Source organism: Anser brachyrhynchus, assembly GCF_964034855.1.
Source record: "Anser brachyrhynchus genome assembly, chromosome: Z".
NCBI lineage: Eukaryota > Metazoa > Chordata > Aves > Anseriformes > Anatidae > Anser > Anser brachyrhynchus.
Window position 1 is genome coordinate 66,669,869 of NC_137697.1, and position 243,793 is coordinate 66,913,661.

Genomic DNA, 243,793 nt, shown 5'->3' on the forward strand with positions numbered 1-243,793 from the left:
GGCACTTTGCTCAAGTTGCTGAGTGTCAGCTAGGAGAAATATCAATCAGCTTAGGAGATACTGCAAGGAAAGATCTTGACCAGATGGCAGTGCAGATGACAGACCTGTAACTAACCTTTTTAGTAGTAGCTCTTGTCCTGGAATGCGGAGGTCTTTATTCATGAGAACTTCATAGCCTTTAATACCTCTGGTTAAATCTTTTTAAAACTTCCAGTAAGCACAGGCATGTCAGCATCAGAATAAGCACCATCACACAGCGGAACAGGAAAATTAAGCCTGGAGAGAAATGACTGCAGGAACACAGTATCCCACTGGGGGATTTCAGTCTTTCTCCCCAGACATGCAAAAGCAGTCATGAAGGACTGTGGGCACTGTGAAAAGCACCATCCAGCGGAAAGTGGGAAGGACCTGAGAACCAACCCATCCTGTGACTATGTTTTTGAACACCATGAAAAGGATTTATTATGTAACTCCATGCTTCAACCCTCTTTCTTAGAATGAAACTAAATCAACTAGATTTACTTGTGTTGAAAAAAACAGTCAGTAAAAGTGTTAAGAATTTTTGACCCTTTATCCTACTTAAGCAGAAAACCTGAACAGGGTTTTCAGTGGCTAACCCTGACTTGCCCACATGAACTTGTAGCAATTCACACTAAGTAAGGAAATACATACATAGGAAGCAGTTAAAAATCTTTTGTTTCTTTTTCCAAACAAAATAAATGAAATACTCTTCTTCACAGTGCCTTGAAAATGAAAATATTGTTCTGCTTGTTTCTTGGTGGTTTTTTGTTTGTTTGTTTGTTTGGTGGTGTTGTTTGGGTTTGTTTTTGTTGTTGTTTTTGTTTTTTTTTGGTTTGGGTTGGGTTGGGTTGTTTTTTTTTTTTTGTTTGGTTGGTTTTTCTGTGTTTTTTTTTGGGGGGGGGGGGTAGGGGGGCTTGTTTTTTTCCTCAGACCACAGTTCTTTCAACTGCTGTTGAAATGTAAGTGCCTGCAGTGAGTTGACCTCTGCTGGGTGGCAGATGCCCAACCAGCTGCACTCTCAACAGGACCTGGAATACGAAACTAATGTGGAAAAGCTCATGGGTCAGGATAATGACAGGGAGATCACTTAACAATGACCGTCACAAGCAGAACAGGCTCAACCTCCTAGTTAAACCAGATACTGAGAGTGAGAGACAAAGCAACACCTTTCCCTGTCACCCTGCTGCAGGTCTGCTGAAGCTACCTGGAAATGGCCAGAACCGTCTGTTTCTGGCACCAGTAGAGCCCTTGACCTCTTCCCACAGAATCCACTGCTTAAGCAACACCCTTTAGCAAAACTCTCCCATTTATGCCCAATACAGTGCCCAGGTATGTGCTAGTAAGCTGGTGCACACGTGCAGTCGCACGCAACTATCTGTCACAAAACTATTTGTTGACAATTGCAACAGTTACACATGGGTCCCCGATCAGAATCACAGAATTATAGAGTCATTAAGGTTAGGAAAGTCCTTCAAGATCATCTGGTCCAACCATAGCCCTACTATCAATGTCACCCACTAAACCATGTCCCTAAGCACCATGTCCAACCTTTCCTTGAACACCCTCAGGGATGGTGACACTGCCACCTCCCTGGGCAACCATCAGACAACCTTTCTGGAATAAATCTCCTCATCAGTTAGTGTGAATGACCAGGTGTACTGGGTCTGGCTGGGCTGCAGTTAACTTTCCCCACAGCAGCCAATACACAGCTGCACTTTTCACTTGTAGGTGGAAGAGCACTGGTATCGCATCAATGCTTTGGCTACTGCTGAGAAGTGCGAGCACAACATCAAGGCTGTCTCTCCAGCTCCCCTCCACCCCTAAGGCTAATATGCTGGGGTTAAGCAAGAGCTGTGGAGGGGACACAGCTAGGGCAGCTGACCTAAACTGTCCATCAGCTAACCACAACAGACCTTTTTTGGTACCCAGCATTGGGCCTGAAGGACTGGAATAACAACAGATTTGACCAGAATGTGTTAGAGGAAACTTACAATATTTGTTTAATTGTTGCTGGTCATAATGTTGACTGATTTGCTCTCAACGTTGTTTTATGTGATCCATGTCATGTTCCCTCTTCTGCTGCATATTGGATTTGAGATCTTAAAGGCTGTGTTTGTCTTTTTCAGTTTGCTGTTCTGTAAAGCACTGGCCTTGAGCTTACTCTGGTATTTGGGCCCTTCATTGCTGTCATCCTTGCACTCTGGAAACTATCTCTCAGAGACTATTAACAATTATACCTTCTCCCTTTTCTCCCCTGAGAGCCAACTGGTGGAGGAAATAAGGAATGGTATCTTTCCCTTCTCTTCCTGAAGGCTAGCTACAATAGCTCCTGAGTATTTTGAACATACTTGGTTAATCAATGTAATCCTACTGCTATGTCTCCAGAATGTGTTTCCAGCTTTTCCTAAGGTGAAATGACTATCTAAAAATACTACTCAGGAACATGCCCCAGGGCAGGACAGATGGCAGGACACATGGGAGAATATGGATAGGCACACAGAACAGTAGGTATCTCGACTACTTTGGGACTTCACCCCTAAACACGTGCAGAATCCTGAAAAACTGATATAATATTTGAAAAAAAGTATACCGTGGCAATTCCAAAGATACACAAATCACCACAGTGTGCTCGTGCCTGGCCCACACCTGCTGAGTGAGCCCTGTTCAACACTATTCATCACCCTCAAGGGGAAGAAAAGGTCTCTGGATCTGATGACAAAACAACAGACACTATGGCTAAACCAGAGAGGCAACCTTCAGTAACCCTTATAGTCAACAATAGTCATCAATGGAAGTGGAAGTCAGGTCATTTAACAAGGGAAGAACAAGCTCCTCCTAAGAGCAATCAGCAGGAAGAATCATAAGAGGCACACTACTCTGTAGCAGAGCAAACACAAGAACAGGAGGGGGAAAAGAGAGAAATCATAAATAAGTCAGAAACTACCTGATCAGTATGATCCAGTCATAGCCCGAGCTGCATCAAAAGCAGCATGGCCAACAGGTCGAGGGAGATGATTCTCCCCCTCTGCTCTCCTGAGACCCCACCTGGAGTGCTGCAGCCAGATCTGGGGCCCCTAGCATAGGGGAGACATGGACCTGTAAGAATGGGCCCAGAGAAAGGTCACAAGGATGATCAGAGGGCTGAAAAACCTCTCCCATGAAGACAAGCTGAGGGAGTTGGCATTGTTCAGCCTGGAGAAGAGAAGGCTCTGGGGAGACCTTATAGAGGCCTTCCAATACCTAAAGTGGGCCTACAGAAAAGCTTGGGAGAGACTCTTTGTCAGGGGGTGTGGTGATAAGACAAGGGGTAACAATTTTAAACTAAATGAGGGTAGGTTTAGATTGGGCGTTAAGAAGAAATTCTTTATGATGAGGGTGGTGAGGCACTGGTTGCTGAGAGAAGTTGTGGATGCCCCATCCCTAGAGGTGTTTAAGGTCAGGTTGTATGGGGCTTTGGGCAACCTGATCTAGTGGAAGGTGTCCCCATAATAGCAGGGGAGGGGGGGAATTTGAGGTCTCTTCCAACCCAAACCATTCTACAATTCTATGATCACTACTCCTGAGTCAGCTGTGAAATATGTGAAAAGATTTCAACCATCACCCAGGCTAGTACATTGTCACCTGGTTGCTCCAGTGCTAGGATAATGGGGCCAGTAGTCAGGAATGGAGGGCAAGACAGCCCAGCAGCTGGGATCTCTTTATAGGAAATGGACATTGACGAAGTGTTTGGAATTGGGGCAAAAGTCCTCAGCCTCTGGAGGTGACTCCTGTCCAGCTTAAATGAAAGGTATCCTTTCAAGTAAGAGACTGTAAATTACTTAAGCAACTGGACCAATATGGAGGCGGGTATCTAGTATGCAAGGAAATCAGCCATGAGGGAGGTGATCTATAGCAACCTGGACAATAACCAGGCATTCAAAGACCCAGATGAAGTCCGGTGCACAGAGGCCATGCAGTGAAGGTTTGTACAGAGCACTCCATTGTCCTAAGCCAGCATCTTGACATTAATGAATGGGACAGGCACAGAGGCACCAATGGTGAATGGATTGGCCAGGAAAACTCTGGCAATACAAAGAAAATCTCTCTGCCTCCCTTCAGGCCTCCATCTCGTGTGCAGAAACTGTCCAAACAGGTTCAACAGCGTGAATAGACTTTGTTTTCCTCCTCACTTACACGAATCAGCATCTCAGCTACGAGGAGTCAGCATTTCTGTTCTCAAGAGAAAGGGTACTGTGGGCACACGCCACACGGCACCCTATGGTTTTACCTGGGAGACCACAGGGAGGACATCAACATGTGTGATGGCAAACCTAACTTGAACCTACCTGTTCATAAGAAAATATGAAGGAGATTTGAGAGGCTGAAGTATGGGTTCCACCCTCTTCCCAGATACCACTCATCACCACAGAAGCACTGGCCTGTTTGTGGAGACCAGGTTGGGGGCACCAGACCCCAGTCAGCAATTGTCTCAGCTGCAGTCTACTGCCATGGGCACCTGAGCAGGTGTATGGCCTACGGCGAGGACACCAAGTGATGGAGCAAAACCATGCAGCCTTCATTTCTTATCCTGGGGCACCAGCAGAGCCCAACCCAGCCTGGTTCATGCCTGGACTCCTGCTGAGCGTGTGTGTGAGGCTTGGAGCACCGAGCGAGGATTTGGTGGAGCCGTGCTGTGGGGCCGCCGGCAGCTGTTCTCAGTGCCTGTCCCCACAGTCATTGCCCGTGTTTCCCCGGCCCTGCCTGGCTCAGGCAGCTGGGACCCCGCGGGATATGTTCGTAGCAGCACAGGTGAGCTGTGGGGGGACACATGCCCCGGGGCAGCCCACGGAGGGCACGGGACAGCCCAGCTGTGGGGCTGGGGGGGGCCCTGCTGAGGGGCCGGGGCATTTTTTCTGCCCTTTGTTGTGCCAGTAAATGACAATGGCCACTCTCTCTCTTCCAGCACATGACACCCTTTGCCAGCGGCAGCTCCAGTGAAGGGGAGCAGCACCCCATCCTCAGCTCTGCCCACACCACTGCACGCTGGTCATGGCCACGACGTCGCATTGAACCTGTCCCATCTGCCATGATTCTGTGACACTCAGGATGGCCTGCCCATCGTCCTACCATGGCTGCACGAATTCTGCTTTGGATGCCTGATGTGATGGGCCAGGCAGAAACAATACTGCCCACTCTGCACGGGGCCGATCAAGGCCATCAAGTTCTCAGTGTGGGAGCAAGATGACTTCTTGGCATATTCCTTCATGTCCCCCACACTGCCAGCGGTGGCTGCCAGCAGAGCAGGAAAGGATCAGTCCTGCGGGAGTCCAGCCCACAGGACCACACCAAGACCTTTGTGCACTGATTCATTCACGTGATTGTGCTCAGCCGCAGTGGAGAGGCCCACAGGCTGCTGGGCCATGCTGCCAGGGAGCAGGAGGACAGCCTTACAGACAGACTGGGTGCCTCCAGCAGCCCTTCAGGACACTACCTTGATGAGTTCCCCAGCACATCTGAAGCTGTAATTCGTGGAGATCCCCAATGACCCTGTCCCCACAGAGCAGGAGGAGCCGCATGAGGAGCTGTGGCAGGAGGTGGCAGGTCCCTCTGGCCAGGGCTGCAGCCACAGACCCCCACTCCCAGCCGGTACAGGGACCACTCCTTCTCAGGGGGCCCCACCACGCCCCAAAGCAGAGGGCCAGTGGTCCCCAGGACTCTCCCCAGCCCTGCAGAAGGCTGCCCCCACAGTGGCACTACTAGGGCTGAAACTCCTTGTTAATTCAGGGAAAAAGAGATAAACCAACATCTACAGTCAACAACAAAGTCTCCCTCTTACTCATTACACAGCTGACACTGACACTTACACTTGCCCCCCTTTTTGCCACTGCCTTCCCCTGCCCCGTCGTGTCCCAGTCCCAGTGGGATCGCCTGATGGGGGAGAGGGCCATGCCCCTCAGGAGCCCCAGGGCCACCTTGGTGACATCTTCTCCCACAGGAAATTGTGCTGCAGCCTCAGACGCACAGCACAGCAGATGCTGAAGGCAGAACAGGCAGGAGGGGAAGCAGCTTTCTCTCCACATTCAAAAGGGCACACAGGAGAAGCCCACTGCCACGCTCCTCCCACCTCCACTGTTATGGTAGGGGACCTTGCAGACATGGGAGATCTCAGGCAAAATGAGCATGGTCTATATCCTCTTGCCAAATCCTGCTCTCATCGCCCCTGTGAGGCACAGACCCTGGGGCTGGCTGGCACAGGGCCACCTCACTGCCCTGTCGATATTGGCCGCGGAACTCTGTGCACCCCAGCAAAAAATGGAAGGTCAAGAAGGATTTGGATGGGAGCTGGGTCATGAAACAGGGCTGCTGGCAGCTGTTCTCAGTGCCCGTCCCCACAGTCATTGCCCGTGTTTCCCCAGCCCTGCCTGGCTCAGGCAGCTGGGGCCTCATGGGGCGCGCTTACAGCAGTGCAGGTGAGCTGTGTGGGGACATGGGCCCTGGGGCAGCCTCCGGGGGGCACAGGACAGCTCAGACGTGGGGCCAGGGGGGTTTCTGATGAGGGGCCGGGGCATTTTTCTGCCCTTTGTCGTGCTAGCAAATGACAGTGGCCACCCTCTCTCTTCCAGCACACAACACCCTTAGCCAGCGGCAGCTCCAGTGCAGGGGAGCAGCTCCTCATCCTCAGCTCTGCCCACACTGCTGCACTGCATGCTGGTCATGGCCAAGACATCGCACTCGACCTGTTCCATCTGCCAGGATTCTGTGATTCTGTGACGCTCAGGATGGCCTGCCCATCGCCCTACCATGGCAGCATGAATTCTGCTTTGGATGCCTGATGTGATGGGCCAGGCAGAAACAACACTGCCCACTCTGCACATGAGAGATGGTGGCCATCAAGTTCTTTGTGTGGGAGCAAGATGACTTCTTGGCATCTGCTCTTTGTAGAGATCCCCAACACCTTTTACTGCCCCTGTCCCCACAGAGCAGGAGAAGATGCATGAGAAGCCAGGGAAGAAGCTGGACCACAATGCTGGCAAGGCGCATTGGCCCATGGTGTTCCCACCAGTCTGTGCAAAACCAACACTGTTCCCAACTGAGTGTGAGGCTGTGAGGATGCTGCCCTGGACTCCCCTTGGTGTCCTCCACCCTGAAATTTGGCCAGCCCTTTTCCAAGACCACCGCAATATCCTTGAGCCTGTGAGGCCATGGCTGTGGCAGTATCTGCAGGAGACCTATGGGACCAAGCAACCAAAGATGGTTGTAGCAAAGAGCCTCATCATCTCTACCCTCTGCCTCTATGAGCTGCACAAGGAGACGCCGGTCAAGGAGCCAGAGCCCACCAAGCAACACCACACTGGGATATTTGTGCATGGGCTCATTAAGGTGATCGTGTACAGCTGCAGCAAAGAGGCTGAAAGGCTGCTGGGCCAACAGGATTCCTGCGCTGCCAGGGGACAGGCAGACAGCTCTGGAGACATCCCACTGCATGCTGACTCCCAGAGTCAACTCTTGCACCTGGCCCTGGCACCTCCTGCAGCACTATAGTTTCCAACCCCAACAAGCTTCCCATCAGCCAGACACTGATCTTCATAGGGCTGTAAGCACTTTCACCCTGCCCCTGGGCCAGCAGGAAGCATGGCACAGCAGTGCCGAGAGATTTTCCTACTGAGGGGCCGGGACATTTTTCTGCCCTTTGTCGTGCTAGCAAATGACAGTGGCCGCTCTCTCTCTTCCAGCACGCAACACCCTTTGCCAGCGGCAGCTCCAGTGAAGGGGAGCAGCTCCTCATCCTCAGCTCTCCCCACACCACTGCACTGCACGCTGGTCATGGCCACGACGTCGCATTGAACCTGTCCCATCTGCCACGATTCTATGATTCTGTGACACTCAGGATGACCTGGCCATCATCCTACCATGGGAGCATGAATTCTGCTTTGGATGCCTCATGTGATGGGCCAGGCAGAAACAACACTGCCCACTCTGCACACGAGAGATGGTGGCCATCAAGTTCTTGGTGTGGGAGCCCAGACTTTTCACAGGCGTACTCCACCCTGAAATCCGGGTAGCTCTTTTCCAAGATCACCTCAGTATCCTCGAGTCCATGATGCCGTAGCTATGGCAGGAGCTGCAGGAGATCTACATGGCCAAGTGGTGGAAGATAGTTGTAGTGGAGACTCTCCTTGTTTCCATCCTCTGCCTCCATGGGTTGCACAAGGAGGACCTTCTCAAAGAGCTGGAGCCCAGTCTGTAGCACTACACATTAATCTTTGTGCACCAGATCCTTGTGGTCATCATGCACCAGTGCAACAAAGAGGCTTGCAGGCAGCTTGACCAACAGGACTCCCTCACTGCCAGGGCATGAGTTCAGCCCCATGGATGTCCCTGGACCAGGCACCTCCAGCAGGCCCACAGGATGCCACCTCAGTGAGCTCCCAAGTCAAGTAGGCAGCTGCAGAGGACGGAGCTCCGGGTTCATGTGGGTGGCACTCATCTCCACATCTAGGCATCTCTTTCCCAGGTGCACCCCAATATCCTTGAGCCTGTATTTCTGTGGCTGCAACAGGAGCTGCAGCTCTATAAAGCTGAATAAGAATTCATCCTTTTTATCTACAATTTGTATATTTCTTATGCCAGTGAGTAAAGACTAATACTTTTTAAAAGGTACTTGTAAAACTTCTGTGTGCCTTGTGCCCTGTGCCCTTGGCTTCTTAACCCCCATAAAGATGTACTTCTGAGAAATGGTACTTTTAACCCAACAGAATGGAGCTTTGCATTTCCGTGAAGGACAAAGACGCTGTTCTCACAAATGTGCCATACAAGCCTGTGAAAGAAATAGTTTTTCAGCACAGACGCTCAGAGCACGTTAGAGCACAAAAGCCAACTGAAGTGAGAATGACCAAAGCGAAGTGTTCTATGCCCCAGAAGAAGGGCTTGACTTTTCAGATATTGTAAAGAATGCATCCTGACGCTGCTACAACCATGCTGGAGGTTGCCAAGTAACTGCATTCATCTTTGGTCTATGTGCCAAACAAATCTCTTTGAAGCTGGTGGGCTTTTAATTCCAGCTAAATGAAAGGAAGCATTTGACTCTTCAGTTAGAACCAACCAAAACAAAAGCAATACCACAGCCCTTGTATCCAGCACAAAGCTAACACAGGTAAAGCCATTATTGCCAGTAAATATTCACCCTGCTCCTCTTATTGAGTTTATGCATACATTCTCTTGGAGAGCTTACTTTTATACAGGAATAATTTTTACACTTCTTCAGCTTCAAGGGAATGTTTGTAATGTACCAGTTTGGAACGAGAAAATCAGGCTGCCTTTTGAAAGAACACTAGTCTTTTGTCTGGCCCCTCTCCCTTTTTTTTCTTTTTTTTTTTTTTTTTAAGAAATTAACAGTACACTTACAGACCATCATTTTAATCATATTACACCCTGAATACTCCCTGAATGCACAGCTGGTGAGCTGGTGCACACAGGAGGGAATATTACAGTCTTTCTCGGGATGCTGCATCATGCGGCAGGAAAATTCACAGTGACTGTACCTCACTGACTCTTTCTACAGAATTTAAGAGAGAAGTGGCTATGCACCACTTCTCTGCTCTCAGCAAGTTTCATCTGCAGTGTTAACCTATGTCATTGTCGTGGTTTCCACCACTGTCCTTCCTCTATCCCAAACATGCCCTCTCATAGCACTCATTTGTCCCAGCCAAACTCTCCTTTTCTGCTTTTTGCTAGTACTTTGGTATACTCCATCACCCAGTGCAAACCACCCTTTGCTCATGCCAGTCTTTATTCCCTGTCATACTCTCTCTGCAGCTTTTTTGCCGTTTTATCCTTGGCATTATTATGTCTGTATGTTGTATTTCAAAAGAAAGTGTTCTTTATATTTAGAAATTCATTAACATTCAGAGTCTGTGTACGGTACAACCTGCTTATTAAATAATAAGCACATGGCATGCAGAACGCCCACTCACTCTCTTGCATCAGTAGGAGCTGGCTGGGACAAGCTCTAGTAAATTGAGTAAAATTGTTACTACATATTCACCACATATGCCTTTGAAGCCTTTACAACATGTGCCATGAATGCATAATTAGCATTGGGAACACAGAGCAGAATTCCACAAGACTTTCTTTGGGACTTTATGACACCACTGACTATAAGAAAAAGTTCACTGGTCTCCAGTCAGCAAGAAATTAAATTCAATGAGTGTCAAAGTACATACAGCGTACAAGGTTTGAGTATAATTGTAACTGTGAGATTTAGTTGCTACCTAGAATTAATATTTGCACACAGCAGTTTAAATGCGAACAGACAATGCCAAATTTTGAAATGAAATCTGAATACTTATGAAAATTCTGTGTGCTGTAAGTTGAACCTGGGAGCAACATCTGCATTTATGGGTCCCACTTTTAAAATAGGCTGGACAGAAATTTCAGTGCAAAATCTTGCTGAAGCTTTGATTACTTGTTGCACCCAGTGCAGAAGTATTGGTCCCATTCCCAGTATTGGAGGGATTAGGTATTGGAGTGATATTTCCATATACAGAACCACAGCCACAAGTAGCATTTTGCATCTTTTGAAGTTTATGAAAGTACCTCAATGTTGTGAATATGCAGACCGTATGGTTCAGTGCTTAAAGTTTTGTGGATAAGAAGCACCCCACTTGCTCATTTTTTCCACCAGGTAGTTACCCGTTTCTCATGCATAAAACCAGCACTGCCTGGTTGTATACATACAATTAATCTGCTTTTTATTTAGGACATTTTTAACAAACAAAGATTTTTGCATTACTCCAGCTACCAGAATATCTACCAATATTTGACCGTTCCCCTGAAAACATGGAGAACAAAGTCACTGCCTTGCAGGTGGGCTGGCACATCCATTTGTATGACCAACAGTTTTAGTTTTTTACATGAAAATTCCAGGGCAGTTTCAGTTCTCTGGGACTGTGAAAACAACTAGTACCTCCAAAGAAAGGTCAGAGGCCTGCAGGACAGCATATCGTCACTGGTGTGCACATCTGTACCATCCACCAGCTCCTAGGGTCCTGCTCATGCAAGTACTTGCTTTTCTCCAGTCCTTGGGCAATTCTCCTAGTTGCCATGATCAACCAAAGATTGTTGAGAATCCTCTTAAAATGACATCTCCTAGATCCCTCCACACTCACGCGTGCATCCTACCAGGCTCATGGACTTGCAAGTTTGCTTAAGCAGTCCCTAACCCAATCCTCTTCCACCAAGGGTGCCTCTTCCTTGCTCCAGCCTGTTACCCTTGTCCCTGGGGCGTGGGATTCCTGAAGGCTGGTCTTGTTTGTAAAGACAGAGACAAAGAAGGGATTCAGTACTTCAGCTTTTCAGTACTTCAAGTCTCATTTCATTCAGCATCGGGCTCACATTTTCACTAGTCATCCTTTTGTCACCAACACACTTGGAGAAGCTCTTATTGCTGTCCTTGACGTCCCTTGCCAGATTCAAATCCATCTGTGTTTTAGCTTTCCTAACTTCATCCCTGGATGCTCACACAGTATTTCTCTATTCTTCCCAGGTTACCTGTCCTTGCTTCCACCCTTTGTACACTTCCTTTTTGTGCTTGAGCTTTGCCACTAACTCCTTGTTCACCCCTGCATGCCTCCTGGATTTTTGCCTGAATTCCTGTTTGCTGGCAAGCACTGCTCTTGCGCTTGGAGTAGGTGATCCCTGAATATAAACCAGCTCTCTTTCCTCCAGGGCCTTGCCCCATGGGACTCTACAAAGTAGACCCTGAAAAGGACAAAGTCTGCTCTCCTGAAGTGCTGGGTCATGAGCTTGCTATTTGCTCTCCTTGCTGCTGTAAAGACCTTGAATTCCATTATTTCATGGCCACTGCTGCTAAGGGTGCCTTTGGCCTTTTTATTCCAAACAAACCCTTCATTGTTGGCTTCTCTACTACTTGGAGAAGGAAATTTCCAAGAATCTCCTGGATTGGTTACATCCTGCAGTGTTGTCCCTCCAACAGGTAATGAATGGACTGGCTGAAGTCCACCATGAAGACCAGGGCTCATGAACATGAGGCTGCTCCTGTCTGTCTGTAGGGAACTTCATATGCTTATTTTATGTGTTCACGTGGTCTGTAGCAGACCCCCACCATAACTCTGCCTAACTCTGTCTTCCCTTTAATCCTAACCCATAAACTCTTTGCTCCTCATTACTCCTCTTTACCCCCAAGGACAGCTTCATGCACTCCAGCTGGTCTATCACACAGAGCCATTTCATCGTAATCTACTCAGCCTGTTGTTCCAGAAAAACCTGTATCCTCCTATTTTGTGTATTACAGTAGAGTGCTGAGAAGGTTTAGAGGAGGTTCAGGCTGGGTATTAGGAAAGAGTTCTTCACCAAGATGGTGGCTGCGCACTGGAACAGGCTCCCCAGGGCAGTGGTCATGGCACCAAGCCTCTTGTAGCTCAAGAAGCGTTTGGGTGTATGATCCGATTTTTCTGGGTGGTGCTCTGGGGACCCAGGAGTTGGACATGACGATCCTTCTGGGTCCCTTCCATCTCAGGATATTCTTTGATTCTATGATTGTTATACGCCACTCATGGGCACCATCCCACCACATCTCCATGATCCCAACACGCTAATACCATAGCCCTACAGCTGTACACAAATTTCTAACTTGTCTTGCTTATTCCCCATACACTTATACGGCATGCATTACTGCACAGGCACTTAAAAGGGCACAACAACATGCTGGGTTCCTAGAAGTGGTTTGGGGCACTTCTCCATAATGGTGCCTTCTTGGCAATTCTTTGCTAATCTGCAAGTGCTGGAAGAGACCCTGCATAATCCTTTTTTGTTTTGTTTTGTTTTGGTTTTACTTCATGATCCCTCCCTAATGTATTACCCTATGCCCCTTATTCAGCAGCCCTGTCCATCACTCCCTCAAAGGGCTGCTGTTTACCCCCTCACTCCACTCACGTTCCTGGTTTCCTTCTCATGAAGTCAGCCATCCTATTGGCAAAAAGGTTTTTGCCTCACTTAGGAAGGTGAATCTCTCCCAAGCAGACACTGATCCTCAAACAGGGTCCCATGGTCACAGAACCGGTCTTCTTAGTTGAGTAGCTCACGTTGAGTTCCCAGGAGATGACAGGATACTTTCCTTTTTATTCGATGCATAGCCAGTGACTTGAGACAAAAAACTGTCTCAGACCAAAGTCTAGCTCTGTGAATCTCTGTTTAAACCATGCTTCTGTCCCACTCCCCTATAAACCCCACCAACACAAAAGGGTGAAAAATCAAATATATCTTTTCACCTGGCATATTAAAATCTAAAATTAAAATCTAAAAATAAAAATTAAATGAAAACAGTAATTACTTCTTTTAATATCCTGTCTTCAGGGTCTTAAACTTAATAGGTGTCTAACAAGTAATAAGCCTCTTCAACTGGTTGTAACAGAGCAATGGATCTCTTAGACCAGTGCTTAGTGCAGTTTGCCAGATCTGTCATGATCAGAATACAGAAGTGGGGAATTACATGGGGAACAACATTCACATACTTTGTGTAATTTAATTGCACAGTCCATGATCATTTTTCTCCTGTGGGTCCACCACAAACACTACTACACTCCCTACGGATTCAAGCTGACTGACTTCTGCTCAAAACCAAATTATCTGAAGTCTAAAGAAACAGCAGTCAGGGTCATTTGTAAGCATTAACGTGAAAACTGTAACATTGGCTATCTCAAGACTCAGAGCCAAAGAGCTAAAATATCCAAAGCAAACACCAAAGAGAGTTAAAAAAAAAAAAATAGTTATAGTAGGTATGTAACCGTAATATGCATGTCCCAAAAAAAAAAAAAAAAAAAAAAAAGACTAAAAAAGGCCTGAAACAAAGTCCTTCCTGAACCTTCCCATGGTTTCAGTAAGGCTTGGACTAGACCCTTGAACAAAATTCCTCCCTGTGCCTTTTGAACAACAGCAGCAGGGAACTTGCTCTCCAGTGCAATGTCACCAGAAGCCCCTAGCTCTCATCCAGCATGCTCATTAACCACTTCTCAGAAGTAGCTGGCGGGACTGGGTGTAAACAGCAAGGGCATGTCAGCAGGGAGGCAGCATTATAAACCCTTAAAGGCGACGTGGGGCTGTGCAGTGGCAGTGGCAGCCGGTTCCAACCGGCTCCAACCAGCTCCAACAGACAGGGGCAAGTGTCTGTTATTGCATGTGAGAGGAAACATAGTAATGACAGGTGAAAAAAAAATGAGGTACTTAATGCTTTCTCTCCTGCAGTCTTTATTAACAAGACTAATTGTTTGCAGGATGCCCAGCCCATTTAGCTGGAAGACAGAGACAGGGAGCAGAATAAAGCCCATATAATTCAAGGAGAAAAGGTTACCAATCTACTGTAACACTCGAACACAAATCTATGAGGACAGATGGGATCCACCCAGGGGTGCTGAAGGAGCTGGTGGAAGTGCTCACCAAGACACTTTCATTAATTTATCAGCAGTCCTGGCTCACCAGGGAGGTCCCTGTTGACTGGAGGTTAGCAAATGTGACAAGAAGGTTCACAAGGAGGATCCAGGGAATTACAGGCCTGTCAGTCAGACCTGGGTGCCAGAGAAGGTCGTGGTGCAGATCATCTTGAGTGCCATCACATGGCATGTACAGGATAACCAGGTGATCGGACCTAATCAACATGGGTTTATGAAAGGCAGATAACTGCTTGATTAATCTATTTGTAATAAAATGACACACTCAGTGGGTGAGAGAAGGGCTGTGGATGTTGTTTACTTGGACTTTAGCAAAGCATTATGATACTTTTTTCCCACAGCGTTCTCCTGGAGAAACTGGCTCTTCATGGCATGGATGAATGTACAGTTCACTGGTTAAAAATCAGGTGCAGAGGACTGTTGTGAATGGAATTAAATCCATCTGGTGGCCAGTCACAAGAGGTTTTCCCCACGGCTCAGTACTGGGGCTAGTTTTAACATTTTCATCAACGATCTTGATGTGGGCAGTAAGTACACACTCAGTAAGTTTGTGGGCAACATCATGTTGGATGGGAGTGTTGATCTGCTTGAAGGTAGGAAGACTTTGCAGAGGGATCTGTACAGGCTGGATTGATGGGCCACATCCAGATGTATGGCATTCAGCAAAACTAAATGCTGTGCTGGGTCCTGCACATGGGTCAAAACAACCCAATGCAGCAATATAAAGCATGTTCTCTACAGAGAAAATGGTCTAGAATCTCTAAAGAGTAAACCAAATTTACTCGATTATAGTAAATCAAATTGATTTACTCTAAAGAATAAATCAAAATCTGAAGAATACCTGTTTTTTATGTCATTTCTAGATCAGAATGTATCACTGATTTTCTTCTCTGACCATTTCACTTAAGGTGCAGAATTAATTATCCAGAAATATGCAGTGTCTACACAGTGCCACGATTATTCTTCTCCAGGTAGTAATTTACTTTTACAGTTGAGCAGGGCACATATCTGTTTCATTCATCCTGGGTGGGACAGATGGTGTTCGCATGTCTAGCCCACATGGTAGCCATGCCGCAGAGCAACTGATAACCTCATCTGCCTTTTCTAAGGCTGGAGTAGGGAGCAGAGAGCATATGGTGACCTCCAGGAGTCAGAACCGGCAAACGCCCTCCTTGTAAATGCTGGGTTTATGCTTTCTGATGCCGCTGAACAGCTGTTTGGGTGGTGTTTGGAGGAGCCAATCCATGAGTTAATCACGGCAAATTAATATTTTGGTAAAACATCAGATGTGATTTCTTTATGCAGCAGCTGAAGACTTTGATGTGGCTGCAAGTAAGGTTTGCTTGGTGGGTCTTCTAGTGTGACAGAAATGAGGCCTGAGAACAACTCAGGGGAGCATTAAAGCAAGCCCACTCTGACAAGGGCTTGGACCTAATGGGGAGTCTGAGCAGAGACTTGTCTTTATAAATTCAGAGGGAAAAGAGCTGCAGAACGCCAGTTTATCCCCAAATGCAGCCTAACAAAATGTAGGTCAGAGTAGGGACTGCAGTAAAGAAAAAGCACAACCTGTTCCATGAAGTCCAAACCACTTTCAGCATTCTCTTGGCACACAGTAACTCTCATAGAAGAGGTGCAGATTCATGGCTGATGTAAATCCACAGAACTTCATCAAAGTCAGCAGGGTTCCTCTAGTTTAAGCCAGCTGGGGAATCGAGTCTCAGATCTCTTAGTCATAACTGTATGCTGTAAGCCACGAGAAAATTAGTAGAGAAAATAACACATAAAATTGGTGCTGTGCTGATTTTCTGTGATAAACAACTTATCATAAATATTTAAAATCCATTATAACTTTTTATTTATTCTTAAATACAGTATGCTAATTTTGTAATGCTAAAAACATTCAGTCCACTTATTTGCATAATTGCTGTACTGCAGTTTGTTAGAAGTTTTGATTCAAGATACTTATAAGTGATAGCATGATTGTATGTTCAGTTGAAATGAGGAAAAAAACAATGGCAAAAAAAACTTTCAATGCAAAATACGTTATAATAACTAACACAGATAAGAGGAGAGAAAAATTACTATTTGGGCAGAGAAAAGCTTTCCATAAATTAGAACTATCTCTTGGGTGCGAAGACATCATAATAGTCTGAGCAAATGTTGAGTAAGATGCTCTGGGTAGAATAAACAGTGTTGCAGTGCTGCAGTGATTAAAATATTAACTGTATTTAACTGTAATTGGCAGCAATTCAGCAAAAGTGTTTTTTTTTTCCTGAATAATGGCATCAGTTAGAAAAAAAAAAGATGTAATCTGGGAAAATGAATGAGTGTTGCAGCTTTTCCATCACTAATTTGTCAGCTAAGTGTATTCCTCCTGTGTAGTTATGCCCTGTCTCAGGTGTGTGTATGTAGCATCCACAGATTTCTGGGCACTTAGAAGAAACAAATTGAAAGTAGAAGCACCTACTAGCCAGTTGGGTGGAGTCAGATAAATCACAGAATCATAAAACCATTAAGGTGGGAAAAGACCTCCAAGATCATCTGGTCCAACCGTCCTCCTACCACTACCCACCCACTAAATCATGACCCTAAGCACCACGCCCAGCCTTTCCTTAAACACCCCCAGGGATGGTGACGCTACCACCTTCCTGGGCAACCCATCCCAATACCTGACTGCTCTTTCTGAGAAGAAATTTCTCCTCATTTCCAACCTAAACCTCCTGTGGCACAACTTGAGGCTATTTCCTCTAGTCCTGTCACTAGTTATCTGTGAGAAGAGGCCGACCCCCAGCTCCCCACACCTTCCTTTCAGGTAGCTGTAGAGAGCAGTAAGGTCTCCCCTGAGCCTTCTCTTCTCCAGACTACACAACCCCAGTGCCCTCAGCTGCTCCTCACAGGACTTGTGCTCCAGGCCCTTCACCAGCTTCGTAGCCCTTCTCTGGGCACGCTCCAGGGCCTCTATGTCCTTGTACAGAGGGGCCCAAAGCTGAACACAGTACTCGAGATGCGGCCCCACCAGGGTAGAGTACAGGGAGACGATCACCTCCCTGGCCCTGCTGGCTACACTATTCCCGATACAAGTAAAGAAGTAGTTCATAACATGCTATGTAATAGGCTTTATCAGAATCACATCATTCCCTGTTCTCATGTATACAGATGAATTGTAACCCAAAGCGGAGAATTGAATACAGAAATTGGTCTAATCCAGGCCATAGAGTCCTTTGCTCCATATTTCCAAGGTTTGGAGGCAGCTCAGCCTTGGAGGCAGGCACCAAAGCGTCTCTGCAGGCTTTGCAGACTTGCCAATGGAAACACGCTGTGTCCAAGACTGCCCAAAGCCAATATTTCAGCATGTCCATTTCAATCTAGCTTAGAACTTTTTAGTGTAAAATCCAGTAGTTCAGAATAGCACAGAATATGGATGAGGAGGAATAGAAGATTTTTTTTCAGATGTTTATTCAGAAAGGTTTACTTTTAAAATCTCTCAGAATACCATGCCACCGGTACTGTGCATCAGGTAAAAGCAAGGTAAGCCATGAAGAAACACCTGTGTGAAATTGCCAGTGTTCAAAATCCCACCAAAAGAGGGGTAGAATATGGAAACAGGACTTTATAAAATATCCTCGGGAGAAACTTAATGGAAAGTTTATATGCAAAAAAAAGGAGACATCTTTTAGAGTGGAGGCCCTTAGCAGAAACATTAAGAGTTTGGTGACTAAACATCTAAAACAGACTATTCCACGCATCCTGGGGGAAAGCATTGTTTCTGCAGGGAGGTGGAAGAAATATGTTTTTGTTTTTGTCTTTGTTTTTGTTTTTCTTTTATTCTCTCTCCTTTTTTTTCTTCATAATATGTCAAAATTGTCAGGATGAGAGTTTTGACATTTCCCTATGTTTGAGGTAAGCACAGATGGGAGGAACCAAGTAAAGAAAGAAAAAAAAAAAGCTTTCAGTATTTAATCACAGACATTATTAAACACTCAAGTGTTGCAGGAGGTAATGCAAGGGGAAGAAAGAGAGATGGGATGTTGAAGTCTTCATGGTAAAATAATTTCTGGGGATAAGAGCATCAGTTGCTGGCCATGAAGAAGCAACAGAGCTTGAAATAACTTCACAGATTTTCACAAGCAAAAATGACATCTCTCTACTTTGAAAGGGGAGTAGCAGGCAAGAAACATATACCTGTAAACTGGAGATTCTCATGCACTAGAAGCAGTAATGGGCTGGAGATAGCCATGACAGGGTTGGAGATGTGCAGACAGCTCTGCTCAGTCCTCAGCCCAGCAATTGAGACTGGTGTTGTATCCACTACCAACAGGGACAACCATAGCTGTAGAGACCTGCAGCACAGAGATAGTAAAGCAACTATAAGAGATACAGGCATTTATAGAAAGGATGGTTAACTCCAAAACCAAATTAAATACATACCTATTCACCAGTGCTTTCAAGGTGTGCTGCTTAGGCTTCTGATTGAAACCTTATTAAAAAAGCACAAGTCTACATGCTGGGATGTACCTCACCCTTGAGAGGCAAAAGAAGGAGTATCCGTGCTGTCTTCCATTTAACTAAAGTATTGAGTTCACTTTTTCGTATATGTTTGTACAGAACGCACTGCAGGTAAACCATAGACCTTGACAAATCAAGCCCAAGTAGAGATATTATGATCAATTTGGTTATCACTTACAAGGACGGTGCTAATAGGTTATGTAGGCGCAACAACACAAAACAAAACAAGCCACCAATGGTTCTGTTTATATTAGTGCTACTATTCATTTCAAAAATAAGCAAAGAAGGTGGCATTTCAAAGCAATTTTTAAACATACTAAAATCACAGCTGTGAAAGAAATAGAATGATGACAGCTGTGTAATCTGAGCTTGCTCTTCCTCACAGATAACAGCAACAGCATTGACCTGCTGTGAGGAGTGGGGAAATGCTGCTTTTTTGGAAGCTTTAATTACTGTTTGCCTGACCCAGTTCTAGAGCTAAAAATTAATCACTTTCTGATTTGTTTATTTTTAAACCACAACCCATACTGGCAGGGATTCAATGCCTAACAGAGGTAATAAAATCATGTACCTACTATGTCATGGATCAAAGCTGACTTGCTAGCATAAAAGTAGTCACATAGTCTCTCTCCAATCTGTTGGCATTCGAACTACAGGAAAAGGAAAGCTTTAAAATATAGGTGCAGTGCGTGGGGGACCTTTCATCTGAAGTGAAACAATGACATTCCCAGACCAGCTGGACCCTCTTAGTTCTGTCCTGAACATTATGTGCGATTTGTTGGCTTCTCCAAGCCCAGCAGCCTTCAGTGCCCTCCTTGCTCATGACATGACTTTTCCTCATCCTTAAACTACTCCCTCCTTTTTTTTTAAAGGATACTCAAAAAAAAGGGGAAAAAAAAAAAGTGGGTTTACAGAGAAAATGACAGCAGCCTGGAGACTAGCAAGGAAGTCTTGGGCTTTGTTTGTTCCACAGGTGTTAAGTTCTTGTGAGCACAAACTACTAACTGTAATTTTAATATTCTTGTTTTTCTATCAGCTTATGGCATAAGACTTGCAGTGCTTGCTTGAAGGAGTTTTTATCAGTCATTGTCTGGTACAGTCAGTGGAAGCTGCTGTCACCTCACTTTGCTCAGTGGCAGCTGGCAGATGTCTCCATTTCTCAGTGAAAGGAAAACTCCTGGCTCTTCAGAGTCTTCTCACTGAACTTGGTCAATTATCCTCATTTCTTTTGAACATGAGCAGCATTGTTCCTTGTCAAAGTGCAGACTCCTGGATTTTGGTCTGAATTTCTTTCTTTGAATGGCTAAGTACTGTATCACAACACATCAGTGTAGGCTACAGGCAATTCTTGTTAGAGGCAAATAAAAACTTATTAGTACAAATTTGTAAGTACTTCAGATGAGCAAAGAACTACAATCCTTCATCAAGAAAAAATATTTTACATCCAGACAACTTGTGCTTTGTGGGTGTCACACAGCTGAAGTGGTGTAGAGCCGTAAAGCTGAGACTCCCTCCCGCTTGTCTGGAGAAATAATGGGCCTCTGAAACAAGTACCATCCATTCCACTTGTTAACCATGCAATTTAACAGCGATGTGAACATTTTGGATAGGCAGAGAAGAACACAATGTGTCAGATGTAAAAGTCAGCTAAAATGTCAGCAGCATGACAATGCAGGGACTCTTGTTTACCACCTGTGAATTCTGTTTAACAGAGAGACTTGTTAAGAGAACACAGGATTTTTGAATGCCTGCATAAAAGTATTTATCTAATGCTGTAAATAAAACTACATCAAATTCCCCTTTCTCTGACATCCAAGCAAGTGCATTGTTAAAAATTATGGGCCACCTACAGAAACACTCTTGGACAAGAGGTTTAACCTCCTGGAACAAGGAAAGTTGGTCTTGTTTTTCCCATCCGAAGAGAGAGAGCTGGAGAAACAGTGGGATTTTTTGCTAAGTTTGGTTTTGTTAAGTTTTCAATTCTCCTACACTGCTTTTCAGAGAGTGTGGCAGTACCCTGGTGAGTAAACAAACCTGCCTGTGGGAAAGAGCCATGAAGCAGGATAAATCAGGGAGAAGAGCTGACAGAGTGTGTCGGGTGGTTGCACTGCATGCAGAGAAACTGCTGAAAGCAGCAGGATGTAGACGGGCCTTAGAGGGGAAGAGAAAGACACTTTATAAGCTCTAGAAGAGGCTGGGCAGTTTGCTACAAGCCAGAAGACCACAGGGTTGCTGGAGCCAAGCCTAAGAGAAGGCATGGCTTCTGAAGGAACACAGCGAGGTCAAAAAGAGGTGCATGTGAACCCCTTGTAGTTCTAGTCTGTCAGGCCAGATCTGCCACACTTTCCTCCACAGGTTGAGAATCTTATTTTACATTCTAATAATACTTCTTTCATACAATAGTTGGTTTTTGTGTTGTTGTGTTTTGTTTTGTTTTATTTTTTCATTTAAAAGCCTTCTTTTGTCCATTTTAAAAGCCTCCTTTTGTCCATAAAGCTGATCCATACAGGAGGAAGTTTCGGCATAGCTGACTGAGAGTCCCAGCGGACTTGAACAGCTGTCATAGAAGGCCAGATGGATAGAAAGAGCTCAATGTAAATGGCAGAGTCCATGGAACGTCATCTGTCATGCAGTAGGTAAACCACCAGAAGAAGAGCTAAAGCAGCCTGAGTAGGTGCTGACCTGCTGTCACCTGTTTGGACTCCTGTCTAACTCCATGGTGACAGCCTGTCTCAAGGGAGCTCAGCCTAGTTTCACAAGAGGTTTTCATACCTGTTTCTATAAGCAGCAGCAAGGTCTGATGGATTGATTGCACCCTCAGTAAGTTTGCGGATGACACCAAGTTAGGTGTGAGTGTTGATCTCCTTGAGGGTAGGAAGGCTCTGTAGAAGGACCTGGACAGGCTGTGTCGATGGGCCGAGGCAAACTGTCTCATGAGGAGTGGCTGAGGGAACTGGGGTTGTTTAGCCCAAGGAAGAGGAGGCTCAGGGGAGACCTTATTGCACTCTACAAATGCCTTAAAGGAGACTATAGTGAGATGGGATTCAGGCTCTTCTCCCAGGCACCAAGTGATAAGACAAGGGGAAACGGCCTCAGGTTGCACCAGAGGAGATTTAGGTTGGATATTAGCATAAATTTCTTTACTCTAGGGGTTGTGCGGCATTGTAACAGGCTGCCCAGGGAAGTGGTTGAGTCACTGCCCCTGGAGGTCTTCAAGAAATGTGTAGATTTAGAATTTAATAGCATAGTTTAGTGGCGGACTTTAGTACTAGTCTGAAGGTTGGACTAGGTGATATTAGAGGTCTTTTCCAACCTGAATGACTCAATGATTCTATGATTCTATGAAGTATGACTAGTGCAATTCTCCATGGAGAAATTCATTCCAGCCTAGTTTTCAGCTTTCTTTCTGGTATGGTTAATGCTCTTCCTATAAACCTAGTGTTGTAGGAAACACTAGGAATTTCAGTTTCTCACATATGGGATTATAAAGCAAATTGTACCTTGTCCCCCAGCAGCAAGGTGAAAGCCAAAGGACAGGAACTTGATCAGTGTACTCCCAAGGCTGAATTAACTATTTCTTTTTTCTTACTTGCATACCCATCCAGGAAGGTCCTGTGTGGTAGATATTATAAATCACAAATGATTAAATTAATCATTTATAAATCATAATCATAATCATAAATTAATCATTAAAATGATTGTTTCTCTCATGGAGGTGCATCCATTGACTGTGGTAATTCCTATTCTGGTGAGAAAGTCTGGTAGGCTCCTAGCAAAGCCAGCAGGTAAACGAGCTTCCAGCTAAAACAAGTGGGAAATAAAAAATGACTGTGCTTGAGAAATCTGCCTCTTGAACTTTATGAGTAAGGTCTTAAATCTTTGTGCTTCGCAAAAACATAAGACACTTTAAACCATACTTGTCAAATACTCATATAGCTTCTGTGTAAATATGAATCTGTGAACTTGCATTTCTTTGTGGGCAAGGTCTTTTGATTCCATGCAGATAAAGATTCATGATGCTTTCACTAACCTTCATTTATGGGGGCTCTGGGTCTGCCAGTGTTCGTGGTGGCTAGAGAGAGTACTTCACTTGCTAAAGTGTAACCCCAGTGTGTTTAGGAAAGACAGCAGTGAAGACATAACATGTGAATGTCCTTGGAGACCCTGGTACTAAACAAAAAAAAAGATATATTATGAAATTCATCAGTGACCAAAGGGTTCAGTTGGCATGCAGAGTTGGCCCTCAGCTATTAATTTTGAGACATATGCCTTTATATTTATTACTATTATTAGGCATCTTGATAAGGATTTCTTAGTTTGTTATCTCATAGAGATTCTACTTTTGTTTTGCCTAATCTGAGGAACTTCTGGTTATTAGAACTTAAAGACTATGTTTTAATCTTTCTTAGGTCCCCTTGCCTTGCATTGCCTTGCCTTTCCCTTGCCTTGCCTTGCCTTGCCTTTTTCCCTTTCGTCGTTCCTTAATGATGATTGAGCAAAGCCACACTATAAATTCCTGGAACCGTTTCAAGCAGTTATTCTGTACAACAGACCACCCCAAACTTTCAGGTTTTATGCCTTTTTCTTTCTGAAGGGAATTTCTACTTTCTTCGAATGCATGAAAATGAAGGAGTTGTTCCCCAAGCTGTTCGTGCTTTCACCGGGCTGTATGTTACAGTTTGAAGATAACATATCTAACATCATGTTAGGTCATTGACACTGTCTTCATGATATATCACTGTGTTTAAATTGGAGAGACATGGATTTGACAGATGGACCACTTAGTGGGTATGGAGTTGGCTGCATGGTTGCACTCAGAGTTGCAGTTAATGGCTCAATGTCCAAGTAGAGATCAGTAATGAGTGGCGTTTCTCAGGGGTCAGTATTGGAACCAGTACTGCGTAACATCTTTGTCAGTAACATGGACGATAGGATCAAGTGCACCCTCAGCAAGTTTGCCGATAGACACCAAGCTGTGTGTTGTGGTCAACACATTGGAGGGAAGGGATGCCATCCAGAGGGACCTGGACAGGCCTGAGAGGTGGGCCTATTCAAACCTCATAGAGTTTCAACATGGCCAAGTGCAAGGTCCTGAATCTGAGCCCAGGCAATACCAAGCACAAATACAGGCTGGGCAGAGAATGGACTGAGAGCATTTCTGAGGAGAAGGACCTGGGGTTTTTGGTTGATGAGAAGTTCAACATGAGCTGGCAATGTGCGCTTGCAGCCCAGAATGCTAACCATATCCTGAGCTTCATCAAAAAAAAGCACAACCAGCAGGCTGAGGGAGATGAGATGATTCTCCCCCTCTGCTCTCCTCTCATGAGACCCCACCTGGAGTTCTGAGGTCAGCTCTGGGGCCCCCAGCACAAGAAGAACATGGACCTGTTAGAGCAGGTCCACGGGAAGGTCACGAGGATGACCAGAGGGCTGGAGCCCTCTACAGGCTGAGGGAGTTGGGGTTGTTCAGCCTGAAGGAGAGGAGGCTCCGGGGAAACCTTATAGCGGCCTTCCAGTACCTAAATGGGAGCCTACAGGAAAGCTGTGGAGGGTCTCTGTCAGGGAGTGTAGTGATAGGGCAAGGGGGAATGGTTTTAAGCTAGAAAAGAACAGATTTAGATTAGATATAAGGAAGAAATTCTTTACTCGGAGGGTGTTGAGACACTGGAACAGGCTGCCCAGAGAAGCTGTGGATGCCCCATCCCTGTAAGTGTTCAGTGATGTTCAAGACCAGCTTAAACAGGGCTTTGAGCAACCTGCTCTAGTGAGAGGTGTCCTTGCCCATGGCAGGGGGGTCGGAACTAGATGATCTTTAAGGTCCCTTCTAATCCAAACCATTCTGTGATTCTATGATGTGGTATAACTTAGCACCATGATTTCTGGATGTGGTATCTGATGGGATGATGCATGAATTTGGAGGCCAAAGGAGGCTTCTTTGACCAATATCTCTGACCTTCTGAGTAGCACAGGCCATAAGATTTCTGCAGGCTTTTATTCACAAAGGAAGAAAAAATGTGGCAAGTAGCTGTCTCAATTTCTATCCATTTTAATTAAAACAGACTGAATAAGATTTTACTAGATTTCATAGTGTTATCAGTACAGTGATTAACAGTACACACAATGCAATGCATCCACTTCTAAGAAAAAAAAAATGTTTTTCTTTACTGACGTGTGCAAGCCCAAGGTTGCTGCTTATATATCCAGAAACATCTGCATGCCCAAACTATTTCAATCATGGTCTTAACTGAACATGCCATTTTAATACTATGTCACTGTATTCCCAGAAACCATACTCGTTGTTCTTCTCTAGATAATCCATTTCTTCCTTCAGCCTGGAAACAAAACACTTTTCAGTTACATGACAGTGTGTCACAGAGAAGATAAAATTGATAATAAATTAGATATTTTTCTCTGTAGGGACACTCCTCTTAGGTATCTGCAACTCAGATATGTTTATTCAAAAGACTAAAAATTAAGATTTGATAAAAGCTGCCTGTGACATGCATTTCCTCTGGTGAATTCTGATTTACAGAGAAGTCAGTGAACTGATGCTAATGGAGCATCACATTTACGTTCCTAATCCTCATTTTTAAAGCACTGTTTCCCTTTCTGACATGAATGCAATTGAGGAAACTGAATCAGGGATTCAGGGCATACTGGGAGTGCCGGCTGCTATGCGGTAGTCTTTAAATGATGCAGATGGCAAAGCAGTGCCAACATTCAAGAGTCTCTGTCTCAAAATACAGCTCTATAAACACCACTCAAATGGAAGCAACCCAATTTTCTTTTGCATGTCTCCTTCCCTCCTTACCAGCACTGCTTCTGCATGCTGCAGGTTTGTTACAGGTCCAAGCAGCACATCTTCCCCAGAATAAAAGCCTGGCTGTATGCTGAGAGCAAAAATGAGTAAGGCAGGTATACCTAGTGTAATAGTCACTCCTGGAGGGCTACTCCTGACTTACAGATGTGTGAGTGATAAATCCACAAAGTATAATTTACTACAGACAAAGTAAAGTGATAGTTTAGCAACTTCTGATGGTATTCAGTTTTGTAAAGGTATTTGCAAGATGCACTAAATAATACAAATACTAACCAGACTTTCTCAGTATTTTGGTAAGTAGTATTTAATGCTCTGCAGAATTACATCTTTTGAATTATACTGTTTATTGTAAGTTAAACAATACATAAAAAGCAATGTTTAAGTATCTCAGTAAATTTTATCCCCAAGTAATCAAAATTGTATGCTGCTACTGGAGGTAAAAATCAACCGTGAAGAGAACGTATGGCTTGGTATATCTGTAAGTTAGTCAAATGTGTGTGTGGGTGGAAGCCACACAAATTTATTCAGGCTCCTACTGCAGTTCAGCGCACCAGTGTAAGTTAAAACAGAAGGCAAAATTCAGACAGGATAGAGAATCTTGACAGCTGTCTGAGATAAAAGAGAAGTTTAAAGTGCTTTGAAAAATGCCTCTGGAAGACAGGTATACAGAGGTCACATTTCCATGTTTGTTTGTGTTTAATTTAAGCACATCCATTTATTTTAGGTAGGACCACTTAAAGATGAGATAGGCTTACAGAAGAAAGAAGCAAGGTAGTCAATGTCATAAAGTGAAGGAGTTTCCAAATTTGCTGCAGAAATGATATTCAAGATGCTGCTTTGCATAGTGGTAAGTTTTGAGCTTGTTGAGCTTGCTGTAATATCACTGCATAGGGCCTCATACTATTTGTTCTTCTTTTTTCTCTACAGAAATGGATCAGTAATGAAAGCAGTAATGGAGAATTCTCCAAATAAGTGCAAGTCCTGCACAGAAAATTTACAGTCAACTCAATATCAATATCCATAAATAAACTGTATGCCACTAACTAGTTTAAGGCATGAACATACGGGCATGAGGGGGGATACAACTGGCAAAACATTAAATGTATTTTTCCATCTGTAAAGTAGAAAATTTGTCTTTGGCAGATATATTACACAAATTCTTGAAAAAAAAATGTGCATTTTTACAGAAGTTCATAATCAATGCATGTAATTTGGAAGAGATGCTATTAGCAATAATACAACAGTATCTTGAAGCTACTTATAGAAATATATGAGCCCTGATGAAGAACTAATCCTTTCCCTTGTTCCCTTAGAAATTATTTACCCATCTAGTTTACCCAGTTATGGAAATACTTAAGCACATAAAGGGGGAATACTTCAAAAATTCTTAAGTCCTTCCTAAGTCTGCAGTGGAAACCTATGCCAACTCCAAAACTTTGAATGCATACTTTGATTATTTGAAAAATGGAGTGATCAAATCAATATACATGGAAATAGTTGGCACTTCTGTAGTGTTTTTCTAAAGCTTTCAGTTTATTTTAAAATTTTACAGTGAAGTGCTGTAAAGCTCTTTAAACATACCACTTCCTTCTTGCAGGATAGAAAAGCACTAATGCAATTTTAACTAAAAGTAAAACTGAGAGAAGCTTTTTATGGGGATGTCATCAGATGGCCAACTTTCTATCCTGTACTTCCACTAAAATTCAGAGTCCAAGTGATATGATATAACAGAAAGCAGCCACAGCATATCAAGAATGGAAGCTTATTCAAGAAGCATCCCTTTTTCTAATGAATGAGACAGTTCCTACAAGCTGAAGTATATCACTGCTAGAACATCAGCTAAAATGTATCATTGACTGAACATCCACTGAAACCTGATACATGCTCATGTTTTTCAATAATTGGCCTTGCAAATTGACCCAAGTTAACCCATGTTTTTTGAAACCTAGTGACTTCCAAGCATGCCAGAAAAACAAGAAAAAAATGCACCATGAATTCTTTGAATTACTTTGCCTGCTGCTCCTGGTCAGAGCTGCATTATAAATGTTTAAAAATTCAGATAATGATATAACACATTGTTCCCTGGTATAGAAAGGGGCTGATCAGGATCCCATGGTCTACTTTACCTCGGAGAGAGCAGGCATATTACTGGTTTACAAAGCACAAAGTGAGTAGGAATCAGGGGCACACAATAAAATCAAAAGGATCCTTTGCACTCACAACCCAAAGGGTATCTGTAATGCATCTTTCTAGCACACACCTCTTTACTGACTACTCTTGCAAGTAAAGGAGTCAAGAAAATGTAACACTTGAACAGAACAAAAAAAAAAAAAAAAAAAAAAAAAAAGGCTTGGTCTTTAAAACACAGTAATATATAGTAGGGACTTGGAAATGGATTCCCAGCCTGATTTTCTTGTCCTCTGCAGACCAATCTGCCTGACATTGATGAAGATAGGGTCCTCAGCTTCAGGAGCAGGATAGGTTTGCATCTTTTCAGGAAAAAAATAATCCACACAATGTAGTTTTTGATACTAGCAAACATGCATGCAGCTAAATTTCAAAATATCTTATAAACCACATAACATTTTGTGTACTGTTCTTTCTGTTCGTGGTTCTTGGTACAATGCATGCATGTCTGCTCCTAAAATGGAAGACACTATTCTGGAACCCACCACCCAAAACTGGAGATTAATTTGGTGTGGCCTGAATTGTTTCTTTAGAGTGCACTGGTGTGCTTCAGTGTACCCTAATTACATGAATAATGTGTGATTCTCTATGCAAAGGTTTTCCATGGAAGATAAAATCTTGAAAATCTTGTATTAGAACAACCGATACCACTGGGTGGTAGGGGGTGGGGTTAAGGGTGAAGGAAAAAAAGAAATCTCTCAGACATGCAAGTCCTTTAGGTTTCTATATACATATTAGTCTGGTAAAAACAATGAAAAACAGTTCTGCCAGTTCTGTTCTGAAATAATACTTATTTGTTTTTAGAATGCTGTTTGCAGCTGATATTGATTCGTAAATTACCTAAAGGGTTATGAATCATAAACCTGTCATTTTTTGAGGCAGTGCAATTAATATCTCTCAGACCCCAAAAAAGACTATATACCATAATAACTCATTGGTGTTACCTCATCCTGTGAACATGACAATTTTCATTTCTTAAGTTGGGAGGTTTGGGACCTATTTCATCACATGATCACTTTCCTATTTTGTAATCAGCAGGAGTAGATGATGCCTGGTGGTGAGCGAGAGACATCTTTGTCCTACACTGTGCCCAAATGCAATTCCAGGATTAGTGTGGACAGTTCATTTTGGAGTGTGCAGATTTAGGGAGCTCAGTCTGACAAATTACTTCTCTGTGTGAGTAGCCTCTCTGAATTTAGTGGACTACCTGTGCAGCTGTAGTTTGGTGCTATATATCTGTTCAGACTATATGAAGACATATGCAATGGCACTTGAAAACAGTGAATTATGAAACATTAACTATTTTGCAACAACCTTTTACTCTGAAGAGGTTCTATTTTAATTTGAATTTCTACTGTTTTTCATCTTCATATCCTTGGTGTTGTGTTGTTTGTTTTTTTCCAAGTAATGATACCTCACCCTGGAAAATGCCTTTTCGAAATATTTCTGTGCTAAAAGTTACAAAGTAATTATGAGGCTTCTCAGGCTCTGAAATAATTACAGTATAAAATGTCTCTTTTTAATTGTGGTATTTTTTTTCCTATTACAAATTTTCTCATAGCTTTTGTGGTAAACATAGTATTTTTAAAACAGTTCTTTTATACCTTATCTTTCACCCACAATTATTCTAAACTTGGTTTAGACCTTAGTCATCAAAGACGTATGATTTTACATAAGATAGTCAATCCCAATGCTAGAACACATATTGCTTGCATCTTCAAAATAATTTAATGCTGAACATTTAATCTACAATGGATATAATAATAGAAAATTGCCAATCTAAATGACATCAGATGAGCCTACAAAAACAGCACTGGTGAAGATCAGGGTTAGTATATGTCTTGCACATTATGTTGGACTATTTATTCTATGAACCACTGGTGTCCACAGCTTTATCTATTAGAATAACCACTGTTCCAGAGATAACATAGTTAAATCATCCACAATATGATGATGTAAGAGTGTAAATATTAGTAATATTAAACACACAATATCTATTAAGGGATTACCTTTTTAAAAATAGTTTCATTACTTATATCAACATTTGCTATTTTATTTCACTTGCTTGTTAGCAGAGCAGATGACCCACCTGGTCTGAGCACCTAGAGAAACACAAATGTTGTGTCCTTTGCATCATCTTTCTTTATTACAGGTCTTTATTTGAGTGAACAAACATTTCAGTATCAGAAGGACAAACTACATTTCCTGTATGCCTAATTTCTCCTCACCATCATCCCCTTTCTCCTCAGTGTCATTATTATTCATTTGTTTAATTTTTCCTCCATACCAGAAGGTACTTAGATCATTTTGGTAGAGACATTGACAATGAGGACTCTGCTGGCCTGCAGAGTGGAGGATTTGGCCCAGATTACTGCTTGACTGTGGTAGTTCCCCTGGAGTTAAAATCCTGAGCAGAAGCAATGGCCATAATGCCTTGAAGATGATTGTTTGGTTCAGTACTGGAAAAATACAATCAATGTGCTACTAGATGTGCCCTTATCTGTGTTGATTTGCTTTTTTTGGTACAAATGTATATAAAATATGCGAACAGCCTGGACTAAAGATGAAAACAATTCAGTTGGTATTAAAGATGTTGGCGGTGCTACAAGTGCTAGTTCTATAGCTGGCAGTAGAAGTTCTTTTAATTGCTTTTTTTTTTTTAACAGATCAAACCAAGTGAATAATCTCATTTTTTGTCAAATTAGCATGCAGTATTACAGCTAGTTTTAATTGTAGGTTATTGTAGACTGAAAATGCATGATCTGTCATAAAGCCTGCTGAGACAAAGTTACCTTTTCTCTTGCACAAAAAGTACATTTTTTTTTCTAATATACCTGAACTCAAATTATGCATTTCACACCATGGGACCAAGCATTTTCACTCTAGTATTGGACGCCTAATCCCAGATTTATTAGACGATACAGTGAAGGCCTTGGAGAAGACCTGAAATAGCAGCAACTTGTGGAACAGTTCCCATTGGGACTGGAACAGAATAAATGCAAAGGCGTTCACCCCGTGAAGAACGCCATGTTTAGGAAAATTTCCCTTTTTACACAACTGGAACAAATCATTGTAAAAGTACAAAATTCATCAGAAAGTCCAGTAGTAGACAAAGGTGATAGAAAAGTACTGTTCTTCCTCTGGAAGCACACTAACTATGTGAGAGGGAGTTTATATAAACTGGTCCTTAATTCCAGTTAAATTTAGTTGCTCGGTGCCATGTATTTGTTCTTCTTTGCCAGATTAAAAAGCTTTTATGATTGGGAGTATAGCATTACCTATTTAAAACAGGCTGAATTACTGGCCAGCAAAAAAAAAGAAATTCCAGGTAGTTTATACAACAGCAGCAAGCATCATAGCTTCCTGCAAAGAACATCATTCTGTAGTGTTACTAGTCTATGAAAAATGATGAAAGCAAAGCCTTGAGAAAATCCAACAGGATAAGTACTAACCAGAGCAAGGGAAATGTAACATACAGCTTAACATTCAGAAGTAGTTTTAAGAATTAGACAGGGGGAGTCTATGCAATGACTGATGAGATTTTTCACAGTTTTAATCATTCTATAATTTATTAAATATTTTGGATAATGATCAGGGCTAGTCTATGAGTGATTGCCTGCTAACTACAAGGCACTTAGAGGCTATCCAGGGACAGCTGTCTCACACAGATGAAGGTCTTCCTTTTGCATAGTTTGGCTGATTAATAGTATTCTGAGGCTGCGTGGGCATAGATTATCCAAGATCAAGTGCTGATAATATCCTTTCTCATATTTATACCATTTTCAGTTTGATTAGTCACTTCCCTGTTTCTGTGAGGTATATCTAACATTATGCTTTAGAACGAATACCCAAGAGTAGTTCTGAATTAGTGAACAGACATTGTCTGTCTTCTCTGATATGATGAAGCAGGAAAACCTGTAACCCAATAAATTTCTCAAATAACTCTCAATAAATTTGACTTCTGGATCTGTCCTTTGGGGTCTGCAAAATGCCTTTGCCAGGAAGTTCCAAGAGGGACTGGAACCTCAAATTTTCACTCTTTAGAAATGTAATGATGAGGATAACCACCGATGTGCACAGTGCAGCAGATACTACTTACACTCTGTGAATCTGTGTTTGGCAAGTTTACCTGGACTCGGGATGAAATCTCGAGGAGCATTATGCAGAGGATTACAGAAGATAACATATGTGTGTTTGCATGGCTCCTGGGCTGGGGTGATTCAATAGGCTGCACTGACATGATTTGGACCTTGCTGAGAAAAAAGAAAACAGCCGTACCATCTAGACATAGGGCAGAAATTGCAGGAGGGAGTCAAAAGTACCTTTGGCATTAAGGCAGCTTTGTCTTCATTCGTGCTACAAAATGGGAAGTTCATCAGCTGAATGCAAGTGAAATTCATGAAGTACAAAATCTATCCCTAAGCCAGCCACTCTGACTGAAATCGTCCCATAACTTTGGCAGATTTTCTGTGGGTTAGTGAGAAGAGAGTTTACAGTGCACTAAGAACAGCAAATAATGGAGCTCTGTTCCCTTTAAGGGGTCTGGAAACTTTTGAGAAGGATGGTTTCAACAGCAGTATTAATTTTCTTTTCTCAACAAAGAGGGATGTCATTGTTCCTGGGGTTTTGGGGATTTGTGTTATTCCATCCCTAGACAAAATGAAGAGCAAAAAATCCCAATGATGAGAAAAGTCATGGATATTTAGCTAGGCTGCCCCATTCTGGACAAATATCATATTAAAACCCCAGGCTTTCACTCATGTAATAAAATTGATTACCCTGGGCATTAAACTAAGACATTTCTTCAGGAAGTTCCTATAAAAGGAGTCATTGTAAGTTATCAGCAATGTGAAGACAGGATTTTTTCTGCCCTATCTTTTAAAACTATCCAGAAAAGCTCATCAGAATACTAAACTCTATTTCATGCTTACCATGACTGTTCACTGGCTAGCCCACATCTTGCCTATGCCAATTCTGCTGACTGCTTCAGCAGTGCTACTTATGGGGGTGCTATTTCTTTCCTTTCCCCCATGACCTTAAAGTAAGAAAAGCTCTACATATTCTTTTCTAGCCATGATGGCAGTGGGCTTTTTCCTCCTTCTCTTCAGAGTGTAAGCACCCAAGTGCAGCTAAACTAACTGATGTGTTATGTGTAGGGCTTTTACGTGTAACTAAGAGCTACCTGTACCCTCAAAGAAAGTGCAAAAAAATGAAACCAATTTGGGGAAATTAATTCAAATGGTGCCTACAGATTCAGAATCTCTGAGGATGAGGGTAGCAAGTGCACAGGCTGAGGTCCAAATTCCCAATGAGACACACGCACACACACAGAGATCACAGCATTCATAGAGTCTAATTTGACAGAAAATGAAATAAAAGAACATGACTGTACAAGCATAGATATTTTATTATTGGGTTCCTTAAAACTACTTGTTGGTAAAATAGGATTTCTACTATAAACAAAGAAGCATACCTTTGGTCAGCCCTTTGTTAATTTAGCAATTAACAGGCGTATCATACAGGGTTTATATCCCTGGGAACTCCTCTGATAAAGTCTTCCCCCAGTCTGGAAGATTATCAGATTTTGATTTAAAGACATTTAAAGCAAGGATCACTGACTAAGGATAGATGTCTCTGATAATACTTGGAAAAGAGAAAGGAAGTGTGAGAGTGTGTGTGAGAGAGAGTGTTTCACTGTCTCATACAAGTACAGTGAGGAGCATTATACCTATCCTTGAGTATTATGGTGAGTGTAGTCAAGGTCCCTGGTGTCCAGTTTGAACCTGCCTGCCTTCCTTTGTTTCTTCTTTCCATTTGCTTCTCTCTCTGCTGTTGCTATGTGCAGACCCCACATTTACATTTTAAAACTTACATTGATTCTTACGGAGGGTTTTTAGTTTTACAAGTGCTAATAAAAAAGGACTCTTCACCTAGAAGCTGTTTGGGGCAGTACCAGCAGAGAATAAAAGACTGCAGTTAATCCTGTGCTGCATGAGGGAGGCAATAGATGGCTTCATCTCTTGGGAACAAAAAATAAAATTAAAATAAAATAAAATAAAATAAAATAATAAAATAAAATAAAATAATAAAATAAAATAAAATAAAATAAAATAAAATAAAATAAAATAAAATAAAATAAAATAAAATAAAATAAAATAAAATAAAATAAAATAAAATAAAATAAAATAAAATAAAATAAATAAAAATAAAATAAAATAAAACAAAACAAAACAAAACAAAACAAAACAAAATAAAATAAAATAAAATAAAATAAAATAAAATAAAATAAAATAAAATAAAATAAAATAAAATAAAATAAAATAAAATAAAATTAAAATTAAAATTAAAAAAGAGGCTCCAGAGAACCATTGCCTTCAAACTCCCAACCAGAGAAGAATCATCATTGTACTTGGGGTTGTCCATAGGAGGAGCCTGTATTGATCATCTATTCCCATCCCATGTTCATCACAAGCATTGCAATCCCTGAGCTGGCACAGGTGTGTCCAGCTGACAGAGAAGCCCTTGAGACTGACTGCTGATCAAGTCCATATATTCTTTATTGCTAGCAGCTTCTGCCCAACTCACCCTTAGGTGTGTCTGGGAAAACCTCATTGTTGAGTCTGTGTATTTTTGGATCTGCTCTGCATCAGCCAGCATGGCTGTGAGCCAGTGGATTGCTTGGGTGCAGTCTGGGAGCTCGACATTACACATGGGGACTCAAGCATGTTCTCATCAAGGTGAACTGACATGCTTCACAAGACTTCGCTTATCCCAGCATCTTTAGAGGTGCATGTTCAGGCATAGAAGTTTAAAGAGGACTACTTTTTCACACTTCTGGGAATAACCATTGTTTCAAGCCCTATAAAAACAACCATGAGGAAAGAATAAACGTTTCAGAAAACTAGCTTCTTTCTTCTCCAGGTTATTTCCACACTGAGTGTAGAGCAAGGGCTGAGGGAAGATGGCATGTCTAGGAGGAGAAGGTGGCTGGCATAATTTTAAGGTGTGATCACTAGATGCAGAAAAGGTGGGCACCTTCTATACTGTTAGCAGCTGTTTTGTGGTAGACCTACTCTTTGTTTCACCCATCACTGTGTCCCAAGAAAAGCAATGACTGCTCCAGGGGCGGTGTTTCCAAACAGCAAAACCCACACTTGCAACCTCAGGTTGCTGTGATTCAGTGGTTACAGCCTTGAAAATCCTTTCTGATTACTTGAGCACTGTGATAAACAGTACTGAGGTAAAACCAGACAAGTCATCAGCGATTCTCAAGGAAATTCAGGCTCAGGCCTGTGTAGCAGTAAGCAGGGCAAGCCAAATATATTTAAAACTCTAGTATCTGATCATTTATTTTAATATGGGTATGATCTAGTGGCTTTGCAAGTGGCTGAAAAAGTTAGGTTTTATATCATTAACATTTAATGCTGAAAACATCTATTCGTCTATCTTGATGTGGTACCTTACCTTTTTTTCCCCTCTTTCACAAAAGGAATCCGCCTGTCTGAACACAATGGGTATTAGTACATCACTGTTTGTCTGCTCTGAAGAAAATTACAACAGGATCAGACAATCTTGGAAAAAAATGAATGTTGGCTTGAAATTGAATGGTACACAAAATAAGATGTTTTTTCAAAAGCACTCCCATGGAAATATTAATTAAGATGTACTGATAATCAGATCTCTTTACATTTTGTTTTCCCGCAGCACCTGTTCTTAACCTGTAGACTTTTGCTGAAGAAATAACTAACTGCAAATATCATTTTGACAAAGAGGAGAACATTACATAAATAGCGTGCTGTTCTTCAGTGGTCGGGATTTTTGCAAGTGTAGTCTGTATTTTGGATTTATGTAAACACTGAAATGGAAAGGGAGTCCAATATGATTATGCAACGGCCTGGAACAGTACAGCTCCCTCCTACACAGATGGGCTTGGTGACTGAGGCTGAGTCAGTGCTTTTATGTCCCTGTGCATCTTTCCCTTACCTAAAAATGAGGTGGATAGCTTTCCCTCATCTTGCATGCAGCAGGTACATTTTAAGCTACCAGATGCTCTGTGATGCATTTAGATTTGTGATTTTGGTGTCTTTGATACATTGTGTGAGATTACCATTGTCACTGTCTTTGCCTACCCGAAGCAGAGGCTGTTTTGTTCTATGTACACAGAATAATCCTGTCCTTAATGTCCCCAGGCTGTACCTGCGATGGTTCTCTTGTCAAGAGAAGGGATCACTGCATTATAAAGAACACATGCCTTTTAATCTTTTCCTGCAATCTAGTTCACAGCCTGTGGTGAATGTGCTTTTAAGCAGTAATGAAAGAAGAGAGGGCAATTCCAGTGGATGGAGTGCAATATTCAAGCCATTATACCAAATCACACCGAATATGGTATCCAATTCAGATTATTTGCATTCAGAAAAGACCTGTTAAAATCGGAAAAGTTGCAGATAGTGATGATTAGGCTAGTCAGAGGTCTGAGAGTAAAATTGCATGAAGTTAAGGAAATAATTATGTAATAAATGGCATGAGGTCACTGAGACTCAGGATCCTCCAGAATTCTTTCTGATTCAGTCCTGATAATTTCTGTTCCTTTAATTCTTACTTCCATGCTCCAGCCTACTTTCCTACATAAGCATAGCTGATATAATTAGATTGGTCTGCCAGTTCCCCCAAAACCGTGATTGATCAAGGCATGAACAGATATCAGAAAAGGAGCTCAAGCAGATCTTGAAAAAATGAGTAGTTATGCAGAGAAGAAAAGTACATGGGCGTTATCTACAGCAAAAGGTGCTGGGTAAGGTCAGGACGTTGATCATCCAGCACGTGTAGAGCTTGAAACCAACTCTGACACCGTCTGTATCCTTCTGAGCTGGTAGCTTAAGGGGCATGAGATGAAAAGTAGCTAAGGACACTATTTGGCAGTTGATAGCAGCAGAACAGGACTGAGACTTGAAAGCACTTGGACATCAGCCTGGATCTCAGGAAATATGGGATTGGGATCAAGGGGAGTGAGAGGTGTATAGTGACAGGGGACTCAAATCCACCGGAAAAGAGAACTCATTTCTCTGCTGTAAAGTGATTATCTCTTTGTTGAAAATGTTGGACAAAAGGATTATATCCACCAGTCTTTCAAATTTCTAGTTTCCAAATACTCAGTGGAGAAACTGCCTTTCAATTACAATTTGCCTTTATGATTTCTCTTTTTTCCCCAAGCTTTAAAAACTTCTGCCAGGGAATTTTCCACTATACTTGTTATTCTCTACCCAACACTCTTATTTTAAGCCTCTCTAGGAATGTAGCAAGAAAAAGTTTATTTGGTGAGTTCAAAATGGAGAATTATATCTAAAAAAAAAAAAAAAAAGTTGTGTAAATGGCAGACACCATAGTATATGAAGAACCACAGAAGACCTAAAGGTTTTTACAAATTCTGCAGTATATTTTTTGGGCAAGTAAAAGTTAACTTGAGCCTAATACAAAGAAATAATTCTGTCTCCAGAAGTTCATAAAGGTCTCAGGAGATACAACAAAATTAGGTACCAGATGCTCACTTGAAAGTCTTATGCTGGGTCCTTAAGGGGCAACCCAAGTTAAAGACTGAGAAGAGAGAAACATTATATGGTGTATAGCGCACGAGATTTGCCACAACAGATCATACTTAATGTATTGGAATTTTTTTAATCTTGTTATGCTCTAATCCTTAATAACTTCTTAGGCAGTGAGTTCCAATCACTCCACATAGGAAAAGTACTCTTGTATAATTTTGCAATTTCCTACAGTTAAATAGCAGAAAATATTCTCTTGTGCTGGAAGGAGAGGGGAGTAGCAACTCAAAACTAAACCATCTTTCCCTTACTAGCCATTATTTTCTATACTTTGCTTTTCTCAAGTGCTCTCTTTCCATTCTTCCTAGAGCAAACACCCATCTCTCCTCCTAGAAGAGTGGTTGCAGGCTCTGGTAATTGGTGATAAGATCCAAATGCCAGTATAGAAAGGTGTTAAGGCTGTAAATGGCCTCCACTGAATGGGCTGATGCAAGCCTATTTCTCTCTGCTGTGTTTAGGTAATGAGACAGTGATGATGATGATGATCAGTTTTTCCAAAATGTAAGAGAAAAAAATGTATAATGAGAATAAGAAACAGACAGGCCATTCATGAGAGAAAGGAGCCTGAATCAGCCCCTGTGGTAATCTTGATGGAGTTTGCTAGTTTGGTCCTCTGGCTATGTGGGACTAGAATGCAGCATATATTAAAAATATTCAGACACTGAGTGATAACCACATTTCAGGACTGATGTGAGATTGACTCAGAAACACACATCCCCTGGGGCTTGGTCTGTGTTTCCTTAATGCTTGCTGTTAGCAACACTGCTCCCATTGATAAATTCTCAAAATAAACTTGTGTGCCAACAAGACAGCTTTTTTTCCACTATGACTGATATTTTTTCACCCACAAACCTTGGTCAATTTACTTAATAGGTAAATTGTATTCATCCCCTCTAGTGCTAATTCTCTGTGAAGGAAAGGGAAAGAATAATTTAGTTTGGTATATTTGTCTTCTTAAAATTCATTTCGTATAGGACACATGTCAAAGAATATGTCATATGAGATATCAATATCACTGCATTTACTAATCTGAATGATAGCTATTTTTTTCATAAAGGTAATAATAAATGACTATGCTATTAGCACTAAATCTGCCAAAAATCTGTTGATTATTTGAAAAAATCCAGATTTTTATCTGAAGCATAATTAGATTAATTTTTGACTTGAAGTTTAGGAGTCTGTGACATGACATAGTCAAAAAACTCACACTAGACACAGAAGAAAAAAAAGAAAAAAAAAAAAACACTTTTACCACAGTAAAGCTTTACTTGGTGATGTTTTCCAAGTAACTCTTGGGTGAGTGAGTGACAGGAGAAAGGGGAAATGCAGTATACATACATCTAATGTTTCAGGTGTTCATTTATAAAGTGTACCATTATATTCTGATGATCCTTGGTCTACAGAAACATGAAGGTGTTAGCATGGGTAAAAGAGGAGCTGAGTATTTATGGAAGCAGTGGGAAATATGTGTACTATAATAATATGTATGGGGAATGACTTCCAGCAGAGATGTAAAACCAAAGGTAAAAGATGTAATTGTGTGGTTATGATATGTGTAGTATGTATCATCATCAGAGGGTAGTTCTACATATGAGCATGCCACAGCTCTCTGTGTCATTCTCTGAAGTAAGTCCCTGTGTGCGTACCACCAAATCCACCCCATTAGAGCTACTGAGGTGATTTGCATCTGGGGTTTCAGATTTGCACCTGAATACAAACTGCCTTAGCAATGCTAACTGCTGCACAGCAAGACTCTGCTGTAATATGTTTTCAGATTGCGAAGTAAGGCAACGCTTCCTGAAACCTGGAAACATGAAAGGAGCTATACCTATGTAAGTTACACTAAGTTTTAAGTTATAAATAAAATAAGTCAGATGACAGTTTCATGTCTGTTTCCTTCTTGCACCCCTAACCGCATTGAGCTTTGTGGAAGTATGGGACTTTGAAGAGCCCAGAAGTGGACTCCCCTTCAAGTTCTGAAAAACAAGGGGAAAAAATACACTCAGAAGGCAAAATCACAGAACAAGCAAACAAGTCTGCAAATTGAAACCATCTCCCAGGTCCACATTGACCCTTCACCTTCAAATTTTGCTGAACCTCTTGTACTCTGTGATTTTTTTCTGAGTGCTTTGCGTGAAAGCCTTGATACACATCCCATTGCTGATCTCATTGGAGAAATGGAGAAATTTGAGGTTTACACAACGATGTGTGACATGAGGCATAGAATATTTTAAATATTCTATATTAAATATTCACACAGTTTCTTAGGTATTCAATCATTTAGGCTTTTATCCTTCATTCAGTGGTCTCAGACTAAAGGTATCAAAGGTCTACGACTGTGATTTTGCTACCTGTCCATTCTACTACTGACTTTTTCTCCTTTTGTATTCATGTCTCCAGCTAGGACTTGAAATTACAGAATTGCCTCTTCAAGAAACTCCTGTTAAGAAATAAATAAATAAGCAAGCTTCATTTCTGGTTTAATAACATCCTCTAGAAGACTTGTTTCCCCTTCAGTTCTGTCTCTGACTTCCCCTAAAACCAAAATATATTGCAAAATGTAATTGGAAAGATAAATCAGCATGCAATTACTAACAGTAAGTATTCCCTTAAGACCCACACACCTAATAAATAAATAAGAATGGCAGATTTTCTGCAATGTTTGCTTGTTTCAATCCTCCTTTAATTGTTGCTGATATTTTTGATAGTCCCTTCAGAAGTAATTGTTCATAATTATTCTATGCTATTGTACTGATTAAAGCAAAGAATTATCGATCTCCAAACTGGCCATTCCAGATTTATAGGGTGCTTTGGACACAAAATGTATTACATACAACTTCATTTTACCTCCTCATTCTACTGTTGGTCAGTGCTACACTATTCTGTGGGCTTCCCTAAGACCGGTTTATTTTCTGATTCTGAAATCATCAACCAGGTATCTCCCTTTCTGCAGGGTTGCTCTCCGGCCAGTTGGCTCCCAGTCTGTACCTTTGTCTGGCACTACTCTGTCCCACGTGCAGCACTCTGCATTTACCTTTGCTGAATTTCATGCTGTTGCAGGTTGTCAAGTGCTCCAGTGTATCTTGGTCCCTCTGCAAGGCTTCTCATCCCCTGAGTCAACATTATCTCCCCGTTTAGTGTCATCAGCAAACTTGCCAGGGATGCATTCGACAGCTGCATCCAGATCACTGAGAAAAATATTGAACAGAACTGGTCCAAGAATTGAGACCAGGGGAACACTGGACAACAGCCAGATGTAACCCCTTCCAGGACAACCCTTTGAGCTCTAACACTGAACCAGTTCAGCACCCAGCGTAGCATGTACCTCTTCATCTCACAGTCGGACAATTTGTCCAGGATACCCTAAGGGATGATACAAAAGGCTTTAATGAAATCCAGAAAGAATACATCTACCACCTTCCCTTTATTCTTTCTTTTCAGTTCACCTTGATCATTTCAACATTTTGTTTGTTCTCTCCACTACGCAAAGGTGGACTTTCTTCCTGCTTGGTTTGTCTTCATCACATTTCTTTGCTCAAATGCTTTTTTGTCTGCTTCTTGAAGCAGATTGGGAGGCAGATAAATAACCTCTCGTGGTGACTGAAAGTCATCATTCAGCCCAGGTATTGAGCCCCGTATTGCTCATATGCCCATTTTTCCTCATTCTGTGGTCGCTACCAGAAAAATAAGAATGCAACTATTTTCCAGAGGGTCACTCGAGGTAACGTAGCTTTGAATACACCAACTCGGCATCAGTATGAAAATCCCAGAGAATCATTTGGAAAACATCCATTAAGAACCTTCTCTCTTGAGTTTTTGTTGATGCTTAAATATTCTTTTTCTGTTTAATTCCATTATGGATGTTTTCCAAATTCAAAAGTCTGGCTATGGGACTTCTGTGATAATCCTCCTAATCTGAACAACAGTCCACATTATTTTGGTGCTTAGAGACAGTAAGGATGAAAACGTTAAGCAGTAATAATAATAATAATCATCATAATGGGCAATATGACTTTGGCTATCACAAACTGGGACCTTAAATTGAAGAGGAGCCTTGCCTAGTCCTACTGCCTAAGGCTATATCATGGCTACCAGGCTTTTCCTTTGGGAATCAATGACCTCATATATTCTTTCCCATCCTTCACAAGTCCTGTTCTGGTCAGTTGTCTTCACAAGCCTACACTGGGAGGCGATGTGGGGTGTAAGACCCAAAGTTTTCAAACAAGACACCATGACCTCATTCTGCAGGGCCAGTGAAGCCCCTAGCTTTGCTGGAGGTACAGCATCAACACCAACAACTTCCAGAACCCAGTAGTGGCACCACAGTACTTCTCGGGCTCCCATTTTCCAAGTCAATGCACACAGGCTCTTTCCTTCACCAGAAAGACTTTTTAAGCCTTTCCCCAAAACTGCCCTCATTGGGTTTACTGGCCCTGTGCTTCAGTGGAGATGTGCAGTCTCCCCTACCCCCTGGGGTGTTGCAAAAACACTTTAACACTTATTGCAGAGCACCTGCAGGAAATTGTAACTCTGCTACTGTCAAAGATGTACAGCATCTGATCAGTGAGGGTGTAACAGAAGTTGCAAGGGCTTGTTCACCTTTGATTTTTCAGAAGTTTTTTTCATAAAGTGCTATATTGACTGTAAGAAAAGAAATCAGAATTATCTTCATAGCAAACAGACAACCCACCAGGAGACTGTTCCCTCTTTAGCAAGTAATACCAACAATTTTCCTAGTGTTTTTTGAGACTGGTTCTTAGATTGGACACAGGAAAGCTTACGCTGAATTTCCTCAATCTCACTCTGTATGAAATTCTGTAATCTATTGTACTACACAGTGGGAAGTCTTTTAGCAAAGGGCCAGGTTTCTGCTCTTTGTAGTTCTTTCCAGTACCTTACTTCCATCGATCCAACCTGAACAGTAAAGAATAGGTGGCTGTCCGTCCCTGAAGCACAACCATTATGTATTACAGTTTCATTTACATTTAATTTTAGGGTTCTATCAGTGAGCCTAAATCCTCTCTGCAGTAGTGGCCCTGATGGTATGAGTGCATTTACTGCAAATAGATTTGTCAGCTGGATCAGATAAACACTTCATTTATGCCTCTGTTTACTCACCGTGTGCTATGGATCTGTTGGTGTAAATGCTCCTATAGAACCATGTACATTGTTCATCTGAAATATTAGAGCTGAGCTCATGGGCTACTTGCATTTTCATGGTGTAAAATGGCCTGACAACCTTTCAATTTTCCAAACTATTGGAGCATTTGTCATCACTGTGTGGCTTCAGTAATGGTCTTTATCTGTCACTAGGATCTTGGTACCTAATGCTATTGGTCTTTCTCTGAAATTAGAAAATAAATATGGCCAGTCACCATTGCTCATGTCTGGTCACTGTGATGCCTATGAACATCAGCCTTTCCTTGCAGCAACTCAGGTATGGTAAGAAACGAGGGAATACACAGGTAAATTAGGTAATCCAAGAGGATATAGGGTTGGGACATGGTTTTTTGATAGGACTTGGTAGGTCAGGTTGATGGCTGGACTTGATGATCTTGAAAGTCTCTTCCAATCTAGATGGTTCTGTCATTCTATATGGAAAAAAACTGTCCGCATAGTTTTAAAACATACCATATTCCTGTAGGATGTAGCAGAGAAGAAGACATTTTATCAATCCAGGCTCAGCTGTCTGTCTATACATTTCTGAGTGGCCAGGCCAGCGAGGATGGCTGCCTGGTTATTGCCTGGTTGCCGTACTCTGGACAAGTGAAAGCTTTGGCTTTCACCAAATGCAAGGCTGTATGATTTAAGGGTCAATGTCATTCCCTTCTTGTAGTACTGGACTTCACTTACAGGTCATTATCTCTGTTTTATTATACACACCTACCACAACAGAACAATAAACCTGCTAAGCCTAGCTGCATGGCTAGATTCCAACAAACCTCTTTTCTTGATGGTTTCAAATGAATGCTACATTCTTCTAAGATTTTTGCCCCCCCCCCCCCCCCCCCCCGAGCTTCAGCATTTTGACAGCTATCTGCTCCCCACACACACCCAAACCAGCTGCAGTTTACATGAAGCTATTATTCCATTGCTGACTAATGAAAAAGAGCATCGAGATGAGAAATGGCATTCAGACTTCTGGTATTCATGTCATCACTGATGCTGCTGTAAAGTGTTGTTAGCAGCTATATGGATTTGCTTTCACAAAAGCAGATGCTTTGGTTTCTTTCCTCCTTGCAAAGAGTATGGAGGGCTCTTTATTCTCTTTCTGGTGTGATCAAGGGCTCTAAATGGGTCTATGTAGAGCTGTTATAAGGCACTGAGAGAGTTATTAGGCTGATAGCCGAGACTGGCTGGCAGACACAGAACAAAAACCTCTCTTTATATACGGTAGTCAGCTGCCAGTCTTCAAGGGGCTTTCATGGTGTTCTTTCAACTACATGGAAATTATCTGTTCTGCAGAATGGACTGTTCTCCTGAAGGATTAGGCAGCTTATCATTACCACATAATTTCCTCAAAGAAGAGCTGGCTCGCTGCTTCTTTTCACACCATTAATGAGTTACTTGAGCCAAAAAGCACAGCTTGTAACCATGATTACATTAAAAACCCTTTGTGAAGATTCCTCTGATCTTTAATAATAACAAAATAGACAAACTTTGACCTGAGAGGATGTCTTGAGCCCTTGCCTAGTAAACCTGCCCAGTGCAGTGTGAATTTGCCACAACCATACTTCAAATTTCTGTGGCATGCTGATAAGTTAGACCTCAGGCATGCCATCAAGTCTTCTTGACTTCCACAAAAAGTACACCTATCACAGTATCACACAGTATCACAGATTTCTAGGTTGGAAGAGACCTCAAGATCATCGAGTCCAACCTCCGACCTAACACTAAGTACTCCACTAAACCATATCGCTAAGCTCTACATCTAAACGTCTTTTAAAGACCTCCAGGGATGGTGACTCCACCACCTCCCTGGGCAGCCCGTTCCAATGCTTAATAACCCTTTCAGTAAAGAAGTTCTTCCTAACATCCAACCTAAAAACCTAGATACTGACCAGTGCTGATAGGTGAGCTGCCCCTCTTGCTCGTACTTCAGGCTGTTACCTTTTACCACAGTAAGGTACAAGCGCACAGTCTGTTTTAATTGTCAGAGTTTAACTTAGAAAAACAAATATCCACATGAGTCATAAAAGGATTATCCCAGGTGAATACTATCAAAATCATAGAGCAGAACTTGTTAACACTTGTGAATTAATTATAATTGATTTATCGTATTTTTCCAGGAACACATTTGTGCAGCCAAATTTAGTTGTCAAGAAGACTTGCATAAAGTACTTCCTCAAGTTGCAGGTTTGATCCCTCCTGAAACCTAGCATTTTAAAATCTCTGTATTTATTAATATTGTGTCATCCATCACCATAAAAGCAATACAGATCATTTATATAATTTCTCCTGGGAGGTATTGTTGGATTGTTGCACAGCTTTAACAACGTACTCATTCTTTATGAATGCTAGTTACATCCTAACATGTATTGCGAAAGAAAAAAATCGAAGGTTGTCTTAGACAATCACTTTCACATGAACCCTTTAGTGAAAACTGAAGTATGCAAGAAAGAATATGAGAGCCAAAAATTATTTTAAAAGCAAATCACAACAGTATTTAAAGCACAGAGTGACAGAGACAGGGCTTTTGAGCAACTTGAAACATCACTTGAAATAGCTGAATTTTCTAGAGTTTTGATGAAATTCAGTCCCACTGGAAGTCTAAATTTCAGTTTCAGGCACTAATGGTCTAAACTGTGCAGAATTACTAAACCCTTGTGAAAGTCTTAACAACCTAAAAGAAACAACTTTGATATCATAGTTATTATTCCATCTGATCCATATCCATAACCTGTTCCTGCAGCTTTGGTCTGGTAACCACTTCTGTGACTGGCAGGCTATTTTAAGCCATCTATTTAACTAGAGATGGAGTGCATAATAATTCTGTTCTTTCCTTCTTCATCAAAGCACAAGAATCCAAAGCAAAAACAGGTGCAGTTTTGCTGGCATCAGACTGCACTGAGCTTTCTTTTTTTTTTTTTTTTTAACTAAGCTTCTGATTTTGAAAGGACGGATCATGGAAAATTAGTACAAATGAATGACTATTCCATTGCATGCATGAGAAAATCCTTCCATATTTAGGTACCCTTCAATTGCTGAAAGATCAAAATAGAGTGGCAGTGAGAAGTGGTCATGGCAATCAATTGAATCAAAGCTACATGAACATGCATTTGAGAATTGAGATGCATCCAAAGTAAGTAGAACGGAGATCCTCTGCTGTTTAAAACAAAAACAAAACTCTTAAAGTACATCCTGTCTAAATACAGATTGATGTATCTGTTACTACTGAAAAGTTCTGTTTCTAAGCCATGTTGCTGTTTCTCTCTCGAGAATATTCACAATGAGAATGAGATATGGCGTTAGCACTGCTATTACTTCCTGTCTCAATAAAAAATAAAATAAATTAAAATAAAATAAAATAAAATAAAATAAAATAAAATAAAATAAAATAAAATAAAATAAATAATAAAATAAATAATAACATAAAATAATTTTTGTCCCAGAAACTTGTCTGCTCTGCCATTTGGTGCCCTTCCCAAAGCCAGAATCCCTACATCACATGTGCTTCAAGTGGACAAGTTACTCCTCACAACTCTTTTCAAAACCCAAACCCTTCATGTGATGCAGTCCCTGGTAGTACATTATGATGTGTCTCTGCTGTGTGCTGGGCTGTTAAAATTTATCTGCATGGTGCAGTGGTATGTAGCTCTTCCCACTGGGGTGAAGCACTATCAGATACATGAAGTACAGTGGGCACTGGGAGGAGAGGAGGACCTGCTGCTGGGTTGTCCCATCTGCCATGGTGGGAGAAGATACCCTGCATATGATCCTTTATATCAGGAGCTGAGGAATGCAAGGCGTTCACAGGAACAACCTTAGGCTGGCACAGCTGTGCTGTACCTAGAAATGGTTTCACATGGTTCAGCCACCAAAGGCTGATCTTGAGCCTGGAAATTCAAAGGGGTGGTAGAGGTGATGGCTTCTGTTAGACTCATCCATATTTTTTCTTTAATCATCCATGTGAGATGGTTTTACTTTGATACTCTTCGTATTCAACAGGCCTCCATATTTTCATCTTCTTTTCCCCTATCCCTCAAGCACGAGGCAGTGCTTGACTCCATGACTCCACATGAACTAGATTTAAGCCCTCTCTGGATGAGAAAAGTGTCTCACCCTGGCAGTTTGGTTCAACTGGACGTAAATCAAAATATTAAGTCCTGGCTTTGGCATTTGGACATAACCCGACATTCTGCCTTTAGTGTGGATCTGCCCATGGAGTTTCTAAATTCTTTCATATTATATTTATATAAGTTGTAGGGGGAGGCGCAGAGGGAGGAATAAGAATAATTAAGCCTCCTATCAAATTTCGAATGGTTCAGCAAAACTTCTCTTGCTACATTCATGACACTTTTCAAGTCTCTAAGATCCCCCTCAAGACTATCCCTCCATTAAAGGCAAATAGCCACAACACACTTACACTCTCTGATGCTAGGCTCATAGTTTTGCTGTAGATGCGCAAAGACAGACTGTGACAGTGAGTCTTACAAGCAATGGCCTATTAAAGATCTATTGTTATTCCAAAGGTAAAAAATACCAAAAAAAAATCACAAAATCACTTTCTTGGTAAGCATTTGCAAAAGGACTTCCTCAGTATTGTCAGCTAAAGTGGTTTCTACAGTGCTCGTGATGTTCAGATTTTGTCAGGTTTTTTTGTTTATTTGCTTATTTTTACATTTTTTTGCTATAATTCATTGCAGGAGAAGCTATGCTTTTATTATTTTCAAGTGTTCCAGTTGCCCTGTCTCAGACATAAAATTTGAAGAAATGCACACAGTTCTGTCCTGCAAGCTCAAAGCTGTCTCAAGTCAAGGACAAAGAGTCCTAGTTAAGTTTCAGAAGAATTCCAGATCCATCTTTCAATAATTTTCATGTTGGTTCTTGATTTTGAACACCTTAAGATTCTGTTTTTACAAAGATGATAAAGCTATCTGATCATTTCCAAAAATAAATTAAATACCATCACTTTTATACAATTAATTGCTAAACTTCTATCCAGAGAGCATCGCTGCAAAGCAAGACGGATGTGAAATTCAAGCTCTAGGGAACTGACGGGGGTGATTTATTGCCCACTGAATCTTTTTAGACTATATGGAACTAGGCCTCTTCTATAGGCATCTCAGCAGTCCTTCCTACGCTGACAATGTTTTTTTAGGTGAGTTTTCAGCATCTCCTCTGCTAACATCATGGACCTTGATAGAAATCTTTACTGTTTCAGAGGAGCAGAGCTAAAGGGACATGAAGAGCATTTTTAAACTGCCTCTTATTTCTTCTTCAAAGGCTGTCTTTTTGCAGCACTTCAGTGAAATGGAGGTATCTTGAACATTACTGATTCAAATACATGCCTGTTGCATGAACAATGTTCTTTATGCTGTGCTGCCCATCTTTAATTTATATTCATTTTGCCTCCAGCTCCCACATTCTGGATGGTCATTTACGCCTGTGCAGCACAGATGTAAAACAGAGTGTCTGACTAGATATTTTGTGTGAGTTAGGTGGAAACATAAGATGCTAAACTAAGCAGAAGTGGGACTTACTGTGGTGCATAAGTGACACAGGCTGACACTGGATACACTGAGTGACAGGAAGTGCTGGCCGACCGGGCTGCAGTGAAAAGCAGATTCTTAATTTTCCTGTCAGCAATTCACAAATCATCCTGTACTCAAGGGAAATAATAAAGCCTGATGCTTGTCATATTACCTCCAAATTGTTCTATTCTCTGTACTCATCAAGTTTGACTGAAATTGGACAGTAGGTTAAAAGCCTTTGGGACATGGAATGGAGGATACTTAACCATAAGCAAACATAGTGAGAATGTGTAAGTAATTGTCTACTCAGGAACTTCGGCTAGGAACATCTTGGTATGACAGCATGGGCTGCTCAAGCACAAAACCAATTTTTTAACTCAGGGCCTCACTGAGAACTTCTTGATTTACTGATTTGCTTAGTATTGAAATCTCTCACTGTTCGTTGAACTACAAAACAGGGTATCGCCCAATCTTCATACACAAGAGCTTCTGGAAGCAGCTCTGTCCAAGTACAAATTTATTTCCAGAAGTACTTTCTACTCCCTGTCATTTGTTAAGTTTTTTCTGAGAGAAGTCTTTTGATATATTACTTTTCCTAATATTGCAGGTTGGTTTGCTTTTGCTTCTTTTCTGGATAAACTGCAAAGATGTAGGTAATTTCAATATTTGCACAAATTGCAGTTTACAATAATTTTGCTGACTTTTTTTTTAGAGAAGTGCTTATTGGGAAGCAGGACTTGCAAAAGTGTGGGGAAAAAACAACCCACTAAAATTCAGCTATATAATTCTGCACCCAACGTTCACAACTTTCATTTGAATCTTTGAGATATCCATTGTATGCTTACTAGGGGTAGGTGTAACAGAAAGAGGAGTAGAATAATTCTTTCAGAAACATCATTGGTCTAAATATCAACACTTTACCCTACTGTTAATCAACAGAATTATAAAGAGAGCAGTAAAAGAAGTACCTAGATGCAATTTTTAGAACAATTCTTTACAGAAATAAGAGGAGAATAGGTGGACCTGTCTGAATAGTCTTATAATGCTTTCTGTAGTCCTATCAAAAATATAGTTGTTGCTTTCACATAGGGAGGAAGAATGCTAAAAGTGACAGAGAAATAAATTGATGAAATACACTACATGCCAAAGGGAGGAGAGAGAAAAAAAAAAAAAGCATTCTAGCTAGCTTTGTAAAATCATGATGACTTTCCCCAAAATGACTACACCTATTTCTGTCCAGGAAAACTGGAATTACAGGCCCACTATCATTTTCTGTTACTTCTTTGAACAGACGCCGTGGGTACAGACTTTCAGAGAGGTGACTGTGCCTCTGGTCTGGAAGAGGTATGTCCCAGCTTGGCCCTGGGCTGGGCAAAGGGCTCCCATTTCAGTGTCAGCAAGGTTTCACTGTGTCACTCAAAGACAGGTTACTTAAGTGGCTCTTCAACTTCTTGCTCTCATCTGGTGCTCTCTCTGTGACCTAAGAGCACGTTTTCAGAGCTTCTGAGGTACCTCCAATTGAGTCACAAGTACCTGTTCACTTAAGTGCCTTTTTCTTAGCTCAGTTGAGATACTTTCCTCAAAATCTTCATTCACTGATTCTGCAAGATGCTGCTTTTCCCCTGTGCTAAAATGATAGATCAGCACGTGAGCAATTGCCTGCTGATGTAAGAGTGCAGCAGGAAAGAAAACTGTGCTGTAAATCATACTAATGAATACACACAAATATTACACACCAAAAAGACGTGTTGATCAGGAAAACAATGGCTATTAAATAAGGCCATTCGCTTATGTTTACCTTGCAACCAGGATGCTATATAAATCATTTTACCTTGCACACATCTTCCTTGGACAATCTTCTTTCTCTGTCCCCATCTGTCCTCCAGAATAACATCATTTTTACTGTCGCATTTCAGCTCCTTTGTTTGTGACTGCATAATTGTGTGGCCTGGTGATGAGCCGGGGATCCATCCTGAAAACATTTAAAAAATACAGCCTTCTGTAGCACATCTACACAAATGGGAGTATCTACACATTAAGACATAGCTGCACTTTAACAGTACAGAAGCAATGGCCATACTACGCTGCTTTCTGAATTGAACTCATCAACTCTATGTGCAAAATATAATCAATGTAGTCACAAAACATCCAATAGCATGCATAATTACTTACATTGGAAAAGTTGTTTTTTTGATAAATTTACAGACAAATGAAATCATGTGAAGTCTAAACTATAATTCTAAATGTACTATGTTTTAGTGTCATTTTAGATGATCTCATAGGGTTTACATGGATTTTAATAGGAACTAAGATAACCAGCCTACGGGGGAAGTGTCAAAGCTTATCAAGATGTCACTCAGGTGAGAAAGTAATGGCTGGGTACAAGAGTCAGTACTTTCCACTGGTAGATTTGACTCATAGCAAGCAGGGCACCTACAGAAATTTATATGACATTAAAGAACTGAAAACTATCATCGTACTTTCCATAATTTTCATGCATTTATATTCATACTATGTTTCCATCTCTCCTCTTTAAAGAAGGGATAAGTTATTATTCTATCCAGAAAGTGCAACTGCACAGATGAATGGTTTTTTAAAGCATTGCAGTGCCTCCATTTCTTTGCAGCTGTAGCTCTACCTGAGCTCAAAAATTTTGTCAGGGCTTGCTGACTCGGGTAGAGTCATGCTGCAGAACAATGAGCCTGAAGGAAAATCATCAGCCATTAGACTGTCCTCCGTCATTGCAGCATTTCTAATCAGGCTTTCTGCCTTCATTTATTTGCCAATCAATAGATTTCTACTGGTATATTTCTGATGTGAAAGGGGAGGGAAACAGGCAGACAGATTCTCAAAAAGTATAAAAGAAAATCCAGCTTGCTGCCAGGCAGCCTGTTTGCTATAAAATTTGAAGATTCCTAATCTACATTAGTAAAATTTCCTTATTGCAAATAAAGTAGTACTGGTTTCCTATAAGCACAAGAAATGCTACACACAGTGAGTCACCTCATTCTTGTCCTAGGCACACTTTGATGGTTGTGCCTCAGTGAGTTCATTACTGAAATCTTGATAACACCTAGAAAAGGCAAACACATTTAACTGGAGATTGTACTGTGCTAGTCTCACCAGAAAGAGGTTGCTGAACTTTGAACAGATCAGATTTTTGAAGAGATGCAATTAAGAAACCAATTACGTGCAATGAATGATAGCACAGGATTAACAACTTAAATGTAAACACATGGCTTTTTATGACTGGCAAAGTTCCTATCCTCCTTCATTTCAGAAAGAAGGACTTGGCTTAGACATAATATGGATACAAGTGTTCATTACAATTTTTGATGGATTTCAAAAGCATCAGCTGAAGGTCCTCCACTCTCACACAGCGACATTAATTGGATTCAACTGAAAGCTTCAGAATAGATAATATTAAACTATTTGACAAGTGTTCTTTCTAGGGGATTTACTACTGCATTTGTCTTAATTATTAATGTAAAAAGCCTACAGAAGTAGAATACGTCTTTTATTAAGACTAACTACAAGGAATCTGGGAATTCTTCAGCGGTTTCATATTAACTTCAGAAAGGAAATAATGAACTGAAAATAACTTTAAAGAAAAAATCTACATTTTCCCTGTCACTAGAACTGATAATATCTTTTCTGCATAATGCAAAGAAGTTTGAGTCTGTAATAAAAAGTCAATGTGCACGGGCTGTAGATGAAAAAGAAGCTGTACACAGCCCAGCCCTAACTAAAGCATAGGCATTAGTCCATAACAGTTCAGCATATCCTGAAAACAGTGAACAGTCAACAACATTTTTTATAACATATTTAGGGAGAGAAAATAGTTTTAATGCAATGGAAAGGACTGTGCTCAGGAAATGCAAACATTTTTCATAACCACTGTTCACAAGACACCATCGTGCCTCCTTTGTTTTTCAGATTTGTATCTTGTACAGCATCAAAGCTACAGAGCATGTTTCTCAGAGAAACTTAGCAGTTACTTTAACATGTAAATACCCTCACTGTTAACACAGGCACCTCAGCTTCCTACAGTGCTGGTAAAAAACAGATACTAAGAAATCAGCTGTTGAAAAGAATGGTTTAAGTGGGGCAAGAGAAATAGCCCATGCAGAGCAACCTTGAGATGAGCAAGTACAGGACTCATCCCTGACCACTCACGGGTTCTTGTCTGAAACACTGGTTCTGGTAAAGGTCAGCTCTGTACAAATGCAGTGGTTTCACCCAGCTGGGCAGCTGAACTCCATCATAGCTGCTTTCTCACACCCCCTCCTCAAAGGGGGAGAAAATATGATGGAAAGGGGTCAAGGGCTGAGATAAGGACAGGGAGATCACCCACCGATAACCATCACAGGCAAAACAGACCCAGCATAGGGAGATTAATTAAATTTATTGCCTATCACTAGCAGACTAGAGCAGTGAGAACTAAAAGCAAACTACAAACACTGTCCCCTTATCCACCTTCTTCCCCCTCCTGCCCTTATGTGGCACAGACGGGTCCCCCACGGGTGGCAGCTCCCCCCAGACCCCCTGCTCCTGCGTGGGCTCCTCTCCACAGGCTGCAGCTCCGGCCCGGGGCCTGCTCCTGCGGGGGCTCTCCATGGGCCGCAGCCTCCTCCAGGCCACATCCACCTGCTCCACCGGGGGCTCCTCCACGGGCTGCAGCGTGGAGATCTGCTCCGTGTGGGACCCGTGGGCTGCAGGGGGACAGCCTGCTCCACCAGGGGCCTCTCCACAGGCCGCAGGGGAACTGCTGCTGTGTGCCTGGAGCACCTCCTGCCCTCCTGCTGCACTGCCCTTGGGGGCTGCAGGGCTGGCTCTCTCACATTTCTCACTCCTCTCTCCTAGATGTTGCACAGTGTTTCTTATCCTTTTTTAAATCTGCTTTCCAGAGGCCCAGTCGGGGTTGCTCAGGGCCAGCAGCAGGTCCATTTTGGAGCAGCTGGAGCTGGCTGTGCTCTGACATGGGGCAGCTGCTGGGCTCAGCTCACAGACCCTTGCCACACAAACCCCATACAACTGATATGTACAGCTCTCTAAAAAACCTCAAGGGCAGAACCACAGGAACAAACAGACCCGTTTTCTCTTCCACCTTCTCAGCAATAACCCTCCAGACAGAGGGCTGCAGAGCATATGCCAAAGCAGCACAAGAGTCTGCACAGAAAAGCACAACACCATGGATTACACCTTGCAAACGTCACAGTAACACAGTGGCCACAAATGCAAGATCAAAAAGTGCTTTCTCAGGTATTAATCAATGCTTCCCTCTGCCTCAGTAGGGTGACAAGCCCTAGCCAGTTATTCTTCATTACTTACACAGAGCCCCAAGCCAACCGGAGGTGTTCCCCGTACAACAGCAAAGAATTTTATTTCAGCAGACTGAAATATTTTATTTTGTGGCAGCAGCTAGTTCCTCAGAAGGGCTTTACGCTGAAATCTTTTATAATTCCTGAACACAAAAGAATCACGTAACAGCACAAAGCTATCCAATTCACAGCTTAACTCAAATTTAAACGTGCTTAGAAATGTTAATTGCTGTGTTTATATGACTAGCCCTTATAACTTTAAGAATATAATGCAGCAATAGTTGGCTTTCCTTAAAATCATTTCTTAACAGCTACTTGGGCTAGTGCCTGTTTCAGTCCTTTATTAAGTAGAGAGTATGCCTTTCAAAAGAACGCCTGAGGTGGTTTGTAATTTTACAGGAAACCTTCTGGTTAGTGCCTTTTTGGATTATTTAAATTGCTTTCTTGGATAAGATTAATTTCTTACAAATTGATACTGGTGAATGACTGCCATATGGCAATCTGGGTACCTGTTACCATAACAATAAGTGGTTTGGAGACGCTGAAGAAACAGCAGTATGGAGAAAAAAGCAAAGTTAATGCAGACCTGTTGGATTTTGTAATCATGTACTTTCAGCTTTCCAAGGAGAAACTGCTCATCATGTGTTGCTGTAACCTAAGGCCAAAACTCTCAAACCCAGATGCATAAGGTTAAGTCACTAAATCTGTATTTATTTTCCTACACAAAAGCAGTTTCATTTTCACTCTCACCTTCCAGTTTTAAGAGGTCATTTACTGCTCTCTAGCTCAGAATTTTTCAGGGTGGATTCTTAGCTTATGGTAATTAGCATATCTCCATTAACGTAAGTGAGGCTAATCTAAACTTCAGTGCTTAGAATAGATTATTGAATATGCTTTTAAGGTTACATTAAGGCAATCAAAATATATTTTAACCTCAAGACAAATTGGTGTTGTCCTTTGCAGGCTATTAGTGTGCTTGTTTAAGTTAGTGGAGTGCATCTTTAAGTCAGGTGCAGCTCCTCTTTCTGCAAATATTCATTAGTTCACGTGCAACAGTTTGCTAGTTCACAAACTGTGTAAGTGTACATGAAACTCCAGTCATACAAAAACAATTACCTGATGTCCACATGAACAGCATGTACACCAGGTAAGAAGGATAAGGGTATACCATGATGTTACTGTTTTTCCATATATGTTATACGAATACTGATTAAAATAACAAACCTTTTCTTCCCTTCACTGAGACCCCACTTGGAGCACTGCATTCAGCTCTGGGATCCCCACCACAAGAAGGACATGGGCGTGTTTGAGCAGGTCCGGAGGAAGGCCACAAAGATGATCAGAGGGCTGGAGCACCTCTCCTGTGAAGACAGGCTGAGGGAGCTGGGGATGTTCAGCCTGGAAAAGTGAAAACTCAGGGGATTCCTTATAGTAGCCTTCCAGTACGTAAAGGGGGCCTACAGAAATGCTGGGGGAGGGACTCTTTGCCAGGGGTATAGTGATAGGACAAGGGGGAATGGCTTTAGTTGAAAGAGGGTAGGTGTAAATTAGATATAAGTGGGAAATTCTTAACTATAAGGGTGGTGAGGCACTGGCACAGGCTGCCTAGAGGAGCTGTGGATGCCCCTCCTCCCGCAGTGTGTAAGGCCAGGCTGGATGGGGCTTTGGGCAACCTGGTCTAGGGAAAGGTGTCCCTGCCCATGGCAGGGGGCTTGGAACTGGTTGATCTTTATGGTACCTTCCATCCCAAACCATTCTGTAATTCCTTTAAAAAAAAAAAAAAACAGTCAAGAGTAGCAGTGTTAAAACTTGCTGCAACCAAAGGCAGAAAATGCAGGCCCTGTTTCTGGTTTGGTACAAAGTTACAAAGCAATCTCAAAGAGAAGTTGAAATTGTATTTTCACTTCAGTCCAATGTGAGATTTTTATAGATAAACATGAATATGCGAATATGCCCCCTTCATCTTGGGCGCCTGCAGAAGTGATCCCTCTGGTTATTCTTCTGTGATATTTTTCCAGCATGAGTACCAGATTTGGTATTAGAGTATTCTGCTCATTTAGTTTGAAAATTTGGAATTCACACCTGAACTTAACCCAAGCTATGCAAAATGTAGACAAACCCATGTCAAAGGACATCACTTACTGCTACTGAATTAACATAGCTTCATCACCCTCTTCCCCTTTGTTTTGTACAATGCACATTAACCCAAACTACTTGAGCTGCTTTGTGACTACAGAAACAATGCGCTACAAAAATGGTTGCTTTCAGTCATACAAGTCACAACACAGAAACAGACTTTTTGCAAAATAACCAGATGTGGGGTAAAATCTCATTCAGCATCCTGACCCTCCTGCATTCAAGCTACTTGCAGCAGCTGTGGAAGTCTGCGCAGACCAGTGCATGTAGCCCTGCTTAAGGATGAGTTCTCATTTCCTAACATCTCTGGGAATGAAAATGCTTATTTATTTGCGTTGATTGCTTTGGAGTTATAAGAGTACCCAAAACTGCCCATTTCTGCCACAGTCCATCTATTTAGGGCTCTATTGAGTACAGAAAAATCTATATGACCCCTTTTTCTTGCTCTGGCCTGCTGGGACCCACAGCGGGTGTATAAACGTCCACTTTCTGAGAGGGAAGCCATTAGCAGCAGCGCCTGCTGTTCTGATGCCTCTCCACCTGGTTGTTTCCCTATTTAGGATAGTCGGTGGGGTGGCCAGCAGCCCTGCTCCCTTCCATGGTTGTATTAGCAGTTGAAAGGCAAGAGGAGAGCAGAGAGAAAAGAGATCTGCTTTCTTGTCACTGGCATCTTTAGCAGAGGAGTTGCAAATCCTTTATCTCCATGCCCTGGAGATCCTGAGTCAAAGGCTCAGGTGGCAAAATGCACGCTTCTTACCAAGCAGATTTTACAGCTTTGCAGAACTGCATTGCCCTTTCTCATCAGAAGGGCAGTTTCTCAAGAGTGGCCAACCTACACAGCCACGGGAATACCTCTGAAGCAGCGTGCATGCCTGCCCGAAGGAGCTGGGGATTCGGCGAAGCCCTGTTAACACACTGCTCCTTTCCCAGTGCCCGTACAGAGAGCTGGGATGAGCTGCAGCAAGGAGGCTCCTGACACATTACCACATGCTCCACAGCAGGGCTTTCAGCCCCAGGGATGGAGGGCTAGCCCCTCACCCAGGTTCGGGCTCACACTGCAACTGCACACTCGTTTCCTCCTCTCTGGGTCCATGGTAAAACTGTTGTTGGGTTGCAGCTCAGACCAGACGTGTTCTGATGCACAGACAAGTTAATGGGGAGCCTATCCTTTGTAATTACTTTTTTTATTATCATTATTTCCGAGTACTATTAAGGCACAAGTGTGTATTAGCTTTTAAGAAAAAAGAAAAGCTATGCATGTACAATAAGAAATGAAATTGCGAATCTAGCGTAATGGTGAAAGGCAATGTTATGTGTAGGCAATACAGATAGTGTTCATTTAAATCTGCGATAATTGAACTATTGGAGCTGAATGGAATCCTTATCTGAAATCCTTAAAGGAAAAAAAGAGAAAAAAAAAAAAAAGAAAAAAAAGAACAAACCTTTACCTCAATCTCTGTTTCAGATTTATCAGAGGCAGGAGTCACAGTGAGCTTGGACACACCACAGTGGATATTAAGGATGATCCTATTCAATATAACAGGAAAAATTAAAGTCGTTGGACGCACGACATCTTTCCATGGCTCTGGTAGGCTTATTTCTGGGCCAGAGGTGAGAGCAGGTACGAGCAGTGAAGGCGTGGTGACACAGGACAGCAACCTGACAGTGCTGGGTCACTGGAGGGTTTGCTAACCAATATTTCTCTCATGCCATAATGCTTCCTGCTCTGTCACTGTGCCACTTCCAAGATCCAGCATGTTCATGTTTGAAATACTGCACTTGAGCAGAAGCAAAGGCTGATCATCAGACCATCTCCCTTCATTCAGCCCATGGCAAGCCTGGGGTCAGACAGTGCAGACTGAACCCCAACAAGTGGTCCTTAAAATTTATCTCTTGGCAGTTTAACTGGTGTGGTAAATGCCTAAATGCATGCTCAATGGATGCCTAGAAATGTACAGCATCCCTGACATTATCACACAGTTTCCCCTGAATGCAGAAAGGTCTTCTATGTTTCTATAATGCTGTATTGCAGTACTGTGTGTTGTAGTATTGGTGTACTGTCAGTGCCCAGTTGGCTCTGGCATATTTTTAAGACTAGCATTTACATGGTGTGAAGTTGTGGTAATCAGCGTGCTTGCTATGGGAAAAATAGGCTATAATTTTCTGGTAATGGTCAGCTGTTCTTAAATGATAGAAATATCATACTGCATGAGGTCACAAAGCAATTTAAGAACTTAAATAAAGGGGAGTTGTTTTAAGAGCATAAACATGTTCTATACAGAGTACCACCAGAATAGACAGTTTTAGCTCATTAACTTAAATATCGCAGGGAGATAAGCTTCATAAACTAGTACAATAACAGTCCTTCAGCAAATAAAGCTCCCTGCTCGTATAAATAAGTGTGTATACCATATAGAGGCAGAATCCTGTCCTGTTGAACAGGAGCTGGCAGCTGAGCAGTTTGGCTGGAGAGGACTCAGGAGACCACAGCCACCCCTTGTTGGTTCCCATAAACATGTGGAGCCACAGCAGAGACAGATCTGTGAGGAGAACTGGGATATGCCTCCAGAGTTCTTCTATGTAATGCAATGTTTTGCAGTTCTTTCTAAAGAAATGGAGTTTTTCACTCAGGAAAGCATTTTTTCCTCTTTTTTTTTTCTACCACGAATGGTGGTAATAGCCTTTTGTCATCTGTTTTGATAATACTATGAGGATAAATGAAACTCATCAGTAATTGCCAATGGCTTGTCCTTCTGTACCACCTCTTCAGCCGTGTTATCTATATACGGCTCTTCAGTGGGATAGTTGCTTTGTTGAGTTACATCAGAGAGTTACAGAGGTTTTTTGGACGTGATATCTTAAGCAAGACTTTTGGATACTCAGCTGAACTGTGAGAGATTTGAGTACAGCTTTAGTAGCCCAGTCTCCAAACTCAGGTTTCTTGTCCCACATGTTGCCTTGGACTTGAGCAGAAACAATTTCACACACCGTTCACAATACAAACGCCTCAGTTCTTTTACAGGGTACCAGTGCCAGGAAATACGGTCTCCTTTTCTGTCCTTCATGTGTCCCAATTTACAGAGAACACATCAACAATTAAGTGTCAGTGCACCAAGGTGACTTACGAGATCAGTTTACTACACAGCAAAGCTCGTAAGTATACCTTCAGGACGAGGTTGCAGGTTGTTTGCATTTGGTGTTTACCCAGCAAACTGTCTGTCAGTGCCTATTCACAGTAAAATGATTCGAATTAACAAATCCTGAAAATACATTCTTAGCTAGAAGGATGGTCATATGGAAATTTAAGTGAAGGATGTGGCACTACTTTCCCATGTTGGATAGTTCACAACCTAAATAGCCTTCGGATACATATGCACCCTTAATTTTAAGCAGAAGTCAGTGGGGTGCCTATATGTTTACATGTCTGTTGAAATTAGAACAAGAAATAGAAAATATTTCTTGGAGACTTGTTTCCCACTGTCCTGGTTCCAGTTAGGACAGAGTTAATTTTCCTCCTAGTAGCTGGTAGGGTGCTATGTTTTGGATTAGGATGAGAAGAGCGCTGATAACATGCTGATGTTTTAATTGTTGCAGAGCAGTGCTCACACTAAACCAAGGACTTTTCGGCTTCTCGCTCTGTCCTGCCAGCGAGCAGGCTAGGGGTGCAGCAGGAGCTGGGAGGGGACAGACCCAGGACAGCTGACCCAAACTGGCCAAAGGGGTATTCCATACCATCTGGGGTCATGCTAAACAATATATAGGGGTGGCTGGCCGGGGTGGGGGGCCGGCTGCTCGGGGATAGGCTGGGCATCGGTCAGCGGGTGGTGAGCAATTGCATTGTGCATCACTTGTTTTCTTACACATTATTATTAGTAATACTATTATCATTATTATTATTACTGTTATTTTTATTATATTCCTGTCTTAATAAACTGTCTTTATCTCAACTCACAGGCTTCACTTTCCCGTTTCTCTCCCCCATCCCAGAGAGGGAGGGGGGAGGGTGAGCGAGTGGCTGTGTGGTGTTTAGCTGCTGACCGGGTTAAACCACAACACCCATGGATTGGAAAAACAAATATAAGAAAAAAAAAAGAAAAAAAAAAAGAAAAAAAAAAACCAAAGTTATCTGTTTCTTTATTGCTGACTGGTTTGGTGCTGGGCAACCATACGAAATCATCTGCCCCACCTGGGACCTGTCCAGACATTCCTCATGAAACAAGCTGCAAAGATGGCTTAGGGGAAAAGACAGCAGACTCTGCAGGTCCTGATGGGAAAGAAGTCCCTGCACCCCCTTGGAAGCAGCCCCATGCAGCTGGTGAAGAAACCGTCTGGCCAGGGGCTATGCCTTGGTTTCGTCACAGTGAAGAAACTGTCCCAGAAAGGACTGGGATTTGGTACAAAAGATCAATGGAGAAAATCCAGCTTCTGTGCAAGCAGCGACAACTGAGTCCAGGTATGTTTTTAAAACACGGCACATGCACAGAGAACCCATCCATCAACACCTCACCAAGGTGGATCAGCTCTTCAGTAAAAGCCCCCTCATCTGGCATGGAAATCAGCAAAACTGCAGCAGCTGACAGCAGCTGAAGCTCCAAATGTCTGAGCATTTTCTTGGGATTTGACCTGCCAGATGTCTTACTTCACACTTGGGGTTCACTGCTACTGTATGCTGCCACTGCATAAGAAATTGGGTACTACCAGCATGGACTCTGGTTTTGCTCTTGCTGCAGGATCCTAGGATAAAAAGTTTCTTTTTGGGTTGTTGGGGTTGCAGGGTCGGGGGAAAACACAGCCCATGGCATATGGGCCCAATGGCTTTTTGGAGCCCTGTATTGCTGATCACTCCACCGTTGCACAACTATACAAGTGGAGACATGCAGGAGAGGGAACCTGCTCCTCTGTCCCATAGACAATTCTCTGGGTTGAAGAGGATTTAATAAGTCTTTGCAGACAGTGCTCTTTTACCACGAACCTTCCTTTAGTGCATGAAACATACACCCAGGACCCATTAAAAGCTGTTCATGTACTCTTAATCCAATAGCTGCATAGGATCATTAAGCCAAGGCATTCCAAAGCTTTACGACCTTTTAATTTTGAAAAAGCTACAGAACATATGCTCAGTGCGTGAATCTTTTAAAAAAATAGTATCTTGTTTTTTTATTTTTTTTCAAAAGGGGGGCAGATGTGTTATATTTGTTTCTTTCTGTGGCTTTTATTAAAACAGACAAAAAAAAAAAAGTTTTCAATAATAACTGAAAGGAGACAATGAAGAATGGTGACCTCTTGCTCTTAGGGCAAGACCCTATAGGTCATGTTGCAGTGAATTTTTACAGCTGTGTCAGCCTCATAAACCCTTTAGAAATAGAAGTTTATAATAGAAATGCTGACGCCACCTTAACTCTAATGGCAGGCACGTAGTGCTATAATTTTCTTTGCTAGTTAATCTCCTGGTACAGTAACCTGTGCTGCCCTGGGAAACTTTAAATCTCTTGGAGAAAGGGGAGTGATGGGAGTGTGGGGGAGCATTATCTCTTGTGGTTATAGAAAGAGCACAGTAAACTGAATTAATGTTGGGAGTGATTTCATGAGTTCCTTACAGCGTGTTAAACCGACTGCTTTCATGAGCTAAGACACGTGGTTGTAGCATGCCTCCATCGATGCCTTCTACTCCTGCATTTTATCGAGTTATTTCATTACACAGGCAGGCACAGATGCAGCTCTTTCACCCTCCCCCTGCTAATTTTTGTTCCTGTCATGTATCTCTTAGCCAACAAGGTCACCGAAGTGGCTTGCCACTCTTGGTGCATAGCATGGGTTTCTGTCTGACTCAGTGCCTTGTTCTTCTTCCTTGCAGGTCCTCACCATGAGTCCACAATGCTCTTTGTTGAATGTTTTAAATGTGCTTTCACATCTCTGGGCTGCAGTGAGAGCAGTGCCTCCTGCAGCTGCCATGCCTCAGCCCGGGAGCAGTGCCTCTTTCACCCATAAAATAAGGTTTGCTGCAACACCCGTGCACCCCTCTCCTCAGATTTCGAGGCACATCCTGCCCACCCATGGGCACCATGGCCATCCTGCCCCTGACTGCAATCTGGGGTGCTGAAGAAAGAGTTAAGCATCTGAGGGAAGGCATGGCTTACTTCCCTGCATCAGTAAGGTTTAATAAGATTTGGGGAGTTAGGGTGAAGGCTTTTCTCATCTCCTTTTCTGTGTTTGCCTGCTGACAGCATCTCTTCAGACAGCTGTGTCCTTTTTCTTGCTGTTTCCTCTCATTGCAAGCTTTTCTTTTCCCATTCCTCCCATTCTTCACTCTCTGTTTCTGTGCACCCCTTTTTGCCACACTTCCCCTGGTGGATGTCTGCTGTCACAATGTACTCATTTTTCCCCTTCCACTCCTTGTGAGAGGGTCAAAGATTAACTGTGGAGTCTGACCTGCATCTGAAGTCCAGGCTTCTGTGTTCCAGTTCCCTTGATCTTCATGGTGAGCAAGTGGACGGTGCATTGCACTGTGCAAAGCTAGGACAAGGGTGAGAAAGCTGGGTTTGGAGACACTGGCACTTCTGTAATCCTGCCTGGGAGACAATATATGGAGGTAGGACTGCACTAGGTAAATCCAAGGCACTTTCACAGGCTTAGTGTGTCTTCGTAGTGAACTCTGATGTGTATTTTTTTGGCTGGAAGTGGCCTTATTTGCATGCTGGGGAATCATCCATGGACACACAACCATATGGCTGCTTTCTGTTTACACTGCATTGCATGCAAAATCCATCCGACACATGGAGAGTTTTCCTGCATGCAGAAGAGTGATTCATTTCTGCAACACACCAGAGGAAACGGCTATAATGGACACCTGCTCATCTGTAAAGAGGTCAGGATTCTGAAAGATATATCAGGGCTTCAGCTGGCCTACCAACGAGTCCTGATTAATGAGGAGTCTCAGATAAAAGCAGCTAAACCTCACAGAGAGTCCTTGCTGAATGCTTATCTGCAGCAGCTAGAATTTAGTTAAAGCAATATTGTCATCATGCTTCCGCAGAGAAGTTCAGGGTTTGAGGGGGGTTTTTGTGGTGATTATTTCCTGCATTGTTCCACAAAACATAAATCTGTTCAGTTTCCTTCTTACTTCATCAAGGCAAAGCCCCAGGCTTTCTTGAGCAATAGGTCAGCAAGGATTGGTACAGGTTCTCATATGGACAGGAATAATCTCAGGGCTTTCTTGTACCTCCCTAAGGTAAATGTCTCCAGACTGAGGGAACTAGGCATGGTTGTTGTTGTGTGTCATGCTCTTTGAACCAGGTTTTCTTCATTTTCTTCCCAGGAATGATTCACATAGAAAAAAAAAAAAATGTTCTTATTGCAGAGGGAAATCTGTGCTGTGCTCAGTCACAGAAAAGACTTGTTCCTCCCAGCATAAACTACTACTGCCTAATGCAAACTGGCAGAACCATACTCAGTTTGTAAGTAGTTCTTGTTCTCATTTTTTCCCTCCCTTTTTCTGTTCATCCCTATTAAAGGAAAAAAAAAAAAAGGGGGGGGGAGGGGGAAGGGAAAGAAAAATGTTTACATTCACCTTTAAATTCTGCACCTGCAGTGTTTGTGTGGGTGCCAGCCCATCCTCCACACCACATTCATAGGATCTCTACAGCACGAAGTGCCCGAACCCAACCTAAAGGGATGCTCTGCCCCACGACTCCATCGCCCAGCAAGGTGCTCCCGTCAGGACATGATGCTCACACAGGATCTCCGTCTTGGTTCTCCTACTGCTTTTGAGCACTCCAAAAGTTTGTCTCTGTGGCAAAGGCACAAAGGCAGGGCTCCGACAGAAAAGAGGGTGTAGTGGGTAGCAGCCAAATTACCAGAAACTGTCTTTTCAGGGAAAAGAATGAAAGGAATAAAGGAATAAAATAAAGGAATAAAATGGGCTCCTACACTATATAAGCAAGGCTGCTGACCACCTCTTAATTATCCCTTTCAGTGAATTCTGGGGTTAATTACACATTTAACAAGAGCAATGCAAGACTCCAAATATTTTTCACCCTCATGAAATTCTTGCATCAAAGTGTTGCTCCTGAAGAATTAGGTGGCAACTTAAAGAATTTTACTGCTGATGGAAACAGTCCCTTCTCATCAAAATGCATTAGCCATGCAGCAATAAAGGTCTTTGGGCAGCTGGCCTTTGGTGTTTTTAACAGGCTGGCAGTCAGCTTTGAGCTCAAGTTGGTATTTGTAAAGTTCTGGAAACAAGAGGAGGCACTGCTGTTTATCATTGTGGGTCTCTGGTCTCCCCACTAGCTGCCTTTCTTCTGTGTCCCTTGCCACTGCTGCTAAGGTACAGAGCAAGCTAGCCTCCTCACTCAGAAGTATGTCCCTGCTTGCTGGCTTCAAAAGTGAGAAAGAAAAAATGTGATTTATTTACAGTACTGACTGAAAGCCAGAGGCTCAACCCCTGCTACAACCTGTTGGATTTTTATCTTGAAATTCAGGTGTGGCTGGTCCCCTCTGGAGCAGAAGGACAACAGGAGACACAGAGAAAAAAACAGATCCTCAAAAAGCAGCAGCACTGCTCCACGCTGCTGGCATTTTTGGGGAGAGTGCATGCCCTGTCCCCTGTCTTTAATAATTCATCACCAGGTACGTCTGAGCCAACTGACAGGCAATAGGCACAGCTTCAGAGGGCAAACCCAGGCGGTATTCTGTTACCTCTGCAAGCCCCAGCCCTGGGACTGGACAACACTATTTTTTACCTACATATTTACCTGCAGTGGCCAGGATTCACATGTACAAGATTTCCTATAGCACTTCATTGTCTCTTGTGTTTTGGGGGTATGGCAAAAAGGCATGCGGCAGGAAGCATCTGGCAAGAGCACATTAGAGCTCACAAAACCCTGCCTGGTACCAGTGCCCAAAGGAAACTGTTTTTCTCTGGCATTTGTGGAATAAGACAAGTCTACCCTTGGCATCTGCCCCTTCTGCAGTGTTTCAGCTGTGAAATGGAGGATTTCCTGCAGCACGATAAGAAAAGTGCTCCGCTTCTCATCTCCTGTGACTGGGGAGATGGTATTTATTATGCACGGGGTCATTCTTTATTTGGGGTGAGGGATGAGGGTCTGAATTTTTAATTTCTTCATCTATTTTTGATCCCTTATGGACTAAAAGGGGTCTGCCTTGATCATTTTCCCATTACCTCCAGTGAGCCTGCAGTCTCCCAGGAGATGCCCTACCTCCCACTGGGGCTTCCTGCACCCCTAAGGGGGCAAAGGCCATAAATCTTCATCATGCTTGTAATGGGTACACTCAAAAAAGCCACCTTTTTCCTGAAAAAATCGATTTCGCTTCCACAAGGACATATTATTCACAAACATCTTTTGCAGTATTGGGTGGGAATATGGATACAACCAGGTCCATTCCAGGTTTTCCTTTGACTGGACAGGAGTACAAGCTTCAGCATTGTCACACATTCCTATATTGGGATTCGGAAGGAAAACCAAGGGGTAAATACCCGACATGTGGCAAGGACTATAGGTGCAAGAGACTGGGTGCTGACAGCAGTTTCTAGTGGATGCCATGACAAAGTTGAATCATGTAATATGTGCTTCCACAGCACCTGGTGAAGCAGAAGTGTTAAGGACCTTGTAAGATCAAGCCCTAAAGGAGTATCACTATTCACGGACCCCAGATCAGTTATTCAGCTGGGCTGTGAGCACCAGCACGATGCTCTCTATATATCACGACCAAGCCTCTGCACTCCCTGATGAAAACTTCTGGCCTTAATGCTGTGGATTATGCTAGTGTGGCTGCTAACACGATGGGACCAGCCAGGACTGCATGTATGTGTTGGGGATGAGGGCTGCAGGAAAGATTTAAAAAGAAGAAATGCACTTTGTAACTTGAAAAGCTGTTGTTACGTTGACATGGTCCCACTGCTAGTGGTGCTCTGCAGTCTGAATATATTCCTCCACAAACAGATTTTAGGGCAGAAGGAGATGCCTGAGTGAAATGTACGGCATAATAACGCTCCACACAAAGGAAAAGGGTGAACTGGAAGGGAAGGGGAGAAGGGAACCTGACACATTCAAGTTGTGTCACGAACAAGCTTGGGAATGACTGAAACAAAAGCAGGAACATTGCTCACCTGCCTGCAGTCTGAAGGATGCCGTGCTGTACACATGTCCAAGACCAGCTGCTGGCTTGCCAGCTTTGGTGCAAATCCTCTGATGCCTTTAAAGGCCAAAAAATTGTGGTTTTTATACGTTTGCCAAAAACGAATATCTGATATGAAATTATTGTTGTGCACTTGACGTTTTAAATGTATTATCCGATTAAAAAGCAGTAACATCTGCTCTCCTGCACTAAACTTCCTGTAAGTAAAGATGCACAAGCCCTGGAGATTCAGCATTACGTGAAATAGATTCATTTAATATAATTGAACATAATTGTGCATGTAATGTTTTAACGTAATATTATTCAGCAGATGTGCAAATAATAGCTAGGTTACTTGCCACCAGCCATATGCTGGTGACACGATGGCGGAAGCACCATAATACTCATCAAGACAAGTTCATTAGTCTGAGCGACTGGACCAGGGCATTGGAACTGAGATGTGGTGGTGCCCTGGGGACACTAACGTGTGCTTTGAGGAAACACCAACACCAGATACCAGGTAGTAAAATTTCTTGCCCTCTGTTGGTAAGAGAGCCTGAGCATTAGTTTTAAATATGCAGCTAATATTTTCACTGAAGTAGATGTTTAAGATGAGGAACCCAAGATGAGTTTATTACGTAAAATAGGAACAATAAAGTCAATGCTTTTTTGTCTGATGACTGATAACCTACTTAGACACAAAATTCAGCTTTCATTTATCAAAATTTTGGTCCAAAGCATAATTCAGACATGCTTCTATTTTAAAGAAACTTCCTGTATTTAGGACTCTGAAAAATAAATAAATAAATAAAATAAAATAAAATAAAATAAAATAAAATAAAATAAAATAAAATAAAATAAAATACAGCATTCCTGTTTAGTTTTAGGGAGAGGAGAAGAGAAGGGAGGAGAAGGGAGGGGAGGGGAGGGGAGGGGAGGGGAGGGGAGGGGAGGGGAGGGGAGGGGAGGGGAGGGGAGGGGAAGGAGTAGGTAAGGAGAGAGAAGGGGAAGGGGAAGGGGAAGGGGAAGGGGAAGGGGAAGGGGAAGGGGAAGGGGAAGGGGAAGGGGAAGGGGAAGGGGAAGGGGAAGGGGAAGGGGAAGGGGAAGGGGAAGGGGAAGGGGAAGGGGAAGGGGAAGGGGAAGGGGAAGGGGAAGGGGAAGGGGAAGGGGAAGGGGAAGGGGAGGGGGAAGGGGAAGGGGAAGGGGAAGGGGAAGGGGAGGGGAGGGGAAGGGAAAGGGGAAGGGGAAGGGGAAGGGGAAGGGGAAGGGGAAGGGGAAGGGGAAGGGGAAGGGGAAGGGGAAGGGGAAGGGGAAGGGGAAGGGGAAGGGGAAGGGGAAGGGGAAGGGGAAGGGGAAGGGGAAGGGGAAGGGGAAGGGGAAGGGGAAGGGGAAGGGGAAGGGGAAGGAAAGGGATACTCCCAACATTTGACCTAGCTTATTCTGATCCTCTTTGGCCAAACATAAAGAAATTAAGTATTCCTGTATATTCAGAAACAAATAAAATTAGGCCCATGGTCTTTCAGTAGAAATTGGGTGCTGCTGCATTTTTAAGTGTCTAAATAGCTTTAAAGCTGGCCTCCTAACAGTCTAGTGTTTAAACTCTGCTCTTGCAATTCTGAGCTCACTAAGATATTTATTCTCGTAGATTATGCTTCTCTAAGGACTGGGCTTCCTCCTTTTGTCCTGTTTAAAGAGGAGACACCCCGGACTTAACAGCAAGTGACATAAAAATGTGAAATCAAGCTGTGTATTTGTATGGTGGACTGTCTAAAATACTTTATACAATAAAGGAAAATATTGACTGCTGTTAGGGAGGGACTACACATGGTGTGTGTTTGAGCTGATATGCCAAGAGCAGCAGTCCCCACCACCAGATTTCCATGGCTGCTAAGCCTATCATTTGTGAGAGTGTAGAAAGGTTTAAAAGTGATACTTGAAAATGGCCAGGTGGGTAACAGAGTAATAAGGGGCTGGGGGGGGGGGGGGTCAGGGGAGGATCGGCACAGGCACAACACAACAAAACTAGCAAAATTTTTCCTTACAGACACTTAATGAAGTTGTGCTGACTAGTTGCTCTTGCTCAGGAATTTCTAAAGGTCTGGAGAGTGAGCCGAGAGGTAAGGATTGCTGGGTGTTCACAACAGGAATAGAATATCCTCTACAATGAAATGCCATCTTCAGCACGATCACGATATTAATTATTATAACAAGTACTTGTAAGCCGAAGTCACTCTCACTATGGCTGAAAAAAAAAAAAAAACTAATCCCAGGAAATGTCAGTTCATTTAGAGCTGCTGCCCAAACCCAGACATCTGCAGAAGAGCACTTCTTCAGCAACTCGATTCTCTTCATCCAGTTAAAGATCATTGCTTTGCCACTTCTGAGGGCTTATGAAGGTCTTGCTTTTTTAAGTTGTGATGTGTTCAGAGAGGTCCATCAAGCCAATATCAATGAGTGTGATATGGGAACGTGACAGCTGCACTACGAAATGCCTTTGCTCCCCTTCTTTCATCTGATTATTCTGCTAAGAATGATTTAAGCCTGAATTTGAAATAATGCAAGCTTTTGGAGCAGGGATTGATTTGAACTTGGTGTTAACAGTGGGTTCAAATGCTTACTAGGATGCGGCAAAGAATTTGTGTGTGTGCATCAAATACTTCAGCACCGAGTGCTGTAGTCAGTGGATTTGCATATGTTTTTCAAATGAAATAATACAGCTTGAGACCAGAAGGATTCATTACGTTTATCTAGTTTAATCTCACGATTATCATCAGCCATGAAATACTGCCCAGACATTTTTAGCATCAAGGAGTCAGTTTAAACTGTAGATGGATATCAATTCTATCTCCTAAATCTTCTCTCATTATTTTAACAGTGGGAAAGAAAAGATGAGCCCAGTGATCTTTTAGTGCTAAATTTAAAACAGTTCTATCATTCAATTTCCTTTTCCATAGCAGATATTATCTGAGACATGTCTGAACACTCAATCTGGATCTGTATGTTCCTCGTTGTGGGGGTATTCATGGACAGGGTATCTGCCCCAGGGATTCTGTAAAATCAGAAACCTGTCTCTCAAATGGGCTCACATTTGCAAAAACTGGAATTACAGAGGGACCCTGCAGACCAGCACACGGTGTGAGCCCTCACTGCCACTGTTCTGCTTCCTGGGCAGGAAGAGAAGACTTTATCACACCTATCTCTGGTCTGAACTCAGGATCAGTGCTGGAGAACAAGACACTGGTCATTTCGTTGAATTTGCCCTGTCATAGACCCTGGGCAGGTTGTCATGCCTGGAGAACATGGGATTATCTCGTTCTTGGAAAAGTCCTGCAACAACATGCTGCAACAATCTTCCCTGCCAGAACTTTACCCACTGCTAGACTTGTCTTCTTTCTGAGCCTACTGGTGGTTGCATGTTTACAGATGCCAAATTTTTTCCATTGTATTCAACAGGTCACAGCTTTTCCAGGCAGCCAATATGTGAGACTTCCAGTCCTTTGCTTTTGTAAAAATGACCCAATTTATCTTAATGTCGTAAGTCCAATAATGCATATAGAACCTGTTTTATACACAGGGGTCTATCTCCTTTAGCTCTTTAAATACTGTTCACAGCACCAGAGTAGATGCTTCTTTGACCCTAAGGTCTTCTGTTCCCTCGCACAGACTGGATTGAGCCATCTTTGCAAGTCTCCTATATATCCTCTGAGTTTCTACCCTGACTACCCATTTGAGCAGGCAAATGAGTAATTCTCATTTAATTTCCAAGCATTTGATTTTCACTTACCCATAAGATGGTAATTGTTGGCAGTACAGGTCTTGTTAAGCACATAAACCTTAATGCATCACATCCTATATCATTTTTTTTTACATTAGCATAAAAGTTGAAATTAAAAAGCACTCGTGATTAGGAATTGATTGTATGTAATCTTGTTCTCGCTGCATATTTATGTATAATCACGGAGGGATGGGCATACAGATAAATGCACTAGGCTGCTTGCTGATGAGAAAGTGTTAAACATGCCTCTTTCCCCATGAAATATCTCTGTTGTTAGTTCAGAGTGACTGTTCTGTTTTATCCTGAAAAGCACCTATGCTGGGGGACTGGTAAAGTTATGAGACTTTCTGTGCATCCATTGTAGTACCTGGGGATTCTTGTGTTTGGAAGGCACAATATAAATGTAAGATATTATTATTATTACTTCTGCTAATAATAATAATTCAACCCCAGAATAATGTTTATGGTCAAGTTATTATAATCCCCTAAACAAATGGGTTTATGCAGCAGTAGAACTGCTGACACAAGCCTCCTGTAACAAGACAATGCCAGGAAGCATTACTATAATTCAAGCAAGGGCCAGTCAAAATGATGCAGCCATTGTGTTGATGTGTTGTATATGGTTGTGAGTATTGGTGCCAGCTGTGTCATAAACCACTCCCTGGAAATAATAACCTTGACAGATAATGGAAGTGAATCAGCATTTTCTCCTTAATCAAAATGTTTTGAAAGCCTGACCATACAGTCCCAATATTCAGTAAGTAATATCTTCAGCTCCCTCCCCCTCAAAAGAAAAGAAAAGTTTTTGTGATGTAATGTCCTCTGTTTAATAAAGTTGGCAAGCTTTATTTTCTTGCACTTTCTGAAGTTTCTCATGCAATATCTCTTAGCTGAGAGAAAATTATGCAGGGAGTAGCAGTTTCCTCTTACCAGCCCTGACTGCTGCATGACTGCAGTGCTGGAAAGCTGGTCTGGAGCTGAAGTCCCAAGGTGCAAGTGCAGCTGGGACTCGAAGCAGGCTCCCCACCTTAGCTCATTTCATTTCGGGGGGCTCGTGGGAGCAGGGGGTGGTTCAATGTACATGCGAGTTACACATGCCCGCTGGCTGACAGAAGAAAGGACTTGATTTGGCAATGCTATGAAAGCTTTTAAGCTCTCTCAAAAAAGTGCAACGCATCCAAACAACAGATAATAGATATCCTCAGTTAAAGTTCAATGATTAGAAAGTGGAGCGTGTTATTATCTGGCAATTAAACACAGTGGCTGGAAGTTTTGGAAATAGATGTCTTGAGTGAAAATCCATCCCATTTCTCCCTAGATCAAAACTTGGCCTTGCCTGCATAGACAAAGCTATATGCATTACACTTCCTGGCCTCCTCACAGTCTTAATTTAGTTGTTTTTCTTCGGTATTTTTTTTGGCTTACAAAAAATCATGTTTCATAAGTAAGGCCATTCTGGAAAATAATTATAACCCAGTTTTCATTCCATCATCTCAATAAGCTTTAGGTTTTTGCTTTAGATTTTTGCTTTGTCTGGAAATGTTCATTTGTCTCTTCCTTTTCAAAACCAAGAATGCCTCACAAGGTTAAAGGTACACATCCATACATTTACCAAAATTTTGGAAACAAACAGAAATAAGTTCTTCTTCTATTAAGTTCTTTAGCAATGTGAACTTTCCTGACAATTTATGCAGAAGTCTTTCATTAAAAAGACAAATTATTTTTACTTTTAGCATATATTTCTTCCCTTTTTTTCACAACAACCCTACCAAGTATATTTTTATATAGTATATCCTAAGCCTCCCTAGTGTTGTGAAGTTATACTGGTTTCTGTACACAGGCAAAAAAATAATAATAAAATAAAAAATAATGCTTTAATTAGAGCTGGGGAACACACAATTAATTTAGCCTCTAGCATGTATTAGCATTTGCCACAACAGCTAGTTTTCAAAATGCAATGTCTAGCTGAGAGGCAGTAGCAGCTTTCCGTAGACAGAACTCTGGACTTTCAGACTCAGAAGTCATTCTTGGTTTTAGTACAAGGGCACTGTACAGGTCAATTAATAAGATAGAAATTTCCTATTATCATATCTCCACCATTACGAAGTGAAAGAAAAGGAATAGTTATTTGAGCCAGCAACATTCAGAATATTCCAGGTCTGTCACATAGAGCATGCGTTTTAAAGAGCTGTGGCATGAGTCACTGGTACAGAGAAGACAGTTTTACCAATGAAGGCTGCAAGATTATTGCTTCTTGGCTGGGATGTCCTGTCTAAAAAGATGCATGATATGAGGCTTTCCCTGCAGAATTTATGAGAAGGCCTTTCATCAGAAATTTGAAGTTTGTAGTTAGAAAAGTTTACATAGTAGGTGGCTGACAAGGAATACTTCATCAATACACACAAAAGAGAGTTCTAGATTTAAATATTATCAGACCACTTCATAATAAATACAATCCCCAAAAATAACGCTTAAAAACTGAGATGGTGGGAAAAGCCAAAACTGAATTGTGTGTATTTTTATTCTCATTGGTAGTCTGCATGTGAGCAAGAGGCAGCTGTGGTGCAACTTCATGTACCAGTTACAGAAAGAGCAGGACTAGCACCCACTGGGACACAGGACGTGGGAAAGATTTGCAAGTGAGTTTTGTAGAGCCTTACAAACCTAGGGTGTGCGTATACGTGCAGATGCACGTGTAGGACTAACTCATTGCACTGACTTCAAGACAAGTTAAAATGAGGTTAAAGACTTAAGACTGAGAAAATGGTGTGATCACAGGTTTTCTCATCTTTGCTTTTATTCAGAGCTTTTATTGCCAGATAATGTAGCAAAGTAAAGAGGCTCATTTGTTAGAACAATAAGAGATGTAGTTGTTTTTTTCTTTTAAATCTTACACACAAACCACCACCAATAAAACTTACCTGCCCTTACTTTCCAAACAGAATATGGATTGGTTATTTGTGCCTACACTTCAAATTTCTCCTCCCACAATCTTTTTTTAATGGAAGTGAAGGTAGAAAAACTGCCAAATAAGCTGTGTTGTCCTCCCCTTAGTTTGCTGTAAGTGCAAAGCCATTATAGTTTTCCTGTTATCTCAGCAATATGTTGCCTTTCTGTTCCTTGTAAAAGCTGTGAATTTGACTTACACTGTGGGAGAGAAGGAAGTAAAAGGGGTGCTTTTTACAGTGTATATTTTCTGTATAGGAAGGCCAAACTGCTGTGATAACATATGAACTAGTCAAGTGCTCCCTTGGTCTATGCCCATTGCAAAGTGAAAATCTAAGCTGCAGTTCTCTCCCGATTCCCTGCGGAAGGTGATAGCCTTCTGGAAGTTCTGGCTTCAGATAGCAGGAGGGTTCATGAAGCTCAGATTAGATACATTTGCCTTGCTGTTCAAATTGACATGACCTGCTCCAATTTCAGCTTGAGATTTTGCTATGGGGACGCTAATTATTTTCAGAATATTGTCTAACAGCACCTAATATTGAGATGGAGGCTGTCTGAAGTTTGTTCATCCTTTAACTGCTATGGCATTTTTGTCTACAGTCCTGAAAAATAGTGAGTGAGGTCAGCATGGACTACTGAAAGAAAGAGAGGGAGAATTCAGGTTGTTTGTGTAACGATTCATTTTCTAAAATGAGTGTAAGTGTTGCTTCAGTGGTCATCTTGATAGCCCAATGGCAAATTGTCCCAGTCAGCCTGCATAGTAGGTGTCTGGAAACCTCTGTATAAAGGTTTCCAACCACCAACAGATTATATTCTGCCCTGCCAGGGGGTTGGATTTACTGGTCTGACCTTTTTGCTCACGAACTTGCCTGACCCTGTGCTAAGGACTATATGGTTAATGTTCTCTGACATCATGTGTTTTCATTAAATCCCAAACCAGTCTCCCTAAAGTCCCTTCTATATATATGGTGCAAGAACAACTTGCAGGATACATCATCTCGGAGGAGGAGAGAGGGGGCAAAGGGGGCTGGAGGGGAATGCAGATAACTGTGGTCTATTAAGCCGATATGTATCACAGTCATGACAGCAAATCTGCTTTTGCACTTTCTGTACGTTTTGGGGATGCTTATTCTTTGGTTGCAACAGGACAGACACAGGTCAGTAGTTTTTAGGAAGTCCTGCCTTTATAAATGATCATCCCTATAGCAATCTCCTGTGCTTAAATAGAACAACTCGTAGCCAGTGGGAGATTTATAACACACTCTAGGCCAAACAGTGACCCATGAAGGATGCTCTTTCTTGCTTTAATTTGGCATCCAACCAAGCTGGGTCTGCACTGTTACAGAGAAATCTGCAACCCAGTCTTTGCGTGTGTGCTTGAATGTGTGTGAGCACATGCTGAGCTAATTGCTAGGGCTAAGCATTGCTTGAGACTGAAATATCTGTGTCTGTGATGATACATGAGTGTCTGAAACATGTCAGATCCCTAATCAAATGTCTTTTGCCTTGGGGGCTGCTGGTAACTGCTCTACAGCATTACTCATTCTGGCAGGTAGCTTTGCAGAAGCTCACAGATGCAGAAGACTGAAAAATTAGGAGATGAAGAAACACCTCTTTTATCTTAAGATATAGTACCAGGACCCCCACGGTTCTAACGTACTTTGGACTAGCTTTCAGCAAATACCCCTACAAGAAAGCTAGACCCTCGGCTGTTGAAAGTCAGGTAATTTTGACTTATTCACAAATGCAGATATGGTGGTTTAAATCAAGAGATCAACAGGCCCTTGCCAGTATAAGGATTGCCTTTCCACCAGGGCATGATGCTGTGCTTGTTATGATGAAAGGCAATACTTCTTTATGCAGAAAGAGGTCTCTTTATGTTCTGAAAAGTAAAATATGCCTTAACACTGCAAGCAGTGTTTATGGGAAAAAAAAATAAATATAAAAATAAATAAATAACCAAAGTAAAAACACAGGTTTTATATATTTGCCCTTGAAGAATTTTTTTTTTTAGCCTGTGTTATACACCATGCTTTTATGCTGCAGCTTAATATACATATGAGAAATTTCAGGGCTGTTGAGCATGCAGATTTTCCTAGGGGATGAGCACAAGGTTATTTAGCACAGGTGTTTCTGTAATTGTACAACACTCCCTATTCATATGCCCACAAGCTCCTATTCCCTAGTGAACAATACTGTTGTCTAGCATTAGAGCACCAGGTTCTAATAAAAAACACAAATAATATTGCTTTACAGTGACCCCTTCTGTGAGTCATCCTTCACTTCATGAATGCATGCATCTCAGAGAGTAGGTGCTTTTGTGGTAACTATTATTCATTTAAGCAAGTACATATGCAGAGTTTTCCTTCAGATGTGGTTTGAGACAATAACATAGTGCACAAACTAGGCTAGATGTATGGTGCGACACATGACAAAAGACAGAGAAAACCACTGAATCCTATGTTGCAGATTATTACTGAAATGGCCTGGTTGCTCCCCATATCTGGCCACAACAACCTATATCGGGCATATCTCCACTCACATGAATAAACTCATGTTCAAGATGCTAGAGGAAGCTGGAGATCACAGCTGTTTAATTACCTTCATTGTTGCCACATTGATTCCATTTTAGAGAAGCTGTGTGCCCCAGTGCTTGCAGTATATACATCTACACTGTTTGCAAATCTGACACTTGAATGCGTAAATGAGCATGCAGGGGGTAGCTTGTCTGATTTCCCCCACCGAAACTCTTGTATACCTCTCTGTATTTTCACTTGTACACCTGCTAAATCTGTTAACTACTATAGTCCAGAGTCTGCAGCAAAAGAAACACAAAAATTACTGGTTTATGTTAGTATGGCTTTTATTTTATTTTACAAAATCGCATGTTTGTAGTGATCATTGTTTTAAAGGCTGTGATAAGACAATACAAATTATTCTGTTTTTCTTTTTTTTTTCCTCTTTAACTTAAGCCAAGCACATGCAAATTCATGAGGCATCAGCAGGAGCTGGCTGTGCTCAGCATTTCTGATAATCAGCCCAAGAAGCTAGAGCTACAGTAACTGAGCTGGTCAGTGCTCTGGTACTCGCTGCTGCTTGGTACATATTTTTATAGAATAGTATCATCTATTACTCATGTCAAATTAAAAAAATAAATAAATTAATTAAAATAAAACAAAACAAAAAAACAAGAGAGATGTGTTCATTTCTCTTCAGTTCTTTTATATCATTCCTATGTTGCTTGGATTCAGTTGCCTGGGTAAACACCAGGTACTGTAATGAAAAGATTAGTTCTCCCTTGTTCCGCTGCAGAGCGTCCCTCCTGATTTTGGAACCCAGCAGCCCTACTTAATTACTAATTAGTGTTCCTTTCCATTTCTTCCCATGTCAGTTGTGTCTGATACTGAGGATTGCTTAGCAAGTTGACTTAGCACCTTTGCTAATTGCCCAATAGTGCTGTGCTTTGGTTTATTTATTATTTTTCCAGGGCTTTTAAAACACACTAACTTCAGTAACCCTTTCAGATGCACTGCTTCTATTATTGATAGTGTTCTTGGCAGCAAGAGAAAGAAGTGTGCATCCTTCATTTTGTGGTATATTTTTTACTGTGCACTGAAGGAGGGGTGATACTGACTGAGGTTACAAGCTTTAAAGGCAGAGTTGAAACGGCAAAGTTATACAAAGGGGCAGGGGTTGGCAGTGGAGGGTAGAAAACAGTTGGGAGTGTGATTTGGGAAAACAGAATCAAAGATTACCTACCTCTAAGAAAATTTGCTGTTTGGCTCCCTAGTGATACTGGGAATTTCCTAATCTAACTGCAGCTCTCCTAAGGCAGTAGAATTTTAAAAACATACTGTCTAGGTCATGGTTCCCCAAGGCCCTCCCAATGTATGCCTGAGATCTTGCATGTAGAGGGATAGGCCTGGTTTAAAACAATCTGGCTTGCTAGTCATGACATCTACCTGAATGCGTTCCTCTCGTTACCACCATCTAACTGCAACCACCAAAGGGGGGTGAGCTGGGGGAAGAATGGAAGGGGAGTGGAGGAGAGGGGGAGTTGTAACTGCTAGTAAATATTGGAAAGAATAAAAATGTAAGAGCAAATTTAAAGATCTAGATCTGAAATAGTATAGAAAGGTATGGGAAAGCATGATAGGACAATATAAATTGTTCATGTTGCTAGCCTGCTGTTGCTGTTGTTATGTTACCTCTTATACATATGCCCTTCATGATGATCATTGATGCTTTTCTGGGATCCATGAACTCGCAGTTGTTGCCACAACTTGGAGCCCTCACTTGTATTCTGCACTATTTCTTTTCAGTTAGCAAAAGGAGCTCTGAGGAGAAGGAATTCTGAAACTAAGAACAGAGGTAAGTGAGGAGAAATTATAGAAGAAAACTTGATACATTTTTGCATAAGAAAAAATAATCCTGTTTCTCAGTTCTCTGCACACAAAGCAGTTGCTGCTTTGCCGTTTCACTTCTCACTTCCCAGCCCACTGCTGGCCTGTGGGTCCCTTCTCTTTGAAATAAGATGCCAAAGGGGCAGAGAGCAGCAGAGCTGCCGCCCTTCTTGGGAGAGAGCTGGCAGCCCAGTGCTGCTGAGCCACATGCCACAGCATCCCCCAAGCTGGCGTCCCTCCCTCTGAGCTACAACCTTACCTGCACAGGCTTTGTACTGTGCCGGCTTGCTCTCCTTATGTTTTCTGATGGTTGGTTTTTGGAGCTTTCCTCCAGACAAAACCCTGCTGTAAGAAAAAGTGAGAGCACTTCATTGCAGTCAGCGATGCTCTCAGTCAGAAAAGTGGCAGCCTCCATAGGGTACAGAGCATTGCATCTCCCCCAAGATGATGCTAGCAGCTTTTGAAGAGGGATTACGAAAGACCACACTAGTGAGCAGGGCTGAACTGGGGAGGAAGGAAAAAAAAATGTGCTCATAATGGACTGAAATTTAGTGAGCAGTTTGCAAGGAGAGGAAAGGTAGAAAAAAAAAAATGGGAAGTTGAAAATTGTCACAGGAACACAAAGGACAGAAATCTATGTTCAGAAACAAAATGATAGTCTGGAAAATGGAAAAAGTTTTAACAGAAGGTTTTGTAATGTCAGGGGATGTTACGTTTGAAAGCAATTTTTCTGAACCGATCAGAACTCTTTGAATTTGCAGAGCTGTCACCTTCGGAAGAGCTCAATTCACTGCAATTAAATGGCCTGAAGAATAGAGTCATACTTAAAGTCAATTGAATTTCTGAAGAGCAATGCTGAAATGAGGAGCCCAGCGTCTGTCAGCAAGTACAGAATGAAATGAATGGGACCTGAAGATGTTGTATGACAAGACAGTGAATTTGTGAAAGTAACTAAAACAGAAAGCCTCTGCTGAAAAGGCCTGTGTAAGACGATGCTCTGCCTTCTAATCAGAGAAAAAGTCTTTGATATGATTATTCGAATCAAAGACCTGTTCTGTTAAGCATGCCTTTATCAACATGCCCGCCAGAAATACCGGCCTGCAGCGTGTGAGCTCTGGGCAAGCACAAAAAGGGAAGGCAGGGCGGCACTTCAGGGCAGCCTGCCCTCAGGCCCAGCCGGTGTGGGCAGGCCCAGCACACCCGCTGCTGGCGTCCTTCTTTGGCTTAGGTGTAGGACCTCAAAGTCCTACCAAGTTGGACATAGAAAAAGTAAAAAATAAATGAATTCACCACATGCTGAGCGGTGCCAAGCACACAGAGCGGGCCGTTCCCCTGTGCCTGTGAATGCCTGCAGGCTGGCTGGGGAGCTGGCAGCGGTGTGCCGGGGCGGGCTGCACCCCGCCGATGGCTCCTTTCTGGGGACGTGGGGAGCCAGGACTGGGACCTGTTAGGCCAAGCAGTGGGTGGGCAGCAGAAATCCCAACCAGCCTTTGAGCTGGGAGAGGATCACCACACCACATCCCGAGCTGGGCAGCCTTGTGGGGCCGCCATGTCCCCAGCCGGGCAGCAGGCAGGCAGACAGGCTGCGACACCGGCCCTGTGGTCTCTGCCTGTGCATTTCCTAATCTAGTCCTCCCACATGTGTTTCCACCACAGGACTTTTGCTTCAGAGCGCAGAGGCTTCAGCTCTGCCCATCTGCCAGTGTATCGGCTCGGTGCGGCAAGCATGAACTTTACATTTGTGCTTTTGGGAATGTGACCGAGAGTTAGCAGCAAGCGCTGCTCTGAGGGGACTTGCTGGCTGGGCTGTGAAAATGTGTGTTTATGTGAGCTGAGATGCACAGTGCAAGAAAAATCAGAGGTGCCCTTTTGAAATGGCAGCCCCCCAGAGGTGCGTGATATTCCTACTCATAATTATCGGGGTGGTGCTGTAGGAGGGGTGTCATTTTTCCAAGCCCACAGTAAATTTCATACGTATTTTTTTTCACAATTATTCTGCCACATGCAAAGTCAGTTTCTCCATTTACCCAAACACCAGCCATCCATTTCTAGTTACTTGGGTGATAAGCACAATGGTGTCATCTGACAATGTAGAACAACATTTTTACCGTCCAAAACTAATGGGTTTGACCAAGGTCTGTTTGAACAATGTTTTATGGATTCAGTTGGCTCTGAGTTACTTTTCCAGCAGGCTGTATCAGTCAGGCTGACCAGAACATCTTCTGCAGTCCTGTCCTGGACTTGTGGCTCAGGAGTGAGACACTGAAGTGGTAGTGCAGATTTCTCAAGTCTGTTTAAAGCCGTCTCTCAGGTTTGGCATACGTAACTTCAAATAGGCAGTTCAAAGAATGCCAATGTGAATGAAAGGTGGGAGAGTGGATTCCTAATGCTTAGCATGCTCCAGAAACACAACCTGTCCATCTCAGTATTTTGGCAGGTTCTGTTACATTTGACAAACTTTAGACTTGAAGGAGTGATCCAGAGGGACATCAGCCTGAAGTCAAGCAGTGCAACAACACTGTTTTTGTTTGTTTGTTTTTGTGGGTTTGTTGCAAGTTTTTTGTTTTGTTTTGTTTTGTTTTTTCACAGTCTTGAAGGGCCACTGTGATTCAACAAAACTAGTACCTGTTAAAATGAGCTCTGTCTCCACTGATGTCTTCCCACATCAGCTACCAACACCTGCTTCGGTAAGACAACACCTGCCTAAATGCCTGTCTCATCACTTGGATCGTTAGCCTCCTTTCTGATGTTATTAGCATTGTTACAGCTCTGACTTCTAAAGGTGATCAACTGAGACTTGTTCACCTTTCAACAGGCATAAAAACACTTTCAGTAGAATCTCTGGATGCAAGGCATTAGGTAAATCATGTAATTGTTTCATTTTAGTGGTTAAAGAAATGTGCCTACTTATGCTGGAAAGCTTTTAAAATTCTTTGGTTTTGAGTAGAACAGAAACTGGAGCAGAGTACAATCTGGGAAGAACACTTAATGGGACACTTCTACCCCATCTCCCCCTTACATTTGTGTCTACACACCAACTGGTCTCAGACCACCTGAAAAGTTAGATTTATGTTCACACAATCTGCTGTGTAATGGCAAGATTTGCTGTACATATACGCTTACTCCATTTACTCCAGTTTATTGATGAAAATAAAAATTTGTCCTTGAGACACAGACAGGAACTCTGTTATATGATGCAAAAGAAGCAATCTTACAGTCCTGACCACAGATATGTAAATATCTCAGCCTGCTGGAAATAATTTGCTTTTTGCTCTTTACATCTTCTTTGCTTTTTGATCTTCCTTTTTTTCTTTTTTGTCTGACTAAGATTAAATCATGGAAAGTAACACAAAGAATCAACTCCATCTAATTCATCCTTCCATATATACAAGATTGTCTTACACCATATGATGTTTTCCCAGAATAAGCATGATAAAACATTCACCTCTTTAGTACCCAGCTGTTTTTCCTTTGAAGTGCCGTTGTGGACATCTGCAAGGCAAGAACAGCAGTAATCAGGACAGTGACAGTCAGTCTCTCCCCATAGCTGGGTTTACTTTTCACACGGCCATTGTCATGAGACCACACCTCTCTTTCTAGAGTATAGACCTACAATTTCTCTGGCTTCAGTCACTATTGCTTCTTGATAATCCTTTGCCTATTTTTTCTCTTAGAAGTTCACCTCATTTCATATAGTGATATTTTATATCAAATTCCTATTACACTTTACCATAACTTATATATTTACATCCTTCCATTTTTAAAAAAAATTATATCCACTTTTCTTTCTCTCTCTCTCTTTCTCTCTTTTTCTTTCTTTCTTTCTTTCTTTCTTTCTTTCTTTCTTTCTTTCTTTCTTTCTTTCTTTCTTTCTTTTTTTTTCTTTCTTTCTCTCATGTCAGACATTTAGTTTCCTTAATTATTTCTAATTTGTGGACATGAGGGCAATTCCAGGACATCCCAATCCAAGCCCTACAGTAGGGCACTATATTAGTCCAAATCTAAATTGCTATCCATGTCATTTAGGGAACATGCTGTCCTAAAACATTGCAGCAATGTTTCTGAGCAACCTGACCTAACTTGGAAGCTAGTCGTGAGTGAGAGGCTGGACTAGAGATCTCCCCAGGTCCCATCCAAACTAAGTATCTGTCATATTACAGTATGGGCAGTCAGAGAAAACAACTAACTGAAGAGAATGTGTCTAAAGCATAAAAACAGCTTTGAACAACACAAATAATATATTTATACACAGCTTTCAGAGTCCCTTGGGAGGTGGGGGGATTGCATGTAAGCTATGAGGTTGTGTAGATCAAGCACAGATCATTTACTAAACAAATAATGTTTAAAGCATGTCATCATCATGCTTGTTTGGTTTTTTGTTGTTTTTTTTTTTGTTTGTTTGTTTTCCCGCAGTTTTGAAGCAATGCTGTGACTGTGAGATAGATGAAATACAATGTTGGAAACTCTTGAAACCAATTATGGTAGATGATTGTAACACTGCATCCTCAGATATGCCTAATTTGTTCTTATTGCTGTAACTAATGAGGTAGATAAGAAAACAATGTCTGTATGTGCATGTGAACATGTGTTTTTATTTAGTAGCAATAGCAGAAATAATGATATTATGTAGTAAAATAAAAATACCTAATAAAAAAAATGATGTCATGAAGAACACAAAACTATGAAACACCTCCTTCCTAGGTAGCAGGAAGAGTCCAGGAAAAGGTAAGTGCAAAACTCTAAGCAACAAGAGGATTCATGTAGGAATAAAATATCTGGTAAATGCTGGTGGTCCCCTCTGTCCCACCAGCTGCAGCAGCCCAGCACCAGCCTATTTTTTGTTTTATTTTTAAACATAGTCCGGGATAACCCTAAGTGGTTGCAGAAATTTAATGCGGTCCAAATCCTCCAGCTACATATTTTCTCTCCCTTCCTTACACTGTATTTCCCATTGATGCCCTTGCAAAGTGAGCTGGTTTAGTGAGATGACCCACTGGAAAATCTTTCATGTTGTAAACATAAAAGCTGGTAATTTTAGGTGGATTTACTTTCCATCATGTCAGATCTGTGTCAGTTGAACATATATCAATGTGTTTTCTAGACCCAGAACAACAGGAGTGACAGCAGTGCATGGAGACCTAGACCTGCCCTTTCGAGAAGATGCAGTTTCTCCATCACAATGTGAGACAGGGCTCTTGGTGGAAAATGGGTTAGCACACAGCTGGGAATTAGACCATAAGTACTTCATGATGATACCATGAGTGTTTGGTTTCCATCCCATGACGGATATTTGCCAGACTTTTTTTTTAAAGCAGATTTCCTCCTTTTCTGTCATTCAGCCATTCCAGTTATTTCTGTACTGCTGTCGTACTAATCGAGGCTTGCCTCCACTAAGGTGTTGGGATACTCATATTATTTAGATGTTCCCTAAACACCTTCTGGAACTGGCACAAGCACTGAACCCATGCCAAGTAACTCTGTTCCACTGGTCTTTCCCCAGAAAGTTTCTTACGTCTTGTTTTTCCACACCTGTCTTGTCTGTGTCTATCGATCAGCTGGATTCGTCCTTAACTACCACTCCCGAAGAGATTCTGTTCTCCTCTCCTTTTTAGAGCAACGTCTTCAGAGGCAGACAGTATCTACAAAGGACAGAATTGCATCCTTGATTGCATGTGGCATGTCTTAACACCTCTACTTTCCTGCCAATTGGCAGATGAGGCAGGTAAAACCACTGATACAGAGTAAGAGGCTGGTATCTTCACTCATCTGCACCAACCTCTTGTTTTACCTTTTGTGGAAGGAGAACACAGGGAATTTACTTCCATTCTCACATGCTCCCACTGCTTTCCCTCTGTCCTTTCTGCCCACACTTGCAAGACCACAATGCACCATACAGATGTCAGCTGAGAAGACAGAGTTGTCAGTCAGCATAACACATCAGGTTTTATGGGCTGTACTCCATTTCACATTGGTAGAAAACATGGAAAAACTAGGTTATTTATACTTCTTTATTCTCCACCAAGAGACTCACTTGCTGGGCTTGCTGGGATGAATAAACTGGCTTTTAGTAGCTCTTTTCTCTATGAACCTTCGGGTCTACTGCAAGCTTCATCTTCTTTGTATGCACAGGTTCAGGTCCTGAGTGCAAATGGTCACTTACGTGCCTCATAAAAACTTGCCTAGAATTCTTCATCTCAAGTTTTATCTGGGATACATTAAGGAAAGCTTTGCATGAGTAAGGCTCATTTTTACAAGTCCTCCATGCTTTATTAAAGTGCTTCTTTGTTGAAATAACAGAGCACTGTGGAAGGAAAAAGAAAAAAAAATTACAGCCTTGATTTAACCATAAAGACCATAGATAACAGGCATTGCCTAAAACTACCCATGCACATCTGATGGCTTACACAGATAATTACAGGGTACTCTGGCAGAGCAAGTACTCATTCTTTACCTCTGAATTCCTCAGCTAGGAATTATCTAGAACAGAAATGAGTTACCAGTGTACCTTAGGTGAGCAGATGCTTGGCTATTCTTTGACAAGGAGCTCCTGACAGTTTTAAGTATAGGGCTGGCTGAGTTCTTTAATAACCTCTGAAATGTGCATGATCCCATCTGAATTTCAGGTATATAGCATAACATAAAGTACAGAAATGACTGAACTGTGAGCAAAAAGGTTTTTTGTTTTGTTTTGGGAACTTCTTTCATTACCACCTTTGTAATAAGCCTGAAAATCCAGCTAGAGGCACCCTAGTTCGCTGATGGGAGAAGAGACATCAAGTGCTCGAGTACTTTAGTACTCGAGTTTTTACTAATTTTGAATGAGTTCCTCTCTGCAGCTATCCCCAGGAAGCTCAGAAATAGCATTATGTTTGCCATGAAGGATGTAACAACACCATGTTGCCATTGAAAAAGGTGACTCCAGGTATTCTCTTATTCAGTAATATGCACAGAAGATGAATTAAATCTGTTAAAGCAGTGACTCATTTCTGAGAATAGAAAGAAAGCATAAACATGACAAAAGAGTTATTTCATAGAGCACATCTGTATGTTTTCTCTTTAGGTACGGTCTTTGGTGGTAGAAGGAAAAGTTATTGCTTGCTTTTACTAACATAAAGTCTTCAGTGAAAATGGAAAGTAAATCTTTTTCTGCCCACGGGCAGGAAGAGTTACCCTATCTGTGGAAGTTTCTTGCAGAGTATTTGCTGACGGGGTGAAATTTTTCTACAACAAAGAAAACATCAAAGCATCATCTAAAATATACATGAAATTGTATGAGAAGAGATACAAAGCATTAACGCATTTGAATTCCATGCAAGGACATAAGGTGCTCTGTTTGCATCTGTGCCATTTGTGTCATTGCCCACAGAAAAAAAAGGTTAGACTGTCAGTTCAGGAAATGGGGGGACCTGAAGGTCTCGTCTCCATACGTAGGTTCTGCACTTTTGCTGGCTGATCCAACACAGCTCATTTAATATTTCTGTCTCTCAGCTCCTGGCTCTGAAGTGAGGTGACACTTCACAGGCAACACTCTTGGCAGAGTTGGTATAAAGGCACTTACAATTTAGAGATCCTCAAATATTCTGCTGATTAGACTACTCAAATGACAAAAAAATTAGTGCAGGGCAGAAGGTCTCCTTTCAAAAAAATCCTAAGCCTATTCAGGACCTAATCAGATATCAGTAGCACTTTCTTTTAAGCTGCCAGAATGGTATGCTGCTGCCTAAGGATGCGGCGTACCGCTGCATGGGCCCGACTTCATTTGGGTGTCCCAGACAGGGTCAGAGGTCTGTTCTGACTGCCGAGTGACCGGAGGTGTGCACCTACACACAGCAATGCTCCTTGTGCTCCTCACTATTCCCAAGGTGGGAGCCGAGCATAACAGCCAGAATATGATTGGGTTATTTCAATTATTGGAAACCTGGTGGCAAAAAAAAAAATCTCAAAAAGAGCCAAACGCATCGGCAAATAAATTTATCCTTATTATTCAGATAAATGGGCATTAAAATGACTTGTTCTGTATGCACTATATATAAACATAAGTGCATGCACAAAGACATTTACATAAGTATGTTACGAATGAAAAATACACAGTAAATTATAGGTGAACTCTGACAAAGAATAGCTAATGCATCATAATGAAAGAACATTTCTTGTAATCTAGACGTTTTGTTGTATTTAACATTACTCTTCTTTATGGCAACTGCACACACAAAATCTAAGAGAGGACAGAAATGCTAAATCAGGTTCAGTCTACAGAACTGGCCAACTTTGCAAAAGACAGTGTTGCAAGAAGGGAAGGGAAGGGAAGGGAAGGGAAGGGAAGGGAAGGGAAGGGAAGGGAAGGGAAGGGAAGGGAAGGGAAGGGAAGGGAAGGGAAGGGAAGGGAAGGGAAGGGAAGGGAAGGGAAGGGAAGGGAAGGGAAGGGAAGGGAAGGGAAGGGAAGGGAAGGGAAGGGAAGGGAAGGGAAGGGAAGGGAAGGGAAGGGAAGGGAAGGGAAGGGAAGGGAAGGGAAGGGAAGGGAAGGGAAGGGAAGGGAAGGGAAGGGAAGGGAAGGGAAGGGAAGGGAAGGGAAGGGAAGGGAAGGGAAGGGAAGGGACAAAAGAAAGAGCTTTTTTTTATATAGTTACAGTTATTATGATGCAGCTACGTTATAGTGCATATTTTGAAATAAATAGAATATTTTTCTTTAGCAAGGCATATAGAGCATCAAGTGATATGCTTGCTTCCTGGACACGTTTGGAACTATTTACTTGTGCTTTTTATGTATGTTCATTTTGGATGTGTCATTTTGGCCTCAGGTTATGGTCAGGACATGGTGGTCTGAAGAAGGAAAGTGGTTTGCAGTCCACAGCTGCAGTAGCCTAGAGGGCTACCGGAGAATCATGGACCTTTCAGTGCTGTAAAGATGGTTTGCTGTCAGCTGTGCTCTGAAATTCAATCAGCCTCTCCCTTGCTAGACTTCTAGGGCCCTTTGGAGATAATTTCGAATTAGATTTTAAGGTAAGTAAGGGCCCACATAGTATAATTTCCTGACTAACACAGATCACAGCTCTTCACCTGGTAATTTCTGTACCAGACTCATAACCCTTGTTTGTGCTGCAGTATCTCTCTGGGAGAGGCAATCTTGATTTCAAAATGTCAAAAGATACGCAATTATTTGCTGAGCACTACCAGGAGTATGATATGAATTGTGAAATGAACCCTGTTTGTTTTTTTTTAAGTGGGGAACTTGGCATATCTTAGCATCAGCTGAACATATTGTAACGGCCTATTTCTGCATCTGAAAAGTCCAAGGGAAACAACTGGATTGATCAAGCTAGCGCATGAGAATTGGAAAAAACAGACTGTGCACAAGATGCTGTTTTTCACTGCCAGTTCCAAGGTCCTAGAAATGGCTGCGTGTGTAAACACGGCTGCTTGCCGTAGATCACTCCTGTGTAATGAGGCAAGCAGCACATGGTGCTGTACAAATTTAAAACGTGCCAAGATGAAGGCACCAGCACTGGCACACAAACACAAAGCTAGTCATGCAGAAGATTACCAAACAATACTAACTGGAAACTTAAATACGAACCCTTTTTATTTAAAATAATAATAATTCCTGGTTTTTGTTTAGTTCGTTGTTGCCATTTGTTACTTTATGAACACAAATTTATCTTAACTGCAGTGAATGCTGATGACAGAGGAAAATCCAAAGGGATTATATATGGACTCTCCATACATGGACCACTCTAAAACCATACCACATGCAGAACAAGGCAACTCCCATCACAGGTAAAATTAGCGAAATTGTTAATAATAGTGCAGTCAAAACAGGCAATTTTTTGACAAACTCCAGATGAAGCATCCACATCAGGGGACTTTCATGTTCTTCAAACAATCCAGGAGGGTGCTAAACAAGCAACCGACATGGCTGTAATTTTTATTTTTTTTTCCCCTGAGGGACAGGCAGCTTGCATCACAGAATTTGAGCCTGTCTTATCAGATGGAGAAATGAAATGAAGAAAACTTCACTACCACCCTTCCTCCCTCCAAACGCTCATGCTGATGTTCTCTCCTTCCAAATTCACTTGTCCTTCTAAAACCTCCCTTTGCCTATTTCTGCCATTCTATTATTTCAAATTGGAACTGTTTTAGTCCAAACTTCCCATTCCCCTGCCTCTAGCCAAGGAAAAGCCTCTCTTGAACATGCTTGTCCTGCAGCTAGAGCCCATCAGACTTCACTTGCTGTGTTTCATACCTTTGCCCCATTCAGGTGGGAAGAGCCCACAGCGAAGAACCAAAGAGCCCTGGGCCACCAATGCCTAAGGCTGCTCATTCCCTAAGACTGAAATGTCGTAAAACTCTCCACATTTTCTCAAGTGTTCAAGGAGGAATGAACTGTTTGGTAGTGGTGGACTTTCTATCACCAGAATTTAAATCGAGTCCTAAAGTTTTTTTTCCCTCCAGGTATGCTCTGTTCAGTGGAAAAATAATTCATGGGTCTGAGCACATAATCCCTGAGGGAATTCCTGAATGCCTTTATGGCATTTTATTTGACTACAGATTTTTAAAGAGCTGGGTTTGTGACAAAGTCAATGATTTCAGATAGCTATGGTGACTTAAAGGAAACTAAACATTCAAAGCAGAGTGTTTCCACAGAAACCCTGCTTAATAAGGTACATCACTTGAAGGATCTTCATTTTCACTATCAAAATCTTGCAGAAATATTTGTCGCATAGTTTCAAAAGGTGTTTCAAAGGTTAAGTTTCAAGTTTGGCTCTGTTTTTTTACGGGGTAGGTGAATGATGTCCATAAATTCTCCAACTGATTTGCAGGCTAGAATCATGTACGTGTGCATATACAAAAGGCTGCAAGATTGCTGCAGGTTTCATGACTTAGCTTTTCTATCGTTTTATAATTTCTAAGCTCTGTACAAATATTTTCTAAACATTAAACAATTACTCCATATCCTGAAAGGGTTGTATGTTGTTTGTTCTGGGGGGTTATTTTGTGGTTTTTGTTTGTTTGTTTGTTTTTTCCACGTTGAATTTTTAACACACTCTCTCTCACACACACACACTTATTCCTCTTAAAATCAGTAGCATAAGTGACTGGACATTTCAGAGCTATTTCATGACTGAGCATTGTGCATTAGCAAGATGGAGAAAAGCATTTTATTAACAAAAGCAGGATTTTTATTACTCCCTAGGCATCGGCTTAAGATGTTTGTACTTCCTTGGTGCAGATTTTGTGAAGGCGATATAGCTTTCAACAGTGACCCCTTCTGGTAAGCACGGGTAGCTTGTTCATGCTGAGCACGCTGTACTGAAACTGTCATTTCTGATATGAAGTATGTTGCTTATAAAAATTATTACTTTTCAGTCGTGACCTGAGGAGTGTAAGTGGAAAAGGGATTCTGCCATAAAGGCCCAGCTTCCTTCCTGACCTTGCTTTATTAAGACATCTCCGAGAACTCGAGCTTTTAAACACTGAATGTCATTTAACGAAGATCAATGCCCCTTAGCAGAGCTGCATTACTTAGAGAATATGAATCGATGTGCCGTCCTGTGCTAAGTATAGAAAAGACTAGAAGTAGGGGTCTTTGGCAATAAGATCTGCCAAACAACTCATTTTCTTTCTGAAGCTGAAATGCTGAAATCTCCCATTCCCACAAATTCATTCCTCCCATCCTCAGTTTGGCTTCTTTCTTTCTGAGTTGAGAACCCTGATGTCATTTAAAAGTTTAATGGGTCCTTTCAAGACATTTGGTTGTAGTGATCTGTGTTGTAGAGCTTTCATTCTCTACTCTGCTCTGAGCTGTTCTTCATTAATTCAACATGTAAGGACTGGTGTTTTTTTAGCAGAGAGGTTATAATCCCAGCATTGCAATGAAGTTCCAAATAAACATAATATACAACATAGCCAGAAATTAAAGTCCTGCGTAGATTCATTGTTGCCATAGCTTTCATTTTTGCAGACTGCTAACTTGTCTTCTAGGCATGCCACCATTTCATTTCACTTGATAAGCCTTTAAAATTTGTGCCTTATTAGATGAAAAATACATTGTTTCTTCTGCAGTGGCATGAGACATTCTGTCACATTTCTTTGAAAAGTGACAACATTTCTTCATTAGCACAGCTTTGCTTCCTCAGTGCTGTTCTAGCATTTCGTTCCACTTTTTGCTTGTTTGGGTGTTTTGCTGGTAGGGGTGGAGGGCCTGATCTAATTAGATGTGGTTCCAGTGGGAACACTTTATAGTTTGTAATATTGTGGTGCCTCTTTTCCTTTTACACACTGGAATACACTTGTAAAAACATGACACTTAGCAGGAGCTGGGGTGTATTTAGTCCACTCCCTTGCTCTGATGCTGAAGCAACACCACCACAGTCACTGCCCCAGATTACACAGCCTCCTTGGGTGGTTCGTTCCAGGGCTTGGATAACATCAGAAATTACTCCTGATGTCCAAGCGCATTGTCCCTTACCACTGCTTAATGCTGTCCCTGTCCTGCCCTTCATGGATGCAGAGGAGGTATTTCCACCGCGAGGCCTACACTCAAGGGGCTTTGGCTCACTCACCTCAGCTCACTGTGGTCTTCCTGCAGTCAATCCCACCATGTCCCAAACTCAATTTCTCGGGTAAGGCTGTGTGAGACTCCCTTCTGTGCCTTAGCAAACTTTGTGAAGTGACTATTACAGCCGCACGGATGGGAGATGAGAGAGCCTGGCAGCCTCGTGCGCCATGGACACAGCAGGCACCCCTCCGGTGGGATGTCTGGAGCCATGGGCTTCTTTCAGGTCATGTGGGTTTGTCATTACAGAAAGAGCTGTGATGATCCTCCCCACATGAAGGATTAATGTTTGTTACTGTCCTTGAACTCTGATCCTTTCATATTTCTGTCTCTGCCTCTTCCGAGTTGCTACAGCAAGCCGGGGAGACACTGGAAATTTTCCTTTTTGTCTCCCATTGTGGATGCCAGACCCTGTCTCTGGGGTCTAGATGGTTTTTCTCCTGTGACAGCTGCAATCAAAGGCTTCAAGCACAGCCAGGTGTTATCAGTTGGATGTGAAAGGTATCACAGCTTTGCTGGGGGTCAGGATGTTTATGGAAGTAGTGAGCACGTGACAGGTGGAGGGCTTTTAACTGAGGCCATGGAGGAGGAATAAAATGGGAAACATCACATACAACCCTGAGCAGAAGTGGCTACCATGGCTCAGACTGAGATGGGGCAGGAGGGCTGGGAAAGCTGCAACTCTGAAAGAACAGCCTGAAATGGAGCTCTTTGAGACAAGTGATGGGACAGGATGGGAAAGGAAGAACTCTAGGTACTCCTCTCCCAAACATACCAGACAAACTCTGTAAACTGACTGGACCCCATTAAGAACAACTGAAGTCAGTGGGGAAAAAAATCCTCTTTTTTTTTTGGAGTTTTACTGGTGTTGAGATGGTTGCTCATAAACTACATGCAGTTATAAAGAGGGTGTTGATAGGGGTATGTTCCCCCTTTCTCAGTTACAGTAGGATTTGCTTTTCTCTGGACTCCTTGAGGACTTAGTCCATTTACTGGAAAATAGGAAGGGTAGGATCTCCTGACACTACCTTTAAGAACATCCAGTTGCTGCCAAAGGCTGTTACGTAGCTTACTTGTGCATGATAGACCTTCATGGTCACTTTGCCCTCCACTGAAGTTTATTCCACAACAAAAGGCACATGGGATGGGCAATGTGTGAAATACTGGGGAATCCTCCTGAAGTATATTCATCTGAATGTTATTATGTCATGTACCTCTGCTACAACTTTCCCAAATTGTAGAGTTTGCTGAATTTTGAAATGTATCCTAGTGCTCTTTGGAGCATTAGGGAAAATACTTATAGTATCTCCCGAGCACCAAGAGTTTTGTTCTAACATGTGCTTTGTTTGTTTTGAGGTCCACTAGCTGCTCTGTTTAGGATCTCATTCTTTTTTCTCTGTTCTACTTCAAAAAGACAGTAAAATAAAATTAAAAAAAAAAAAGTAAAAAGCCAAAAAATAAGTGTCAGAATAAGTTTGAAACAGTCAAAAAAACAGACTGGATTTTATTTTAATTGTAAAGTCTTTTATGGGTTTTATTGCTAAATATATGAAGATTCCTTATTCTGTTTGCTTGTCGTAGCAGTTGCATTAGACTTTGGAACATAAGAACTTTTAATGGAAAATCTCTAGAGAACAACCATGACCAGAACATTTTGTACTGCTGTATTCTCACAAGTGAAATGCAAAAAGGGGTGAACCCAACTGTGGGAATTTGGCCCCAGAGTTAGCTTTCAAAGTCTTTTTCTTCAGGGTCTTTGACAGGGAATAGTTTTTTATCAAAAACAAACAAACAAAAATCCTACGTAAAGTAATAGCACGTATCATTAACACTGTACAGATTTTTATCACTGTTACATTTCAGTGTCCCAATCCTGCAGTATGATATAGGTACCCAGATGTCTACAACAACATTTGTCAGCTTAAGGTGAACTATAAACCAGAAAAAAGTGTTTCTTAAGAGAACTGACCCTGAAACTTTCAATGTCGCGTGCCATGAATGCTCAGCCAAATCAGAGGTGAAACACAGATAACATGGTAAAATTGCATTTTACCAGCACTCTGTCTCTCTTCCTTGTGCAAAAAGAGCACTGAAATTGTTATGCAGTGAGCGGGTTTATAAGTGTTTCTGCTTAAAAGAACACCTCCAAGGGATGCTCAGGTTTCAAACACTACAAGTTATGATCTGTTCTCCTTTCTTTTGAGTTTTGCCTCTGACTGTTTTCAGATGCGTTATACTTCTGGCTCTTTGATTCTTTTTATGCATCAGCCCACAGTGGAACATGGTGAGCCTGTCAAGAATATGTCTAGCTGACTGACCAGTCACTATCAGGCAGCAATTTCACCAATGAATCTGTTTAATCAAGTTATCTGAGGCGAAGAAGATACTTGGGGAGCCTTGCAGGAAAGGCAGAGAGATTTGTTATAGCTTCTCATGCTATTCTTAAGTTCGTAAGAGCAGAGTAACTCAGGTCAAGGAGGGAAATCAGTGAACAAGAAGTAAGTCACTGAAGTGCTTTGCTGTATCAGGTTTGAAGTGTGTACTCAGATGCAATGGGAATTGTGCATCATCTCAGTCAGGGCAGCATGGAAATCTTTCTGAAGTTTATCACATTCTTATCTGATACCCTGAACAAGGGTCGTCTGCTGATTTAAAGCTTAAGGCCTTGGTCTGCAAGCTGCTATCTTCCCTACACATCCCCATACACATCCTTTATAGACATTTAAAGGGTTTGTTGTCTTTATTTTTGCCTTTTTTTTTTTTTTTAATCTGGTACTCATTTCTTCACCTTCCCTGAATATTACAGTCATCAGTGCTGTTGCAAGATGGCATCTTTCTTTCTTACACCCCTCAAGCAGACAGCCTTTAGAGTCTCTCCAGCCAGAAGAGCTCTGTCTCCCCACACCTGCCCAAAATCAGTGCTCCATGGTGCACAAACGTGCAGGTCCCTGAGGCACTGCCCCTGAACCCTGGCACAGCTCCGTCAACCTCGCCAGCTCCACTCCCATTGCCTTCTGCAACTCAGTAGGGGTTGCAGTACGAGCTGATAGAGTAATAGCCATTCCCTGAAGATGACTTTGGATTTTATTTGATGCATAGGTAAGACTGAGCCCACCAGCCTGTCTGTATAGAAACAAAAAATTTTGGAAAGGACTATGCCAGAACTTGTGAAGGGAAACCACACTGCTCTTTGACATACACTGGATGTCACATGGAGTCCTTCAGGGAAGAAATCTGTTCTTCCCAATAAGTCTGAAAGGCAGCTATCAAGCCCAGCATTTCAGAAGACACGGCTTTCTTGTACAATTCTGGCCATGCAACTTCATAGCTCCTCTCCCTTGCACCTCTGCAATTTGCACTAACTCCTTCTGAGCTCAGTGATGGAGAAGCATATGCAAAAAGACCAAAGAAGCTCAGCATGTTTAGACCAGCAGAAAAGAGCTTCAAGCAAAGACGTGATTCTCTGTAAATACATTAGGGTGAGCACCAGGGAAGGATAAGGACTATTTAAGCTAATGGATGATGTTGTGAGCTATTACGGCAGTCTGTTTGCAGACTTCTGGAAAAACATCCCTATAGATCTTCATATTCCCTTCACTTCTGGAAAGATTACTCTGTCAGCATGGGGTTAGAAATCATCCCCCCTCCTTTTTTTCTTCCTCAAATGAAAGATTTCAGTCTTGTATGCAATTCTGCAGCAGGTGGTCAATGTGGAAAATGGAACAACTGAGGAATTAAGAGAATGATTAAGCCAAGTATCCTGCTATTAAGTCATTCTGCGAATCGTACGTCCTGTATGATAAAATAAAACACAGCAAGGATCTTTTTAACCCATGAAATTTCATAACACATCCCAGTCCCACCGCTGCAGGACCTCTGGGATGGTCAGCCCCACCAAAACGTTTGTATGGCTGAGAGCCACCAGCCATGCAGCCTGGAGGCAAGTGATCTCCAGAATAACTCCCAAGCAGGAGGTGGCAGCTGTTTGCTGTGGCTCCCATTGCCCCACTGCATCTCAGGACTGAGCTGGGCATGAAGGGACTCTGAACAGAGCTGGGTGACGGCCTCAGCAGCCCCAGGTGTCTGCCTTTCCCCGGTGGCAAAGGGTTGGGGCTGCTCTGCTGTCTTTCTGCCACCACGGTTCCCCTTTTCCAAGTGATATTCCAGGATGGGCACTGCATTTCTCCCCAAAATCTTACAAGCTATAAAAAAGTCCATGTTACTCGTTAAACTGTATGTCATCACTATAGCACCACTCAATCAAAGATCTCCATGTACTTTTTTAAGTAATAATTCACTTTCAGCATTTTAGGGCTGACAGTGCTTCTTTCATAGCCGAGCTGAGCAGCTACCCTTACAGACACAGTGCTGTGCATGGTACCTACAGTTCTGGTTGACTTCTGGTGCCACCGAGTGGTCCTTCAGTCAAGAAAGCAGCTTGGCCGGGATTATACTGAAGCACAGCCATGAGCAGACAGCTTCCAGCTCCTTGCATGGCTGGTACTTTTGTGCCACATTCACTGCTTTACATGGTGATGGTAAGGGTGGCTCCTGGGTTTGCCTAGCTAATGATACTGTGCAAAGTTGACAACATTGGAACACAGGTATGGATTTACCCACAGGTGCATAATATGTGTCTTAGAGAAGAGAAATGAAACCCTCCTAATAAGCAAGAGCAGTTAAGTGCAGAAAAAATAAACCATGTAACTGCTAACAAGGTCATTGCAGCAGTCCTTAAATTAAATCTGTCTCCATCAACACCTAACTAATGGTTGGTCATCTTCTTTTTGTATTGTGCCTCTGCAAACACACCCTGTTCTTGCATGTTTGCTGATTCCTGCTACAGGTGATGTAATAATACCTAATTTACATATTGATTAATAATTACCTTGAAGTTTATTCGCACCTTGAGGAGAGACAGTGGAACGCCACACAGATAATGTGGGGTCCATTAAGCCCACATCATAATAATATTAGAATTAAAAACTGGGGTGTTCAGTTTTGCTGGGTCAATATCACAACCTGGACTTTGGAAAACTGCCATTTTCACAGCAGTTAGGGTACAAAGCCACTGCTTTGTGGTAAAAAAGCCACTGTTAGGGTACAGCCACTGCTCAACTGTCCCTATTTACTTCAGATTTGAAAAACAGTTGGGCTTATTCTGGTTGTCAGAAATTACTCTGTTTGTTCTCATGCCTCACTACATTAGCTTCAGTGCATTTTGAGAATCCTCCATCTTCCCCTGCTGCTCTCAGCATTTGTCACCCCAGTGTGCCTTCATGGCTGGCTCCAGGAAAACTGCCCTTCCTGTCCCTGTCCCTGTCCCTGTCCCTGTCCCTGTCCCTGTCCCTGTCCCTGTCCCTGTCCCTGTCCCTGTCCCTGTCCCTGTCCCTGTCCCTGTCCCTGTCCCTGTCCCTGTCCTTCTCCCTCTCCCTCTCCCTGCCTCTCAACCCTGTCTCCAGACACTGGTTTCTGTACCAGAGCCCCCCACCTTGATCCCTAGGGGACTCACTTGCAGGTCGGAGCAGTGTAATTCAGCAAAGATGGTGAATGCATTTTCGTTCCCAGAGGAATGCATTATCGCTGAGCACCCAGCTATCACAATGTCTTTAGTAATGCCTCTCTGAATAGTAAACAACAACTAGAGGTGGAAAAATAACACGTAGTAATATAAATGAATAAAGTCCTCCCTTTTTTGCCTAGTTTCCTGTAGTAATTATTAAACTTTTCTAAATTAATTTACTGAGGTCTTCATATCCTCTACCATGCATTAAGCTTCATTATTACAAAATATTATAGATCTTTTATAATCTCTGACTGCTTGTTTTCAGTTTAACAAGAATAATAAAGGGACCAATTGCTGGGAATGAGACAGGCATACACAATGTTCTTAAGCTTACTAATTTTCTTTGTGCATCGAGCGTTATCCAGACTTCCTTGTCGGCTGACAAATGTCTCCAATGATATTTTTTCCTGTCCTTTCTCAGGGGACGACGACGCATATTCTCCGTTTCTGAAGAACCTCGCAAGCGGAGCATTCATTTACCCTCCTGGCTTTTGTAAGCTCCTTCCAGGTGTTTGACAGGCTGATGGGGGGCCAGTGGTGGCTGCTCCCCTGGGAATCAGAGCAGGGAAGGGCTGGTGACCACGGCCAGGGCATCCCAGGTGGCACCGCAGCAATGAGCAAGGGCTGCAGGGCAGATTTTGGTATCAAGCTGAAGTGCAAATCAGCGGACTTGCAGACATTTTCAGCTCCTCTGTAACTTGAGGTCTCGGTCATGGTGGCTTTGGGGTGAAATAGGGGCGCCCGTCACCTTCACACAAAGATTCAGGCTGCAGAGGTTTGCCTGCCTGACAGACGTGAGAAAAAAAGCAGCCTTAAAGGTTGGTACGTGTTCCCTGACAAGAACGCCTTTTAAGAGGGGCACGTAATGGGTCCTCTAGGATGTGTAACGAGGTAGGTTTAGGGCACCAAACAGCCCCCACTTAAACAATCAGTGCACAAGCACAACAGGAAAACAGCGGCAAGTATCTGACACAGCAGACAGGATCTACGAAAGGGCAGGGTCGATTATAGCCCGCAAATTTTTCTTTCTTCTCTGTGAAATGGTCAGTATAATAGAAAAATTGCACCTTGCTCCCTCAGTACGCTATCGAAACTGTGAGTTGTGTCAAAAGGATAGGTGCAAGGCCAAATTGCTGCTTTCATTAAAATCCTCCCATTGTATAGCCTTTTTTTAAACAACTAAAACCCATTCACCACTACACCCTCACTTCTATGTTCATTTTGACATGTATAATTTAATTTTTTAAGATTATTCACCATGGATAAGTTGTGAGACAGGCAGAGGACAGACTCCCTGCAGAAATCACTGGGCTTTGCTGCAGTAATTTTTCTCAGTTCTCTGATATTTTAGATTTCAAAAGCAAGGTCACAAACTTTAATTTTTTCTCAGCTTCTGTTTCTAGCGATTACAGTTTCATTACCCCCTCTTACTTTGTCTTGCACAATTTGATGGATGTTTTAAATACAGGAAGGCCATGTATGAGTAAAGCAACCAACAGGAAAAAATGCCCAAGTATGGAAAAAGTAGATCATGATCTTAAAGAAAAAAACAAATGTTTAAGCCGCAGCTTGATTCTTCATAGTTCCTCCAAAATCCTTCCTTTTCTGAGCTAACTGTATTTTTAATAGTTTGTGATAATCTTACATATCCACTTGATATCTGGCTGGGGGTGCTTTTATTTGTTTGTTTGTTGATAAACTCAAGTCAATGCAAATAAGAAAGAAGTCTGATGGTTAAAAGGCTTTCAGAAAAGAAATGTGTGGGAAACGAAATTGATGGAAGTTAAGAGGATATTTTGTGCCTGATAGGATGAAAAATATAGAAATTAATATTGGGACATTGTTTTTTCTTTGTATTTCATGACTGGGTTGCTCAGTTTATGGCTAGGCACATACCCTATTCAAGAAAAAGGTCAAACAGGTCAGTGAGCAAACAACTGAAGGAGCTTCTAACTAACAGCCTGTATGTGCAAGCAGTTAAGGAATAACGATTACAAATAAGGGAGAACAAGCTTTGAATTCACTTGAACTGCTGCTAGATGGGAATAAAAGAAGAAATGCTCAAACACTGATCACTTAAAGAAGAGATCGACTGGCTGGCATGGATGTGCAATAAACTGAGCGGGGTCACCAGTCTGTCCAAAGCCCATCCGCACTCTCTTAAGCCCTCTGTTTGGCCACACATATTATAACTGCGTGCTCCATCCTGAGGCCTGCAGCTGGCTGTATCACCAGGACTGCACGTTTCATTGCTGATGGTGAATATTTTGTAGGTTAGAAAACACTGTGACACTGTGACGATAGTGTCCTTGTAGCTTTTCCTTGAATGCATGACTTTTTTCTTCTCTGAATAAACAAGGTATTATTGTAAGAGACAAAACCTCAGCTTTTTAAAGGCTATGATTTAGCTCTATTTTATTTCTATCTGCTGCACTGTGCAATTACTAAGGGATTTGTCCTGCAGAACTTTTTCTCCCCTTTGAGTAAGGGGAGGAAAAGAGTTATTACAACAGCTGCGAAGGCCTTTAGAAAGGAGATTTTTGGTGTAACTTGAGCACTGAACTACTGTTGTCTTTGAAAAACTCACCCTTAATGACATGCTTTGGCATCTGTTTTAATTTTGGTTGCTGACATACTGGTGAAGATTTTGCTTCCTTTCATTATTGTTTTCTCTAGGGAGCTTCCAGAGAATATATAAAACACACATATCTTCCTCTTACAATACCTGCGAGATGGATAATGCTAGCATCTCCTGTATCCTTTCTATACCTCTAGTCAGCTCTATTAAGAATATCTTTGTTTAGTCTTTGGGAAAACAAAATATATTTTTTTTACTGCCATCCTGAGGAACTGGTTATTTCTCTGCACCACACTGTGATACTGCCTTCAGTCACATCACACTAGAAAACACCCATGTGTTTTTTCGCTATTATATTAAGATGCAAGGAGATTAAAGTTATATATTTCATTTAAGGTGATGTTTAGTTTCAGATGTTCCCAATCCAGGGTGTTTATGCCCAATTAGATACTCAGGAGGGCTTATTGTTTCAAGTGCTTTCAACTGGCATCAGAAGAGTAATGTTCTTTTTTTTTTTTGAACTACCTAAAATTAAAGCAAGCCTAAGTCACCAAGAGTCATCTGAACAGTGAATCACAGACTCCATGACTACAAGTTTCTAGACATACAAGTATCAAGCACTCCTTCAGAGCTCTCTGAAAGGTAAGGATGTGTGTTTCATCACTATATGCAAATCTGCGTCAAAAATACATCTGTGGGATAGGAATAGCACTGAGTGTCACCCATATTCACTGCCACTCCTTTGGTTTAAATATACAGAAATAAAGGAGCCATGCCGGATCTTGACTAAACTACGCACGCAGCTAATGCAACTGCAAAACAACAATGTGGTCTCTGTTGTCCTTGTGTTCACTTAAAATAGGATTTTCAGACAACATCTAAGGGTGACTGAGCTGCACTAATCCCCAAGACCTTTTTAAAAGTACAACATTTCATCTGCATTTGCGTTTTTGCCCTTTTGTTCTCTGTTTTGGGGACTGCTGGTCTGAACTTGGATGACGTATATATGGCATGCTTTTGGACATGTGTACGGCTTTTGTGTCCTTTTCCAGATGTCTGTCTTAATCGCTTCTGTCACACTAAGGCCCAAACATATGAGAGATGTGCCATACTTGTAGCCCCCCTCCCCACCTTGCAATCCCTATGCTTCGGCAAGACTCCTTTTTACCACAAACACAACCAGGATTAGGCCACAAGGTGGGCGAGAAGAAACCCATGACTCCAGAGCAATGTTTCAAGAACACTGACAATAACACCCACTGCATCCTGCAGAGACTGGCAAGAGCATGAGGTCAAAACAGCTTTCCTTACACCACTATAGATGGGCATGCTGCATTACTCCTGTCTTAGAGAAAGATTAAGTTTGTTGTGGCCAAAGCAGAGATTTGTGACATCTAGAGACTGAGAGTGCACTGATTAGGGTACAATTAACATTAGCTTGCCTTGAATCCGATGCAGATGAAAAAGTGTATCCAATGTAAGTATTTTGTGCCATCCTGACAGCACAGCCATACACAGCACATAAGCATTTTACATAGGTGTCTGAGCAATGTGACCAGCCGAGGAGGAAACGTGTATACATATAGTTGAATGCAGGAAGCACCTGGCTAGGAAGAAGTTGCCAGACCAGGTAAATATAAAAGACTGCAGTAGGCTGGATGTCCTGCTACATACAGAAGAAGGACGACGGTCAAAGCCAGACCTAAGATGAGCAGCAAGAGGCTCAGGTGAGATCCCTCATTCAGGAGGGGGCCAATGAGCACACAGGCATCAGGCAGGACACGGAAAGACAGAGAAGGAAGAAGACAGGCACACATCTGTTCAGGCTCTCCTCGTTGAAGAGCTCCTGGGCCTGGTCACCTCGATTTCTGGCCACCAAGGGCCCAGACCACACGGCATTGAGCTCGAGGTACTGCTTACACATAGGTGACTCAGGGTAGCAGTGCGAGGACAAACAGTTTTACATATGTAGTAAAGATGATTAATACCATGTAAGAACTAACCATTAGCACAAAATGAGTTGTTAATGGATGAATTTAATAAAGGCTTTTGAGTTTAAAATTAGCCTGCTTAATCAGTCTGCTAAAAACTCCCATCACAATGATCACTAATTCCCTGATATATATAAAACATATTTAGTTGTGAGATTACCCTCTTTTTAGCTTTAATGGTCACAAATTAAAAATGTGAACTATTATCTTTTATGGGTGTCATGGTCCTTGGTTATAAACTTTAACTCATCCTTGCTCTGAGGGTACTGTGTCTGAACCCTACTGGGTTGTGTGCCTCTTTCTCAGTGAAAATAGTTAAACACAGTCTACTTACATAGCATATGAATAACCAGAAAATGTCAAGCTGACTGAAGCATCTGTAACTATGGCAGATAGCCGAGCAGGTAACTTTTCAGTCTAATCTGACTGCATGTTTACAGAATGTGTCCTTCTCTGGTATGAGATGGCCCAGCTCCACAGCAGTCCTTCGGGCCCAGGTGAGGTACTGGTCCCACCCATGAAAGCTAACACTGTAATTTGACCAGATCTTGGATTCTGTCTAGGAAAATGTACTTATTTGTTGAAAAGTGTAACAACTAATATTCTACCTGTCTGTTATTTTTAAGGTGCCACTGCTTATGTATCTAGTATGGAATCTCCTGCTGCTGTCAACAAATGCCCTACCACATGAATAATCACCTATAATTCTGCAAAAGCATACATTTTAGCAGCCCTGGAGTACCACTGGAAATATGTATATCTTGCTGTCCTGAGCTTTACAAAGATATAACTAGGATTTCACCTCTTGTTCCCATTCCACTGCTATTTGTCTGAAGATTTTTTTTCTCTTAGCTTCTGTTCATAAATTTCATATCAAAATAGTAGTGACTGAATTACAGCAGCCTTGGGTTCAATCAGCAGTGCTGTCCCTCTGCCTAACGCATTTGTTTTGCATATCTTTTTTTCAGCGTCACATCTTCTTCAGTTTGGTGTCAGGACATAACCTTGCTACTCTGTGTCAGATGCCGCTGTTATTACATTTCTGTAGCTGATGCTGTAACCGAAAGCCTTCTCTGTCTGAATGCTGTGCTTACAACTTCTTTGTCTGGACCACTGCTCAAGCATACCTATAACACTGCATATGACTGATGTTGTCATTTTCATTTAAAAATATATAAAAATTTTAATGATACTCCAATAGGTACTAGGAGGTTGGTAGTATCATAAAATATTTAATAATGTGCTCAAAGTTCAATTAGAAGTACCCACATGACTTTGCAGACTGAAATAGAACAATGATATAAAAGATCTCCAAATCAGGTTTCTATGAAGCAGATATTAGAAGCAGTTATGCAATACCCAGCAAAAGAGCGTTCATTTGAGTTTAGAAGCTGCTCCTCTGCTCTGACTAAAGGGTCTCATCTGTCCCACTTCAGGCTCCACTGATTCTGCCGATACTTTTCTGTTCCTAAAACACGTATTGGCATGTGCATTGTCATTAGAAATGCACTTAGCTTCTCTGAGCATGCATTAAACATAATTCTGTGAGACTTGCCAGGTGTTTGTGGAATAAATCTCATCACCTTGTGAGACTCTTGGCATTTTGTGTGGTCCTTGGTACCCCTGGGAGTTAGGGGCTGACCAGGATCCTCCCTTCTGCCTTGTTAAAACTTCCTCTAACCATACGGCATTTGGATCCTGTGGAATTAATGTGCCCTTCCTGCTCTCACTGCATGCCAGAGCACTGTGCTTTACCCTGCAAGGAGCCCAGGGACAGCAGGTCCCAGAGCAGCCTGCTCTGCTGCCCGCTGCATATGCTGGGGCTCGTGGGCTTTGCTAGGATGCCATATCTTCAGTTTATAGATGAAATACACCACTCCTCCATATAAGAAATGCTTCACTTCTTACACAGCTGCTTTAAAATCACCCTAAAAACAAGCCAGCTTGAAGTAACAAAGAAGATAGCATCATAACGCCTAACATAGCATCACTACAAATGCTTTTAATAAAGTAACCAAATGGAGTTGGGGCAGGAGGTAGTTGGAGTGAATCCTGAACGTGTTTACATCATGGTCATGCTCAGGTTCCTTGCTTCGGGCTGCATTCATCAGAAAAAGCTTTCGAATGGAGCTGCTTGCTCTGGGCAGCCAGCTCTGCTAGTTCCTCGGGGCACAGAAGTGTCCTGTGACAGGAACACACGGCCTCCGCTCTCCTTATGTGACTTCTCGACTCCTTAACGCAAAGTAGAACTTCTTCCTCCCACCTGGGTGGCTAAGGGTGATGCTTTTGCAGAGTGAAGTACCTTCATCTGTTGAGCATAGTATTTAGCATAATTTGCACACTGACAAAATGCTCAACAGAAATATTTGAATGGGAAAATGCAAGTGGCTCATTACCGGCTCTTGACTGAGATTAGACATGGCCGTAATTAATCACTGCAGGATGACATTAAGTTTCATGTGACTGACCTCCTTCACAATCTCTGAGAAAGCCTAGCAATTACAAAATGTAGGTAACAATATGGTGCTGCTTCCTGTCTTACTCGTGTTCTGCACCTTTAGCTTTGTTTATAATTTTTATTGTTTCTTCCATCAACAAAATAATGTAATTGACTTTTACACGTCCTGCTTTTACAGGACTGTTTTCTCAGATAAACGTATCAAGTCATATTCAGTATCTCATAATATGGCTGATCCATACTTATGGATCAAGGGTCTTCAGAGTCAGGGTGGTCAAGGACACTAGTTACAGGGTATACCACCCCTCACTGTGTGACCTCTAATAGAGCAACCTTCACATCAATAGCACAGAAAAATTAGTTACCTCTGAAGGTGGTAAGCAGCTAATCCATCAGCTGGTGAGTTCAGTTCCATCCCCAAAGATGCTGCCAGCTGTAACTGTAGCTGTAACACTCTGGAAAACTGGTCTAGTGGGTCCTACCTGGCTTTATTTGACAACTTTCTAAATGCCATTGTGTTGCAGTGATTCCTGGATTTTTGAATGAACTAATTTAAACTCTGTTTGTCTGTTCCCTGTCAGGTATTCTGGAGAGAGCTGATACAGTGAAGTTTTCTGGTCTTTATTTTGAACTTACATTCTCAAATATGCTCTGGAAATGAAACCTTTCTCTTTGGAAGAGGTTGAGTAATAGGCTTGCTTCAAAACTGATTGAAATGGCATTTCACAATGAAAGCACACAACTTGGTCACTGTCAACACACATCTTTAGGTTGATGACAATGCCCAGTGGTGGTAGATGCTGGTGCTTTGACTCCTAGCCACGGCAAAATTATGCGAGCCCTGCAAAAACCCACAGCAGCAGAGTAGTAGATGACAGCAGACGGACCACACCTGGCCTTTTGCTGAGCACCCTGAATGTCAGCAGAGCTGTACCTGCTCCACCCGGGGTGGAAACCTCTTCACATCAGATCATGGTGTGCCTTGATTGGGGTGGATGCCACCTGCCTCCTGCAAAATAAAGGGGATATCAGATGAAACCGCAGTGTTTCTCATAAATGACCTTCCTGCTATATTCATTGAAAGTGTGTAAGAGCTGTTAAAATGCAAGTGAACTTTACATAACAACACCAGTCTGTGCCAAGCATTTGATTCACACGTGAACCGCTGTGGCAGAGATGCCAGTTCTTTGCAGTATTTTTGTTGCGCTGCACTCAAACTCCCATGGTATCTGCACTATAATTACACAGTTTCAAGCAACTGAGAGTGGCAATGTTACAGAACAAACCTTTGACCAAGCAAGTATCTTGGCTTCTGTGTATTCAAAAAAGGCACTGCAATTAAGAAGTGTCCACCTATTGTACAGGTCTTTGAGCAGGTAGGAAAGACGAGAGCTCCTGGAAGTGCTCTGGCACTTGCTAGCAAAGAGAATCTGAAATAATACATTTTTTGTTTGTCCCTAGGTGAAAAGCATGCTGTAACCAACAGGTGAAAACAGACCATTCCTTGCTCCTTCAGCTGCACTGCAGCAGGACCAGTAGTGCCCTCAAGTGCCCTCAGCCTTGAATGAAGCCCTTGGGTGCCAGCTGCTAACCTCCATAAAGCACCGTCACCTGCTTGTCTCCCTGATACATCTCTTAGCAGCAGAGCTGCATTGAGCTCATTAGCAAGAGGCATGTTGTTTGCAGAGACTGTTAACTCCTGCTACAGATTCTGATCTCAAATATTTATTTTAATAAGAGAGAAGCTTGTTCCTTGCTACTCTTGTTAAATGTACCGATAGAACACAGTAAACATCTGAAAAGGTGTCTTTCTCAAGTATTTGGCTAGCATGAGACGTGCAGGTTTGGCCTTGCGCTTCCTGTAAAGGGCATTATTCTAACAGGGCAAAGCCCAGGGCAATTCTCTTGTCTTGTTTCAATAGCCATGATGACTGATGGATTGCATACATCCACTGCTTGTGAACAGCTACATAGCTTCCAAGGTCTCTAAAAACCTATTTATTTTTAAAGGCAGAATTTCTGATCTTACATGCTGACTGAGTTTGAATAACAGATGGAAATGAGCTTTTTAATCTTTGCACCCAATACCAGTTCGCTGCCTCTGCCATTAATAAATCTTGACAAAAATGAACTGGTGCTGGTAAAATAAGTGCTGACTGTTCCTCATCCAACACTTCTTCCAGTACCTTTACTAAATCATCATTGTGACAATAACAGTGACTCCATATATGCTTATTACTTCTCTGGAATTATTTTCTTCATCAGCACCTGAACTTTAATTTCTCATGATCTAATATCTCATATTTCTAGTGGTTATTTCTGGCCAGCATACCAGCAGCTTTGACTTGCATATTGGAAAGAAAACAATTACTAACCCTACCAGGGAAAGTGTACAGGATCTATAGTTTGCTTGAAAATTTCAGAGACATATTGGACAACCTTCTGTGATGTTAAATGACAGAGAAATCATAAATTCTTGTCACAAAGTGGCAAAGAGAAGTGGCTTTTCAGCTAGGGACAAACAAACAAAAAACAACAACAACAACAACAAACAAAAAACATTATTTCAGAATGTATCTCTTTGCTAGCAAGTGCCAGAGCACTTCCAGCAGCTCACATCTTTCCTACTCTTAGGTCTGTATTTTTAAGCTACCCTTTTAATGCTCCTTGGTTGCACTGCTGGTTTCAGATATTATCCATGCTACCTGGTCAGACAAAGCTCTCTCCTGAGGTTCTACAGCTCTGCCAAAACAGAAAGTGTGAAGAGAGACCTGATTTTTCAGTTGTGTTTCTTCTTGCTTGTGAACAGGAAACAGACTGTTAAATGTTCTCCCTTGCCTCTACCTTTCCAAACCCCAAGCATTTCTTATATTGGATGCGTTACTTCATGCCTATAACCAGTCTCTAGAAATTCAGAGCTTTCTCAGAAGCTACTGATTTTTGCAATGAGGTGAAGACATGAGACAACTGTTGGAACACTTCTATTGTACCCTTTGAGATGAATGAAACACACATCTGTGCTTAAATACGAAGAAGATTAATGAACAATGCATTGTACAGAGTCCTACGAGGAATCTGCAGAGATATGTCATGCTCTGGCCCCTTACACACGCTTGCCCCATCATCAATCCCATGAACGTTGGCATGGGGCACCTCAGACCCCTGCTGGGTTCATCCCCAGCCTCACTGCCCAGGGATGGTCCCTGAGCAATCACATTGCACCATTGCTACAACACAAAGCCCCAGCCCTGTCTTACCTCCTCAGCAAGGGAAACCCCAGTCCCTGACATTGAGTCCTTCTGTCTCTGGCGTCCCTGCTCCCCCAGTTATCCCCTTCTGCAGCCAGGCTTTCTTGCCCTCCATGCCTTGCTCACAAATTACCATTGCTGAGCAGTTATAGTTTGAATTTCCCCTTCACATTATTAGGCTAGCCCACCCACATCAAACCACACAGCAAAGCAGCATTTAGTTTTAAAATGACTGATAGGAACTTAAGTCCCAAGTGGAAAATGAATAGTGTGTTACCTGAAACATGGATAAGAAACTAAGAATAAGGCTATTCAGTAAGAAGACAGGAAAAATTGCAAGCAGAGCATAGAATAGTTTGTGTTCTTTAGACCTTTTAAATGTTGATACAGGTAAACATGTTGGATGAAAAGTAACTTAGACTGTTAATGTCAACAGGCAGGAGGTAACTGTAGCGGCAGGAGGAGTGGATGTTCAAAACTAAGCTTCTGAATTCTCAAGCACAGGACGGGTACTTGTTAGCTACAACCTCTATGGGCTTGTTGTAAAATGTAGTAAGACCTGCACTAATCAGAGAAGATGTGTACTGAATCCTCCAGTGAATAAAAAGACACATGCCGTACATCAGGCGGAACCCTCAATTAAGAGACAGAGCACGTTGTGTTTCTGCAGACATAATATTTAGTTGGAGAAATGCAGATCTGTAAAATTGGAAAAGTTCCTGGAAACGGGGGAAGATCCTCAGAAATGCACCTACAGAAACCTAGAAATGCTTAGAGTCTTGGCCAATAACACCCAAGATCAGCAACTGCAAGCAAATGGAAGGCACAAAGTCAACACCTCCTTCACAGCTCCCCAGGACCAACTCCAGTCTGCCCAGCAGGATGGGAAGTCAAGACTGAAAGTGACTTTGGGAAGTGAGTGTGAGAAAGCGTGTATGAAACAATAAAGGAGGACAATGGTGCCAACACCATCAGTTCTTAAAACCCCATTATCCAAATATGTTTTCTCTGTAATGCTGATGACAGTAAGATGTGAAAATAAGGGACAAATAAAATATCTAATAAAAATACATTACTAGGTTATGTAGAGAGAAGCTTCTGTGAGACTGAAGCCTGCCATAAACCAATACAAGTATAGCTGAACACTAAAACAAATATTTGATGAATTACAACACAGTTTTTCTGTATCATTCAGAAAGACCTGCTCTCTAATATTTGAACATACCAAACAAGATAATCAAGCCCGAAAGATAGAAAAACAGAGAAAATAAATATTGAAGTCAAGACAGAATGCCACAGATGCGAAGCATGATTCTGTTAGCAAACTTTGTATGCAGCACAGGATCAAATGAAGGAGGTGCAGAGAGCTACCAAATCTTTTTGCCAGTGAAAATAATCATATACGTTACAAGGCAGTGTTGAGTTGTGCCCACACTGTCGTTCTAAAATAAAGCTGTCATTGACTGCTGCAGTAAATAATGTCTTGCTCTGCCTCAAGGCTTACTTTTCCTCTCCTGGAAATCAAAAGAAAACTTTCACCACTGATTCCAGTGGAGGTAAAACCAAATGCAGTGAAAGCAAAAAAAAGGCAGCGCAAAATGAGAGGAGTATCTTCAACACAGGTTTGTTCCTGCAGGTCTTACTGATACTATAAGCAGTCCAAGATTTGCCTGGGTAACATGCCACTGTTTGCCTTAGCTGTAAGAAATTAGAAAGTATCTGTAATCATTTTAAGTATGATATCCTATTTGTACTATTAAACTGACATATACTGACCAGAATTTCTAACACGTAGCTCAGAAGGCTTGTTAAATGTGTTTGGTGTGGCAGCTAGTTAGCTGTAGGGTTGCTTGAAGAAATCTGTTCATCAACAGTCCTAAAAGCTATGCAGTCAGCAGCTACTTATTCATGTGGTTACATATATGGCTTGCACTCACCTATGCTGAAAGACACAATCTCGCATGTGTCTCCTTCCAGCTGATGACAAAGTGCTGGGCTGCATCTGGATTTTAAGTACTTTCCCATATGGAAAGCATATGAGACTTGGCAACCGCTGTGATCCTCAGACACCATCACTTCCCTCGGCTGCCTAGTCCAATTGTTTGCAGGACCGGCTCCTGAGTCACATATAGCTCTTTGAAGTTCAGTATCTGTTCTGAAGCTACAGGCAATGAAGGCAGCAAAGCATTATGAGGACAGTGTTGATGGATAATCAAGTGTCTCACCATGAGAGCAAGCATTCCTAAGGTGCCAGTTCACTACCTTGGTGTCTAGCTGAATAACTAGCTATGCCTCAATGAACAGCTACTGCCATTTTCTGCTTGCAAATTACTCCCGGGGCTTTTGGTTGGAGGTAGGTGCTATGTGTCTGGGAAGAGCTGGATATGTACCTTGAGTACGTCCTGTCTAAGTGGAGGGCAATGTATTTCTTTAGACTTGGAGCTACAGAAAAATAGCTAAAGTAATTTTGTTCGGCTCTACAGGAGGAGCAAAGAAGCTTACACACCTATGAGCTCATAAAAGTGCATTTAAAGCTCTCCATAAAATCCTGCTGAGATGCCTTTTGTCTCACACAGGTGGATAAGCCAGAGAGAGATGAGCAAGCTGCTCTAACAACATGTGAATTTGGGGTGCCACAATACTTTTTTTTCAGAGGGAAAAAAAAATCTAATTCTTCAATACCTGTAGGTGTCTTAATAACAGCAAACATTTTTTATGGTTATGAGATTAAAATGAGCTGGCAGGGAGACAAACCTACTTAAACAGCTTGGCTGCAGACTAGCTCAACATTCATAGCTCCATAAACCTGTGATCACGCTTCAGCTGGTGCTATTTCAGGCACCAAACATACTAGTGCCACTTGTATTCTTTCCGAGTATCTGAACTAATGGATTAAATGTACAAAACACAATCAGAGCACCAAAAAGATATGATCTAGTTTGTAGCAATAGCCTCCTAACCCTTTTGGAATGTGCCTATGCGACCTTAAAGGAGGCTTCCTCAGTAACACATGGGCCAGTGGGCTTTAGGGGCAGCACAGGTGCAGGGACAGCTGGAGCACCCTGCCACCCACAGCAGAACTCTGGAGAGGTGACACAAGCTTGTGTGACCCACCAGTCCAGTCACCCATCTGACTGGGGGACAGCTTTTGTGAAGGATATTTAACTTCTGGGGATTATAGAACGGCACTCAAAAATCTGTAAGTGTATACTAATGTTTTGCAAGACTTCAGTAGTGGTTTATATATTGCTGACATTGATACACGTTAATAATCAGATGTCTGATGGTCACTGGTTCTACCTGACTACACAAAACTGCATATGCAGAGAACTCATCAGGAAGATTTATGAGGAATATAACTTCTGAGGAAACTTGCATGTCCCCACAAAGGCCTTCAGTTTACATAAAGTCCTACAGAAACTGCTTTTGCTTATGGAGCAATGTCCTCTGAAGACACTACAGTAGACCAAGAGCATCAGAATGACCCTGCTGCTTTCTCTTGATACAAATCCTGGCATTGGAATCATCCCACCTTTTACCTGGAAAAGCGTGCACCAAAACTATGAGCACTGACCTTAGATAAAACATGAGAGAACTTTTTACCCACCTTTGGGAGACCAGCTTCTGATGACTCCACAGCAAGTCTCTCCACAGCAAGATTCCAGAGTCAAATTTGAAATTGAATGTTGCCATCCCATTTAAGAGTGTACATTAATGTATCTTGAGAGAACATGATAATTTTAAAAGTTATGTATTTTCCTCAAGACTAGTCAGCACTCCCTGTATGCAGAATGGTACAGAAACACTTCCAACATCAACAGGGCAGATGCCTTTAAAATCGGTGAGCATTTTTCACGAGGAAATGAGACAGGAAATAATGGAGTGGAAAATATATTTTTAAAAAACTCTGTACTTTAATTTTCTGTTACAAGTGGAAGAAATCCTTGAAGTACAGGAATATCATAAATCTCAAAAGTTTGTATGTCAGGGCTTATAAAAATGCTGTCTATCCAAGAAAATAGCTGGGTAAGGTGCAGCAAAATATATGTGATGTTTTAGATTCAAAACTTGAACAAACTCAAATATTTTCAGTTTTAGTATGAAAATCTTTAGACTCTGAAAAATAAGCAAAAGAATTTTAAACTGCCTTCATTAGCTTCCCGATATACTTTTTCCCATGAATAAAATTACTATTGCATGAACAGTACAGCTTGTTTGACATTCAGAAGTGTCCATCAAACATCAGACTTCCAGACTAAGTCTGTTCAACCATTCCTTATTGTGAAGGAAATGCAATTTGTCATCAGAAAGTCTTTCTCAGCATTGGCAGTCCTGGTCTATTTTGCTATCCAAAGTTCAAGAAAACCATTCATGACAGCTGTAAGGTCTGTGAGAGAACTTTGCAGTTTTCTTCTCTTTAGTAGATAAAAGCTAATGCATTCATACCAAAGATTTTAAAATATTCCCCAAACCTGCTTGTCCTAAAAGAGTAGTACTAAGCCATTTTCATGAGCCTTGGAGGAAAGGACAAGATTTGCTTTGATTAAAGCTCCCTTAAGATTGCCAGCAGCCATAGAAAACTACAGCCAAAAGCATGGCCATAGAAAAACTACAGCTTTTAAAAAAAGCATGTTGCCACAGATTTTCATTGGTACATGTCCATCTCCCCCAAGAAGAGAAGTAAAACTCAACAGAAGAAGTGAAACTGAGGAAGAAGTGGTTGCTGTAGTTTCTCCTGTCTTTGTCTTCATGATGTCTTGAAGCAAATTTCCTGTTAAAGTCAGGTTTTGGCATCCTTCAGACTTGACAATTTCCTGAAGTATACATCCTCCTTCTTAAAATGTGTTGGGTTATGACCAATTTTATCATTCTAAAGATTAATATGAGATAATGATATATACTTGCTTTTGTACATCATTCCGTAAACTTAGGTTTGCTTGCATGGCTGTTCAAAAGAAAAATTGATTTTCAGAGAGATGAGCCTGATCTGGAATACAGCTAGGTTGCATCATCACACAGGTGTTAATACAAGCACAAAGAGGACAGTGGGAACATTTACCCTGGGCTGGAAAGAGAGATGAGACCAAACCAGACCAGCTGTTTTCAGCATCTGTGCAAATTTAAATTTTACTAAGTCAGCTCCATAACTGCACCCAAACAATGTCTTTCAGTCTAGGAAAGCCAAATACACCTAACATAGTAACTTGTATGATGGAAAGTAGATAATTTTTCAATGTTTAAAGTTTGATATGTACCCTTGGCATGTTACACATGATGTAGATACAACTACACCCAGCACATGCTCTACACATAATTCACCAAAGATCTGATCACAGTTCTAACTGGGGAACTGCCTTTCATATGAAACATAAAAAGGAAGAATCCTGTGCTACTTTTAGCAAAAGCTTTGTGCAATAGTCTACACTGAAATAAATTCAAGCACAAACTTATTTACTTACTCCCAGTCAGGAGTTCAGTCAGGGCCAGTGCTCTTCTCCTAGGGTGCCTTGTAACGTTTGCAAACACTGTATTTTCCCTGCCAAATGCAACAGATGACTGGACATCTGTAGATGACAGGGCATCACAGCTTGTTCAAACCAAGCTCTCACTGATACAAGGATCCCAGTTTTACACAGCCTGTCAGAGAGATACACAAATCACAGGATGTTATCTGTTGCTTAATGTAAGTGACACGTCTATCTCCACAATCCAGCTAAACAACATTGATTCATTATTGTATGCTTGCTTTAACATCATTTATTTTCTTATTGAGAGCACAACCTCATTCAGTGGCTGTAGACTAAAACAGCTGAGCTGCATATTATCTCAGTGCTGGATTCTCCTTTAGTTTTGTACCTTATTTCTAACTGATGCTATAGCAATATGGTGTGGACTCTACATTCCTACTAGTTTGACAAGTCAAATGATAAAACCACATAGGTGCTTATTGTGGCAGGAACTGTCTTGCTGTTTTGAAAACTACTCTAGAATCAATTAAAAAAACTCGAAGTCCACATGATCACTACTGCATCCCAAATAAAATTGTATCACCTTTGGAATTTTTAATTTTGATGATTTCTAATCTGTGCTAGGCATCTATAATAAAGACAGTCAATTTGGTTTTTCATCTCTTAGATTTGTGGCAGCTCAAGAGGATCTGCAATGTGACCCCAACTGCCAAGCAAGAGTTAATTTTCTTTACTGCGTAAATCCACAGTCTCTCTATCCTACCAGTACGAAGTTGAATTGCTCGTGCAAAACTTCAGTGCATCTTTCCAGGCACAGAACATCCAATTTTCGCAAGCTCAAAGTTGCATGGGCTCTAGCACTTGTGAAAGCTCGTGCCTAAGAACAAGTTAAAACTAGTAAGGAAAGAGACTCCATAAACCTAATCGTGCGTGAAGTGTACTTCACTGTTTTAAACACGGATGTGAAACTACAGCCTTAAACCACCAAAGATACTATGGAAAGTCCCAACTTCCCTTTGCTGGAAGAAATGAATAGTTGGGGCTTGGAGAGTGCAGGAGTTGTCTTTTTTTTTTTTTTCTAAACTGAAATCTAGCTTTATATAGTTTAGATGTGCATAAAGTGTAATCTTGCCACAGATTTCTGCACAACCACCAGGTGTTCCTGCTCCTTTCAACCCCAGCCAACCACCCCGATTTGCTCTACTTTGTGTATCAGTTTTGCAGCAATGTGATCTGTCTGGAAAACATTGCTTTTATTACTGTGCAATTAGCTTTCTTCTAGACCAAGTTTTTTACAGCAGTGCAAACCTGCACTAGCCTGAATGCATGTATGGTTTCAGTGTAGCAGGATAGCTAGGTAATATCTTGTGTTCCTTCCATCCCCATATTTCCGTGGTCCTTCTCAACCAGGCAGAGCAACTGAATTCCATTGCTTTTATTCATCCCTTTCCTTTTTTGCCAATGTACTCCCTTATTTTAAAACAGGGCATCAGTCAAAATGATGATTCAGGATGCCCTACTAAAAACATAAAATTGAAATGTGTTTTTGCTTGAGCTCAGAACCTGAGCTCATTTTCATCTTCTGCATTCCACAGTCTAATTAATTTATTTGCAGATGCGCAGCATTAGGCTTTATAACCAGATGTCTGGGGAAAAAAATCCTGCTTACAATGCAGCCTGTCACTTCTCTGATGTGTCCACACAATGCACCTGCAGACTTATTATTAGTCTCTTCAGATTGTATGCAATGAGATTGTTACTCTCTTGTCTGTCTGAAGAAAATACTAAAAACTGAAGGGAAAAAAAAAAAAGGTCAATATTGCTAAAACAGACAGAAATTTCACACTGCTAGTAAGAGCATTCAGGCAATTACAGAGACTATTACTTCAAAAGAAAAGATTTGTACTTCATGCTAGTACTTCTTTGCATATAATACAGTGATTTGCTTTCACACGTAGAGTTCTTAAAGCAGTTCCTAATGGGAAATCGATGTGGTAATATCAAGTGCCTAATGCAAGGCTCCATGACATTTCAGTGACAAAATAAAGATAAACCCTGCTCCCCAACCCTGAAGCCCGCTTTTCCTACATCATTACTTACCGAATATCAATGCACCTTTCATAACATAGAGTTTATGGCCTACAAAAGGTTTTATCTTCACTGTTGAAATGTATAGTAAGTATTTTCTAAGCTGCACGGGTTTCTAGCACTTGAATGGGCTGCCCTGGGAAATGGCAGTCTCCATCCCTGGAGGCATTTAAAAGACACGTGGACATGGCACTAAGGGATGTTACAGTGATGGGACTTGGTGGACTTCATGATCTTGAGACAGGGAACAAGGGAAAGCGGGTTGATTTTGCAGGTTTTAGCTAACACAGGGAGTATGTTGTATATCAACCATAAAGACAGGACTGAGGCGGGGAGTATGAGGACGGGATGACCCTAAAAGATAAGGGAAGAAAAGACTTCATACACACAGATAATAAAACCTGTAAAAGAAAAGAAGGGTCAGTTTAGAAGCAAGGAAGACTTCTGGCCTTCATCAAAAGACCACCAGAGTATGCTGGACAACCACCCAAGGACTCTAGCGCTCACGTGAACAGGGTTAGGAACATATGTTCATGATTCTTCAGGCACCTAATGAATATGCAAGAGACTTACAGGAAAGTGAGATGAATATGTATATATGCCATTAATATAAGCACCCTGGCAATAACCTTTGGCGTGTTACGTAGAGCAATCCCCCACGCACCTGGTGCTGTAATGAAGAATACCTGCTTAATAACTTTACTTACTGTGTTTTCTCTGCATCCATCCTGAAGGTCTTTTTGAACTTCAACGATTCTGTGATTGTGTGGTTTACATTTAAACAACAAGCAAGTGGTGAAATTCCATTGATTTTGATGCCTGGTTTTTGACTGCAGCAAGTATCAGCAATTTCTAAAAGATCTTAGTTCTGCTGTTTCTCTGTGCTCTTGTTCAATCATAAGAGGTTTTGTGTGGTGGTTTAGTTTGGAAACAATATAAGGTAAAGGTACTTGCTATTTATCTGTAAAACTAAATGAAGCCTGAAACAGTGCACTTTCACTGTCTTGCATACAGATTGTTTGGTCTCTAACCTGTCGTTATAAACTTCCTATTTTAAAAGCCGCTCCGTGAAGCACTGCAGCTAGCACAAACCTGCTTCCTCAGCTACATGCACCTGGGACTCCCTTCACAAGCAGTACCTTCTCCCTTGGTTTTTATGTCAGACGTGGGTTGGTTTGTTTGTTCGATTGTTTATTTTGGAGCTGTTCACCGTGAGCTTGCGGCCCTCTCCGCGGCTGTGGGGCGGGCATTACGCAGCTCCGCCCACCGCCCTCCCGCCGCCATCTTGTCGCCGCGCCGCCGCCATTTCGCCGCGCCGCACAGGGGCGGCTCCAGGGCGGGGGGGGGGGGCGGTGGAGCGCATGCGTGGTGTGGCGGAGGCCGGTCGGCGGGTGCGCAGGTGAGGTGAGGCAGGCGGCGGCGGTGGACGCACGTCGCGGGCCGGGAGGGTTTTGGGCGAGTTGAGGAGCTGGGCGCCGGGTCTTGGGGGTGTGTGTCCTGTCCGAAGGCAAAACCAGCGCCTGGGCGGTGTGCAGGCTGCCCCCGGCGGGGGCTAACCTCGTTCTGTCGGGCCTGAGGGTGCTGTGACCGCCCTGAGGTGCGGCTGGGCGGGCTCTGTGGGGATATCTACGAGGAAAAAGTGGGATTTTGGGGTAACGACAGCGGCGGGGCCCGGCGGGCTGAAACCGTGAGCAGCGCCTGGTGCTGGCCCACGTCTATCCTGGGCAGAGCGTGTTCATCAGCACACCTTCCTGGTGTATTTATTCTCCAAGCCCTTCAAGTGGGGAAGTGGCAGGGTTGTTGGCAGCTGCTAGGGCACACGTCCAGGAGGTTGTGCCTGAGGAGTGCGAGGCATTTTCCATCAATACACGCAGTTCAGTGCTCGAGGACTCATCTTGTGTCCCAGCCACCAGCGTGCCACCTGTAGGTAAAGGTCCCAGCCACCCGTAGTTGAAGGCAGTGTTTACCAGACATCAGCCTCCTTACAGTGGTTGGATGTTGTGCAGGCTCATGCTTGTGTAGTGAGTAAAGGGCACCCAAGGTCTGACACAGTGACATTTGTCATGCATGCTACATTGCTGTGTGGATGGCATGCGTATGAATTTCCTTTGTGAATGTAGTCTATAATGAAATATCAGGTGTAAAAGTCAGAGCTGTCTCGTAAAGTCTTACTTGGGAAACACAACAAAAAGTGGTCATAATGAATGCACTAATTATTATTTTTTTCTCTAAAACCTTTGTTTTTTAGGTAATGTAAGCATTTCAGTGATACACAAGAGAGGAAGCAGTCATGTCAGCTCTTTGTCCGCCACCATCTCCTGCAGTTGCTAAAACAGAGATCGCTTTGAATGGCGAGTCACCTTTATTAGCTGCCACTTTTGCTTACTGGGACAACATTCTTGGCCCCCGAGTGCGGCATATCTGGGCCCCAAAGACAGACCAGGTACTTCTCAGTGATGGTGAAATAACTTTTCTTGCTAACCACACCCTGAACGGAGAAATACTTCGGAATGCAGAAAGCGGTGCAATAGATGTGAAGTTCTTTGTCTTGGCAGAAAAAAGGGTTATAATTGTGTCTTTAATCTTTGATGGAAACTGGAATGGAGACAGAAGCACATACGGACTGTCAATTATACTTCCACAAAGCGAACTTGGCTTCTACCTACCTCTTCACAGAGTGTGCGTGGATAGGTTAACACACATTATAAGGAAAGGAAGAATATGGATGCATAAGGTAGGTTTGTTGTTCATTACTAAAAATAGTTGTCTTGAGCAAAACCAGGAATTAAGGTTTTGTGACACCTGTTATGTTAACACAAGAACTCAGAGGAGGCTGACCTCTCTACAAGGATAGGAATTTGAAGTTAGGAAGTTATCCATATGTCACCAAATTTGAGGCTGGGGTTTTTAGCCACATAATTTGCCCTGGGAATACTATTAAGTGTATACCAGGCTATTTAGTTAAATTAGCTGTCATGTAAAGTTTTTCATCTTTCTGAATATGATTTAAGTCATTGCTTGTAACTATGTTAATTACTGTATTTAAGTGAGGTAGAATTGTAAATTTACAGCCTCTATTTATTTATTTATTTATTTTGCTATTGAGGTTCAAAACGGGAACTGATGGAATTAATGTCGTCATCCTATATATTATAGTCACTCTTTATTTATCAAAAAAGGGTATCAGCAAACAGTTTCGCAGGTGTTAAATTGCATTAAACTGATGGGAGAACCAAGAAAACATAGCTACTTTAGTCCAAATACTGCTACTTTTGAATCTGAAAAACTGAAAAAATACTAAAATTTTTCAAGAGTTGCAACTCGTACTTCTGGGTAGTTACGGGTATTTCTTTATGAAAAGGAAATTATTATGTATTTTTGTTAAAAAAAAAATAGCATTCTAATAATAAAAACAAAAAAAATCTCTGTTGTCTTAATGGAGTACAACCTGTCATAGAGCAATACATTGCATGTCAGCTGTAATATGTGTGGTGATGCATGGTTTTCCGGTAATGTTTTTCTTCCTCTTCTGTTTTGAGACCTCTAGTCAACGTATTTTAAACTTCCTTTTTAAGTGTTCTAATCTAATTAAGATTCCAAAAATAAGAAGCTGACATAAGTTTTGCATTGTCATTTCCTTTTTGTTACACTTTTTGTTAACAGTGTCCATTGTTTTCTGATATATTTCCTGATGATGGCTGGCAGTGTCTTCTTTCATGTTTGCTCTTGATAATCTAGGGGTTATTTTTTTGGAGTAAAGATAGGACATAAATCTTCATTTTCAATAGAGTAGAAAGAAATATTACATTCCTAATTCCTAAAAGAAATTGTTCACTGGATGTTAGTACTTTTGACACAAGTGAATGCTATCTCATGCTCTTGATTACATTGCTTCTCTGTCACTTAGTGTTTTCTCTACTGATGTCTTATGTGAATGGTCAAATAAGAATTGTCATTGTTAAATACTGTATGCCTTCACTCTTTTTTGACATTGACCCATATCAATCTGTTTCTGCAGTAAAAATGGCCCTCGAGTGGCTTTGAGAACAACAAAATGTTTTCTTCTAGTTCTCTCTGAAATTAGTCATGAAGTTCTTAAATCTTTTTCAGATTATCTTGAAGTAGCTAGGTGAACTAAATCAGCCACAACAACTCGAGATTCTAAAAGAGACATTTATTGTCTTTTTTTTTTTTATTTTTCTTCTTTGGAGGAAGATGAAAAGTGTTCCTGCGTATAACTGCACATCTACAGACTTACCTAGAAGACACTAAACTGCATTAAAAGTGTAAATTCAAATTTAGGCATGAGTTGTAGAATTACATTATTGAATGAAAACAGGCCCAAATACTATAGTTTGCTGTTTGAGGCAGTTCAGCAGCTATGGCTACAACAGCATACAAAAGGTTGAAATAGTATCTGAGAGGAGCTATGTATCTGCTCTGGTATATCTAATGGGTGTTGTGATTATCAGCTGTCACAACTTCTGTTCAGAGAGAAGGAACCTTCTGAACTCAAGGACTAGGAGAAACATGGAACAATGCTGAGACTGGCAAAGACAAGCAACTCCAATCAAGTCTTCTATGTGAGATTAGAAACCCCATATATTTAACTAAATCTTATGGTCTGGATGTTTGTCTAATAATTTGTAGCAGTTGTATTTCTAAAAAGAAGTGGCTTATGTCATTTGTTCAGCGTGGTCTTCATGAAGACTGACTTCTTTCAAAGCAAAAGATCTTCGTTATCGAGTATGTCTTACTGAAGTCAAAGCTCAAGGTGCCCCAAAGGAATAATCTGCCAAGTTCCAGTGTTATTTTTCACTGATGCTTCCTTAAGATGGTCGGATGAGTTTTACATCTGTTTTAGGGCAATTTACTGTAGTTTGCTACCTATTCATCTGCTCAAAAAACATTATGTGAACTCTTTTACCACTTGAGGTTGATCAACTTCAAGCAATTCAGCCACAACCATTAAGAAGGCAACAACTACTTAGTGTATAGCAAAAGCTATCATTATTTGTCTGCATCTTTGATTTTTTTACATACTGTATTGATTGTTCCAGTGATTAAGGCTCAGCTTGTGATCAGTCTGTTTTGAGAACTTTGTACGCTCTTTTGTGCAGTGTTTTGTGTAGTTTGAGGTTTCATGTCTCCTGTACTTGTCTACAAAACAATGTTTTGAAGACTTGTCATTGTCTCAAGATGTGGGAAGAAAAATGGTGAACACCTACCTTCCCCAGACATAATTTTCCTCATTCAAGAGATCTCATTTTTTTCTCTGGTTGCATCAAGAATCATCAGTCTGTACCTTACCCATTTGAAATAGAAATCCATAAAGTGGACTTCTGCACCATAGTCTGATCATATGGCATTTTCTTGGTCTGTAACGAAGAAAATGTTACTCTTTTGTCATTGCCATCACACACTCCTTTTCCTGCCACTCCTGCCCAAGCATGTGAGAGGTTTGGTGGGGTGTTGATTTGTTCTCAGGGAACATTGATCTGTTTAAAATGACATCGCTTCCTACCAATATCAGCTCTGTAAAAGAAAAAAGACTTGAACATCGAAATCGAAATTTGAACCTGAGAAGCATGACTCAACAGGGAAGAAATTGTTCCATATGACTGTTGTGTGCATACATATATAAACAAGTGCCAGAGCGTTTATAATTAACTGCTTCTCTTGCTCAGGAGAGGCAAGAACATTTCCAGAAGATTGTCTTGGAAGGCACGGAGAGAATGGAGGATCAGGTAAGACTGTCTGGTTGATGCGTATGGCCCACCACCACAAAACCGTTTGGCTGGATCTGGTGACTGTAGAAGTTGGTGCTGCTTCTTATCTTTGGGATCCAGGAAGATACTTTGGACTGGCTGGTGACCTGACATGCGCAGGAGACAAACTTTCTGAAGATAGGATGATGGAAGCTGTGAACAAATTGAAGGAAAATATATTTCATCACTTTGTGGGAGAAGTGGAAATCTATGAAGAATATTACCTTTCAGAAAAGGGAATTCATTTACTTGAACTTGAAGCTCTGTAAAGGTAGTAGCTTCCTAGATTTATGCTCTCCTCCTGTCAAGGGTAGTCTTTTACTAGGCTGTTTTACAGAGACGTACAGAGTCTGTCGTGTTGAAATGTGGTGGCAGACTTAACACGTAAGATTGTGAAAAGACTTCGATTTCTGAAACTGTAAATACAAAATTGTGGCTTTGGTTTTCTTGTGAAAAGATGAAATCAGATAAATCAGATAAATAATTTCACATGCTAATAAATAATAGCCTGGTTTTGGTTTCCTGTCATCAAAATGTCAGATCTTGGATCTATAAATGTTTAACAGTAATTGTATGTAATACAATCTGATCAGATTATCTCATTCCAAATACGTCTTGTGTGGGCAGATCAAAATGAGTGGGAAAATTAGCATAGGACCCTGAAAATGTATTTTAGACATGATGTTGAAAAGTGAAATGCATGTTTCCAGTTCATAATGAATGATAAGCAAAACCAAAGAAGTCTGTGTATCAGTTGACACCCACAACCGCACTTTGAAACAATAGGAAGTTAAAGATGTTTTGCATGTAATTTGATTTTAAAGATGTTTTTGCATGTTAGAGATTGGACCAGGTGATCTTACAGGTCTTTTCCAACCTAAGTGATTCTATAATTCAATAATATTGCAAGTTTATGTTACTAGTAATTTCTTATACCGCACTTCAGGCATTTTATTTACTGCACAGGGCCAAAGCATCATTCCAATGCTGACAGGAGAAGTCATTCCTGTAATGGAGCTCCTTTCATCTATGAAATCACACAGTGTTCCAGAAGAAATAGATGTAAGTTCCTATGTTCTTTGCATTCTGAATAAGAGAAAGACACCGCCAATCTAATTTGCTACTCTCTTTGGCAGAAAAAAAAAAAAAAAAAACAGCCCACAGTTGTCATAAATTCGTGTATCCTTCTGCTGCTTCGCATCAAGTTCTCCTAAATGCTGTAGGGAATGGTATAACAGTTTTAGTTTGGTAAATGCTAACAGTACTAGCAGTGTTTTTTATGGTTAGGACTTAGCAAAATGGACTGCCTGGGGTGACATGTTTCCTAAGAGCCATGTGGAAAGGCTATTTGATGAAAAACAAATGAGGAGGTAGATGGCCTTAATGTTGATATCTGTTCCAGTGGTTTAGTGTTCTCATGAAAAAAGTAGGAATGATTTCACATGGACTAGGTTAAAGTATTCTGGACAAGACTTTAAGAAAAAACACTGGGAGGAATCTTGTTGTCATTGTCGTTGGGAAAAAATAATAATTGAGTGGCTTTCTTATTTTCAAAATGCTTTGGGTAAGTCAGAAGGTCTTTTTAAGGTTGTCCTTTTCTGGCAGTCTTACAATGTACCTTAAATAGATCCCAAACCGTTCCCACCTATCAAAAAACAATATCATTTAATTCTAAGGTGTTCTAGATCATTTTCTAACATTTGTTTATGTTTATTTGCATTTCAGATAAGTGACACAGTGCTAAATGATGATGACATTGGGGATAGTTGCCATGAAGGATTTCTTCTCAAGTACGAATTTCTGTTTTGACTTATGCTGTAGTAAAATTGATTAAACTTGTGTGTGTGTGTATATCTGTATGTGCATGTGAACATGTATTTTATTAGTTTTCTTCATAGGAGGGGGTATATTGATATGTGTTTGACTTCTACAGCATTTCTTAGACAAAAATCTCAAGAAGTTATTTTCTTCTTAAAAGAATGGTTCTGGGCTAGTAGCTGCAGCTGTTCGACTGTGTTGTCAGTCATTTGCTTGAAAATAGAATTCCTATCAAATACAATTTTTGCTTGACCCTTTGTCTATGAAGTTCTAAGTCAAATTCTTACATCTATGAATTACCCAAAACACTGAGTCATGTCTAATGCATTAATTACGAATAAGAGTATTAATGCCATGGCATGTGGAACGCCTATTATTAAAATATCCATTTTTATCTTTTTTCCCCCATTTTTGATGCATAACTAGAAGTAGTTGCACTTCAGAGCAACTTGGTCTCTTCATATAGAAAAGTATATTTCGTAAGTTTTAACTGGTGTTGTGTTTCAGAACATCTCCTATATAACACACTTAGTGCCAAAGAGTTTGTAGTCTACTTAAACAGCATCACATTCTCTTTTCAGCGCTGCACAAATTCATGTGTTAAATTAACTAATTCTTCACAATAATGTTTTATTCGGTTTTCTGGAGAATTTAGGATTTCTTCGGGTTTTCAGTCTTATAAGACAATCTTTCAGAAAAAATGAGGTGAATGTTATGGAATGAGTTAATGTAAATAACTAGAGCTATTGATTCTACAATGGTGAGCTATTCTCATAAGAGATGTAGTTTTTTGGGGCGTGTAATAGACTGGGGATAACAAAGGGTGTCAGTTCTCTCTTTGCGCTACTACTTCTTAATGGAAATTTTGTCCAGATAAGGAAAGAATAACCTCTCTATTTGTGTGAAGGGTTGAAATGTGTGCTTTTTAGAGGGAAGCAAAGCTTGTTAACTCATCTAGGCTCAGATTTTGAGTCTTGAATGTAGTGTTGGAATGGATTTCTATGTCATATAAGAATTGGATTAAGGAAAATGAACTGCCATTTTAACAATACCAACTTGTAAAATAAAATCAAAGTTTTAGTAACTTCTAAATGAAACAACACTGCTGTTTTTGCCCCAAAGGAAGAATTCAAGTGGCCTTAAATCCAACTTAAAAATAAAATTGGTAAGATAAATAGTAACAAGTCCAGTATAAAGCCCATCTCCAGGACTTCAGAGTCTGAGTCTAGCTGTTACAGTCCTTACCAGTTAGAAGTGTTTATTAGAACTGGTTAATCACCTTACAAGGCATCCTTCAGTAAGATAAGATAATTATACTTCCATATATCGATAGGTATTGGAGAAAACTATCTAATAGTATCTCGACTTTTTGAAACTGTAGTCCAGTTATGGGTTTGAGAAGGTGGGGTGTAAGGGGAGGGTGGGGAAAGGAACCTGAGTTTGCTAAGGATAGGTTAAGAGTTCCCATGGTTAGTCCTGGCATACTTACTGCACCCTCCAAACGTAAGATAAACTAAATCATGTCTTTGCTGATGGCAGCTCATGAGACAAGATCACCCAACTCCCAGCTTGCCTGGCTGTATTCCAAGGGACTCGAGTTTATGAAGCACTCTTACCCTTGTAGTTGCCAAATTAGCACAGTTTACCTGCCAGGTCTCCCAAAACTAGGTTCTGATCCACAGTTGTGTCAAAAAAAAAAATGAGGACAGGTCATATTTCAAGATGCTTTCAGATCCTTTGTTATTAATATTTCTTCCATTGCTTCAGATTAATTGTTTTATATTGATTCTGTAATACAGTTAGATAATAATTTTTATTCGCTCTGTAAGTGGTGTTTGGAGGTTCTGTCTGGCAGTCTTTTTATTCACCAAACTGAAAATACAGATATTGCTGGACTTTAGATTTCAGCAGTACCTATGTACGTTTGTGAGGGCTATGCTATAGACCTATAGTATAACTTTCAGCCCTTAATTCCTATTGTAAAGATGATAATGGTTTTATTTGAAAAGTCTGATTAAATTTATTAACCTATGTTTGGTTTTATTTGCAGTGCAATTAGTTCACATCTGCAGACCTGTGGTTGTTCTGTAGTTGTAGGAAGCAGCGCAGAAAAAGTTAATAAGGTAATACAGTTCTTAATAAATGAAACTTAAATGCTGATTATAAGTAGTGTTAGTGTGTTATTTGAAAAAAAGTTTTTTAAACAAACATACTTTAGGTTGAAGAAGGAGAGGATATTGTCTTGGTTTTCTTCTGTTGATTGCTCTAGCAGTTGATAATTCTGCCAGAAAATTGCCTTATCAGTTGTATTCTGAAAGCTATAAGAAAACCAGTGAATTTAATGTAATTGATACTGTTATAAATAAGTTCTAATTGACTCTGAGCTTCTAAAGTAAGTTTTGCTAGCTAAAATGTACTATCTGAACAGATTACAGCTGACTGTAACTGTAACCAGTTCCAGAAGAACCAGAGAGGCAAAATACAGATATAAACACCTAAAATTGAGTACTGTAACAAACCAAAAAAAAACAACTCAGTGTGTCAGCAAGCTTGGTGGAGCACGTGCAGAATTTATTAGTAGGGATGATACTTAGGAGCCTTCAGGTCTAGATAAAAAAAGCATCATTAGCTGTTCTCTTAATGGAGAAAAAGCAGAATGTATATATGTTCCAATGGTCCATGTGGAGGAAAAAAGGTCACTTTTGGAATCAGTCATTTCAGAACAGGAACGTAATTACATTTTTGTGGTAGACATAATTTTTGCCATGCTGTTTTTGCCCATTATCAAATACTGAATTTGAACTGATACAAAATTATAACCTGCTCTGCTTTTTCTCTACTTTTTTTGTGTAAATGGAGAGTTTCTTAATGCTTATTTTAAGATGAGTATGTGAAGGAAAAATCAAATGAAGAAATGTTCCTTATTCAGAATTCTCCAAGTACTTTTTGTACATGTTTTTTTGATTATACCAAACTGATTGCTTCAGATAAATTGAAAGCAATTTTTGGAAGAGATACACTTGTATTTACTTGCCATTGAAATATATCTTAAAGTGTATTTCTTTATAGTATTCTGCGATGTATTGGCATTTTGTTCAGAAAGATTTGCCTTTGACTTGCATTTAATTAGGCTGTTACTCCATCCCTTCTAATAAAAGTGCTGGTTAGTTTTCAGTTAGGATATTTGGAGACAAATCATTGAAGAAAGTGTTATTTTCTTAGAGAGAAAATGTATTTCACTAAATCAATTGCCTCTCTATGTTCACAGTTGAGTCCTTTAATAAACCGCATTGATTCAGAATATCCCTGCAACTGGGAATGAAAAGAAGGATTTTATAAAAATGTGCAGTCCTACAGCTTTTTAGGCATTAGGCACCACTGCACTTAATGAGTATACCAGTACTGCTGTGAGGGTAAGGTTCTTTGTAGTTATGTAGCATGATAAGTTTTCAATTTACACTGGGGCCTCTGGGCAAAGCAGTAACAATAGTTCCCCATTCTAAGACCATGACAAAGCTTCTACTGCAGTGCATGTGGTGAAGCAGTATATTTAGGTAACTTCATTTTTTGATAGGAAATCTTTCTGCATGTTGGGCTTTTCTGTCTGACATTTCTTTTAATAGTGTTGTAATAGTCGTGTTCTAGTCTGTTTAGTAAGACTGAAACCTTCCTTTGAAAAAAATAATTCTTGCAGTTGATGCTTTTTTGATATATATATGTTTGATTGCTTCAGTGTCAAATAAAATAAACAGTGAGTCTTTATAATATATATTCATTATATAATATATACAATTATATAATGTATATTTTATAGTATGCAGGGTTCTCTGCTGCAGTGAAACATACCTTGTAAAAAGATTCAGAAAATGTAAGGCATCTTCAGTAAACCTATGTTCTGAAATACGCTCTTCATGACGCTTTACAATAATCTAGAGAAAGAATGCATTGTTTTGTGTGGTTTTGGCAGTAGTGTTTAAGCATCTCTGATCAAATAAGTGATAAATGCTGGTGCTCAATTAAAATAACTATGAGAAACAAAGGAACCTGAGAAAAGAAAAATCTCAGTCCTCAGCTGGTCAGCTAACCATAGTTAATACACATAATTTCAGTGATGTAAAATTTGCACATTACTAAGTTACGTGCAAACATATTATTAAGCATAGTAACTAATAAAAAGGCTTAGGTGTCTAAATGATTATGAGTGTGTGTAACAATGTATTGATAAGCTGAGTAGTTAAAGAAGCAGTCTAGAAGAATGTGAGTCTCAAGATCTGTTCTGGACAAATTTATTTAAAATTGCACAGGCTCTTATCAGTAGTGTGGCCGTTGTGTTACGGTGCTATGTTTTGAAGTAATTCATTTCTTTATAGTATACCTTAGCTTTCCTTAAAGTAAAAAATTAAAAAAAAAAAAAAAACACCTACTGCAGGCAAAAACATTAGTCAGAACATGTATGTTTGACTACGAGACAGGATTATATGTTTGTATTTGGAGATGATTGTCTGCAGGGGTTGGAGCATAGAAGCTTAAAATAATAAAGTACCTTTGTTGATTTTAATGGAGAGTTTGAGCAAATTAATGAGGAAATAAGCATGGATGCTTATTTAGAAAATTAAATGTGGCTCATTGGAGACAATAGCTGACATTTCAATATGGAACAAGAGGCTTAAAAGGCTAGGAAATTAATCACAGTAACTTACATTTATGTAATACGAAGAGGCATCAAAAGGCAAAAGTTTTTTGTTCTACATAGTTGGCTAAAAATATTGCCAAAAAATTTAGGCTTTCCTCTTCGTTTGACAAGAAGTTGGACTTGCATGGCTTACATCTTAATTATTTAAGCATGTCACTATTCTCTGATGTTACTCAAGTTTTCTTTTTTCTAATAAGCAGGATGAAGTCAGAAATAGTATTTGAAGATCACTTAGTTCCTTACATTTTCTTGTTTTTTTTGAACCTGTTCTTTTTAATGCAGATTGTGAGAACATTGTGTCTGTTTCTTACACCGTCAGAGCGGAAGTGTTCCAGACTCTGTAGAAATGAGTCTTCGTTCAAATATGAGTCAGGGCTTTTTGTTCAAGGCTTACTCAAAGTAAGTTCACTTAGTAAAATTCTATTCTGTGTGTAAGAACATTCTTCAGTATACGTGGATGTGTGCACATATGATAAGCACATACATAATCGCATTCATGTTTGAAGAAATATGTCTTCACTTGAGTTCTTCTTGGTGCTAGAGCTGGCTTATGACTCTTGCATGTTAAAATTCTAAACCAGTCTTTTCTCTACCCAGAAATTTCTTGTGTTGAGTATTGATCAGAATTATTCCTATACTTAATACAATAATAATACTTTGCCTTCTTGGGGCTAGAATTCAAGAAGGCATTCAGTTTCTGTGTTACATCAATAAAAAAGAACAGTCCATCAGTCTATGGTTTCCAAGTTTATTAAAAGGGCTGTAGCAATTAGTGAAGGTAAATAGAAAAGTAATACTTCTTGCTCTAATGAGCAGTCTAAACTTGACAGGTAAATATCGTATTGTAATGTTAATGGGTTCAAGAACCGGATGATGCAATGGAGTACACAGGATACCTCAGTACCTCTTTTCACGATTACATTAACGGAATTGTGTGGTATTGAAGACATTTGGCTGGTTACAGGCATGATTTCTTTCAAACAAAATACGTCTACACAAATGGGATTTGAAATGTAGGCATGATGTTTTCCTATTGCTTTGTTCCAATTTTGTTTTGTTTTGTTTTTAAGTAACTAGAAGAGTTTTGTTTTGTTTTGACTAAAACAGGATGCAACAGGAAGCTTTGTGTTGCCCTTCCGTCAAGTAATGTATGCTCCATATCCCACAACACACATAGATGTAGATGTCAATACAGTAAAGCAGATGCCCCCGTGTCATGAGCACATCTACAACCAACGACGGTATATGAGGTCCGAGCTGACAGCATTTTGGAGAGCTAATTCAGATGAAGAAATGTCTCAAGATCCTATTATCCACACAGATGAGAGTTTCACACCTGATTTGTATGTACTTCCCTCCCAAGCCTCTTAAAGTTACTTGATTTGAGATGAAAGAATAAGGTGTAAAGCATGCTTTGTAATACAAAAAAGTACTGGAGGGTTTTTTTGTTGTTGTTTTGTTTGTTTTCTTGTTAGAAGCTTCTTCAGCTCTGTTGGTTGTGTTCTGCAGAATTTAGGAGTTCTGTGAGTGGTTTTGTTGCATTAAGTGTTACTGAAATCCAGTGATACTGACAGTGTTATGGTAATTTTGTTGCCTGTTTTAAATAGCATATTCCAGAGCCAAGTGTACTTGGCAAGTCCCAGTGGCTTTTCTGGGTTTAATGCATTTCTCCTGAAAGTTCTGCTTAAAAGTTCTTCATTATCTTTAAGTAACAGGATTATAATTCACTCAAATTTTGAATGCACTTTCAATTTCTGCCAGATTGTAACAAGCAATAGTATTATGTGCACAACTGCTGGACGTTGCTATCTCTTCATGTCATTACCTCACATATTTGTTTGCTTTTTATTTTTTTCTTTAGAAATGTCTTTCAAGATATCCTGCATCGAGATACACTAGTAAAAGCCTTTCTGGATCAGGTAATAATTCCTTTTTCACAAAGAACAAGAACTAGAGAACAGTATTTTGAGCTCTTAGTAACAGGTAATTTAACATGAATAGATGCTTTGTTGGTGTGGTACCTCTTTTTTTCATACACGTGCTGTGATTCTTTTCTGCATAGCTAGAGAAGGCATCAAGAACTGACCATTTAAAATGTCTGTCTGGTAACACAAATGATTTAAAAATGCTTAAGTGTCATTTGTAATAATATAGTACTGAAACTACTTCTTATATATGGAAAACAGTTCCTTTTTTTTAGTTTGATGTTTAAGAGTGTCTACAATTACAGTATTGAATAAGCTACCTGAGATCCATTTCAGATCATTTTTAGAAGGAAAATAGTACTTTATCCAAATAAAATTGTAAAAAAAAAAGAATGGTAAAAGTTTAATACATTACATCTGAGCAGCAAGAAAACTAAAAATGAATCTTGAGTATGCTTACAAATCTGCTGCTAATATGCTTGCTTTGCTATAATTAGGAACATGTTACATGTGTATGCACGTTTCTTTATATTCCACATTCTTAAAATGATTCTTGAATTTCCGTGTCTTAGCTGATTTTCTCATATAATTTTTAACAGATCTTTCATCTGAAACCTGGCTTGTCTCTGAGGAGTACATTCCTTGCACAATTTCTGCTAGTCCTTCACAGAAAAGCCTTAACTTTAATAAAATACATAGAGGATGACACGTAAGTGAACAGATAATATAAAGCAGGCTTTGAGAAACTTAACTTTGTTCTTTTTTACAAACCCTCTTTTTGTTTTCTTTCAGGCAAAAAGGAAAAAAACCTTTTAAGTCTCTTCGTAGCTTAAAGATTGATCTTGACTTAACAGCAGAGGGCGATCTTAACATAATAATGGCTTTGGCTGAGAAGATTAAACCGGGTCTACATTCCTTCATCTTTGGGAGGCCGTTCTACACTAGCTTACAGGAACGTGATATGCTAATGACGTTTTAAAGCTCTTCACTGTTAATGTGTAATATCGCAGCCTTGCATGGCACTAAAAGAAATCTGTCAGTGTGAACACCACACTTGTGACACTCATTGACCTGATTTAGAATGGATCAGCAGGAATCAAGTAACACTACAATCTGTCTGAAGCAGGAGGGGGTCATGTCAGAGGGAATATCAGCATAGCGAGGAAAGCATGATTTTAATGAATTCATCTCTTCTGTGTGCTTTTTTTAACAGTAAAAGTAAACATTACTGAAAGTTCCTTTGCCATATGGGCTTACTAGGTAAATTTGAACATGTTGTGGTGTATGACAAAGGGAGGCACTTTTATCTTCTTTCCCCTCAGATTTCCTTCAAGTGTGTGTCTGTTTTTCCCCATTCTGCTGTGTCAGTAAAGAAAACAATGAGTATGTCCTCTCTAATCAAGAGAGGTCAGGGGATAGGAGCTTTTCCAGAGTTTCAAAGAGTTTTTAAATGTGTTTGTTCTTATGTACGTGGTACAATTCTGAAATATGCTTTCCTTTATCTCCCTTTTAAACACTACTGGCTCCGTTTGCAGCGTTTAAAGGTGTGGGGATTTTTTGTTTGTTTGTGGGTTTGTTTTTCTTTGTTGTTTTTAAATATACTACACAGTGTTCCTGTGGGTGAACTGTTGGCTATTCGCAGCATAAATAGCAGCACTCTGCCCATGGGAACTGGGTCATTATTTAAGCTGCTTCATGCATGTAAATGCCAACCAGGATATTCTGCCACAGATTGTTGGCCATCCTGCGGTTAAGTATTCAGTGATCCAGCATAATTGAGCTCTTTCAAAACACAAAGCAGGAAACCTGTGTCATTCAGCAGAGTTGTCTGTCTTTCTGTCTAAATTGCTTCTGCTTTGTCTATTGTCAATTAAAATAAGGTTCAGATTAAAGTATTAGACCTTTCCAAAGAACACCATGCTGATAGCCAAACTAAAAGATAAAAATAATTCTTTTTACATTGCCATTAATATATTTAGTAATCCTTAATTCAGAGAGCAGCACAGCTGTGAACTAATATGATTATCATTTTACTAAGTGAATTTAAGTCAATAATAGTGCCAGTCTTTTTAGTTCATAGTTAGCACACGTTCAACTTTGCTTTACTTGAAAAGAAAAAATAGGGAGGTCCAAAAACTCATCTCTTTGTATGCCTCAACCTTTCTTTATCTTTTTGGACGGAGGCAGGAATATATTTGTTTCATGTTTTAGTGTAACCTCATAACTCTATATTCCTCGTAAAGGAGATACCCTTGTGATTTGAGAAGCTGCTGTTGCTTATTGCTTAAACTGTACATAGCAGTCCTTCATGAACAGGTTCCTGTTTTCAAAATAGCTTTTTAGCATCTTATTCATGCATAAGAGTTAACAACTCAGACCCAAAACTTCCTGAAATGTCCAATACTCAGTTCTTAAAAGGAATGTCTTCTTTTTTTTCACGTGTCCAGAATTCCTTTATATTTCCTGAAAAAATAAAAAATCTACAATTGAATATTTAAATCTTCTGAAACAAGTGGAACTCAGCCCCTGCTGCATACCATTTTTTGTGAATAAAAATCAGCTGCATTACCTGGATGATTATATTGTGTAGCCATTACACAATGTAATGTAGTCCTTAGGCTATATTCTGTAGCCTATTTTTTTTTGCTTTACATGTATGTTGGATTCCTGCAATGTGAGGTCAGCACATCATCCAAAGAACTTGTCAGGCTTACAATGACAGAAGTTACTTGTGCTGAAATTATTTCTGTTTTACTGACATTATCCTTTTCTTTTGCATTTTCAGTCAATTTATCCATTAGAAAAGAGCCTGATTGCTAAGTTTTACTCTCATGTCTAAGATTGTGGGAAAAAAATGTAATAAACACTTCTAATGTAGAAGTTGCGTTTGAGGTCTAAACAGCTTTAAATGTGCAGCTGAAATCACTTCATAGGCATTGCGAACTTAACACTGACACTACTAACAATAAAGCTCTGTTTGTTTACAGAATGTGCTGTCACTTTGAAATGACTAAAAGCTGGAAACTTAATTGCTACCTTTGTTACACAACTGTCACAAGCGCAGAATGTATAGTGAAGTAAGTTATTAAATGCATCTGCATGTTGTGTTGTAAGTCTTGCTCAGGAAAAAAGTATTCTAAGAAAATTCATGCAATTTTTTTTATTTTAATTTCTGCTGATTTTTTTCATAGAATTTCTGTATGTTACAGGATCGTAATCCTTTATTCTTTGAAATAAAGAAGAAATGTTCTTCCTTCTTGTTATATTAAAAATGTGTATATTTGGGGATGGTGGGTCTTAGAATGTCACTGGTGGACAATCATGTTACTAACTCTGTGTCTGATTGTATTCATTTCAAAATCACAATAAGTTTCCCAACTTCTTTTATTTCTGTGAAGGACTCATTCATTTCCAGGCATGACTTGCTAGGTCTCTGATGTACTTAAGTAAGAATCTAGCCTCTACTTCTGAGAATTTAGAAGTGTTTTTAGAAGTTCACTACTAGCCATCAGCAAATACCTTTCTTCAGGATTCTGGTTCCTTACAGCCTAAGGAATATACTAACTTTGTTTCTTTCAGTTGGATTTGGAAAGGAATAGTGTTACAGAGCATTTTTAGCAGTATATTTTCTCCGATCCTGATTCCTGGTGTTTGCAAATTTATAAAGTTAGCACAGGAAGACATCATCTGATGCTTATCTGGAATGTATGTTTCTCAGAACTGCAGAGGACTTCTCCAATCTGTATAAATACATCACAAAGAAAAATGAAAGTGGTCCAAAATATGAGGGCTGTCTCATACAAACATGTTGCTTACTCCTAATGTGTAATTGGAGTTGGTTCATTGGAATGTACTTTGCCCTTCCCTCAACAATAAAGAAAATGAAAACAAAGGTAGTATGTAGAGTGGCTTTTTGCACCTGGTAGAGCATTGCTCTGTAGTTTACCTTTGTCCTGGCATACTGTTAAGCTGTAACTGTTACGCCTCCTACTTGGGCAAAACACCAAGGAAAGTCCCTCGCAGTCTGTCCTTTTCCAGGCTGTCCATGTGATATTTGTTTTAAAGGAAGTAATTCTCCTGTCAAAGCCAGGCTCTTCATATGAATGTCTAGAGTTTTCAAATGCAGAAGACCTCAGTTAAACTTCAGAAGTAATGATGAAAAAGATGAAAATGGGACACAATCCTAATAATGACTATCAAGTAAGTCTGACTTCAGTTCTAACTAAAACAATTGAGCAACCATGCAAGGAACTTCAAATCTTCAATTACCATGCAGGGCTGCTTTTCAAAGTAAAAGGAAGATAAGTGGAAGGAGAAACTTCTTTGTAAGGAAAACCAGCACGGAATGACAACTGACAATTTTTCCCGTCTTTTAGATGTTCCCATATTTTTGTCATAGAGATGGAGGGAGGTTCCTGACAGCTGCAAGACTGACAGTTTTTCTGGGAAATTGCAGGTTGGTCAGTTTTGCACGGGTGGCTGGGAAAGTCATGGCCAGTGTCCTCTTGGAGCAGCTGTCCGGCCACATGGGGGAGAGGAATGTGATGGGAAAATGTCAGCGTGGCTTGACCAAGAGTGAGTCACAGCCCATCTCGTTGCCTTCTGTGATAAAGTGACTGGACTCACAGGCAAGTGGAAAACGGGATGTCACTTACATTGACTTCAGCAAGGCTTCAACACTTCTGCAGTGTCCTCATGCGCAAGCTAGGTGATAGGGCCTGCAGTGGGTGTCCCAGTGGTTTGGTAAATGCCCCCAATTAGGCAGTCAGGCCCTGAGGTGGTGGCTACTGGGAGGCATCTGCCTGGAGGTTGGTGCCCCATGGGGTCCTGCAGGGTCTCCACACGGTATATCCTTTTCACCACCCCTATTCTTGACCTGGGGAGAAGGCCGCGGGCCTTGTGCAGGGAGCGAGCAGGGCCAGAGAGGCTGGAGAGAAGGGAAAGCTTTTTCCCCATGTGGGGAGTAGGGCGCAGGGAGGTGGTCTCATCTCCCTGCTTGGAGGGTCTCCAGCCCCCGTGGGATAAAGGCCTGACCCCATGGATGAGACCGCTCTGGACACATGGGCCGGACTTTGAGGCCTCCTGAGGCCCCTACTGGTCCCAATTGTCCTGTGGTGCTGCGGCCCAACAGACAGGCTGCAGTCACTGCTGCTTAGACTCAGAGAATGACTGAGGTGGGCAGTAGCCACTGGAGGCTGATGGGTTTGACCCTCTGTTCAAACCAGAACAACTTCCATCAAAGCTGTTTGTGGCATCACCTCCTCAGTTTTGAGTATCTCCTGTGGTGCAGGTGAAAGCAGGGGCTGAATAAACTCCATCAGAAGCACGGTATCCACAGGGTCTAACACACGTTACAGTTAACAGCAGCATACCCCTTAATTAAAGCACGGGGGCTGATCAGGACTTCGTGCAGAAACAGCTACCTGCAGCAAAAGACCAAAGATTTTGAAGAGAGAGGAACGCAGACATACAAGCAAGGGTAATCAGATAAAGTCATGAAAGAGGTTTTTGGCTGAGCAAGTTTCAAAGTAAAAGCGCGATGCTGTGAAGCTGTGGTACCTCAAAGGCAAACGTCTGAAGCTTCATCCCTAACACGCATCTAATAACAAGCCCAAATGTTTGAGAAAGGTAACAGCCAAAAGCTCATTTGTGAAACACGAAGTTCAATGCCAGTTTCTCTTCCATTTAGAAAATTGTCTCATCATAGTAAGAGAGAGCGTCTTGTCCAACTTGTGTTAAATATGACTGAGGGTTGCCAGGCTTTTGATTTTCAGTAGAAGCAGAAACACAGGAAATTACAGGTCAGGGAATACTGTAATTTAGGACTGCAGACTGTGCATACAGTATTTCTGCCAAAATGTTCAGTAGTATAGCTGAGTGATGAGCTGTGTTTTCAGCTTTCCACACTCATCCACAGGGATGTGTAGGAGAGATCGCCCTCCCTGAGATGTCTGTCTGTTTTCTGGCTACCTATTTACCAGAGGTTAATCCTGCATCACGCTGAGCTCTGCTGGCATTCCCTGGCCTGTCTCTGTGACAGCAGTATTTGGAAATAATTTTGGATAACCTAGATTCTGGAGGAGAGACTTTCCGGCATTTTGGGGTATATTTCTGTTTGATTGATTTTGTTTTGTTTTTATGGTTTCTGTTTGTTTGTTTTTGTTGCTTTGTTTTTTGTTTTTGATCCAAGGGCAGCTGTACAGACAAGCCGCATGGAGTATGCAGGGCCTGGGCAATAAGTAATGACTAATTAACTCCATACAGTTTTTTGGCAGAGAACTGGGCATTGGCAGGCTGAGGAAAATTTTGGGTTCAGTCTGCTGTTAGCACTGTTACTGCCAAAGTTTGACACTTCCCCTGCAGGTCGGAGACTTGAGACATAACTGATGCAAACTGATGAAGATGTTTGTTAATTAATGATCACACGAGAAGGAAATTGGTGGAGCGGCAGAGCTGTCAATGATCTGGGCAATAAGATACACCAGCTTGCAAGTGAGTTACAACGCAGAGCATTGGGCTGGACTACGAAGCTGCCAGTCACAGATTTGAATCCCAGTGAGGTAGGTAAGAACATACTCACACTTGAATGACACCTCTGTAGGTGTGGAGGTGCACATCTGTTTCCCCTCTCACCCAGCTCTGAGGAAACACAGACCTGACAGCAGGCTGCCCAAGGAGGGTCTGAGGTGTCCCCATGGCAGCTCCACACCACGCTTCCTGCGGCTGCGTGTCCTCTGCTGGAGGATCTCCATCCTCTTTTCTCTGCCTGGCTTTACACCATATGCACTTTTCTTTTTTCTTATTTTGAAATGACTTCTTTTTGCCATCCTCACATCTTCCTTCCACCGCCGAGCTCCTCCCAGCAGGAGCCCCAGTTGCTTTTCCCCACTGGTCCCAGTTTTGCTATGTCTGTACCCAAATTTGGTATTTCTGATGCTGGCAATATTGGCCTTATCAATGGGAGTCCCTTGGCATGAGTGGCTTCACAGCCCAGCTTCCCCCAGTGTTGTTCCGCTCAGCCTGGCTGGATTCTGTTTTACCTTACTCACTTCCCAGACACAACGATCTTACTTCAACCTCAATTTCCCTGCCCGTCTCCTCCAGTTTCTCACCACACATGCTGAAGGTCTGGGAGAAACTCAGAGGTCCCGCTCTTGTGGCAGGTCCCCAGCACAGCCCTTCCATCATCCCTTGGTTCCCCCTTGTTCAGAGAAGGGCAGCTGTATTTCTGAGCATTTTTACAGTAGTTGCAGCCCACATGACAGGAGCATCTGGCTGGGCTGTATTTACAGCTATCTGTACCTCGGGCAAATTTTTCATGGGAGTATAAAACACATACAAATAAAATGCAAGCTATAAAAATGACAAGAAGATAATAAAGCATTCCAGTCGCCTCTCTGATAGTGCATTTAAGGGACAAAATGCCCATCCAAAAAAGTAGTGAATAGATGCCACAATGTTTCAGAAAGGCTGTTTTCAAACCAATCGCCCAGTTTGCATTCCCACATGCTCATATTTCAATAGATTCTTTTGTCCATTTGTGGGCCAACCTACTGCTCTGTCACATGTGGAAAGAAATGTTTGGCTGGTGTTATGAATGTGATGACACCAAGATCTCTTTAATTAGTCTCAGAGAAATGCCAGCGTATAAAAGTGCTTACTATGGAAAAAGGGAGACAAAGCTACAGGACTAGTTTTACACATTAGTGTCAAAGTATAACAGTATTATTGTTATTGTTGTTGTTTTTATTGGGTTTTGTTACTCTAGAGTGTGTACACATAGAGAGCTGTGCAGTGCTCCAAGCAGATGGTTGTGTTGGTGGAATCTCCATTAAGCGTTCCTTCACTTTGTGTGCCTTTGTTCTGCTTTCTCCACTGGTTAGTTTATTTGAGGTTGCAAATTCACAGACTGGATACCAAAGTGTCTTTCATTTCGCTCAGAACTTTCATTTTTCAGTCCCGTTGTTTTTGTTAATTTATGGTGCTTAGTAATGACGCACACTACAAAACCAATGGATCAGGACAGAGGCCAAAAATTCTGTGTGTTGGGTTAAGCAAGGCCCTTCTACAAAAGATAATATTTGGGAGCTGCAGCAGTTTTGAGGCTAGCCTTGGGCTTCCAAGAGCTACTGGCATGCTGTCGAAGCCACGGGCTGAAATTAGAGAGCAACCTGGGTTGGCTCAGCAGCCCCACGAGGGGCTGAGAGGTCTTCCTATGCAAGGAGGAGATTGTGCTGTGGCCTTGCAGCAGTTTATATGGGTAAGAATTAAGTATTTCTCACATGAGGCCATTTGCCTGAAACCCAAAGAGCCGGATTGTGCAGAGGCTGAAAATGTTTTTGCTTTCAAACCCAAACAACACGGTTTCTTTCCCAAAACACAACCCGGCGTTATTCTGCTGCACGATGAAAGATCAATTATTCGGGCTGTGAAAGGGAGGCTTCAGACGAGGTGGGTGCCAGCGGTCACCACGCTGTCCCCGGCCCTGGTGGGCTCACAGAGACCTCCTGTCCTCAGCGGCAGCTGCTGGAAGCTGCCCTGATGCAGCTGGGGCAGTCCCTGACCGATCCCAGCAGGAGCAGCCGCTGGGGTTTCAAATGCCCTCTCTGTGCCGAGGGAATGCATGAAATATTTTGAGGAAAAAGCTGGGAGGAACAGCACGATGGCACAGCGTGAGCAGACCGCGTGGTTACGGCTGTGCTGAAAGGGCAGTGCTCGCTCTGGCGCAGAGAAAAGATTTAGGTGGAAGGAGGAGGATTTTGAGCAGCTAGGCATGAAAATCTTTCTGAGTGGGAAGGTACAAAAAGACCCGGTGGTGGAGGTCAGGAAAACTGAGCCAAAGCTTTCTTGGAAGGGGAGAACCAAGAGCAAAATGTTGTTATTGAGTCAGAGCCGCGAGGGGCATTGGGGTGCCCTGGGGAGTTGAGCTTTGGTTGATCCCATACACTGACTGCTCACGAGTGGGTGGAGTGCATTGACCCACTCAGCCCAAAGGGTTGCAGCCTGTTTTATTCTGCCCTTTAGGTGAACCAACCACAGTGAGGAGGGATGGATGACCAGGTGAACGATCTCGGGGAGTGCTCGTGGTCTGGACTGAAACACTGCTGATCTTGCTCCCTCTGGCCAGTCACAAGCATGCAGAAGAAACTAAAAGGGAAGAAGGATAATAAAAAGGAGAAAATTGGAAAAGGAAAAGGGGGAAAAGGAAAGGAAAAGTCACCAGGAAGCTCCCAAAGAAGAGGAGAAAGCAATATTATCAGACATTTACATTCAAAGGTAGCATGGAGTAGGGCAGAAATGAATGTGAGTAGAGATCTTTGCCTCTGGTTACAAAAAATGGTCTATCAGGAACACATTTGAATAAGCATCATTACAGAAAATCTGGATGTGGGAAATCACACAGGAATTAGAGTGATTGTATTTATTTGCCTGATTGTATTTGCCTCTAGTTTTTCCCTCACATCTGGTTTGGATTACCATACTTCTGTCTCTAGTGGTAGAAGTTTGTTGAAATGCACTTATCCAGCTCCTTCCCTTCCTTCTCCTCCCTGCCAGCTAATCACTGAGTGCAGGAAACATTTTTATTTCTAGCAGAAAATTGATGCAGCATGCATCAAAAAAGCAGCAGAAACATGCCCCAGCAAATATTTTTCCACGTGCTTTATTATGAGAAGAATTTTTAAAACAATTGTAATGTGTCCAAGCACTTGTAGGGACATACAGCTTGATCAGAGGGCATTGAAGTAGACTGAAAAACATCTATTGACACTGGTCATGGGATGAGGTCCTGGAAAAAACATGCTTAAGTTTTTCACAATTCGTTTGAAACAGTCTACAGAAAGTACTCATTGCTCTGTTCATTGCTGTAGGGTCCTGTCAGTTTCAAATGCACCCTGGTTTAATTCCACTTTCACTGAGTTTTACAGGGTTCCTCTGCAAGGGCTTTGTGTGCTGCAGCATCTCCAGTTTTCAGAAGCTTGGCTTCTTATTAGAAACCTCCTGCAGTACAAAGAAGCGAGGCATCTTGGAGCCATCTCACACTTGCTTGTGGGCAGAAGTTGTGGAATGCTGACTATTCTGCATTTCAAATCTCTCCAATAGCTGGAGACAAATGAAGCCATTATTATAAACAGCGCTGCTATTTTTTCCCCAACAGAAGCAAGACCCATCTGTTTTTATACTGTTTGAGACTGTGTCTGCAAGGTTGAACAATGCAGAAGGTAGACTGTTTTTGTTTGCTGACTTTGGGGCACAGACATCAGAACCAGGATATTTTCAGTGATTAAGCATTTGAAATCTGCTTGCCTTGGTGCTGGGGAGAGGCTGTAGGTGAGGGCAAGAAAGAGAACCAAGGATAAGACCTACTTGTTTCCACTATTTCTGAGCCAGGAGAGACCTAAATGCTACCTACCAAAAGCTGGAGGGACTTTCCTTGCACCATGGCACCATCTCAGCCTTCCAACTCGTGTGCTGAGAGTAAAAAAGCATCTCCAGGGATCTGGGAAGTGTGGGTTTTGGCAGTTTTCTGGTGCTCCGGGTTGTTAGCCTTACTTTCTGTAGAGGTTGCTCTGATGAGTACAAATGACTCTACAGGCAGGCGGCTGCAGAGATAAAAGGTGATGAGGCTCATTAGTGTTAAGCGATTGTGGCCAGACACAAGAAACCAGCTCGAGACAATGTGGGACAGGAATTACTAAATGTTTGCGGTGCTTTTATAGTGGTTTGCTTTAGTAAGTGACTTCTCTGAAGGAGACATTTCGTTTGCTGTTAAGTTTCCTTGAGACCATTTGATACCTATTCTTAGTGGTGTTATGGGTTAAAGGGTGGCAGAAAAAGCTCTTGAAAGTTGAAAATTTTAGTTAACAAAACAGATAATTTTTCTCCCAAGAGCAGACGTCCCAAAGTCAGTTTAAGCCAAGCCATGGCTTGTTGGTAAGAAAATTAGGCTTTACCCTAGAAGATGCATCTAGCTCTGTATTTCATTGCCATGATGATACAAAAAGGAGAGGAAAAGAGGAAAAGAGGAAAAGAGGAAAAGAGGAAAAGAGGAAAAGAGGAAAAGAGGAAAAGAGGAAAAGGAAAAGAGGAAAAGAGGAAAAGTGGAAAAGTGGAAAAGAGGAAAAGAGGAAAAGAGGAAAAGAGGAAAAGAGGAAAAGAGGAAGAGGAAGAGGAAGAGGAAGAGGAAGAGGAAGAGGAAGAGGAAGAGGAAGAGGAAGAGGAAGAGGAAGAGGAAGAGGAAGAGGAAGAGGAAGAGGAAGAGGAAGAGGAAGAGGAAGAGGAAGAGGAAGAGGAAGAGGAAGAGGAAGAGGAAGAGGAAGAGAGGGCGAGGCAAGGCAACGCAAGGCAAGGAAGGGAAAGGCAAGGCAAGGAGAGGCAAGGAGAGGCGAGGCGAGGCGGGGAGGGGCGGGGAGAGGCGGGGTGGGGAGGGGAAGGGAAGGGAAGGGAAGGGAAGGGAAGGGAAGGGAAGGGAAGGGAAGGGAAGGGAAGGGAAGGGAAGGGAAGGGAAGGGAAGGGAAGGGAAGGGAAGGGAAGGGAAGGGAAGGGAAGGGAAGGGAAGGGAAGGGAAGGGAAGGGAAGGGAAGGGAAGGGAAGGGAAGGGAAGGGAAGGGAAGGGAAGGGAAGGGAAGGGAAGGGAAGGGAAGGGAAGGAAAGGAAAGGAAAGGAAAGGAAAGGAAAGGAAAGGAAAGGAAAGGAAAGGAAAGGAAAGGAAAGGAAAGGAAAGGAAAGGAAAGGAAAGGAAAGGAAAGGAAAGGAAAGGAAAGGAAAGGAAAGGAAAGGAAAGGAAAGGAAAGGAAAGGAAAGGAAAGGAAAGGAAAGGAAAGGAAAGGAAAGGAAAGGAAAGGAAAGGAAAGGAAAGGAAAGGAAAGGAAAGGAAAGGAAAGGAAAGGAAAGGAAAGGAAAGGAAAGGAAAGGAAAGGAGAGGAAACTATAGAAGTTGTAATGGAATTATCTTCTTCTAGGCTTTTTACTGTTTCAAAGTTATCTTTTCAAAGCTTACAAAGATAGTTTTGATTTTCCATGTTATTTGGTTTCAGACAAGGAGTGTTATGGTTTGTAGAAGTGGCAGCCTTACCTGCTGAAAAGACAAACTGAAATTTCTCAGGTTTTCGGTCTCGGGCATCTGAGTCCCTGAGTGCTTCTCCATGTGGTTTACCATGCTCTTGAACTCATTTAGATAAAAGGATCACAGAACTGGCTGAACTGGCACAGTCCTGATGGAACCATTTTTCACACCAAGTAATTCATGGAAGTTATGCAATATATATAAAATCAAAATAATCCCAGAGTGACACATACCTGGAAAAAATATACCAAAAAGCTTTGTATCTGAGGCAAAACAACAGTGAACTGCAATATTTCCGGATAAGAATTCAGTTCTTCCTTTGGTTCCTCCATAGGAAGTGGAGTTGGGATTTCACTGTATGGATCCTGGTTTGCCTCAGGTGGATGGACATCACTTTCAGGCGGTTTCAGATACTTCTTTCTCTTCACTTTGGAGGTACCTGTCAAGAACAAGTCTTACGAGGAGCGGCTGAGGGAGCTGGGATTTTTCAGCCTGGAGAAGAGGAGGCTCAGGGGAAACCTTATCGCTCTCTACAGGTACCTTAAAGGAGGCTGTAGAGAGGTGGGGGTTGGTCTATTCTCCCACGTGCCTGGTGACAGGACGAGGGGGAATGGGCTAAAGTTGTGCCAGGGGAGGTTTAGGTTGGATGTTAGGAAGAACTTCTTTACCGAAAGGGTTGTTAGGCATTGGAATGGGCTGCCCAGGGAAGTGGTTGAGTCGCCATCCCTGGAGGTCTTTAAGAGACGTTTAGATGTTGAGCTTAGTGATATGGTTTAGTGGAGGACTTCTTAGTGTTAGGTCAGAGGTAGGACTCGGTGATCTTGGAGGTCTCTTCCAACCTAGACGATTCTGTGATTCTGTGAATATTTTGTTATGGGCCGACTCACCTCTTTGTCTCATGAAGACCTCACTGAATTTGTAGTTCGATTGGACTGAAAAGACGTGCCGCTCTGGTCTCAGCAGATTCAGGGAGTCTTAGGGGATGCACGAATCTGAAAAACATAATGGAACTTGGTGAGCAAAAGCAGTGGTCCCATATTGACCTCCTAGAGACTAAAGCTGTGAGATTGCAATCCATGTCAACAGGCACAGGAACATGTTGCAACAGTTTATTAAAAAATGGTAATACCAGAATGTGCTTGTGATTAAAGATGCACATGGCATTTAAACAAAAGGAGACTTTGGGGCTGACATCTTTTCTTTTCCATTTTGACACTTTTTTTAGAGAATAAGGTCTCTGGCTCTGAGGCCAGTGGAGGTTTACAGAGCCAGAAGGCACTGTCTCTTTTGTGTCACATGCATGTGGATGGGTGACCACGTTCCCACCTCTCTGTGCTTGCATTGAGCAGTCAGCAGTGACAGAGCAGTGAGCTTTCACAGCTGGGGTGCAAAGAGTCAGTGTGATTAGAGGTCTTTGCCATTAAACTGATGTAAGAGGTTGTGTGGCTGTCTGGATATGGACAACCAGTGATCAGTTTATGTAGTCTGGGAATGCATTTACATAGACATGGGTAATTTAGTCACCATGACACCGAATTGAAGTATCTAGACAGGCCTTCACACTCAGCTTTGTATAATCTTGCTGGAGTTATACCAAGATTTCTGCACGTAGACAGCCCACTTATGCACAATTCCCTTTGTTTATTCAAACCCCTCAATTTCTCGTGAACTACTTGTATTTCCTGGATAAATTGCACTAGTGCAGACAAAACACAAGGATGACTAGACCAGCTATGCATTTGGAAATGCTTTCCCCACTCCTTTCCGTTACTCCTTTGCACCAGCTGCAGTCTTATCTCGTGATGGATTAGCCCGCATTTCCCATCTCTCATGGAGATGAAGGGGTGTGCTGCTACCTGCTCTTCAATGAATAACTGCATCATATTTTATCTACAGACATGAAATTGGTGCTTTGAGAGACAGGGCTGTTATTAAGCTAGCAACTTAATTAAAAAAAGGAAGTCGTGTGCTTTCAGATGAGATTTTAGACAATGAATTCTGCCTTTATTAGCAAGTGAGTCCTTGATGTTGTTTGAAGGAGACAGTCACCGTGGAAAACGTAAGCCTTGTGGTGTAGCTGTGTTTTGGAGCTGTATTTGCCGGTTTCCTTTGTTTCAGGAGGGAGTATCTTGTGTACTTCTCAGGTCGGTAGCGGGCCCTTGTCTGTCCTTCAGCGACTGTGGTAGGAGTAACTGCGAAACTTGCAGGGCTCGCAAGATTACTGCATGTGCAATGAGGAGTTCTCTGTTCTTCTGGGTGTTCCCACAGATCCGCTCAGTGAAAAAGAGAGCATACACAGAAAATTAATGGCTCTACCCTGCTAGCCAGCTCACACAAGGTTAGCCAAGACATCCCTGTGACAGCTGAGGAGCAGCCAGGCTGTGGCCCTCAGCTTTGTCCTGTCCAAAGCAGGCAATCTGGTGGCAACTCAAATGCAAAATCTGATAGTTTTTTGTCCCACAGCCGTAAGTTGGAGCCTCGGTACTATGGACTGAGACCTTCCGTGGGGCATCAGCCCACTCTTCTTGGGGCCTGGTGTTCATGAGAGTGCACCTCTGTTACCAAACTGGTGACACCAATCTCAGAGGACAATTCCCGAGAGTATATTTTTATCTACGTCTGTTTTACAAGACACGCATGCCAGAAATGTTTGAAGGATTCAAGGATTTGTTTCAAGGAATGTTTCAAGGGTTGAATCGTCTTCCTAACTTACGGTAATGTTCAAAATAACAGAATTTCATCATCAAAGTATTCTACCAGCTGATGGTACTGCACCCAGCACATAAACTAATTACACGCTGCAAAGAGCTTCTCCTAACCTTCCTTATCCGAATTGTTGGGCTGGAAAATAGGTTTTAATAATACCTCTGGGAGTTCAATCTGGGGAGAAACAGACCTGAACATCCAAGTGCCCCTTACCACCCACTTCTCTTTTATATCAAGGCTTCTTGAAGTGGAGTGCCTCTTCTCCTGACAAAATAACCCAGATCCAAAACAATTAGGGCTTTGAAAGCTTTGAATTCTCCCTGGAGGCTTGCAAGCAGCCAGTGCAGCTGCCTCAGCAGCACCGTAATGCTCTCCTGTCATACAGCCCCACTTCATAAGTGGGCTGCCAGGTTCCAAATTAGCCTTGGCGTCCAGATAGTGTCATTAAATAGGAGAGATTACAGCCAGAAAGGGAATAGGCCAGCCTGAAGCTGAAATGACATTAATTCACATCTCTTCTGTTGCATATACATCTTTCTGAATGTTGCTAAAATGCTGTGTCCAGCACTCAACAGGTAGGTTTAAATGACAAGCAATAACATTTATCATTGTGTGCGGGTGGGGGTGTCTTTTAAAGTGCATATTCACACCCAAACTGTTCTGATGTGTAATTTATAACTTATCCAAGAGATGTGAACTTTTCTGTGCCCCTCAGATGTGCAAACTGTTGTCAAGTATGTGCAAAACATGACAGGCTTCACTGAGGGTCTCCCTTCAAAATGTGGTTGAAATATTTAGAGAACTGAAAGTCTGCACAATTTTCATTCTTTTCTAAGGTATTTACCCCACGGTGGCATGCCAGGATATACAGCATGGAGTTACTGGGTTTTGCATGAAACGATTCAGTGTGTTTGGTAAAGGGCATAACCTCTATTAAATGCTGGGATTACTGGGAACTTGGGCAAAGAGGGCAGCCTGCAGGACTTTGCATGCAGTCTTTTGACGACCAGCTTTAAGGTGGCAGAGGGACCGTGGGATCTCTGAGCAGGAGTGGAGAAGGTCCGTGGGGAACCTCTGGAATCAGAGGGAAATAGACTGGGAGAAAACCTGGAGACAGATGCAGCAGCAGCCACGCTTAGAGTATGTCAAGTAGCTCTTGGACACCAGGAAGGAGCCGTGCTGGAGCCTTGCTGGCTTTCCCTGTCACTGTAGCTATCTCTGTCATCTCTGTGTGCCCTGCAGTAAGCGGGACACTTACTGAGGGGCGACAGCTCTGTGCTTCAGTGGCATGGGATCAGTGGTGGGAAGCTGGTTTTGGCCACGGCATTGCCGGTGATGTGACTGAAGTCGCTGAAACCAACATCTTTAATCAAATGGCTCTTAATGGAGCAGGAAACTGAAGCAATGCGTGCTTTGTGGATCTGACGGAGTGCCTTCATGTTACATTAATGTTGAAGCAATCCCAGGAGGAGATACAATTTTGCCACTTGTTCCAGGAAAGCATTGAACTGTTTCTGCTGTTTATCCTCAAGCAGTCTTAACCATTTAGGTGGTCACATTATCTGAAAAGCTTTGGCATTTGACGGCTAAGATTCGTGTCCTCTACCAGCTTCTGATACAAATTGAATTTTTTACTCCTGAGCTGAAATTATAGCTACTGTCTTGGAGGGGAAGGAGAGAGAAAGCAAGGATTTCACAAAACTAAATTAATAAATAAAAGGAGGGGACTTATGTTTTGTCAAAACCCAGTAAGATTACAGCACTTTTTGATCCACGCATTTTTGGCAAATCAGTATCAAAGAGACATTGCAATTTTAAGAGCAGAATTAAGCTCAGAGAGCAGCCTGAATGCAACCATTGTTCTGAGGGAAGCCTTGAGCAGTGTTTGAGTTAGAGAAAACCGTGATTGGATTTTGCTGTTTACTTTTCCCCGGGTAGGAATGTCAAACAATAATCTCAAAGGGACAAAGGGCACTGAGTTCCATTCTTGGTCACCCTCATATAAGTTTATAACTTCTTCATTGCTGGGAGTGGAAGCTTTTCTTGGTGTATCCTGCCAAGATTGGGCAAAACTTGTTTCCATATACTTCAAGTCAAAATCTGGAAGGACTTATGAGCACCAGCACAAAGGTTGCGTGTGGCACTGCAGAGCTCTAGAAAAATTTTCTTAACGCAGAGAGAGGCAAGGCTAGTGATTTGGTCACATGCTGCCTTTTCCTTTGAGATATTGTGTTTCTTGCTTAATTTTAGCATTGCTCACTCTGCTTAGAGAACACCAAAGGGGCTGTGCTACAGTAGGAACACTCGGGCCCTGCTCTCCCATCCACTGCCAGCGGCAGGAACCTGTCAGTGTACCCTGCAGGTGGGAAGGCAGGCAGGCAGCAGAGATAAACGGGGAGGTTTTCTTTCCCCCTCACCAAGTTTTCAGCCCAGAAGCCATGTTCTTAAGGCAGTTATGACAGACCTGGAGAAGAGACAGGCAAACTGTGACTCCAGTGCACCAAAACGTGCTCAAGCCTCTGGCACCGCGCAGAGGCCACCAAATGTTCTTGCTGATGCCATTCAGCTGCTGGAAATGAATCTTTCTGCAGGCAACTATAATTACCAGGAGAGTCAGTGGAGGGAATAGCTGTCTTTCTGAGCCACTGAACCAGAAAATAGGCTTTTGACAGGATCATCATAATCTCCGGCCAACATCAACAAAAAGGGCTTCCTGCCCTAATGAAGCTGCTGTGGGGCCATCCAGTTGCTTTTTTTATCCCTTCTTGTGCCCTGCCTCTGACCAGCCCCGGGAACTGGGAGCTCTGACTGCAGGTAGGAGCCATGGCACTGGAGCTGGTTGTGGGTGCTCTGTGAGCCACCTGTGAGCACAGCAAAGCTGGTCTTACAGGGCGTTAATATCACAACACTCACTGCTGCTGCTTGCCACCGTAGTGAGTATGCTGGAAAATCTCCAGACTGCTGAATTCCTTCCTAAATTAAATACAAATAGAGAGAGAAAGTAAGTCAATAATATGGAAAAGCTGATTCTGTATCCACTCATGACATGAGGACTGCTTGAAATTTCCACATCCAAACCACGTTCTTTTGCCAGGCATATCAAGTGGGAGATTTCCAGAATGAGATCCTTTAGCATAAGTGAAAAATCAGGCCTAGCGGTTCAATTCCTAAATATAACAGAGAGAGGATTTACTGCTGTATTATTTCTGCTTAATGCCAACAATTGTAATGTATGTTTGCCATATTGAAAGAAAAACAGCAACATCTGAATGCAAGAACTTTTGGGTAGACTATTTAGACTTTCCACTGACAACATTTACAGCATCTGGGAGCATATGAGATGCACTATTGTATAAAAAGAATAGAAATCCTACTTTTACTTATTTATTTATTTATTTTATGTGAAAGAAACAGACTCTTTGTATTTGTAATCACAGACACAAATGTGCATGGTGGGGAGGATAAATCATCTATCTGTCCCATACAGGAGGAAGTTGGGCAAATTGCAGAGCAAATCCAAAACCTACTGGACAATGTATTTCTTGAAAAAACTGCATTAATTTATCTGGCATACTTCTCCTTCTCCCATCATAACATGTATCCGTGGGCCCTCCCTGTGCTCACCCAGTTGACAGCCTCACCATGAGGGCTGTGAAGGGAGCATGCCTCGCATGAGAGCTGACTCCAAGCTTCATAGGGGCACAGGCAAGGTCTTGCTGTGACCAAACCTCCAGGATTTCTCTTGCCATGCAAAGCTGGTGGCTAGGGAACAGAAACAAAACTAGGAGAGATGCTCCCTGACCGCTGGGGGCTCTGCCTGCTGTGCCATGCCTAGGTTGGTGGATGCTCTGCATGTCACCATAACTGCTGGGGACGCAACCATGCTAGGTCTGCCCCAGGTACAGGATTTTCAAGGGCAGCTGGCCTTCATTGCCCTTTGTAACTCGGGGCTAAATTGGGACTTAGTGCTTGGTGCTGCGTGGAGGATGGTTGTGCTGTGAACTGTGGGCTGTAACCTATTCAGAACTTCATTGACTGGTTCTCTGTATGTGTTGACTCTTTGTTTTCAATTTCTCTACAAAATCATCTTTCTATAGCCTTGGCAGGGGAGAAAAATCCTTCTGGTGACTAAAGGGAGGAACAGTCTTCTGAAGGTGGCTGTACAGAAAGACATGATCTGCAGATATAAAGGTTACATTGGTCACACCCTTGGTACCCTGGATAACATTAGATTTAATAGCAGAAAAAAAGGACTTAGTGTTTTTGTTTGTTTGTTTTAATTATTATTATTTATTTAACTTTTAAGAAATCTTCCAAACACAATGTATCTGATAGCAGCTTAGTTACATGTCATTGGCCATATGCTCAGCAGGTGTAGGCTGGCACAGTTCCGTGTTTTCTGAAAAGCTCTGTAGCTTATAGTCAGTCGCAGGGCCAGTCCTAAAGCATGCAGAATTGAGTGTTGGTAAACACAAAGACATACTTGCTTCAGAGAATGAGTTGTTGAAGTTGTAATTCCAAGGTTTTTATTTCCTTATTTCATTATTTTGCAGCTTAACATACCTACAGCTCCTAAACCTACTTTACTGCGAAATCAGCTGGCCTGAACTGCCATTGATGGTGGTTGACCTAAATGAAAAAGTAAAGCAGAGTCAGCCTTGGGTATATTACTCACCCCAATTGGGAGGCAATCAGCTGCTGTGGACAGTAACTTCTTAACTACTTAAACAGCCCCAGCTGATTCTTCCAGTAAGCATCCCACAATGGCCTCAGTTGCATTGGTTTAAGCTGATTCTGGATCTTGATCTAAAACTAAGCAGGTTTGATTTATAATTGATTAAAAATTATCTCCTAATTTAAATCAGGTTTAACAAAGCCACAGCTATTTCTTCCAGTCTTAAGCCAAAACCATAGCGGGCCACATGAAAAAGGAAAGGGGATGAGGCAGGCTCTAATTTTATCTTTTTTTTTTTTTTTCTTGATAAAGCAGGGTTTATGGTAGAATTTTGGTTACATCCATGTTTCTACTCATCTCCTTGTCCCCAGGTCAAACTCTAGCTGGTTTCAAAAGGTTAATTAAGGGATACAGATCTCAAAGACAAAAAGTTCCAGCATCTTCTGTGCAAATATACATCAGGGTAGGCAAATAGATGTGCGTAAACTTAGTGATCCGCCAGGGAAGTACATGAGTTTAATCATGTCATGCACAAAATAACCAGAGAGAAAAGAGCCACAGGAGAAGTGTTTTAGCTCCACTTGCAAGATCTTGGTTCTTTACGGACATCCAAGCACCAAGAACATCCAACACCTAGCAGAACACCACCAGCACAGGCTGTTTTTGCTAGTTTATGTTGTTCATAAGTAAAGCAGATTTTGCTGCTGGGAAGCCTGCAAGCCTGTGTGTGTTTTCTAAAGTGCCACCTGCCTGCTGTTGATGAGGCCTTTCAGTTCTCTGCGTGTGAACTCCAAGCGAGGGGCTGTAAAATGTTCCCACCCTCCACTGGCAGGTCTACCGGCTGTCTCAGGATGCTGAGCAGTCAGTATGTGCCTACAGTGGCCATGATTAATGGGACAAAACCAAAACAAAATATGTATACCATGTCCAGGCTGAAAGGGTAATAAAAATATCCTTTCACTCAATACAATGCTAGCTGCACTGAAGTAGTACCATTAGATGAAAACAAGTTTTATTGTTGCTAATATGTAACTAAACCTGTCCCTCTGTTCCCTGTTCGTGACTTTCATTTTCTAAATATTGATATATTCCCATAGAAACCTTCCTGCTTCTTTCCTTTACTAAAAGGCATTGCATTGAAGAAAGCCATGTCTGGACCCAATCACAAGTTGGAAGAACATTTCTGCTGGTTTTGGACCTCACCTACAGTGGGGTCACCTGTAGGAAATGTCTCTCCATATCTGTCCCTCCTCACATTCCAGTTTGGTAGAACATTTTTTGTGCTTGGTTGTAAAAGAAAAAGAATAGTTTGCATGAGATTTACCAATAATCTTTAATATGTCTGACTCTGGGCAATTATCTGGTATGATCTCCTATCACTGTGATGTGAGATGAAAGAGGCACTCCTGAGCCCACTGTTATCCTTGTAATAGGTAAAATCACCTGCTGTGAAACGATACCAATGCTATGGTAGAGACAGAGGTTTTCTGGTTTTAGTAGGAGCAGAGACTAGAATACCATTAGTCCTTCTCAGCTCATTCTTTCTTTGCAGACTAAGCATTATTTCCTCAAAGGGCATGCCATTTAAGAGAGAGGAAGGGAAGAAAATAAGGAAGAAATCACCTCTGAAAAGAATTATTACAGTACCACTGTGATCTGCCCCATCTGTGTCCTCCTCTGTTCTGCATCCCCAGTAGTAGAAGACAAACAGCCATCTTCACCCATTTGTTGCTGAATTAAATTACATTTCATTTTGCTTGTACTGAGGATAATTAATCTGAAGATCTCATTTATTACTTAAGCTGCACATTTTGTGTTGTCGGAAGAAGAAACAGCCTTGGTGTTGGCATTTTTGCTTAGAATAACATGGCATATGCAACTGAATCGATTCCTGGCTAAATTCTGCAGGAGCAAACTGATTGATGCAGCTCGCGGTCGTGGTCACTGGCTTCTCTGACAGCAGCAAAAACATTGATTGTTAAAGTGTGGCTGTGGGGTCATCGTGTACCAGTGGACAACGTGACTGCTCGTAAGGGAGGTGCTCACGTCTTCCTTGGAAAGTCACCTGTCCTTCATGTGCCCTTGAGCACTTTGTCTCTTTCACTTCTTGCTCTGGCTGGAGTCTGCTAACACCTCCAGTGATTTGTGATGATTAGAAAGGAGCAAGGGTGTCAGGGACTGAGATTTGGGAGAAGAATCGTGTCTGTAGTTTGTCCTTTTGGGGCCATAGTTTGTCACCAAAAATAATTTCTGCCTTGGCAAAGCTGGCGGTTACTTGATATGCATTAGTGATTCTCAGAAAGGAGAATCCTGTACTCAATGACACTGTCTATCCTTGTTTGAGTGTATATAATAAAATTGATCTTGTCAGCCTAACCTACTGCATTTCTAAAACATCCTTCTCCACAGGCTTTAGCAGGATGCAGGTTTTAAACTTGTGGGGCTACTGGTACAGTGGGAAGACTATAGCTTGTGCAGGTGGTTCAGTTATTTTTAACAGGATACTTGCTTGAAAATAGTTTTACTCTGTCTTCTCCATTAGCCAAAGTTGTTGGGGTTTTGACCTGGCTTGCCAAAAAGTCTTTCCAAATATTATAGCGACTTCTGAGTGTAGTGTTTTCTTTCCACTTCTCTTCTTTTTAGGGATCTAATCCCACAAACTTTCTGTACACATATTTTACTGTCTTTCAGTTTCCTATGTGGTAACGTGAGATGCAGTAATGACAGTGTCAAACCAGGCTGAGGTGCCATTTTATTTTGGGTTAGGGGCCTCGGCTGATACACCGTCTCTTTTCCTCCTGATTCTTCTTTTCCCACTGGCTCAAGTGATAAGTCACAAGGCCCTCAAGTCTTTGCAGGCATGGAAAAGAAAGAGGCTTTTGCTGAGCTAGGAGGGCGTCTTTATTTTTCCTACCAAGACAGTCTCAACATCGTGACTGTAAAGGTGTGTTTAGCTGTACAACGGGACAGCAGAGTCCCACAGACTCCACGGACCAGATAAGCCTCAAAAAAACGATGGGCACATAGTGCTTTATCTCATCCTGCTACCTCGACGGAAGGGGTTATGTCTGGGACTCTGCCCCGCCGTGGGCACACTTATACGACCCTGCAGCACAAACTGACCCCCTCAGGGTTACGACGAGCCCCGCGGGGAGGTTTTAGGGACCTCCCTGCCTAATTACTGACCAAAGTCCGCCGGGACGAGGCGAGCTCCCCCGGGGGGCCGAGCGGTGCAGCAGGGCCCCCCGCGGGACTCCCCTCAGGGCAGCGCCGCCATTTCGGCGGCCGCGCGGCCGCCCCGCGCCCGACAGGGGGCGGCCGAGCCGAGCCGAGCCGAGCCGTGCCGGGGCCGAGCCGTGCCAGGCTTGTGGGGCCGGGGCGGGGGAGCTGCGTCCTGCCTCCGCCTCGGCGTGCGGCGGGGCAGGCACCTGGTCGGGCGGCGGAGAGGTGGAGGTAAGGCGGGGGCGGCGGCGAGTCGGTACCGGGCTGAGGGACGAACTTCCCCGGCGGCAGCGGGCGGCCGGGACGGTGGCGCCCCCCGCGCACCGCCCGCCCTATTTCCACTGTTCTTAGCCCAAGTGGCGGTACCCCCCCATTCCCTCCGCTGGACCCCGGCTCCCCCCTCTCCTCCGGGCCGGGCTTGGCTCCGAGCTCCGTGCGTGCCCCTCTGCCCCCGCCTCAGTTTTGCGGGGTGTCGGGCCAGAAGGGCACGCCGGGCTCCGGAGCCCCTGGAGGGGCTCTGCCCCTCCACCCCACAGGTAGGTGCTGCGCGCATCCCCGCAGGGCTTTGGGGTTCACTCGGCGAGGTGCTGGCCCCGCAGACCTGCTGCTGAGGCTCTGTGGGGTGTTTGGGCACCCTGCTTGAAATCCAGGCGGGTTTGGAAAATCCCAGCCTGGCGTCGCCCTCCCAACCCTCTCACCCTCACCGCCAAGGGAGAGGTGAGAGCAGAGCCATGGAGGCATGTGGACGGGGCACCGCAGGCTGGGAGTTCCCTGCTCACCTCTTTTTGTCCTTTTTTTTGGTGGCATGGCTAACGTCATCGTGGCTGCGCTTCGCTTCACGCTAGGGGTGAAGTTGGTGACTTGAGCAGCCATGCCGCGGACCTGTGTGGTTTAGGGACAGGCTCAGCATGCCGGGTCTTGTGTTTGGTTTGCGGGGATGTCTGCTCCTTGAAAAGTGGTTTGCGATAAACTTCCTCATTCACTGGAGGAACGTGGATTTGATATCTCCGTGCACATCTTTGCATCGTCACGGTGTGACAGCCTGACAGCTGGTCTCCCAGAGGCTTACCCAGGGCTTGTTACGGAGAAGTGAGGAACTGCTGGTGCGAGAACCAGCAAGCCCTAGAGGTACCCACTGTTGGCTTAAGAGCTGCAACTCAAGCATGGAGCGGTCCTGGTTGGCGGGGATCCTGGGGAGTCCTGCTTGCAGCTGATCCTGCAAACCATCTGCCTGTCTTCTGGCATCCAGATGGCATCCGAAGATGTAGAAGCCTTCTTGCTCCAACCTGGTGGTCAGATCAGCCTGTTCTGAGGCTGGCTGTGGGCAGCGCTCATAAACAAAATGTTCCAAATGATGCTGGGGTGTGTCCTGAACCAAGTCAGAGCAAGAACTGGTTGCCTCTTTGATTATCGGAGGGATAAAGGGTGGCGGAGGATCCTTCCCACCTCTGCTCATATTGCTGTAATTTCTCATACAGACAACAGGGTTGTTTTTGTTCCTCAAGCTATTTAATTGCATTTTTAGTGTCCTGGTTTCAGCTAGGATAGAGGTATAATTTGCACAGGTATAATTCATCTATAACCAGGGGTACTGTCACTGCTTGTAAAGAGTGGAACAGAAGGAGAAAATTTTATGGATGTTTTTGAACTGGGGAGTTCACAGTCTGGGTGCTCTCCAGTATGTAGTTAGAGAACCTGTTGCCCTCTCTCCCACCATAGTGAAGCAACTTATCCTAAGTTTCCTATTCATCTGCATACTCTTCTGAGTCAACCAACATTTGTGACAGATTTCCTTCTCCTCTTGGCAGGGGGGAGAGGGGGGGAGAGAAGAGTGTTCCTGGCATGAAAGAGGAAGAGACTGTTCTTTTGTAGCAGAGACAGTGTGCAAATCTCAGAGCAGGCAGGACAGAAGGAAGAGGAACACAAGGTATGCAGGGTGCAGTCAAGCAATACTGGCTTTCAGAAAGTGCTGAAGAGTAGAAAGAGGTGGATGCAGAAGAGTATGGTGTTGTTTGGCATCAAGCAGCTAGGAATTAGGATTTAATACTGTTTGCTACAGTGTTGGTGTAGTAGCCGGTGCTGCTTAGAACACATTACTGAGCGATGTGAAACTTGGGACTGGACCAAATCACTTCAGCTCCTTTGCTGATACTTCTGTCACAATAAATGTTTCTTTATCAGCTGCCAGCAAACTACTCAGCATCATTCAAGATCCCAGAGGAAGGTACTTGTGTTCTGGAACAGAAACTAAGAGAAGCAGAGAGGGCTGAGTACCCTGGAAACGTGGATCTCAGGGTAATTTGGAGTACTTATTGTTTATGTTACAGAAATGTTACAGGAAAACCATGTGATATAATTCTTTGTTAAATATTTAATCTTTACCATGAGTCAGGTGAGTTCTCAGAATACAGAAAAAACAACATTATTTTCATTTTTCTGCTTTAGGAAATTATTGATGTTTCAGAGGTGCCTTGGACAGACATCAGTTTGTGAGCCTCCTCTGAGCCGTGGACTTAGGCCTGTGCAGGTAAGATGGGTACAGGAAGCTGAGAGGAGTAGGATGTAACTGGAATCTTAATGCTAGCTCGTGTACATTTAAACTTACTTCTGGGGAAATTTGCAGCTTACTACTGCAGTAAGCTTATTTGGTGATGGGTAATTAGCATATTAGTAGGAAAGAAAAGGACAAATGCTCACAAAGAAAAGACAGGAATGGCTGAAGGTCTAAGAGTAAATATTTCAGAGAGAGACTGAGAGGCTGTCATTTAAGGGATTTTGGATCAGACAGTAACAGAGCAGGAGGTTTTGCTCTCTTTCCCTGTGGTCGTTAAGAAGTCTTGCTGCCACATTTCACTTTCTCTTTTCTGCTGAGCTGAGGAAAAGATTCAATAAATGATAGAGCAGGACCAGAATGTGGGATTGAAAAAGTTGGGGTTGGGAGAAGGATATTAAATAGGGTCATCCTGACTTGTAAACCATAACTTTAGTCCAATATTCCTCACAAAAGATAAAGAGTGACTTAGCCTAATCGGACATCTTCATGGGAACATGCTTCTTAAGAGCAAGGGGCTCTTCAGTCTAACCTTTCAGTCTAACCATTGAAGACCTTCCAAGATCTCTTTGCTCTAAGAAATGTGTTCAGATTTAATTTAAAATATTTGCCTCTTTTGCTGCTGAGGGCATTTTCTTTCTGCACCACTACAGTCAGAAAAAATGCATTTTCTGTTTTTGTTTCAAGGTTGATCCATATGCTCGTGCTACTACAAGAGACAGGTGTTTAATGCAGAAGGGCTGTGGCAAATTCCTTGGCTAGTAATGTGTAGCGTATCCAGGTACTTGGTAGTAGATTGCCCCTTTGGGCTTAAAAACGAGCCTTTCCCCAGTGTACTGAGGTTGGTTGGTTTTTGATTTTTCTTTTTGTAACTTTGCATTTATTACCATTTGGGAGTACAAAACCAAAAAAAAAAAAAAAGAAAAAAAGAAAACATATCTATCTTAATTAAGCAGCTTTGATGTTTTAAAACAAATGCAAGCAGACAAATGAATGCAGTCTGTAAATCAGGGATTGGAGTGAGTACTCAACAGACATTTAAAAGAGCTGGGGGAGGTTTGACACAGCCCACGACCAAGTATCACTCCGTGTGTTAAACCAAAGAAACATGGCTGAGGGCTGTAAGAAATGAAGTCCTGTTTTATTTCTCACTCTTTGGTCTTAAAAAACTTAATCCACCTATAAATCTTGAGAGAACTGCAATTTATCTTCTCCATCAGACAGCTGTCTATATTTCAAAGTGACCCAACCATTCACTGACCAGTACTGCATGGTACAAAAGCTAGCAGTCAACATTTCAGATAGTGCTTCTCTGCAAAATACAGAATCGCCCTTTTTCTTCTTTTATTGAATATTCAAGAAACTATCCAGTTCCTGGATCTGGAAACGGAGTTAGGTTTTTCCTTACAAGAAATTTTCAGTGGCTTTGGATCTCTCTATTGATTCTGAGAGTCTTACAGAATACTAGAATGGTTTGGGTTGGAAGGGACCTTAAAGATCATCTAATTCCAACCCCTCAGTGGTTATAACACCATTTTTGCTTTCACAATTAAATGCCTTTGTTCATCCCGTTCTGAAGTGGAAATACCCACTGACATGATAATAGAGTGCATGTTAAAGGTAGGTATTGAAGTGGTGTGTATCCACAGTGGTATCAAAAACCACAACTTAAGAAAATTTGAACAGACGTATTTTTGATTCTTCGAGTCGTCAGTTACAGTAATCATAAAAGTTACATGTAACAACAGAACTCTAGGGTTTCTCTTAGCAAAGTGTGGTACTTCATTTCGAAATGTTCCTTTAAAGGAAAAGATAAAGATTCAAAGCTATTTGACTTGAAATAATCGTTACATGGCCTGAGATTAACTGTGGTCTTCTCTTTCCGCAAGAATGAAATGCTGCATATGTGTCCTCATTGAGGGTTAGCATGGAATTACTAACAGGAAATGTGAAAATGGTGTTGGCTATAAGCTATAATAGCTTCTTTTTTCTTCTGTAAGATAGAATTGACTTTAAGCAAAGGTGTTTGCAGAAAGCTGGCATGGACACTTGTTTGTCTGTTCCCTACAATTAACAGGCACTAGTGAGTTAAGGTTACCTGGATACTGCGAATTATCACCTAATGAATATGTGGCTTTACAATCTCCCTGTTCATCCTTTTCAAAATAAAACTGCATCTTGAAATGTCGGTCACAACTGATAGTAAAGCACATGAGTTAATAGGCATATCTGGTTAAAATTAATGAAAGTTCTTCTCCAGAAGGGCAGATAAAGGAGGCTAATGTTTCCACACTGGCCGGGGATGGGCTTTTGTTCATGGGCTCTCGTTACCTGCACAAAATATTCTTTAATCTGTTAAAGAATTAAAGAAATCTAATAGGACGTGTGAGGTTGTGTCAAGTCATATCTGCTGTACCCTGTGCTGACTGTTGGCTTTTCTGAGGCTGAAATCCAAGTGCAGATTTGAGTAGCATCATCTTGCGTGATGCGTAGGGAAAACTCAAGTTCATGGGCTGCAATTCATCAAGTTACTTAGTTGGTTATCCAAAATTGGGCTATATGAATTGCTTACAGTAACCATATATTAAATGCAAAAATTAATAAAAATTCAGAATGGAATGCTTGATAGCAGCAAAAAAACTTCAAGCATCTGTGGTCCCGATTTAGTTGCAGAGTACTTGAATTAGCAAAAGAGAGATTCCACTTTAGAGACTGATTAATGAGCTCGTTGTGAATGTTCCTAATTGATTTTGTGCTCCCTATACAACTGGTGAAAGAACTGACCTTTTACATTGGTGATTGAGAGCAGACACATGCAGGAGACTGAAATCCATTCCCTTTTTCCCATTTCTCTCAAATAGGAGTGCATGAGAGTGATGGGTGTGGGCCTGACCACCTTAGTTCTATGTTTAATTTACACGTATAAAATTAGGCAGTTGTACCTACTCTGTTAGTTTTCCTTTTTTTTTTTTTTTTCGAAGTGAGAATGGATTTCGATATATGTGTTCCTTTTAAACAAGGGAAAGATACTGATTGACAGTTGCTGTCCAGCCCGTCACTTCTCAGGCAAAATGTTGAGATTCAGGTAATAGTAGCAGCATATTGAACTTTTTGTCTTTAGAATTTTCCCTCTTTTTCATTCCCATATAGCCGCAGATGTATTTTTTAGCTCTTGCATTCTGATTGAACATGTTCCATTATGGTGAACGTACTTTGGGAATCAGGTATTCTTAGAAATCTGAAGTGGGAAAAATCCATGTCGAGAAGTGTTGTCATACGTAGGGAATGGCATGGAGGTCCAAGGCTTTCAAGGTCTTTTGGGAAGCAGTTAAACCGATGAAGACAGGTGGTGATTTAAAGCACGGCCTGGCTCTGCCTGTACAGAGGAAGCAAAGATGGTAGGGGAGGAGTGGAATAAATTTGTTTAGATCTATGTCCATATTGTAAATGTTTTCAGATTAATCTTGTCTGGTTATGAACTGAAAGCAGATAGAACAGATAGATGTTTTCTGTAATAATGTGAACCAACTTATCCTAAAAAGCCATGCTGTAGTTATTAAATATTCTGTATAGCAAGATGGTTTCTGTATCTCATAGGGATGTGTCTATTTGCAAGATAAGGATCAAGGCTGGAAATAGACTTTTTGAGCTTGGAAGTTCTACGCACCATTATTTTTGACTTTTGAGTTTAAGGAGTTTTGTTGTTATTATATTCTGTTGTTAATATGTCAGACAGATGAGTCATGCTATATTCTCATCTGTTTTGTAAATTAAGATCTGCGCGGCGTACAGGACTCTAGGAAGGTCTGTCTATCTTACGGATCTCTGCACCTTGGACCTCTTTCTGCATAGGAGAAGTAATACAGAAGTAAAATCAATGCAGCGTCTAAATGCAAGAGTTTCAGATTGTAAAACAACTGGCATATTCCATGGGAAGACCACAAAATATTTTGCAGCGCAGAGAGAGAATATGTAGAGACACTATCCACACCTTTTTAGAAAAGGTCATCTTCAACAGAAGGTGGTGATACCAGCTGCCCCAACATTCATACCAACATTCACTGAAGTACTCTACTTGCTTAACCTAGAGCACTGAATGCTTTTTGTAAGCAAGTACCAATTTGAAATTGTTTGAAATGCAGAAGTTTAAAACCTACCAGAAAGGGGAAAATTACCAGATTCTCACAAAGAAGCCAAATACAAAAGATTTTACCTCTTTATAATGTGTGGTTTTCATAAGGCTGTCAAAAATTATAAGGCATGATATCAGTTCCATTTGCACGGCTTCCCAGGAACAGTGGCTGTATTGCTTATCTTTTAGGAAGTTGAAGATTCTTTGGAAGTACTTCTTCACACCGAGACCTGTGCTTTTTAGGATCCATGCCTGAAAGCTGTTCCTTGCTTTTGGTAGCTCTTCTAGCACGCACGTCTCCAATTCTTCAATTTGATGATGAATTCCATTTTGGAATTTCTCGATATTGCTTGTACTCCAGGTGCCTTCGGGAAGATTTCTGCTGAATAGCTGGAAGGTGTGTTGGAGGAACTCATAGATAACCACTGTGACATTCTTCTTTGTGACCTTCGTAATCAACATGGGAAATCTGAAATCAGTTGTTTCGTTGAGACACTCCTGAGAAAAATATCCACCCATTTTGCGCAGAAAGTTCATGTTCTGGTAGTTTGCTTTGATTCCTTGGAAAAGGCAAACTGTGTGTGAGATTTTGGTATACAAGGCCAAGGCAATGCAAACTTGCAGCAAACTCCTCTGAACCAAGATGGTCATGCTGATGAAGTGGTCAGCATTACTTGCCGTTGTGCAGATCTGTAAGCCTGCAGTTTCTTGGTTGTCTTTTCTGTGTTCACATGCTGCTTTTTCATGACTCTGAATTTATTTCCCCTGTGTGACATGTTGGGTATTACTCATTTTGTAGGAATTGTGTTTCTGTCAACTGTGATTCTGGCCAAAGTTTGCTGTTGCTTTCAGTTGCAAAGGCTTGCTCATTTCTACTGTAACTTCATTTCATTAAAAGAAGAGTAAGTGAATCAATATGGTTAGTCAGTGGACATGGGCAGATCAGCATCTGATAATGACGTTTAATCTTCTTATTCTTACTAGAATTGCTTTATGCTGAGAAATTTTATTTTTATGCTTAAGTTGGAAAACAGCGTGAAAAAAGAATCACAACCCTAGCTAACAGTTATGTGCCCTAAGCAAGATGTAATTTCATTGATTTAAAAACAGATGTCTTTTTCTTGTAGGACAAATTGTTGTGTTTGGGGAGTGGCTTAAATTTTATTAGCAGAAGAACCCTGTTGTTGACACAACAGCATTGACTCACTAGGGCATTTGTTGCTATCACAATGTTGGCAAAAAGAAGTGTGTACAACTCCTAGGACAGATGCCTTTTTCCCCCAGTATCTGTGATCATCTGCAGCTCAGAAGAGCTTTCTTCTACTTTATCACCAGGTGAACGAGCCTAGATTTTGACTAAACCCATAATTGAGTCAAAATTTTTGACACCGTAAACTAAATTTTTGACACCATCAAGTGTTCTTTTAGGTAAAGAAGAGGACTTCCTTATGGTGCAGAGAAGGCAGCTGCTGTTCTGAAGCCTACTCCTGTAAAGATAAGCTCTCAGGGAGACTGAATTTACCTGTGCTGGTAGCAAAATGCCCTGTCTTCAGGACCATGCTAGCCAGAATAACGCTGGAATGGGTTTCCCAGCATCAGGCCAGTGCAGTTCCGTGGGTATTGAGGTTGCGGGCCAGCTGGTAGCAGGACTGCCTGAGGCTGTGCTGACCGAAGTGCCCCAGCAGCCTTGTCCTGCTGTGATGGCAGCTCTGAGACCAACCTACGTAAGCGGAGCACTGCGGGTTGGCAGGAGAGGGCTTGCTTGATGTGTCAACTCCTGATCGTGCACCAGGGAGGTGCCGCGAAGGCAGCGGTCAGCCCACTTAGCTGGCTCCTGTGATTGTAGTATGGGAACTCAGTGTAGATTGAGTGGGAAGACTGTGCTGGGGATTCAGATGAGCAGACGTTACAAGGCATTTAGAGGGTAGATTTTCCTCTCTTGTGGAATCTCTAAGGTTTGCTAAATCTGTATGTGAACTGACCTGATCTGGTTGCTGAAGCGTACAGAGTTCACAAAGCCAGGGGATGTGCCATCATCTAATTCAGCCTGCATAATTGCAGGGATATTTTGAAGAGGATATGGAAAATGTCGAAATTCAAGAATGTTTGATGTGAGCAGCAAAGGAACTCCTGGATGCTCTTGAGATTAGAAAACATTTTGCTAAAATTATCCTATTAATGCTTGGGAGGATCTGTTAGAGTGTGACAGACTGAAAAATTGCTATGGATGAGCAGTTTCTTTAGCAAGCTTCATGATGACTTCATCAGGTATACAGTAGGACCCTACTGACGTGGTAGTGCTCCTGTGGTTATTTTCCTTGTTTTGCTACTGCTGATGGTGATGCTGTACTAATAATTGTGGTGTTGTCATAAATTATTAACAGCGAGAGATCTTCAGAGAAGTTAAGTTTTGAATGAAGTTGTGGGAAGTATGGTTTTGTGATTGAAAGACTGGACACAGAATGAGGAAGGGTATGGCAGATTTAATGCATGAATATACCACAGAATGCCGCAGAAACCCATCGGTGAGACATTCAATTACTTTATCTTTCCATTCTTTTTTTTTTTTTTTTAAGAACGAAAGGATTATTACATTTCTCTAGCTCTTTGCTGTATCTGTACTGTTGAGCACTGACACATACGACTTCTAGTATGCAAGGGATCTAAACTTAATTGGAGGCATTGCCTTTGTTGTATATCTTTACATTTTCTTGAAGTCTGTGCACGTATCAAAATGATTTAAGCTAAACTGTAGTTAGCATGTAGTGTTTTGAAGATCAAAACATCTAACTGAAGTTTATTGTCATAAAAGATTACGGAAGCTTATACTGGAGGAATAACTGTAAGTTCTGAAACAGCATCTGTCACAAAAGACTGCAGGACACAGTGCATTTACTAGTCACTACACAGTCTAAATCAGTAGCAAATATTACTCTGCTTTGACCTTTTTTTTCTGTTGACACAAAGTGAGGGCTAAAAAAAGGCAGTAGAGCATGTCCTTTTCAATTGAAGTTAAAGTGTCGGAGGATTCTGGCTTGATTGACTTGACAGAGCAGAACAAAAGTAAGTAGCAGACTGAAACAGACCTTGATGCATGGCTGGAAGTGTGTATTGAGAGATTAGTTAAGTATGTTGAAGTGCGTCCGTTCAAGGTATCATGTGGGAATAAAACAAGTTGGATCCGGGTCTAGGTACAGCTGGACTAATTGTACTTAGGATGTCTGTACAGTAACTCAGGAGGAACCAGGGCCTGGTCCAAACGCTTTACCAGCAGGAACGCAGTTTTAATGTCTGGCCATGATTTTGGTAGTTCATTTCAGAATTACGTGCCAATTCATTTCACCTTCACATTGGCTCGAGCTTTGTAGAGAAAATCTCAGACCTCCACAAAACTTCAATTTGGCATATATACATGCATAGCTCTCTTGCATTAAGTGGAACAACATTGGCTTAAATCAGAAGCAACACAGAAAAACAGCTTAGTGTTGTGAGGCAGAAATGGATCTGATCCATTGTTAAACGGAGGGTTTTTTTTGTTAATTTGTTTTTGAATTCTGTTTACACACTGGAGTGATTAATCACATCCCCAGTCATCCTTTGTCTTCCTTCCATTGTGACTTCTTAGATGATCCATGACCTATTTGGATGTTGTGAAAAACATTACATTTTCAATGGGAGATTGAGCAATAATTAAAAGTCTTTTAGGTGTTATTGGAGTAACCGAAGAAACTTTCTTTTCTCCCAGAAGAAGAAACAAGGGAAAAACCATTCACAGTCATTTCCAGATGAGTTGATTGTAGGTGGTGAAGGAGTGAGATGTGTTCATTGTGGATGAATGTTTTGGCCTTGGTTAGAGATCACAGTCATGTTGGCTTGGCGCTTCTTATCTAGGCACAAGTGAAGATGATTGCTCTCTGGGGAAGTTACATTGTCTCTACACAATGTTTTGTGCAACTCCCTTTCTTGGAGGACATCTGTTTACCCACATGAAGATTGTCATCTGAATTGAAACTCTCCTTTCCTCAAAAATCAGAGAGGAAGAGAAACACTGCAAACCGTACACTCTGAGACCAGTCTCGTCACACAGACCGTTTCTGAATGTGTTGTTGGCTGTTACTGCCGACATGCAAATACTTTCTCCATGGAAATGAGAAGAATGATTTGAATGAACAAAGCAGGAGCTATGAATCTGTGTTTTTGTTTCAGTGCTCCAGGTTTTCTGAAACTTCACATTACGTTCTTTCTTCTCAAGCACTCATCTGGAGTTTGGTCAAAGGGACTAGAGTCCCTGGAAGAACTGTAGTTTCTCTAACAAGAAAAAATGTTTTTGTTGTTTTAAAAAAAGAAGTTCTTACAAACATACAAAATCTATAGTGGAATTGAAGTGTGAGCAGAGTGTCTGGTGGCTGTACTCACACAAGCTCAGCTGTCCTTCAGCAATGGCTAAAGAACTTTGTTTGGACTGTAGATCCTATTTTGTGTCCTAGGAGCTGAGGATGTGAAAGTTTCATGGATCAGGTGGGAGCTCAAAACAAAATTCAGAAGTTAAATCTGAAGCAACAGATCCAGTGCAAATGTCTAGGAGTCAAGTGAATCAAACTGAGTTCCCAATCTGAATTCACCTAGATGATGCCTGCATTCAAATTGCCGTTTAGTTTTCCTGTATTTTAACTGCATCTTTACAAGGTAGATATATGTAGCTACTACATGCTTTGGGATTTTATCAGGCTTTATCCAGGCTTTGTGTCAAGGTTGTCTGGTGGGAGTGTCATGTCTAATGCTGGGAAAAAAAAGGGGGGGAAATAAGTGGTCAAGGCCAAATAAGTGCAAGCCTGTTTTGAATCCAGATGACACTGTAAGTCCTTAGAGAGAGGCTACATGAATTTCTGGATTATCATTGTTTCATTCAACACTGGCCTGTATGCCTGTGTGTGTGTGTTCCTTGCAGCAGGTTGGACCTGGAGGCATGCAGCTCTGGCAGCCTTGCCTCTGTGGGGCTGCCAGATTCTGCCCACCTAACAAATTAAGGTCATTTTCTCTCAGCTGGTGACCAGCAATTCCAACAGGAAATCCATAGTCTCATCCAAGTGCTTATGAAATACCCAACTCACCCTGTATTTACGTTACTGAAGGCTGTACAAGTGAAGGAACACTTGCAGGGATTGGTCTTCACTGGAGCATCTGCCATGGAGAAGGTAAAGGGGCCACGTATACCCTGCTGGGAAAACAGAGGTGGAATACCTTACAGAGATTGGTTTTCCAAGGGAATTTCCATCTGGCTGCTCTGTCAAATTCTTCATGTTAGATTTCTGTGACTCAACTGTTCTCATCTGCTTGCAATCAGTTGTAATAAACAGTTAGTATAACATTATTATTCATCTGTCTTGGCAGCCAGTAAAATAACATGAGAAAATCATCTCCGCAAGGATGGCAGATACAACATTCCTAATGCTTTCTCACTTGCAATAATCACCACTAGTCTTTAAAGTTGTTCGGTCATGTTAGAATGTTCCTGTAGCAGATGAGCAACCAAGAGGCCAGACAGTTTTCCAGGAGACAGCCTCACTTCTTTTTCCCATTTCTTTCTTTCTGGGAAGACTGCAAACGTTTTGATGTATCTTGTCTCAGATGTGAAAAACCCTCAGATCTGAATCACCAAATCCAATAAATGTGATAAGGAAAGCTCCACCCAGCCAACTTATTTACCCCCAGCTGCAGCGGAAATGTTTCATGCTTCATATGTTTTTAGAGATCTTTGTCAGTCAAATTACTTTTGGGAATAAGCATCTAACAGGGCACAGATGATGTAGAGCTGAGGGTGAAGTTTTACGACACACAGCCAAACTGATCTGATAGTTAGCGTGTACCTAGAGATGTAATCAGGTCTCTCTCTATCTCCTGTTTGGCCTTAGGACTGTTTTACTCCAGGAAATTATTTTGACTGAAAAGTCAATCCTCTTCCCTCTCCCTGAGGAAAAAAATAATGGAAAAAAAAAGCCTTTGTATCTTCAAGAGGCTAAGTAGAGTAGAGCTGGTGCTGGCACATAGGGAAGACTGGAAGAGCATGGCTGTTAGCATGGGAGCAGGACCTACATTGATCAGGTCACCGAGATGGTAAGTTTAGGTTTATTTATTTTAGGTTATTTATTTCCTGTGGTAGGGCCTCTAAGGGAAAATGCTTTGTTTTCTTAGTGTCTGTCCTGTCTGCCATGTATGTAGGAGTGTTTGGGGTCCATCCATTCTCACAACATGTGCTACATCAGAAGTATACAGACCTCCTGTTTGAAATCCCACAATAAGTCCAGTGGCATTCAGTCAATTTGCTGTGTAGTTTTTGTTTTTTTTTCACTGCAGAATGAAGGACTATTGGTAGTTCATGTTTTACTACTTGGGGTTTTGTCAAAGTCCATCTGTGAAAGAGCTACGTGGGTTTCCTAAGTCTTTTATCAGTCTTTGCTTATTAGGAGGTTGTTTGGAGAATACGAGGGGAGATTGCTGCTGGAACTAGTGACTGGGGAGTGTGCTTTTTCACGCAGTGCAGTTAGTAAGTGGTCTAGGCTTTTGGCACCAATGCATGTTTTGAAATTGCTCAGCACACGACAGGCAACCAAGACAGATGACAGATCAATGTTTTGGATGGCATCCGAGCACAGGAATTGTTGATGTGCCAAAACTGTACACCAGTTCACTGTAACACTTGTTTTGAGGGATATAGGAGTGACAGCTCTAAAACCCGTGACAGAGTAAAGAGTAATAGTTGGCCAGGTTTCTGTCTGGACACCTGCATGTTAGACAAGCAGAGGTACTGTGGCAAACGTCCACGACAGGCGTTGACCAAACAGCTACCGCATCACTCCAGAGGCCTTGCTTTCATTGTAATCTTTTCGCTGTCTTAAAGAAGGATCAGGTCCACAAAAATAGTACTCAATAATATAATATGTCTTTGCACAGAACCTGTTGGAAAAGAGTGTGAAGTCCTTTTACAACAACGATTCATTAGAGAACTGTTGCAGCCATTCATGAAGATACTTGTGTGAGCAACAGCTTGAAATACTGATACTCTGTGAGGATTATTGGCTAAGAAGAAGAAAGAAGACCCTTTCTAGAAGGCCTGAAAATAAACCCTTATGACACATATAAGAGTAAATTATGGAAGATAAATGCGTTATACTAGTAACTTAGCAGTCACCTTTTGTGAACCATGATTCAGATCTGGATTAGCTGTCTGGATGCATGGCAGCACTGCTGTTGGGATGAATGGTGAGCGTTGCAAGCAGGACACAGCTCTGGGCACAGAACCTGCAACTATTTCTAACAATGATGTTAGCAAGTTCATGGACAGGTTCATCATTTCTTGGAAAAAATAAAACTGGGCTCAGTGAACGAGATCCCTTGTAGTCCAGTACTCCTGTTGACTAAAACTAATGTAGCCTGGAGACTCTGAGAGTTGCACATCTTCCTAAAGCTCTGGTTTGTTAGGAAGCACCACTGGTGCTTTTGTAGAGATCTACAGTAGAATCTTAGCGTGACGAGGGGAGAATTCAAGCTGATAACAGTATTTTATTGTCAGATTTAAAACACACACCTATTGTGTACTACATATTTAGGAGGGTAAAAGTTTTTTATTTAGAGAATCACCTTGTGCTGCTGTGAATGCAGCAGGTTTTATCTGCCATGCAACATCCCTGTATCAAGTGGGTGAAGCAACTGAAGTTCCTCCTGCAGGTCCCAATCCACGAGGTGGTACCAGGAGAACCCCTGAGATGCACCACTGCTTTTGGCAGCTTTATGTCAGTTTTGATTACCTCTGATGCTATGACACATTAACATAAAAAAGTAGAAATGTTCTGTATGAAAAACTTGTTCAGCAGTAGGACCTTTTTTATACTGTGTTAATTTAAAGATATGGAAAGAGAATTACTTTTATCTAGCAGATAGAGTTGAGAAAGCAGCATACAGGCTTTCTGGTGCAGAAAAGGAGGAGTCTACACATGCTCCTTGGTTGCGGTGCCATTACTTAAAATGTAAAAACAACTCTGATTGTCCTGCATTTTTGAACTCAGACAGGAACGTCTGGGTCTGGAGACCTCTATTTGACATTCAGTTCTTGTCTGCATCTGTGCAGTTAGTGTGGCACCATCTTTCTGTTCATAATCCAGACAGTGGAAGAAGAGGTGAAATGGGATATGATTAAGTCTGTGAAATTTTGACCTTTTTAATTTTTGGCATTTGACGTTTTGACCTTTTTAATACCTGTTTGAGCTCAGAGCAGTCTTCAGTTTAAACTAGTACTGTATGCAGCACTTTTCAAGATTGTTGAAATGTTTTCCTAACAGGAATGCAGTAGGATCTTATTTCAGGCTGAGCTGACCCTGGACAGCACAACAGAGCTACGGTTTGCACTGCAGGTGGGTCATTTGCTTGCATAGCATTTGTGTGGGTCTGAATTTCCCCTGAGGTCTTCTTCAGTAACTCTTTGGAGCAAAATTGCATTTGGAAGACCAATTTTTAAAAGACAATTCCCACTTAGATGGTTCCTTTCTGTTAGTGATGATAGGCAAGAAGGGACAGCTCAGTGCCTATGTTGTTTGAGAGAGATGAGGGGAGAGAGCAGAGTTTGTATTTACCTCTCCTTTCCTTTAGTCACTGCTTCCTCCTCTTTACTGTCAGAAAGATGCCTTTCTTCTTCACCAGCATTTTGGTTCCAGGCAACCAGGACAGCAGTAGGCTGGACTGACCAGTTTGGTCACTGCACCTGGTTAAAAGTCCTTCACTTGTAAGCAGAGCTGTCCACTCCCTGTCTCAGAGGAAAGCAAGGTCTTGCAGGACCTCTGGTTGCAATACGTTTTATGTCTACAACCTTCTGTGTCTTGGTGAGGTTGTGAAGAGAAGTAACTGTGGGTAACCTGCATCAAATCCCTGTGGTACTAAAAGGGGTAAGATTTTCTTCCCATTCTTTCCTATTTTTAAAAAATTAGAATATTTTACTAAGTGGAGGGAAAGTGCTATCCTGGTTTTATGGTTTTTTTGTTTGTTTGTTTCTACCCAACTTATCGCCTTGTGTAGGGCTACCTGTACTTTGTAGAGATGTTATTTCAGTGGCAAAGAGTTTCATTAACTTGCTGAGGGCTTTTGTTGTCCTTCCGTAGCTTATGCATCAGGTTAATTTAAAGTGCTCCACAGGAAGGGTGTTGACAGCAGTGGTTGCCTGGCAAGCAAATAGTAATTATATGATGTACCTATCCTCTCCCAGCATTGGGTAAGAAGGGAGGGGAACTCCCAGCTCTGAGTGCTCAGCGCTGAGCTTTTTCACTCTGGATAGAATTTGGGTGGAAGAATTAATTGAGGTTTTGCATCTTTGTAAAGAGACTTGGGATGGGATATACACATAGGCCTTTGGATATTGAACAGAGGAGATCAATGGTAAGCAGTTTCTAAGGAATTTAGTTTCTTGTAATGAATATCTTTACAAGTAATACATATCCTTGTAAGTTACATCTTTATAAGTAACAACTTGTGATATTTATAATGGAGTCTTGGACAAGATAATTTCCTGAACTAAAATATTTTTCCCTTAATTTTGTTGTGGTTGTCAGCCCCAGATGTGTTTATTAGCAATTGGAGGCCTGATTTCTTCCTTCAATGGGATAATGATAATTCAACTTGGAGGAGATGCATTTTGTTAAGCTGATCCAAAAAAATTTTGGTTCCAGAAAACTGTTCACAGTGTCAGACTCCAAATGTACACACAAATTGGAGAATCCCCTACATAAGTTCAAACATAGAGACCTTTACTCTGTGTGCCCCAAGGTGAATGAGTAACTGCTGTGTCCTCTGTTAGTCACAGGTCGATGGAGAGAGGTGCTGTGTTGGAAGGAGGCACAGGTAACGGAGGGAAGATACTGTGCCTTGGAACCTTGTAGGCAGCCTTTTGCATTTTCTCTCATCTCCAAGGTTTCCCCCTTTATACCATTTGTCTTTATGATCCTCAGAACTCTGTATTTTCAGACAATGATTTAGAGGATGCCTTAAGTCCCCTCAGTACAAAATCCTGCTATTTCTTTGAAAAGCGGTACAGTTTCCAGGGCTAATGAACAAGACAGTGAAAGAGAGGTGGCTATAAACCAATTAAACGAAGGAGTGAAGTACACACAGGAGACAAAGGTGAACCCATGAAGTAAATCAAATTCATTCTCTAATCTTTGATCTGTCCCAGAAGACCTTATGAGTTGTGTCCGTACTTTTCCCAAAAACTTGAGATGGCATATTCTCTCACTTCTACTGTTTCCTGCTCTGCTTGCAGGTTGAAAATGCTGCTTAATAACTATGACCCATGCTGATTCTAGTTTAAAAACGTTGAGACTTTAAACAAAGTGCAATATCCTAGCAGGTCAGAGGCAAAACTTCCTGAGGGATAAGAAGATGACAACTTTGTACTACCTCTTCTAGCATCTTAAGAGTCCAGACTTATTTCATTTCCAGTGTGAATCCATTAGATCGAAAGGACTCCATTGTCCAGTGGAAATTGTTTTTTCTTTAAGCAGATTCAAACTGAGTTAAGTAGAGGTGCCAAAGTTCTGCTTCAAGAATGCGTCTGGAGTCTACCTTATGAACAGATGGCAGCCCTCTGAATGAGGCGACTGTGGTTTTGTGCTTTGGTCTGCTGTTGGCCTGCAGTGTTACCTTGGGCAGATGACTACTCGCATGGTTCTTGCTTTCATCTGTTGCTCTCTAAATGCTTGAGGAAATACACTTTACACAAGGGGCAGTGGGATTGGTTTTGATAAGAAGTTTGTGGTTACATCTTACAGCAGAGCTTACCTTAAACAAATAACTGATTACTACTTGTTAATTGATGTTCTTTGAGACAGAGGGTTTGAGATGCCGTGTTAAATGACGTGTGTACAAAAGTCTGTGTTTATGCATTGATGGCAACGTAACAGTCCTTGGAGCAGGATTGATCAGTGTGCATTCATGAGTATCCAAATGAGAGATGGTTGCAGGTGCAGTTACTACAGGTGGACTGTTAGAGGCCATTTGAAAACCAGGTCTTATATTAATGTAGCTTTTATAATATAATTTCTTCTTGGTTTATTGTACTGATTATAGACATCAAACATAACTTGACTACATTAATAGCTTTACTAAAATTATAGAAAGGAAAATACGTCTTGGATCATACAATTCATTCTACTTGCAGGTGTGGGCTTCTTCTCCCCATGCCTTTTCTAGTGCTCTGTGCTTGCAGTTTACTGGTTTCTGCAGTGTCAGTAAATGCAGCTGATTGCAGGTGCAGTGTGCTTCCGTGGGGTATGTAGGGGACAAGAGGATCCTAAAATGTAATGTGGTGTGTGGAATAGTGATAGCATTCCACTCTAAGCCCTGAACAAAATCTTGATTTGACACTACCTTTAAGAGACCTTGTCTTGGAATGTAAGAAAAATGCTTAGGCTGGAAAGACTTCTGCTGATGCATCTTCTCCCTAGTGAGAAGAACTAATAGAGTGAGCTGCTAAAAAATATGGTTGATCTCCACAGTGAACAGCACAGGTGAAACAATTTGATTTCCTTTGTGTCCTGATACCAAAGGAATTTGCAAAAATAAATCTTTACGTACAAAATCCTTGGGAATTCTGCATTCCTCCCTGACTACAAATCTAGGCAGCTCCCCTCTCTTTTTGAGGGATTTAGAAGAAGCACGACTTTGCTTCTCCTTTTACCACTAGACAGCCCTGAGTCCTGCTGTGCAGTGCTTTATAAAATGCATTCACCCAAACACAAGTGCCAGCACATTTTTTAGAGGCAGAATTGCAAATATTATTATTAATGATCCAGCTGTGTCTGGTAAAACTAGAGCATGAACAGGGAGACACTTGTGTAAGCTGGTCCTTCCACTCAGACACTTAGGTTTGCTGCAGAGCCAGTTTCCAAAATTCTCAAGGCTACCTTCCATTGATGCAGGCAGCAAAATGCAGATGCAATGATGGATGAGAGTACGTGGAAAAGAGGGTGTCAATGAGGCACCAGAGCTATCTTCTTCCTCATTTTGTAAACTGACTGGCTGTAAAACTAACCTTATCATATACATAAAGGCCTGTGGAAGGAGTGGTACCAGTCACCACCAATACAACTTCTGTTTTTCTGAGTCAGGCATAATGCCATTCTCTTCTAGGATTAAAAGGCAATCTTAGCTTGAGGTCTTCTAAGAGAGAGTAAGGTAAGTACAATGGGTTCATTTATGTTATAGTAGAAGACTTCAGACAGTAACAGGGAGTGCTTATGATACATTGGATAAAGGATTTAGCCCTGGGAGTCTGAATTCAACTGGTTGCAGCCTTTTAATTTCATGCTCTAGTCCTCATGGAAACATGTTCAATGTAGTTAAAATCAGGTGTCTGGAAGTAAACTGAATTTATAAGGGCATTGGTGGAGGCCATGTGAATTTAACAGTCAGTTCTGTCAGGTAGGTAAGATCAAAAATAGCTACCTGCGAGCAAGCAAGGACGAACAAGAGAGAGATATTAGTTTCTGACACTGTCCTCTGGGGAGGGCAAATTGTTCAGTAGATTTCTAAAAATGTTGCTTAATAATTGCTACTGAGTTCTCACCAGCATGTTCACTCAGTGAAATTTCAGGTGTTGCACACTTCTGCAGGTAAAGTTACTTCAGTGAATGCCAGAAGGGTATTTTCTCTGTAACATTAGTGGCTAACCTGTTTGAATTTCCATACTCTTTTGTTTTATTTTATTTCTCTCTGTGTATCAAACCAGGGGGATTGCCATCTGTTGAACAGCAATAAGTCTGGAAAGAGTGACTTTAAAGTTTCAGTGTGGTATGTGTGAGGATACCACTGCCTGTGTTAAAGCCTTAAGCCCCCCAGTGGGATTTGAAAATGTAAGAGATTTTTTTTAATTGTCCTCTACATTTTAAGTCATATGTATGTGTGGTGACTTCACACCAGTAGGCAGTTCAGCAGCACCACACTGTGCTCTCACTTGTCCTCTTCAGAAGAACTGAGGGAGAAAATATGATAAAAACAGCTTGTGGGTTGACATGAGGACAGGGAGATCATTTACCAATTACTGTCACAAGCAAAACAGACACAGTGTAGGGAGATTAATATAATACATTGCCTATCACTAGCAGACTAGAGCAGTGAGAAACTAAAAGCAAACTACAAACACCTTGCCCCCATCCACCCTCTTCTACCTCCTCCCCCCAAGTGTCAACAGGCAGCAGAGAATGGGGCTGCAGTCAGTCCCTGACGTTTCGTCTCCGCCGCTCCTTCCCGGTCCCTCTCTGCCCCTGCTCCACGTGGGGTCCCTCCCACGGGATGCCGTCCTTCCCGAACTGAGCCTGGGGGGGCTGCCCACAGGCAGCAGCTCTTCAAGAACTGCTCCCACATGGCTCCGTACCACGGGGTCCATCCATCCCCCAGGAGCAAACTGCTCCAGCACGGGTCCCCCACGGGCGGCAGCTCCCCCCAGACCCCCTGCTCCTGCGTGGGCTCCTCTCCACGGGCTGCAGCTCCGGCCCGGGGCCTGCTCCTGCGGGGGCTCTCCATGGGCCGCAGCCTCCTCCAGGCCACATCCACCTGCTCCACCGGGGGCTCCTCCACGGGCTGCAGCGTGGAGATCTGCTCCGTGTGGGACCCATGGGCTGCAGGGGGACAGCCTGCTCCACCAGGGGCCTCTCCACAGGCCGCAGGGGAACTGCTGCTGCGTGCCTGGAGCACCTCCTGCCCTCCTGCTGCACTGCCCTTGGGGGCTGCAGGGCTGGCTCTCACCCCTCTCTCCCAGCTGCTGTTGCCCAGCACTTCCTTCCCTTCCTTAACTCTGCTCTCCCAGAGGCACAAACGACATCCATCACTTGTTGGCTTGGCTCTGGCCAGCACTGGGTCCCTTTTGGAGCAGCTGGAGCTGGCTCTGATATGGGGCAGCTGCTGGGCTGTGCTCACAGAGGCCACAACTGCAGCCTCTGGTACCAAAACCTTGCCATGTAAACCCAATACCCAATCTTTTGTCTCGTGGTCTGTTGTAGCAGTATCATCAGTTTTGGGAAGCACTTCTATACTGCTTGTATTAAAAATCAGTAAAGAAATATTACTCATTCATTTTCATAAAGACCTAATACAGTATTTACATAATATTTATTTTGTAAAAATGCATTGCATCAGAGAATCACACAATGTGTAGATACATTAATGTGACCTTGTCTTATATGTATGCATCTTCGCCCAACTTTCTTCTTAACTCAAGCACAAAAGAGCATGCCCATAATCTATGTGCTAGAGACGAGCACATGAAGGGATGTTAAAGATGAGATCTGCAGCTTCCAGCTTAAAGACTTGCATATCTGAGCTGATTGCCCTAGGGTACCTTTATTGTCAGGGGAGGCTGGTGATCACTTTTAAGTCTGATGTATCTGATGGAATTTGGATGTCTAGGATGAGATGAGTCATGTTGTAGAAATGAGTTTTACTCCATTAACTATAATGGAAGTCTAGGCAAGAACCAACTTGTCGAAGTCTATGCCAGAAATACCTCCATTTGGACATCTGAATTCCATCCCGAATTCCATTCCATCTTACTGCTGCCCTGCACTCCTCCCAGGAGGAACGAATTCACTGGCTTTATGCACTTGGTTATGGCAGTGACCCACACGTGATCTGAAAGCTGAAACTTCTGCCATGTTGTCAGTCACAGTGGTGGCAGCTTTCCCCTACCAGACTACTCCATGTATCCATGCTAGTGTCACCGATGTTCTTGGACAGGACATCGATCAGCTGGACCAACCATGCAGGAGGGCCATAAGAGCTCCCCAGCCCAAGCACTCTGATGAGCATGGTGCAGCTGCACCACATGTCCTGGTACCAACCAGGACGTGCAGCAAGGAAGCATCGGTGCTAAGCTGGGCATAGCTGATCAGGATGTGCTTGTCTGCCCTGGAGGAGATGTGTTGTCCCAGTAAGTCGTACAGTCCAAACTTACTCAGTCCTAAGCCCTGTCAGAGTTTAGCCTGGTTTAGGCAATGTCAGTTGAGGGGCATAGGTGTTCACTCCCTACAACCCCATCAGCTGTGATAGGTAGCTGGGAGTTGCTCGAATTGCTCATCAGGATTTTTTTTTCATGCGCTTATTTAATGTGTGATTGTTTATTATGCCATATAATCTGGTGTTCAGTCCAGAAGGGTGGAATTGGTGAGTTATTATTTGTAATTATTAGATTTCTAAGGCAAGGCCATTAGTTGCCCTTAATATAGGCTTGTGCTCAGTAATGCAGTGAATTAAGCTGATAGATAGTATATTATCGTGTTGTTCATGTCACCCCGCCACTTGTAAATTCCAGGGTTTAATTATGTCCTGATCACCATTCATATTGCTGCAGTAATACTGTGAGGCGTTAGTATGAAATTCAACACAGTTTATGCTGTTCTTAATGATAGAAGCTAAGTGTCTCTTTAGACAGGTTAGTCCTGTTTTATTAGTTAAACTAAAGGAAGGAATGTACGATGGTCCAGTATATTTTACCTGATGTAAAAGCTGTTTTTCAAGCGTTTTTAGGACTCAAGTTCACAAGATTTAAAGTAGCGAATTGCAATGCTGGCAGGTGTTTGTTTCCAATCTGTAAACACGAGTGAAGGCATGTGGGTATGATAGCAAGGTATGACTGATAATCTGCAAAAACTGGTGTAGAGACTGGATTTGAAATCCGAATCACAGAACTTAAATGGAAACATGTTTACCTACAAAAAGGTTGCTGCTTTACTTTAGGAAAGGTGTTAATTTGATTGTGGGGTAAATTTATGCATTTCTAGGACAGTTTTGTGCTATTCCGTGCTCCTTATTACACCTGTCTTGGCAAGGCACGCCTCAGTTCTTATGCTCTGCTTAGAACAAGTATAGCTTAAGTGAAAATGTGTTTTTACTGCAGGTTTATTCCTGAAGATCTTCTGTGCGCGTGCCGGTGTTTCAGCTCAAAGCAGAGAGTAGGTAACAGCGGGGGTTGTTTCAGTTTTTGGAGATGCTGAGGCCTGAAAGAAGGAATTGAGACGTAGTATTCCCCACAGAGGTCCCCTTTTCTCAGCCATCCCAGTACCTGTGCACACAGACACAACTCTTGGCTGAGCCATTGAGTCCCCAGGACCTCTTCCAGCTGAGGCTGCTTGCTGGTCCTTGGGTACCCACATGGACCTGTCTGCCTGGAGGTGCTCCAGAAACAGAAACATGACCAAGTCCGAAGAGACAAGAAGTATAGCTCTTGATGTAATGTTTCCTGCTTTTTTTTCAGTGGAACTGTTCCTTAACATCTGCCTGATACTGGAATAAATGGTAATAAACAATTAATCCTACAGTCCCAAAGACAAAGTGATACAAGAAAAAAGTGTATAGGGTTACCCCTTATCTTCTAGTAACTGTATGCTGAAATCTCTTTTGTGCGAGGAGCTGTCGGGTATGGAGTATGCTGTTTCACACTCTGGATACAGGATCTCTGCCGCACTGATGAAATGTGCTGTCAATAAGCAAGAGTTTTGTGTGTCTGGCCTACCACGGGTGACACCTCTTCTGTGGGGTTCTGGGGGGTATTATTTCATTTGGCTTAAAGTGTGTTGGGCAGGTATTGTGCCTCTGTGGTGGCGTCTCTTCAAGCTTTAATGAAAATCTACAGAGTATAAAAGGAACCTGTTACATCTCTGTAGCTCAGTGCAGCTGCGTGTTACATCTGTATCTCTCTGTAGATGTTACCTGCTTCACTAAATTATGTTGGACTTTTCATATTACAGTTTGCTTGGGGTCTTCGCAATCTGAGAAGCACTCTTGCATGTTTATTGCATTCTCAAAGTTTATCAATATATTCATAATAGGGTAATTCTTAGGCCTTTAGAGAGGTCTGGATGGACATCTGAGTTACCTGTCATCTTGTGTTTAAATTTACCAGCATGATCGTTGTACTGCTATAAGCTTGATTTTAATTCCTATGTGCAATCAAATGATCAAAAATGTAGCTGAATTTGAATGTATGTTTGTATTGCAAGTTAACTTCTTTTTTAATTTTCAGAACATCTCAGTTCTGCCTGTTGTTTTCACTAGTTCTCTTTCTTTCAGTAAGCAGTGGAAAATACAGTACTGTTGTTTGTATTTGTTCTAAAAAAAGAAAAAAAAAGAATTTGGAGCTGAAAGAAACTGAAAAGTGGTGATGCTTACCAGAGTTTGGAAAATCCTATTTTCCCAGTGGTAGTAGATATTCCATCTTAATTGTAACTAATATAGTCGGTACTTGAAGATTTTCTCCTTTTATTTATCATGTTCCTTTATAGTGATCATGTTCACTAAATTTATTTATTATTTGCACCACATTTTTCACATTACCTTCAGTGGGTATGTTAAAGAACAAATCTCAGAGTGGTGGTTTTTGTCCTGAATTCCCAGGAGTGCCACGTCAGTCTGGCTCTGACATAAACGGAGCTAATCTTCCTTTATTTTAGAACAAGCAAGTGAAGGATTGGGTGATAAGTTTTGGTCTTACAGGCTGTATAATTTGTGATAGGTTGTCCTGTTCTTAAAACAGGAAGTGTGCAAGAAGAATACTTCCCTAATTGTATGTACTCCCACACATGTGCAATAATTTAATAATTGAACCTGCCTGAACATGATGATATCACAAGCAGCAATTGTGGGTGGTTTACACTTTTTTTCGTATATTTGCCTAGTTATTTTCTTTAGTTGAACCCTGGGCTAGAAACTCAGAGATAAAACAGGGTGTAGCCAGCAGCGTTAGCTTTGGTGCCTCCTGTCAGCCTTCTAAATTGCTGTTTAGCTGGCATTTGAGCCAATGCGTGTTGCAGTGCTGAACATGAATGCCGGAAGCACTTGGGAGAAGGGGAGAAGAAGAAAAAAAAAGCACAAGGAAACTTGGGCTTCTGTCCCAGCTGTGGTAGGACAGGGGTTCAGTCTTCTCTGTTAATCACCTGGATGGCATACTTCTCAGAGAGTAGATGTGCTATTATTTGGGATTACTCTTGGGATCTGCGGTGATTGCTGCCTCAAAAATGATGATGGCTTCTTCCTACCTGATGGCAGATACTGCGTGCGATACAGCTGGGTTTAATCAAATGATTTGGGATTGGATCAAAACCATAATATATGGGATGTGTGGATGGCAGAAGATGTGATTGAAATGGGATAAAGAATAGCAATTGCAAGGTAGCAATCCTGTTTCCTAACCGTTTATTTATGTAGCAACCAGAATGATGACAGCATCCTAAAGGGCAGTTGGACTAAGCTTGTCCTGGCTTGCTGCCAGTTTAGAAATAAATTACTGGTGCTAACCTGCCTGTGACCATAAGCAGCGTTCCCAGAAATGCTAAAGACTCTGCAAAATTCTAACCGATAAATTAAAATGTTAAATATAATAAAGACACAGTAGAATTGCTAACTATTATAGTGAAAAAAAAAACCTTCATTGTGAAAAAATCTCCGTAGTGGAAAAAGAAAAAGGCACCATTTTCTGGATGTTGCAGGATGTGTGGGTCTGACAGGAAGTAAGAGGGAGAGGAAAAGGGGTGCAGAACCTGGGCATGGACACATTCAGCAGTGTAACAGGTACTCTTGTTCATATTGTGGTGTGATGCAGGTCCTGTTAACTAGGCCGTGGTCTAGATGAACAGATGAAAAGCGTGTTTCTGATTCAAGTGCTTCCCACCTGGAAGACTTTACTAAAGTGAGGAGTGGGCTTGGGTAGGGTAGAAACCTCAGTTGCTAATCACCTTTTAACATCAAGCAATGAATGATCTTTTTAGGAGGATGTTCTCTAGTAGATGTTCTTTAGTTAAATACAATTAACTTGAATGTACAACTTAAGTTTTATGTATGGTTCTCCAAATTATCTGCAAAAATTTTATCTTGCAGCCTTCCTGGGATGTTGGCAGTGAGTATTTCTAAATCAGTTTTTCAGCTGCAGAATATCAGTGGATAAACAAGTGCCGTGTATTCAGATTCCCAAATTGTATGGGAGCTGCTAAAAGAATGAAGATAGAAGACGCAATGTCAGAGCATCTGTACAGGTCGTGAGTGCATGGCTTTGTACCATGTATTTTGGTGGCTTTCCTGCTCTAAACTCACAAAGCCCGTTTTCTCTCTTCAGAGGTCTTCTGAGTTGTTTAGTATAATTACTCTGCACCAGCCTCTGACATCTTAAGGGTTATACAAGTGTGTGAGTCTTATGAAATCTTATTTTGAGAGAATTAGACTATTCAGGTGTGCAGGTTGTGTCTGTATGTTTTCGATGATTTGTTAGAGGTGATGTGAACTCCTCTGCTGCTACAACCACTGTAACTATCCATTGGTTTGGATGTGTGTTTGATAGTACAACCTCTCCTGTGATATAGGATCCCCAGCATCTACCATCCCTTAGGGAAAAGTGCCAGGACTTAAATACCTTGTAGCAGTTCTCTCTGAACTCTCCTGTCTGGCAGAGAGCTCTGCTTTATGAGATTTGAGGTCATGGCATGAGGTATGACAGAAAACCACCTTAAAGTTTTGTGGGTTTATTATGAAACTGACCACAGAACCTCCCTACTAAAATTTTGGAGTTATATCAGCAAATAAATATCTGTAATGGTGTTGCTGTGACTGGGTCGCAAGACAGATGGAGACCTTGCTTCTGAATCACCGTATGTACTACATGCAAGCCTACAAGTAGAAATGGGAAGCTATGATGTTTTCTTTTTTCTTGGTCAGATTTTGTGTGGGAGGTACTGAAATTATGGTGTGCGAAACACGCTGCATAAACTAGTTCTGTAGGAGGAAGCTCAGCCACCTTGACACCTCCCACTTTAAAGCTGTGCCAGCTTTACAGACAATTTTTAATTAAATCAGCAATCGGTTCCTAGTTAGAGGTGAATTGAGCTGTGCCAGGCAGAGAAAGACTGTAGCTCAGACTGGAGTCCTTCAAATGTTGCCCTTCGATGACCGTCAGCTGTGCTTTCGCTGTTAGCTGTCTGCTGCGGCCACACAGACCCCAACGAGTAATCAGTTATTCTGCTTCAGAGTAAACTGCTTGTTATCATGGTCGGGAAAGGACCCATCTTAACCATCCCTCACTGATCATTTTTACATGTTGTGTAAGTAATGATTTTTGTTCCCTTCTTTCTGTAGCATTGAGTATTTACTGGCAACAGCTGTGGGCACCTTGGTTCGAGAAGCCAGATGCTTATTTTGCAGGGAAGGAAGTTTTCCTCTTTTTGTACCTGTTGAGAGACTGGTCCTGTGGGTCTCACAGTAAAGTTGTTTGTACATGGCTGGAAGCAGCGTACTACAGCGTACAAAACTGTTTAGGGAAACATGAAAACCAGTCTGAGAGCTAGTGCCGGATGATGGTTGATCTGACCACAAAACCAGACTGTAAAGAATAATTAAATGCTGTGCTTCTGCATATAAACTGCTTACCATGGGGGCTAATTAAGAAACCACTGAAACTCTCCTTCCAGATCAGCTAGTGAGTATAAGTTTTGTTTGCCATGTTAAGTGGCTTCTGGAGCACAATATGGGTTGAGCAGCATGTAGTGGCAGAGAAAAGGCTTTGAAATCTTCAGTAGTTTAGTTTGCTGGAGAGATAAAGCCGTACCATAAACTAGAAGCTTCTTGGGAGTGTAGGGGGAAGAGGGCTGTTCCTTAGCTGTCTGCTACAACTTAATGCTAGTGCATGGCTCCTCTGGTGTTAGTGCTTTATCTTCCTGTCTGGTGATTCTTGCAGAGGTATGCAGTTAGTATGGTCCTGGCTACTTAGGCTTTGATAAACTGCACTGAAGGACGTTTTCAGCTCACATTTTCTCTGTTGCAATGAACAATCCTTGTTACAGCAACAGCTGTGTCATCGTGAATTGGAGAGGAGTCAGGCTGTCCTCAGAGGAGGTAGTTATTATATTCAGTTTTCTTTCCAATAGTAAGTGTTCGATAGATCATGTCTCTGACTTCATTTACTCACATTATCTCTCTGGTCTCCCAGATGGCAAAGAAAGCACTGTTTTTGTTTGTTTTTAAACAAGTGAATCCTGCAAATTACAGGCTGCTGATTTAGAGCACTGGAGTGTGGATGACTACCTCATCCCAGGTATTCTGTTTCTAGTCTGGTTTATGGGGATGCGTATATTTAGCTGATTCTGTGTTTTTCCCTCAGTGCATAATAGTAGGTCATTTTGACCAAATGATAAGGTTGAACACGGTAAAATTGCAGGGTGGTGATCAGAACAGTCCTCTGCAGAAAAAATTTCTTCAGCCTTCAAGTCAGTTTAGTCCTGCAAGTTAAGACCAAGAAACAAATGAACACTGTGGATGATGCATTTTTCTGAATTTCGAAAGCACGGATCACACAACCAGACATCTGTGACCCTACTTCCGACTGCAAAGGCCATGCCTTGTGATTACATGCTTTTGTAGCGCAGTAGGACTTGCCATGTTGCAAAGTACTGGACCACCAGACCTTTGGCTTACAAAATCGTCTCTCTTAGATCTGTGAAATCTTTTGTATTCTTCAAAAGACACAAGTAGGAATGCCTTGACACTAAGTCTCTTTGGTCTGAGTTTGAAAATGTCCATAATTAACTGTAGTTGCTGCCACTTTCACTACCCCACTATACATTGGGTACTTTGATCCAAACCATGGGAAACAAAGATTTCTGATCTTTCTTACTTAGCTCTTCTGATAGTTATGCAGAGCTGTGCATTAAAGTCAGTGGATTGGTCCCTACAGCTGCTGAATGTGCACTTCAGGACAGGATTTTAGACTTCTGGCATAAATAATTTAAATATTTACAATTAAGGTATCATTTTTATATTTCTCTGTTTGTGAAGAACTGTGTAGTTTGCCTGGGCTCACGCTGCTTTATAAAGACAAATAAATACCCCCTGCCCATGGTTAACAGTGAAGCTACTTTTGCTGTCTTCTTACTGCAGTTCTTAGTGCCCATAGCAGCCCCACTCAGTTTTGGGTTCATGGAGGTCCAGCTGAGGGGCTGCATGGGGTCAGGCTTCACCTCAGTCACTAACTCCCACATGATTTTAGGCAAATTTTGTCTCAGCATCATGGAGTTAAGGGTAATTGTTTTTAATGCAAGATCGCTATGCTGTCTTGAGAGTTATCAGTGTCTTTAATAAAGTGTGCAGCACACTGGCTGATGCTGCTGGCAGATGTGTGCTGTGGAAGACATCTCTGAAATCCTGAGCTGCTCTGGACTGCTGCTGAGGCTCTCTGTCAGCAACCTGCCTCTCCCCTGTCCACCTTGAGCCAGTCAACTTGAACTTCGCTGGAAGAAGCCAGGCTAAGGCTAACGAGTCTGAATGGATGTCAAACAGATGCTGCATCTGTTTTTCAGCATGTAAGGTTACGGGAAGCCCTGTTTTGTCAGCAGAGCCTTAGTTATTTGTGTTGGCCGGTGTAGTGTACATAACATGACTTTGCATTTGTATCTCTGTTTCTCTGCATGAAAATGAGTGGTTTCAATTGAAATGACACTGTGAGATGGAATGTATGATTTAGACTTTTTTTCTTGACAACATATGTGGTTTCCTGAAACTAAGTCTTGGACCAAAAATAACGAGCTTGGCCAGTGGAGGCAGAGTAGGGAGCTTGAAGTCCCAGGGGATAAACTGCTGAATTCTAGCAGATAAGCTGCTGTCTCGCCGCGTACAGAAGGACCTCTGCTTAGCCTGTACACAAAGGAGAAGAGTGAGGCCATGAGTTCAGATCTCAGACTGCTGGAACGTTTTTGTATGTGCATGTTTTGCTGTTCCCTATCACTTGCGTGACCTGACATGGGCATTTTTTCAGCAGACTTCAGTGGATTCACATGAAAGCTCAGGTTTTAGGCTTTTGTGTTTGGGAATTGTGTGGATGGCCTTAGAGAGTAGGGGTGAGCAGGAAGTCATACTTTAACTCTGTATACTTGGTTGTGCCGGTGCTTTTAAAAGCCAGAATGTAGATTAAGGAGCAAGTTAAGCTGAACACGACAAAGAGATTTATGAAGTTAAACCATACTTTAATGAGTTCTTATTCTCCTCTCAAGGGAGAGTGTTCAGAGAGTAAATGTAAAATTTTACCTCTATTAAGTCTGTGTCAGAGCTCCTACTGACTGCAGCATAGTTGAAACTAGTTGGAGTCAGAAATGAAGCAAACTGGAGGAGACAGATGTGTATTATCACAGAGAATCACCAAATAGTTCAATTTGTATCTCTTCTCTCAAAGCTGTTATATTTTTCTTACACCTTTCACCAGTCCTGTCAATATTTCTAAAGGAATGAAAGATTATAACAGTTCTCTGTCACAGCAAATTCTGCAACAACATGCTATAAAAGTGTAAGAACTGTAGCCTGTTGTGGTAAGGACTCCCATCTACAGAAACCGAAAGATTTTGGCATAAGCAGGGTTAGTGAGCTGGTTCTGTTGCTGCTCCTACCACAGTAAGTCAGCCCAACCACGCAATCCACTGGTATGGTAAGCGTTTGCAAGAGCAGTGGTTATAGGACCAGCTGGTCAAACCACGCACTTGCATTTGTAAAGGCTTTGTTTTGTTAGTGGTGGAAGGAGGTAGCAGGTCACAAGCACTTGATCACTGAAAGCAGAGGCTGTTTGTGTACTTATCGAGCATGTGGTTTCGTGGCAGTGCTTGTAAGCATGCTAGCCACAGCTCAGACCAGTTGAAGCCTGTGAACCAAGAAGAGAACTGGAAGAACCTGGGTGCGTAGCCAAAAAACAGCATTCAGTGGGACTGTCAGAACTTAATTCTTCCCTGCGTGATCTGTCAGCCTGTCAAAATTCAACCTCAATAGTTGCCTGAGCTAAAGGGAGTTCCCTACCTGCTTTAAGGGCTGGGGAGGTCTGAGATGGCAATGGTAAACGCTGTGATTCACTGAAGTGGCTGTGGCTAAAAAGGAACTCCTCTTGTCCCACTTGTCCCAGCCTCTGCCCTCCACAGACCTTGATTCATGCTGTCCTCTTCCCTGTGCTGTGTAGCCAAGCAGAGGATCAAATAAATTGACTGGGATGAAAAATGAGTGGTCTCTTCAATTAGTGTGGTTTAGTTCTCAGTCTCATGTAGCTCCTGCAAGGGAATGTAAGCACCTGGACCAGATATCATAGAAGGCATGGTAAGAAGGAGGAACGTGAAAGAGAGAGTTGAGGCAGGACAGAACTTTTCAGAAAGAAATTACAGTAACACCCATGCATGAATATCAATCTGTAGAAGCTCAAGACCTTGAGTTCCTGAATTACAGAAACAGGGTAGTCTTCAGTGTAATCTAAACCATGAATATTTTAAAGTTTCTGTATTGTAATTATGGGAGAGCGAACTTTTTCAGTTCACCTTAAATTGTACCTCTCTAGAACTTCAGATGGGATGTAATTCCTTTTATACTCGTAAAAGACTGATACTGGTTGAGAAGTGAGTGCCCTGTTAAAAAGAGAAGCATTTATCCTTGTAGTGAAAAGCATGCTTCATTTGTGTAATGAAGTTCACACCTAAGATGTATGTCCGCTCACCCCTGTGTAAGCCATTGCTACTCAGCCACAACAGAGGGACTGACCCTGTTCTGTATCGTTTTTAAATTTAATCCCTGTGAAAATCTCTATAGTTTCTCAGAAGCATAAAGCACGATTCTGTTCCCTTTATCAAATGTCGCCGCAATACTAGTTTAGGTTAGATTTTCAGGCAGAAGCTGATCCAATGAAATTCGTGTTTGTCAAATGTTACAGGAGTATGTTCATTTTTGAAGGACACAGCTTTTATAGACAGGTATCCATTGTATTCTGCTCTCCCTTTCCAATATTATAGCTTAGAAATGGGGTAGAGGAGGGACAGAAAAGAAGTTCCTGCACTACACAAGGTAAGAATCAAGTCAAAACTCATTTATATTTATTTCATTGAACCTGGACACCTCAATTATTAAAATCCTCTTTATATTGTTTTCTCTGATCTTTTACAGTTGTGGTTTTTAGTAGTCCCAGGAAAGTACTTGCTCCTTGTGTCTCCCCATGCACAAAGGCTAGCTATTGCTAGCTATTGATAGCTATAGCTATGTTGCTATATATGGGAAATGTTTCTGACTTTGGGAAGACTTTTCACAGAAGGTTTTTCATAGAGTGATTTGGGTTGGAAGGGACCTTAAAGACCATTTTGTTCCAACCCTCTGCCATGGGCAGGGACACCTCCCACCAGACCAGGTTGCTCAAAGCCCCATCCAGCCTGGTCTTGAACACCTCCAGGGATGGGGCATCCACAGCTTCTCTGGACAACCTGTGCCAGTGCCTCACCGCCCTCACAGTAAAGAATTTCTTCCTTACATATAATCTAAATCTCCCAGATTTCAGTACAAAGCCATCACTCCTTGTCTTATCACTACTTGCCCTTGTAAAAAGTCTCTCCCCATCTTTCCTGTAGGCCCCCTTTAGGTACTGGAAGGCTGCAATGAGGTCTCCCTGGAGCCTTCTCTTCTCTAGATTAAACAACCCCAACTCCCTCAGCCTGTCTTCATAGCAGAGGTGTTTCAGCCCTTTGATTTCTTTGACTTTACAGTCAGCATTTTCCACCTGAGAACCCTGAAGCCTCAGTGTTGTTCTTACAGTTATCATATAAGGATTAATGTAAGGTAGTCCTGGTACCTTTAGAGAGAAGTGAAGAAACCACAGGAATCCTTTTGTGAGAAGGACTTTAAGCCAAACTGCAACTTCATCTAAAGCTGCTGGAACTTCTGTTATCATAAGCAAATTCTTGTCCTCAAGCATCAGTTAACTTCCTTTCATTGGATGCTACCAGTTTCTGTTGTTATTTTGCGTATTAATTAAAATGCTCTATGTCTCCAGGTAAATAACACAAAATATGGACAAAAGCTGCAGCAGGACATATTTTTCTTTAATAATGTTGGCTCTTCGTGAAAGCTTTTGCTGTAGAAACCATGGAGAAACCAAGCACGTCAGCACCTGGGAAACAAAGTCATTGTTTATGCTTTTCTGTGTACTTCTGAGACTTGCAGAAGTACACAGAAGTACTTGCAGAAGACTGGGAGCCCACTCTTTATGGAGTTTGCAAGACTCTTGAGATAGGATAACATGTAGAAAAAAGATATAATAACCTTCAAAATCTGGTTCCCATGTATGTGCTTTTTAAGAACCATTTTCTCAGTAACCTAAATTTGCCTTGATCCTTTTTCCTTTCTGTTTTGACTCTGCCAAAACCCTAATGCAAATCTATGTTACAGGTTGGTAAGGTGTTTTGTGTGTGTGTGTTTCTTTTTGTTCATGAGGAAACTCTTTGCATTTCATGAAGTTGCACAGCATGATTGCGCAACATTTTTTTCTTGTGATTACAGATAAAACTTATCTGAATTGCACAAATTTAAGTATGTAAATAAGATACAAGGGATATTATTGTTTCTACTCACTTGGATGGTTTTTGATGTGTAAATAGGAAAGGTGTTTTCAGACTTCAAGACAGGCCTTTGCTCACTCAATTCTTCATACTTAAGTGTGTTAGAGAACCTGTTCATTATATGTTATAATACTGGCTCTCAAACAGGAGCCTGGATGTAGAGAAAGTGTACATTCAAAAAGGAGCATTGGTATGTATTTGCGCCTCCATTTAAAATATTTGTTGCCCGTGATGTCTAATGTAGCTGTAGTAAAATGCATAGTGAAATATGAAGTCAAACATAAGAAGTCTACAAAATGTTGGTGCTCAATGGGATTTTGATTTAATATGTGCTTTTCTACAGGCTTCAGCTGTCTTTGAATCAGACAGTGCAAGTGCTCAGAATGAAGGCTTACATTTTGGAAAGAAAAAATGTAAAAATAAGTGGATGAAAAGTTGATTTTCAGACTGTCTTGCTGGATAGACAGCTTACCGTGTCATTGTTGCTGGAGAGATCATATCTTTTCACTTCCTTGATGAATAAAATGTGAATTGTACCAGCTACATTCCCAGCAGCCCTCTAAGTGTAGTGCTCACTAGAGTGCTGTGATGAACGGCGTGTTTGTAAACAGTGTGTCACTTAATGTTATTATTACCTATGATTTAATAGAAAGTATATGAAGAAATGATGTAGTAGGTTTTTAACTCGTTAGTGACTCAGATAGGACGGTGATCAAGCTTTACTTTTTTTCTGTGTGTGTGGTATTTGTGTGGGTAGGACTGGTTTATTATTTCCGTGTGCTGACTTAGTATACCTGCTGTTTATTATGAGTTGCTGTGAGCTTGGCCTAAATTTCTATATGTGCATGTTTCTACACAAAGCTGGGGACGGCGTTGATTACTGTGGTGCTAATGTCACACATGAAGATTCTGTGGGTCTAATTCTTCATTCTGAGACCATCTCCAAATCTGGGGCAACCATTCCCAGTCATGACTTTGCCAACAAAGGAATCCACCAAACTACATCATTTGTGCCATGGAATAGTTACTCAAGAAAAGCTGCAGGTGACTATCACACCTCTTCAGAAATGCACTACTCCGAGAGGAAAGAGGAGAAGCTGAAATGTTAGAAGGAGTTATCTACTTGCAATGCCCATACCAGGACAGCCACAAATGAAGGGTATAGTTCAGAAGTGCATCCAGAACATGGTCTCTATGTGTCTAGTTAGAATCCGTTATAAAGTATCAGAAGCCATTTTCTTCGGCCTTTGACACTAGTATAGATCAGAAGTTCTGCGGTCATTACTGGGCTATGAGAGGAGACTTGAACACAAAACAGTGCCAAATGCATTAGGAATAGTCACAATTTTATGTGGAAGGAGGGTGCTACTCTACTATAGACTTCAAGGAGCATTTAGTCAAGACCAGATAATGAAACTGGGAGCATTTCTCATTCTCTGCAGATTAAAATTGTCATGGAAGTGAAAATGATGACGGGCAAGCCAAGTTACATTCTTTTACTTTAAAAATCATGAAATTTTCCTCATTGCTTGTTGTTAAGGTTATCTGATGAGTTTCTTTTGATAATGCTGTATGATTTTGAAGCAATAGCTTTGCTTTATAAGTCTAACACTACGAAGTTTTAATTGACAGTATGTGATCCATGATGGAATGACAAACCTCTCATCACGTGTTGTTGATCCACAGTGCTACAAGGTGTTGGAAGTCTAATGGTGCATGAGTTTCTGCAAAGGTTTAGTGATTCAGTCCAAAGCAGAGGAGTGGCCGTCCTGTTATTAAGTACCAGCACTTTATTGCCTAAGCAGTAACGGTACTTTTAGAGCCTTGACTGTGGCTAGAGCTTTCCTATTAGTTTAAGTCTTTGAAGAGTCTAAACCTAAAGTGCCTGCGTGAATCTCAGCTGAAAATCAGGTACTCTGCTGAGCCACAAGCTGATGCTTAGACTATTCTTTTGTCCCTTGTAAGTAAAATGAAAGCTTCTTTCTTCCAGTAAAGTATTGGCAATGCTGTTCGTAACTGTTTAGAAATGCCTGACTGAGCTGGTTGCTTTAGTGGGGGCAGTAAGGGCATTGTATAACCTGCAAGATCGAGGTCTGTTTAAGCAGTAGGGGGGTGTCTCAAAATTCTTCTTTATTTCTTCATTCATTTCTGCTAGCTTTTGAGTGAAGAACAGGGTTAAATAGACAGCAAATACCCTCAGGAAGCAATGTATACAAAATAATTTCAGAGGGCTGATTCACTGTAGTATTTCTGTCAAATTCAGACCATACACTTTTCTGTCTTGTATGTGAAAGTATTTGAGAAAGCAAGTAACCTGTCCCTAGTTTTGCACAGCCTTCTGTGACGTTTTAAGAGACAGAGGAAAAAAATCAAGTTTTGGTACACAGAAGAGTCAAGATAATGAGTTGTTTGGTGAATGTTTTGGTTGCTTCACCTCTTAATTGGTTTCTCTGTTAATTGTTTTTCTGCAAACTTACTGAATGCATGCTGAGTGAACATATTAAATATGATAACATTTGTATATTCAGTAGAAAATAGCTTATAAAATATGGTGCCTTCTGTTTTTCTTGGAAAAGGTTTAACAGCAGTAAGTACTGTGCTTCAAAATATATCTTTTGAAGATGAGTTTTATTTGGTGCTCAGCTTGCTGTTTTAAATAAAAACTCTTGTCACGTTATGGTGAATGGTAAATGTTTACAGGTGAGGAAGGGAATCCGAGTGGCCACATTAGAGTGCCAGACTAGAAAAATTAGTTACCTGAGCTGTAAAGCTCCACTGCTAGCATCCTTGTTATTGCAGACTGGGACTTTGGCTCGATGCCATCTCAAAGTGTGCCACTCACCAGCTCGGTCTGAGCAGCAGTACTCGCCAGTCCTTTGAAAGGGCGTTAAACAGCCGCAGAGCTTCTAAGCATCTGAGATGGAAGTTTCGGGTCTTAGCAACAAACAACAAACTGTAGGGCAAAAGTTGTCTCTTTAAAGTGCCCTCATTTCCTGCCAATGACGCGAATAAATTGTTACAAGGCTAGCTTTATTTCAAGTCTTTCCCTGACCTTCATCAGGTTGCAGCACTTCTGCACTGTGCTTGAACACTATGTCAGGGGCCATGTCAGATCTGACAGTGGTCTGCATGGAGTTCATCCCTGAACGTCTAACATTTTGCTGGCACAGAAAGTATGTCTGTTTATGAATTCATGATTGGAGTATCTCTGCGTGGTAGTGTAAAGCTGTGCTATCAGCAAAAGGAGAAGCAAACATGTCTCTGGATTTATTTAGCTGCGTCTTGCTGGTAAATTGAGTGGATGCTAATCTTCCAGCCATTTGGGAGAGTATTTTTCATGGTGCTTTTGTTCTACTGCATGGAGATGGGGTCTAGCACATTAGATTTCTCTTTGCTTAGGTATGTGCAACTTTCTTGTGGTGCTTAAGAAAAAATAACTACCTTTTTCTAGTCCTTTCTGCCCCTCAGCAAAGCTTTGGGCAACTGTCTTCAGAATAATGCAGTGCTTTCAACACACAACCTAGCAGAATTTTCACGGATGTGATTTCTTTTAGGGAAAACAGTGGAGCACGCATAATCCCTTGGAGAGTATTCATTATGCACCGATAGGGTATGATTTTTGTAGAACTGTGCAAATGTAAAACATTGTGTTATTTAATTTAAATAATGCACAGCATGAAATGTTTGCTCTCTGAGTCTTTAATTGTAAATCCTTTGATACTAAAACAAAATTCTTGTTGAGCTAGCCCCTATCTATCCTATCACCTACTAATTGCTTGCATTTACTGATGCTAATACTCTTTCACGCATCTGAATATGTAACAAGAAACAAGGCTCTAAAGCAGTAATTTACTTTTTTTCAGTCAGGCTGGCTGTTAAAACTACTTTTGCTAAAATCATTCTGTTGCGAGTCAGAGTAGGTACATAGAGTATTCTGAGTTGGAAGGGACCCACAAGGACCATGAGTCCAACTCCTGGCTCCACACAGGACTACCCAAAAAACAGACCATATGTCTGACAGCACTGTCCAAATGCTTCTTGCAGTCCGGCAGCTCAGTGCCTCGGCCCCTGCCCTGGGGAGCCTGTCCCAGTGCCCGACCGCCCTCTGGGTGCAGAACCTTTCCCTAACCCCCAGCCTGACCCTCCCCTGTCCCAGCCCCATGCCGTTCCCTCGGGTCCTGTCGCTGTCCCCAGAGAGCAGAGCTCAGCGCCTGCCCCTCCGCTCCCCTCGTGAGGGAGCTGCAGGCCGCCATGAGGCCTCCCCTCGGCCTGCTCTGCTCTGGGCTGAACACACCCAGGGACCTCAGCCACTCCTCGTACATCTTGACCTGTAGACCCTTAACCATCTTCATAGCCCTTCTTTGGTTGCTCTCTAACACTTTTATGTCCTTCCTATATTTTATTGCCCAAAACCACACACGGTGCTTGAAGTGATGCCGCATCAGCGCAGAGCAGGACAATCCCTTCCATTGACCAGCTGGCAGTGCTGTGCATCGAGTCATAGATCCACTATGCCAAGTATTCCCCTGTGGAGAAGATGAATAGAGCTATAAAGAAAGTGACAGCTTCACCATTGCTTTTTAATCATTTTACGCAGTTCAGTGGAAAATTAACACTGCTGCTGAATTCCGGAGGGTGGGTCAAAAATGATAACAACCTCTGTACAGGTCTGTGGAATGCAGTAATTATTCCTGTGCTGTACTGTAGGTAGGTTCCACTCTAACTAGATTCTGTGAGGTCTGCAGAACAAATAGCCCATTAATTAAAAATACAGAACAAATATGGAGAAATCTTGCTCATGGATTTTTTTTTTCCTATGGAGAAGAGGACTGAATGCTAAGAGATACCATCTGTCACTTTAGGAACAGTTGGATAAGACTTCTAAATAGTCACGTGGTATTTTGTCTGCTAATTTTGTACATATATTAGGTATGGTGCTCAATCACTGTAAAATACAGCAAAATGGAAGGGTTGGTTTAAAAATGGTACAAAGATGGTAAGATTGTACAAGATATATTTAATTCCCATCTTTATGATAACTTAAGAGCGTTTGTGTGTGTAGATATTTTAAAAAGACAGAGGTGTTAATTCCTTATTACTTTAAATAAAATGAAGCTTTTCATTTAACTCAGGTTAGGGACTGGCCAGTTTTTAAGGCTGGCTTGTTTTGGATTCTAAGTTTACTTTTCAGCTCATAATTACTAGAAGTTGATGGTAAAACAGTAACAAACAGATGGGTCTAGACTTGAGCTTACCATTAACATATATTGTTTCCATATCCTTAGGGACATGAAGCCTTTTGGGAAGGCTTTCAAGTGGAAGAGCTAGTAGACTGCTTTGAAGTTGGTACAAACTTCTGTGACGAAAAGAACCTGGAAGACCTGTGACAGGGAGCAACTGTTTTCAGATACTTGCATTAAATCTCAACAGTGCTTTTCTGCCATCTGCTGCAGAGCAGGAGATTACAAGACATGTCCATAGCACTCAAACAAGTCTTTAATAAGGATAAGACTTTCCGTCCAAAACGCAAGTTTGAACCTGGAACCCAGAGGTTTGAGCTTCACAAACGAGCACAAGCCTCTCTGAACTCAGGTGTGGACTTGAAAGCAGCTGTGCAGTTGCCCAGCGGAGAAGATCAAAATGACTGGGTAGCTGTCCACGTTGTTGACTTCTTCAACAGGATCAACCTCATTTATGGAACTATCTGTGAGTTCTGCACAGAGAGGACCTGCCCCGTGATGTCTGGAGGCCCTAAGTATGAGTACCGGTGGCAGGATGACATGAAGTACAAGAAGCCTACAGCATTGCCAGCACCCCAGTACATGAATCTTCTCATGGACTGGATTGAGGTGCAAATTAACAATGAGGATATATTTCCTACAAGTGTAGGTAAGTGCAAGGAAGAACCGTAAACTGCGTTTCATTCTGTGTACTTAGCATGTTCCCTTGCTGACGTCACTTCTAGGGACTGTGGAAATCAAGCCTTTAAAAGAGCGAGTATGAGTGGGAGGGTTTTGCAGGAATAGGCTGAAATGTATGAAGTGTTAATTGTGGCTGCTAAATATGGGGAGCAGGGGGGTTTGTAGCCTAAAAGGTTTTCATTTGAGCCAGTTGTCCCTGGTAAGCTTCTGCTTCTCAGGTTAATTGTTAAAGGTGGTCTACATTTCATTATTATCTTACTGAAAGCTAATTAAATTTGAATTGCTTTGTGCTTTGTCTGTCCACTTAAGCAGATGCAGCATGGATGGAAAGCAAAGCCTAAGCAGAGTGGTGTCTTCCCTTGGAAGCGTGTACAGCGCTGTTCAATACAGGGCAGTGGAGAGTCAGGAATAGAGAGAACTCTGCTCTCCCACCCTCTTGTGACTTCACACCCAAAAAAGATGATCTAGGAAGTGAGTTAGTCTCCAAATTACTGTTTCTAAGAAGAGTAATTTTCTAGAAACCACAGCAAAGCCTGCTAACTATATAAGCAGACAGCCTGGAGAAGGGAGCTGTTAAGATCAGCACAGTTTTCCTTTTAATACTATAGTTAGTTTTTCTGAAGAGTAGGCAAGTAGGTGAAAGTCTCTTTGCTTGAATAGGTTGCTCTGGAGGAGGAGGACTTTGCAGAAGAGTGCACTGTGTAGTGTAGAGATCCTAAATCTTTACCGTTGCTGCAGGTAATGAGAAAGGATGCTGTACCTTAGCAATGTCACTGTAATTATGTAAACTTTAGCAGTTTTATTTTATGAGCCCTGATATACTTCTTGCAAGTGCAAAAACTGGGAGCTATTTATCAGAATTGTGAGATGATATGTAAATACCTGGATTAGTAACAAACAAGAATGCTTATATGTTAAACTTAGTTCAGCAGAATATTTTGCAGTTTATGTGGTTACAGCCTGTGGCTAAGTGTTGGGAGATGATACATCAAGAGGTTGCGTGTATTGGTAATCATTCTTAACCTTTGAAATGCCTTATTCTTGGCCTTGACTGCTGCTTGCTTGGCCAGACTTCTGGTTTGCTTCCCATACCTTATCCCTTCTCTTTTCTAAACTAGTAGGTAGAAGGAAGGATATAGCTATGCCTTATTAGCTATACTTTGCCAATTTAGCTAGAAGCAAGATTTCACAGGAAGCAGCACCATATTTTTTGTATAGTGAAAAATAAGTTTGATTTCTTAAAACATTTGTTATTTTTGTGTCTTTGGTATGAATGAATTTTGGAATTGAAGGTTGGGCTGCAGGTTGGGGTGCAGTGAAAGATGTTTTTGCTTCCATTGGTGTTTTTGCATGCTTTTGTCATACCAAGTTTTGGTCTTGGAGTATTCCATGGTCATGCTATGCTATTGTAGTTTGTATATGCAGAAAATATCTGTGGCTTGAACATGGGCATGGTAAGCAAGTAACACACAGGCATACAGAAGCAACAACAAAAAAAAAAACAGCACGCAAGCTTTCAGGTCTAGTGTCTTCGCCTGTATGTTTTCAGTAAGATACATCTAGAGGAACGTTTATCCTGAAGGCTTATCTCTTGCAAGCGTAAGAAGGAATCAGTAAATATCCGCTACTGCTGCTGTGGATTGAATCAAACGTGGTGAAACTGAGGAAGGGAACAGAGTTGTGGTCTCTGCAATGGGGCTGGGCCCCGATACAAGCAGGAATGCTCGATGTCTGTTACAAGTCTTTGTCCCCCCCCGAGTTGACATCAGGGAAGAGAAAGAGACTGCTTGAGCCTACGTGGAGTGTTGGACTGTGCCATGGTTGTGTTAGAAGTGAAGGTGAATGGAAAAAAAAATAAAGATGTTTTATATAAAAACTTTGAAGAAGTATTCCATGAGGCAGCATTTGCATCTGTATTCCACTTTCCACTCCTCCTGAGCTTTTATTGCAGATACCGTGGTGACCACCTGCCCATTCGTTTCTCACTGTCTTCTGGATTCACCCATTTGTGGTGTGAAACTGTTGGCATGATTGCTTGGGAGACCTTAGATCTTAGGAAAAAGAGATGCACACTGTGTTGAATCTGGAGTTCTGTGTACCTCTGCTCTCAGCAAGTCCCTGAGTAGGCACACAAAAAGCCAAAGGGATATTTGGGTCAGGATATCTCCAACAAAGACAATATTCAGGTAGCAGAAGTCATCGGGGACCCTGGGACCCATTCCAGGGTAAGGTGCTTTTCTTTCAAAGGAATCTTTCTGATTTCCTACTGGTAAAATGGAGATGGTACTACCAGCCTGTACAAGTCCCGTGAGTAAAGCAGCTGAATGAAATGTAATAGCTCAGCACGTGTATTGTTACATGCTCTGCTTTTCACAATTGATCAGGGAGATAAGCTTTGTTATGGTGCTGGGCACCGTTTGTTCCTGCCTGTTCCGCAGCAGACTTGGGTTAAATGCACGATAGGGTCGCTGTTACGTTTAGCATTAATGCAGACCTCTGCTTTCATTCAGAGAGATTAATGGCGGTGAAAATTAAGATTGTTCCTTCTTCAAAGTAGTTGGAATAGAGCTTGAAACACGATATTCTCAAATGTCAAAACAAAACAGGCGTAGGTATGCCATTACTAACAGTACATCAGTATTAAAACATAGTATCTGGCTATAACTTAAGGAGATTGATTTATTGCATTGAATCTTTGCAGCATATGGTCTGCAGAGAATTCCTCTGGAAAAGGCATATGTCCAGTGGATGGGATTTCAGTTGGCCTTTCCATTAGCAGATAAGTTTGGGATCTAGAGTGAGATTTATAGGAGCTGTCCATAGGAACTAGTACACATTTTTCTCAGCTTAATCCTATTAAAATTGCCCTCTTTTATTTGACATACCTCAGGCAAACTGCTTGAAGAGGGACGGGGGTAGCCCAGCTTGGTGTGCTTTTGCTTTGTTTCTTTCCTTTGTTTCTTGTTGTGCTTTTTTTCTTTTAACCACATGCAGTCAAGTTATAAATAGTTATGAATACCGTATTTAACACAAGTGCCTCTCGGTGTTTACAACAGCACCATAACCTCTGGCCTGTGGCCGCTCACTAGCCCGCCTGCTTCCTGCGCTCTGGCTCCTCTCTGCTTTCTCCAGTCATGCTGGTGAAGGGCCTCTTCCTCCAGCTGCTCTCCTGCCAATACTGAACTGGTGGCAGGAGAAAAGGGGGCTGGTACGGGAGCCGAGGAGCTGTTCAGAGTTGTGTGAACGTGACGAAAACAGGTGCTGAACATGAGGAGCACTTCTGCTTGAAGCAAAGTTTTAAGGACTGTCTTTGGGAAACAGACTCACAGCCTGTGGGGTATTTTACTGATGATGACCTTGTTCTTATTCCCATTATTCCCCATTTCCTTTGTCCATTTTTAAGTGGATTTAAAGCAGCTGACAGCTCTGGAAACGAGTTCTGTGTGAAGCCAGCCACACACCCTGACCTGTGCCGCCCCTCATTGAACGGGAATGCAGGAGCAGGATGGAGGTCACTCTGGTGAAGCTCTCAGTGGTAGGCCCAAGCATGGATTTTTATAGCATGTTGGGGTTTTGTTTAGCTTTGCGATAAACTTTTGTCCTTCCATAATACTAATTGTTTTTCTAGAAACCTAGGAGCCTCACTATTTAAACACCTTTAAAGGGATTTATTTCCATGGGTCGCAAGGACAACTTCTGTAGTCCGTTGCCTCAAGCCGTGTTTTTCTACTTTATCTCTGTGCACTTTGGTAAGCAGGCTGAAGAAGTCATTTGGAGCAGCAAGTCCTTGAGGCAGCTGCAGCTTTTATTGAACTCTAATTGTCTGCCTACAGCATGTGGGCTTGGGCAGTGTCGGAGGAAGGAGCTAACAAATAAAGCAGTGCTCTTCTGTTGTGTTCCCTTCAGGCCCTGCTTCCTAAACACGACAAAGTCAGTTGTCTTTTTTCCTTCTCCCCTTTGCAGGCTTAAATTGGGAGTAATTCTGTCTTGTTTAGATTCTTGAGTGACTGGAATGTTTTCTTCCTGTTTAAGAGTCTCTGGGGAAGATGCCCAGATACAGAGTCCGCGAGGGATTACTATCTTCATCTACTCTGATGTGACCTCCAGCATAACACAGGCTGGAGAATGTCACCACATGACTTCTTCATCAGGTCCATAGCTTCAAGTACAAAGACGGTACAGAAGACAGAGAGTTCTGCTGAAATAAACAAGAACATGAACTTTTCTGACTTGACATAGTGAAAAACTTCACCCCATGAAGACACTCGGATGGTGGAGAGGGGGCCCCAGAGGTTGTACTGTCTCCATCCTTGAGGGTTTTCAGGACCAAATTGGATAAAACCCTGAGCAACCTGCTCTGACCTTGTGGCTATATCGAGCAGGAAGCTGGGCTGCAAACCTCCCAGAGTCCCTGCCAGCCTGAATTGTCCTATTATTCTTAATTCTGATTGCAGCACTGACAGGATGCTTAAGGAACAGGAGCTAAATTGATTATAAGCTGATTAAGCAGTTTAAAAAGGTGCAATTTGGCATTTAGTGGAAATACAAAATCACTTCTAAGCTAGGAAAGTTTGCATGGAGTAGGATTTCAAAGGTATTAAATTACTGTAATCAAATAGCCTGGTTATGGCTTCTCAAAATGGCAGCACACTCTTAAAATGCCCAAGATTTCAGCTGAAAACGTATCTCAGACAAAGCTTTGCTGGGGCTGAAGGGAGTGGGTCGGATTGTTGGCTGTTAGCTGGTCATTCAGTCTTCCAGCGGTGGATGGATATAGCTGTCGGCTACCAGTTGAAGGCAGTTGTGAACTCCACGCACTCCTTTCTTTCTTCTACACCTATTAGGTCAATGCTGGATTTGGCTAAAAGAAGAATTTTGTTTTGCAAAGCTTTTCTTCTTTCCGCTGTTGCTGCCTGTCCTTGGTCCCTTCTTCAGCACATGTATGTACTTAGAAGAGCTTTCAGTAATCTTTTTTACAAATGAAGTAAAGAGAGAGTTCAGCAAGACGTAGGTTATTGCATGCTGTGGCTTTTCTGTAATCATGAAACAGTGTGAGCTCCATGCTTATGTGTACGTTAGGGTAAAGTTACAGCAGCAGCACAATTATCCTTTCAGAAAGTTTGGAGTCTTGAAGTATATGGGCCTGGAAAATAACACACGGATATTTTAAAATGAGTTGATATGCCAGAACCTCCTCCTTCTCTCCCCTTTTTTCCATTCCCATGGTTCAGGATCTAACAGATACTGTTCTGTAAACTAAACAGGAAGATGGATGTGCCATTTCAAGAGTACCATCAAAGAAGGTTGATAAGCATTGTGTTGTCTCCATCTGGGTGGTGAATCATGTCATTTACTAGATAGATAAGTATCTTGCCTTTTAAGCATTGCATTATTTTCTCGCTGACTGATTATACTTTGGAGCAATTTGATTCCCTGTTTTTGTCCGGAATCTAAAATGCCTTGATTGGTCTGCTCTTTCTGCTTATCCAAGAATAGGGACTGAATCTTAGGAGTACTCTAGACAGTCCTCAACCCCAATCACTGCTAATTACTTGGGGTAATAGTAAGGAGTGATGTACATCATGCAGCAGTCTGCTGTGCAGTTTTAATCAAGTTTTGAACTTTTTTTTTTTCATTCGGCTAAAATTGCCAAGGATTAAAGGCATAAGCGGTTTGGATTTTCCACTATTTGTCTGGTAAGGAAGTGCTTTATGTGGGAATATTATGCTGTTTTAAGTGATGAGTGGATTTCAAAGTGTTCCAGAGGTGTTCCTTCCAAGTGATTTTTCACTACCTCCTCCATTTTCCAGAAGTGGTTTTTGAATGGCTACCTCAACCTGAAATTTTGAAATTAGGCTCTTTGCCCCATCTCTTACATTACAATCACTAGTATTACGTTCTTCCCCACTCTATGCTACAGACCTAGCTTAGCTGGCAGGGCATGCATTTAGCAGTCTGTTGCGAGTAACAGCTAATAGCACATTACTTTATCTTGGAGAAAGGCAGGATGGGGAAGTTTTCTGGGATGATACCAGATTCATGCTACCCATCATCACTCAAAGCAGACTAGAAAATCGCTAGCTAGTCTTCATGCATGAGCTGAAGAAATGCAAATTTGTCTCACCACGTGAATGAATGTTGTAAATCCCAAACAAGCATGTTGCCTGGATCAGTGTAAAAATTCAGTGATGCAGCAGCAAATACCATTTTCAGAGTGCAGGTGCCTGACTGGTAGGTGAGTGTGCTCCCAAAGCTGTATCATCTCCCTCGTGTACCCTCTTGATCTGATGCTAGATGTGCCATTTCAGGAATGTTCTGGTTTACTTCTATCTAAAGCACATAAATTAACCCATTTTTCAGTCTAGTTCTGATAATAATAGAAGATAAGTGCAAGGGAAAGTAAGTGCAAATTCCATGGGAAGGATTTGGCACTGCTGGTATGAAGAAATCCTTCTTCACCTGGAGTATGGGCATTAGAAGGCTGATGCCTCACATGCCAGGTTTTCTGTATTACAGCCATCCATAAGGGCTAAAAAGCATCTTTGTTAACATGCAGAAAAGCAGATCTCTTCTTCTATTATCCATGCTACAGAAACTGAAAAAGTGAAATAGAATAAAGACTTAAGTGGTAGCGTGAATGGTAGAGCGAAAGCTCCTGGGCAGAGGGATGTGTCGGCTGGCTCTGTAAAGACTAAAAGATTTCAGAATCTGTGCTCACTCTGATTTTACTGCTGGGAAGGCAAGAAACAAGACGTACAGTGCACCAGCAGGTGTGGTGACCCTGGTGGGACCTGGAGGCGTCTGTCCTTTAGCTGCCAGACCACTCGCTCTTAAGGAATGGAGCTTTCCAGCACACTGTGATTGCACGTCACTTGAATTAGTCTCTTGGAGGATCTGCAGCTTCACCACCACAGCTTCTCCTCTCTCTGAACGTGTGACCTGATCTCTTCAGCAACCTTTGCTGCGTGGCTGAAGTCTGCTGTGTGTCCTGTCAGGGATGCTGGGGTTAGGCTTGTGCTGAGCTCCTAACGTGGGAAATTCAGTGTCTTTGAACATGCGTTGTCTTGGAAAGTGGGTTTTCTAGAAGTGAGATCCATCGGCATTCCACAGCCTTGTGTGCATTCCTCTCCCTGGTGAACAAGGAGAATAGCTCCTTATATGAAACCGTATAAAACAGACTTTGTCTGATATGCTGCAAAGCAGAGCACACGTGGGAGTGGCATTTACAGTTCATAATTGCTTTGCTGAATGATTTTCTGGAATCCAAACAAAATAAGATTCACAAATACCACCTTTTTTAGTTTCTACTTTTTATCCACGTTTATTTTGCCAAATCTGAGTTGTTATTTAAGCTCAGAAAGATTGTAGAAAATTCACTTTACTCCCACAAAGTATTTTCATCCACAAGGTCAATCTTTTGGGCACAACAGCAGTACTTCTGGGCGTATTTTAGGCAGAAGCTGGCCAAGGAGGGAGATAAGCCAGTGTGGTCTTCAGCTCCCCCAGCCACATGATAAGAACGGTCAGAATCGCGTGTGGTCAGAGGGGTCTGAAAATGATTTAGTCCTGTTTAAAGCACAGTGGAGAATTAACTGTGGAACTGGTTGAGTGCTGTGGTAGGGTGGTTCTTGGGGCACTTCTGGAAAGCCTGAAGCGAGGGCATGACCAGCCAGAGATAGATCCACCGACCAACACTGCCTTTAAGTTTGACCTTCCTCTTTCGAATAGAAGTTTGGCCTTCTTGTTTCAGTTGGTGTCTGGTAGAGCAAAATTAGAAATCTTAACAGGAGGAAACTCATTAGTTTCTTTTAAATGAGGCCCTCCTGTCTTTTATAGATAATTTTTGGAGGAAAGTCAAATATGTACTTAAAAAATTACGCGGTTAGAAACTCCTTTTGTTGATAAAAGCCATGTGTGAGCCTGTGTTCTTTAAAAAACAAAAACAAGAATGACATTCAGATAATTTGAAACACTTGTAAGCACCATGTTTCATCCTCAGAATGCTTCAGAGAAAACCATCAGAGTTTCTTTATCAGTATTAAGTGTGGTTGTCACCTGTGCGCTTGCCATGGCAGACAAATGTAGTGATACTTTTCTGTGCCTAGTTATCCAGCAGTCCCCTGCACAGAGGAGAATACGTGCTCGGCTAAATGAAAGTCAGTAAGGAGTTACGGGAAGAAGAACTTCCTGAAAAAAAAGCTGTTCAGCGTGGCTCCTGCTAAGGCTGGTTGGGCTGCTCCAGGTTATGTGGACCACTGCAGCCATCTCACCCTCACTCACTGGTGGTGCTGCACGAGACGTGAGTAGCCCCAGTCTACATGGCTGCATGTTTCATTTACTCTTCAAGTAGTGAACTGTATGTGCATTGCAGTTCTGTGGTTCGCTGCACCATGCTTTATCTTTTGTTCTTGAGGGTGTTTGCATGTGTTCACATTGGAAAAGGCCAGACCAAAAGTGAAGTTGGGGGCGGGAGGCAATGGCAATGGCTCTGCAGGGAACTTATTTCTGAGCCTGAGAGTGGCTCCTCTGCATCTCTGTGGTGGTTAGTTTCACCATTTCTGTGTTTTGTGGGCCACTGTATTCCTTCACACAGGGGACTGCAAATGCTCACTGCCTTAGCTATTGAATACCTTAAAGAAACAACTTGAAATCTGGATGTGATCTGGAATAAGGTAGCTGTGTTCCTTCCACAGCATTCATTCTCAAGGATGATGATACATAGAGGAAATGTGTTTGTGCCTGTATCGATCCACAACAAGTGGCAGAAAATAACTGAAAACACTGGAAGAACAGAACAAAAATGGATGCTTGTCGGCTTATCCTCTGTGCTTCAGTGGAGTGTGTGTGTGCTCTGATTCTCATGCTGCCAACTGTTATGTGTAGTTGGTCAGGAGACCACCTGACTTCAGGAAAATTAAAAGAAAAATTGAAAGCTTCACTGGCACATGCCTCAGAGCTTTAATAGGCCTGCCAAAGCAGAGAAGAAAAGACTTTCATCTACCTTTGTTAATGTCCTGCAGCAATGCAAACAGAAATCATATTGGCTGCTGGCCTGCCATAGCTGTAATGCAAATACTTCTGTAAGTGTGTCCAACAGGAGATATGTCCCTAAATGCATTCTGGAGCTGGTGAGTGGAAGGGTTTCATGGTACTTGCGAACTGTACTTTTCAGCCTGCTAGTGTATGCAAGCTTCTCTTTCCATGTGACTTGAGTCTTGCTCCTAAACCAGCTGTCCTGTGGCTGTACGTGACATATAAATCATATACCTTTCATGAATTTCAGAGCACTGTAGAGCTCCACCAGATGCCTCTGTCTGATCCCAAGGAACTTCTGTGCTCCTCTGTTACCCCACAAAAGGCTGCTTGCTGTTTGGCTGTTAGCAGTGCGCGGGCACACAGCAAAGGCTGGGATTTCATTGACATTCTCATGCATCCTGGATGTCCTCCTAATATATGTAGCTGCTGGCATAATTATTTGTTTTTTATGTTTGTTTTTTTTTCCCTAAGCTGGGTGGTTTTGACTGGAGCCTGTCAGCCAACACAGTCAAAAAGCAGCCAGCACTTAACGAGGAGACAAACCTTGCATCCTGCATATTGCCTTTTGACATTTGAAGCCAAAAAATGAAGGCCAGTCTTAACAATGTAGCTGTGAAAGGACAAGATCTTGTCCTTTCAAACTGCAAAGAAAAGATCTAATGAGTCACAGTGAGGTAATTAACTTCACTTTTGCCATCTACCAACCATGCTGACAGAACTGTCTTAATTTCCCTTCTCCTTGGCTGCTGGTCCATGCTGCTTCCATCTGCCCGAGCAGTGCTCTGAGAGAAACTGAGCTGCTGTTCGTGCCATGACTCACGCTAACGCAGGGTCTCCAGAGGAAGGCTCTGCAGCCTGACACTCATTCTTGGGCTGGGATGTAACCTCTGTGTCGTGGAGAAGAAAATTTACAGAAAAAAAATCTTTGGTTAGAGTAGGCAGTGCGCTACAAAACTTTATGTGCAGCAGGACTGGAAATAACAAGTCATTTTCAGCATTTGACACTGTTTCTATGAGACCCAAAGTCTTGTGCTAACACATTTAACTTTAAATAGTTCTTTTCATGTAGTGAAAACCATGAAGCCAAGGTCTAAGTGGTTTTCTTTTCCCTGAAGACTTGGTATAGAATACTATTCAGCAGAAGATGCACCATATGTTTCATGTGTCTCCCTTTTCAAAAGTTTTGCTTTAATTGGAAAATCCTCTGGGCTGTAGAGTCCTTGGGATGGTTGATAAATGGAGGCCTTGGTACTTGATGGATGACTGTTTTGTATGACTTAGAAGAAAAACCCAGCTTCAGAAAAGTCGAAGATTAAGACCTGACAAATGTTCAGAGCATCTGAGCAACTCAGCGTGGAGTGGAACAGGCTTTACCACCGGTGCTGACACAGAGGATTTTTGATTCTTTCCATCTCACAGTGAGTCACATGTCTGAGGAACACCAGGGGGGATGTGCCCTTTCATAAGCCTAAAAATATATGGTGGAAACTTTTATTTTCTTCTCATAATGTGAATCAGTGGCACTTTGACTCATGAGAAATAAAAGGAAGGTTGCCGAGCCATCTGGAATCAGAGATGCTCAAGAAGGGAATAATCAAAAGTCTGTTAATAGTTGGAAGGGAAAAAGGAAGACAATGAACAGATTGTCTTTGAAAGACAAAACTCCGTCTGGATATGGAAAAAAATACCTTTACTTTTAAGAGGCAGATGTTCAGCTGAACAGAGAAACGTTACAGCTTACCAATAAATGTGTACTATCAACATTAGCATAGTGAAATGGTGGTAATGGTTGTTCGTACAGTGTCAGCTCTAATCAGCCATAATAGAAAGAAGTCAGCCCTGTGATAGATAAATCCCTAAAGCTTGACGCTAAAATACTCAACAACAGAGACCCTTCCAAACCACATGCTGGATGAGATCAGACCTTTTAGAAAAGTGCCAATGAATACTTGGGCATTAAAACAATACATCTGTTTAGAATTTAAGTGCTTTAAAATTAGTAGCATACCATGGCTGCCTTTATGTTGGAGTTTCAGGGCTTGCTTCTGGATTATTATTTTTTAAAGATACAATTTCTGAAGAGCCCTGTTGAACAAGGTGATTGTAACTATTTCATCTGTCAGGTAAGAGACCAAAACTCAGGTAACCAAAGTAGTCTATGTAAGTGATTTTTCTTGTATTATGTAGTTGTTCATTGGTGTGTCCAGAGACAGGTAGTATCAGAGATTCCAGATACTGTCTGTCTGTTCCTAAAACATTAGCTTTTTATGTATGAATTTGGAGTAAACAAGATTCAAACTAATGGCTTCAGAAGGATTCCAACCCTATGCATTTTTAGCCCTCAAATTAAAGGAAAAACCATGTCAAAGTTTCTGGAGGAGTTAAAATTGCAGAGCAAACAGAGGAAGGTTTTGCCTGGTTGGTTTTTTACTCAGGACTTACAAGATGACAGTGTTTTGAATATTTTGTTCCAGAACCATGGATTTTGAGTACATGGTTTGCAGAAAAGTGGCTGTACAAGTTCAGAGCAGGAGTCTGCGCAGCCCAGTAGATGATGTCCTTGGAAGCTGAATGCAGGAAAAAGGCAAGGTACTATTTTCCCAGCACTCAACAACTCACTTTTAGAGGTTCTCTCAGAGGTTTCAGAACACCCTTTGATCTGGGAGATTGTGGCAGGAATGAGCATCTCACAAATGGCAGTACCACTCTTTTATCTTCCTGCTGATTCTCCGCTCTGCTCATTTCAGTTTTCTAATGGTTTGGGCTTTCTGCAGTTGAGAATTTCTGTCCATAAATTCTCCAGGTGAAGAAAAAAGTAGTTGGTAAGTTTGGCTTATAGCCAAAGATACATCCTTCCGTTCTCCTTTGAAGTGAAAATCAGGGGTGTAAAACTTTATGCCTGTTTTGTCTTTCATTTACACCTGCAGTTCCTTGAAATACTTCATAGGTTGTCTTGGAATAGGCATATTTTAAAAACTCCTTATGCCACAGTAGCTGTCATATCCAAAGACAAAAATTTTGGAATTAAAACCAGTGCTTGTTTTAGTCTTCATGTTACATACCTTGAGCTGATCGATTACCATTTAAATAATAGTTTGTATTTTTGCTGCAGAGACCACAAAAGTGTTACTTTCCAAAGGCACAGCAACATGAGTTAATAAACTCAGAAAGAATGGTGCCATTATTTAATTGCTTTATGAGAAAACAGTGTGCAAATAAAAAGGGGGGGGGGGGGGAACAACCATGGAGCTTGTTGACCCAGAAGGATCAGTTATTATACATTTGCAGACATTTGCCACCAGAATTGTGATGAAGTTTTGGTTTTGCATGTTCCATGCCACCTACAGACATTTGGGTTGCAGGGCACTGAGGACTTCCCTTTGAAGCTGCAGCTGCTTACACATGAGCTGAGACGCTTTACAGTAAAGCAAGTGATGATGTAAATATTCGAGATGAAAAAATTGTCTTGTGGAATGTAGCCTTCAGCTGAAATGAAGGATTTGTTTGTTATCTCTCCTGTCATCTGCCCGAGCTTATCCTAGCATGTCTCTGATTACGAGGGCTCGGCTGCTAACACACATAAAACTTCTTTTCACTCCATTTAAAAATATTTCTTAACAGTTCCTTTTTAAATAGCATTAAAATATCTTGCTGTTCTCATAGTAAGTGCTGGTTGACCATGACACCTTCTTTGATCTTTTGAGTAGTCTTTTACTTCAGATGAGAAATTTTTATAAGGATAATTTAGAAAAGATATCTTTGTTTTATTAGGATCTCATTGTTTTGTTGGTACTGTGATTTCTTCTGATATTTTTTCTTTTAATCATCAGGGTGGGTTTTGTAATGGATGCACAAAAAATACGGAGGGAACAGAGTCGGGCTCTGACAAATGTCTTTGACTTCCAGTGAGATTTCTGAATCTAAAATCTGAATCTTCTATAAAACTTTTTGAAGGAAAAATGATACTATATTGCGTAACTGGGAGCATTAAGCTAAGGATTTCTGTCACTGGAAATAATTCAGATTGTGAAGGCCAAAATTCACAGAAGAAAAAAAAAAAGCCCAGTTCTTTTTCCCAGCTGCAGTCTGAATTCTCTGCTTAACCAAAGCTGTGCTGAAATTTTGGGAAAATTTGTCCTACACATGAATATCCTCAGACATACACAAGTATCACCATAGTGTACCAAACCTAGTTTAGGGTGAAATTGTGTGGGACAACAAAACTGGACCTTTCGGTTTCGTCAGGTGTTCTGTGTTTGGCAGCCACGGAGATCCTGCAAAAAATTAGGGCTGCCTATTTAAACTCTTGCTTTATCCTGCAATCAAACCTGCAAAAGGTAACCTGAAATGGAAACGGCTAATGAACTGTGCCTACCTTACAACCTAGTATAGCTGGAGATGTGCAGCTGTGGAGGTCACACGTACAGTTAGAGGTCTAATTAAGGCATCATTCCTTCAGAGGATTCAGAGTCTATACACAGATGAGATCCTCTTGAGCCTTCTCTTCGTCAGGCTGAAGAGTTCTACCTCTCAGCCTCTCCTCGTATGAGAGGTGCTCCAGTCCTTTTGTCGTCTTTGTGGCCCTGCGCTGGACTCAGTCCAGGTAAGTCCATGTCTTGTAGTGGGGAGTGCAGGACTAAGCACAGCACCCAAGGTGTTGCCTCAGTTTAACGTGCTGCCCGTGCTTTTCCTGTTGCAGCCCAGGATACTGCTGGCCTTTTTCGCCAGTGTAAGTGTCGAAGTGTCAAAGACTTCACTCAAGTCAAGGTTAACTACGTCCATTGCTCTCTCCTTATCTACCAAGCTAGTCATCTCATTGTAAAGACTACCAGTGATTTCCCCTTGTATACCCTTGATAACTACTCCTGATCAGCTTCCTGTCCTTCACGTGGTTGGAAATGCCTGCAATGAGGATTTTCCCCGTCACCTTCCCAGGGAGTGAGGGAGGCTGCCTAGCATGTAGCTCCCCACATCTTCCTTGTTGCCCTTTTTGAGAACAGGACTGATGATCACCAGCCATCAAGAACCTTCAAGAGTCTCCATGACCTCTAAAAGGCTATCAACGATGGCCTTGCAGTGCCATCAGCCGTCTCTCCCAGCACTTGCGGGTGTAACCTTTCAGGCGCTGTGGACTTACGTATGTCCAATATACTGAAGTGCCTCTGATCTGGTCGCTGCCAAAATGCTCCTTGCTTTTAACAATGGATGGCTGTCCCTCTCTTTGAAAACACCTTGGGATATCATGTCTGATAGCGATTCGGAAACACCGGCAGCTGTGTTGGGAGACAAAAGGTGACTCTCTTGTAAGTGATAACACAAGGTGTAGTAATGAAAATCAGCATCTGTAAAACCTCCCAGAAAATATCTAGTTGTATATGCCCTTTGACTCTTGTTCAGAAAGTATTTCTTGTATGATAGACCCATCTCTTGCGGACAATAGAAAAAGACAGGATGGAAACATAGGCTGTGAATCAAATCACAAATCAAGGCAGAAAGACTTAAAACTGAACAATGCCTTCCAGTAGTATAGGTGATTACAGAAAGTATTGAATATTGAAGATGAGGCATATAGAGATTAATTAGATTAATTAGGCTTTTTTTTTTTAATTTCAGTGAGTATAATGAAAATTCATATAAAACCATACTTTCATTTTCATAATATTTTCTCCTTGAATAAAATGGCAGGAGCCATATCTTTCTTGTATTTCTGTTTTGGCTCTGCTGGCTGCTGTGTGTCCCCCAGCATTTTCCTTTATAACATATAATTCCATGTGATCTATATCTAAATCACCCACATATGAGGTAAAAGCTGTGCACTTCTACCACCAGCTCAGTTCCCCTAGGACTGAAGTTTTAACTTGCAACCTGTTTCTCACAATGTGAACCCAAACGGTAAGGAGTGCGTCTTCCATGTGAACTTCCACTACACGCTGCTGAGCAAAAGGGACGCTCCTTTCTTTTAAAACTTTCTAATGTTAATTCCTGGTGACTGGTGACAAAGAAAGGAGTATAAGGACTCTCAGCTGTGGACTCCAGCTGCTAATGCACCCAAACAGCCTCTGCTGGCTTTGGCAGATGGTTCCTCTTTAGTACTGCATCTTTAATGGCCCACTTCCCCTTGTTGGCCAGAGACAAGCGACAGCTGTAAAATCATCTAATGGTACTTAGACATACCTATTAAACTTTCCATCTGCGTACCACATTTGAACTCTGCATGCTGCCTTGTTGCTAACATGGTTATCCCAAGAGAGACAGCCACAAAGAGCCTGATTTATATTTTATTTATTTTTGAACATCAGATGATGTTCACAATCAGGTTTTGAATTGTCTTTTTACTTTAAAAATGTTCAATGTAATGCAGAAGCACAAAACATTATGAACACTGACTTTTAGCTTTGATGGTCTCAAAGGAAAAAAAAGAGCTTGGAGTAGCTTTTAAAATATCACTGCAGTATTTACTTCTGCCTTAATTATCAGAAATTATTACTAATTAGAGCATGTCATTTTGTGAATGCCAGACTTTAGAGACCTTTGAAGAAACCTTGCTTTCTGGATGCTTGAAGTGCACTGGAGGCAGCACATGGTACAGGGCAATGAACAGTCTCTGAATCCTAAGCCCGTACTTCTGGCAGCAAGAAAATTGTAGGGGTGTCGTAAAAAAGGAGAGTCTTGAACACCTCCAAGGATGGGGCATCCACGGCTTCTCTGGGCAACCTGCTCCAGTGCCTCACCACCCTCTGTGTGAAGAATTTCCTTCTAACCTCTAATCTAAATCACCCCTCTTTTAGTTTAAAACCATTCCCCCTTGTCCTGTCATTATCTAATTGAGCAAAGAGTTGCTCTCCATCTTTTTTTGTAAGCCCCCTTCAAGTACTGAAAGGTTGCAATGAGGTCTCCCTGGAGGCTTCTCTTCTGTAGGCTGAACACCCCCAGCCCTCAGCCTTTCTGCATAGGAGAGGTGCTCCAGCCCTCAGATTGCCTTTGTGGCCCTTCTCTGGACCTGCTCGAACAGCCCCACATCCTTCTTGTGCTGGGGGCGCCAGCCCTGGATGCAGCACTCCAGGTGGGGTCTCGTGAGGGCAGAGCAGAGGGGGACAGTCACCTCCCTCTACCTGCTGGCCACCCCTCTGTTGGTGCAGCCCAGGACGCAGTTGGCCTTCTGGGCTGCAGCCACCCACTGCTGGCTCATGTCGAGCTTTTCGTCCACCAGAACCCCCAAGTCCTTCTCTGCAGGGTTGCTCTCATTGAGTTCTCCTCCCAGTCTGTGCTCCTCTCTGGGATTGCCCCGGCCCAGGTGCAGCACCTTGCACTTGGTATTGTTGAATTTCATTAGATTCATGTGGGCCCACTTCTCCAGCCTGTCCAGGTCCCTCTGGATGGCATCCCTTCCTTCTGTTGTGTGGCTGCACCGCTCAGCTTGGTGTCATCTGCAAACTTTCTGAGGGTGCACTCGATCCCACTGTCTATGTCATTGTTAAAGATCTTAAACTGCACTGGTCCCAGGACAGGCCCCTGAGGGACACTGCTCACCACCGGCCTCCACCTGGACATAGATCCATTGGCCACCGCTCTCTGGGTGCGACCTTCAAAGCCAGCTCCTCATCCACTGAATGGTCCAGCCTTCAAATCCATCTCTCTCCAATTTGGAGACCAGGATGTCATGTGGGACCGTGTCAAAGGCCTTACAGAAGTCCAGGCAGATGACATCAGTTGGTCTTCCTTTGTCAACTGGTGCAGTCAAACTACCTCACTTCACCTTCTGATACATAGAGAGGTTTTTTGGTTCACAACTCAAGTTCTGATCGAGCTGTATAACAATATATGCAGGGTTTTCCTCATCTCGTCATTGTTCTTTATCCATTTTTGATGAATCACCATGAAGAAAGTGGTCTCTTGATTGTGATACAATTATGCAGTTTATGTACTAAAAGCTACTTTTGCAATGCCGAGAGCGCAGATGATAAATGCATGAATTATTGGCTGGAAAGGGAAGCAAGGGGGAGGAGTAAATGGTTGAAATCTCGCACTGTAGGACTGCTGACAGTCAGCAGTGGAGTTTTGCAGCCTTACATAGGGCACAGAACAAAAACTGTAATTCTGCCACTGTGCAAAACCCTGCTTCTCCCACAGCTGTTTGCACATCTCTTTGCACAGAAGAGAGGCGTGCAGGCCAGCGGGGTTTGCTGCAGGCACATCGGGCAGTGTCTGGCAGCTTACTGCTGTTTGGTGGTGATGCCAGGCAGACGGACACACTTCCTAGCTCGGCACGGTGTGCCAGCTCTGGCTTCACTTCGTAAAGAAACAGGTTGGGCATATGTACCCTAACAGTAGCAGAGTATGTGAGAGAAGTGGAGAGGTAGGTGGCAGTAAGTGCAATTTATTTGCTGTCCCCATGGGGTGTCTGCCTAGGCTGTAAGTTTTAGGGAAGACAGACAGACTGATGGGTGTTAAGCTGAAATTCCTGTTAGATGTGGCAGCGTAATGGATCTTTTGAGTTATTAAGGTAGTGAGTGCACTGAGTGCAACAGCTTTTTTGTTGTACTATCAGCGTTATCTGTGTTTCTGATACTCATGTTAGACTTTCAAAAGAGGTAATAGATAAGAAATATTATAACACTACACAGAGAGATGTTTGCAATAGTAGGGCATCCCATGTAATTTGTACTAGTCACCTCATGTTGTGCAGTAAGATTACTTTAAGAAGCTTTGCGATTTTACAAAGGTAAGTCTTCAGCTGCCATCACACAGCACAGCAGTTCCTCCCGTTTTACAGGGACAAAGCAACCATCTTGTTAAAGAATTTTTTGGACTTCTTGAAGGACGCCTGCCCCTTTTGTATTCAGTCAGGCAATCTGTTTTGCCACTGTAAAGGACAGGTGATAAGAACACTTGTTCGATTGTTTTATTGTTTTGGGGGAGGTAGTGTTCTTTTTTGATGCTTGGACATGTCCCAAGAATCATAGGGAATTTTGTCCAAAATAAATCATGGGCTTCTGTGCTGACTAATTTTGTCACTTCTGGAGGAAGAACTGTCCTTTGGCATTTTATGTGGTATCAAAATGGGAGCTCCGGAGAGTCTTTGCAAAATCTTTACGTGGAAAGTCTCAGTGCAGAATAATTATTCTTTTTCTTCCTGGGGCTTGTATTTTTTGTGTAGAATTACAATTCTCCTTTTTCCAAATCCTGTGATGGAACAACCTCATTTTTTTCCTTCCATTTCTGAGTGAGGTGCATTTATCTACATGGATCACCCAGAAATCATAAACTTTTTATTTTCAGTGGATTGTAGAAGCAGTTAAATTTCATGGCAATTTCAGTATGCACAATAAGAAAAAACTCATGGAATCGTTTGCAGTCTTGCCAATCCTCACATTCAAAGTATGTAAACCAGACCCAAAAGCACTTAAGAAAAATTACTGTTGGTTAGTTTTTTATGTCTTTTGTCAGACTGAGATGTTCACAGTTTCTAAACACATTTCTGGAATTGGCAAGGTGCCCACAAACATCTCAGCTTCATGGACTGATGCAGCTTTTATTCTAAACCAAAGCTTCCTGCTAGGAAGGAAGAGAAAATGTTACAGACTATGCTGCTTCGTGATCTATGCGCAGGGAGAGCTTCCTTTTATTTATATTTAATATGCTCTTCCCTTAGCCTGGTTGTGAAGCAGTACTCTCCATAGTAGTGTCAAAACTTTTGTTGGGACTTAATGTGACTCACTGAGGGTCTGAAGGAGCTCCAAGTGATGCCATCGCAGAGTTTTTGGTAAAGGACGATCCTTAGCAAATTCCAAATGGATGAACACACAGTGGGAGTCAGCGTGATGCCTCTGCTCGTCAGTCATCTTGCATGAGAACTCATTCATAAGTTAAAAGGCAACCTTCAGTCTGTCTTAATAACAGCAAAAGAACACATTTTTTTAACAAATCTATTTTGTTTGGTATTCTGGATACCATCCTTAGTGTTTCATGTTTCAGACTTCTCAGCAGAATCAAGAAGACTCACACTTTGCAGTTAACTTTGTGATGCGTATATTTGTGTATATGTGTGTATAAAATCAGCCCAATTTTTCATATAACCAAATGATTCCCAGGGCTTAAGTGCTACAACAGAAAATATGCCAGTGTAGGAACAGTTGTGATGGCACCGTAAGAGTTTCCCATGCTCACTAAAGGCAGCATGATCTCCTAAGCTCCTGAAGAGGTTTAGGGATGAAGTCAGTTGTTTCTGAATGTCTTGCAGCCTTTGCAGTGTTTGGACGCTCACCAAGCAACTAGCTCAGTCAGCACTTGTCCAGGGAGCAGTCCCACTGAAAAAGTTCCCCGAATCAGGAGCAGGAGTGGAAGACTCTGTATGGTGATGCTTTCAAGGAAAAAATAACCAGGCTAACTCTGACCTCATGTCCATGGCGAGCAATGCAGTTGTATCCATGGGGTTCAGAGTAAACTTAGCTCAGTTTCCTTAACCAGAAATTTGGAATTTCTAAAGTCAGTCAGAATGTATAACAATATGCCGTCCATACTGACACAATGCTGCTTTTGAAGATTTTTTTAATATTTTATCATTTTTCAGTAACACAAAAGGTGTTATTTCTGAGAAATGAGTGAATTCCTAACCATAGTAAAGCCAGAAAGTATGACTTAATAAAGCAATTAGTGAGTGAATTTCTGTGCAGCACATATTGAAGAGCAGTACACTGAAGCATCAATCTATTAGGGGCAAATGGAGTCCCCTTTCTCTTCCATACCATTTGTATTCTGCCCAGGCTTTTACCCTCAGTGTAGCAGTTTTTTTGAACACAGTCTGTAATAATTATTTTTTGAGTGTCAGTGTATTTCCCAGCACAGATCCATGCTGAATCCCAGTGGTGAACCACAGACACTCCTCGGTAAGTTTCTCTTTTCCATACAGTTAGGTGTTAATTCTTAAATACTATAGATTAATTCCATGCTAGATCCCTGCTAGCAGTTAGGTCTATGGGAATGCACATGCCTAAAGAATACGTTGTCTAAATGAGCAGTTGCTTAGTTGGTATTTATAGAAATCTCGTTCTGAAGGTTCAGTGAGCCTATGTGTATTTGCAGGTTGAGGCACTGTATTGCGGACGTGTAGCACATCACTGGATCTCTTCCCATCCTTCTCCACTTTGCATGCAGAAACCTCTTGCAGTGCGCTGACGAAGCACACTATGCTATTGTTAAAGATCAAATATTTTGCTCACTGCTTTTCTCTTGTCCTGACTAGGAACTATGCAATCCTAGTAGAGAAAGTCAAGTATTTGGTCCTTGCAGACCATCAGTTTTATCTCATTACAGTTACTAGCAATGAATTCCTTGCTCTGAAAATATATGTGTATGCTGACATTTATTGTTCTCTGAAGAGTCCCACTTCCATGACCACGCTAAGCTTTTGCTTTCAGCAGAGCTACATCTGCTTCTGAGTTCAGATAGACTTCTCAAAGATAGGAGGAAAGAAAAAGGCACGGTGCCGTGAGCATGTGATCTCAGGAACCAGCTGGTATCTATCATGCGTCACAGGTGGAGTTCTCCAGTTGTAAAACACACTCTTAACAAATTGCACCCCATTAGACATTATTTCCATAACATTCAGCTTCCTGGAACATCAGTAAAGGATCAGTTGTCAGGCCGCCCCATTTGCCAGCATGAATACCTAGAGTTTTAAGAAACATTCAACTGGAAATCCTCACTGGGGCGAGAGGAGGCTTCAGGAAAATAGCATTTATGGTGTCTTCAGGTTTTCAGGAATCAAAAATTTGAACAGCTGTTTTGTGAGTAAGCATGAAGAAAATAACAAATCAGTGGGTTTTGTGATTTATTCGTGCTTTTTGTTCCAGGGAAGAGACAGGTTGAGCCCAGCACCTGCAGATACTCTTCAAAATACAAAAATGAAACCTTTTTGAAGGTCTGTTCCAGCTGCTAGACCTGTCAGACCTCTGCTAGTGAGTGCATGCCAGTGAAATGAATCTGTAGTGGCTTGGAGCTCCCTACCCAGTTCTTGGTTGTCTTTTTTTTTTCTTTTTTTTTTTTTTCAGAAATACAAAGCAGACATCACTCCAGGTGCTAATGTAGTTATATCTTCAGCAGCACTGTCAGATGCAAGTGCTCTGTATCTTACCTAGCTCATTGGTACTCGTATCCTGAACAAGGAGACTCAAAGCCTGTGAATGCTGCAGAGGTGGCAACTGGAACTTGTGCTATTGTCTGCCTTGAAGATGTCTCAGGATAATTGCTGAGCCAAGACCACACTCTCATCATCCTGCCTTGCAGACAGGAAATTTTAGGTGTCCAGATACATAAAGCTGCCAACTCTTTGTCAGGTTTTACACACAAGTTTTATCTGTACTTCCACATCTTAGTCTGCTTTCCAGCTATGTTAGTTACAGCGTGACCATATAAATCTCCATAAACCTAAAAGGTGATTGATGTTGAATACCATATGAACAGTGGCAGAGATCATGTACACTTACATTAAACATATAGATAAAAACATATACACTTTAAAAGAGTAGACATAAGATGAATGAATGTTTCCTCCTCAGATGATTAATGTTAAACAGATAAATCAGTCTCTTCAGCAATAAAGTGAAAAATGTTTAGTTCTGTTGCTGAACTGCAGTAATTACCCTTGCTAGACTAAGTGCACTTAGTCTTACTGTAGGTTTCTAAAGCTGTGCTAAAAAGAACAACAAAAAAAACCCACTATATACATCACTTTCAGTTAAATTATCCTTGCCTAATAAAATCAACATGGGGATCTGAACAGCTTAAGATCTGACCAGTTTAAAATACAAGGTAAAAGGAAATGCAGAAGTGTAAGTGGTATCTATTGTGTGTCTGTGAAATGGAATGGAAATAAATGGTCTTGTGTACACAAAAAAAGGATTTTATTAATTTGTGTGGAAAGCAGATACCGTAAAGAGACATACTTTATGATTTTGTTTTTGCCCTTCTTTAAGCTTTTCAATTATGAATCTTAAGGTATAATGACTGTTTTCTTCTACATGAAATAAAAGTAATGGAAGTTGGAAAGAGAGCTTCAAGGGAAGGAAACAAAAGTAATCTTTGCCTTATTTTCCTTTCAGTTCTGTGGCATTCACTAGGAATTAAATGGAATAGCAGAAAATGTTTATAGGCAGTTTTCAAGACCCCAAGAAGAGTTCATGCAGCTGTAGCTGTTGCAAAGTAGAAATGTTCTTTATATATTAGTTAAAAGGTCTGTCAGTGGCTCCCATTCTGATGTTGCCCATGATTAATGGGGTCTGAGGTGTTTCTGCTAAAGGTGGTGTTCAAAGCTGTCAAAATTTTTCATATTTCAGGCAGTGGTGAGCAGGAATTGAACGCTGGGGGATGAGTTAGGGAAGGATGGAGAGCGCATTAAACCTGTAAAAGATCTTTTAAAGAGAAACTTTTACTCTGCTGAAATCGGGGTGCATCCCATTCACAGTTGAATTTGGTTATACAGCAAATCAACTTATTTTTGGCCAGATATGTTTTAAATTACTACTTTTATTTGTTATGTTTGAAAAGTTTTTGTCCTGTGTGACCCTTTTTGATTGTTATTGATGTATGTTCATTAAAAGCTTTGACTAGTGCATTAATCTTGCAAAAGTATTTGGTTAAGGTCAAATTAATGCAACTTTTCAAATTAATTCTGTAATTGTCCTTTGCTAGTGACATTAGAGTAATATTATGCTGCTTAGCTTCGTAATGCTTTAAAGGAAGGAGGATACTCTTATTCGCTGATTCTCCAGATCCATTTTCAATGACGTTAGTAGTAAAGTTTCATTCAATTTCCAGGTACCAGCCAGAGCCCCAGGCATTTCAAGAGACAGATCTCACCTATTTATGACCTATTGGAAAAATCTATTTAAATCATAGTTGCTTCTTTGCATGAGCAATAGTAGGTTTTGCATACCTCATAAACCCAAGGGTTGTTGGCCCATGCATTAAGGGTAAATGTAGTCTTATTGGGGTATATGCAATCAAAATACTCAGGTTCTGTTTGCATGACTTAGTTCCTATTGTGGAATTACACTGGATCCAAAGCCTGTTAGCAGCTTTTTCACAGGCTTCACAGGGTGAGCATGCATGGCTGTGTTTGTGTGTGGATTTGTGCTTGTAGACATAACCTGAAACCTTGTGCGTGCAGGCAGAGCTTCGGAAAGCGCAGTCATCTCTGAGAGTGGAGTCCAGTGTGCTCTGTTCCTATTCCAGCGTGATGGAAAATGGGCTTCCTTTTATCTGACAAACATGTTACTGCAGAGAGCAGGAGCACTCCTAAGAGCAGGACTTTACCCACATCGGTGTGTGTTTACAGGGGAGGAGGGAGGCAGGGAGGAGGAGGCTGACCTCTTCTACGGAGGCAGTTCTGAGAAAACAAGGGAAGGAAAATTTGGGAGCACGGAGACATCCCAGGAGAGCTGGGGAAGGGGCTGGGGGCAGCGGGGGCAGCGTTGCTCAGGCTGAAGCCTCAGACCTGTGCGCAGTGAGAGTCACGCTTGGGCAGGTGGGTAGGGTTGGGTTGGTTCCTGTCTCTTCAGCTGGTGGGTCCATTCGATTTTACAACACTTTCAACAGCTGTAAAAACAGAGTAGTACAAACCATCTGTTATGTTAGCCCCGGATGTGGTGTTATAAAAGCATGAGTAGTTAAAAGCAGTTTGGGAAGCCCTGACTGACTCTTGCTTGCCAGCCTGTGGATTTCTCTCCCAGGACACCGGGCTTCACTCGAAGCTGCTCTGTTGTAAGTCAGGGTTAACTCGAGCAGAGTCAGGACATGGATTTTGTTCTGCTTTCACTTAGTTTTCTGGACCAGGACTCCCAGTCTCTCACTGAATTTCCCTTGCATGCTGCTGTTTAATTCTCTTTCCCTGTCTCATGGGAGAGAGCTGCGTTTTACTGCAGAGAAAAATTACTTCTTTAAAACTTACAGATCTTTTTTCCAAAGAACTGTCAATATACACTGAAAATATGTTTGTGCAGGTAATGGATTCCTAGCTCAGCTCAGGTATCAGAGGATCAGAAAATGGCTCGCCCTGGGAGAGACACAAGGGCTGGGATCTGAGTTGTTTGTGCTCTCTCAATGTTTCTCTTAGTGGCCCCCTGGAAAGGAATTGAGCACAACAGTCATTCAGAGAGCAAACATTGCTTTAGTGATATTAACCATGTTGACCTTTCAAATCCAGTGACTTGTTAATGTAACGTCCTAGGTTTGGGCAGGTGTAAGGCCTCTGCTTTTAGTTAGATGCTGGAACACAACGTGTGCTGGGGACAGCAGGCGGTTCTGTCTTAGTGCTTCTCCAAGACCACGCTGCTTGCTGCTTGCAGTAATGCTTCACAATGCCTCTTCTTACTGCAGCAGCAAGCCCAAGAGGGGCCCTCGGAACAGCGTGTCCTCGTGAAATGAATGGGAGACCAGAATGTTTGTTTCCTGAAAATATCAGAAGTTAGTAACAAAAATGAAAACCATGCTGGGCAGTGGTGTACTCAGCATGGGATGCTGAAACCACGTCATTACCCAGAAATTGTCAGGCTGTGGTAGGTGCTGTAGGGACGAACCTGTTAACAGACCCGTGCCACGTGGGAAGGAGAGTTTTTCCACTGATGCTTTAGTCAGGCTCCATTGTTTGTACCTTTTTTTTTTTTTTAACATTGACTCAGCACGTTGCTAAACTCTCTTTTCCCACCCTAAGCTGTCACGTGTTACACTGCCAAATGACTGCAATTTCTGCCCCAGAAGTGGCTGCCTTTTGCTGATTTGTAATATAGCCCCTGCTAAGGCAGGGAGAGCCATAAATTACTCTAATGCATCTCCAAGCCTGTTTTAAACTCTGTATCTATTAATGCCATACACAGTTGTCCAAATGCAGAGCTCCAGCAAATCTCATTTTGTTTCTATGGTGAAGGTGGCTCTTCCAGGGCAGACAGATGTGTTTGATGAGTTGCTCTGTCACAGAAACATGATTCGGCTGCTTTTTATGGCCCTTGGTTTCCTTATCGCCTTGTGGGCCTGCAGGTCTGTCCTAATGGGTTTCTTGGCCTGATTGTCGGCTGGGGCAGAGCTCGTCTTGTCTGGGACAGGCAGCAGGAGAGCGTCCAGTTCAGGTGGTTTGTGTACTTAGGTATTTACATGTCTCTAAGACACCTGGTGGAGTTAATTAAATGGCAAAATGTACTGCCGTCATCCACTTGTTGGTGTACAGCAGAGGAGAGAGCTGCTGGATGCTCGGGCAGTGCAGTTTCAAAAATTCTCTGATATGTACCCTTTTCCCCTTAAACAGCCCTTTTTAAAAACGGTGGCATGTTTTTAAGCAGCATTTGCAGTAGTATATTATCCATCCTTTTGCTGATGGAGAAAGGGGTCCCCCTTCTTTTCCCATATGCGTGTTTTTAAAAAAAGAATGAATTATGACTGTGGCCTGCTTAAGGACTTTAGAGCGCACCATGCTATTTCTGTGCACAATTGCCAAAGGGCTTACCATCTTCCCTTGGGTAAAGCGAGTCTTCAAACCACACAAATACAGAAGGTCAGAAGTGCTCATGGATCTGGCATCGCAGAAGATTTAGCTGGGGCTGCGTTTTCGTTGCAAGCTGCCGGCAGGAGCGTGAGCCAGCCCAGAGCCAACGGCAGTGTTGCAGGCAGAAGGGCCGAGCAGCACAGCCTGTTCCTCAGCGCCAGCTTCCTGAGACTGCACACGTTTTTCCTCTTTCCTAGAGAAGAAAAAAGAGGCAGCAAGGAGAAAAATGCATCATGACTTTCTTCCTGTGGTGCTCACCTGCTTCTGGGGGAGGTCATTACATGTGTTGAGGTGAGGGGAGTCATGATGGTTTTGTGTCAAAGGAGACAACCTCTGTGCCAGTTGTATTCATCTCAGACCCTCTTTTATCCCCGCCTAATTTAGTTTCTTTAACATTTGGTCTCTTATCTGTCTCTCATCCCACCGATATTCTGTGTCACACAACGAACAGGTTTTGTATTGACAGGGCTTCATCACGACATGAAAACATCTCCGTGTTTTAAACCAACAGGCCATTAACTCACTGGTGGACACTGCACAAGCCTTTCTAGCAGACAGCAATAACAATACTGCTTTTCTAGACTGAGTTTCCTGGGAGGTGGGCCTTGACAGTGTCTGTTGTTGCTATGTAAGTGGATTACTCACAGAAGTAAGACCATAGGCCAGTAGTGTCAATACTGGGCTAAATGTCCACTTGCTGGAAGGGGATTAGGTCTGGAGGCTCACTCAGGCAAAGGACCAAATGTGCTGATAGAAAATTAAGAAAGGTAGGTAGGGAACAAATAAGACTGTTTTTGAAAAGAAGGGAAAGTCCTTTTTTCCAGTGGAAGAGAAAGTGTTAAAACTCGATAAATCGGGTGAGTTGAGCTTTGGAATTTGCACAGAGTCCTGCTCATGTTAGGTGTAGCCTTTTCTAGCAAGTAAAGAGAATCACAAAATCGTAGAATCATTTAGGCTGGAAAAGATCCATAAGATGATCAAGTCCAACCATCACCTGACACTACCAAGTCCACCACTAAACCATGTCCCTGAGCATCCCATCCACACGTCTCTTAAATACCTCCAGGATGGAGACTCCACCACCTCCATGGGCAGCCTATTCCAATGCCTCAACACCCTCTCCATAAAGAAATTCTTCCTAATTTCCAGCCAGAACCTCCCCTGGCACAACTTCTGAGGCCATTCCCTCTAGTCCTATCACTAGTTACCTGTGAGAAGAGGCCAACCCCCAGCTCCCCACACCTTCCTTTCAGGTAGCTGTAGAGAGCAGTAAGGTCTCCCCTGAGCCTCCTCTTCCCCAGACTACACAACCCCAGTGCCCTCAGCTGCTCCTCACAGGACTTGTGCTCCAGGCCCTTCACCAGCTTCGTAGCCCTTCTCTGGACACGCTCCAGGGCCTCGATGTCCTTCTTGTAGTGAGGGGCCCAAAGCTGAACACAGTGCTCGAGGTATGGCCTCACCAGAGCAGAGTACAAGGGGACGATCACCTCCCTGCTCCTGCTGGCTGCACTATTCCTGATACAAGCCAGGATGCTGTTGGCCTTCTTGGCCACCTGGGCACACTGCTGGCTCATGTTCAGGTGACCATCAGTCAGCACCCCCAGATCCTTTTCCTCTGCACAGCTTTCCAGCCACCCTGCTCCAAGCCTGTAGTGCTGCATGGGGTTGTTGTGGGCAAAGTGCAGGACCAGGCACTAAGCCATGTTGAATTAGCAGAAAGGCCAAGGAAGAATGGGGAGGTGGGAGCAAGGAGGAGGAGGTGGCTGTCCTGTGGTGTTCTGGTGCACCTCCTTTTCTGCAAGAGGAAGCTGTTGTTAGCCCTGGCAAGCCCAGCACATACGTGGTTATCACCACGCTGGCCACGTTTGCTGCTAGCTATGCTATACCTGTCTATCCTCCACTGAATTGTTTTCCATTTGCATGTATAACCCTGAAGTAAAGGAGCTTACATGGTGTGACTGGGATGTTTATGAGTGTTTGCATAACTTGGCACCTTCCTGGGACATTATCAGGAGCTCTGGGGTTTTGAGCTCCAGGTCAACAAAGAGGATCCTCCTGTTACATTCTTCTCATACAGAAGCGCTGGGTCTTAGCCTGCAGAAGAATCAAAGCTGACAGTTCATGCATCCAGAAATATGTTTTTTTTTTGTTGTTTTGTTTTTGTTTTTTGTTTTTTTCCAGCAAATAGCAGCTAGCTTAAAAAAAATCACTGTCATCTCTGTATTCCTTTGCCTTTTAATAACATGGTTTAGCAATCTATTTTGATGGTTTTACATTCTGTCTGTATCACCTTGCAGATACCGAGACAGTCATCTTTCTTGGAAGCACTCAGACTTAAATACTTGGACCCTGTTTTTTTAATTCTTTTCAAATTTCCAAGAAACAAATTATGAAACACGGACTGCATGCTGAAAAGGGTTTGGAGGGGGTGAAGACAAAGGCTACTGTTGCTCAGCTGAAGGACTGCAGGCTCCTCAGCAAGTCAAGGATCTAAATCTAAGCTAGTCATTTCCCAAGGGTCACTGGTAATGATTGCACTCGGTACTTGACTTATTTATAACAGTTGCAGTGGGAAGAAAACATTAGGCCAAATTCTGACCTCAGAATATAAATCTGGAACCAGCTCACTCTGATTTTTCAAGTCTTGATGGCATTCCTTTGGATTCATTGTGCTGTAACTCAGTTCAGGATCTGTTCTGTTGTATTAGGTATGTTTTTTCCTTCGAGATGGCATTTCTGCCACCCTTCTTGTCTAATTTCATGGACTGCAAGGATCCTCCTATTGCCAGTCTGATGTCTTGGGCTCGCTTTTGGCAGCTGTGGCAGCAGTGGGACCTTCTTCATTACAGCGTTGTTCTTGCAGTCCCGGGGATGGACCTGCTTGTTCTGCACTTGGGGCGTGCATGTTCTGGCCTAGGAAACTCTGCTCTCCTTGCTTAGGTCAGCTTGCAGTGACAACAGGAACTCCCCCTGCCCCCTTTTTTTAAGTTTTACGTATTTTTTAGAGGACGTCTTTAAAATTCTGTTTTGGGTAGATGAACAAAACTGTAAATCAGACTGCTGCTCTAGCTGTTCCTGAAGAAATGTGATCCACCTGGTTAACTAACTGGTGTTTCTGTTACATCTTTTGGATATATTTATTTTGCCTTTGGAAATGACAACTCACTTTTAATAATCCAGGTGTTTGGCTAATTGCGTGGGGTTTTGATTCAAATATTGCCAAGACAGCTGTACCTATTGTGATTTCTGTAGCTTAGAGACGTCTCAGGTCATGGCTTGAGCATTTAGGCCTCCTCCTCCATGGCCTGAGATACTAGTTGTGGCTTTGAGATGAATTAATTCCTATGAATGGATGTGACAGCCAATAGCAAATGTTTCTGAAGGAGGTAAAGTAGCTGTGCTCCAACAGATGCAGTTATTTCTCTGGGCCCTAGTTTGCGCATCAGGAGCAAGAAGGGCTGTATTGAGTCTTTGAAGCTGCCCAAAATTATTGCAAAAGGATTTGCCTACAATGGGCCAGAACAAGCCAAAGAAACCAAGGCACTTTGGCACACATTTGTACCTTGCTGATGGCAAACGTGGATGTAGTTCAGGGATATCCTGAGCATTTCTGTTAAATGAATAGTGGGAGTGAACTCTGCCCTCCAGTCTTGTCCTTCCCACTTTCCATACCTTGTCCCTCAGTGTGGTAAACTGAATTTCATTCATGGCCTCTACATTAGTTCTGCTTTGCTGGCCTTTGTTACTGCTCAGGAAACGTGTGAGAGAAAGAGCACCAGAGCTTCCTTGACGGCTCTCTTGATTTCACACGCTCAGACCTTTAATCCTGCGTTTGCTGCAGATTGGGGTCTGCAGTCTTGCTGTACTTATTCGTGTTGTGCTGTGTGTAGGCTGCTATGTGCATAATATAAAAGGCTGTTTTGTTTTAGTTTGACGGAATGTTAGGTTCTTCCAGATGACTAAGAAATTATTAGTATTAGTTGGGCCTAAACATAGTTTGTGCTCAGACCTACTCCTAGTCAGCATGGAGCGTACCTTTAGGGTCTGCCCACTGGACTGACGCTGGGACACATCTGAGTGCCGATACTTCCCCACTTGTCTGTTTACAGGCATAGTGCTGCTCACATCAGCCGTGGATATGCCCTCGGATACCGACATGTATGGGACCAGGGAGTCCAGAGTAAGGTGTGTTCTCCTGTTGTTGGGACCCAGAGCGACACAGCCACAGCTGATATTTTATTTAAAATTCTCTTTTAAGCATGGAAATTCTCACTGTATGTCCTCAGTTTCCCTGGGCCATTTGTGCATTAATTCACTAGTCTCTTAGGAGTATTGAGCAATATGTAAGAGCATACTAAAATTTTAAAACCATAAAGTTTGGTATAATGTTAATTTAATATCTCCATCTTCTTTCTGCAAATAATAAACATTTTCCTTGTTGAGAGCATGAGCCAGATTTCCAGTGGTTATGGAGCTGGTAAGCTGTGAGATTTTTATTTTTTTTTTTAAAGAAATATTAACTATGGTTATGTAGTTCAGGTCTGACTAAAACGTGGAATGTAACATAAAATCAGGAGGATACGCAAAAAAACAAAGTAGTAGTGGAGTTTTTGAGCCACTGAAGTCATCATGTCCAGGGCACAGCCATAGAAGGAGATGAATCCTTCAGGGTTTTGTGGCAGCTCCATGATACACGATGCCATGTGAGATAAATCTCTAATGAAGGGGAGTGTTGAAGGCACTGTTTGTGCTACATTGTGGATGCCTGGCAATTTACTTGCAAATCTTACTTTTGCTGCTGCTTTGGAGTCTCCAGCTGCAGACTGGTCTAATTTACAAGCTATTTTGGGATGGTTGTTTTTGTGTATCTGCAAAAACATGCAGATCTATGAGGTTTTCTATAAAACAGCAGTCATAGCGGTACAAATAGCTGAGAGGAATGTGAAAGCGGAGGGAATGGTCCTTTAATCTCTCTTGATTATTAAATCTGACATGGTCAACATGCCAGTGTTGAGTAAGATGGGCAGAAGAGAGTCTATCACTTCTAGGACAAGCTCTGTCTATAAAAGTATGTGAGAATCACCTCAGGACGTAAAGCCATTGGTGTTAATGAGGCAGTGTGCAGTCCAGTGAAAATCACTGAATGTTACAACACGGGCTGTTCCTCCATTAAACTGCTAAGGGAAAAAAGATCCAGTACCTATTGGTCTTGAGCCATTAAAATGCTTATGTATCTGGTTACCTTTGGTGCTAGCAGTAAGCTAAACAGATGCATGAAGTGATCTCATGGGTTGGAAAGGAGGCCGAAGAAGTCATAGCCTCTTTTGTAGTTACAAACTTCTGCTTTGCTCCAAAGCCATTGTCGTGGGAGGATGACAGGATGGTTGTGACAACCCTGCCTTCTCTATTCACAGGTGTTCCCTTTCCAAAGAACTTCCTTCAGATCTGCAAGAAGATACTCTGCCGGCTTTTTCGGGTGTTTGTTCACGTCTACATTCATCACTTTGACCGTATCATCCTTATGGGGGCCGAGGCCCACGTCAATACCTGTTACAAGCATTTTTATTACTTTGTGACAGAGCTCAACCTGATAGACCGCAAAGAACTAGAGCCTTTGGTAAGTGTGAGGTCTGGGAGAAAGCTCTAGGAAATTTTACAGCTGCCCTTCACTGAGCCTTTCCCACACTTGTTGCAGTGGGTTTCCTCTGGGAATAAAGTCCATGGTTGAACACAGGCAATTTAAAAGGAAGAACTTTGCCTCTGACCACAGATCTGTTCCATCTGCTGCAGCCTTTGTGGTGTGCTCAGTAGGCTCAGTCAAAAGATAAAAATGCAATGTGTTTTGTATGGAAAAATGCAAGGTGGGGAATGCTGTCATTTGAAATTAGAAATTCATTTTTATTCTGCTCCTTGCTGTACTATATGTTTTATAGAGAGTTTTTTTTTTGTTTTGTTTTGTTTTTTTCACTAGTTAGTAACAGCATGGTTCTCATAGCAGTCACCTGAATACATGTGAAGGGAACAGTGGTCTGTGTAAAGGTGAATTTCTTTTTTTTTTAAATCTTTAAGTAGGTGTTTGTGAAAGTACTGAGTATGTTAGATCTGGATCTAAGTGAAACAGATGAGGTGAGACAGAGGTTCAGACAATTAACAGCCTAACAAAACCAGACACTTCCTTTTGGCCTGAGGTGGATCAAAATGAAACTCATTGTATCCAAAAGTAAGTTTTAAGAAATGGAAACACTTTTGCTGTTGCTCATAAATGCAAATAAAATAAAAATGTAGACAGAGAAGTAAAAGTATGGGACAATTCAGAAAGCAGTTAATGTACAAACCCTCACTGTGGTGGTTTAGCCAAGGGATCAGGGCAACATTTCTCCACGGGTCAGGGTTTGGAAAGTACTGTATCATACAGTTCATTTATGCAGTGCTAGAACCACTGGGATTTCTTTTCCCGCATAAGCACAGAACAGCTGAGGCTGGCTGGCACCCGTGGACACCCTGTAGTCCAGCTCACTCCTCTGAAGGCAGTGTCACCTACAGCGGGTTGCCCACAACCATCTCCAGGCAGGTTTTCAGTCATAGGGGCACATAAAGGCACATTGCAAGGAGATGGTATTAAATATTCCTGGAAGCATGGCAAAGTGGTGTTTCTGTGGGATTTTGAGCTGTTGCAGGGGTGGTACGTGTACACACTGTGTAATGACTGAAGCCTAGCAGGAGAGCAGGCTAGGAATGTGCTCCAACTGGTGTGTGCTTCCCCCTTACCTTCCAGTATTCCCTCCCTTCACAAAACTACCCTTAGTGCTATCACAGGATGCAGCATTATGAACTTTGCTGGGCTTCATGGTCTTCCAGAAAACTGTTCCACCTGCACTGGGAGGGCACCAGCTGACAGACGAAGCCCCACCTGCTTCTTCCATCTCCCTGTCCACCACTTGGGTGGGTGTCAGCAGCGTGGAAATGCAGAAAAAAACAACAACAAATGTCTGTACTTTTGTCTTCAGCTGGTCACAGAGAAGGGGAGGAGCTGCCAAACAACAGCAGACTTTGCAAATAATCTTGAATTCTAATGTGGTAGTTGAGGACAACCTGTGCCCTGCCAGGTTCACCATGGCAGGAAATGAGCCTACATTATCTCCCTTAATTAGAAAATAGGCCAAGAGCTGATTAAATAAAAAACAGACTGCCACATGCTTTAATAAACAGGAAGGCAACTGACTTATCAACGTATCTTCAAAAAGGGAGAGTAATGAGGGAAGCAGGCAGTAGATGAATAGTAATATTAGCCTGCTGGCAGGACTTACTCTGTCTGTTTAAAACAGATTTTATCAGCCTTCTGCAACCCTGTGCAGCAGCTGTAAAATCAAATGAAGCAAATGAGTCAAATAGGGTTCCCCCCTTCCGTTCAGGAGTTGCATAGCTTCAGTTAAAGTGGGGGCTGTAGTCTAAAATGCTCCTTATCTTTTTAACATCCCCAAGGCTGTGTTAATTTGACAGATCCCTGAGTCTTTCACAGAGCTGCTTTGGGAGGAAAAAAATGGAAGCTGGCACACTTTCTGACCACGCAGGTGGTCCTGAAGAAAACAAGGCATGGCCAGTTGGTTAATGTGGGAGGAGATAAGAAGTCTGAGGACATACCTGGCCTCTTGCACCGTTGACAGGCAGACAGGCAGTGTGCACCATGAGAGGTCTCAGAAGACCCTTGCGGCATGTCTCCGTGGGGAAGTTATCAGGAAATAAACAAAGGTCTGAATTTAGGATGTGGCATCTGCTTTGTACTGGCTCCAAGTGACTGATTTTATCCTCCACTGTCACAGTTCACCCTAGTTTACCTCTGAGCCTGTTTCGGTGGCTGAAAGTAGTCTAGCTGGGCGATGTCCATGCCTTCATCCCGTTCTCACCTTATGCAGATGCTTACACAGGACGCTTGAAACACTTAATCTAAATGTACTTTTTAGTGGGACTCTTAGTGCAGCTCCAGAAGCAGTAATGCTCTTCTGCTTTTTTCTCCTGCACTCTTCTTTTTAAACAACTGATTTCTTAGCATGTAGGACTTAACACCACGCCAAAGCACCTTGTAAGCACATTGCGAGCAAAACAGTCCTGAGCTGGGGAATTCTGCTTCATTTTTTGCCAATTTAAAAAAAAGCTTTTGATAACTAATATGGACATCAAGGGGGGGAAAAAAAGACTAGTAATTGAACAAAACACTCAGGAAAGAAAGTCCTTCTTCCCCAGGCTCAAATTTAACAGAAACCTTCTCTCCCCTCCTCGGAGTCTCCACTCACTCTGGTTTTGCCACGTTACACCCAGACATTCCCAGTCCCTTTGGTGAGGTGAGGGATGATGCAGGAGGCAGGGGTTGTATGCAGTGCTTTATTTCTGCTGCTTTTTACTTGTTTTCCTCCACTCCAGCATGTGTTTACTGTGGGGCACAGTCCCTCAGGGTGTCTCAGCTGTGGCATGGCTGCCCATGGCCCATGGTCCCTTCAGAGGTGTGCCTGCTCTGCATGGGGCACCTCCAACCACGACCCCAACAGTGCCTCCATCCCCGTGTCCTCGCCTTCTAGCAGCTGCTGCTCTTTCTGAAGTGTTTGTGAACAGAGGAGCCACAGGCTTCTCCGGTTGAAGTTCTGGCACACGGTGGGTTATTTATGGCAGTTTTGGAGCCAGCTGGAAGTGGCTGTGAGTGGCACAGGGCAGTTGTTGGCCTCCCACCACCCCTGTAGCCCTCTGCTACCAAAACCCTGCCGGTTAAGCCCAGTACAAAGCACCCTCTGCAAAGTAAGGTGCAAGTGTTGGTTGTCATATGCAATCCGTTGGGTGAAGCCTTGCATTTTGTTTCAAATTTGGGTTTCTTACCTATCAACAGGTAAACTAATAGCTCTCTTCAAGAGTTTCCCTCTGTTGGATATAGTATTTAGTGGACATAGTATTAAGACAGTATTGTGGGCTTGAATGTATCAGTGTTTGTGAAGTGCTCTGGTATCACCAAATAAGAGCTGTAATAAGAGTAGAACTTGCTCCTGGTTCATCTTCCTCCCTTCAGGTCAATCATCAGCTTGTTTATTTTTAAGGAATACGAGCTGCTGCATGCAAGGCAACATAATCCCTTCCAAATACTTCTTGATTTCTTTAGCTCAGCCCAGTGAGCTGAGTCATAAATCTGATTTTCCTGTAAAGGGAGGTGAGTACCTTCCCTGATACGCATCTCTTTCCATTACTCTTATCTCAGAAGAGAAAGGCTAACTAGCAGGAATAAAGTGCTGCTGCAGGTGGAGCAGCCTCCCTGTAAAGGAGTTTATCTTTTGAAAGTGTCTGCTAGGTATGACACAGCCTCCGGTCACAGAAGCAGTTTCCCTGGCTCTGCTGCTTCGAAGAAGCTGAATTCCTCCTTCCATTCCTGAAGGCAGGGGGCTCTTTTTGGATGCTGGGTTTGGTGATCACAGAGACTGTTTATTGCTGTGCTCCAGGCTTAACTGGAGAGGCAGTGATCGTGTCATGAAACCTGAGGAGCAGCACAACCATAGCAGCGTGCCCTCTAGTAAAGGAAGGGGGAAAAAACAGGCTTCTGAAAAGCAATAAAATTAGTGCCAGGCAGGCATTAAACCACAGTGGTTTTTTTTCCTGTGAGCCAGAAGGTGCCTGCCAGACAGACACAGAGGCAAAGAATCCTGCAGCTGTATTTCTCCTCTTGTTCGGTCATTTTAGATTTGGAGGCCTTAGAGATTTGTGGCTGAACCTCAGTGCAAAGCATTTTGTCAGGTAACAGCATGACAACAGGTGAGGCAACAGTTTGCTCCCAACTTCTTAGTGTATGTTGCAGTATCTTGATTTGATTTCTAAATCTCTGCATTTTCACTGGCCTGCTATTTCAGTATGCCTTGTGCTTGTCAGAGTTAGATTAAATTAAAAAGTACACCCCAAAACATGGTGAGATTTCAGTGTTAAATTTAAAGATCTGAGCATAGTGTAAATTCATTCAAAGGAGCAAGGTTCTTAAGACACCTCTTTTTTTCCTTGTGGGAGGTGTGGACCTATCTCTCTCACTACTGAGCATTACTGGTTAGCATAACCTTAAGGTACATCTCTAAAAAAAAATTGTTATTTGGTCTTCTTGCTGTGCAAGTTTGAGGAAGGTCATAGAGGGCCTGGAAATCTGTGCAGGGCCTGTGTATTCGATACGTACTTTGAAACTTGTGTTCTAATAACAAATCTAGGTGGCAAAAACATGTACATTTCAGAACCGTGGGCAGGTCAGGGGTTCATCTGGTGCCAAAGAACTGTGGGAAGTGATGAGCAAGGGGGTCAAACGCTGGCAAATATGATGGAAGGGTTCATGTGGTTTGAGTACATTTGCTTCTCTCTCAGTTACCAGGAGTTGTCAAATGCACACATCTATTGGCCAGACAGATAGAGATACCAGCATATGCCAGTTTTGTACATTTTTATGTTTAACCAACACAGCGTCCTCTTACAGAGCAGGGAGTATCTTTTATGCTCTTTCAGAAATATCCAAAAATACATAGCAAACCAGTCAGATTCCCAGCAGATTCCTACGCAACTTTGAAAACTATTGATTGCAGTGAAATTCCCCTCTGAGGACAGGGATAAAAGACAGAAGAATGTGGCCATCTGCTTTACTCATACTCTAGAAATCTTTTTTTTTATAATTCCCATCCCTTGAAAACTTTGACCTTTCTCTCAGAAGTAGTGTTTTGGTAAACATTTTGTTTTATGAGAACAGAAAGTAATAACTACGTTTGGATGGAGAAAAACAGAGAAGGGTTTTACTTAAGCATGTTGTTATGATAACTGTTAAAATACTGATTTAATTTTGATGTGGAGACAATCAGCTATGGAAGCAAATAGATAATTTGGGGGTTGGAAGTGGTGGCAGTCAGTGGAGCTGCATGCATAAAAATGGACAAACTGGTAATTGACTCCATGGGGATGGAGTTCATTTGCAGAATAAACAAAGATAATAAGGTCTTCTTTCCTTATTCTCTATAATTCTGAATGTAAAATCTTCCATTGACCTTGTGGCGTGATTGGCTTCTGATAACATTTTCATCCAGTATTAGGAGTCGCTTAAAAGTAAACACTTACATGTTTTTTGTTTGTTTGTTTGTTTATCTCTCTAGGAAACTTCCTTTCTCAATGGAACTTCTAATGTTTGTCCAAGCAGTCTAGCAAGTAAAGAAATGAGTGTTTAATACATCAACCTAAGCATTAAACTGTGTTCAGGCTTTGTATTTTTTCCCCCCTGTATGTTAATTGCAAAAACCCATCATGGTCTGAGTGACAGTAGGATTTCAAAGTTAAAATTCATTCAGGAAATTTCACAGTGAGGTTTGTGTAATAGCTCTACCTTCCCACATTTTATGCTTCAGAGCCAAGTTGCTGTCCTGATTACACTGACGTAAATCTGGGGCACTTTCTTCTCAGTCAGTGGGATTATTTGATATCTTCCCACAAAATTCAGAGGAAAATTGTAGCCCTACAGTCTTGGGTGGTATTTTCATGTGCTGCTTTGTCACCAACACCAGTACTACACAATGTGCTGGTTTTTATGCTTCTGTACTCCATAGACAGGTTTGTGCACACATTTAGCAGAATGGCCAAAAGTGACGCAGGGAAAAGGAAGAGTTATTTTTGTATACAGCTGGGATGTGAAAAATGCCTGCTGTATGTGTGGCATTGTTGTGAGTAGGCAGTATTTCCACCTCCAGGTCTTTCATCCAATATTTTCTTTAATCTATTTTAAAAAAATCACTTAAGGTATGGTTTCACAGTCATCTTATGCCACAATAAGCGCAGCCTGAAACTGGAAAAGGTGGTCCTGCCCTTCCTATCACCTAAGCTACCTATTCCCTGCGTCAGAGCGAGCCTTTGCGTTACCATCATCAGACCCAAGGACTGATGAGCTGAACACCACCAGTTCAGCCAAAACTGATGTTTTTGCCAGGATGCTTTCTGGAGCAGTTGCACACAGCCTTGTATCAGCACAAGGCACATGGTGAAAACATGGAGCCAGGGGAAAACGTAATGGTATGACTGTCACCTTCATGGCAGCACAAGCACAGCCAAAAATGTAGTCCTTTCCCTGCGTGCTGGACAAGTGAACATCCCCACCTTAACGTGGCAGCTTGGGCTTGCAGCAGCTGCTTGTGCCGGTGCAGCCACTGGCTGAAGGAATCACACAGAAGTCAACCAACTTCCTTCACCCTGCTTCAGGATGAGCTATTTAGCAGTACTCGAAGCAAATGGTGTTCAGGCGAACACTGTGAATTTCTCGTTTTTACTTTTTGCTTTGCCAGGGGTAGGTACAGCAAGGCATAAGAATCAGTCCCCAAATCTGTCACTACTGTTCATGAAGCCCAAGCAGCCGCAGCTAGACATCCAGTTTACTGCAAACAGTACATCTTTTCACAAAATAATTAGCAGTTTTGCTGCCTCTTTGTCTCCCACAAAAAAAAGAAAATGTTTATTCATCAGGCAGTTCATTGCCAGAAATGCCGTAGATGTTATAGAAATACTGTAAACATGGCCCATCTGGCAATAGCCACCTCCAGAGCTTACAGTGGAAAAAACAGCGGTAGCAGGCTTAACAAAACATGGCAAACTACTGGCATTTCGACAAGGGCACGTTCAGGTGAAACACGGCTGAGTTAAACAGGATGATTAAAGGAGGCTTCTACTGCAGATACATTTTTCAAGCATAGATTTTAAAACAGAATTATACCTTTCTTAATTCACCCTTTTTTATTTTTTTTTTTCCAAATCATTGCTTTTTCTGCTTGGCTATTTTTTATGTTTGTGGTGAAATTGGAATTTGTACTTTTCCAGACCGTTTTCTCCATATATACATCCAGCCTTCGTGAAAGCAACGTTGGCACCCATAAATCAATGGACTGTGAAATAAGCAGTTTCAAACCCTGACATATAAATGATCTGACAGTCAGCAAAGGAGAGTTTGAGCTTGAAAGCAAAGAACTAATTTCATTAAGTCACTGTGTTTTTGTTGCCACTATCCTTCATAGCTACCCAATTCTGTTTTTATATTGCTGTTCATTACTACTGAAGTACAGCCCTTTGGATCCTTCTGAATTGTCCCGTTCTACAGCACTTAAAGGAGCAAGACAATAAGAATATTAGCACATTGTTTTAAAGGTATCTTTGTTTTTTTATCCTTGTAGACTTTCCAGTGTGTTTTGTATTCTGTCCAGATGGCTTAAGCTTTAGGCAGGGAACCCATAAGGTTTAATCTTGTTCAGAGCCATAGGTGGTGCTCCAGAAGAATAGCTGGTCACTCTCTAATTGATCTGTCATGAACAGTTTATGACTCTGAAATCTACCAGTGAAGCTTCCGTGTGAAAAACATTTCTTTCTGCTCTCCTGGCGCATTGGCATTGGGACATCCAAAGGGAAAGCAGGAAACCCTCTTACTGCATGCAGTACTGCTGCAGTAACAAGAAATTGTCCTAATGGACAAACAGGCACCCAACCTTCCCGTCCCTCCTCCGACGTCTGCCCTCCCACAAAATTGCATGCCACGCCTTCTGCTAGATGGAATTGACCATCAGCGTCCCTTCAAACAAAATTCACCTACTAAGTATCTACGATGCACCCTGTAGAAAAGTGCCTTCAACAGCCTGGTGTGCCAGCAGATGCAGAACAAATGCCTCGTATGCATGTGTGTACGGGTAACGGGGTCAGAGGCTGTGTGTGTGCTCACTGGTTCTATCTGTGTACATAATGCAGGCATACAGCTGTTCTAAAAATGTTCATAACTCAGGTACTTGTGTGTCAGTTTTATTGTATAAATTCATAGTAGTTTTCCCTGAGAGGTTCTTGCTCATGGTTGTTATAAATTCTGTCACTCATTTCAGAGCAGTAGGCTGACTTACTACTTGTCTGGATATTATCCAGAAATAAATAAATAGTAGCTAAGTCAGCTTTAAAGTAGGCATTTCTTTCTTTCCTTCTGTTTTTTCTTTTTATTTTCTCCAGCTGTTTGCTGTAGTAAGAGTCCCTATTCAGGCAAGGCATGTCACTGCTTCTAACTAGCCATCAGTATCTTTTTTTTCCTTAAAAAAAAAGAATAACAAAAGACAAAGAAACCAAGCATTCCCTGCTGCCAGTCCCTTTTTTCCATTTCAACAAGATATGGTGATAATATGCAGCAGGATTTCTTTTACCCTGTACAAATTGCCAGAATTTCTCAACAAATGAATCTGATCTTTAAATGAAAAAGACATAAGTGATATCTGAAGAAATGCCATATTTGTTCCTCATCTCCTCCACTTCCTGCAAGAAATTACTGAAACGGATGAGAACATCAGGACTTAACGTTGCTGAAAAATAGAATCCTCAACTGTGGTGCTCGAAAACAGCAAAGTCACAAGATGCCCTGCAGTGCCAGAGTTTTTGAGTAGATCCTTTCTGGCATGCGTGTTTTTAATGACTATTTTTATCACCTCAGCTGCTTTGCTTACACTGAATCCAAACGTACAGCACTAAGAACAGGAAGGCTGAAGGGCAATCCTACTGACAGTTTTCTGCGTGTCAGTGATTCACCGGAGGTTTTGGTGTGGTTCTGTTTGGTGCTTCGCATTAGCCATTGTGCCATCTCGTGCTCTGACACAGTTCTGTCTATTTTGCGGTTACATAAATATATGTTTCTTTCGCTGGTGAGACACTGCATGAATCCTGTTTTAAAGTTTAGCTAATGAACGTAAATTATAGGCTGTTGAATAAAAAGGGCTTCTCCAAATTAGCCCACAGTTCCTGTTTTGTGATAAACAACAACGCGTTTGTACTTCAAAGAGATTTATTAATACCAGATTAAAAGAGTTAGGGTTAACAGTCTAGGATAAAGTGAGAACAGGAAACTTCAAAGGAGCTTGGTCTTCCAACTGTGTTCAGTCCTACAAAACATTAGAGGAGAAAATAACAATCAGTAGCATCCATTTGGTACTTCTGCAGTTCTTCCTTCACTTTTGTGTTACCAGAAACTCCCACGATATTGCCATAGTAGAAGAGGTATGACGGTCAAAAAATCCTTTCCATAATTATTTGGCACTCCAGATCAGGTATGATATGAAAAGGAAACCTGAAACTCTGTCTTTGATAATGGATAGATAAGCATCCCCTCTACTCTGCTCACATGTGAGCTTCCTGCCCGTGGATTTAGGCCCGTGTTTAAGTTGTTGGCTGAATCAGAGCCAGGATTGCTGGGTTGGAACCGCAGCTGGGCACCTTCCTTGGCCCCTTCTGGTGCCCTGTCGCAGATGGGAGGCAGGGTTGCAGGTCACACCCCACCACAGGGAAACTGTGGGGAATAACTGCAGGTAGAACCAGACGGTGGCAAAACTGTCCAGAATTGGATCAAATAGGTTTTTCCATCTATAATTGTAAAAAGTTGAAGAAAATGGGAAAATGTGTTTATTGTGCCATTGTAATAGATCTGTTAGCATACAAAATGATTTATGTGAAATACCTACCATATTGTAGGTTATAGTAGAGAACTGGTGTGTTCTGAAAAATAATTCTGCAAACTTTTATACTAAAGATAGTGTTACCATTTGCTTGCTCAGCCTGCATGACCTCAGTGCCAAGGGAAAGATACACAAAAACCAGCCGCAGAAGGAGGTTTGTTCCATTGTTACAGAGGAAACAAACATGCAGGAGGTGAAGGCACATCCTGGGAACAAGAGTTATTTAAGCAAGTCAGTCACCTAAGTGCACGTTGTGTGTATTGGCTGCCTGAACCGAACCCTACTGACAGGTGCATTTCTCGGTGCAGTTTCCTAGTCCTGTTGCCACTTGCAGTCGGTTGATAAAGTGCCTTTGTCACCAGTGATAAGGGATTACATTTGCAGACAGGAATATTATCTGTGTCCTGCAAACGCTGCTGTACAAATTCAGGAGTGATCCACGAGGATTATCATCAGGCCATGCTTAGCTTTGAAATAGCGACCCTGGAACCAAGCAGATTGTGGGAGGGATTAACCTAGTCCTAAACATCATCATAATTGAGACTCATTCAAGGAAAAGAAGTTCTAACAAAGGAAATACCCAAATAATCAATTTGCCTGTTGGATAGCAATTACCGGCCTGTCATTTTTTTTCTGTTGGTATGCAGAGACAGTGGCAACTAAAAAAACTGTAAAATAACTTTGGAGAAAACAATTTGTAAATGAAGATTCAAGGCATGACTCTAAAAATGCCAAGAAAAAAGGAGTTTTGTAAATAACTTGTTACAAATATGGCTTTAGCATTCCTATCCGGGTTAATTAGCTGTCTGAATATAGATCAGTTGTGCAACGCTGGATCTTAGAGCGCGTGATCTGCGTTACTCCCAGCAAACAGCCTCCTTTGTGACCAGGATACTGAGACCTTTGTCTGCACGATGGTGGTTTGTCAGTTGTTGAAATCTTCGTGGGGAAAACCACAACAGCAAAAGTGGCAGAAGTCATGATCCGTGCTCGTTTCAGTGAGGGCAATTAGCGCACCAGTGGCATCCTCACAGGGTGATGTTGTTCATGCTGTTCACGTGTGTGAATTCACCCGCTCTCCCATCAGCTTTTGCAGACTGTGGATCCCCCTTGCTTCCATTAAATGCTTGTGCTGGGGTGACGTCTGGTTTTTTACGCCTTACATTTTGGCTACTCCAATTCTGACTCTTACATGCGTAGCAACACCATTTTCATAGAAGAACATCATTTTTTGGTGGGGAACCCATCTTCATGTAGCCCATTCAGGTTTGTTCAGTGTGTCCCCACAGGTAGGTTTGTCCCACTGAGAAGAGATTTCTTCAGCTGCTCATGAACTCTGTCAGGTGGCAGATGGATTTTTTCCATCCCCTCTTCACTTAATTTGCAGGTGAACTGGGGAGCAGAAGTTAAAATAATTGGGTATAGATCTAAATGCTGAATGCATCTTTCATACTTATTAGGGTAGGGGTGAGGGGGGAGGATCAGACATCCACCAGAGATAAAGGATGTGTGTCGTCTTTTTCCTTTCTTCCGGGAAATCTTGTTGGAAAAGATTTTTTTTTTCTTGTTTTGAAACTTTCTGAAAAGTAGTAAGGGAAGCATGGGTCTGTGAAAGCACAAATAGCAAGGAGGCAGGCAGGCTTCTGGTATTTACAGTCATTTCTTAGGGTAACCCCATCAGATGAGAGTATTTTAAGGTCTTGACAACAAATAGGAAATTACTTCTCTTTCAGTTACCTAGAAGTTAGTAATTTAGTGATAAATTCTCCTTAGTGGCTGGTCTCTGGGCATAGTCATCTCACAGATTGGGTCAAAGCTTTAATATCTGCTTTGTATTTTAGCTTTGAAAACACCACTCATTTCTGCCTTTGTTTTTTGAGTTAGTTGTGTGGCCCAAAACTGGGAAAAGGAACGAGGCTGAATGAAATGGTACAGAGTAATACTCTGGAATTTCTGGTGATGGATTTTGAAAGGGAATTGCATCTGTTTTCACAAGCTCAGGTGTGGAGCTTTCTGTTAGTCTTGTTCTGGGTGTTTGGTCAGTACAGGCAGACTTTGAAAGTTTTAAATACCTTTAAAAATGCCTGCGTGTGCCTGTCCGTGTCTCTGGGCCTGATTCTCCAACTTGCTGCCTAGCCTGGACGTTTCATCCTCCAGTGGGGCTGGCTGTCCCTGTAGTGTCTGCCAGGCATTCAGCACGTTCAGTCTGCAGGCAGACCACAACCAGTTGCCCTTTTCCCAGTTTGGGAAGTACTCTTAACATGCTTTTGATGGGGAATTGTTAGCCAAGAGCGTACCTCTGAGCTTTTCCCCAATTAAAACGAACTGTTAGGTGTCAGAGAAGCACAGAGCTAGAAAGACTCAAGAAGCTCTGGAGAAGACCTGGAGAAGAGCCTTGAGCTCGTGCTGAAGGCAGTGCCCATCTCTGCTGCGCACCACCAGGACAGCTGAGGAGCCACATCTCTGGTGAAGTTTGCGAGGGACATAGCTGATTTAACTGGCATGGGGCTGTGTCGGTCTCCCTGGTACCTCCAAATTCCATGGGAGATTTTGGTGCAGCCTCTGTGCCAAGGGAGAGGCTGTCTGCTACAGTCTCTGGCTGCAAGAGGTCCCAGCACCAGGTTTGCTCCGTGAAAGGCTCCGCAGCCGGGCACCACCTCGCCTCTCTTTGCACCAGAATTTTGGCTGAGGCTAATTTGCCCTTTGCTGGCTTCATAATTATATCAGTCTTTCTGAAAAACAAACAAACAAACAAACAAACAAACAAAACCCAGCATTTTCTTTCCCTTTTGTAAATTCCTGTAAGGAAAAAAACAGCTAGAAGTAGGTCACTCTCACAAAGCATTGACCAACTTACTGTTCATAGGGTCACAGGTTTTCTTTCTTTTTTTATTTTTTAAAGCATTTTCAGCTCATTGTCTGAAATAAGTAGAAACGTGCACATATGTACGGGAATGCAGTGTGACCGTGTTTGTATATTTCTGTGTCCTTCATTTACCTATGACAATCTAGGTCAATATAGAAGAGGTTTCTATAAGAGATAATGATACTCTGTAGGTTTCAAGGATTTTCTGACTTGTAACTTTGAAGACCCTTTAAGCAGAAGCCAGGAGAAAACTTGCAAAGCCTTCTGCAGCAGTGTTGTTGTGACGGGGTGGGTGGGGGAAATAGTAGTTGGGGGACAACGGTGGACGTAGGGGACCATGAGTGTGATTGTATAACCAAGCAACATCACAGAAGTGAAGGGAGGGACAGGCATGGGCAGAACTTGTGTTACTGTAAGAGATAATTTCTGTCCCAACTGCAGAGCTCAGAGTGGCATCGTAGCTTCATGGGTTACAACACCCGGGCAGTGAAACTCGGAGGGGCAATTTATTGGTGCTGAAACATTTCAGACACTCACATAGCAAGCTGGTTTAAAGCTGTTTTAAAGCTGGTTTAGAGATAACCCAGGCTCCTGCTCTTCCCTTTGCCTGGATACATTTACCCACGTCTCATCTCCTACCTCCGACGCTACTTTTTTATTTAGGAGTGGAAATGCATTTTGCGTGTTGAATGAGTTGCTTACAATGTTTTATTATTCCATTGAGAGGGGGAGCCTGCCTCCCACTGTTCCCGAAGGAGCATGGCCAGGTTTTTTACAGTGACCCTGGTACTGCTTTATCGTCCTGCTGCTTTCGCAGAGATAGATGCTGCTGCCTGCCCACAAGCAGATGCTGGGCAGCAGCTGCAGCAAGGAGCGGTGGTGCTGCATCACACAGACTATCTTCAGACAGGGGAAATAAAAGATTTTCCTGCAGAAGATGCTGCGCGAGCGGCAGTCCTTCCCCGAGCCATAGCAGAAAGCCTGGCACCACCGCGTGGAGGCAGCTGGGAGCACAGAGACACACTGCGGGTCCCGGCTGGCAAATACACCCCTGGGGACACTGCCGTGCCACCAAAACTCCCGGGTGGCAGAGCACATCCAACACCTAACATGAAAAGGGGACAGCCAATTTGCCTTTGTCACCTTTAACAAATGAGAGGGAGAATCAAGTACCCGTTTGGATTACTGTGTGGATCACTGTGGGTATTACAGATTACTCTATAAATCGCTGTACTAGTTGCATTGTCTTTATAGCAGCTGCAAATGACAATATCCCATTCTGTTACCTGCATGACAGCAAAATAACAGGTGATGTAAGATAGTCCATGAAACAACCAGAAATAAAAACCAATTAAAACTCTGGAAGGGGAAAGAAATCCTACAATTCCATTTTTTAAGTAATAAACTTTCTGCTATGCCCAGAGACTGCCAATTGTGAGAAACACTCCGTAGCCAATAACTTAGGCTCAGGCGAGGATCTCAGTGAAGTAGTAATTTATTCGCGATTGCAATGGCGGGCGCCCCACAAGCAGGAGAGCGCACCTACTAGTTCCAAAAACACAGTTTATATACTTGTTGATGACAGGACCCTCCCCTGTTTCCCCACTGGAGTGGGTAATCCAGGTTCACAATCTACCTGATGCTTCACAGACAATGCCTGGCCTTCAGTTGCCGGCCTGTTTTTGAGATGGTAATGTTTTCTCCCCTTATCTGGCTTGACTTAACATAGTGATTTTCACCTGATTGCTCTAAGGAGTCTGGTTGTCTGCATTTTAGGAGGACACCTGCTGAGCTTTCTTATCACTGTAAGCATATCTCAATACCACATTCCTTCCTTCTATACAATGTAACACTGCAAAAACAACATTTCTATTCCCACACAAGAAGGCCTTTACATTCGATTCTGATATAAATAACAAGTTATTCAAGCAAGCTAAGATTTTTAGAAACTTCTGCCAACTTGGTAAATCTAAATAGATTTTCCATAGGAAATGCTGTACAGGTCTAGAGACACAGTGAAAGAGGAGCCAAAGGTACAATCTGCATGGCCCCGCTGACCCGTAGGTGCTTCAGCCCTTCAAGCCTGACCTCAGATCTGGGGCTTCTTTCCTTATTCCTACATCTTTTGCCAAAACCCATACAAAATAACGGACTTTTGATCTTAACATGCCCCTGTTCCCACAGAAGACTTGACCTTTGTTCAGAGCAAGACACATTTTCACCTCCAAATTCTGACAGGAAGTTAGAAGAGAACAGATCCATCTGATACTTCTTTCCAGCATTTCTGCTGACCAGCGTGAAGGATTGTATAGAATAGGATAGTCAGCTAGCAGACAGTGTGCATCAAAATGCCCGTAAATAAGTCAAATCAAATAAAATCCTATCGTGGATCCCAGGCCCCAGTTCCTAATGCAGTCTGAATACTTCCAGATGCCATCATAGTCAAATTCCACAGCTCTGGTCGAGTCCTGGAAGAGCCTTGCCCTGTGTGTCCATGTGCAGGCAGAAATTATTAGGTAAAAATGTATCTCCACGTTTCCTGTTGGCTGCAGGTGCAGTGACAACAGTTGGAATCCTTTTTCTGACATTAAGTTAGAAGTTTTCTACCTCGGAGTACGTTTTCAGATGATTTATTCCTTTTGTGTGGGATGCAGCACCATTTATATTGCAGGGCTAGGGAATTAGTGAGGTATTAAAGCTGTCAACAGTGACAGAATGCAGCACGCTAATTGCCAATTACATTCATTGTCCTTGAAAGTGACAGAGAGGAGCAGAAGGATGGTGGCATATAAAACTAGGTGAGTTTGCACAGATGTCGAAATGGTAATTGGGAAGAGGAATATGCATACTTTACAACAAATGCCCTTTGCTATTTAATCCCCCTTCTTGTTTTACAGAAAGAGATGACAACCAGGATGTGTCACTAAAAAACACCCACTGAAGAAAAGCAAAGTCCAATTTTCGTCTTGCTGCAGAGTTCAAGAACATGACAGCCCTCACAGAATGAACCTGCTTGTTAATCCAGGAAAGCTGAGAAGTTGGGAACCACAGTTACTTTCACAAAAGCTTCCCACTGCTGTCCGTGTGCTTAACCCTGAATATGCTGCTAGAACCTCATCTGAGCAACATGGGTTAGTGAGAAAAAGAAGAATCAACTTCATATTAGTTTTAGCTCCTATGTTAGGAATAAGAACCTCTTCAGCCATGAATGGTGACAGGCCATCTTCCTGCTGCTAAAGCTTTACTGAAATTTGGGCCCCTGGGCTGACCTCCAGATTCATTGTTTTAAAACAAGACTATTATTAGCTGCAATGTTGTTTTCTTTTTCTTTTGTTCCTTGGTATGTGCTTTGTTTCGTAAGCACGGCAGAATATCACGGCAGCCTGGAATCACAGAAGACTCACATCCTTTCATGTCTTCCTCCCTTCACCACCACCCAAGGCTTGGCCACCATTCCCAAATTCCAGCGAGCCGTGACTTTCCAGCCCCGTCCGTTTGCTGATCAGATGGTTTGTGCTTGAGTGTGACTCATAGTGGGGTGACAGAGGGGCAGCCTCTGATCCCAGCTACATGAGTAGGAATCCAGATACAGCACTGCAGTGTTGATGTCTTGCCTTTGAATTCTTACTGTGATGGACAGGAAATCTGATTGGTGTTGCTGCATTACATAAAAAAGCAATTCAGTAGTCAGTGTTTTCATAAAATACCCTATGAAGTACACTGATCTGTCCTGTAATTGATGTCCTCCTATCCCCTTAGAGAAAGGACCCCACCCATTCACCTTAAAGTTTTATCTTTTCAGGGAGAAATAAATTTAATTTTGGTAACCAGGAGATAAAGATACAGTAAAGATGAGTAATATAACAGTCAGGGCAGGAGGGACTGAATGAAAATCTCTGTTGCGTCTAAACAGTGTCCAACTGTGTGGCTCCTTTCCCCACTGGAGTAATTCACATTTTTTTTCTGCACTTCCCAGTCCAACTTAATAACACATTGGTGGACAGCCTGGAAGGCTACATTGCAGTAAATCCAGTCTTCTATGTAAATATGCCCAATAAAAGGCTTTTTTTTTTTTTTTTTTTAAGCAATCCTTAACAGATCGCAGGAGAGATTTAGCTGAATAAATGGGGATCAAGTGGAACACACCTATGTATTCTGTGCCTTCTAATGCATTTTGCACATTTTTGTTATAGTGAGAGATTACTCTTCCTTGATGAGTGCTGAACCCTGTTGCTGCCTTCCCCTCAAGTGTGTTGGTTTTGTTTATTTCTTCTGAGGCATTTTCAGAAGTAGATCTTGTAAAACATCCAGTGTCTGGGACATTTGAAATAGGGGTGTAGCAGAAATTAAGCATAACAGCAACCCTTTGCTAGCTCATGTTGTGGTGTATTCTGATCCACTTGCTTGCTTAAAACAGATCTTGTAAGTGTTGGTGATCACATCCTTGCTGGGACAAAGGGCCTTTGTCTGTGAACATCCCATGTAGCTAGGTGGAGACACTTCTGCATCTTTAGGACAACACAAGGAGCATTGTCCTTTGCTTTCAAGGGAGTGGGCTGGAGCGTCCTACCTCCTTCAGTGGTCTTTGCAATCAGGTTAATTCTCTAGGGACTGCAATACACATATAATTTCTGGGGTGCTGGCGCTCTTGCGGGATAAAACTAGCTTGTGGAATTCACTGCCGTAGCTACTGCTGAGCTTATCTGCTTCATTTTAATGACGGAGGATAAATGTGACTGTGGAAGAAGGCTTCACAGGACGTGTGGATGAGGACCACCTGGAGTTACAACATCAGTTACATGTGGCAGGGTTTCTCCTACCCTGCTGCGAAGAGCACGGTCACTGCCCTACTGCGCCTGAACTTCACTGCAGTCAGTCCCATCTAGTGATCCTATGGCTGGGCAGCACTGCCATGCTCTGTGCTAAAGACTAATGAAAAGATCAGAGCCACTACATAAATTGAAAAAGATAGTATTTTATGCATAAAATAATCTGCTCTTCATTCTGTTGTGCTACCTACCATGTGCTGTCTTCAGTCTAATTGCTGTAGTGCAGTCTGAAAACACAGCAGAGTTTGCTCCTAGTTGCTTTTAATTACTTTTAATAATCTTCTTGTAAATGTATTAATCTCAGTGTGTTTGCAAAACTGCTGGAATATTTTCCTTCTTCTAACACAGTCTTTCAGTTTCCTAAACCCTTGTGTTCTCTTCTGTGGTGAAGCATGTGTTGCGAGGCAAAGGAGGGAAACGCAGAGTGGAAGGACTTCTGAGGGACTTGTGTTGGACCTGGACAAAATTCCTGTGAGTCTCACTGAAAAGCCCTTTCAGCCCAGGAGCTGAACCAGCCACAGGACATGCTCGGTTTGGTTACTCGCTCTGGTGCTTTGCTCCAGCTTGTATTTTCCCCATGAGCCTGTAGCTATTGCAGTCAGCACCCGTGGTGTGGTGACGGGCACTGGCCCAAGTCCTGGCGCAGGAGGCAGGGGAGCAGCTTCCTGGCACCCTCCTCATTTCCCATCTGTGCCAGGCTAAGTGCAGGCTCATGTCTGGGCATCTCAGACCTGCCTGCTGCTGGAGAGACCGCGGAGAACCCAGGAGGCAGGCTGGAGTTTGCCAGGTGATGAAATAAACTTCCTGCACGTGGCGGGCTTGGGCCTTTGCCCAGCTGTCTCCCAACAAGCCCTGCCTTTGCTGCAGAGGTGTTGGGCCAAGGGCTCACCATCTCATGCCATCTCTCCCTTTCCTGTGCCTAGTATTTGATGTCCTGGCAGGAATGATGTCCAGAAGGTGGCATCGCTGCATGGCAGTGCCGTGTTCCCTTGTTTCCTCCTCCCCTGGAGGAGAGGGGCCGCACCCTGTTGGATCCAGATCTGACAGATTCCGGCTTCAGCAGCAATTTGCTCAGGGCCACATCCAGAGTCTTGTTTTGGTTGTTAATCACAGGTCCCGATGTATGCAATTCCTCAGGATATGTTATGAGAGCCGTAGCTTAAATGTGATTGTATGCAAAGGCACTCATTTCGCCTACTGAGAAAATCTTTCTGCTTGATCTTACCAATTATACGTGTTCCTAACCATTCCCCAGCCTGTGTTTTAACAGCATTTTATGTGGTTCTGGGATTATGTTTTTTGTTTTGTTTGGTTTGGTTTTATTTTGTTTCTTTTACTCACCTTTCCAGTCTTTCAATTAGGTCTTTTTTTTTTCCTGCCTAAAAAAAAAAAAAAATCTCTTGAGTCTGGCAGTTACCTTAAGAGATGTTGTTAGTGCTGAGCTTCAAGGCAATGTAATTGGGATCACTTTAATTGATTGAGGCCACAGCCAGCTTTACTTCAGAGTGTGAAAGGCTCCTGTGATACCAAAATTGCCTTCAGTGATTATAGACTTAATAGCCTTCATTGATTTGTCTCTGTAATAAGGGATTTTGTAATGAACTGTTGCTTTGTGTGAACATAGGTTAGTGCTACACTGCAGTGACAACGTAACTTGAAAAAGATCTTAACCTCTCCTGCGCTGTAGGAAGGATGGAGTCCCAGGGACTACTGGGGGGCTTTTTTTGCTGATAGCGGTGAAATTGATGATTTCCATTGGATTTGAGAGAAGGTGGGTACCTCTGGAAATGACTTTTTGCCAAGAACTCAAGCTCTAAGCAGCAAAGCTTGCACCATACAAGGTGTTCAACTGTCCTGACTTGTTAATAACAGGGCAGGGAGACAGGAGACAAGCAGTTAATGTAACTCGGTGGGACCTACAGACAACTACTGAAGACAAGCAGAGACCTAAGGGGTGAACGCTGAACATCCTTGCAGCAATCATGCACAGGAAAATTCCCAGGGCTGTGTGGGAAGGACATGGGGGGAAAGGTGCCCTTGGTATCTGGGGAGCAAGTAGCCAAGTCGTTGTTAGCAATATCCTCTCAGGTCTTTGCTCTTACCAATGGGGATTCCAGGGTGTTTCCAGCTAAAGGTGGCCTTCTCTCAGCCAGAGAGATCTAGATGAAGGTCCAAGGTCTCCAGTTGCTTTCTCTCATAAATATGGAACAGGGTCTTCGCACCTTTGCACTTGGGTTGAATAAATTACACGTTCTGGAGCCACCCACAAAAGGCCATTCCTTCTGCTTCTTGTCATTCCTACATGTTCTTGGGGTTTCTGAAAATATCCTGGGTGTGAGGACTTAGAGCTGACCTTCTGCCTCTTAATTTTCTCTGTACCTCTCCAAGGATGATGTTGTGTTGAAGATGAGCTTTCTCGCCTCCCTCTGCCTCCAGAAGGGATAGCTCTCACCTACGCTCTCTGAAGAGATACCACCATGGGTTGGTTTCCCATTTTCTCTTCAGAAGAGCAGAAGCAGAGGACAGGAACTGCCTTCAAGCACTGCAAAACAGGATGCACTATGTATAAAACAGGAATATGTTTGCTACTATATGACATGCTTCAAGTCCTTTAGAAAGGGGATGACACTGGGGGATCAGATGTAGACAAGTGGACAGTGATCAGACATTTTTTTCCTATATCTTGGGAGAAATTAAAGGCATTTTTTAATAATTACACAAGTAGTTCCAAGGGCAAAGTAAGCCAAATCAGTAGTAAGAACCTGGTAGCGGTACACATTTAAATCCAAAATGATTAACCTTGATTTTTCTTGTATTTCATGCTAACGAGAAAAGCAGTGTTTTTCAGGGTTTTAATCAAATAAGCTTGAGCTCTTAAAAGTAGTTGTTTCTTTTCTGTTTTAATTAGTTTTCCCGTTTTAAAGACAGATACAATATAGTAAAGAGATACAACAGTATTCTCCCAGGGGAAAAGTAAACAACACACACAAAAAAAAACAACAAAAATAAAAATAATTACTTTTCCAGTCTAATGTGTGTCTGCGTGTGTGTGCGTGTGCATGTATGTTTTGGTGAGGATGTTGATGTGGAAGTATCGGTGTGTAAATAGGTACGTGTACACTCCCCACGCATTCCCACAGAATATGTACTTTTCTTTTGCTGTTTTTAAGGGGATATTTCTAACAAATAAGTGCTTAATTCCTTTTCCTCTTCATCAGTGCTGTTTGGTGTTTGAATATTTTTTAATGATGTCAGATGTGTCTTAGCCTCTTTTTGTTCTGCTTGTTGTTAAATGGGGATTCAGCTGCGTGAGAAGAGAGACCAACGCTAACTGCTATAGTCATTAAAAGAAAAGGACACCGTGAAAGACTGCTTTTCAAATCAATCCTGGTAGATGAAGCTATAAAATCCAAATATCACAAATAAAAGAAACATAATCTTGCAGGAGTGTTGTGAAGTTGTTTGGAATCTTAATTCTCTGGGAAGGAAAGTGCCAGTGTTTTCCATGCTGCAGAGTGAAATTTCTTGATAGACTCATGTGCCTGTGTGCTGTACGGGAGCATATCTGCAGGGGGAGCGGAGTTGGGGCACCTGTGGTGCTGCAGGGAGATGGGAGAGCAGGAGCTGGGCATGGGTCAGTTATGGAGCTGGAGGGGAGCAGTGAGGCGAGGGAGAAGGAACTGGGGTCAGTAGTGGCTTTGGGATAGGCAGAGACAGCCCACAAGAGAAGACCTGAAACCAGACTTGGGGTGAGGAGCTCTCTTTGGGCTCCTCTTTGGGGAGATGAGTGTTAGGATGCTAGGATGGGTGGAGTAATTGGAAAACAGGAGGCCTGTGGAGTTTAATAAAAGGAGAAGCAGAGCCCTGCACCGCGGGACAGGATGGGGCCACCCAGCTGGGCAGCAGCCTGGCAGAGCAGGGCCTGGGGGTCCTGGTGGACACCAAGCTTACCATGACCCATCCACCATCCCCAGCGGCAAAGAAGGCCAAGGCCTCTGGGGCTGCAGTAGCAGGAGCAGGAGTGAAGCAGCAGGGGAGAGTGCAGGCTGGCTGCCTCTTACACTGGAGAAGTTGGGTCAGCTGTGTCTTCTGCTGTCACTGGGATGGCGTGGCATTGTCTGCTGCTGCACAATGCGGTGGCGAAGCAGGATTCGGCCTTCCCTGCTGTACGCACTGCTCTGTGCAGCTCCCAGGGCCAGCATAAAGCAGCAGCGAGGGAAAACAAACAGGAGATGCCATGGAAGACAGAGAGCTCTGCATGATTGAAAAGGTGGTTCTCACATGCGGCAGATGAACCTCATGATTTGAGCCCTTGCGTTGCATTTAATAGATCACAGCAATTTAGAGCAATTTGAGTTAATTGGCTGGTAATCCGAAGGTGTCACACGCCGGGTGCATGTGTTTGCATGGCACCATTATCAGCAGAGTAAAAGCCGCATGTTGCTCACGTCCCTGAAAACCATGCACCATGTAATTATCAACCATTCAGTAATAAATACGACACAAGGAGTGGCAGCGGTTAGGAGGGGAGGTGGCATCTCGTTGCAGAAGCAGTAAATCAAGCCACTCTCCTGCTGTAAGAAGAATTACATCACAGTCTAGCAGCCTTTTGCTGCAATGGCGTGCATTTCTCTCACAGTCTTTTGGTCTCTCCTGGGCTCAGGAGGTAGAAATCAGACGTTTTCACAAATTGTTCTGTTCTGATTCCTGCCGATGAGTGGTTATTGAAATAAATGAATTTGCAATTTATGCTGTGCTAATGGAAAGAGAGAATCACCTGCTTTTGACTTCACTGGATGAGAGTTTATCTTAGTGAATGATCAGAGAAACACACAAACCATGCAGTCTCGTAACTCTCACACTTCACACACTTGAGGTGGCTTCAGCAGCACACATCTGTCAGATCTGCACAATTAGGCCTAAGAAAAAGTCACCTGGTCTCCCATTTGCCAGCATAAAACTGTGTTAATGCCATGCCCAATTAACCTGCCTGCTTGCTTAATTTTTAGGTAGTCACAACATGATCAAGCACAAGGAGAGAAATGACATTTATTAGTTTACAAACTCTTTGGGGATTTAAATAAATAAATAAATAACCACAAAACAACAAAACCTTGAAAATGTAATGCATGGCATTTATCCTTCTCAAACTTGCTGCTGTTACAGTGAGTTTTCAAGCTGATGCATGAAGCCTTGGAAGCAGAGCTGGTGTTCTTAGCAGATGACAGTAACAGGTCATCTTTTGTTATCGTCTCCTGCGCTAGATTTTCCTTGCAGCCCCGGATAGATACAGCAATGGGGAGAGAAGGCTGGGCCCTCCAGGAGGGTGTCGGTGCTCAACTCCGTAGATCTTTTGGAGAAGTCGAACACCTGTCTGCTGTAAGGTGGCTGTATGGGGACACTGCGTTTGGTTTAGCACAAAAAACAGAGTGTAATGTGTGGCAGAAACAAGGGGAGCTGAGATGGGGGATGAGGGAGTGGATTTCTGGCTGACCTTGGCCCTGGGGGAGTAGGGAAAATGTGCCTCTTCCCTAAGTGTTTTTTTTTTTTTTTTTTTTTAATTTTCCCCTCAATTCCCAGGTCAGTAATCAAGAGCTCACATTGACTGGCAATAATATATGACATAGCTTGTCATAAAGCCGCTGTCTGCATGCTATGAGACAAGAAGTGGGTACAAGACTACTCCATGATGCCTCGTGAAGGCAGAGCCCCGGCTGTAAGAGCAGCGATAGATTCCAGGTCCCACTTCTCACTTACTATGCATGCAATGCTACAGGTTGGGTGAATCTCTTTTGTCCTCTCAAATACAGAGCCACACTGGTGCTGCTTGCTGACATTGGCTCTGGATTTAAAAAAAAAAAAAAAAAAAAGAAAGAAAAATACTTGCTGCCAAGAGCTCCGCAGTGTCTCTGCACCTCCCCTGAGGGAGGTACCCCCCCCGTGGTGGCCCTGCCTTCCCTCCTGCCCCTGTGGCTTGAGCACTGAGCACCGGGCAGCCGCGGGCTCCACGACTGGCACAGTTTCTGCAGCTGGCACCGGCCAGGCCCCGGGCAGCCAAGGACCCAATAAGCCGGGCCAGCTGGGGAGCCGCCGTGCCACCGGCTGGCACACACTGGCCCCGAGGAGCTGGCCCTGCCAGCTCACGCTTCTTTTAGCTGTGTTTGTGTGTCAGGCTCCAGGGACACCCCCCTTTC

The 243,793-nt window shown here is 42.2% G+C and overlaps 3 protein-coding genes and 2 long non-coding RNA genes across 21 annotated transcripts; 3 read left to right on the forward strand and 2 right to left on the reverse strand.

Moving 5' to 3' along the window:
- Window positions 1–83,150: 83,150 nt before the first annotated feature.
- LOC308185885 lies at window positions 83,151–114,061 on the reverse strand. 2 transcript variants are annotated; one of them, XR_013943802.1, is made up of 6 exons: window positions 113,647–114,061; window positions 112,521–112,642; window positions 110,843–111,020; window positions 108,991–110,328; window positions 103,070–103,144; window positions 83,151–83,290 (listed from the first exon to the last, which is right to left on the reverse strand). It is a non-coding gene; the product is annotated as an uncharacterized lncRNA (long non-coding RNA). The 2 variants fall into 2 exon arrangements; XR_013943801.1 differs by lacking the exon at window positions 112,521–112,642.
- A 138-nt stretch (window positions 114,062–114,199) lies between these two features.
- On the forward strand, window positions 114,200–131,035 carry C9orf72 (C9orf72-SMCR8 complex subunit). Of its 8 annotated transcripts, none has more exons than XM_080574548.1 (11): window positions 114,200–114,338; window positions 115,188–115,673; window positions 118,627–118,686; window positions 119,674–119,769; window positions 120,433–120,497; window positions 122,576–122,648; window positions 125,501–125,617; window positions 126,326–126,561; window positions 127,080–127,137; window positions 127,743–127,852; window positions 127,936–131,035. In XM_080574548.1, exons 2-11 carry the CDS (start codon window positions 115,230–115,232, stop codon window positions 128,120–128,122), a joined length of 1,446 nt encoding a protein of 481 aa, XP_080430674.1. In that variant the 5' UTR covers window positions 114,200–114,338; window positions 115,188–115,229; the 3' UTR covers window positions 128,123–131,035. The 8 variants fall into 8 exon arrangements, with proteins under 8 accessions (XP_080430674.1, XP_080430681.1, XP_080430678.1 ...); XM_080574549.1 differs by having other exon boundaries at window positions 114,215–114,343; XM_080574550.1 differs by having other exon boundaries at window positions 114,337–114,427.
- A 1,755-nt stretch (window positions 131,036–132,790) lies between these two features.
- On the forward strand, window positions 132,791–136,790 carry LOC308185886. The gene is made up of 3 exons (XR_013943803.1): window positions 132,791–133,246; window positions 133,507–133,703; window positions 136,168–136,790. It is a non-coding gene; the product is annotated as an uncharacterized lncRNA (long non-coding RNA).
- Window positions 136,791–149,664: 12,874 nt separating this feature from the next.
- MOB3B (MOB kinase activator 3B) lies at window positions 149,665–241,041 on the forward strand. 9 transcript variants are annotated; one of them, XM_080572944.1, is made up of 9 exons: window positions 149,665–150,041; window positions 151,992–152,105; window positions 152,256–152,337; window positions 162,406–162,607; window positions 163,445–163,753; window positions 164,830–164,901; window positions 188,196–188,799; window positions 219,816–220,018; window positions 225,549–234,196. In XM_080572944.1, the coding sequence occupies exons 7-9, from the start codon at window positions 188,382–188,384 to the stop codon at window positions 225,618–225,620; spliced, it is 693 nt and encodes a 230-aa protein (XP_080429070.1). In that variant the 5' UTR covers window positions 149,665–150,041; window positions 151,992–152,105; window positions 152,256–152,337; window positions 162,406–162,607; window positions 163,445–163,753; window positions 164,830–164,901; window positions 188,196–188,381; the 3' UTR covers window positions 225,621–234,196. The 9 variants fall into 9 exon arrangements, with proteins under 9 accessions (XP_080429070.1, XP_080429071.1, XP_080429066.1 ...); XM_080572945.1 differs by lacking the exons at window positions 162,406–162,607; window positions 163,445–163,753; XM_080572940.1 differs by lacking the exons at window positions 162,406–162,607; window positions 163,445–163,753; window positions 164,830–164,901.
- LOC308185163 (interferon beta-like) lies at window positions 152,351–162,390 on the reverse strand. Its single transcript, XM_080572949.1, has one exon. The coding sequence runs from the start codon at window positions 157,142–157,144 to the stop codon at window positions 156,533–156,535; it is 612 nt and encodes a 203-aa protein (XP_080429075.1). The 5' UTR covers window positions 157,145–162,390; the 3' UTR covers window positions 152,351–156,532.
- Window positions 241,042–243,793: the final 2,752 nt, after the last annotated feature.

Bases quoted from the DNA above. Each gene is read 5' to 3' on its own strand.
- C9orf72 (XM_080574548.1), top strand. From the start codon at position 115,230: ATGTCAGCTCTTTGTCCGCCACCATCTCCTGCAGTTGCTAAAACAGAG. The intron at 122,649-125,500 runs GTAATACAGTTC...TTTTTAATGCAG, and splicing joins GCGCAGAAAAAGTTAATAAG to ATTGTGAGAACATTGTGTCT. The intron at 126,562-127,079 runs GTATGTACTTCC...TTTTTTCTTTAG, and splicing joins GAGAGTTTCACACCTGATTT to AAATGTCTTTCAAGATATCC.
- LOC308185163 (XM_080572949.1), bottom strand. From the start codon at position 157,144: ATGACCATCTTGGTTCAGAGGAGTTTGCTGCAAGTTTGCATTGCCTTG.
- MOB3B (XM_080572944.1), top strand. From the start codon at position 188,382: ATGTCCATAGCACTCAAACAAGTCTTTAATAAGGATAAGACTTTCCGT. The intron at 188,800-219,815 runs GTAAGTGCAAGG...CTCTATTCACAG, and splicing joins TATATTTCCTACAAGTGTAG to GTGTTCCCTTTCCAAAGAAC. The intron at 220,019-225,548 runs GTAAGTGTGAGG...TTATCTCTCTAG, and splicing joins GCAAAGAACTAGAGCCTTTG to GAAACTTCCTTTCTCAATGG.